This window comes from Pongo pygmaeus, chromosome X, assembly GCF_028885625.2.
Source record: "Pongo pygmaeus isolate AG05252 chromosome X, NHGRI_mPonPyg2-v2.0_pri, whole genome shotgun sequence".
Classification (NCBI taxonomy): domain Eukaryota; kingdom Metazoa; phylum Chordata; class Mammalia; order Primates; family Hominidae; genus Pongo; species Pongo pygmaeus.
The window spans coordinates 14,962,269-15,250,626 of NC_072396.2; the positions used below are offsets into that span (position 1 = coordinate 14,962,269).

The 288,358-nt window shown below is 38.3% G+C and overlaps 1 protein-coding gene across 2 annotated transcripts; it reads left to right on the plus strand.

Annotated features, from left to right (window-relative positions):
• The first annotated feature begins 10,337 nt into the window (after window positions 1-10,337).
• On the plus strand, window positions 10,338-223,548 carry GLRA2 (glycine receptor alpha 2). Of its 2 annotated transcripts, none has more exons than XM_054471731.1 (9): window positions 10,338-10,746; window positions 12,839-12,972; window positions 54,036-54,103; window positions 60,927-61,150; window positions 84,045-84,127; window positions 86,862-86,999; window positions 88,723-88,937; window positions 177,615-177,764; window positions 223,202-223,548. In XM_054471731.1, the coding sequence occupies exons 1-9, from the start codon at window positions 10,679-10,681 to the stop codon at window positions 223,478-223,480; spliced, it is 1,359 nt and encodes a 452-aa protein (XP_054327706.1). In that variant the 5' UTR covers window positions 10,338-10,678; the 3' UTR covers window positions 223,481-223,548. The 2 variants fall into 2 exon arrangements, with proteins under 2 accessions (XP_054327706.1, XP_054327707.1); XM_054471732.1 differs by lacking the exon at window positions 54,036-54,103 and adding an exon at window positions 54,195-54,262.
• The last annotated feature ends 64,810 nt before the right edge of the window (window positions 223,549-288,358 follow it).

A 288,358-nucleotide genomic window follows, 5' to 3' on the forward strand; every position in this document is an offset into this window, starting at 1 on the left:
ACATTTCAACTATAGTCAGATCCCATTATTCTAATGTCATGTTTATCATGAAACCTTCCAAGGCAGCATTCACTTAGGAAGCTTACACACTGCCCAGGCCTATGGGTTACTTGGCAGCCCAGTGGCTATATTTTCATTCTGGTTTATATGTCAGGTTATTAGGTATTATAGAGTTAGTATGTCACATTCCTGATTAATAACATATTTGAGGCTCTAACAAGATTAATTTTATAAACCTGCAAGGCTAAGAACCAGGATTTAGACTGTGAAGAATACATGGATGAATGCCACATTTTGAAACGTCTTGGGTATCAGTGAGCTGATCTCCCTAGATACTGTAACCTAGAGCCCCACTTTCATAATATTTATTTTCCTTATTTTCACATATAGATAGGTCATAAGTCCCTACAAAGAAGAAATGTTTCATATTACTTTGCCTTATCTTCAAAGAAATAACAGTATTTTGCATATACTAAATGCCTGACTAATATTCGTTGACTGGTTGATTGGTATAGGACTGTTGGGTACACATGCACTAATTAGTTAGCATCTACATTATGCTTCAAAATAATAAAGTCATCATTGTCTATAATGAATGTAATTCCACATCAGCTACAAAATGCTAACTTACTTGCAAATATAAAAATATTGCTATTGTTCAAGTTCAAATAATTCACTCTTTCCAAATTCAGTTTCTTTTCAGCATTCTCTGAATCCAAGGCAATCCAGCAGAGGCATTTTATGGGATGGGGGGTAGATACTCATGAAGTCAATAACAAAAGTTTCAAATGTGAGAACTCCCCAAAATACATTTTCAGTGAGGGTATCATGATAATGAAGATGATGTCAAGGGATTTTTCACATCAGTGGCAGAACCAAACCTAGGAGATTCTAAGACAAGTGCTACTGCAACAATCAATCTCATTGTTATTCATTATTATCATCTTTAGAATTGTAGCAAAGGAGAAATCTTTCTAATGCATCCAAGTGGAATTACATTTTATTTATTCTCCAAATTATTGTTTGTCCTGTTAATGTTTATGAAAAGAAATGCTGCATTTCTCACATTAGCCAACAGGGAAGCAATCACTTGCCATGAATCATCACTGGAAATATAAATTGTTTTAAGCATTTGACACATTTATGGCCTATGAACATTGAACACTAATAAGCAGAACTCCAGTCCTAAAATAATTTTTCTGAGTTCCAAACAAATTAATCCAGAAATGTTCTGGACAGACATCCAATTGCCTGCATGGAGCCTGGAAGAGCAGTGATTTCCCATTTAGGCTTCGTGTCCTTGAAGCTTGCCTCTCTGCATGATGGGCATCTTTATGCCTTCTGCAAAATAAAAAGGAGAGAAGCAAGCTGGACTTTTGAAAATTAGAGAGAGTAAATGCAGAGTGACATCAGCTCTAAGTGTTCTTGCTCTGTGGACATTGCCGGCCATTGAAAACAGCTTTAAATTCATCAGTACCAGTGCTTGTAGCAGCCTGCACAAATCAACATACAGAAACTATGCTTTGTTTTCATAATTTTTTATTACTATTCTTCTAACAACTTATCTAATCCAACAGAGTGGGCTCTTTAATATGCCTTTGATTTCCAATATAACCATTGCAAGAAAATAAAGGACATATGGGCCAATCACTGGCCATGAAAGTCAAGAGCCATTGTGGACTCTGCAGTGGTAGCTCAGAGGTCTCACTTTGAGAGATAGACTCTCTACCTGATCCCTGAGATATTTGTGATGCTTAATTTAAGGTGTCACCTTGACTGAATTAAGAAATACCTAGAGAATTGGTAAAGCATTATTTGTGGATGTGTCTGTGAGGGAGGGTGTTTCCAGAGGAGACTGGCATGTGAGTCAGTGGAGTGAGTGGGAAAAATCCATCCTCAATGTGGTGGGCACCATTCCATAGGCTGGGGTCCTGGATAGGACAAAAAGGCAGAGGAAAGGCAAATTCATTTCTCTCTCTCTCTCCTGAAGATAGGACACACTTCTGTCATTGAACATCAGGGTTCCAGGCTCTCCATCCTTCAGACTCCAAGACTTGCATCAGTGCCCTCTCCCAGGTTCTCAGGCCTTTAATTTCAGATTGAGAATTACACCATTTGCTTCCTTGGTTCTGAGGTTTTTGGACATGGACTGAACCATCCACCAGCATCAGGGTGTCCAGCTTGCAGATGGCCTGTCATAGGACTTCTCAGCCTCCATAAGTGCATGAGCCATTACCCAATAAATCTCTGTCATATATCTATACAGGCATACCTCAGAGAGATTGTAGATTTGGTTCCAGACCATTGCAATAAAGTGAATATCATAATAAAGTGAGTCATACAAATTTTTTGGTTCCCCAGTGCATATAAATGTTATGTTTAGTGTATTAAGGTGTGCAATATTATGTCTAAAAATAATGCACATACCTTAATTTAAAAAAGACATTATTGCTAAAAAATGCTAACTATCATCTGAGCCTTCAGTGAGTTGTAATCTTTTTGCTGGTAAAGAGTCTTGCCTCTATGTTGATGGCTGCTGACTAAACAGAGTGGTGGTTGCTGAAGGTTGGGTTGGCTGTGACAATTTCTTAAAATAAGACAATATTGAAGTTTGCCACATGGATCGACTCCTCTTTTCATGAAATATTTCTCTATAGGGTGCAATGATGTTTGATAACATTTTGCCCCCAGTAGAACTTCTTCCAAAATTGAAGTAAATCCTCTCAAACCCTGCTGCTGCTTTATCAACTAAGTTTATGGAATATCCTCAATCCTTTGTTGTCATTTCAACAGTGTTCACAGCATCTTCACCAGGAGTTGATTCTAACTCAAGAAACCACTTGCTTTGCTTATCCATAAGTAACAACTCCTCATATGTTTAAGTTTTATCATGGGTTTGCAGCAATTCAGTGACATCTTCAGGATCCACTTCTAATTCTAGTTCTCTTTCTATTTTCACCACATCTGCAGATACTTCCTCCATTGAAGCCTGGAACCCCTCTCAAAGTCATCCATGATGGTTGGCATCAACTTCTTCCAAACTCTTCTTGATATTTTGACATCCTCTCATGAATCACAAATGTTCTTAATAGTATCTAGAATGGTGAATCCTTTCCAGAAGGTTTTCGATTTACTTTGCCCAGCTCCATTAGAGGAATCACTGTCTATCACAGCTGTAGATTTACGAAATGTATTTCTTAAATAATAAGACTTGAAAGTCAAAATTATTCCTTGATCTGTGGACTGCAGAATGGATGTTGTGTTAGCAGGCATGAAAAAAACATTAATCTCCTTGTACATCTCCATCAGAGCTCTTGGGTGACCAGAACCCTTGGGTGCATTGTCAATGAGCAGTAATATTTTGAAAGGAATATTTTTTCAGAGCAGTAGGTCTCAAGAGTGGACCTAAATGTTCAGATTAGCTGTCATCCAGGCTTTGTCGTTCCATTTATAAAGCAGATGCACAGTAGAGTTTGCATACTTTTTAAGGACCCTAGGATTTTAAGAATGGTAAATGGGCATTGTCTTCAACTGAAAGTCACCAGCTACATTACCTCCTAACGAAAGAGTCAACCTGTCCTTTGAAGCATTGAAGCCAGGAATTGACTTCTCTCTAGCTGTGAAAGTCCTAGATGGCATCTACTTCCAATAGAAGGCTGTTTCATCTACATTGAAAATCTGTTGTTTACGCTAACCCTCTTCATCAATGATCTTAGTCAGATCTTCTAAATAACTCGTTGTAGCTTCTACATCAGGACTTACTCGAGCACGTTGCATTTTTATGTTATGGAGGTGGCTTCTTTACTGAAAACTCATGAACCAACCTCTGTCAGCTTCAAACTTTTCTTCTGCAGCTTTCTCACCTCTTTCAGCCTTGTAGAATTGAAAAGAGTTGTTGAGGGCCTTGCTCTGGATTGGACTTTGGCTTAAGGGAATGTTGTGACTGCTTTGATCTCCAATCCAGGCCACTTGAGCTTTCTCCATATCAGCGATAAGGCAGTTTCACTTTCTTAACATTTACGTGTTCCCAGAAGTAGCACTTTTATTTTTCTTCACGAACTTTTCCTTTGCATTCATGACTTGGCTGTCTGTGCAAGAGGCCTAACTTTTGGTCTGTCTCAGCTTTCCATATGCTTTCCTCATTATGCCTAATCATTTCTAGCTTGATTTCAAGTGAGAGACCTATGACTCTTCCTTTCACTTGAATACTTAAAGGCCATTGTAGGGTTATTAATTGTCCTAATTTCAATATTGTTGTGTCTCAGGGAATAGGGAGGCCCCAAAAGAGGGAGAGAAATGAGAATGGCCAGTCAGTAGAGTAGTCAGAACACATACAACATTGATCGATTAAGTTTGCCATCCTATACGGGTGTGGTTCATGGTGCCCCAAAACAATTACAGTAATAACATCAAGGATCACCATTCACAGGTCACCATAACAGATATAATAATGAAAAAGTTTGAAAGATTGTGAGGATGTTGTCATTTCAACAATGTTCATAACATCCTTAGCAGCTGTAGATTCCATATCAAGAAACCACTTTCTTTGCTTGTCCATAAGAAGCAACTCGTCATCCATTCAAGTTTTACCATGAGATTGCAGCAATTCAGTCACATAATGTGACACAAAGACACAAAGTGAGCACATGCTGTTGGAAAAATGGTGCCAACAGACTTGCTCAATGCAGGATTACCATAAATCTTCAGTTTGTAAAAAACGCAATATCTGTGAAGCACAATAAAGCAAAGTGCAATAAAACAAGGTATGCCTATATATACATATCCTATTGGTTCTGTCTCTCTGGAGAACTCTAATACAATATTATAGGTAGTTAAGAAATGGCAATCATTAATATTGATATCACAAGCCATATGGCTTAGTAAATATCATAATGGCCTAGTAAATATCACAATGGCCACGCATCCTCATGCCAGAGGTCTTCTCATCTAGAAATCTATTTTAATCTATGGCCCTATAGTGAGAAGAGAGTCTGTTTGAGACAAATAAATCTCTCCTAAAATTCAGGAGGTGCATTTTATCAAGGTGAAATTGTCTTTATTGTTCTCTGAGAAAGCATCTCTAACAATGAAAGATTTGGTAAAAACAACTTCTTGCCTTCCCTAATTTGCCTCAAACCTCTACTTGGTGGGTGTCTATTGTAAGTTAATAGTCTTTTCTTCTACTTCATATTTTCAAGTGGAGGAAAGAATGTCTGTACTTGAGGAAGACATTTTTTTCTGTAGGAAACCTGTTCAGTAAAAGTCCTGACACAGGATATTGATATATTGGATATCTTTTGACTCTTTCTTTGAGGAAATTGACTCTGAGACTCTTAATATGGGCATTCCATTCAACATATTTGTATGTGTGTGTGTATCTTAATATAATAGTAACCAAAGTTTAATGGAATGGAATCACAAAAACATAATTATTAAAAGTAGTTGTGGGCATGTAGTAGGCTTTCAGTGACTTAAAAAATAACAGCAATCACACGTAATGAGAAATAATTTTGTTGATGGGTAGTAAATATAAAAAGTATGATTGTCACTTAATCATATAGACTTGAGAAAATTGATCACCTTACACAAACTATAGATTCCTCATTAAAATATATAGATATCAATTATTTTTCTGCCATATAATGTGGGTATTTTGAAAACTATAAAGCATTATGTATATGTTAGAGTTCTTAAGGTTTATCAGTATCAGTAAATGGTACTGATGTTAAGAAAAGTGTTTTTATTTTTTATATCTATTTTTTAAAGTTTAATATGTAGCATGATATAGATCAAATATTGTTTGTTGGTCCTTATGACATCATAGGATGGGTCACAATCTTTTCATTTCTCTTGTAAAAGGAGTACAGAATAAGGTTTCCATATACCTCAACCAGTTATAATTTGGTAAGTTAGAGGCATAGGAGAAGTAGACTTCAGTTTCCATTGCATTGCAAATAAAACCTTTTCAAAGCTCCTAAGTATTACTGTCCTTGAAAGTGGAATTGTCCAGTGAACAAAGTTAAAACATGAATTTTAACAGTAAGTAGATGAGATTAAATAAATTAAGTAAATGAGATTAAGATTCTAAAAACACATCCTCAGGTCTGATTTCACGTGATTTTCAAGAGTATTCTACATGGAAATATTTTATGTAACATATGTGTTTATGTAATTATGTAACACTTTATGTTATATAAATTTTATATATTATGAGAATGACACTGAGAGGGATTAAATGACTTGTCCAGTCACATAACCAATGAGTATTAGAGGTAGAACTCAAATCAAGGATATTGAATTAATAATCTCTTACTTTGAATTTAATTTTATGCTTTAGACTGCTGAGCCACTGAACTTGGTTTCCTTTCAAATAATCATAGATCTTAACTTGGTAATTCCCTAACAAGTAGTTTTTTGAAAGAACTATTTGTGAACTATACATATGTACTTATATTATTTTGTTTAAGCCACAAATTTCTGGTATATATTTAAAATTATATACTAGTTATCATCAATACCATTATGATGATTGTCATTATCATTGTATGTATGGGGATATAATGGTGGACCAAAACATGTACTGTCTCTGTCCATTGCAAAGCTTGCTACATAAGCAAACAGTCATACACATGTATACATACAATGATGATGAGCTCATTGAGTCAGAGTTGGAGAGCACTATGAAGGCCTGTAATAGAGTTGTTAGAGTAATGCAGGTCAGGAAAGGCCTTCCAGAGATATGAAAAATAGGCTGGTGTTAACCAGACAAAGATGGGGGGGACATGAGTACTTCATGAACAGTACAGTAAGCATTAGGGACTAAGAAAAAAGACCAATACGGCTAGAGGGGAAGAAATGAGATGATTAGTGGATGAGATGAGGAACAATGTAGGCATGGGCCAGACCATGTGGAACCTTTAGGTCATTAAGTAGTTTCCTTGTTCTACACAAATATCAATGGAGAGCCATAGTATTAACCAGGGGCTGTGACATAATCAGATTCTGATTCCGAACAAATCACTCTGGTTTCAGCATACAGGATGAGGTAGTAGAAGACCAGCTGTTGGTTCAGGTAGATTAGTAAGAGGATGGCTGCAGCAGTACAGGCAAGAGATAAAGATATCTCAACTGGGGTCATGGAGGTTAAGATGGAGGGAAGTGAGAAGATTTAGGAGAAAAAAAATCAATAGGGCTTGGTGAAGAACTAGATATAGTGGATGATGGAGATGATGCCTTGGCCTTTGGTTGGTAACAATGAAACAGACACAGTAGAATAGGAGTAGGAGTTGGAGGAATTATCAGAAGTTCGGTTTTGACACGAGTTTCAGGAGCTTTTGAGACATACATTAGGAGTTGTTTAGAAAGCAGTTGGATGTATAGGTCTGGGTAGAAATATACATTTCTGTGTCATGTGCATAAAATGATAATGGAAATTATATTACCATAATATTTTCTAAGTGAGTGTACTGCAAAAAGAGGAGATAGCCTAGAATATAGCCTTTAGGAAATCCAACTTTTATAGGCCAGGTAGAGGAGGATATGCCTGCCAAGAAGACAGAATAGGAGGTAATCCAGGAGTGCACTGTGTCACAGGGTCAATACAGGGAAGTGTTTCAAGGAGGAAGAAAAGGCCAATGACATTAGGTACCATGGACATGTCAAGTAAGATGAGAACAGAAAAATGTCTTTTGGACTTAGTTACAAGAAATTCACTGGCAGACTTAGTGAGAGCTGTTTCTGTGGATTGATAGGGCTGGAATCCAAATTTAGGAGAGCTGAGAAATAAAATGAGGAGGCTAAACTAGATCCTCTCTAATGTCCCTTACAACTCTACAATAATATAATGCTGTGATTTCATGCTGCTGGCCTGAGTCTCCTTTGTCACAGATTTCCTTACTCATCCTATTCCTGGTTAATAACACAACTCTTGTTAAAAGAAATGATTTGGCTGGGCGCGGTGGCTCACGCCTGTAATCCCAGCACTATGGGAGGCTGAGGTGGGCGAATCACAAGGTCAAGAGATCAAGACCATTCTGGCCAACATGGTGAAACCCTGTCTCTATTAAAAATACAAAAATTAGCTGGGCATGGTGGCGTGTGATTGTAGTCCCAGCTACTCAGGAGGCTGAGACAGGAGAATTGCTTGAACCCGGGAGGTGGAGGTTGCAGTGAGCCGAGATCACGCCACTGCACTCCAGCCTGGTGACAGAGTGAGACTCCGTCTCGGGGGAAAAAAAAAAAAAAAAAAAGAAATGATTTACAAAGACTATATTATTTTAAGCATCGTTACAACCTTAAATTTGAGAGAAATCATTTTCTTCTATCTTTATACCTATATTTTCTTTTGGAAAGAATCTTGAACACAAAAAAATCTTGTGCTGTTTTTCTATGTAGAACCAATTGAAGAAATATTTCCAGGAATTGATTTTATATATTTTTTTGGGTCAGGACAGCAGGGATAAAATCAGGTCTAGAGTTTCCATGTGGATGAATTTGGAAGTGAACAGATTTGAAGCTGCAGTCCAGGGATGTCTCACACTACACCATACTGTTTTTCTTTCAAATTGAATCATTTTCTCTAGGCTTTGAAAGTTAAGAAAACATATTTGAAGAATTGATTTTGTATGTAAATAGAATGCTTGGGCACTACTGCATTTCATCTAAAAAGAGATTCCTATATTTTCACTGTCTTACTGGGATAGAAATCTTATGAAAGGGCATATAGACTCTTGCTACTCAAAGTGTGATCTGTGGACAAGCAGCATCGACTTCAGCTAGGAACTTCTTAGAAATGCAGAATCTCAGGCCCCACCCCAGACCTACTGGATCATAATCTGCATTTCAATAAGATCCTCTGGTGATGTATATTAACATTAAAAGGTAAAAAGAACTTGCCATCTTTTGTCTCCGAATCTACTTCTTAAAAACATAGAATTCATTGTTACTCTACTATGATATTTAAACTGATCCAAAGTTAGTCATTTATGGAATAAAAATTAATCATATTATTTTGTTTTAAAATTAAGACCTCCAGTAAAGCGCATAGGTGACTAACAAGGAATATTCCACAAAAAGTAGGTTACTCTCCTAGCTTATGGTAGGACATGCATTTTTCATTCCCCCTTCCCAGAAGCTGCTAATTATCCACATTGGACTATCTACCCTTCCTCTTTTTTATTAATAATAATATTTGTAATTTTAATTTGAAATAGCAGGGTTACCTGTCATACTTTTGTTCAGATTTATGAACTTCCACTATTTTCAGTCCCTTTAGTCAATTTAGGAGAATAGCATGTGCACTTTATTACATGACTGCTCCTAGTGATTAACATCTGGAATGGGCAGATGAACCAAACTCCCAGTTGCACTTTTCCTTGCTCCATTTCTAACATGGAGCCCTGCTCTAACCTTTAACCATGGCAAGAAAAGATTGCTACTGCCCCCTGCCGGCCCATTGTCTCATTTCCTTTTCTACAAATCTGTGACTTGCGGATGCCCAAGGATTTTGAGCCACTGAAGAAAGCTCAGTTGGAAGGGGCTTTCCCTAGTACAGAGGTAGAGCGATCCTTTGGGAATAGGCGACTAAAATCAGATGAAAACATTAAAAAGGCGAGGAAGGCATAACGGACTTCTAAATTAAATTATCGATCTTCATGAACCTTCTTCTGCACACGGGCTTCTCTGTGCCAAGGAAATGTTCCCTTCTCTTCGGCACAGGACTCCTCTTTGCCTCCAGCTTGCACTGACAAAGAGTGAACTGTCCACACCCTTATTATAATTTCAGTACTCTGAATCCTGTTCTCTGTTTCCCTCAATTTCGTTTTCCCACCATGAAACCTTATTCCCTTCCCTTTTCTGCTTCAAACTCCCGTCCCGCCCACCCACCGACAGGCTAGCATTTCCAGGAGCTCAGACCCCACTTCCCTCACCCTCTCCGTCTCCCGACCTCTGTTCTCCTCTTGCTGTCATCGTACCCCCTTCAGTACCGCCTCGCTGAACGGCCAGTCACTCTTTGCCTTCGAACAGCAGGCACGTCCCCTCTTGAATGCTTTTCCCCGACCCCCGCCCCAAGCAACTGAAAAAGGAAACATGCGCACTTCAGAGCTTGGAGCTGTCCGAGTGCTGAAATTTATAGGCTGGGTAAGATCACGTCTCCGTCTCATTCTATAGCCCTCATTCCAGCACAGGATCTCAGCAATTTTTCCCTCTTCCCCCCACCCACTCCAGCGCGCAGAGTCCTTTCTTCTCTCTCATTTACAACTTCTTTTTAAAAGAAAACATTTTCTAGAAAAAGGGCTTTGCTAAACAGAAAAGATATAAAACAAAAGCCAAAGCTATCTAGCATGGCATTGTCACCAACTCCCTTTGCATGGTGATGCGATTAAGGTAGCAGCATTTTTATTATTCCGGAAAAGCAGCTGGGGGATTCATCAGTTCTGAGGCTTTGTCTTTCTGGGTTAACTGATGGTCCCAAGCCTCGGTTTGACCTGACCATGATGCCCAGGACTGGCACTTTTTCTTTTTTCTCAGCAAACTGTACAAAACCAAATCTCTTTTTGATTTTCAAGGAAACTAGGTTCCTGCCAAATTTTGAATCTGGACAATAAATAGACACTTTGTCCTAGCATCTTTCTGGAATCATTTCGGGATATTTTCCACAAGCAACACAGAAACAGGAATGAACCGGCAGCTAGTGAACATTTTGACAGCCTTGTTTGCATTTTTCTTAGAGACAAACCACTTCAGGTAGGTGAAACGACTTTGCATGTTGATATTTAAATTGTTTAAAAGAGAATGTGTCATGTAACTGTTGTGTATTTATCTGTGCCCTGGACTGTATTATTTTAATTTTATAGAGGAAAGTTAGATATCTTTTGTTCATTTAAAAAGCCTAATAATAGTGGGAGGGTGGTAAATTTTCACAAAAGCAAGTTTTATGATGCAAAGCCGCACTCTATGCAATTCAACACACATTTTCACAGCCAATGTGATATTAAGGTAGTCTGATGAGTTGCATGCTCTTTACATTTCTATATAAGGGTGATTATTTTTCTGAAAGTAATTTAAAGGGATTATTGGGTGCAGTGTTTTTCATATAAGATGATTGTATTAATTTGGCAGGAGCATGCTCATTTTAGATAAAATATAAAAGATCCCTAATTCTCAGCCAACTTGGGACTTCTGTTATATTTCAGAAACTAGAAGCATACTGTGAGGACTACAATTTAGGAATTTTCTTGAAATATCAAAAATTTCTTTTTACTACTATATTCTACTATTCAATCTGTTTGGAAATTGATTGCCTACCAAAATTTAGTTGATATGACATAATTGTATTTATGTACAAATGAGAAGTGGAGCATGCATAATTTAAAAAAGTGGGAAATTACTATTTTCATGCTTGCATTTTCTACGTAGTTTATGAATAGTTGTCAAATCAATTGATACCTCAAAATATCAAATCATTACCAGTAAGTGAAATAGTCATCTAATAACAGAGAGTGGAAGACTCAGCAGAGACAGGAGATGCTCTTACAACAAAGTATAGGACTCTAAATTTAATTTTCATTACATTTTATGGCATTTTTTCACAGAACCAAGATAAATGGAACACATAGTAATAATGCTATGAATACTGGGAAAACCCACTATGTTCCTTTCAGGTTTACACCTCCTACTATGATTAAGAAAAAATATAGGCTGGTTTTTATTAGAGTCATCATCATCATCATCATCATCCTCACCACCACCACCATCATAATCAAATAATACTTGATTAATCAGATGAATCTGCATATGAGAATGTGAGTATTTATGCATGATCGTATCAATTTTTAACTCCTACAAAATATTTATATCATCTTTGCACTTATTTTGAATACCCCTTCTTTGAAAAGCTGGCAAGAATGTGGTATTTTCTTAGTGATAGAATTCATAAGACACTATTTGTTAAACTATTGAAAACAAAGCTTATAAAATATATACTTTAGGGAAGAAATTTCAGTTAACAGTGGTATTGTGAAATAATTAATTTTGCTACAAACCAAATATGCTATGTTTAATAAGCTCTTTATTACTTTTAACAGGAAAATGAAAATCTGAGAAATTTTTCACCAACTTTCAGTGTTTTGGTGATAAAAAGTCAAAATGATTTAGAAGTGTGTTTTCATTAATATTTTTTAGAGAGTTAACAATTTAAATGCTTATATATAAATAACTGATAAAATAAGTCATATACATGCTCATTGTTGACCTATTTTAAAATGAAATGAAATGTCCAAATGAAGGTTCTCTTTTAGATATCACATTGACAAATATTAATAGTTGATAGTTGGATTAGAACTAGCAGATGGGAAAAATAAGCAATGAAATAATAAGTTTGTTCTGCCCATCTTATTATATATTTCTTATAAAAGGTAGATGACTTATATTTAGGGCTGAAATGCTGAAACAATTTTTTAAAGTCAGATAGAAATGATTTTAAGACAATCACATGAATTTAAAAATTATCACTCATTTCTCTGAATAAATAGTTTTAACTATATATACATAAAATCTACAACCTAAAACTAAATACATTGTCTGTTCTCAAACATCTTATGGTTAAAGTTTGGAAACCTGGGTGACGTGACTCAGGATTTATAGTTCTCATCATTTAAAGTTAACTTTAGAACATGTACAAGTTCAGAAGTTGGCCAAAGAGTTTGGATTTTTCTAGTTTTCTTCATACTAACATATCAAATATCTTTACCAAAATGTAATGTTAAAAATGCAGTGAGCATTAGCTCTCAAGGGATGCAAATGAAATTGTTGCTAAAAGAGTTAATGATGTGTTTAGGACGGCTTTCTGCAAAGACCATGACTCCAGGTCTGGAAAACAACCTTCACAGACCCTATCTCCTTCAGATTTCTTGGACAAGTTAATGGGAAGGACATCAGGATATGATGCAAGAATCAGGCCAAATTTTAAAGGTAGGTTCCACTTAAACTTACGTTAAGCCTTTGAGAAATCTTCTAGATGTTTGAATAGTTAACTGAAAAACATTTTCAGGGCTTTTAATTATAAAATGAAAATGACAAGTGTAGTGTTCATTTTATTTTGGTATTCTTTTGCATTAGTTACTGATATTTTCCTTTTATCTGTCACTTCCCACATTTGAAAACTTTCCTTGTTTGTGTTCTATTTCACGAATAAAACTAGTGTCATAAATTATGGCCATAGTCCCTATTTTTTCTTAAGTGGGAGCGTGGCTGAAAGTGAATACAAGAGCAAGTGATAGACTTGACTTGCTTGAATATCTACCAGGATGCATGCAAGATTCAGTGGTTACACCAGAATATTTGGTTTTGATTTTAAATACCTACATCAAAGTAGAGTTTAAATCTCTATAAAATATGCCATTTTATGTACTTTCAGGCCTGTTTAATTTTTAGACTTTGTAAGAAGAGGTTCTAATTTTTTGTTCCCTTTTGTTTAAGCATTCTCATTGTTTATTTGAAATTGTTTATTTGAAATCAACAAAGATCACAGAATTTTAAAGTGCACATGTCAAAGATGGTGGATACTTTCTTTGTTCAATTAGAAGCAAACCAATATTTTTTGTTTTTATTTGTTGAACATTACAAAAATATAGTTAATAGTCTGCAGAAATGTTTTTAAATATATTTAGTTTATTTTTATTCTGAATCAGAAAAAAATGAATAAGAATCAATTACTAGTAACTGAATCATGTTGATGCTTTAATTTTTAAATACATAGTTTAAGTGATGTTGTCTTTTTCTTGTAATGAAATTTAACGTAATGCATTGTGAAGTGTTTATAACATTTTGTAAAAGGAGAAACCTATAATGTTCTGGATATTATGTAGCAATTCATGCATTGCTTACTTTTGTTTAGTAGCAATTTAATGGCACACTTTCCTTCAGTGTTGATTAATTTTTATTATTGGCAAATATAAGCATGAAAACTAAATTTTAAATTCATTTCTTCTTTAAATGTTACACCTCTGAATATACCCAGGTATGGGCATATTTTATAAAGAAATTATGTCAGAATTTTGGCGAAATAGTATTTTTTAAGTATCTCCAAGAGAGATAACTGAACTACATTCAGAGATAAATTTTTCTGAAAAAAAAAAAAAAAAAAAAAAAGATCTTCATGTTCATCCCATTTCTTAATTTTGTGGTCATTGCTTTGGAAGTCAATATTTGAAATAAAATCTTGTGAGTAACAAACTGAGAACCAGCTTTCAATGGGATTGCTCATTCATATATTTATCCACTAAGCCATTCAACAACTTTTGAGTCTGGACTATCTGCAAAATACTAACAACTGTCGGGTGCTTTGTAAAACTGGGAGATGAAACAGTTTAGGTGCTTCTGTCAAAAATTTCAGTGGAGGGAGGAGATGTTACATGAATACTTTTACTATTAGATAGAAATAGGAAAGCACCATTAGGAAATATAGGTAAATTGCTACAGGATTCCAAGAAATGGAAAGATAATTTCCTATTAAGATATTAATGGAAAGCTTTATAGAGAAGGTCCAGAGATGGAAAATTGTTTCAAGTTTACAAGCATCTTGTTTCATAGCAGTTATTCATTTCTTTCTAGAAATACTTTTTCAAAAGGGCAGGAAAGTACAAAGAGTAATAAAACACACCCATGTTCACATTGCTACTTTAAGTGACCACACAAGAATGAGCCATCATTTCCACATCCAATTTTTTCCTGGTTCTTCTGGGGATATCACCTTTGGGAAATGATATTTATCATGGTTCCAAAGGATAAATAAATGAGGAGAATGTCAGGTTCAGCAAAGTGTGGCCATGTTTTTTTCGATCTATCTACTACTTAAAAGTCTAAGTACAGGATATTTTAATGACTTATAAAAAAGAAATGGGGTGGATATCACAGAAGGCTCTAACGTTAGTGGGATTCACTGAGTTTTATCTCCCTCTCCCTTTAACTCTCCACTTCAATGAACACTGCTACCTCTTCATAAAATTTATTTACATAGACCATTTATATCAGATCAATTATCTGACATCTCCCAAAGTTCTCTTCATTTGGGGGAGCTTGATTATTCCTGGATTTAAAACACTCCCCATTATTTTAGACTGTAATAATTTTTTCTTGATGTTCCCATGGAATTTTATATGTCTAATATGATCCTTCTACATATGTATATTTTATTGATCCACTCTCACACCACATCTGAGAGGGCAGGGAAGTACCTTATTTTATATATACACACATACATAAAATATTGGTAGTGTAGGGAAAATAAGTGATCCTTTTCTCCAGGATAAGGAAATTAGAACCAAGACAGAGAAGAAAAGGTAGATCAATTAATGAAGATTAGTGCTTCCAACTAGTTGTTGTAGTAGAATGTGAGGGTGGTAACTTTTGAGAGACCAGCCAGTAGTCATAGTGGCAAGCAAAGATGATCTTAGCTGAGGTGAAGAGAAGGAAAGAAAAGACAGAGAAAATAGGGAACTTGTAACAAGGAGGAGGCTTAGATAAACACTATAATACTTACCATAGTTGATTGATTAGCAGTGTATCAATGAGGAATTTAATATAGTCGGTAGAAATGAAGGGAGATTAGGAAATGTGAATGCATATAGAATAGTGACGGTCTCCCTGTAAATGTGAAAAAGCAATTTTCTGTGATAACTATAAATACGATAGTGATGATGATGTTGACAATTAAAATAACGGTGACTGATAAGAAGATAGAAGGGCAAAATTTGACCACCAGAATAAAATCAAGAGCCAAATATGGGCCACTGAGGTAAACAGAATGGTTATTCTAGAATTCTTATTAAATATTAGCATATTTCTCTGTTTTCCTTGCTGCCCTGCATTGGCAAGGGAAAAGGAAATGCATAAGTATGATTTTTCTTATTGGAAAGAATTTTTCCTGTATACTTTCAAGTCAGTAAAATATTGCATGTCTATTCCATATCCCTGGTGGGCTTTGAAAGATGTCATAATGGGCATATACATAATAAGGAAAAATGGATGTAAGCTAGAAAAGATAACCACCAGAAATGATTCAGACTTAGACTCTGTAATTGAGAGACATTCTTAGAAACTATAGGGAAAAAATAGCTTTTCTGATGTGTTGAAGCACAAGTGTATAAACAAAGTCATGAGTCAGAGTTGTCAATTGAATTTTATCTATAAGATCCATAGAGACCTGTTTCAGATCTTGTCAAAACATACATTTAATGAAAATCCTCAATTCAGATAAAAACACAAGCTATATCCATTCACAATTACCTGCTTCTGAAACCATGGTAAATGTTGATTCTATACCAAGAGATGAGCCTCTTTCCCCACTTAGGTGATTTGTCTCATTTTCAGTTGATTTATCATGGTGTTATTCCATCATCCTATCAGACAGTCTTCTGTCAGTATTATTGTATCTTGAAAATGCACTTTAAACATTAGGCTTTTAATGCAATGTTCAAATCTGGGCAAAATGCATTAGTTCTGTTTCTTTCTTTTTGAAACAAAGCCTTTATCTATTTTAATGAAATTTTCTTTGAAAATAAAATTAACTTAGTGTTACATCCTAGTTTTCATCCCGATGTGAATAAATACATTTCACTAAAACAAACATTCTTTTTGGGATAGAATCTAGAGTAGATAATGCCAGGAGATAATTATTCATTCCACTTCTTTGTGCCTGCCATGCACACTATTTTTTCCCACATCTCGAGACCTAAGTTGGAAAGTGTAATGTGTGACATTAAAACCTACATTTGCCTGAAATATGTTTTTCTGCAATTTCCAAAGAGCTAGCAGCTCAAGAGGTGTTTCAAGTATCATAGATCCACTTCCATGAAACCAGAGGTCTTCAGATTTTGCCCCTGGAAAATGATCATGTCTGTAGCCAAGTGGAGCTAAAGAAGTTCAAATGTTGTGAATACCAACCCCTGTAGGAGGTGCTTGAGCACAAGCGTCCAGCAGGGACACTTGGAAAGGGTGCTTCTTTCAGTTAGTGACAATGCAACCCCAGCATCGCCATTTGTTTGATCAGCCTGGTAGGCATCAGACATTACTATGGAACCTGAGAAAGAAAGAAGACCAAAATGCTTGCAAGTAACAGAAGCATTGTGCCTGAGTGCAGAAAGTAGCAGAAGCCTCCGGGCACCTGAAAAAGTAACTTCATGGCCATGCTGACACTGTGGTTTTATTAGGAAATACAGGCAGTAATTGGTTCAATTATAAATCACCTTGGAAGTGATTATGGAATTATCTGGATGATCTGCTTGACAGTTACCTTCCTCACAGAAGAATTCATATTCTCCCTTAATTCTAGGTCTCCCTTAATTAATGAAGAGGCCTGAGGTAAATCACTCTTTAATGGCTGAGATGAAAAAAAGCCCTAATGGCACTAAGCCCACATTGAAAAATATGAGAGTCATTGTTAAAAAGTATACAGAAAAAAAGAGTTTTCAGGTGTCTACGAATGTCAAGTATGAGTCAAAGTTGTCAATTATAAAACTTTTAAAATGATAAGAATACAGCATATGATTTTTTGAGACATTATCTTTTAATTATGAAAGCAGTCATTTTAAAATGGCCTAGAACTAAGCCCAGTTCTGAGACAGTTGACACTCCCATTAGGGCAATTACTCTTGGCTAAATACATAGGCTATAGGTATCAGTGGGAACCATTCATTGAAGAAATTAAAGGACAACTAAGGGAGAATAGAAAGAAGGAAAGGAAGAATGGATTTATTTTAGGACAAATTATTATAAAATTACCTTGCAAAGTACATATAGCATGGGGGACTATGTATATATTAGTATGTCTATATATATGCACAAATGCTGTGTTTGTATATGCAATAGAATGTCCCTAAAAGATACACAAGAGAGTGGAAATATCAGGTGCTTCTGAGAAAGGTGACTGGATGCCAGGGAGACAGGGGTAGGAAGAAGTTACTTTTCTCTGCATGCTTCTTGAATGCTCGTCATTACATGTATTTCCAATTCAAAAGGGTAATTAATTGTTAAGCACTTCCAGAGAGGTAAAGCTCAAGGGAGCGCCTCTCTTGGGTAGTATGGTCCATGGTGGCAGATTAGAGTCAGTGTCACTCTTACTTTAAGTGCGGTAACATGCATGTGGCCTGATTTCAATAGTACCCAAGCCCTTGAAAGAAATCCCTTGTCCAATAACTATTCTAACCTAGCTTGCTATTATAATGGCTAAAATTACAGCACTGTTGCTTCTGTTCTTGGATTAAAGATTTTATTTCATATTAAAACCACCTGATAGAAATGACAGTAAGCCCAATTAGTCTTTTACTCCATAATTCGAACGAGAGTATTTGGTTGTAGTCTGGCACTGGGGAAGAATATTGATGGTGCAAGGCATTATAAAACAAGACAATAGAGGAAAAAGGTTATTGAAAGGCTGGGAGTAACAAAGGGAAACATATATGATAGTTTCGTTCAGAGACAATATTGATGAAGATTTTTGAACATCAAAAATCACTGGCTGTGTCACAATTTATTATACAAATGTGTTGTTTGGTGTTCATACAGCTTTTGTATGCTGTATGAACATGAACCAACACATTTGTATATACTAGGCTCCTACTATGGACCCACAAGGTTTTTCAGGGATTTGAAGTGGCATCAAGAGGGCATCTACAGCATTCTAATGCACCCTGGTAAAGCATATTGCAATAAGTTTGTCAGCATGTCTTTCATTCCATAGTGACAGGGTAGTATAGTGGAAAGAGCCCTGAACTTGGATCCAGAGGACCTGGGTTCAAGTTCTGGTTCAGCCATTTTTGAGAAAAGATGTCTTCACCTATCTGTGCCTCAGGTTTTCTTCCGCCTTTACCTGCCTCACTTGGGTTGTACTGAGGATCAAATGATATCATGAGCATGAATTATTTGTTTTCAACTGTTACTATTATACAGATAATTTGAGTTATTATTGCAATTCCACCATTTTTCTTTCATAGCCAACACTTACTGTGTATTGTGAAAACAGCTGCTTGATTTTCTAAATGGAAAGAAACAAGTTAGAGAAATTCGGGCATCTTAGATTCCTACCAGAGTAACCATAATGTAGATGTCATATGCCTCAGTTGGTTTTCCTTTTATTAGTTCAGTGGGGAAATTTCCAACCTGAAACAGCTATTTCATATTCCTAAATATAAAACAAAGAGGGAGCCATTTGTGGGAAGGAATTATCTTTACCCATTCAAATCCCATCTCTGATTATTTTCTTGGACTCATTAAAAAAAATAATCCAAGTAAGAGAAATAGAACAAATTTAACTTAGTCCTATAAAGGAGGACCTTAAATTTAACTGAAGATAATATGACTGCCATTTCTGATGTATTTTCTTGTCCAGTTACTATAGTTGCAAGGTTCACTGCACAATAGCACTGAGATGATTTCCTATTTTAGAACAAATATTTAAAAGAGAGCATTTGGTCTCACAACATGGCAGGTTAAGCGTACCAGAAATGGAAGCCCATCATTTAGTCTTCGAGAAAGTACTGCATTGCTCCTTGGTTGATTCTGGGTGACCCCATATCCTTAATTTTCATTATTGAATGAACTTAAATATTTTTATCCTTAGTTTATAGAGCTTGCTGGTCCTCCATGTCCTGAAGGATAATTCAGTCAATTTTGCTGATAATCTGAGCCTTAAATGGCATCAATATTCAGGTCTCTTGGTGCTTAATGAATGGACAGTATAATGTGTTCAGTTGGGACAGTTAGGTTTAGAGTGAGAAAAAAATAGTAATTGGTTTGTTCTTGATGGTGTTGGACATTTTTCTTGGTGTGTTGCTCAGACACTGTGGAACAGGGTCTTAAAAATGGAACTATGTTTGACGAAGCCTCAATAACAAGGTCTTTGGAAGCATTCTGGGCTCCCTTTGGAGCAAATATCCAGGATATTTGCAGGAAAGAGACCACACATTTCAATGGTGTGAGAGAAAAAAACAACTCTTAAAGGGAGAGTGTAGTATTCTGGGACTATCAACAGAACTGAAGAAGCAAGGGAGGGAGTGATTACCAGAACCTGGTGAAGGCAGCTATACAGAAGGGTCACCTAATGAAACCTGTGGAGGAGTGTAGTCAATTTGTGCTATCCTAGCAGGAAGTAAGCCTGGGAATAAATATCCAGACCTTGCCCTCCTCCTGTTTTCCATTCTCCTGTGGGAGCCTTTCATTAGCCAGATTCAACTAACAGTCAGACAGCAAGGGAGCCCATTGATACAAACCCTGAAGGACAGCTTCCTAGGGTACAGAGAATAGAAGAGAAGAGAGTGGTTGGGGTGGGGAAATGGAAGACAACCAGCACAAATGTCAACTTAAGAGCAAACTCACCCCTCACCATTCAGGTGGTTGAGCAGACATCTTCAACGCTGATGACAAATTTAGTAAGCCTTCTTTGATCGGTCTGGAGACCATTTGGATATATTATCCCAATAGATAAGTGCTATCCCCAAAAGCAGAGAAGAGAGAGAAATATAGTGTAATGTGATTGTTCTGTCTCCTAAATAGAAAACAGGAAGAGGTGCAATAAATGGATTGGTGTATATGTGTGTGCGAGAGAAAGAGAAAGAAGGACGGAACTGGGGAGGGTGCAAGGTGGGGAGGAAAGGGAGGGGGCACTAGAAATAAAGGGAGAGAGACAGGAAGAGACAGAGGGGAGAGAAAGGAGAAAGAGAGCGAGGGATAGAGAGAGACGCGGAGGGAGAAAAAAAAGAGAGATCTTCCTGTGGAGCATATGAAAATAATTAATACAGTTTCCTTCTGTCTGATTTAATATATTTGCTAATATTAATGTGCTTGTCCCTACAGTAATTCCCTCCAGGCTCCCCATGCTGGGATGTGTTGTGGGTTTGGATTTGAGCAGACGATTTAATGCCAAGTCTCTCTGGAGAAGCATTTTTGAGATAAATTCTTTCCCTTCATGCTCTTCTGCTCTGCATAGACCTTGTGAAAGGGTGTTAGAAGAAAAGATTGGGTAAGGGGTTAAAAAGGCATGAAGACCAGGGGCAGAGTAGTGTGCATTTCCAGGAAATGGAGAGTTCTGGGAACAGTTGCTCATTTCCCGCTCTTTGGCTGGTTTGATTATCACACTTGAAATACAGCTACTTATCTTGGCAATTCTCCTACGTTAGGAAAAGCCCAGGACTACTGTACCACACAATTTTTACTTCATTTTTAAACCAAACATACATAGAAGGTGATATAATATACCTTCTTCTAATTTATTTGCATTTAAATACTTCAAGATGTTGATTTCTAATAACCACTTCGTGACCAACAAGACAGTCAAGATTTCTTTCATCAGGCTTTCTATTAGAAAAAGCATTTTGCCCATTTCCCACCACCCAAATAAATGTATTCAGAAAACAAGGGATCTCTTTATTTATATTTGAACCTCAGAGTCTCTGAAAAGTGAATGAGGCACACATTTGGCAAACCAAACTTAAGTTAGATGATGTGATTCAGGAAAATTTATAAATATAATGTACGGTGCTCACAATGGATTTCTCATATTCTACTTTTTCCTTTGAATTAACTCTGGTTTATTACATACGTTTGTATGTAGTATGCCAAATCAAAGGATTTAGGATTTAATACTAAAACAAATTAGCAACCAACCAGATGTGTTTCTCAAGCCACATTTTTCAGAAGACCTGCTTCAAAGTCACCTGAGAGTCTGGTTAAAAACGCAAATCCTGAGCCCCACACCTCTCCATCTACAGAATATATGGATGATGGGATCTTGGAGTATTCATTTTGTCAACTTAACTTAAATCTATAAATTTGGAAAAGGAAAGGAGAGACTTTATTTCTTGTAAAGGGTTATAGTCTGCAAGGTGACCATCCTGCAGCCTGGGAAGCATGTCTTTGGACAAGACCAGAGACAGGCACTTCAAAGGAGGAACGGTTGGGATAGGAGCTTTATGTTGAACTGGTTGGCTAAACATACATATTCAACAGGTTACAGAAGGCTACGAATATTCACAAAGGTGGTTCTGATGCATGTGTATAAAGCAAACATGCATGTAACATACAACCCATGTTCACTTTGAGGTGGAGACTTAACATTTAAATGTCTTACAGTTAGGGCCTGTATGTCAAAAGGCCTTTTTAGGACACAGAGGCATGCAAGAGCGATCTCTTTAAACCAGCCAGAATCATCAGTCCATGGTTGGTGGTCTTCTTATTAGGAGAAAGTTACTGACATCAGTCGCTTGTCCGGTGAAAGCTGCAGTTATGGTTGATGGAACAGGGGATCAGTTAGCATCTGTGAACTGGATGAGTTGTAATTGTTTTAATATTGCTTATCTTGAGACCAGTCCTTATTTAACTGCTAGTGAAGAAAAAAAAAAGACAACCTTGTGGCAGTTAGAACATAGTTTATTCTTTAAGTGTAGGGTGCATGACTTACCCCTTGCCTAGCATGGTTTTAGGTCCTGTATATAATTTCGTATCTCATTGCCACAAAGAGTTTGTTCTGTCAGTCTTATGATCTCTACTTTAACATTAGTGCTGGTCAGTCGTTGTGTCTAAACCCCAAAAGAGAGGAGGTATAATGAGTTGTGTCTAACCTCCTGTCCCATTGTGGCTGGGAACTCACTCAATTTTAAGATTTTTCTGGAGTCCCCTTGGCTACAAGAGGGTCCATTCAGTCAGTAGGGGCTTAGGATTTTATTTTAAGTTTACAACTTTAACAAAGTCATTACTCCCTACAGGTTAAGACCTACAGGACTAGAATAAGACATTTTTGCCCTTATATCAGAAGGATGATACCTTCTTTATAGTATTTTTCCCAAGATCCTATGTGCCTATATTGTTTTACGAAATGAAGGGGGAAAATCCTCTAAGAGAAAAAAATATCTAAATTGAGACTCATGAGGCCTGATTTTAACTCCAGTTTTGACAATTATGACCTGGAGCATGCCACTTAACCTCTTTGGGAGTCACTCTTGTCATCTGCAAAAAAAAAAAAAAAAGGACTTAGAACAAGATGTCTCTCTACTTCATTTCTAACTTTGATGGTCCCTGGTTCTAATAGTCTAAATTAATATCTTTGGGTATATCCTTTTGTAAATTGTTGACTCACCCAGAGAACTTGGATGCACCCAATCTTCCTAGATAATGTTTCCTTTCTTGGAAATTATTAATTCTGTCCAGCATTTTTAACAGTTGTCTCTACCTTATTTCAACTCCCAATATTTCATTCAGAATTGTTATTGCAGGGAAGACCCTGGAAACTTATGAAGAGATTACTGAAGAAATAAGCTATTACAATTTTTCCCTTGCTCTTGGTTTGGAGGTAGCAAATTCATGTACAAAGGCTGCTTCTGGGAAATGTAGCTACCAAGTTTCTTTAATTCAGCATCTGGCCAAAGATGTTTCCCAAAACTCTAGTCCATGAAATGCTCTCTAAGTTTTTAAATGTAAAATAAGTACAGGAAATTCTGCAAAACATCCTCTGAGAGAGACTTAATATCCATTAGCATATTAAAAAGTTGTGAGAAAATATGTAGTAAAAATAAATACACAAATAAATATTTTAAAAACTTTTTTTACACAGGGGTTTTCCTGATGTTCACTTGATCACAGATTCCTTATCATGAGTAACATCCTGGAGAACCAGTGTTTTATGGAACATTTTGGAAAATGTAGTTTTGGTAAAATCCAGAAATCTAAACAAATTTTGCCATGAAAATAGATGATGATGATGATGGGGAACTTAAATATACATAAAATATAATAATTTCCCAGAAAGAGAATATTCATAAGAGTGAGAAGGGCCCGGCATTCAGTAAATGAGGCTTTCATTTTGATTCATGGTCAACATTGGCATTATGATGCCACAAGAGAATTACTCTACAAGTTAGAATATTATTGTAGTCTATTTTTCTCCTGCTTCATCTACATGAATAAATAAACAAACAGTGGCATTTTGAAAAGCATAGAGAAAATAAATTAGTCAATACATCAAAATACTTGGATCTAATAATCACCTACTGTTTTAGTCTTTGTGATTTACAAAAGCTGACAAATATATACATTTAAACAAGTGACCTTTAACCCTGAATTAGAGACATTTCTTCAGCAGTATATGACAAAGTTTCATACCTGTATGAAGAATTTTCTTTTGGATTGCTATCTTCTTTTTCAGGCAGCTTTCAAAAATGGGTAAATCTTGTAGTTGTGCAATTTCCACTCATTTGCTGAGAATATTTTTTCCATCACTTCCTTGCAATGAAATTTTAAAAATTTAAATCTATACCAAAAATCTAATTTAAAATTGAAATTATGCAATATTTATCTTAAATAACTTGTGCAGATTTAAGATTAACTTCCTATTTATTAATATTAAATCATTCTAAGTTTCTCTGCTTAAAAATGATAATGTTTCATATACTTCAATATATAAATTCCAAGGAAAAACTATTGAAAATTGTTTGCAATGAAGATGGACGGAGAAAACGAAATGTCTTTGAAATATCACTAAATGTCTTGGGGAAAGGATGATTATATATAGATATTCTTAAATATAATATATACTTTTAAATTACTAGTTCCTCCTCCATGCTTTCTCTGAGAGTGTTTGTCAAGCAAGCAAGCATGATTTTTTTTTCTCCCTTCTTCTCAATCCAGGCTCTTAGGAATAACAGAGTAGGGGTAGGAAAATAGTGATGCCACGTCAGGCTTAATCAATGGCTCCTGATTCATGTCATTTATTTTACACACTAGGTGAAAACACATTGGTGATGGAGCCCCTCCACATTCTATATCAAACTAATCCTTTATTTGAGACAAAGTATCCACAGTGATGACATTAGCATTGCTAGTATTCCACTGTACAGCCCACAGATAATGGGATACCAATTGTCTTAGTGCATTTTGTGTTGCTATGACAGAATACCACAGACTGGGTAATTTTGAAGAATCGAGATTTATTTCTTACAGTTCTGGAGGCTCGGGAGTCCAAGGCTGAGGAGTCTGCATCTGGCGAGGGTCTTCTTGCTGCATCATCCCATGGTAGAAAGCAGAAGGGCAAGAGGGCATAAGGAAGAAGGGGAAGGGGACTGAATTCATCCTTTTATCAGGAAGCCATTCCAGTGAGAACTAACCCACTCCTATGACAATGACATTAATCCATTCATGAGGGCACAGCCCTCATGACCTAATCATCTCTTAGAGGCATCACCTCTCAACATTACTGAATTGGGGATTAAATTTTCAACACATGAACTTTGGGGGACACATTAAAACCACAGCACTGATTAAGTTTGTCTTTTGATTGAGGTTGGCAGTCTTAGATACACTGCATCTTGAAGAAGAACTGAATAAAGGTTAACTATAAAGAAGTTATTTGGGCATGCACACATTTGCTTACTTTGACTTCAAATTTTGTTTTATATCATCTGAGTGCCTGACTTAGATCCTTTGCTATCATTTGCTTCCAGGGTCACAGCTTCTCCATTTCCAAGGGACAGATGGTGTCATTAGATATTGGGGTATGAGAAGGTGGCTTTGCTGAATTATTAGTTATAGATGTCAAGGAATATGAACAAGAGGATAAGATTTTCTTTGGAACCCTGAGATTTGCTTTCCAAAGGAAGTATATACAGTGTCTTCCCAAAATATAAAAATTTAAGACATCATCCCTGTTTGAAAGGAAATGTTACATATGCCCAGGGTCATGCCTTGTGAATAGGAAGCCCTGGCACTGAAAATTTCACTTTTTTCAGAGGCCCTTTTAAATAGATGAATGCCAGGCTACCTGTTCTCTCCAAAATTTAAGGTCACAGTTTGTTAATAAGGTTGCCATACTTTTCAGTATTTATTTTATCTGAAATATTACCATTTCATTTCCTAGAATCCGTGCCCACTCTGTAACCAGTGGCATGCTTAACCTGATCTTTATCAAACTAATCCTATATTATCAGACATATTTCTCTAGCTCTCCCAACATAAAAGGAATTATCCACAGTCTGGAATATGTGTTCCTTTTATTTCCCCCAAGTTTCTGACTCACGTTTGTTTATCATGCACATATGCCTCATTTAAGTGCATCCTTTAATCAAATATTCTGAGCAAATATTCCCACTTAAAACCCAGCAGGCGGCTTCCTGTTCCATAGCTCTCCTGAATGCCAACAAAGTTTATAACAGGCAGGGCTTTCCGCAGAGTGTATGGATTTGTGACTTGGGGCAAATATCCTAAACCCCATTAAAAAAAGGATTTCCTTGGCAAAAGAATACACTTATCTCAAGGAGAAAACTCCACGATTCTACTTGTCAACCAGCTCTGCAGATAGGATAATTACACACGTGGGATTTTTTTTTTCTGCCTACAGTTGAAACTGGGTTTGCAAATGGCTCCTGGGTAAAAAGTCTTCTATAGCACCTCCATCCCCCAGAATGAGTTCATTTAAGAGGTGCCAATGTATAGTTAACAGCACTGTAGTTTGGCTGAAGGAATCTTTGTGAAGCTCAGTAAGAGTGGATTGACATGTGAAGCTTTCATGATTGAGTTATTCCTTCATCATGGGGCCTCTGTCATTCCCCCACAGATTGAAAAGATTAATTATTAATTATTACATACAAATTTGGAGCCATGTGCTAACAATATGTGCCATAATAAACCATGCATACATAAAGTCTCAAATAAGCAGGTACCCTCTCAGTGTCTGACTTTTCATATAAATGCCAGAATAAATTATCTGCTTCAGTGATAGAGCAAAGCACTTGAGGGTATTAACAAAAAGTGTCCATCAGTGACATCATGTAATATGCTATATACATCACAGAATGACACCTTTAAAAAATATTATTGACTTTAGATGGGTGATGTGGCAGGTGCAAAGAAGGCAAAGAAATAAAGATGGCATAATAAATAGATCCTAAAGGAAAGCTAAGATCAAAAATAAACTCCTGTACTTTTTTTAGAAAATCCATAGTGCAGCTGCTCTGGGGTGCCTGATTGGCTATATCTTTATCTGAATGCACAGAAAAAGGAAGCTGAGCTGTCACCCAAGGGAGTGCAGAGCTCAAAATACTAGTATCCTTGATATTCTAGGTCTCTCATGACCCTTGAAACTCTCCTAGGCCTTCGCATCATTTTTGGATAAAGTGCATGCACTTGTACATGCCTCACAAAGGTCTCTATGTTTAGGTTCTTTACTACATCTGTCTGAGGTTGAGTTTCCAAGAAGCAGACCCTGTGCAAAAGAGATTTATTAAGAATAAGCAATCAGGGGAGACAGATAAGAGAGTGAGGAAATGAGACAAGGAAGTGGGAAAGCCAAGCATCTATATTGTCAGTTTCAACATCTTCATTCCACATCTCAAGCCACACCTTCCCACTCTATGTTCCAGCCTCGATGCCCCATTTGCCATTCCTCAAACCTTTTATTTCTGGTGCTTGGCACTTGCATTTCTCTCTACCATCCCTGCCTTTCCAACAGCTTACTCTCTACTCAGACTTCAGGTTAATGTCATTTCCTCTAGAAAGCCTCTCTTAAACTACAAATCCCAACCTTTCCTACGTGCTCAGTCTAGAGTCTATCATGTCATTTCCTCTAGAAAGCCTCTCTTAAACTACAAATCCCAACCTTTCCTACGTGCTCAGTCTAGAGTCTATCTTGTGATTAGTTGCTTCTCTATTTCTTTCCATCCTAGACTAGTTCAAGAAGATTAGGATTGAGCTTATCTCATTCTACATTGTATCTCCAACATGTGACAGTAGGTAGGTTGTCAATAGACATTTATCAAGTAAATTTAAAAATGGATAATACTAATCCTTAATCTCAGAATCTGTACCAATGCAAACTTGAATATTAAAAACTGAACTGTTATTAAATTATTATCTGCTAATAATTGTGATTCACTTAAAATTCATGAAGTCCTTTCATATGTATCATCTCATTTGACTCCTCACTGCATTTTCTTGAATAGAAAACAGCCAGAATTTTATCATTCTTGTTATTTAACGGAAGAAAACGTTATCCTGCTGCCAAATAGGACTTGGACAAACACTACCTTTCCTTATATATAACCTAGGATGGAGGGGAGTATAAGTCATTAGAAAATGACAACAGGGACACTCATTCCCCATCTGCAATACTTTATTGAATATATTTGTAACATAGCTGCTGCCCTTTCTATTACAGGTTGAAGTGAATTTATCTTTGAAGCCCCAGGTTTTTGTGCACTTTCTGTTTATCTAGGAGCTTAATAGATATTTAATGTTGAGTAAGTGGATTTATTTACATGTAGACATGTATCACGCATTTATTATGCATAGGACACTGCGCTAAGTACAAAGTAGAGGGTGATTCAAAGGAGAATTGTTAACTTATCAGCATTCTAACCTGCAACTTTACTATCCCACCTTCTTCTACTTTACCACTATTTCAGTACCAATATCCCATTTATAAAAAGTTTTCTTTTCCATGCCTAATACTGAGCATGGATGGATAGTGACATCTAACTTATCCAAATAGAATCCCTGGCCTAAGGCACTCTCCTACTCATTGTCTGCAGTGTTCAGTAAATAAAACCAAAGGCGCATAAATCACACATGTTGATAATATTGGATATACCTGAATTGCCAGGGAGTTCTGACTGCTAAAGTAATATCAGGTTCACTTCATGGTTATGGCCCATACTTCCTTCCAACCAGTGAGTCTGTGGTTGGCATCTTCTGAAATTCTCCTCTTGAGCTTCATCTTCCAGCTTTACAAAAAAATTGAAGAGTAGTTCTCAAGTACAGGATTCTCCCAGATTATGAGGCAGTGAACCAAAAATCTTTACAAAAGACTAGGGGGGCTAACTAAGGTATCCACTAATAGTGATGACCTTTGTTTTTCTCTAGAGGGCCCTTGATACAGGAGAACTCAGTTCACTGAGGAGGAAAAAGAAGTAGCTCTAGGCTTTATAAAAGAGGAGGTACTTGAATTTGGTATTGAGAGACAAATAGGTGTTCAATGAATGAAAAGGGGAATTTCAGATAGAGAACTGTCCATGTCTGGAAAGAACATTGCTAGTTTGGGGGATAATAAAAGATGAGTATATCTGGAGGAAGTAAAAGGGATAAATCATAGAAGATAAAGCCTACAGAATAAAGTTAGTTAAGGCCAGAATGTAAAGAAGATTATTGAAGCATAGATTTAACCACAGGTAACAGGAAGGCAATCAAGGTTTTTAAGCAGAAAAGGAGCATAATTACATATGATTTCTAAGAAGATAACTCAAGATACCTTTCAAAGGATATACGAAAAAGGTAAGGGACCAGGGTTCCAGGACAATCATCCATAAAAGAGAGATGATGAAGATTTGGCCTTAGGGAGTGGCAATGGGTTAGAAAACAGGGGCAAGATTCACAAGATAAACTTAAGGTAAAATTGCATCAGACAAGATGTAGCGGGTACAATAGAAAGAGTAATGTTTGACTCAAGGTTCCATTTTGAGCAACTGAGCAGACAGTGATTTTGTTTATTCATGTAAGGGACATACGAGGATATCTAATCTACAGTTGAAAATGTTAATCTGGAGCCAAGAACAGATACCAGAGCTATAAATGTAGGAATAGTAGGCATCATATAATGACAGTATTGCTAAGATCACCCAGTGAGAATGTGTAGAATAAACATAGAAGATGAATAAGAATAGGATTTCCATGAACATGAACATTGAAAGAATAAGAGGAAGAGAAGGACTCAACAAGGGATACAGAGAAAGAGTGGTTAGAAAATCTGGAGGAGAACCAGAAAGAGATGCAGTCATTGATATTAAGGGAAGAGGGAGTTTTGCAGATGAGGAAAGCAACCACGACAAGTGCAGCAGGAATGTTGAGTAGAAAGAACAAGAGAAAGAGATCATTGGATTTGACCATTGGGACATTTTTGACCTTAGCAAGGCCCATTTCCCTAGAGTGGTGATACAAAAGCCCATAGTGAGTTGGTAGAGTAAATGAGATTTGAGAAAGTGGGGAAAAGTAAGTCTGTAGATTTATCATTTAAAAGATTGGTGCCAAAGAGAAAGAGAGGGATTGAATACTAGATTACAGAATTTGAGGGAAAGGAGGTTTTTTTTTGTTTGTTTTTTGTTTTTAAATTAAGATGAGAAGGGTACATTTGTAGAATAAAGGAAAGGGAGATTGAAAGTACGAGTGAAATAGAGGATAATTGATGGAGGAGAGTTCTAGAAGGAGCAGGAAGAATCAATCTCATAAGGTAGATGAAGAGATTACCTTTGCACTGAAGGAGGAATACCATTTCCTTACTCTGATAATAAGTTTTACAGGTGGAGGGGAAGGTAGTCAAATAAGTTCACATCCAATGATCTGTATTTTCTTGGTGAAGTAGTGTTCTGTCATCTGCCATAGAGGGGCTGCTGCCACAAGCATGGGCTGGTCCTGGGCACAGTCACCATGAAGCTAAAAAAGAGCATTAGGCCCTTGATGCTTTGATACCTGCCATCTTTGCCACCAGGACAGACCACAAAGATTCAAAAAGCATTTAAAAATTTTAAACACATCATGAAAACAGACTTTTCTAAAAAAAAATTTATACTTCTCAGTTGGCTTATTGAGTAGGAAGATATTTTATGTATTTCAAACATATGTCCCAGAAGATCAAGCCAGAAGGTATTATGCACAATTCTCAGACAAAAGATGAACAGAAGTAAAGGGACTCAGTGTCCAAGTTATCCATCAGCTCACTTCTTAGCCAGTGCTTTATTCCTCACTGCACCCATGCATATATTTCACACCGTTTTCATTGTAGGAACTCAGAAATTGTTAATAATAACATTGTTGGTTTATATTAATGAATCCTTACTATGTGTCAAGCATTTAAGCACTTTGCATATTAACTCATTTAATCCTTCCAATAACCTTACAGAGAAGGTTATTATCATCCCTATTTTACAGATAAGAAAATAGAACAGAAATTGTTTTTGGTTGCTTATGGTCATACAGCTAGTAAGAGTGCAGAAATGGCTTTTGATTCCAGGCAGTCTAGCATGAGTCTGCCCTCAGTACTATTAGTGGGATAGTAAAAACCTTAAAGATTTGTACTGTTATACACCAAGCCTATAATCATTTCTTAATTACAGCCATGCTGGGGGCTTGTGAATCTGGAGGCGTGCCTAAGGATGTGTTTATTATTTAACTTTACATCCTCAGATTTGAGCACATTAATAATCCTCCATAAATATTTGATGAATAATCAAACGAATGAGCAAAAATGATTTCTCTCCAATCACCCAACAGCTTTCTGCTTGGGATGTATTGGAACTAGGTTGTAGATCGTGGGGTGGAGGTGTGGTAGAGAACAGTTGGTGGCTAAGGAAAACAGAAGAGACACAGGGACTACTGCCTCCATGGGCTACACATTACATGATTTTGTCTCTGACTAACGGCATTTTGTAAACATTTTTTTACATCTTTGAGTGCAAATTTGTGATGTACTTACACATATTTCAAGAAAATGCTATGATATACCAAAAACATGCCCTTTCATATGAGATTTTATCTAGTCCTATAGTCTGCTTCCAAATAGAGTTTTTCTCCGGACCCTAGGAATGTTTTCATTTAACAATCTCAAATCATTTGGGCATAGTGAGAGAAAACTGTAAGTCTGAGACATGAAGTCTATAACTTATTCTCTTTATTATTACTTTCCAACACACATGAAGAGCCCAAGCTTGCTCAGGGAATAGGAAAGGGAAACATTTGGGGGCTGCTTGCTGGGATGATGTTCCTTCAGAACAAAGGAGACTGCTCTCTGAAATAATTTACTTGTTCTTATCTTAAGCAGAGGAAGTACTTGCTGCTTATGTACAAATTCAAGTTAATTTTGTAGTAAGGTACAAATTAATTACAAAGTATTTATGAGGGACATTTATGATGTGTCTAATGTATAGCAACTTTGAGAACTTATAGAAGCAGTGACAGGCAACTTTTGTCCTTTAGCAATGCATCATCTTCCTCAGCAAATGAAATAACAGACATAAAACAAGTCTGAGCAACAGAAGCCAACTCCTCTCTATGTAATTGTACAGCTATATATGGAATTATGTTATGGAGATTAGAAGTTCTGAATAAGGGGAATTGATAATGGCCGAAGTGTAAGGAAGAGGTGGAAAATGAGGTGAAGACTTGGAGTGTGGGTGGGGTATACAAAGGCAATGTGTTCCTCATGATGTGCCCGACAACATGTTAAGTGTGTCATATGCATGCTCTCATTTGTTCTCTACAAAATTGATAAGTACTACTGTTACCGATTTCCTTTTTCCAGATCCAGAAGCTAATGTTCAGAATCCTTAGAGCTGGCAAGCTGTGAGAGACAGAGAAGCTGGTCAAATCCAGGCAGTCTAGTGCTGAGGCCCACATACTCAGCAACTGTACTACACCTTATGGTGGCCTAGGCAGGCTAATAGTGTCTGCGTTTGCAAATATACAGATCATATGACTGGAGATGAATGTTTTGAGAGGTATGCATCAACCCAAGCCAATACCCCAAAAGACTCTCAATAGGATTCTTCCCTTTTGACCTGGCAGACCTTCTACCTCCATTGCCTGAGGGTAGGAGAATGAGGCCATTTCTCATCAGAGGACTTGCTTGTCTACAGTACTGCTCTATTGTGTCTGGTACAACACACAAAATTAGAGACTCTTTAAAGCCTCAACAAACCTTGTCTCTAGCATGAAAAGATCATGGGTAAAAACCCTATTCTGTTTCATTAGCAACTCTCTTGTCCTCAAATTATAACCCTCTCAAGGTCCCAAGGTGATGTCACTGTCTATTATCATGAGCACACAGGCAATGATGCTGTCTAGTGGGAGAATGACCTCCTCAATTTCAAGTGTGAACTCAACTATGATGAATGAGAGGCGGCCACGTGGCTTCTTCAGTCTTGGAGGGACAACTGAATTTGGCTCATTATCAGAGATTGTCTCACATTGAGATGGACGTAGAAATATGTAATATCAAAATCCAGACATAGAACAGTTTCTCCATCACCTTAAAACTAACAATACAAAATGTGGTGGCCTTCAAATCAGAGAAAGGATATGCAATAAAGAGCAATTATGCAGATTCAGCCTTCAATTGCTGATTATACTTTGGCTAGTGATATATACTCACTATAAAATAGAGCCATATCTTCCCCCTCCTCTGCACATGAAGAGATACATCAATCCCTTGCAAAGAACCTCTGCTCTCCTTTCCCTTTCTCTTTTTCTCATGCACAATTTGTTGCCTCCTCTGCTATGTTCCCTTAAACACTATTGTTCTTATCACATGACATTGTAATTAGTCTAATCCATGTCTTTCTGCCTTGATAGATTATGGCTTTTTTAATGCAAAGATTCAGTACATTTTGGTATTCCCAGGACCTTACAAGGCATCAGTGTCTGTGTCTTTCCCGTATCCCCGGTCCCTTACCACATCAACCTGACTTCTACGTGGTAGCAGCTGCATTTCTTTGTTGAGGGCATTCTCTGATCCAAGCCATTTTGCCCACCCTTGTGGCAGACCAGAACTAAAGGTGAATTAGTGTCTCCTGAGAGTACTCTCATCCAATGACTGATGGAAATCAATTTAACATACACCAGCTCGTTCTCCCCTTGGGCAGAATAGCTCTGAGGAGTCCTTCTATACTGGCTTCCAGAGTTGCTCATGGGACAAGGCTTCATTTGCCATCAGAAAATAATGGACTTATTAACACACCTTTTCTTGTTTGCCTAACCTGTCTTACTTCCCCACATCTCATCTCATCCAGCATATTACTTACATCCCTAACAAATGACTTTCACCTAAATCCTTGACTCAAGGAGAACACAAACTACGTAAGCACCCAATATACAGAAGGACTTCAATAAATGTCCTTTTAATAAAATTGAATTACAAAGATGCATAGTGTAGCATGAGACAAAACATGGAAGTGCTATGCTACGTAAGTGCTGGGAGCCTATCAGTCAAATTTGAGCACTTGTAAACACAACAAGCACCATGATTTCAGGATTTCCCTTTGCAGTAGGAAGGCGGCTGTCCTAGTTGTTAGTAGAGAAGAGTACATTATCGGAAGCTCTGGCTTCTATTTTTAGACCTCTTGCTGACATAGAAAACCTGTTTCCTAACAGTACTGTAGTGACCTTCCCACCCTCAGAGAAATGGTGCAGAATGCCTGAGGAAGAAACAAGTCCCCATTTGTGGAAGCCACAGAAGAACAGAGGAGGGAAATGAGAGCTTAGGTACTATTCGTTGGCAGACATGGTGCTTTAAGATCTCTTTTGACAGCTAAATAGAAAGTGCTGGGTTGCCTGGCAGTGCAGTGGCCTTGAACAGGATTTAGGTCTCCAAGCTGCTAAAGCTTGGCTCTGAGCCCAAGATGTCCAAAGAGCAATAATCTCTTTCTTTTTTTAAAACCTCACGTGAAAAAATAATTTTCCAAAATAAGGTAAAATCATGACTCTTATACAGTTATATAATTAATACATGTTAAAGATTTTATTTAACTCATTAGTCAATGAGGGAACCAGGCAGATGGTATAATCAGTTCAAAAAAAAACCTCAAAGAACTGACACATCTACAGATAAAAATATTGAAATAAATGTGCAAATGGAGGCAAACTTAGCCTCTTCCACAGTGGGGGAAGGAAGTCACTTGAACCTCTACAGGACAGAACTTCCATACCTATAAGCAAGGGATATTTTGCATTACTATTAGTTATATAATTTACAGAGTTATAAAATAGCTCCCATAGAATCAGAGTCTGATAACACTGAAAGGTATGCTGTATAGACAATGCATAGTTTTTTACTGAAGCATAATTTTTCCCTACACTCACGATTGTTAGATTTAATAATGCAATATTTCCCCAATAAGGGGGAATTAGACTTTTTCCCAGAGCTTACTTATACTTTTAAAATCCAGGTCATTTTCTTAACACTGTGTATAGGGATGAGAGTAATCAAATGCAGGGCAGAGATACCATGCTTGAGAAAAGTACATCTGATTGTTAAGAAAAAGATCTCAAGGTTTAGGAGGAAGATCCTTCCTTGATAGGGGAAGGAGGGAGATGGTAACAGAAAAGAAGTAGCTGATATTTCACATTTACATTATCTCATTCAGTTCTCCCAATGAACCTGAGAGTTAGGTGAAGATATTTCTCCTTTTATAAGATGAGGAAATGGGAGCCCAGAGTAATTAAGTAGCCTACATAGGGTCATACAAATAGTATATAGTAGAGCCAGGATTTAAACCCAGTCCTTTTGGCCCTGAAGTTTATGATTTTTTCCATTATGCCACACTGTACTGGTAAAGGATGATGTTAGGAGGGAGGGCAACGGTTAAGAATTTCCTGATCCCCACGTCAAACAGGGCAGTTCAGCAATGGTATCAAAGAAGCATGTAGCGATGTTTCTCATTGGTGATTGTCATATTTTTGTCAAAATTTTCTCATTCTGTTGAGTGCTCTGGAGAGATAAACAGAATTGGCTTCTGATCTCATAGGCTTAGCTTAAACATTTGATTTAAATGAATTACTTTTTGAATGAATTACTTTTTGAAGTTGAAGAAATGAAGGCCGATTAACTGGGTTAAAATGCCTTAAAAGTTGTTCTGAATCAGATTTCCTGGGATGCCACTAAAAGTTCCTTACATAAAAATGGCTTCTATTCTTATCAATAGCATTCATTGAACATTTACTGAATGCCTACTATGTGCTCAGTACTATATTAAGTGCCAAGGGAACACTACAGTGAATCAGATAAAAGCCATGCCCAGTCCAGAGCAAACTAGAAAAGATTAGACACATATAAAAATCGACCATAATACAATAAGATAAGGGTTATAGGGTTATAGGAATGCAAGGAAAGATGATATTCATATAGGGAGAATCACGAAGAATTTCATCAATTAGGTATCATTTGGCTTTGGAGAATACGATTTTTAACTTGGAAACAGTTGTGTATATGTGTGTGTATCCTATCAGCCAATTCCATTATCATAACTCCAAACATAGTATAGTTTCTTCTTAAAAATTATTAATGCAAAAAATTCTATTTCCAATTTGTCAGGGCCTAACAAGTTGGTGAACTTGTTATTCATTTCACAAAGTAGTAGAGGATTCAATTAACATGAGAGAAAGTCATCTTTAATTCTATTTTTGTTACTTCCTAAAAGGAAAGGATATGTCATTTAGGTTCATGAAAAATTCTCAGGTCTTTATATTTCAAAACTAATTCCAAATGGCATTCAAAATCATTTTCTTCTAAGGCTAAATGGCTCTTTATTTATTATTCACCCCAATCCCAAATAGCAAGAATCTCATGTTTTCTAGCAATCCTTTGATGACATTTTATTATAGCATAAATAGAAATATATGTAAATTATTCTTACAAATTGTTCTCAACCTGAAGGTTCCATTTAGTCTCTGAGATCTTTAAAATAGGAAATGAAGCTTGTTACCACAAGCAAAGTGTTCTGAATCTCCCAAAACATAAACTGTTCACTTTAAGGTCACTATGATCCTGCAATGAACAAAAAAGCAGCAGTTCAATTGTATTAGAAAAGGCTTAGTAAAAATGCCCTCTCTGTGATGCTTGGTTGGGCATACACGTTTTGTTTCATCTGACATTTCTTGCAGAGTGACTCAAGAGCTTTTCAGCAAATTGTTTCTGACTTGTCCTTAATGCCTGATTTTCTTTTATTTAGCACCACAATATACCATCTACTTGTAGGTCATAATTAGTAGAAGACCAAGTATATACTAGACACATAATGGGTACTCAATAAATATTTGTTGATTTAATAAGCAACTGAGGATTTGTAACATGCAAAAATACACAGAATTCAGCAAATGTCTGCAAATTCAATTTTCTGATTAACAAACTCAACAAACGAGTATAAGTTCTATTATACTGCCATGTCTTCACCTAAAGTATTTCTTTCTTTTTTTTTTTTTTTTGAGACAAAGTCTTGCTCTGTCGCCCAGGCTGGAGTGCAGTGGCGCAATCTCCGCTCACTGCAAGCTCCGCCTGCCGGGTTCACGCCATTCTCCTGCCTCAGCCTCCCGAGTAGCTGGGACTACAGGTGCCCACCACCACGCCCGGCTAATTTTTTGTATTTTTAGTAGAGATGGGGTTTCACTGTGTTAGCCAGGATGGTCTCGATCTCCTGACCTCGTGATCCGCCCGCCTCGGCCTCCCAAAGTGCTGGGATTACAGGCATAAGCCACCGCGCCCGGCCCACCTAAAGTATTTCTAAATATTTTTTAAAATCCACACTCTTTGCTGAAACATGTGAGGCTTTCTCATAAGGAAGTCATATGACCAATAAACATTTTAATATGATACTAGCATTTGTTTGGTGAAGCAGAAGAGTAAACTGAAGCTCATTTCATTATTACATAAAATGTGATCTTTGTTAAATAAACTTTCTACTCATCCTGCAATTTTACCTTCTTTCTATAATTTAGTGGTTATAAACTGGGGAGATTTTGTCTCACAGAGGACATTTGGCAATGTTTAGACACATTTCTGATTGTCACAACGGGGGTGTGGGGGATGTGGTGCTACTGGCATCTAGTGGGTAGAGGAGGGGGATGCTGCTACACACCCTGCAATGCACAGAACAACTCCTAACAAAAAAGAATGATTTAGTCCAAAATGCCAATAGTCCCAAGGTAGAGAAAGCCTATTTTAAATAAAGAAGCTGGCTGCAATAATCTCAAATTCATGATAGCTACATGGGTTTTCCAGACATGAAGAATGTTTATGCATAATTCCCAGAAACAAGAAAGGTGTAAAAGGTGGTTGGGTCCTTCCAAGAAGTCCTGTAAAGCTAAGAAGAAAAAACAAAACAAAACAAAGTTTACAGAGAAAAGAGAATGGAAATAGGATAAGATGGGCATTATTTCAGTAAAGATTAGCATAGAGGATATTGGAAGATCTAAGTTGTAGTCTCCAAGATTTCAGTTTATATTAAAATGGGTTTGACAATGTATTTCCTACACAGGCATATTTTTACAATCCAATGAATGCACAATAATGACAGTAATACTACTACCATTACTATAAATAACAGTAACTATGCTCTATTAAGGAATCATTATATGCCTTCCGTACATTATTACTAATTATCACAATTACCATCAAAGTAAGCATCATTATTTCTATTCTGCAGAATTAACGGGCTCAGAGAATTTTTGGCAGCTGTTTAAAGTTGACAGGTGGTAATAATCAGAGCTAGTGTTAAAGATAAAACAGACTAGTAGCGACCATACTTCAAATATATCTTTAAGTAGTATGACCCAAAGTCCAGGTTTTCTCAGGACTGTCCTGGTTTCTGCCTGATTTTCCTGTATAATTATTAATAGCACTCACTTTCTCTTAAAAGTGATCACTGTTTATGAGATGATGGATTCTCTCTTTTCTCTTTAAACTGTGGAGAAATCCACATCAGGCAAACTGTGGAGAAATCCACATCAGGCAAATATAGAAACTTGCTGGCATTCTCAAAGCCTTTTGACATGTATCTGAGCCATGTGTTTATTTGTCCATTTACTTATCCTTGTGTGGGAGCAGTTGACAACTGGTGGCCATTTGTGGGAAGGACTCACAGAAGATGCTATTTGGTTCTTGATATTTAAGCTACCTTAGGTGTTAATTAATTGCTTTGTCTAGATTTTTTTTTTTTTTTTTTTTTTTTCTGAGACGGAGTCTCACTCTGTTGTCCAGGCTGGAGTGCAGTGGCATGATCTCAGCTCACCGCAAACTCCACCTCCCAAGCCCAAGTGATTCTCCTGCCTCAGCTTCCCGAGTAGCTGGGATTACAGGTGCCCGCCACCATGACGGGCTAATTTTTGTATTTTTAGTAGAGACGGGGTTTCGCCATGTTGGCCAGGCTGGTCTCGAACTCCTGACTTCAGATGATCTGCCCACCTCTGCCTCTCAAAGTGCTGGGATTACAGGCGTGAGCCACTACAACCCATCTGTATGGCAATTTTCTAATTTCTATCAACATGGCTTGTCCAAAGCAAATGGTTTCGCTAGCTGTCTCATCAGGCTGTGGGAATCAGTAAACATCCAGCATGTTTACTTCTCTGAATGTTTTACCCTTTGCACAAACCTGGAATGTCAGCAAACAAGCTGAATGCAGTAAGACTGGTAAAACCATTTGAGTATGAGTTGAGCAGAAGAATCGATACATAATTTACGGTGAATTTTCAAGGAGATTAAAACAGCACAGTGGGTTAGATTGTGGGGCCATTTCCTGTTTTTTATTTATTTTTATTTTTTTTATTTTGAGACGGAGTCTTGCTCTGTCACCAGGCTGGAGTGCAGTGGCTGCAACCTCCACCGCACTGGGTTCAAGCGATTCTCCTGCCTCACCCTCCCGGGTAGCTGGTACTACAGGCGCCTGTCACCACGCCTGGCTAATGTTTGTATTTTTTTAGTAGAGACGGAGTTTTGCCATGTTGACCAGGCTGGTCTCAAACTCCTCACCTCAGGTGATCCACCCACCTTGGCCTCCCAAAGTGCTGGGATTATAGACATGAGCCACTGCACCTAGCTTTTTTTGTTTGTTTGTTTTTGTTTTTGTTTGAGACGGAGTTTCACTCTTGTTGCCCAGGCTGGATTGCAATGGCACGATCTCGACTCACAGCAACCTCCGCTTTGATTGTGGGGCCATTTCTAATTACAATCATGACATTTAAAAAATTTCTCTATTCTTTCAGATTAAATGCCTTAAATTCTCCCTCATAAAGGGAGTGCCATGAAGAAAAGTCATTACCTCTCCCTTGTGATCCTCCTATCCTCCAAGGCTCTCTCTTTCATGGGCATCAAAGCACCATGCAACGCAGGAAGCCATAATAAGAAACAGTGCTTACTCATGTTCAGATGTCAAGGCTCTGACCCTTAACTCTACATCTTCCTACTTCTTCTGTGTGCTTTATTTTCCCCCTTTGTCTATTGAGCTAATGGCAAGAATCTTTATGCTAGACAAAATCTTTTTATTCTAAAGGAAATTTAATTTCTGTATATATCAAGAACATATATTTAATATTCCATTCCCATCCAAGGGCCACACATTAAAACAATTGTGGCGCTTGAAGACACATTAAATTATTTATGCGAAATTGCAAAGTGAAAATGCCACTTTTTTCTATTTGTGACAAGAGAGAAAAATAATATCATTTCCATCTTGGAACTCAAAGATTTCCCTCTGTTTTCAAGTAGGCTTTTGCCTTAAGAGGACACTGGGAAATAACTAAGGATAACTAACAAATAGTGACTAATTGTCTTGGTGTTACACAGGATACCCTATTATTTCCCAATGTTTATTTTTAAATAGAATCCATCATAATGCTTTTCAAAAAATAATATTTGGCCAGGTGTGGTGGTTCATGCCTATAATCCCAGCACTTTAGGAGGCTGAGGTGGGAGGACTGCTTGAGCCCAGGAGTTCAAGACCAGCCTGGGCAACATGGTGAGACCCCCGTCTCTACAAACAATACAAATTTAAAAATTAACTGGTCGTGGTGGTGCATACCTGTGGTCCTAGCTACTTGGGAGCCTGAGGCAAAAGAGCAAGGCTGCAGTGAGCTGTGATAGTGCCACTGCACTCTAGCCTGGGGGACAGAGAGAGACCCTGTCTCAAAAAAAAAAAAAAAAAAAGAATTAATAAAAGTAACATTTATTGTTAACTTAGAAAGCTGTGGTAAATACAAATATATATATATATATATATATATATACACACACACACACATAACATTAACAAGTGTTTTAAAATATAGTCATTATGAATAATAGAAAACATTTTTGTTATCTAGGTTTTGAATATGCAAAATACAGAAGTCTCATGTATGTTTATGAGCAATGTAAGTCATTATAATAACTGAGTCGTATATATTAAGTATTTGTTGTCCATATTATCTGGCTTAGCCCTGTTTCACTTCCATATTACCTCCTAACGCTTGTGATAAATAGTCTTCTGATTCAGGCTTGTTGGTTTTTCACCTGAGCCCACTCCAGTGCATCTGGCTCCGAGGCCATCATTTCCCATCCAATCTTTCTGCTATGACTTTGTTCATGCTACAGAGCACAATATCAAACTCATTGTAGATAGTCCTACAGGCAGTCCCTATGCTCTTCCATGTCCATGGTCAGTCCTCACTTTCATCTATGGAAAGACCATGGAATTTATAATAATTCCTGTTGTTCTCTAGCCTCCTAGTCTGATCAGGAGCAGGGCCAGGCAAAGTTGGCTTACAGACCAAATCTGGCTTATCACCTGTTTTGTAAATAAAGTTTTACTGGAACACAGCCACACTCATTTATTTACATATTGTCTACAGCGATTTTCACTACAAAAGCAGAATTGAGTAGTTATGACAGAGGCCTTGTGGCCCACAAAGGCTAAACTATTTAATATCTGGCCCCTTAAAAAAACGATGTTGACTAGGGCACTGAGTTTTTAAGACAGCTCAGCCAGGAATTAATAAGTTTGTCAAATCCAGTTACAAATAGAGCTTTTCACTCACATCCATAAGTTATATCTGCAGACCAGAGAATCATAAATTTAGCTGGGAAAAGTTAAGCTGACTTTACTGATTTTCCTCTTCTATTGCCTCTCTATCCTAGGTACCTACTCTGCAGCCCAAATAGAACATTTCTTCCTTGGCAGGAGCACAGAGTTTTATAACAGCCCTTTGATTGCCTTTAGTCCTTTTAATAGTTCTATTGTTATCATCTAACATATATATTGTTCAATAAGAATGTTTTAATTGAATTAATAAATGAAAAAATGTGGATCAGCATTTTCAAAGCTTGCTATCTTTGAAATGTGTTCCACGAAAAGGACGGTCTATCTGAAAAACAAAAAAATCTATGGTCAAATAAGTTTGGGAAATAATGACACACTATTTTTTTTTCAGGAACACCATAGTTTACATAGGTGTATTAAAGTTTTGGAGAAAGGGAGGGTGACATCAACAAAACGGCACAGTAGGCAGCTCAAGCTCTCAAAAAAGAGTAGAAACTGTTAGAACCAATTTTGTCAGAACTCTGTAAAACAGTCAAAAGTTTACAGCAACCAAATGTCCACAAAATCAAGAAAAAGGTAACTTCGAAATGGTTGGAAAGTTTTGTGGTATTTCCACTTGCCCTTGTCCCATTCCCTCCCTGGTATGGCAGTAGTTTTGGTTTAAAATTGTAGTAGCCTACACTCCTAGTATGGGGCCCTGGTCCCTTGATCTGGAAGGAGTAGACCAAATCTTATTCACAAATTATTTTGTGTGTCTGTTCTAACCTTTCTATAGGCTACCGGAAGGACAAATGCAAGGAGTTTATATTTGTTTTCTAGGGCTACCATAACAAAATACCACAGACCGAGTGGTTTAAACAACAGAAATGTACTTTCTCACAGTTCTAAAGGCCAGAAGTCCAAAATCCAGATGTTGACAGGTTTGCTTTCTTTTGAGACTTCTCTCCCTGGCTTGTATAGATATCTGCCTTCTCACATGGTCTTTCCTCTGTGTAAACACATCCCTGGTGTCTATTTTCTCCTCTTCTCATAAGGACACCAGTCATATCAGATTAGAGCCAACCCTCACTTAAACTTAACTAACCCTTTTTAGACCTTATCTCCAAATATGGTTACATTTTGAGGTACTGAGGGTTAAAGGAATATGAATGTTGGGGGGACACAATTCAGCCCATGACAATGCTCATCTCTGTTTTTACCTAACTCAGGATGGAAAGGCAGTGAGTATTAATTAAAAAAATACTGTAAGTCAAACTAAAAATCTTAAAGGGCAAAATATTACAATTGAAATATACAATAGACCATCTAAAAGCTTGGAAGTAAAACCTAGAGAGAGTTTCTTAGGGAAATTAGGACATTCAAAATCGACCATGCATATGGCAAATTTAGAAAGCCACTGCATTTTCAGGGAAATATGTGTGCTCAGAAAAGACCCGAGCAAACCCTTAGCTTTCACCTTGGGCTGATCCCTAGATTCAGTTCAAGCCCAGCTAATTGTTGAAGGGCTCTGGCATAGAGCCAATCTGCAAAGACTGGGAGAGTTATGTTTTGTTTGCTTGGTTGGTTGGTTGGTTGATTGGTTGCTTTGTATTTTGGCTCCAGATATTCAAGAAAATCTCTCATAAAATTCTAGCTGAACACAGGCTGAGAAACAAAGACTATAGTGACCACACATGAGAAGGAATATTACAGTCTTTGCAGAAATAGTTTTGGAAAGTCACTAAGCAAATGGCCTACTATACCCTTCAACAATCAAAACATTCAGCAAACTCTAGAGAAGGTAGATAATTTTCAGTTACCACATTATGATAAATATACAGTTTTCAACAAAAATCACAATGCATAAAAAGTAACAAGAAAGTATTGGCCAATTCAAAGGAACAAAATAAATTGATAGAAATTATCCCTGAGGAAGTTCAGACACTGGGCTTACTAAACAGGGACTTTAAAACAACTGTCTTAAATATGCTCAAAGATCTAAAGGAAAACAAAGACAAAGAATGAAAGGAAATCAGGAATATTATGTAGGAATAAAATGAGAATATCAATAAAGAAATACAAATTATAAAAAAATTCTGTATCTGAAAGGTAAAACAGAAATTGAAAATTCACTAGGGTAGTTTAACAGTAGGTTTGAGCAGGCAGAAGAAAGAATCAGTTAATGAAGATAGGAAAACTGAAATTGTCAATTCTGAGGAGCAGAAAGAAAAAAGAATAAATGAAAGTAAACAGCCTAAGATACCAATGGGAACCCATCAAATAGACCAATATACACATTCTGGAAGTTCCAGAAGAATAAAGAGTGGAAAGAATATATGAATAAAAAAATTTTGAGAAATAATGGTTCCCACATTTTATGAAATATATAAATCTACAAATCCAAGAAGCACAATAAGTTCCAAGTATGGTAAACCCAAAGAGATCCACACTGAGACATATTATAATCAAACTGTTGAAAGCCAAAAACAATGAGGACACTGTAATAACAGCAAGAGAAAAACAACTCATTACATACATGGGATCCCTAGTAAGACTATCAACTGGTTTCTCAGTGGAAACCTTAAGGGCCAGAAGACAATGGGATGATATATTTAAAGTGCTGAAAGAAAAAAAAACTGTAACTGAAAGTTTATATCCAGCAAAACTGTCCTTAACAAATGAGGGAGAAATTAAGACATTACTAGACCAGCAAAAGCTGAGGGAGTTCATTACCACTTGGCCTACGAGAAATGATAAAGGGAGTCCTTCAAGTTGAAATAAAAGGATGCTAAACAGTAAGTAGAAGTCTTATGAATAAATAAAGATCTCCAGTAAAGGTAAATGTATGGGCAAATGTAAAAACACTATTATTGTATTTGGAGTTTATAACTGCACTTTTATCTCCTACAGGACTTAGAAAGACAAATGCATAAAAAATTATTAGTTGATTTTATTGTGCGTGCAATAAAAAGATATAATCTGCAACAACAAAAACATAAAGGAGAGAGAATGGTGTTGTATAAGAATGGAGCTATTGTATGTTATTGAAGTTAAGTTGGTATCATTTCTGACTAGGTTGTTATAAATCTAGGTTGTTAAATGTAATTCCCATGGTAATCACAAAGAAAATACGTGAAAAGTTAACAAAAAAGGAAATGAAAAGAAAATCCAATGGTTCACTATTAAAAAAATCAACTAAACATAAAAGAGGTCATAATAGAGGAAATGTAGGACATAAAAAGCTATCAGATATTCAAAAAACAAAATGATAGAAGTAAATCCTTGCTTATCAGTAATTACTTTAAATGTAAATGGATTAAACACCCTAATCAAGAGACATATATTGGCAGAATGGATAAAACAAACCATGATTCAACTATATGCTATCCACAAGAGACTCACTTTAGTTTCAAAGTCACAAGTAGGCTAACAGCAGAAGAATTGAAAAAGATATTCCATGAAATAGTAACCAAAAGAAAGCTGAGGTGGTATAAGTCAAAAATTGTTAAAAGAGACAAAGAATGACATTACATATGGATAGAGATCTCTAAAGATGTTCCATTTATTATTAAAAATGGTGTGTTGAAGTCTCCAACTATTACTGTAGAAATGTTTATTTCTCTCATCATTTTTGTCAATATCTGCTTTATATATTTTGGAGCTCTGTTTGGTGCATATGTGTTTAGAATTATTATATCTTAATGAGTTGACCATTTTATCAATATATAATATAATTGTTTTCAGGCCACTAAACAAGCCTCAGTAAGTTTTAAAGTATTAAAATAATAAAATGTATCTTTTCCCACTATAGTGGAATGAAGCTAAAATCAATAACAGAAGAAAAACTGGAAAATTCAGAAATATTTGGAAATAATACCATCTTAATAAATCAAAGAAGAAATCACAAGGGACATAAGAGATGAATGAAAACAAAAACACAACATACCAAAACTTATGGGATACAGTGAAGGCAGTGCTTAGAGGAAAATTTATAATATAAATGCCTACACTTAAAAAGAAGAACAATCTCAAATCAACATAAACTTACTCCTTGAAGAACTAGAATAAGAAGAGCAAACTAAACCCAAAGTTATCAGAGAAAGTAAATAATAAAGATTAGAGGGGAGGAAGACAGAATAGAAAAAGAGTTGCAGAATAAACAAAACCAAAAGTTTGTTTTTTCAAATATCAGCCAAACTGATAAACATTTACCTAGACTGACAAAGAAAAAAAGAGGACTTAACCAAAATCAGAAATGAAAATGGAGTCATTACTATTGACCTTACAGAAATAAAAAGAACTTTAAGAGAAGATTATTAATAATTTAGATAACCTAGATGAAATGAACAAATAAGTAGAAACACACAATTTACCTACACTGATTGAAGATGAAATTAAAAATCTCAACAAACATATAACAAGTAAAGAGATTGAATCAGCAATCAGAAACTTCACAACAAAGAAAAGTTCAAGACCAGATGGCTTCACTGGTGAATTCTAGCACACATTTTAAAGAAAAATTAACATGAATCTTCAAACTCTTCCAAGAAGTAGGCAAGGAGGCAACACTTGTTAACTCATTTTATGAGTCCAGCATTACTCTAATTCCAAAGTCAGATAAAATCACCACAAGAAAAGAAAATCACAGACCAGTATCCCTTTGTAGTGAGTGCTTGTAATTGTATGTTGTCTTGGCATCCATTTTATATGTAAGTTTAACTCTCTCATGCCAGAAACAGGGCTCAGTCACCCTTGACATATTCTCATATTCTTCTTCCCACCTGAATGGTAGCCACAGGTAAAACTTAGAGGCATCTCTCCTGCCTAGCAGGGAGAACTCCCTGCTTTCCTGCTACGTCCTTTAAAGAGACCATTCAGACATTTGCCTGCGAACTTAAAGTGATCACCTCTCAGTTACAAAATGACCACTTGAAACTATTACCTGCTCACTTTAAAACCACCAATTAAAGCCCCCCAGTGGGAAGCCTGTTTAGATAACACCCTAGACTGAATAAAAGCATTGGCCCATGGGTCCCTTCTCTCTCTCTGCCTGTGCACCCTGACCTCTACATGTGTGCAGTCTCTGGGCATGCTGTGTACCCTCCAGGGTACATAAGTAGTAAAAACTCTTAAACTTTCACGTTGTGGCTGTGTCATTAAAGCTGTTCTGACAATCTGACCCCTGACAGTGGGGCAGCCCCAAAGCGTACAGATGTGGATTGCCTCTGCTGGTGCTCTTTTGTCCAAGTCTCTTAGCTGCTAGGAGACAGTAGTTAACAGCTAGATTGATAGAGTTTCATTCAAAACACCCTTATGAAGATGTATTTAAAAATCCTTGACAAAATATTAGCAAACCGTATCCAACAGCACAGTAAAAGGATTACACACCATGACCAATTGAGATTTATTCCAGAAATGCAAAGATGGTTCAATGTAAGAAAACAAATTAAAGTAATATACCACATTAATAGAATGAAGGAGAAAAACACATGATCACCTCAACTGATGCAGAAAAGGCATTTGACAAAATTCCAACATCCTTTAATGATTTTTAAAAACACTCAGAAAACTAGAAATAGAAGAAAACTTCTTCAACATGATAAAGGGAATTTATTAAAACTCACAATTAACAACATGATCCAACTATAGGCCATCTACAAGAGGCATACTTAAGGGTGAAAAATTGAAAGCTTTTCCTTCTAAGAAGATCAGAAATAAGACAATACCTGCCTTCACCACGGCTATTTGGCATTGTATTGGAAGCTTTATCCAGAGCAATTAGACAAGAAAAATAAATGAAAGGCATCCAAACTTGAAAGGAGGAAGTATATCTTTATTCACAAATGACACAGTCCTATGTATAGAAAACCCCAAAGAATCCAAAAGAAAATTACTAGAGCTAATAAATTCAGCGAAGTTGTAGCATACAAAATGAACACACAAAAATCAGTTGTTTCTATACACCTGCAATAAACAATTTGACAAGAAATTCAGAAAAAAAGCACCTCCATTTATAATAGTATGTAAAAGAATAAAATACCTAAAAATAAGTTAACCAAACATGTGAAAGTTTTGTACACTGTACACTGAAAACTACAAAACATTGCTGCAAAAATCAAAGAAGACCTAAATAAATGGAAAGACATCCCTTATTAAGTCATGAGTAGGAAAACAATATTTTTAAGGTGTCAGTACTACCCAAAGTTATCTACCGATTCAATGCAATCCCTATCAAAATTCCAACAGCCTTTTTTGGCAGAAGTGGAAAACTCAATCCTCAACTTCATATTAAATCGCAAGGGGCCCGGAATAGGCAAAATAACCTTGAAAATGAACAAAGCAGAAGGACTCACAATTCCTAACTTCAAAACTTAATACAAAACCACATTATCAAAACAGTGTCATACTGGCATAAGGATAAATGTGTTGACCAATAGAATAAAATTGATAGTTCAGAAATAAACCCACACACCTATGGCCAATTGATTTTGACATGGTTGGCAAGTCCATTTAATGAGGAAAAACCAGTCTCCTCAAGAAATAGTGCTGGGACTCAGCCGGGCACAGTGGCTCACTCCTGTAATCCCAGCACTTTGGGAGGCTGAGTCGGGCAGATTACCTGAAGTCAGGAGTTAGAGACCAACCTGGCCGACATGGTGAAACCCCATCTCTACTAAAAATACAAAAATTAGCCGGGCGTGGTGGCACACGCCTGTAATCCCAGCTACTTGGGGGGCTGAGGGAAGAGAATTGCTTGAGCATGGGAGGCGGAGGTTGCAGTGAGCCGAGATTGTGCCACTGCACTCCAGCCTGGCCAACAGAGCAAGACTCTGTCTCAAAAAAAAAAAAAAAAAAAGGAAAAGAAAAAAGAGAAATAGTGCTGGGACAACTGAATTTCCACATGCAAAACAATGAAGTTGGACCTCTCTCATACCATATACAAAAATTATCTCAAAATGAATCAATTACCTAAATGTAAGCATTAAAACCAAAAAGCTATTTTTTAAAATATAGAGGTAAATCTTCATTACCTTGGATTTGGCAATTGATCCTTGGATATGAAACCAAAGCATAAGAAACAAAAGAAAAAATAGGTAAATTAAACTTTATCAAAACTAAAGGCCAAGTGTGGTGGCTCATGCCTGTAATCCCAGCACTTTGGGAGGCCAAGGTAGCCAGATCCCTTGAGGTCAGGAGTTTGAGACCAGCCTGGCTAACATGGTAAAACCCCATCCCTACTAAAAATACAAAAATTAGCCAGGCGTGGTGGTGGGTGCCTGTAATCCCAGCTACTCAGGAGGCTGAGGCAGGAGAATCACTTGAACCTGGGAGGCAGAGGTTACAGTGAGCCGAGACTGTGCCACTGCACTCTAGCCTGGGTGAAAGAGTAAGACTCCATCTCAAAAAAGAAAAAACAAACAAACAAACAAAAAAACCCTAAAAACTTTTATGCATCAAAGGACATTATGAAGAAAGTGAAAAAACAATAAAGAAAATATTTGTAAATCATGTCTGAGGAAGGTTTAATATCCAGAATATGTAAAGAACTACAATTCAATAAAATGACAAAATATCCAATTGAAAAATGGGTAAAGGGCTTGCATAGATATTTATCCAAAGAAAATATACAAATAGCCAGTAAGTACATGAAAAGATGCTCAATGTCATTACTCATTAGGGGAATGCAAATCAAAACCACAATGATATACCATTTCACACCTCCTAAGATGGCAATAATTTTAAAAATGGAAAATAAGTGTCGACACAGATGTGGAGAAATTGGAACTCTCATACATTGCTTGTGACAAAATGGTGCAGATGCTGTGGTAAACAGTTTGGCAGTTCTTCAAAATGCTAAACGTGAAATTATCTTATGACCCAGCAATTCCACTTCTTAGTATATATCCAAAAGAATTAAAAGCAGGGACTCAAACCTACTTGTATGTAAATATTCACTGCAGCATTATTCATAATAGTAAAAAAGATGAGAACAATGTGAAGTGTTCATTAACAGACGAATAATGTTTTATATATACATACAATGGAATATTTTTCCACCATGAAAAGGAATGAAATTCTGATACATGCTACAACATGGATGAACCTTGAAAATGTTATGCTATAAAAGAAATCAGTCACAAAGGACAAATATTATACGGTTCCACTTCCATTAAATATCCTAAATAGAGAAATTCATAGGGACATAAAGTACATTAGACGTTACCAGAAGTGGCAGGGAGGGGAAAGGAAAAGTTATTTCTTAATGGTTACAGAGTTGTTATTTGGTGTGATTGAGAAGTTTTGGAAACAGACTGGTAATGGTTGCACAATATTGTGAATGCAATTAATGCCACTGAATATAGTTTAAATATATATTTATATAAAACAAATAACATGTGTTATATAATACACACACATATCTATATAAAACACCACGATTTAAAAACAATAAAATGCTTTGGGAAAATCTACATTAAAGAAACTACATAACTATTCAACAGTGCTTTCCAAACTTGTTTGACCTTAGAAGTTTTACAAATGGACTACAGTTAACATTTCAAAGGACATTTATGAAAGATAGAAACAAAGTACAAGTGATCATAATTTTGAAAGGGAGAAAGATGGTCTGCAGTAACAAGTCCCCCTTGTTAAAGTGCAGACTGCTTCAGCAGGGCTCAGATGGGGCCTGAGATTTGGCATTTCCAACAAACTCCTAGGTAATGCTGATGCTGCTGGTCCTCAGCCCACAGTGTGAGTAGCAGGGGATATAATAGTACTATATATGAAGAATAGCACTATTCTTCATGATCCTGTTCCCTACCATAGCCAATTTGATCAACTGATCTGAAAGCAAAGATGTTAATGGATAATAATCAATAATTTATTATGCCTCCAATGTAGCATAGTTATAATTTTACATGGGTTTCTAAGACAAATACCTTATTCCAAAGAAGATCCTCTGAGAAAGTGATACATAGCAACAAAGAAGATCAATATGGGATGGGGATTGTCATACTTTATGCTGGGGGCAGATGAGGTGGAATTATTTTTTCAAATACATATAAAGTATGCCAGATCTATGTCTTACTTCCATTTATATTTGGATTGCATACTTGAATTATGGCAGATCACTCTTTCTCATAAGAATAAGAGAAAAAGGAAAAATGAGAGCAAGAGAGAAAGGGAAGGGGGGAGCAGGAAGAAGAGGGAAGAAGGGAGATAGGAGACAAGGAAGGAACGAAGGATAGGAATGATAGTGCCATGAAAAACTAGATGTTTACATAATTCTTTTCAACAGTCAGATTCTCATTCAACTCATTTTTGAATATCATCACTTTGCTGATAAATCAATTAGATGGGGTTAACTAGTGTAAAATGTTTCCTTCTATAGTTTACAGAGCACATTCATTCACTGGTGATCGCATCTAAGAACATGTCCCTGTCAATCAGAACACCTGAGCAGACTATTGTGCTAAATGCAGATGAAAGGTTGTGCTGACACATGCTAGGATAACTCCTAAAAGTGGGGGAAAAAAAAAAACAGTTATATACAATTCAACCCAAAGAACTTACAGGTCAACTTCCATATTTAAGTAGCTTATATCACTAGGATAATTGTATTGGCCTCAGGCATTTTACCCCTGCAGTTAAGAAAAATGTCCTTAAAGTTAGGCAATTTCTGCCTCTTATAAACTCTGCAACCTTGAGAAAATTAATGATCTTTATGCCTCAATTTTTTTCATCTGAGAAATGGAGGTAATGATAATTATTGAAGAATGAAATAATACATTCACTGGCACACAGCAAGGTTCAAATATATGTCAGTTCTTAGCATATGCGTGTGCTAATCCCTCATCAAAAAACTTTTTTTCTTTCTAAGGTTTTATATAGAAATGCAAATGAACCTTGAAGCAAAATGCCCAAAATTGAAAAAGTCAGATGTAAAGGATTAAGAAAGGTACAAACCCACGGAAAACACCATGGTTAGCAGGCCAGGAGGGCAACAGGATATTATGAAATGAGGGAAGTGCAACAAAATGGTTGAAAGTTTAGGTTTTTGGAATCAGAATGATGAGACACTGAGTCTCAGCTTTTCTAATTACTGTGATGTGACTTCAAGCAATTTAACCTCTCTAACACCATGTTTCCTCATCTGTAAACATTTACTAGAGCAATAAGCAGATTCTTCTTTTGTGAGGATTACACTAGATAATTTTTTAAACGCACTTAGCACAGTGCAGCAATATATGGTAACTTAAAAATTATTTTGACTTCCAGCAACATACTCATAATGCCACTTATCAGGAAAGATAAAAACGAATATATAATGGTATGACCCAGCTTTCTAAACGCTTCCAAGCCAGTTGGGTAGGCTAGACAAGCAGAAAATGTACAAGACAACCAATGTTCAAATTTTCAAATTTCTGCTTTTAAATGACATTTCTCTTTTTCCTGTTTATTTTTCCCATCATTTTTTTTTAATCTATCTTGCATATAAGAATTCAGGAAACTTTTCCACCTTGAACTGGATGATCTCAAAGGAAATATTTCATTGTGGAGAGAAAGGGAAAAAGCAAACATATATAATTTCTTGTGACTTGCCTCTGCCTTGTCTAATTTATTTCTCATTAGCAGAAAAATGTTTGTTACAAAATAGAATTTTATAGCCAAGAAAGAGAAAGTATCTATTTTGCTTTGTTTTGAGTAATCAAAAAAGAAAAACAAAATCAAGCAGAGTAGAAAGTGACCATGGAGAAGAATTCATCATGGCAGATGCTGACGTAAGAGGGGCCAGGACAAATTAAAAATACTTGGAGCATTTCAAAGATGTCTACTGAAAATTGTTTTGGTAATATCGTGGTGCCTGTTATTCTGTGCCTGCAAATATATTTTTTAAAATCACAATTACGTTTCAAAAGGTAGACTTAAGGAGGGCTACAAGGGGTCCTCTCAAATGAATGAGTTAAAGAGGTGAAAGAAGAGAAAAACACATTGATAGTCCTGGTTTGCATCTATCAAAATTCATTAGTAATAAGTATCCAAACTATTTTAAGTATAAATCCTGTTATACAAAAGTATGCATAAGAACACACTTGTACTTTCATTAGGAAAAGAGAGTTCTGAGGGTTATAAGGTGTTTTTCAAGGGTCACAGAACTCAGTACCTTTCTTTTCATATCCCCACTGCAGAAGATTACACAGACATGAGCAAACACATTAAAAATAATCACAATTACTGTTTCAATAAAAATAGAAAAATTAGTTATGTTTCAAAGAATAACAACACATCTCTTTTACCACAACTCCTTGCTCCTTCTTTTACCAAAAGATTTTGCCTGGGGAGTTGAATTAGCCATTGTACCCCAAATTTCCTCATTTCTAGAACCCAACATGGACTTCTGAAGAGGTTTAAAAATGCAGTGTTTAAGTGCTGCCATAACTTGTGTTTTCACTGCCTTTGAGGGAGGCCTCAAGCCAAATTCCTCTTCTTTCAGATCCTACAGATTTGTTGGGTACTGAGCCAACTAGGGTGTTTCTTGCACTGGGCTGCTGATCCTTTGTTGCATGAAGACATACACATTTCTACAGGAGAAGGCAGCAAGTAAATAGATAGTTCATGGAAATATTAGCTCAGAAAGCATTAGGAGAAAATTCCACAAAGGCAATAAATATCTTCTCCAGCAAAATGTTAAGCAGGGAATCATCAGACAGTGATTTACCTACTGACAAAAGGTAAGAGAAAAAGAGAACTGCAGTCAGGCTAGTCACTGGATCTCTGGAGATAAAAATGGACTCTTATTTTGTTCAAAGCACATCTAGGATGCAATAATCCTTGCTTTACACCATATTTACTAAGGTAACAATATGGACATAAATTGACATTACTGTTTTGTGTTTATGTCTTCAGTTAATTTTCTTTGTTATATTTCTGTACATCATTTTTCATTGGTGGTCAGAGGATATAAAGAAGGAGTGGGGTAAATTCAGAGGTGTCAAGAAAATGAGAGTAATCTGCTGATTTAAAGAATGTCATACAAAAGGAGGTGGATGTTTCTGACTCATCCATAACTCAAAATGCAGCTCCATTTTGACCTCATGACCAGGCTATTTCATCACTACGAGGCAACCGCTGTTGATGTCTACAATGTTGATGATCCTAAGGTCAAAAATAAAAAAGCCACCACCTAAAAGCCTATTTTAATAGAAACTTATGACAATGAATTCAGTTCAATAGTTTTCAGCTTATATTTTCCAAATCCAAAACTCTTCAGGGTAAGTTGCCATTGCTTAACAGCCATTATCCAAAATACAAGTGGGAATGTTATCATTATGCACCTCTGGGTAAAACTTTTTTTTTTGCAATCTCACCATCATTTTAATTTTATTCAAATCTCTAGCCAATTGCACAGATGTTAATGGAGCTGTATTTTTGCTTCAATGTCTATTGCAATATTCTCATTGCATTCTGCAGGTCCTCCAGTAAACGTTACTTGCAATATTTTTATCAACAGTTTTGGATCAGTCACAGAAACGACCATGGTAAGTGCTGCAATGCCACTGGCAAGAGAAAGACATGACTCAATTATGCTGTGAACACAAACTGTCAAATTTTCTATTGTTCAACTTGCAGGGCCTCCTGTAAATGTTACCTGCAACATATTTATCAACAGCTTTGGGTCAATAGCAGAAACTACAATGGTGAGTGGGACTGAGCATTGAAGCCATCGTGTGAAGGAATGGGATGTGGGATTGAAGTGCACTGTGGCATATTTGTGAGACATTTACTGAGTGCCAATTTCCAACTTTGCTCACCTCTGAAAAGCAATAATTTATACTACTTTATTTTGTAAAGTCATTTGTCAAGTGTTCATTACTCAATATTCAGTAATCTTATATCCATCATGCCAGAGAAATTTTTAAAACATTTGATGTTTTAATGGTTTTCTGTAGAATTATCCACAATAAACATGATGCATGGTTATGGATATTTAAATAGGTGCATCTCCAATGCTTCAGAAGTATAAATTTCAAAGTTTGAGAGATGTAATAGTATAGCCAGTTTTTTACAGTTAATGGAATTTTTAAGATAGTTGAGCCTCCCTTCGATGCCACATTCAAGATATATGCCAGAGGGCTGAACTTAGAAAAATACACACACACACACAATTTTGTTGGCAAGAGAAAGTAGTCCCAAGTCCATAACAATTATACCATATGCATGCCTTTTCCAAAAAAAAAAAAAACAAAAACAAAAACCCGTAAACTTAAAGCTAATTAGAAGCTCATTATACAGTATGAGTAAACATGTTTCATATATGTGAAAAAGATTTCAGATGCTACAAAATCTACCAGTGCATTTTTTTTTTTTTTTTTTTTTGAGACGGAGTCTCTCTCTGTCACCCGGGCTGGAGTGCAGTGGCACGATCTCGGCTTACTGCAACCTCTGGCTCCCAGGTTCAAGTGATTCTTCCACCTCAGCCTTCTGAGTAGCTGTGATTACAGGTGCACACCACCATGCCCAGCTAACTTTTGTATTTTTGTAGAGATAGGGTTACACTATCTTGGCCAGGCTGGTCTTGAACTCTTGACCTCAGGTGATCCGCCTGCCTCGGCCTGCCAAAGTGCTGGGATTACAGGCGTGAGCCACCACAGGATCTCACTCTTCTGCCCAGGTTGGAGTGCAGATCATGGCACACTGAAACTTCAAACTCCTGGGCCCAAACGATACTCCTGCCTCAGCCTCCCAAGTAGCTAGGACTACAGGTGCACACCACCACATCTGGTTAATTAAAAAAAAATTGTGGAGACAGGATCTCACTATATTGCCCAGGCTGGTCGCAAATTCCTGGCCTCGAGCAATCCTCCTGCCTCAGCCTCCCAAAGCACCAGCATTAAAGGCATTAACTACTACACCCGGGCTTCTACCAACACTCTTCATAAATGTCATGGTCATGTTACCTGTGACATAGCCTATTGGATCATTAGTCTTACCCCACAGAGTTCTCGGCTACAGCATGGAGGTTGCATTTTGGGTGAGATATTTTCTTGGTCCCCATGTTATTTACTTTAAGTCCTAAATCAATTGGCTGGGTCTAATTTGCATTGCTATGTAAAGTTTACAACCATTCATTTGATAAAACCAAAATCAAGTGTAATTGAGTTTGACTAAGTATTATGGTGCCTGATGTCCTAAAAATAATAAGCGTAATGCCATTGAGAAGTAAAAAAAAAAAAAAAAAAAAAAAAAAAGGTTTCCTTGTTTACATGAATTTTCTCTTTTTGGCAACTAACATCATGTTTAATAAATTACTGTACTTTGTGGTGTCCTTCATGTTAGGAAGAATTAATTTACCTTTACCACTTTTTTCCCACTGGCAAAATTAGACATAATTCAACTCCATTACCCATTTTGATATTATTCTGAAACATTATTACCCAGAAATGAGACTTGTGAGGCTTTGACAGGATGTAGTGCATTTAAAAATTTACCTAAATAGGATAGTTTTGATAGGGCTATTAAATGACTCATAATAAAAGCTAAACATAGAAAGAGTATATCAACTCCCGGGTTGACATTCAGTTTCTGTCTCTCCCCTCTTGGCTTTATCATAATAAGAGAGGGGGCAAAGCTTCCAGTAGCCCAAATCACTGTCACCAGCTTTACACGATGGCATTCAATGACAATATTTGCACGACCTAATGCTGATTGCATTAATTAGACTCCCATGTTGCTTTGATTAAATCTCCTCATTGCATCGTATTCTCAATCAAAAATGTAAATATGCACCTTTTCGATGTTCATTAATGCAAAAAAAGCTAAACATTTAAAGAGATTAAAATGGAAGCTATGGATATCCTTGTTTTCTGCTATCTTTAACAGCTACTGAAAGTTTAATAAATGGGCTGCTCAGGTATTTCCTGGCCACTTATTTAGTGACCTTTGTCATGCTTCCTATCAGAAAATTTGGAAACTGTTGCTCAAGGGTAACATACACAGCCTGTCTATTCTGCTGTATAAACAGATTGAATTGCATGGTTAGAAGACTGATGTATATTGTGCTTCTTTTGTTTTACTTCTTAGCTTTGATATAATGACAAACTTCATTTGCTTTAAAAATATATTTTGTTTTATTCAATTTTGGCTTTGGTGCAAAACTACAGAAAATATCTTTTGGAACTCTATCATGCTTGTCAAAGAAGAAATCCTCAGGCCACCTAGGGTAGGGATTGGCAAACTTTTTCTGTAAAAGGCCAGACAGTATACTTAAGACTTTGAGAGCCAGAGAGTCTCTGTCACAACTATGTGATTCTGCCCTTTTGGCATGAAAGCAGCCATAAACAATAGTAAGCAAATAATTGTGGTGGTACACCAATAAAGCTTTACTTACAAAAACAGGCCAAGGCCCAAGTTAGCAAACAGGTGTGGTTGTGTACCAATAAAGCTTTATTTACAAAAACAGGCTGAGGCCAAATTTGGGCCACAGGCCATAGGTTGCCAGCCCCAGATTTAGGGCATCAATATTTAAGTGGATGCATAAGAAGAATATGAGAATTGCTCCAACAAGAAAGGGCCTCATCTTCCAAGATAATTGAAGCCCTGCCTGGGACTCCACCTGGTATACCAGTCTTAATTAGCTCAGGATGTGATAACAAAGTATTGATTGGTTGGCTTATAAACAACAGAAATTTATTTCTAACAGTTCTGGAGGCTGGAAGTGTGAGATCAGGGTACCAGCAAGGTCAGGTTCTGATGAGAACTCTATTTGGATTACAGACTGCTGACATCCTCTGGTATTCTTGCATGGCAGAAAGAAAATTATCTGGGGCAGTAATCCCCTTCATGAGTGCTCTACCCTTACGACCTCATCACCACCCAAAGGCCCCGCTTCTACCCTCCAATACTATCACATTGGAGGTTAGAATTTCAACATATGAATTTTGAGAGGACACAAACATTCAGTCCATTGCACACCCAAAGTGTCATCACAGCCCAAGCTTTCTTTACCATACCTCTAAGATTTTACCATCCATGAATTTACTGATAGTTTCACAAAATTTGACTCAGAAAAAATTGGTCAAAAAAATTAAACAGAAACAGATTCTTCCCTGAACTGTCTTTAGTTGTAGTCAGAATCCTTAGCTTTATGCACAGTGATGAAGTCATTGAGGACATTGATTGGTGCTATTTTCTAGGGTAATAGTTTTGATTTCTCTATATTTTCTGGAACAAATTATGTCCAAGAATGCCTCAGAATTTTGAGTTTCTAAACCTGTTGACTTTCCTCTCTTCCCTTACACTTCACTCTCACCCCATTATCCAAATAGCTTTATTAAAAGTTTTAGTTTGAGGTATTTGTTCCCAAATAAAAGGCAATGATTATATATTTCAAGAAGTCAACATGGCTTTCTTTGTTGCTATCCAGTCTGCCTTTCCTATGGTTAATGAAGTCCCACTAATTTATTGTAGGTATTGCCTGCCCACAAAGTATAGGTCTGCTTACAGACCCAATACCAGTTCTCACTCTGATATGTTAGTGTCAGGGATGTATACTCACAGGAAAACACATTTGTGTTACTCTAAGGAATATTTTTATGTATCATTATTTTTATGGATATATTATTCAAAAATGCATTTTTGTTCATTAAGACACACAGAAATCTGTTAGTGGTCATTGCTAGTTGCCCGAGCATTAAGAGTATTCAGTGGAACAAATTTTGTGTGGTCCCAAAGACTTAGATGACTAATAAGGAGAAAATGATAAGATAGGTTATATTCTGTTTTTGAAATGTGAGTTTACCATTTTCTTTTATTTTTCTCTTTTCTTTAGTTTCTGATGGCAAGTGAATTTACAGGATGGGGAGTATATTTGCAACCCCTATTTCCTGATATAAAGGCATAGTTTGAGAATTTTAGTAATGTCAGTAAGGGTCAAGGGTGCTTTCCTACCATCTGTATATAGCTTTCCCACAAGTTTGGGCCATCAGAAAATAGAGAAAAGATGCTCTCTTCCCAGCTTCCAAATGACTGCCTGGAAGGATGTAGGTAGATGGTGTGTGATTTGGACATATGGATGCTGGAACACTATCCATGCCACAGCAGTGGATCCTAGTCTGCTCCTTATTTAACAGATAGGAGGGTGAACTCAAAGTGTACCAAATGTGTCTGCTCAGAGAACATCTCCAGAATATAATTCTAGCTCCCTCAAATCCTTCCCCACAACAGACATTTCACATGCTTTGCTGGTTACTTCTGCAGAATGAAGAGTTGTTTTATCTCCAATCTGAAATCACATTCCTGAAGAACTCAGATTAAGAAGATAGACAGCCCCCTATTAGAATGCATATTGTGCTATAACTGCTGAAATGAGACTATGGGTCCCCTTTCATTCTATAGCTGCATAAACAAGTTATAAGAAGATACTAACTTATCAGGGATAGCAGGTAGCTACATTTCTTATTTCTGACTTCTTAAGGAAGAATCAAGAATCTATTATAAGCCTGACTTTTTTTTTTTTTTAAATGGAGTCTCCCTCTGTTGCCCAGGCTGGAGTGCAGTGGTGCAATCTCCGCTCACCGCAACCTGCGCCTCCTGGGTTCAAGCAATTCTCTCACTTCAGCCTCCTGAGTAGCTGGATCTACAGGCATGCACCATCACACCTGGCTAATTTTTGTATTTTTAGTAGAGACGGTGTTTCACCATGTTGGCCAGGCTGGTCTCGAACACCTGACCTCAGGTGATGCACCCACGTCAGCCTCCCAAAATGCTGGGATTACAGGCATGAGCCACAGCACCTGGGCCAAGTCTGACATTTTTTAAACAAATATATAAGGTGACCTTGGTCTCTAAATTAGCAGTGCAATGGCAAAGCCTCAATTTACCATAAAGTAACTGCCCCCTATAACTTCAAACTCAAGGTTAGCTTTCCCATATTAAAGCTCGCACAGACTTGAGATTAGGCCTACTTTGGGCCCTCTTCCCAAGAGCTACTGCCTCCAAAATGCTCTATGAACTTGATCATCAGGATGAATGTATTTGAAAATAAGTCATGAGAATTTGTATAGTTTAGTAAATAGGTAAAAAAGAAAAACAAAAACAAAAACTGTATTGAAGCTTTTTTCCATACAGCCTGATCTTTACAACTTAATTATTTTTTTCCCTTTTGATCCTGGGGGAATTCGCCCAAACTTGCCACCCTGAAATGGTCTCCAGAGTAGAGTGACTCCCAGTAGAGTGACCAACTATCCCAATTTGCCTAAACTGAGGAAGTTCCCTGGATGTGAGAGGTTTGGGGCCAAAATTGGGAAGTTCTCAGGCAAACCAGGACAAGTTAGTCACCATTAGAGTAACATAAACAATGACCAAAAATCCAGTTGCCAAATATGTGGAGATGGAGCAAGTAAGGGTAAAAAATATAAAGGAAAGAGAGTAATAATGAATTAGTATACATCACACTTGTGGTCACAAGTAGCAATAGTGGATAACTACTAGCTCTGAAACCACAGACTGGCTTGGTTAGGGAATACTGTTGAAGCCTCAATCGGAGTCCAGATTATCAAGTGAAGTAGTACTTTCAATGAACCTAAGGTCTTTGAGTAGAAGTCCCCAGGAGAGCAGTCACTGCCCCCAAGCTATTCATTAGCACAGAAGAAAATTCCCAGACCAAATGGGAATGCCAGGGGTGTACCTAAGGCTCCCACGGTGTTCCGATTGAGAACGTGAAACATCTCTGTTTGGATGAAGCATCAAGTTGGCTAGTGTAGATACAACACATTCAGAGAAAATGATAAAATAAGAATTTCAAAAGTAAGTAGCTGCAAGGAAAATATTTTGTCAACATGAAAGATCTTAATGTTTACGTTGATAAATTTTAAAATATTGCTCCATCATGTCATAGTTTTATAAGATTTTCACTACTCAAATTACGCAGTGGGTTTCCTTCTGCCCAGGGCATCTGAGTAGAAAGGGATCAGAGATCATGTCATTTCTGATTTGGAAAATAAATCAGTTTTATTTGACAATCTGCCATCACAGACTGATTTCTGTGTTCATTGTTTACCTTTTTCTGTAGCAAAATCAGCTTTAGTATTATTTCATCCCAAAATGAATAATTCAAACAGTAAAAAATTCAGCCAAGTCAACCTGTTTTATTGGTGTTCTGGTTTGGTTGAATCTTCCTTTTTCTTTCTCCCTTCTGTCCCCTCTCCTAATAGAACGAAATGGTTTATTTTGAACAAGGTATACACAGTTTGGTTTACTCGGACACCAAAGCTGTATCAAATCAGGGAGAAGAGTGAGAGAGAAATGCAAATAGAACTCCTGTGCCAGGGTAATCAGTAACACTTGTCCACGGCATTTCTGTAGGACTACCGAGTGAATATTTTTCTGAGACAACAGTGGAATGATTCACGGCTGGCGTACAGTGAGTACCCAGATGACTCCCTGGACTTGGACCCATCTATGCTAGACTCCATTTGGAAACCAGATTTGTTCTTTGCCAATGAGAAGGGTGCCAACTTCCACGATGTCACCACTGACAACAAATTGCTACGGATTTCGAAAAATGGCAAAGTGCTCTACAGTATCAGGTAAGCCTCCATTGGCTGCACATGTTCGCATCTCCATTTCTCCGCTAATGTAGAGCTGCCTGATTCTGCAGGGTAGGATGTATATGAATATTTGACTTTTGTGGTTTCCTGTTTATCATTTGAATCTTAAAGTTGGTGGAGAGTGTCAGAAGTCCCTTTGGTCTCATAAATGTGATTCTCCATAACAAAAATATATTTGGTAGGATGGTACATGGTTAATGGTATTGTGTAATCACCTGCACAAATGTGTTCCTGATTGCTTCAGTAAAGGAAGTACAGGCTATTCAGTTCAATTGCCATTAAGCATAATATACAAAATCTCATTTCAATAATTCTGCCATTCTGTAACATTCAAGCACGCACGCACACACACACACACACACACTCACAAATTCAATAGCTCAGCATAGTCATTAACAACATACTTTTAGCTGGATACGTGGAAACCTGGTTCCAATGTCAGCTTTGCTTCTAAGTAAACACGTGACCTTGATCTCTTAACTTTTCTTGGACTTCGGCCTGGGACAGACAATTCCTGAGATCCATTTTTGCTTTTATATTCAAATATGATCTTCTCCAGAAGTGTTATCACTCTAGGCTCAACATAATCTCCCCCTTTTCTGAACTCTAATAGCAGTTTCTCTGTGACTCTGTAAGGCTCTTATTTTTTCCTGCCTTATTATTTTGGTTACTGCTGTTCATGAGTATAGCATAAAAACATGGATTTCTGGAATTAGACAAATCTAGAATCAAACCCAAGCTTTGCCACTTACTAAGTTATGTAACCTATAACCCTCAGTTACCTTAATTTTAAAACGGGAAACTCCATGTTTATCTCTGTATATTCTTGTGTGAATGAGTAATGTAGTGGTCAGCAAATATTTTCTGTAAAGGGCCAGATATTATCTTAAATGTTGCAGACCAGATTGCCTCTGTTGCAACTACTCAACTCTATCATTATAGCTCAAAAGCAGCCATAGGTAATATACAAACAATGGGATATTGCTGTGTCTCAATAAAATTTTATTTACAAAAATAGGTGGTGGACTGGATTTGGCCCTTTGACTGTAGTTTGCCAACCATCGATATAAGATACATTAAAAATACTTGCCGCAGTGCCTGACACAGAGTAAATGTTTGATAAATAAAATAATGGCTATCTGTATTTTAAAATCAGTTCTTTTTTTAATGCTCAACATCTCTAATCATTAGAGAAATGCAAATAAAAACCACAATGAGACACCATCTCACACCAGTCAGAATGGCTACTATTAAAAAGTCAAAAAATAAGAGATGCCAGTGAGGTCACAGAGAAAAGGGAACTTTTATACACTGCTGGTGGGAATGTAAATTAGTTCAGCCATTGTGGAAAGCAGTTTGGCAATTTCTCAAACAACTCAAAGCAGAATTACCATTCGAACAGGCAATCCCATGATTGAATATATACCCAAAGGAATATAAATCATTCTACCATAAAGACACATGCACGTGTACATATGCTCATTGCAGCACTATTCACAATAGCAAAGACATAGAATCAACCTAAATGTCCATCAGTGGTAGACTAGATAAAGAGAATGTGGCGGCTGGGCGCCGTGGGTCACGCCTGTAATCCCAGCACTTTGGGAGGCCGAAATGGGTGGATCACGAGGTCAGGAGTTCAAGACCAGCCTGGCCAATATGGTGAAACCCCGTCTCTACTAAAAAATATAAAAAATTAGCCGAGCATGGTGGTACGTGCCTGTAGTCCCAACTACTCAGGAGGCTAAGGCAGGAGAATCGCTTGAACCTGGGAGGCGGAGGTTGCAGTGAGCCGAGATAGTGCCACTGCACTCCAGCCTGGGTGACAGAGTGAGAGACTGTCTCAACAAACAAAAACAAAAAACAAAACAAAACAAAAACGGGCACTATACACCATGGAATACTACACAGACATAAAAAAGAATGAGATCATATCCTTTGCAGCAATATGGTTGGAACTGGAGGGCATTATCCTAAGTGAACTAACACAGGAACAGAAGAATACTGTTCAGTGAATAGTACAGAATAGTACAGTACTGTTCAATTGAACATGCAGTACAAACGCTGCATGTTCTTAATTTATAAGTGGGAGCTAAGCATTGAAAATATATGGACACAAATAAGGGAACAACAGACACTGGGGCCTACTTGAGGGTAGAGGGAAAGAGGAGCACGAGAATCAAAAAACTGCCTTATAGGGTACTATGCTTATTGCCTGGATGGTGAAATAATCTGTACACCAAACCTCGATGACATGCAATTTATCTATACGAGAAACCTGCACAAGTATCCCTGAACCTAAAATCAGCGTTTAGAAAAATTAATGTTCCTTTTCAGCAGTAAGCTCTTAGCTCTTTCAATTCAACATATTTGGTTTTTGTCTTTTTTGTAACATCTACCAAAGGTCTAGGACAATGTACTGTATATGAGAGATAGTACATTGAATAAACTATTGGCATTTAAAGGTCCTTAACAGAATGCCCCGTTTCTCTATATAAATTTATTACCAAAAAAGTGGACAGCTAGTCTCCTTGCAAATAATTTTTCCAAGTTTGCTCACCATCATCACAACCTCATTTGACAACTCTATATATGATTTGGTTTTGTATTGTAAATTTCATTCTTATACCTAGTAACTTCACAGCCTGCTGATGGCTGACAGCCCCAATGTCTTGTGGAATAAAAGAAGCTGCTCATTTGTAAAAAGTGGCAAAGTCACTGCTTGCACAGAAAACCAGGAAACTTCCCCCAATGACCATTTCATTTTTAAGGAAACACAAAACATTCTCCATGGTGATGTGTTTGGCTGGTGTAAAATGCAGTACTGAGCACAACATAAGTTGATCAGACCTGATAAAATGGGACATATGTAGAGTGTGGTGCTAGCAAGGAGAGTTATAAAAAGCAGCACAGAGCATCAGCTGCCCCAGCTAATCCTCCAGGCCTTGGGTGGCATTTGCTCTAATGAATACCAGGCATCACACACTGCTGAAATAAAATCAGGTTGTTGTTGCTGTTGTTGCTTTCTTGCTGTTTTATGAAGGTCTCTACATTCTAGAATCATGAAGAATATGATGCTCCCAAGCCTAGACCCAGAGGCAATTCTTGTATCTCTGGTTTCCAAGCATAGCACATTACAGGCCCTGAAATGCCCTAACAACTGTTTTGGATTAGGTGGGGATTGTCCTGTGGCAGGCTGTTTTATACTTTTCTTTCATTGTGAGTATTTTCTGAAATCAAAATAAAAAACCTTGGTAAAGGAGAATTGGGGATATCATTTTAAGAAAATACAAGCTGTTGGGAGATTTGAACTGCAAGAATCTAATTATTTGCCTAGAAGGGCTTTTGATGAACCAGATACTGTACTGGGTCTAGAGATCCAGAACTAAGTAAGATGTGGTCCTTCCCCTGGAATGACTTCAGTCTAACAAGGCAGGTGGACGCATGATAAATTAAGTAATAGGAATAAATAGAAAACAAGGAAAACAAAAGTGGCTCTAATTTTGCAAATGAATTATGAGATCAAAATATTGTCAGAATTTGGGAGTTGGCATCCACAGTCCTGTTTGTCAGTGGGCTCAATTTAACTAGAGGTCAAGGAGTCACTAATGCTAATATATGCCCAGCTGCAGGTTTGACTCAAGTTTAAGGCCAAGGGGGGTACAGTTGTGTCCATGTCTTAAAGGTGCTGAAAAGTTCCTGCTGAAGTTCCATTAGAAAGTAATTTCCCTGCATACTCAGGTTTACAACACGAATACTCCCAGGAGAGGAAATCCACTGGCTTAAATCCATACTAAACTCTAAAGAGCTGATATAAAATTTATTTCTGAGGATGAACATACTGGATTCCTAAGAGGAGAAATGGGATAGAATGAAGAAAGGTTGGGAAAGATACAAGGAAGGGGCTAGAAGTACCAAATAAAAACCCTAAAACTGTCTCCACATACACAGTAAATACTTAAGCAATTATTTAATTATGTAAGCATGTGGTCCACATTTTAAAAAGTAATGTTCTGTCTTGATACTCTGTATTTGCATTTTCCTGAAACCTAAAGCAAATACCAATTGCATTTAATCTGGGAAAAATTCCATGCTTTTCTTTTTTTTTTTTTTTTTTTCTTTTATTATTATTATTATTATTATTATACTTTAGGTTTTATGGTACATGTGCGCAATGTGCAGGTAAGTTACATATGTATACATGTGCCATGCTGGTGCGCTGCACCCACCAACTCGTCATCTAGCATTAGGCATATCTCCCAATGCTATCCCTCCCCCCTCCCCCCACCCCACAACAGTCCCCAGAGTGTGATGTTCCCCTTCCTGTGTCCATGTGTTCTCATTGTTCAATTCCCACCTATGAGTGAGAATATGCGGTGTTTGGTTTTTTGTTCTTGCGATAGTTTACTGAGAATGATGATTTCCAATTTCATCCATGTCCCTACAAAGGACGTGAACTCATCATTTTTTATGGCTGCATAGTATTCCATGGTGTATATGTGCCACATTTTCTTAATCCAGTCTATCATTGTTGGACATTTGGGTGGAATTCCATGCTTTTCTTAGCTTTGTAGGTGTAGGAGTAGAATTAACTCTCTATGGACACCAAAGCCCAAGGTTTTGATGGTCAAACAAAACATATAGAAATATACAGTCCACTGATTTCATAACAAGCAAGATCACATTTCCTAATACTTCATATATCTGTGTTCCAAAAGGTAGGGGTCTAAAAAAAAAGAGAAGGCAGTAGACCAGAACTCCATAAGTGTCATCCTTATGAACACTTGGGGTACTTGACTAAAATTCAAACAAATCTTTTCAATAGGAAGGAAAGGCCTTATCTCAGTGTTAATAAACCTTTTATCCAGTGATGTAGGACACAATCTTTGTTGATGAAAAAGTACCAAATCCATTTCTGTCCATTTTTCTTTAATATTCACTCTCTAATGTTTTATCTTACTCTCTTTTTTTTCTAAGTTTTTTGTTGACCTGCCCCATTAATTATTGATCGTCTCTGACAAAAGTATACATTTTGATTTGTAAACCTTCTTCAGAGAAAGTCAATAATCCAGAGAATAAAGATCAAGTACTGAGTAAGATGTGGTCCTTCATCTGGGATGGGGAAAGAGTCAAATTCTAAATTCAGAGAGAGTCAAATTCTAAATTCACATTACTTACAATGAATCCATACTTGAATCCATACTGAAATAGTGAGGTGAGTCTCGAAGGTTGTACATATTATTGTTTAAACAATATTTGTTGAATTTAATATAATGAGTTGGAATAAAGGTCAGGACATCATGGGATATGGTAGACAACATGAAAGAAAAAAGGAGAAGGTGAGCATTTTTGAAGAACAGCTTGCCTCACATGCCCACAGTATCTTTGCTGATATTGTCTTCTTTTTAAAAATCCCATTGCTTCTGAGAATTTAGTCAGAAATATTACTTTTATAGAAGGAATTTTTTTAAAATTTGAAGTTACCTTGTAAAATATCTAATCCAACACCCTTGTTTTGTTGATAAGGACGTCACAATGGAGCTAGTAAGTAGGAAAGCTAGGACAAGAATCAGGGCTCTTAACTTCTGTTTCAGTGCTGTCATTTCCTACCCCCACATTAATTCCTCATTTACTTCAACCCAAGTCCAAAGACACAAACACACACAATTCATGTTGCAGCAAAGGGGATCATTTCATGCTTTTTCATGGCTGTGTAGTATTCTATGGTATATATGTACCACATTTTCTTTAATCTACCATTGATGGGCAGCTAGGCTGGTTCCATGTCTGCTATTGTGGATAGTGCTGTGATGAACATACAATTTCATGTGTCTTTTTGTAGAACAATTTATTTTCCTTGGGGTACACACCCAGGAATGGGATTGCTGGGTCGAATAGTATCTCTGTTTTAAGTTATTTGAGAAGTCTCCAAACTAGTTTACACAGTGCCTGAACTAATTTACATTCCCACCAACAGTGTGTGTTTGCTTTTCTCTGCAGCCTTGCAGCATCTGTTGCTTTTTGACTTTTTGATAATAGCCATTCTGACTGGTGTGAGATGGTATCTCATTGTGGTTTTCATTTGCATTTTTCTAATGACCAGTGATAATGAACATTTTCTCCTATGTTTGTTGACCACGTGTATGTCTTCTTTTGAGAAGTGTCTGTTCATGTCCTTTGCCCATTTTTAATGGGGCTATTTGTTTTTTGCTTATTGATTGGCTTAAGTTCCCTATAGATTCTGGATATTAGGCTTTTATCAGATGCATAGTTTGTGAACATTTTCTTCTATTCTGTAACTTGTCTGTTTACTCTATTGATAATTTCTTTTGCTGTGAAGAAGCTCTTTGGTTTAATTAAGTCCCATTTGGCAATTTTTGTTTTTGTTACAATTGCTTTTGGGGACTTGTCTAAAAATTATTTTCCAAGGCCAGTGTCAAGAATGGTGTTTCCTAGCTTCTGTCTAGGATTTTTTTTTTTCTTTTGAGACAACGTCTCACTCTGTCACCCAGGCTGGAGTGCAGTGGTGTGATCTTGGCTCACTGACAACTCCGCTCCTGGGTTCAATTGATTTTCCTGCCTCAGCCTGCCAAGTAGCTTGGATTATATGTGCATGCCACCATGCCCAACTAATTTTTGTAGTTTTAGTAGAGACGGGGTTTCTCCATGTTGGCCAGACTGGTCTCGAACTCCCGACCTCAAGTGATCTGCCCGCCTCAGCCTCCCAGTGTTGAGATTACAGGCATGAGCCACCGTGCTCAGCCCTGTCTAGGATTTTTATAGTTTGAGGCCATACACTTAAATCTTTAATCCATCTAGATTTAATTTTTGTATATAGTAAAAGGTGGTAGTCCAGTTTCATTCTTCTGCATATGGCTAGCTAGTCATTCCAGCATCATTTTTTGGGAAAAGGAGTCCTTTCCCCAGCTTGTTTTGTCAAAGATCAGCTGGTTGTGTGTGGCTTTATTTCCGGGTTCTCTATTCTGTTCCATTGGTCTATGTGTCTGTTTTTGTACCAGTACCATGTTGTTATTACTGTAGCCTTATAGTACAGTTTGAACTTGGGTGTGTGATGCCTCCAGCTTTGTTCTTTTTGCTTAGGATTGCTTTGGTTATCTGGGCTCTTTTTTGGTTCTGTATGAATTTTAGAATAGTTTTTTTTTCTAATTGTGTGAAAAACGACATTGTTAGTTCGATAGGAATAGCATTGAATCTGTAAATTGCTTTGGGCAGTATGACTATTTTAATGATATTGATTCTTCAAATTTATGAGCATGGGTTGTTTTTCCATTTAGTTGTGTCATCTCTGATTTCCTTCAGCAGTGTTTTGTAGTTCTTCTTGTAGAGATCTTTCTCCTCTTTGGTTAGCTGTATTCCTAAGTATTTCATTTTTTTTATAGTTATTGCAAATGGTATTGTGTTCTTAATTTTACTCTCAGCTTGAATGTTATTGGTGTATAGAAATGCTACTGATTTCTGTACATTGATTTTGTGTCCTAAAATTGTACTAAAGTCATTTATCAATTTAGGAGCCTTTTGGCTGAGTCTTTAGGGTTTTCTAGGTATAGAATCATATCATTAGCTAAGAGAAATAGTTTCAGTTCTTCTCTTCCTATTTAGATGCCTTTTATTTCTTTCTCTTGCCTGATTGCTCTGGCTAGGAATTTCATTATTATGTTTAATAGGAGTGGTGACAGAGGACATCCTTGTCTTGTTCCAGTTCTCAAGGGGAATGCTTCCAGCTTTTGCCATCCAGTATAATGTTACCTGTGGGTTTGTCATAGATTGCTCTTATTATTTTGACAATGTTCCTTTGATTCCTAGTCTGTTGATGGTTGTTATCATGAAAGGATTTTGAATTTTATCAAAAGATTTTTCTGTGTCTATTGGGATGATCATATGGTTTTGCTTGAACCTTCCTCAAAATATATGCATATTTTGGCAGGGTGCAGTGGCTCACGCCTGTAATCCCAGCACTTTGGGAGGCTGAAATGGGTGGATCACGAGGTCAGGAGATCGAGACCAGCCTGGCCAACATGGTGAAACCCTACCTCTACTAAAAAAAAAAAAAAAAAAAAAAAAAAAGTACAAAAATTAGCCGGGCATGGTGGCGGGCGACTGTAGTCCCAGCTACTCAGGAGGCTGAGACAGGAGAGTCACTGGAACCCAGGAGGCGGAGGCTGCAGTGAGCAGAGATTGTGCCACTGCACTCCAGCCTAGGCAACAGAGCGAGACTCTATCTCAAAAAAAAAATATATATATATATATATATACATACACGTGTATATATATATATATTATATACGTGTATATATACATATATATGTGTATATATACGTGTATATATATGTGTATATAATATATATGCATATTTTGTGCATTAGGTTATTTAAGCTATTTTTTGTTTGTTTGTTTAGAGGAAGAGGTCCTTATCTTTATTAAAGAAGCTATGACCCTCCAACTGTTAAGAGCTTTGTTTCCAGATTTACTGCATGCCTCCAGAATGGGTATGCCTAAAGGTGAAGTTATTAAGGAAATATTGTTTGCTTTCAGTGTGTTATTAAACTGACCAGTTATCTGGGGGCCTCATACTACCATCTAATAAACCATAAATAATTATAAAATTGCCCCTCAACAATAGCACCCCATATCACCGAAGCATCTGTTTACCTCATCATCAACCTTTATCTGACCTAAAACTTATTGGCACCTAAAACTTTATGGCATTGGAGGTGTTTTGCTTGTTAATCCCTTTTGATTCTATTTGCAATTCTGGGTGTTGATAATTCAGTATTCTGCCTTCCCTGTCGTACTTGAGTTGTAATAGAGAGCTCTTGGGGATTGACATGCTTTTCTCTCTGATGATAGATTACAGGCACCACTGAGAGTAGGTATAGTGCAGATTTCTAGACAGACATCCAACGGTGTTCCTCCAAACAATCTTGTCTAATGACCAACTCTACCCACATACATAAAAGGCTAGCTTTTCTCACATGGCCTCCCATCCTTGACTCATCCTATAGTTTGATGCAAGAACTTCAAAAGATTCTAACTTTAGTTATATATTTTTTTATGGCATAGGGAATAAGGACATTCTCTATTTAGATGTCAGAGCCAAAAATAAAATGCACAATGAACTGAGACCTGCCTTAAATGTTGCCAGTGGTGTTGCTTTGATTACCTTACTCTCAATTTTGATGAGACACATAAGCCCGTATTTTCTATTAGAAGGCAGCTATGAAAAACTATGATTTCTTCTCGCTGTGCATATTTGGACCATTATTTATCTTTATGTTCTATAATCTAGGCAAAATTACATTCTCATTTTCTAACTCTGTGTCCAAATCCTCATTAGTATTGTGACTTAATGGAGTAATTAATGTCTGTAACATAAGCATCCACATCAGAATTAAGCAGTCTTCAGAGAAGTCCTGGGAAATGCCATGGAAACCACAATGATTCCATTCTTCCTAGAGGCGAGCAAGGTTGGGAGGGTGGGAAGCGCTGGCATGCACATATGCTAGTGGATTCAGCAGGAGCTGTGGTGCAGAGGGGCTATTTTTGGAGAGGGGCCCTTTAAAAAGGTATAGCTGAGGGTGGAAGTATGAAGGTCCAGAAAGTGTGTTGTATATATGACAGACTCTCATAAAGTATGGAAAGCTTTGTTGAGCTCCTGCTCAGGTTAGAAATACACAAACACTATGGGACCTAATATTGGTTCAGACACAACAGAGTAAGGATCTTGTATTAGTCAGGGTTCCCTAGAGGGACAGAACTACAAGTTACATGTATTTATGAAAGGGAGTTTATTAAGGAGAACTGACTGACTCACACCATCACAAGGTAAAGTCCCATGATAGGCTGTCTGCAAGTTGAGGAACAAGGAAGCCAGTGGTGGATCAGTCTGAGTCCCAAAACCTCAAAAGTAGGGAAGCCAACAGTGCAGCCTTTAGCCTGTGGCCAAAGGCCCAAGAGCCCCTGGCAAACCACTGGTGTGAGCCCAAGAGTCCAAAAGCTGAAGACTTGGAGTCTGATGTTCGAAGGCAGGAAACATCTAGCACAGGAGAAAGATGAAGACCGGAAGACTCAGCAAGTCGGCTCTTCCATCTTCTCCTGCCTGCTTTATTCTAGCCGTGCTGGCAGCTGATTAGATGATGCCTAGCCAGATTGAGGGTGGGTCTGCCTCTCCCAGTCTGCTGACTCAAATGTTAATCTCTTTTGGCAACACCCTCGTAGACATACCCAGGAATGATACTTTGCATCCTTCAATCAAGTTGACACTCAATATTAACCATTACAGATCTTATGCTTGTTTGGAGGAAAAGAGAGACTTGATCAATGAAATACATGGCAGCTAGCATGACCACTTGTCCTTAACTGTTTACATGACTGGACTAGCAATAGCAACCAGTAGGCTTTCTTCCATTTAGAGGTAACTTTACATTTCATTAACATTCATCAGAGTTTGCTCTTCAGGCAATGGTACAAAGAACAGAATACTGAGAAGATGGCTCAGGGCATTGTGATCTGCACACTTCCTTTCATCATTTACTATATCTCCCAGGATCATAGAACAGCCTTTCCAGCTCCATAAGTTTATCATTCTGGGTCTCAGTTTCCTCTATAAAATGAGACTGAACCAGACACTTAGACCAAGTATGAGGCTCTTTCTAGCACTATTATAAGTCTATAACTCAAAATAACCTCCCTCTCCTTCCCAAACCCCAAAACACTTTCCTGATGAGTAAATAAGAGTGCACTCTTCATGTCCGTTAGGGCTTGAGTCAGCAGAGGAGATTCAGCATTTCAAGGTGCCTGTCTTAAACTACTTGGATCTTTGAACCCCTTTCTCCCCAATTAAATATACAACTCCTGAGAAGAGGAACCCGATTTTGGAGTAGGTTAGGGAGGATTGGACTACCTGTAATTTAAGAGGCAGCATTAAAACATTCAACATGGCCGGGCACAGTGGCTCACACCTGCAATCTTAGCACTTGGGAGGCTGAGGAGGGTGTATCACTTTAGCTCAGGAGTTCAAGTCAAGCCTGAGCAACACGGCAAAACCCCATTCCTACAAAAAATACAAAAAAACTAGCTGGGCTTGGTGGCGTATGTCCATAGTCCCAGGTACTTAGGGGTCTGAGGCAGGAGGATCGCTTGAGCCCAGGAAGTCGAGGCTGTAGTGAGCCAAGATCACGCCACTGCACTCCAGCCTTGGTGACAAAGTGAGACTCTGTCTCAAAAAAAGAAAAATTCAACATATAGTTTACACAATGACAAATACTCAGTACCAAGTGCCCTGAGAAACTTCCCAGTTGTAAACTAGATCATTTGTACCCTCTGATTCAATCACCAGGAATATCTGTGAACTATTATTTTAGAATATGTTCATGAATCATAGGTTTATATACTTTTAGACAATTACACAAAGACGGTTGGCTGGGAAAATAATTGACTGAATATGCAGACTAAAGGAGTCATGTGGTAGATTTGAGCCAGCAGAGTTGAAGAGATAGTCTGCTGTTATTACTCATCACCTGAACTTTCTCATGGCAGAAAGCCAAAGGAAAACCAGAGGTCCTGGTGAGGCTGCTCAACTTACATTAATGTGGGCTTCTACCTGGTCCACACTGCTGCTTTTGAAAGGCTCCCTGGATGGCATTAATACCAAAATAAACATGCATAATATCACCATGGCTCTTATGAAACATATGAATTACTTTAGTGCATTCTCATAGCACATAATCCAAAGGAAAAGGTACTTTATTTTAAAATGGAAAAAAAAAATGTGTCCATCTGCGTATCTCAGCAGTCTCTCCAACAAGTTTCTTCTCGCTTGTGGCATTTAAAATTACAAACCAACATCTGTATCAAAGAGGATACGACATTTATCATTGGACAGTCATTAAAAGATTATTAAGTACGTATATTAATACAATTATGTGAAGTTCCACATGAGACATACTCTCAGAGCAAAGCCATCTCATTTCTGATTGATTGGTTATTTCAAATGACAATAAAACAAAGGTTTTATTTGATGTTTCATTTTAGTATGGATATTTTGCTAAACTTGAGCAGTCAGATGAAGGATAGAAAGAAAAAAGTACGCTAGGGGATTAAAGACAGAATTCTATTGGGGTGGGGCAAATGTCAGTTCTAAGGGTCAGGAATACTTGGATTCAAATTCAATTTTACTAAATGACCATAAAAAGTCATTTAACCTTTCTTTGACCTGCAGTTTTTCTCAGTTCCAGATTCATAATAAATGTTCAATGAATGTCTTAATTATCCCTGAGTTGGCTGTAGGATAAAAGGGAGGGAGTAGGGGCGACAGTGCCCCTTACCTTCCTTAACACATACATATGGACATACTTGTACCATTCAGGCTCCACTCACTTTCCGCACTTAGTCCAAAGCAGATGGATACTCTCCTTGCCTTGAGTTTCCTCTTTTTGGGAGACATGTAGCTCATAACAGAGGTGACAGTTGCATCTACTTTCAGATAATAGTTTAGCTGATGCTGTTCCTCCCCTTTAGCTGCTTGTTAAAAGTAAACTGAGGAATTATGCTTGGTTTCAAAGTGTTATCCAGTCAAGGATGGACCATCCTATCATCTGACCAGAACTCCATTCTCTCTCCAACCTTTGCCACCAGAAACAGTGGTCAGTAAGTCTCCACCAGTTACCACAATGGAAGTCTTTTTAATGCAGCAAAATACCAGCCAGATAACACAATTTTGCTCTCAGTTGTCAACAGGTACAAGGTTACTTTGGTTTTCTCAAAACGGTATCTGCAGTTCATAAGCATGCTTACACGTGTTGTCTTCCCCCTTTTTTTTAAAGTAAAATAAACTCAAAACATTTTAAAAATTGCTACACTGTACAGTAACTTTCTCTTTTTCTTCACCTCAATGCCACTATTAAATAGCTGTAATACTAGACACATAGTAACAATGAAAAAGGCAGTTCTCATTATTTCAATGTGCAGGCTACATTTTACCTTCACCAATGTTTGGATATATAAATAAATACTAGATGTGAAATGACTTTGAAATGTAAAATGTAACTAAGATGTGGGGGAGTATTGATTATTTAAATCTTTGGTAATTTGAGCTCCTTCCTCTGATGGTGTTCAATTTATCCCTCTTCTATTCAACACCTTCAAAACATTTTCATCCAGGAAATATCAAAGCATTTGGGAAAATTTTAGCTGCAGATTTATCAGTTGCTCTCCAAGTTGAATCCAATCCACATTTGGACTTAATTAACATGGGCCAACCATATGTGTGCACACTTTCTGAAAGGACCACACACAGATGGGAACAGATATTGTATTTTTGTCCTTCCCAGCTACTATTGCTCATTGCATATGGGTATTTTTTATGATGCCTTTATAATATTTAGTAAACATGGACCTTCCTACTCAGCCACTGGGATTTTAGTCAGGGGAGAGGAGAACAGCTAACGAGCCAAGCAGTGTTGCCATTTATCTCCTCTACATCCCAAGGTCAACAGGAAAAAAAAAAAAAAGAAAAAACAGCAAAAGTGCTTATTTGGAATTAATAGAGAGGAGAGTCTAACCATACAGCTTAGAAACAACCTGGGGTTTAGGTCCAGCCTTAGACAATATTGAAAAAATGATGTGTCTCGGGTGCCCAGCCACACTGTTCTGAGCCTTGTTTTTCATCTAGTTTCATCTTTCCCTTTGATTTTCTTAGTATGACAGTCTGCCCTTGGAGATATCAACAGGGAATCTGGGAATCTATCAATTCATTTACACAAAGAAGGAAATGAGTAACAGTACTTGAAACACATTTCTCTTCCTAGCTTTGCATCTTAATAGTCAAAGAAGCCTTTAGCTAAATGTGTATTTATTTATTATATATAGCAGCTAAGAGTTGGAAGGTGTTTGAGCAAGGATGTATTGGGACCTTTGTGGAACTCCCAATTTATACACCATTAATTTTTCAAACTTTGATTAGGTGGAAAGTCTTCCCAGGTACCAAGCTCAGGGCTGGAGTAGGCAGGACTCTCTCTATGCGTTACATGATGTAAGTTCAAAGTAGCCATTTCATCACAGAGCTTTCAGAAATGGTAAGTTAAAAAATTTCATTCCTTGCCTGCCTAACCAGACTTGGACCAATTCCTTTTGTTTTCTGTGAATAAAGATCCTCATGTGGGTACCTCAGGTTCAATTCAGGAGCATCAAGGCATGCTTCTCTGATAGACCGAAAGGGCCCTCTAAGGATCCAGGTATGTAAGAATAGATAACCTGCTCTACCCGATCACTGTGAGTGCTTATCTAGGCCCCAAGGGAGTAATTAAAGGGCCTTTACTTGATACTGTTCACATGTGTCTGATTTACATCATCAAAAGGATTGTTTAAGTGGGAGAGTTGGAAACAACTTCGAAAAGTTCAATAATAAATTGAAACTATTAGGATGTATATCTGCAATTCTGATATTAAGTTGTGATCTTCAAGAGACACACTGTCTTATTTTAAGTGTCTGGTGCCTGGTGCCCAATAAATATTTGCCAAAATACTGCCGAATGGATGTATAATACTAAGTTACAGCCCAGATGGAGTCCTGCTTAACACCAATCCCTCCACAATAAGACCTAGAGCTAGTCTTCCCATGTACTCTGTTCTTTATGACCAGTACCATGAGATTTACTAAAATTTTTGTTGTGGTTCATTCAATGCATGTTGCAGCCACCTCCCTAACTTCTTTTGAAATTTCTTGGTGGCCTATTTTCCAGACATCAGAGACAGTAATCTGATATGCTGCCATCGCCCTGAGTAGAGTTCACTGCCTACTTTTGGCCTTTGCACACCAGCATGTGTTAAAAGGCATGACGGTCTTGGCTTCTTCTCTGTCTCACCTAGAAACTGTCCTCCTACCCCTCTTGGCAGCTCTCCCAGTCTCCTAGCCACATCTACCATATTCTTGGTTGCCAGTGGACTGATTTTGGCTTCACTGCCCTGACTTAACCAGTATACCTCTCCAATGTGACTGAAGCCCATGATTAACACCCCCAACTTGTATCATTACCCCTAGTCCAATCACTTAGCAGCCTACTTGAGGCTAACTGTCCTACCCTAATATTGAGAGGCTTAGGGAGGAGAATCGCTTGAACCTGGGAGGTAGAGGTTACAGTGAGCTGAGATCATGCCACTGCACTCCAGCCTTGGTGACAGAGCGAGACTCTGTCTCAAAAAGAAAATAATAATAATATTTCCCAAAGGAGTGCTACTGTTACTGAAAAATTATAGATCCCTTTCTTAAAACTGTCTCCTTTTTGTCTATCACATTGACAGAAATCAAAGTCATCCCTTGGGATATGCTGAAGTAGTACTCCTTAAAGTGTGCTCCAGGACACCAGCATTGGTGTAACCTGGGCTGCTTATCGAGGGCCTGACAATCTGCATTCTGACCAAGCCCATAAGACAATGTTTATGCCCACCAGAGACTGAAACCCACTATACTAAAAGATGTTTGATCAGACAACCAGCCTAGCGGTGTTTTTTATCCCAGTGATTTCCTAATCTTCCCTCCCTCTCTCCATGTGTGGGCTGTATTAATGATGCACTTTTAACTTGACTTCTAACTTGCCCCCAGGCTAATTTCACTTAAGGTCTAGGTGGGTTAAGGTGACACTCTTGTTTGATACTTGATGCATCCTGTCAAATCTCCCTGACACTAGAATGTCACATGGTTCAGAAATTTCAAGGTACAACTGGGAGGAAAGATTCAACGGATCAACATGGTACAGGAAGGCCTTCCTTATGTTCTCAGTGAAAGAGTGAATAGTGTTCTAGGATGTTGGATGACAAAGCCCTATGGAAGCAATAAATGTCTCACCTATCTGCCCAGATTGCCAAGAAGTTCCTATTTTAAGAAGTGTTACTTGCACTTAAAGTGTTCATCATATTCAAGAGGGTAAATTTACCTATAAGAGGAAATCCTTCAAGCTGGTTGCATTCACTTATAGTTTATAATCACAGAGATGTTGAGCAGGATGGGGATGTTTGCTGGGGGAGGCCCAGAGATTTAGTCAAGATCAAATATCTCTTTATGGGTAAGCCAGATCTATCACCCAGGTTTCTGGGTTGCCGGGAGAGGCTGGAGGAGTTTTTAAAACAACAAGCCATGAGAATTCTGGGTGTTTGAGGAAAAATGAAAGGGGTATCCCTGAGCAGGTACAAGGCAACTAAGGTGTCTATGACCAACTCTGCTGGCTTCATAGACAAAAGAGGATAATAAATTGGTAACAGATTATTTTCCTAAGGAGGAAATGTGAAATGTGATAGAGTGGGAAATAATAAAGGGAATTTGATATCAGTTAAAGCTGTATTCAGATCTAACTTTGGTCGCTTACTGGTTTTATGACTTTGGGAACAAAGCTTAAACTCCGTGAGCTTCAATTTGCTTATCTCAAAAATGGAGGTAACACTGTCTGCCTTGTGTGATAATACTCAGTGATTATAAAATAATAAGAATGCTTGACCCACAGCAGGTGTTGTTAGAATTATGATTATTAATACTATTATCACCATCACTTTTTTAGTTTGCCTAAGTATTTTCATCCTAAAGGAGCACCATAGGTTCCAGCCCCCAGATGTGTCCATGTGCCACTGAAAGTTTGTGGTGTGCTGCATAAAGAGAGCTAAATGTGGTCCCCAACAGAGGAACAGCAATACCCCCAAGACTCTTGTTCGTCCTGAAAGACACAGAAACATCCTCTTGTCCTTCCTCTCTGAACAAGAGAAACTACTGTAACCATTAGATTTGACTCTCCAAAAATAGCATGTTGTCAATCCTTGCTTTAGGGAAGCAGATCACTCATTAAAATTTGTATTTGTACCTGAAAATTCATCTTCTCTTCAAATGGTATTTTTCCCTCAAGAGTTTCACTGGGAATGAACTCCGAGTTCTAATTCTGAGTTCCTTATGAACCAGTAGTTGCTTTATGAGTCAAGCAGCCTTCTGTCTGCCATAACATTGCAATGTTAAATGATTAATTTACATTCTTCTAGCAATGAGAAAATAGCCCCAGCCATGGCCCTAACTACTTGACCAAGGTTCCAGGACAAGTCAACCAGGCTTCCTGGCATTCCTTTAACTTGATTTGTTTTATTTCTAGTGAGAATCTGCCAGCAACTTAGTGGAGGCACCAGGCAAGCTTTGACAGTCCTGTAATTTAGCAACATCCTGTGGACTCTGATGACTGGCCTCGTCCCTTCTAAATCCTTTAACCTTTCCCATTTCCACAGAATAAAATCCTGAAATTCTCGCACAAATTTTAGGATACTGATTCATTAATTTGTTCAACAAATATTTCTTGGATACCTACTCTAGTCTAAGCAGAGAGAGGGGTTCAGCCTTCATAAATCTTGCATTGTAGTAGGGAAGAAAAATAAATAAAAAATATAAAAATTACAATATTTGATTTAACAACTGTAAAGGTAACTGAAATAGTTTACAGTGTCTGCATCTATCAGTCATTTAAATTTTAAGTGAGGTATAAACCCAAGAGATGGTTTTATCAGCAAGGTGAACTCAACAGGAAAGTAGTAAGAAAGGGAAAGGGCAGGAAAGGTGAGATTTTGGGAGACGGACTTCCTTTGCTTTGTTCTATTCTTTGCCTTTAAAATAGGAATGCTTGCTCAGCCTTCTTACTTTCAGTAAAGAAGCAGGGCCTCTGTGAAGGAACTTTACTTCTTCCCTTGTGCAAACAGGAGCAGGGGTGCCCTGAATGCACAGTGGAGGAACGGACGATAATGCTTCAGGAAATGAGTTATTTAACAAAAATCAAAAGGAAGAGGGGCAGCCTCAGCTCAATGCCTTCATGTGCAATGGCCTTAATATTTCAGATTATCGGGGAAGAGGACAAATCTGACATGCCGGTCAATGTCTGCCAGTGAGAAGTCTGAGTGTCCAGGCAAGTTTGGAAGACTACTGGCTTCCCGACTAAAATAGTTAATTCTGTGAGACCCACCCAAAGTGGGTGAAAAGCCAGAGCAAAGGAGATAAAAATTGTTCACATTTTAGTATATTGGTGTATAGACATATCAGCCTTATTTGGTGCAATTTCTGCATGTCTGTGCAAAATAATATCAAGTTCTTTTTTTTCCCCCAAACTCATATTTTAAAAATCATAAAATAGCCTTTTTAAGTAACAAATAGGGTGGCACTTTTGTAGATTCTTGTCTGGGAGCATAATGAAATATTCTAGGGTGATGGGAATGCTCTAAATCTGGATCTGAAAGCTTGTTAAATAGGTGGATACAGATGTAAAAAGTAATTGCACTGTATCTTAAGATTTGTGTATTTTTACTCTATTTAATGTATACTTCAGTAGAAAAAATGAAAAAGGAAAAAATAAGTAGAGGGAAAAACCTAGATCTTAGCCCTTTAGATGCATGGTAAACTGGATGTCATAAATGATAAGCTCTGAGGCTCAGGCAGGGACTTATTAGATCTTTACAATATCTTTCTATTTGCTCATGATTTAACAAACTGCGGAGCTGTTAACTCTCCTCCTTATTATTGGCACCCATTGGGTTCCAATACAAAACCTATCTAGAAAGGAAATTAGAAAAACAAAGAAGAAAAAAAAAACCCACTGAGTTATCAGCTGAGAAAAGATTCAGGGATAGGGTCACGCTTGTTAGGTATTTCTCTCAGTGGGGTCTCCCATGCTGTTAACAGTTTTGACTCCCAAAATGCTGAGCCCCTCTAGGATAGTTAGATCTGCCACAAAGGCAGCAATAATTGTGTGAGACCTCTGCTTCCTGAAGACATGTGAAAAGATCATTTTGCAAAACAGTCAAATTCAGCAAGCCTATGATTAGGAATATTAAAGTTGGGTTGTTTCCAATAACAAACCAATATATAGTTGAATTCTGTGACGTTCTTAAAAGAACATGTTCTTTTAAGCTGTGTTCATCTTCATTATTATTATTTTTAATTTCTTTAAACTTTTCAAAACTATAATGAAATTTCCAGATTTTTTGGTTTTGATTCACTGAAACCAATTATCCATATGCCATCTAATTATTTTCACATAATAAACATTTTTTTAATTTAAATTTTAATTTTTTGAATTGTAAATTGACAAATTATAGTTGTATATGTTTATGGCGTACAAAGTGATGTTATGATTTAAGAATAGAATGTGGAGTTATTAAATCAAGCAAATTAGCATATCCATTCCCTCAAATACTTATTATTTTTTATGGTGAGAACACTTGAAATTTACTCTCTTAGCAATTCTGAAATATACAGTGCATTATTATTTACTATTTTCACTATGCTATGCAATATATCTTCAAGAAAGAAAAATTTATTCCTTCTGTCTAATTGAGGCTTTGTTTCCTTTTGCAGCACTATTCATAATAGCCAAGTTATGAATGAACATATTTTTGTATGATGAAAATATTTCTTTCTTCTTTGAAAAATGGAAAAAAATAGATTCTCATTATGGTAATAATAATTTTAAGCTCATGGATCCTTTTGAATTTTTTTCACCCTTAATAAGGTGTCAGCTTTGTTGTTGTTGTTGTTGTTGTTGTTTTGTTTTGTTTTGTTTTACTTTTTTTTGGTTCTTATATTCTGTCCTTATTTCAAAGAGTTCATGGCATTAATCTACACAAAATTGTGTTTTCAAAAAAATAAAGTCTTTATGCTGGGAAACAAAAACTAAATATCTGTATATCTATAGATGAACTCCATAATTGACAACAATTTTTCCTGCCTAAAATGTTATTTTTAAGTCAGTTGTTTAGAACTATAAGCCACATTTTTTCCTTTAGAGACATCTTTGGGTTCTCAGAATAGCCCACGGAAGGTAGCTAATTTACTTAGCAAAGAATGTGAAATGCTGTAGGTTTGCGGCAAATTTTTATTAATCATGATATGATTGTAATAGCAAAAAATTACTGAACAAAATGGAATTTTATAATTTTACCTTTCAGTTATTGTTTGAAGAAAGGCACAGCTAATTACACAAAGATGGGAAAGCTGTTATGAATAGTTATTATGGACATTTTCAAATAATTTATACTGCTCAATTCAGATAATGCAAGATAAAGAATAAAAACAAAATATGAATCATCCCACTAACCAAAAATATCTAATCTTAATATAATGGTGTGTTTATTTCCAAGATTTAAAACATGTTTTTACATTGCACTGTTTTATATCTTTCTTTTTCCAATCATTATATTTTAATAATTTTGATGATTGTCAGCGTAGATTCTTTTGTCTAATCTGACTTCAAATCGCAACCCTTTCCTTTCTTTAAAATACATGTGCTAAATTTTGTTTTGTTTGCTTTTACTTGAATAGATTGTAAAAATGAAGCAGAGAAAGGAAAGATAAAGAAACCACGAAGGCAGAGCAAGAATGAGCATGACAGCAAAGGAGAGTTTAGGCAACAGTGTGAGAATTCGAGGGGTCTTTGGAGATAAAAGATGTTTGAGATACGATGAACAGAATTTGAAGCAGTCAACTTTAGAAAAATAGGGATTGTAGTATTAGGATCAAATGAGAATAAGCATCATCTTACCTACCTCATCATTTGGTTGATGACAAAACAAATGTTTAGCAAGTTTAAGGTCTTGTTTGGGGGAAGAGATAGTTTGAGGCAGTACTAGGAAGGGAACCAAGATTTACTAATTCTCAATCCTAATTTCCTTCCTTGAATCTTGGAGATACAGAAAAATGGGAGAGCAAGAGGTGTGCATCATTCCCTTAAGGATTAAAAAGGGAAATGGTGGAAATGAGATGGTGGCTCAACGAATATCCTGATATAAGGATCAGCCAGCGCTGACTGGAGTTCAAAAAAGTTAAGGGAAGAGGAAAGTGGAGCAGAGTAACCCTTACTGGGCGCAGAGAGCTGAAGACTATGTACAAACCATTGTTTGTTTGTTTGTTTGTTTTGTAAGATAATGAGTAGTTTGTTTTTCCTTTTTTTTTTCTTTTTAATTTTTTTATTTCCATAGGTTTTTGGGAAAAAGGTGGCATTTGGTTACATGACTTAAGTTCTTTAGTGGTGATTTGTGAGATTTTGGTGCACCCAGCACCCAAGCAGTATACACTGAACCCAATTTGTAATCCTTTATCCCTCACCTCCTTCCCACCCTTTCCCCTTGAGTCCCCAAAGTCCATTGTGTCATTCTTATGCCTTTGCATCCTCATAGCTTAGCTCCCACTTATGAGTGAGAACATATGATATTTGGTTTTCCATTCCTGAGTTACCTCACTTAGAATAATGGTCTCCAATCCCATCCAGGTTGCTGTGAATGCCATTAATTCATTCCTTTTTATGGCTGAGTAGTATTCTATCACATATATGTACCACAGTTTCTTTATCCACTTGTTGATTAATGGGCATTTGGGTTGGTTCCACATTTTTGCAACTGCGAATTGTACTGCTATAAACATGTGTGTGCAAGTATCTTTTTCATATAATAACTTCTTTTTCTCTGGGTGGATACCCAGTAGTGGGATCTATGGAACAAATAATAGTTCTACTTTTCTTTCTTTAAGGGATCTCCACATTGTTTTCCATAGTGGTTGTACTAGTTTACATTCCCTGTAGAAAGGTTCCCTTTTCACCACATCCATGCCAACATCTACTTTTTTTTGACTTTTTTGATTATGGTCATTATTGCAGGAGTAAGGTGGTATTGCATTGTGGTTTTGATTTGCATTATCCTGATCATTGGTGATGTTGAGCATTTTTTCATATCTTTTTTGGCCATTTGTGTATCTTCTTTTGAGAATTGTCTATTCATGTCCATGGCCCACTTTTTGATGGGATTGTTTGGTTTTTTCTTGCTAATTTGTTTGAGTTTATTGTAGATTCTGGATATTAGCCCTTTGTCAGATGTATAGATTGTGAAGATTTTCTCCCACTCTGTGGGTTGTCTGTTTACTCTGCTGACTGTTCCTTTTGCCATGCAAAATAAACAAAAACATAAAGTAAGGGAAGGACACCCTATTCAACAAATGGTGCTGGGATAATTGGCAAGCCACATGTAGGAGAATGAAACTGGATCCTCATCTCTCACCTTATACAAAAATCGATTCAAGATGGATCAAGGACTTAAATCTAAGACCTAAAACTATAAAAATTCTAGAAGATAACATTGGAAAAACCCTTCTAGACATTGGCTTAGGCAAGGATTTCATGACTAAGAACCCAAAAACAAATGCAATAAAAACAAAGATAAATATGTGGGACTTAATGAAATAAACCATGACCTTTAAATGGGTTTTTCTAGCTCAAGAACTACTTGCTCCAGAATTATCAAAATTCTAGAATAAATGCTACAATATATTGTTAACCCATCCATGTAGTAAATGAGAAGACTGTGGAGTTAAGCATTTGCCCATTTGATGTAAGAAGAACTAGCACTTACCATGATCAGTTATACTTATTACATCATTTCTGTCCTTGAAGCAAAGTCCAAGGTATAATTCTAAAATAGTATAAACTTTATATCTTTTGGACATTGGTGTGGGTAAGAGCCTATTGTTCTTGTTATGTTATATCTCAGTGGTCTTGTTTATTCTAGTACAAAGCTGAGAACAGCACCTCCTTCCTTGGGGAAGGAGGGAGAATCAGAGGCTGGAAGATGAAAAATAGAGAGTAAGAGGTTATGGTGAAATACTACAATATTTAAAAAATTTATCAATGACTGTTCTTCATTTTAAAAACAAAAAGCACTGCCCTGAGTTGGAGCTTAGATTTCATTATTTGAATCAATGTCACTTTGCTTAATGCCAAGTGTATTTTGTTTGTTTCTCAACCACTGGACTTCATAGATTTAAAAATGGTTTTTAATTTTTTTTTTGTTTGCTAAGACTCACCTTGACCTTATCCTGTCCCATGGACTTGAAGAACTTTCCGATGGATGTCCAGACCTGTACAATGCAGCTGGAGAGTTGTAAGTGACCACTGTTGAAATGACTCCCTGCTTGTTTTAACCAATGACCTGGTTCTTTTAGTATGTCATTAAAGAGAAAGGACCCTTACAACTCATTCCCTATATACTGACCAACCCCCAACATCCTAATGGAAAGACAAACCAAAGTGTGTGTGTGTGTGTGTGTGTGTGTGTGTGTGTGCGCGTGCATGTGCATGTCCGTCATACAAAATCTCATTATCAATACAGCATAGACAACCTTTCAAAGTAAAATGCCAAATAACTTGTCTTTCTCCCCCTGCCCAAAAAATAGCCTGATTTAGTAAGCTTTTCATTGAAATGAAAATGTCTCCTGAGAAAATTAAAATTATTAGTCATTAAATCTTTATAGTGAATCACTCTTTAATCAGAAAATTGAATTTCTTTCCATCTTATGCCCATATAGACCATCACCCCAAAAGGAATTCTGGCAGGAAGGGATAATTGCTTTGAGAACAAGACATAAGGACCTTGGCCAGAGGAGGATGTAAGAATGAGGGGCATGAGATGAGATGGAATAAGATAGAATAAGAGGCATTTCTCTTAGATAAGCAGTGGATACCCAAAAGCATGGTGAAGCAAGTAGAAAAAGGCCATCTACTTTGTCCCCTTTATGACCTAACCCTGATGCCACTAAAATCTTTGACACGTGTCACCATAAGTTGCTGATGCCTCCAAGGTAACAGGATTTTCAGTTAAGAGACATGAATTTCTTTCTGGCTTGGTCTATCAGTTTCTCTGTCTGTAAAATGCAGAGAATAATAAGTGCCACTGACCTACATGGACGTTAAGAGATTTAATGAGGCATGGGCAAGGAAATACTTTTAACTTCTTGGTTTAGAAAAATAATATGTGTAAAAAGACTTATCTATTATTTAAAAAGAGGTAGTGACAGGGTTGGTTTCATTCTGATCATCTAAAATCACTATGGATTTCCCTTGAAACATCCCAGAGAAATAAACAAAATGATGAAACCTCTTTATTTTAAGAAGTTGTCATAGATAGAATGAAAATTTCTGATTTAAAATAGGCCTTATGTATTCATTTTTTTCCTTATCGCTCCTTCTCTTGAGAAAAAAGCTGAGAAAAACATTTTCTTACACGATTCCTTCTTTCTGTTTTCTCTACTGCTCCAAAATCTCCCCTGACTCAACCCAACACTTTTATTTTTTCTGTAAAACAGTAGCCATAGCTGTCAACTGATGCTCATCCAAGGCTTAGAAAATTTGAATTAGTAAATAAGCTCAGTCCTGGCATGAATAATGAAATCAAAGAAACATCATGTTTGTCACTAACTTTGGATGTGAAGGGTGGGAATTATTATTTTTTTCCTTTTCTATCCCAATATTACTTTCTTCATCCCCACCTCTTTACCTCTGCTGTCTTCCCCATGCTGGGGCTTCAGGGTGACTGACAAGAACTTTTATTGTGGTGGCCAACGAGAAGCTCACCAGACAAGAACGTGGGGAATTTTGTGAGCTTAGAGCAGTATTTGCTGGAGGTTTCCAAGGTGTACTCATACAGATAGGGTTTGCCATTCTCTTTGTGGACCACCAATGCTTGTATAGGGCCTCTTTGTATCTCCTTGCTTTCCATGTTCTTCTTCTTATTATTTTTTTGGCTTTATGTTGAAAAGGTAGTCCAAAGAAACAGGAAAGTAGATTACAATTAAACTTGCCATTGATTTCTGGGTAGCTTTGGTGAGTCACTATCTTGCAGTAAATAAGAATAAGAATCCATAAACTTAAAAAAAAAAAAAAAAAACATGCTGAGGATTTTGGCCAGCCAAGACCTCACATAATATCCTCTGACTTCATCACTCTTATTTGAAAAGTTCAAATATTACAAACAAAGGGAAAAGGTAGAGAAATGGTGCATGAAAGAAGAGTAGGCTTCATTTTTAGGGTAGAGAAAGATCCAGAAAAAATTGACAGATGATGACCTAGCTTGGAGACTAAGAGCTAACTTTGGATTACCAAACTGATAACAATTTTACTTTGGATGGTTCAAGTTATATAAAAATATGATCTTTCATAATAGGTAATCTGTTTTACTTCATATTAATTGTGATGAGTGGGCCCATTTAGCAAGACACTAGCACAAATGAATATTCTTAATTTGCATATTCCACAATTTCCTCTTAGATTACCTGCCAATAGTCTTCCCCATTTGCTAAAGTAGAAGGACTTTAACATAAGCTTTCTGAATGCAAAGCTAATAGACCCTAGGAGGAGGGCCAAGTCTGTAATGGGAATGTTTTAGGCAGGCCCGTGATTAATTCATTCTCATTTAAAAAAAGAATGGTTTTCATTTAAAGTACTAAGACTGGCACTGTGGATTGGATTGTCTTATTGGATTGCCAAAGCCTCAGCTCTTGCAAGTAAAGACAATCTTCAAAGGATTTTTATGTTTGTTTACTTGTTTGTTCTTCAGAAAGAGTTAGTGAATAAAAAGGCAGAAATCAATAGACTTTTTAGATTCCATTCTTTCATTACACAGAAAAAAAATCCATCCATAAGTAGCTTTCTGTCTTAAATTTCTTTGGCTCCAATGACACAGAGTTGTAGTGATGATTACAGCTCTTTTATTAAGAATGCTCTTGAATTGACTGAGCATATGCCTGCTTTAGACGGTTTCTTTGTTTCTTTACATGGGTAGACTTTCAAGCTTTCTTGGAAAGCCATATTCAATTTTCACTATGATTTCTTTACCTCAGTTGGGTACACGATGAATGACCTGATATTTGAGTGGTTAAGTGATGGTCCAGTGCAAGTTGCTGAAGGATTGACCCTGCCCCAGTTTATTTTGAAAGAAGAGAAGGAACTTGGCTACTGTACAAAGCACTACAACACTGGTAAGTTTCTTCTTTTTTTTTTTTTTTCCAGCTGTTAAACACAAGTGAGCTCCATTTGCAGTTTGGTATATATCTCATTACTTTAATTGCTGCATATTTACCAGGCAAATAGACCTATGTGGCACAGACCTGATTTGGCTCAAAACTCCCTCAACAGATAAGATTCCTATACTCTCTGGAATAGGTCAGCAAACACAAGAGGTAATTTCTCCAGAACACAGAGAGAAGGAGAGAGGATTTAGGATCTTTTGCTGTTCCCTAGCTGACCATCTGTTGTCGAATGAGTCTGAGGAAAGGTGTAGAAAACCTCATTAGTGGTGCAGAAAACATAAATTCTGGCTCCTTTCTGGCATCCGCTCTTGCCATTGGATGCTTAGGTCAATTTGCACCCACTGTCTTACTGCCTTAGTGCCTTAGTGGAAAAGAGGAACAATAACACATGTCTTTGTAAACCCAGAAATAGAGCTGTTGTGTTCTTCAGTCTTGGACAGCAATAGAAGTTTGGATGAAAGTCAGCTGGCAGGAATTCTGCTGGCTCTAAAGTCATGTGTTACCAGTAGTGCTGACAGACACATGGGGTTGGGGGGCAGGTGGTGGAGGAAGAACTTGAGGTAGATGGTAGCAACAAATAGGCATCCGTTGTTTTCTGGAAGATTTTACCTGTCCAGAAAAGTTGACGGTTTTTCTTAAGAAAAACCATGGTGTTCAATACCATGCAAGCTGATCATGGAGAGACAATCAAGACATGATGGTTTGTCCAGTAACTGGTCTAGGTCCCTTGCTGAGGAAAACAGTTTATGCACACTTGTTCCAGCAGCTAACAGTGATACTTATGAAGTAACCAAAACCTGATTCCAAGGATGTTTTTTTTCTGACTAAGAAGAATTCAACCCTATATCTTGTAATCTGTATGGACTAAGCAAAATTACCTTCTGGAGTTCTAACTCCAAATCAATTAAGGAGAAAAAAATTGGGAAGGGGTAGGAATATCTATCTTTTAAATGTTAAACGTTTTAATACCTTTATATGAACTCCTTTTTACAGGTAAAGAAACACTGTACATAGTTCCTAAGCATATGCTAAATGTCCTGAAGCAATCACCCGGAAGGTTAGGAAATTTTTACAATGACTAGATTATACACTGGCTTATACAAATGTACATTTTTCTCTTGCCATTAATAACACAATGATAAATACACAGTTCTTTAAATACTTTGTAGTTTTATGTAAACTGTACTACTTTGGAGGAAATGGCTTCAACTATTACACAGTGTATGTCATGTGTTACATATTATATGCTATATAGTATATGCTATTAATATATAATATACTATATATTACATATAACCCCACAAAATTTGAATATTTTATTTCCACTGGTCATTTTCTGTCAGTCTTGTAAATTCTGAAGCTCTGTCTAAAACAATCAAGCTGCAGCAAGCACAGATTTTAAAAATTTAATATGCTTTATGGTTTTGGTCCAGTGACTCTTTAGATCACACATTCTCACACTATTATTATCACTATTATTCCACAGTAATTATTTCTATTACTGGTTCAGTTGGAGAAGAGTTGAATTGGTTACGTAGGGTGAACATTTTGTGCAATCTTCCAAATCCATCTGCAGTAGTCTTTTTTTTTTTTTTTTTTTAAGCAACGTGGGATAATGGAATTGGAAATATAAATTCAGACTGGACTTTAAATGATCATTTCCTCCTTCTAGGAAAGTTTACCTGCATTGAGGTCAAGTTTCATCTGGAACGCCAAATGGGATATTATTTGATCCAGATGTACATCCCAAGCCTGCTTATAGTAATTTTGTCCTGGGTTTCCTTTTGGATAAACATGGATGCAGCCCCTGCCAGGGTCGCACTGGGCATCACCACAGTCTTAACGATGACCACCCAGAGTTCAGGCTCCAGGGCATCTCTGCCAAAGGTAAGAAATCTTGCTTGATAACAGATGGCATGAAAGGTTCCCAAAGGTCTTGTGGGCTGGAGAGTTCTGTGAGGACAGAAATGTTGGCCACCCTACGACACTGTCATAGATATGAATGCACTAAGAGGACAAAAAGCTGAGTTTGAGAGAATCAAGGATCTGGGAACACGGGGAACCCTCAAAATCATATCATTTAGAGGAAAGGGAAATTAGTATTGAGAGGGAAGAGAAATGAGTAGAGGCAGAAACATGGCTTAGAGACTCTAGGAAGCCCTTGAGTGCTTTTGATCTCGGTTGTTTATGAGCCATGAAGCTTGCAAGAATTGAAGTAAGACTGATGCAATTTATGCGTGAAACTATTGCAATTCATATGTTCAGTGAAGTCATTTATAGTCATAAAAATTTGAATTAGGCTCCTGGAAATCACAGAAGAGCCATATCAATGAATATATGTAAGAAATTAATGTACAATATTAGGGTACAGCAATCTGATATATGAAACATTGCTATGCCTTAATTTCCTTTAATGGCTGATATGCTACTATTTTTGAGGGACACAGTTACCCAGAGAAGGAACAGTAGAGTCATCCAAAACGGTGCAAATTCCTAGAACTGTGGCATGGTGACAGAGGAGTGTGGGATCGATATCAGGGACATATAGACACTTTATAGCACCTCAAATAATAATCCACAAGTGGCTGTGTAATCTATTTTTATAAAAAGCAGGCCATCTGCATTTGTAAATATTGCTTAAGCAAGTAATGATGAATGTCCCACTTTTGAAATGCTCTAGCACCTCAGAAGTGTGCCTTTGTGTGTGCTTCCCCATTTCACTGAGTATACTGAGCCATTGGCTTCAATTTTCCAGAATATCAGTTCAATTTAGGATTCAGTGTACATTGTCTCATACTGGTTGAGCAGTCTCTCCAAAATGCATTTCCAGAAAATAATGAAGATGTAATTCCATATTTTTGCTGGCTTGAGTTTATGTTTGGTTGTGCTGAATTTGACATAATGAGAAATGTTAGATCATGTTCCACATTATCTCCCATGTCCAGAAGATAAGATGACATATGGAGGAGGTCTGTGGTTATAATAGAGGTGGGCTGAATACTGGAGAAATATTTACACAACTTATTAAGTCCCATGCCTCCAAAGATAAACATTAGGTTTTATATGGTCATAGAGAAAGGAATAGAGGTATCTCTAATACCTTTTTATCTTCTAGAATAACAAATAGTATAATGTACCTGTATTATTTTTCTATTGGAATACAGATGTCAGAAATACTAACAGCTTTTTTAACCTGTATAATCAAAAATCAATTTTACCTAATAGCACTTTTAATCCACTCTGTGCCCCTCCCAAACAGGTTCATTTGCTTATTTCTTATTAGTTATTAGCTATTGCCGTCACTGCATGCCATGGCATTAAACCTCAGGATGTACAAACATATATTTTACAATTTAATAGACAGCTAAAGTACTGGTGACAAATTGTAAGCATATAATGTCAAAATATAAGACATTTAGCCTCCAACTGCTCATTGCTATGAAAAGAGTAGTCATTTATCTTCAAAATGGGAGTTTGAGTTTTTATAAATTTGTTATTCATTTTATAAAGCTGTTATGATTCTGCATCAGTGGTCAAAACTATTGCTAAATAAATGTTCACTGATCAGGGATCTTTGTATGTAGAGGCAATCAGGAACTCAGATAAACCAAAAGAGAGTATAATCAAAAATCATTTTACACTTGGCTCTGAACTCATGGCGGTTATCCTTTTGCCACCATTAGGTTTATCTTCCTCCGTGTACTTTTCTTATGCTGTTATTAAACATGGTTGGCTTTCAACTGACCATGAGGAAATGTAACTTATGTGGATGATGGTGTGAAACACATGGGATAAAAAGTGAGTCATGGAAAATGAAGAATTGGTCATACAGTTACTTATACATGTACATGCATGTAAATACTCATTTTAATTTATAAACACTGCAATCCCTGACCAGATGCTCCACTGTGGTGATTGTACATTTACTTCAGGGCCTCTTTCAATGCCCCGTACAGAGTACACATGCACATTACAATTTAAAATAAGATGTTTTTTATAGAAAATACAGAAAACATGATTAATGTGAACCAACCATTAAATAACTGTTGTTAAGACTTTGGTGTATTTTCTTTCAGTCTTTTTTCCATGTGCATTTATGGGCAAGCCCACTCACATGCACACACAGAAAATTGAGATCAAACTTTTACACCATATTAGATATTTAGAGTTTTCTTTTTTGCTTTTGTAAGTATGATAATTATAAATACATTTGCATAAGAGTGTAGCCCACTGTGTTCTAGATAACATATATATAGTTTTTAATTTTTAAAAACTTTCAATGGGAAAAAAGAAGGTACTGAGCATGTTTAGAGTGAATGAGGGAAGATCTATGAGAAGATATTTGATGGGATATATGTTCTATGCAGGCAAGAACTTTGTCTTGTTCATTCTGTTAACTTCAACACCTAGAACAGTATGTGGCTTAGACTAGATGACCAATAAATTCTCATTGAATGGATAAATTAATGATCAGTCATGTTCTCCCATGTGAGGCCATGTTGAAGATATTAGGTTGGTGCAAAAGTAATTGTGGCTTTTGTCATTAACAGTAATGGCAAATATCGCAATTACTTTTGTACCAACCTAGTAAATCAGAGTTGAAGCAGAATCCATGGGTGAAAGTTACACAGAAAAGTATTTGAGTTTTAATGCACAGAAGAATCTCATAATAATATTACATGTACTATAAAGGACTGGAATTTCTCTAGAGTACGTCTCCCTTTCCAAAAATTCTCAAGCAGACTTTGCGAAGTTAAGAATATATGAACAAATTTACAAGAAAAAAAACAAACAACCCCATCAAAAAATGGGCAAAGGACAGAACAGACACTTCTCAAAAGAAGAGATTTATGCAACCAACAGACATATGAAAAAATGCTCATCATCACTGGTCATTAGAGAAATGCAAATCAAAACCACAATGAGATACCATCTCATGCCAGTTAGAATGGCGATCATTAAAAAGTCAGGAAACAACAGATGCTAGAGAGGTTGTGGAAAAATAGGAATGCTTTTACACTGTTGGTGGGAGAGTAAATTAGTTCAACCATTGTGGAAGACAGTGTGACAATTCCTCAAGGATCTAGAACTGGAAATACCATTTGACCCAGCGAACCCATTACTGGGCATATAACCAAAGGATTATAAATCATTCTACGATAAAGACACATGCACAGGTATGTTTATTGCGACACTATTCACAATAGCAAAGACTTAGAACCAACCCAAATGTCCATCAATGATAGACTGGATTAAGAAAATGTGGCACATATACACCATGGAATACTATGCAGCCATGAAAAAGGATGAGTTCATATCCTTTGCAGGGACATGGATGAAGCTGGAAACCATCATTCTCAGCAAACTAATACAAGAACAAAAAACCAAACACTGCATGTTCTCACTCACAAGCGGGGGTTGAACAATGAGAATGCATGGACACGGGGAGGGGAACATCACACACTGGGGCCTGTCGGGGGGTGGGGGGGCTAGGCGAGGGATAGCATTAGGAGAAATACCTAGTGTAGATGATGGGTGGATGGGTGCAGCAAACCACCATGGCACGTGTATATCTGTGTAACACAACTGCACATTCTGCACAGGTAACCCAGAACTTAAAGTATAATAATAAAAAAAAAATGAACAAAGACATATTTTGAAACATAGGCCTTGATCTAAATCTTAGAGCCTTTACTTCACTCAACCTCTCTAAGTTTGTTTCATGATTTCTAAAATGAGAACATTGTTATCTACCCCTTAAAAAAATTAAATGAGGATGAGATGAAGCAGTACTTATATAAATTGTTTAGCCCAGTTTTTCTACATCATCGGTATTCATCTCATTCTGGTTATTTTTATTCTTACTGTTCCCTGTCCATGGAGTAGTAGAAAAGACTGCTCCATGGCATGAGAGGTTATATTAGAAAATGCATAAAGGGCCTTATGAATAGAAGATGTCCTGTTCTTTGGATGGCTCACTATTCACTTATAGTTGTACTGTCAATGAGATTAACCAAAGTTTGTCATATGTATGTGTGTACATGATACAATTAGTCCTCCATATCTGCAGGTTCTGCATCTGCAGATTCAATAAACCATGGATTAAAAATATTTTTAAAAAACAAAAAAAGCAAAACAACAATAAAAATAATACAACTAAAATAACCAATACAGCATAACAACTATACAATATTTGCATTGTATTGGGTATTATAAGTAATCTAGAGATGATTTAAAGTATATGGGAGGATGTGCATAGGTTATATGCAAATATTACTCCATTTTATATAAGGGACTTGAGCATCCACAGATTTTCATATTTGCAAAGGTCCTGGAACCAATCCCCTGTGGATACCAAGGGGGCAACTGTGTATGTATGCACAAATACACACGTGTGTGTTTTTTACAGATAGTTGATTAAATGGGTTAAGTTCCAGAGGGTCTGAATAAGATATGAGTCAATTTTTCCCCCACTCACTGCCATTAAATACCCTCACTTGGCTATGTCTTCTCTGCCCCTGGAGGATTCTATAGATTCTCAGTACTATATGCTATGCTATTAGAGTGTACAAATGTGTATTTTTCAATTTAATAGACAGCTAAAGTATCAGTGACAAACAGATACTTTAGGATAGTCTATTATCAGACTTTTAAAAAATTATCTAGTCTGAAACAAAACTTCAGTCTCATGTACAATTCAATGCTCTTTTCTTCCCTTGCCGCATGCTCAGGCCTGACTTGTGCTTTGAAAATGTACAGCGATGTGGAGCACATTGTCTGTTCCTTCACAGTTCCTCCCCTGTATTTCCAACTTTTTTCCTCACTCATGTTGCTGACTTCACCATTGTTGAGGGCTGAGAGTAATGGGAAAGATGGAGGAAAGTCACATGTGACTGACGCTGTGGTATACTATTAGTGCCTTCTCTAATGGCAAGCCCCCAAATGCTGGATTTCTTGTGAGGTGAACTTGAGTTCTTTGGAGTTCCCAGGGCATCCCACATACTACACCGTTTCCAGATGAATAATGTACTCTCTGGGTGATGTCTTAACATCTCCCCTTAGCTATCACCTCCTAGCAGCATATCCCATACAACTTCTTACTCCTCAGGTCCCCTTCCTCAATAAGATAGCCCTCCTGGTTGATGTGTTTTCCAGATGACTCACATTTGGCTAACTTCCACACCATTTATTAGGCTCACTAAGAACTTGTGCATTATTGCCTTGCTAAATGACAGAAATGCAACTTAACCAACTGCTAATCTTTCTGCTTTCACCCTGCTATCATGGGTATTCCACCTAACCTACTGCCTTCAAAATTCATTCAGGTAAGAAAGATATTGGTGTTCACTTTTTCACATAAAACCCAAATACTAAAGACAAATGAGAGATTCTCTTAAGAACTCTGATCCAGGGGCATCTTGCTGGAATTTCAGCAGCTTACCAAATGTATGGCATATGGAAGAGATACCAGTCTCTTCTCTTACAGGGGTGGGTATAAACCACCTTCTGTCCATCTTTAGGAGAACAGGGAGAATGCCACAGCACTGTCAACATCCACAAATTCCATTACTTCAATTAATGTTTTCAAATGTCTGGTTCTCTGTAATAATACAGGGTGTTGGGTATGAGAGTCTCTAGACAGCATTTTCTGTCTTCTAGAAAGTACTGTATCCGGCATGTATATGTGCAGCGTCTCCCTTTAGTGTAAGGCTTTAGTAAAAATGCTGAGGCAATAAGAATATCCTGTTCCCATACTGTTACACATATAAATATACACTCTTAATTTTAGACTTTTATCCCTATGAGGGCAAGGACTTCATTGCTCTTGGAAATGTTCGTGTACCCACCCCTCAGCATAACACCTGGTTCACAGTAGGTGCTCAGTAAAGAGTAAATCAGTGAATAAATGAACAGTGTTGAAAATACTTGTAATCAAGGGTATTCCCAGTATAATTCAATTGATGATTCATCCATCCATTTATTTACTCAGCTAACACTTATCGAATGTTTTATCTGTGCCATGCATTCTTCTAGGGGTCAAAGATAAAACACAGCCCCTACCCTCAGGGGCTTGTAATCTGCTAGGCCAGAGATAGGCATTTGGAATGGTGATTATTTAACAACGGAGGATAGAAAGATATATGAAGTAGGATGCCTAAACCTATTAAGTGGAGGAGGGAGGAATGGGTGGGTGAAGAAGGGAGAGAAGAGGGGGGGAAGGAGCAAAGGAAGTAGAGAGAGCAGGAGCAGACCTAGGAAAATGTCCTGAAGGAGGAAGCCTGAGCTGAATCTACGAGGCATATTAAGTAGGTGAAGTAGGAGGAGGTAAAGGGCATTCCAGGCAATGAGGACCTTCTACTCATAATATTTGGGCTACACTTTTAAAATAAGGCTTTCTAGAAAAAAATCTGGGCACATTTCAAACATGCTTCACACATTTTAAACACGTTTCAAGTAAGAAACTTGTGTTTATTGATTCCAAGTTAATTTCCTATCTTCCTGCCAACCAATACTTTTTGTGTTTTTGTTCTTGATTTTTTGTTTTTCAGAAGTTCAATCCCTTCTCTAAATACAGGAAAATCAAATACCAGCATGATATGTGTTTCATCGGTATCTTTCCCTTTGAAGCTATAAAATTGGTTTTTAAACATACATCTCTGCCAACCCCCAAGAAGCTATTGTGCTGGCAATACTTCTTTTAACCGTTTAGAGCATAAAGCCTCTAGTGGCAGACTAAAGGCTGCATGTTGTCTTTCCCATCCTCAGAAAAGTATGAGGATGAATTGAATGGAAGATGGAAGACTGAGACATCAGGCGGGCTTTGCACATGGCAAAATAAGATTAAACGATTATTTTCCTTTACTCCATGTTTGTTATCATAGCTAGATGATTTACAGCCACTCCTAAGTGTGTCTTGAGTCCTCATTTGTGGCTGAAGCCCAGAGACTATAGAAGTGAAAGCAAACACTGGGATAGCTAGAATGACCTAGGTGTGCAGATGAGTCTGACAGGTCCAGAACTGTCTCTTTGAAGCAAGGATCCAGAGGCATTGTCTTTCGCCATTATTAACTGGGATGGCCTATTTCCTATATAAGGAAATTTCTCCTTACTTTTCAGCCATCTGGTCAACTAAGACCAGCTGGACCATTTCAAGCAGCTGACAAACCCAGGACATGCTTGGAATTTAAAACGAAAGAGGCCATACATAGTTTTGCCACATTTGGTCTTGCTTTAGTCCCCCTACCAGAATGCTTCTAACTAGAGACTGCAGTAAGAGAACTACGAAAACAGTAAGACTGATACCTGTAGGAGTTTTTAAAGATTTGTTTGGATATCTGTTTTAGCTCTAAAAAATAAAGATGATTGCTCCTTGAATCAGGTATATCCCCAGCTAATTTAAATGACTTTCCCAGTATTTCTGAAAGAAGTTGGAAACAATTATCTTTTGTACATAATCAGGATCTTATGAAGTTCTTTGATAAAGATTAAAAAGTAAGAAAGCCAAGCAAATTGATCTGCAGGCCTGCTTGCTTTAAAGCCAGATGTCTGCATATGTAGGAGACTTCATAAACTTTCCCTCCTGACATTTCCCAAGCCACAGCAAATTGAAGAGTCGTTGATGTAGTGAGTGTGTGAAAAAAATATGCAAAGAGATGACATGTGAGAATTCTCTGGGGAGAGAGCTGAAGCACCATTGGTACTTTAGTTTAAGAATGTTGTTGGCAGCCTTTGCAGGGAAGCTGACAGTGAGAGAAGCTATCCCAGGTAGGCTTTTGCTCAAGTCCTGGTGAGGCTCGTAAGCCTTTGGGGATGGCATATGGAAATTCAGGATTATTTTGAACTCTTTCTCTTTCCATTTCACTAAAATGGGTAACTATGGGTCCAAATGGCTTGGGTTCTTATAAACACCACACAGTGAGGAAAAAAATGAACTACTGTGGAGCATGCAACACAGTGTCAGGCACTATGTTATAATACATGATCACATCACAGACAAGAAGAAACAGAACTTCTGTCCTTAAGAAGACATAAACATAAAATAGAAGATTATAATTCAGTGCAGTAAAGGCAGATTTTTTTACAAAATGGCTATAATAATTTCCCTCCCTGTGTCTACACCCTTGGGTAATAGCTTCCTCTTACATTGACTGTAAACTTGACCATGTGACTTGTCCTGGTCAATGGGACAATGGCAAATGTAGCAAAACTAGAGGCTTAAAAAATGCTTGCATATTGAAGCTAGCGCTCTCCTGCTACTCTTGGGATGCTGTGACCACTACTATGTGACTAAGACCAGGCTAACCTGTTTTTTTTTTTTCTTTTTTCCTTTTTTTATTATTATTATTATTTTATTATTATTATTATACTTTAAGTTTTAGGGTACATGTGCACAATGTGCAGGTTAGTTACATATGTATACATGTGCCACGCTGGTGTGCTGCACCCATTAACTCGTCATTTAGCATTAGGTATATCTCCTAATGCTATCCCTCCCCCCTCCCCCCACCCCACAACAGTCCCCAGAGTGTGATGTTCCCCTTCCTGTAGTGGAACAGGCTAACCTGTTGAGTGATAAGAGACACGTGGCCCAGTTATTTCAACCACCAGGTGAGGCCATGCAAACACATGAGGGTGTCCAGCCACTGCCATGTGGAACAGAGATGATCCATCCCAGATGAGCCCAGCCCAAATAGGTGAACCATAGAATGGTGAACAAATAAATAGCTGTCATTTTAAGCTACTACATCTTGGGGTAGTTTGTTACACAGCAAAAGTTATGGCTGCTAAGAAGGATCCTTGATCTAGTCTGGAACTTCCTGGAAGAAGGGACATGAGGAAGCAGAACCTGAACTAAATTTTTTTGAAAATAGATGAAGTTTTTATTTGGACACAAATTCTTACCACCACCATGTTTTAAATAAAATGACTGATATTAACTTTAGTGTCCTTGGAACAAGTCTATAATAAGAATATAGGATAAGAATATAAGAATATCGCCATTTAGTCTGGTGATGTTCTTTCTAATTTTGAAACCACTCTTAAAATTTACTATTTCTTCCAGGAAGCTTTCTCAAATTCTTTGGGAAAGTTTCCTCATAGCTTTCCATAAGAAGAAGCCCCAATTAGGCAATTGTTGTGTGCCTACCTCTCTTTATAAAATATCTCTCATGGCCCAGGAAGGAGCAGGATGCTGATGATAAACACACCAATTTGAGCACTCACTAACAATTGGGCAAGCTTTCCATTTTTGTACATATCCTTATACTAAATATGCTTATTTCATGAGACGGAATTATGTTTTGTATACATGCATGATAATGTAGTCATTTATGTAAAGGGTATTATGTTTATGAATTAAACATAGATATAGTATGGTAATGTTGTTTATGTAAAGGGCATTATGCTTATGAATTAAAATAAACATAGATATAGCATAATAAGGAATATTAGAAAGCTTTCAGCTGATGCATTAATTTTCTGTTGCTGTATAACAAACTTTGCTACTTAAAATACCCATTTATTAGCTTGTAATTCTGTAAGTCAAAAGTCTGGCTTAGCATGACTGGGTTCTCTGCCCAGGGTCTTATAAGGCTGAAATCAAAGTGTCAGCTGGGATGAGGTTTTCTTTGGAGGTTCTGAAGCAAAATATGTTTCCAAGATCATTTTTGTTGCTGGCCGAATTCAGCTCCTTGCAGCAGTAGAGATGAGGCCCCTGTTCCTTGCTGCTGGCTGTTAGCCAGGGGCTGCTCTTAGTTTCTAGAGGTTATACACATTTCTTTACACGACTGTACACATTTCATTACACGTGGTGCCTTCCATTTTCAAGTCAGCAACAGCACATTAATTCCTTCGTATATTTCAAATCTTTGACTTCCTCTATACCCAGATTTAAAGGGCTTGTTAATTAGATCAGACACACCTAATAATCTCTGTATTTTAAGGTCAACTAATTTGGGATCTTAATTATATCTGTAAAACCCCTCCATAACAGTCTCTAGATCAGTGTTTGATGGAATAACTAGCAGGATTATGCACAGCCAGGACTGGAAATCTTGGGGGCTTGGGATTTAGAATTCTCCCTACCACACCTTTGTACTGGAATATTCTTTGGATAGTATCCCTGATTCCATTTTGCCTTCTATACTGTATTTTCAACACAACAGCCAGAAAAGTCCTATTTAGCACCTCCCTGTTGAACATCTTCCCGTAGCTCCCTGTTGAACATCTTCCCATAGCTCCCCATCCCACTCAGAGCAAAAGCCAGTGTCCTCACTATGGTGAACAATGTCATTCATAATCTATCCCCTATTTCCTCTTTATCTCATATCCCACTAACCTACCCCCTAGCTCACTGCTTCAGGCACACTGACCTTCTTGCTGTTTCCCAAATATAGAGGGCATGTGCTCTGGGCCACTGCAATGATTGTTTTCTGTGACTGGAATGTTCTGCCCTCAGATAGCCACTTGACTACCTTCTCTACCTTCTCCAAATCTTTATTCAAATCTTATCTTCTCAGCAAAGCCTGGTCATTACCACTCTGACCTAGGCTGTCATCAATACCCTGACCTGATTCAACTTTCTAAAAGTACTGTGTTTCCCCACAGTACTTTATTACCTTACGGCAACACTATCATTTATATCGAACTCTATTATGGATTATGTTTATTGTATATTATCTGTTTCCCTTAGCTTGATTATAAGCTCCATGAAGGCAAGGTTCTTTATCTGGCTGGCTCCCTTCAATAGCATCTAGCTCACAGTATATGCTCAATAAATATTTGTTGATTGAATAATGAATGAGCATCTACATCTCTAGAGTTGGGTCATTAAGAACTATCCAACTAACCTTTATCTAAGGTATGAAAAGAATAAAAGGGAACCTACCTAGCCAGGGTCCCCCCCCTTTTTTTTTTACTGGTTATTCTTTACCACAGAGAATCCTGCTACATATAGTATGTTATTCTAATATAATAACATTTTATAAGTTTCACTTCTCTGATAGTATCAAGTAGTGTTATATATTTCTTTTTCTTTGATATATATTTCTTACAGAGTAATCTAATCAAAGATATAATAATAAAATAAAATAGTGGTTTAGATAAGAGGGCATTAAGACAGACTATTTTTACCTCAGCTTTGCTCCCTCAGCACTGTCACAACTAATTTGGGGGTTTCTCGGGGTGCTGACGCAAGCCTCCATTGTCCCTTCTCGCTTCTCCAGTTTTTTAGGATGCAGGCTTATTCTCTGAATTCTGATAAAGGTGTCTAAAGATATTCTCATCTGGGCTTTATACAGCAGCTCTGGACCAAAGGTACAGCCCCACACTCTTCCGCAGGAGCCCAAATGCCAGAAAATTAGCACCTTTTTCTTTATCTAGCAAGAACTGAGTAAGGTTTTATTTTCCTTAATCTTAAGGTGTCATTAAAGACTATCTGTGCATTTGAATCTAAGGATTGCTTTGGACTTCATCTAGGACTTAAGAGGCCATGAACTCCAATCTGAAACAAACTACAAACTAAAGCAAACCATTTTCCATACTTCATCACAAAATGGGGACTGGGACTCCAGTTTGCTTTCCAAAAATGACTATACCTTAAAGAAACTGGAATATCAAATATATTCCAAATTACACATGGATTGGTCTCATAAAATCTTAGACTTCTGCGTTAGTAGAGCATGGGGCCTCAGCAATCTTGTTAGAGATGAGAAAACTGATGTTGATGAAGATTAATCCACTTTGCAAGAGCCACTTGAAGTAGATGTCACTTCTTACATGAACCCCTTATGGTTTGCCATTAAGTGTAAATGGCCTCTCTTCCTTACTTCCAGGACACTTTCTTGCTTCCATGCCACTTTCAATCATTGCATTCTGACATGGTGCTTAGTGATCAGGGCCCATGTGTACTTGCTCTAACAAACTGTACTATAAATTCCTTTTGGAGAAGGCCATATGTAGTTCAACTTTGCATGACCCATATGACTTAAACAGAAGAGCCCGTTAGTAGTTATTATGGAAGTATTGTAAAGAGACATTGTTCAGTGGCTCCTGATTCTCTGTGATCAAGGTAAGAATTAGTGTTGGAGTTTGTCTTAATAAGGAAGGGTCTCTAAAGCAGGGACCTCAAACTTTGCTACACATTAGAATCAGTTGAGGAGATTTCACAGGTTTCCCAGACCCTACCACAAATTAAACCAAACTATCTGGGCATAGGGTCCAGACATCAGCATTTTTTTTAAACTAAAAGTTTGTTCTGATTACTTGTTCTTTTTTTTTTTTTTTAACACTTTAAGTTCTACAGTACATGTGCACAATGTGCAGGTTTGTTACATATTTATACATGTGCCATGTTGGTGTGCTGCACCCATTAACTCGTCATTTACATTAGGTATTTCCCCGAATGCTATCCCTCCACCTGCCCCCCAGCCCCCGACAGGCCCCGGTGTGTGATGTTCTCCATCCTGTGTCCAGGTGTTCTCATTGTTCAATTCCCACCTATGAGTGAGAACATGTGGTGTTTGGTTTTCTTTCCTTATGATACTTTGCTCAGAATGATGGTTTCCAGCTTCATCCATGTCCCCACAAAGGAAATGAACTCATTCCTTTTTTATGGCTGCATAGTATTCCATGGTGTATATGTGCCACATTTTCTTAATCCAATCTATCATTAGTGGACATTTGGGTTGGTTGCAAGTCTTTGCTATTGTGAATAATGCTGCAATAAACATACGTGTGCATGTGTCTTTATAGCAGCATGATTTATAATCCTTTGGGTATATACCCAGTAATGGGATGGCTGGGTCAAATGGTATTTCTAGTTCTAGATCCTTGAGGAATCGCCACATTGTCTTCCACAATAGCTGTACTAGTTTACGCTCCCACCAACAGTGTAAAAGTGTTCCTGTTTCTCCACATCCTCTCCAGCGCCTGTTTTTTCCTGACTTTTTAATGATCGCCATTCTAACTGGTGTGAGATGGTATCTCATTGTGGTTTTGATTTGCATTTCTCTGATGGCCAGTGATGATGAGCATTTTTTCATGTGTCTTTTGGCTGCATAAATGTCTTCTTTTGAGAAGTGTCTGTTCATATCCTTCGCCCACTTGTTGATGGGGTTGTTTGATTTTTTTCTTGTAAATTTGCTTAAGTTTTTTGTAGATTCTGGATATTAGAACTTTGTCAGATGGGTACATTGCAAAAATTTTCTCCCATTCTGTAGGTTTCCTGTTCACTCTGATAGTAGTTTCTTTTGCTGTGCAGAAGCTCTTTAGTTTAATTAGATCCCATTTGTCAATTTTGGCTTTTGTTGCCATTGCTTTTGGTGTTTTAGGCATGAAGTCCTTGCCCATGCCTATGTCCTGAATGGTAATGCCTAGGTCTTCTTCTAGGGTTTTCATGGTTTTAGGTCTAACGTTTAAGTCTTTAATCCATCTTGAATTAATTTTTGTATAAGGTGTAAGGAAGGGATCCAGTTTCAGCTTTCTACATATGGCTAGCCAGTTTTCTCAGCACCATTTATTAAATAAGGAATCCTTTCCCCATTTCTTGTTCTCGTTAGATTTGTCAAAGATCAGCTGGTTATAGATGTGTGGTATTATTTCTGAGGGCTCTGTTCTGTTCCATTGGTCTATATATCTGTTTTAGTACCAGTACCATGCTGTTTTGGTTACTGTAGCCTTGTAGTATAGGTTGAAGTCAGGTAGTGTGATGCCTCCAGCTTTATTCTTTTTGCTTAGGACTGTCTTGGCAATGTGGGCTCTTTTTTGGTTCCATATGAACTTTAGTTGTTTCCAATTCTGTGAAGAAAGTCATTGGTAGCTTGATGGGGGTGGCATTGAATCTATAAATTACCTTGGGCAGTATGGCCATTTTCATGCTATTGATTCTTCCTATCCATGAGCATGGAATGTTCTTCTATTTGTTTGTGTCCTCTTTTATTTCCTTGAGCAGTGGTTTGTAGTTCTCCTTGAAGAGGTCCTTCACATCCCTTGTAAATTGGATTCCTAGGCATTTTATTCTCTTTGAAGCAATTGTGAATGGGAGTTCACTCATGATCTGACTCTCTCTTTGTCTCTTATTGGAATGCTTGTGATTTTTGCATGGTGATTTTGTATCCTGAGACTTTGCTGAAGTTGCTTATCAGCTTAAGGAGATTTTGGGCTGAGACGATGGGGTTTTCTTAATATACAATCATGTCATCTGCAAACAGGGACAATTTGATTTCCTCTTTTCCTAATTGAATACCTTTTATTTCTTTCTCCTGCCTGATTGCCCTGGCCAGAACTTCCAACACTATGTTGAATAGGAGTGGTGAGAGAGGGCATCCCTGTCTTGTGCCAGTTTTCAAAGGAAATGCTTCCAGTTTTTGCCCATTCAGTATGATATTGGCTGTGGGTTTGTCATAGATAGCTCTTATTTTGAGATACGTCCCATCAATACCTAATTTATTGAGACTTTTTAGCACGAAGCGCTGTTGAATTTTGTCAAAGGCCTTTTCTGCATCTATTGAGATAATCATGTGGTTTTTGTCTTTGGTTCTGTTTATATGCTGGATTACGTTGATTGATTTGTGTATGTTGAACCAGCCTTGCATCCCAGGGATGAAGCCCACTTGATCATGGTGGATAAGCTTTTTGATGTGCTGCTGGATTCTGTTTGCCAGTATTTTATTGAGGATTTTTGCATTGATGTTCATCAGGGATATTGGTCTAAAATTCTCTTTTTTTGTTGTGTCTCTGCCAGGCTTTGGTATCAGGATGATGCTGGCCTCATAAAATGACTTAGGGAGGATTCCCTCTTTTTCTATTGACTGGAATAATTTCAGAAGGAATAGTACCTGCTCCTTTTTGTACCTCTGGTAGAATTCGGCTGTGAATCCGTCTGCTCCTGGACTTTTTTTGGTTGGTAGGCTATCATTGACTCGATTTCAGAGCCTGTTATTGGTCTATTCAGGGATTCAACTTCTTCCTGATTTAGTCTTGGGAGGGTGTATGTGTCGAGGAATTTATCCATTTCTTCTAGATTTTCTAGTTTATTTGTGTAGAGGTGTTTATAGTATTCTCTGATGGCAGTTTGTATTTCTGTGGGATCAGTGGTGATATCCCCTTTATCATTTTTTATTGCATCTATTTGATTCTTCTTTCTTTTCTTCTTCATTATTCTTTCTAGCGGGCTATCTATTTTTTTGATCTTTTCAAAAAACCAGCTCCTGGATTCATTGGTTTTTTGAAGGGGTATTTTGTGTGTCTATCTCCTTCAGTTCTGCTCTGATCTTAGTTATTTCTTGCCTTCTGCTAGCTTTTGAATGTGTTTGCTCTTGCTTCTCTAGTTCTTTTAATTGTGATGTTAGGTTGTCAATTTTAGATCTTTCCTGCTTTCTCTTGTGGGCATTTAGTGCTATAAATTTCCCTCTACACACTGCTTTAAATGTGTCCCAGAGATTCTGGTACGTTGTGTCTTTGTTCTCATTGGTTTCAAAGGACATCTTTATTTCTGCCTTCATTTCATTATTTACCCAGTAGTCATTCAGGAGCAGGTTGTTCAGTTTCCATGTAGTTGTGCGGTTCTGAGTAAGTTTCTTTATCCTGAGTTCTAATTTGATTGCACTGTGGTCTGAGAGATAGTTTGTAATGATTTCTGTTCTTTTACATTTGCTGAGGAGTGCTTACTTCCAACTATATGGTGAATTTTGGAATAAGTGTGATGTGGTGCTGAGAAGAATGTATATTCTGCTGATTTGGGGTGGAGAGTTCTGTAGATGTCTATTAGGTCTGCTTGGTGCAGAGCTGAGTTCAATTCCTGGATATCCTTGTTAACTTTCTTTCTTGTCGATGTGTCTAATGTTGACAGTGGGGTGTTAAAGTCTCCCATTATTATTGTGTGGGAGTCTAAGTCTCTTTGTAGGTCTCTAAAGACTTGCTTTATGAATCTGGGTGCTCCTGTATTGGGTGCATATATCTTTAGGACAGTTAGCTCTTGTTGAATTGATCCCTTTACCATTATGTAATGGCCTTCTTTGTCTCTTTTGATCTTTGTTGGTTTAAAGTCTATTTTATCAGAGAGTAGGATTGCAACTCCTGCTTTTTTTTGTTTTCCATTTGCTTGGTAGATCTTCCTCCATCCCTTTATTTTGAGCCTATGTGTGTCTCTGCATGTGAGATGGGTCTCCTGAATACAGCACACTGATGGGTCTTGACTCTATCCAATTTGCCAGTCTGTGTCTTTTAATTGGGGCATTTACCCATTTACATTTGAGGTTAATATTGTTATGTGTGAATTTGATCCTGTCATTATGATGCTAGCTGGTTATTTTTCTCATTAATTGATGCAGTTTCTTCCTAGCATCAATGGTCTTTATAATTTGGCATGTTTTTGCAGTGGCTGGTACCAGTTGTTCCTTTCCATGTTTAGTGCTTCCTTCAGGAGCTCTTATAAGGCAGACCTGGTGGTGACAAAATCTCTCAGCATTTGCTTGTTTGTAAAGTAGATTTTATTTCTCCTTCACTTATGAAGCTTAGTTTGGCTGGATATGAAATTCTGGGTTGAAAATTCTTTTCTTTAAGAATGTTGAATATTGTCCCCCACTCTCTTCTGGCTTGTAGAGTTTCTGCTGAGAGAACCGCCAGACATCAGCATTTTTTAAAGATGCTCAAGTGATTCCAATGTGTAGCCAGGGCTGAGAACTGTAACTCTAAATTTTACTGTTATGTGGGGAAGTGTTTTCACTATGTTTACTATGTGTCATTTAAAGTTCACATCAACCCAACGAAGTAGGTACTATTATTATCCCTACTTTATAGATGAGGATATTAAGGCACAGAAGGTTTAAATACCTTGCTCAAGGTCATACAGAGCTAGACCTTAAACTAGAGCTAGATCTTGAACCCAGGCAGTCTGGCTCCAAGTTGGTGGGTTTAATCATTATGCCATACCACTTTTCATAGTGAACAATTATTGAGATCCTTTTAGACGCCTTTCATTGTGCTAAACCCTTTACATAGATTATCTCATGACATCCATATGAGGTAAGTAGTATTTTGCATCACCAATTTATATGTAGGGAAACTAAAACATAAATAGCTTAAGCAATTTGTGGACAGCTACATTTGTAGCAAGTGAAGAACCCAGATTTAAATCAATAGTCAATTAAAATCCTCTAAAAGGAAGAACTAACAATTTTAAGTCCCATCACATTGTCCATACTATGCTAATTACAGGCGGTAGCCCTTATTTGTGAAATAAGTTATTTTCTAGACTGTGAAATCCCTGTCTTTTGGCTATGCATACTGAATTCACTGTATATTACATGCAGTTCACATATTGTTTATCATTTTATTGAAGAGGCAATGCTTGCCTGATTGCCCTTTCTCTTTCATATTAGGAATACTTTATAATGGTTCCTGAGGCTTTCAGTATGCACCCCGGATTTGTTGACAAGCACATTCCTCCTCAGCACACTTTCTCAGTTTAACTCAGTTGCTGTTTATTGCCTCTATCAGCTGTAGCCATTTTAACCATCATTTTCATCAATTCACAACATGTGAGATTATGTTAAGAGCCCAACCAAGTGTAAGACATTAACTGTCATTCAGTGGCAACGAAAAGGTCGAAGGAAAGCAGATTGGATGATCATCGACAATAAAATGGTTAAAAAGATTGTAGCCTATTCATTCAATGAAATACTAGATGTAAATAAAAATGAAGGAACTGCAGTCACACATAACAAGAGATGAATCTCTCAAATCTAATGTTGAGGAAAAGTTACCAAGAACAAAAGAATATTCACTGCATAATTTTATGCTTATTCAGTTGAAAAAGAGCAGGGAAAGTTAATCTATGGTACTCAAACCAGAATTATGATTGGATTTGGAAATTAGGGAAAGTAGCGATTGAGAGGGACCATGAAGAGCTAGGTTTTCAGGAGCAAGTAATGTTCTATCTCTTGACCTGAGTAGTGGTTACATGGTTATGTTCATTTTGTGGTGATTCATTAAACTATACAGTTGTGATCCGGGTACTTCTCAAGATTTAAAAAAATAAGTTAAAAACGGATTGCAACAATAATGAATACAAATAGAGAACACTCACATAATTTAGGAAGTTTCCTCTTTTTCCTTTTCCAGAATAAAAATAATGCAAGCTGATATTTATTGACTCTATGTGTCAGACCTGCTTCTAAGTACTTTTTATTCATATATTATTTAATCTTCTCAACCCTGTAAGATAGATATTATTGGTCTTAGATAAGTAAATTGAGTCTAAACTTTACAAATAATAAGTGTCAAAGCCAGAATCCAAACTTCACTGGACCCTAAACCCTATTCCTTTTTCACTATGCTGCTCTCCTCATTTTATAGTGACTAATATCCCTTCAACCTTTAAAATGTATGTCCTCCATGCCAGTTACAGCTTGTATGCTTAAGGGTTGATTGATGGGACTGGAGGGTTTTGGCAGCCTAGAGATTCTTTCCATATTCTTAAGTTATCGTTCACAATTTTGAGTAATCACAGTAAATCCTCCACCTAGTTCTGAATTCTCACTGGAACAGTCCCACCTTTTATCTTTAGCTTCCCATTGCTGTTTCCTACTCACTTCCTGAACAACTCTTTCGTATGGAAAGGGTTATTAAGAGCTTTCTGTCATTGGAGAGAATCTGAAGGTAGGTACAAGATATTAAACAGAAATTGGCACCTAATAATGTTTCTTGCCCTATGTAAACCTAAGTAAAAGAGTTCTTAAAAAATGAATTAATATTTTGTAATTGGCTCATATGGAAGACCATTTCGTTTTACAATGAACTTTGTTAGTTCCAAACCATATGCGTAGATTTCTCTTTTTGTGGGACTCTGTAGAAAGTATGCTGGAGAAATACAGAAATAGCATTGATTATAGGATTAGTCTGATATAATTTCAACAGGCAAGGTAATGGTCATAGGTAATGGTCATAGACACAGCAGTCCAGACTTTCAAGTATAGCGAGGGTATCGTGGTTTGACAGCACCAAGACGTAAGTTCATTTTGGGATATACTGATGTCCAGTCATATTGGGGATTGCTTGTTGGGCCAGGCATAATGGGGATTACATGAGGACAAAGATGATTCTTTTACTCATTTATTTAGTTTTTAAAATATTTACAATATATTCTGAATTCTAAGACATACTTTTTCACATTTTCACATTTCTGAGTTTGGGTTGCATCTTAAAATTGAAGGCAAAATAGAATTTAATTAGAGATGTTTGCCTTAGTGGTATATAAAATAATGGTGGATCTTATGACTGCTGGCATCTTAGATTTAATGAACTACTATCCTAAACTTCTAGAGCCAGCCACAGTGCTTGGCACTGGGCATAAAGAAGTGAGTAAAACAGACATATTCTCAGCCCTCAGACAGCTCACATCCTACTGTAGAGACAAATATTAAGCACAAATTAATAGATAATGCTTATTAAGAAGTAACTCTGGGTGTCATAAGAACGTGTAAGGAGGAACTGGTGCTTTTCCAGTTTTCCCAAGGAAGTGAAGGCTAAGTGGGATTTTAAGGCTTGATAATAGGTACCTATGTAAAGGTGGCAGAGGATGACCCCAGAAAGGGAAGCTGGTCTGTAGGATTTGAAGTTGGAATGAACCAGTAAACTTCAGAGAATTAGAAAGAAAGACTGTGTGGCTGGAATGTAGAGGACAAAAGGGGAAATGGCAAACACGGAGGCACATAGGTCACACAGGACCTCATGGGCCCCAGTAGGAAGTTTGAGTTTCCTCATTATGGGGATGTAACATAATCCAATTAATTTGTTTAAAAGGGCCGCACTGATTACTGTGTAGAGTAAGATTTGAGAGGGGATAGGGTGGATGTAGGGAAACTAGTTGGGGAACTACAGCTATAACAAGGGAGAGGTAGCTTAGGCGAGATATTGGCTGTTGGAATGAAGATGAATGGATTCAAGATAAATATTGAAGGTAGAATTAATGGGACATAGCAATTGATTATATATAAGGAATTGGTGGAGACAGAAATGGGGCCAAAGCCAACTACTGACAACACATCATAAGAGATGAAAAAATGAAGACCCATAGGCTTGACCCAAGGACAACACATCAGGGTTGGAAGGAATTGGGGCTTTGAGTACAACCTGGTGTCTTGTAACTCAGTTATGAATAATAGAGAAGGAAGGCTGTGAGGAACAATAAAAGCCTTCCCCATAAAGCACTGGGAGCACAAGAAGCACTGATTTGTAGCTTACATACCAAAGAGTAGTGTCATTAGGTACCGAAGCATACTTCTCCATTTAGGGCTATTGTTGGAGCACAGTGTGATTCAGTAGTGCCCATCTGAACCAGAAAAGTAGTGGGAGAGTTCATTGCCTGTGGTTTTCATCAACAGGAAACAGTAACTGCAGCCCTACCTTTGTGACACCACCAAACTGTAGGTTCATGACCATCAGCCTTTGGCAGAAAACACCACTCAGGGTTTTTTAAATTGAGATGTTTAGACCATTTAGATTTCCTATGACTATTGATATGTTTAGGTTTAAACCTACCATTTTGCTATTTGTCTTTCATTTGTCCCATTTGTTCTTTGTAACCTTTTCCTACCTTCTTTTGGATATCGTATTTTTTATTGCATGTAGCCTTTGTTAGCCTATTGTCCATAACTCTTTTTGTGTTTTTTAAATGCTTTAGGGTTTATAGTACATATCTTTTACTTATCACAGTCTACCTTCAACTAATATTATATCCCTTCTCATATAGTATAAGAGCCCTAGAAAGCAAACCTCTATTTCTTCTCCTCCAGCTTTTGTAAAGTTGTTGTCATATATTTTATTTCTTTATATATCATAAACCCCACAGTTCATTTTTATTATTTTTGTCTAAACAGTCAATTATCTTTTAAATTATTCCAATAATTTGAAAAAAATCTTCGGTATTCACCTTGGTAGTTACCATTTCCAATGTACTTCACTTCTTGGGTAGATACATAATTCCATCTGGTATCATTTTTCTTTTACCCATGGGAATTATTTTAACATTTTTTATAGTACAAGTTTGCTGGCTGTAAATTATTTCAGCTTTTATATGTCTGAAAAGTCTTTTATTTCATGTTTGTTTTAAAAAGATATTTTTATTGGTTATAAAATACTAGATGGACCTTTTTTCCCCCTAATAAGTAGCTTAAAGATGTTTCTCTAATTGTCTTCACACTTGCACTGTTTCCAATTTAAAAATCTGCTGTCATCTTATATTTCTTCCTGTGTACATAATTTGTCTTTTTCCCTCTGGTAATTTTAACTATTTTCATTTTTATCTGGTTTTGAGCAATTTAATTATGATGTGGCTCAGTGTAATTTTCTTAATGTTTCTTGTGCATGGAGTTCATCAAGCTTCTTAGATTTGCAGATTTATAGTTTTCATCAAATTTGGAAAAAATGTATCCATTAGTTTCTCAAATAATTTTTCTGTACCCTCTTCTCTATCCTCTCCTTCAAAGACTTAAATTACATGTACATCAGGCTACTTGACATTGTTATACAGCTTACTAAGCATCTGTTGTCTTCTTGGTCCTTTATTTTTCCTCTTAGTCCATTTGTGCTGCTATAACAAAATACCACAGACTGGGTAATTTACACAGAACAGAAATGTATTTCTCACAGTTATGAAGGCTGCAAAGTTCAAGATCATGGCATTGGCAGGTTTGTTGTCTGGTGAAGGTTTGGTCTCTGCTTTTTTTTTTTTTTTTTTTAATACTTTAAGTTCTAGGGTACATGTGCACAACGTGTGGGCAGTCTCTGCTTTTAAGATAGTGCTTTGCACACTGTGTCCTCTGGAAGGGAGGAACACTGTGCCCTCACATGGCAGAATGCAGAATGGCAAAAGAGGATGAACTCCTTCCGTTAAGCCCCTTTATAAGGGCACCTAATTCCATTCATGAGGGTGGGGTCCTCATTACTCAATCACTTCCCAATACTGTTGCACTGGGAATTAAGTTTCAACATAAATTTTGGAGAGGACAAAACATTCAAATCATAGCACTCTGTGTGTTTCATTTTAGTTTTTACTGTCTTATTTTCAAATTCATTAACCTTTTCTTTTGCAATGTCTAATTTGCTATTAATCTCAATTCAGTATATTTTCCATCTCAGTACTCATCTCTAGAAATTTGATTTGGGTCTTTTTTATGTCTCCCATGTCTCTTGTTAACCTAGTCATTCTTTTATCTAGCTTTTTGAACATATAGAATGTAGTTATAGTAGGTTTTGATGTCCTTGTCTGCTAATTCTAATATCTGTGTCAATTCTGGGTTGGCTGCAATTGGTTTCTTTTTCTCTTAATCATGTGTGTTAATTTCTTGCTTCTTTGTATGCCTGCTAACTTTTTATTAGATTCCAGACATTGTGGTTTTTATCTTGTTGGGTGGCAGATATACATATAATTGAAACTTTCTGGGACAGTTACTTGGAACAATTTGATTTTTTTTTGTCTTGCTCTTAAGATGTTTTCGATAGGCAAGACCCTTTTGAGCACCCTATTTAATGCCTTATGAATGATCAACTTTTCCAATCTGGCTTATGGAAACAAGTACTGAGAATTGCAAGTTCTGTTTTCTCTAATTCTTTTGAAGATTCTTCCCCTAGCCTCAGTTACTCTTCTCACATGCATGCACTTATCAGTAATTTGCTGAGTGCTCCAGAGGAATCCTCTGCAGACCTCTGGAGTTCACACATACATATACACTCTATAGACAGAGAGGGAGAGAGTATATGTGTGTGTATATATTGTCTTGTGTGTGTAGATATATATACACGTATACATATGTATACGTGTATATATATAGACATACATATGTATATGTATATATAGACATACATATGTATGTATAGACATATATGTATATGTATATATAGACATATACGTATGTATAGACATATATGTATAGACATATACGTATGTATATATAGACATATATGTATAGACATATACGTATGTATATATAGACATATATGTATAGACATATACGTATGTATATATAGACATATATGTATATATGTATAGACATATATGTATACGTGTATATATAGACATATATATGTATATGTGTATATATAGACATGTATATGTGTATATATAGACATGTATATGTGTATATATAGACATGTATATGTGTATATATAGACATGTATATGTGTATATATAGACATGTATATGTGTATATATAGACATGTATATGTGTATAGACATGTATATGTGTATAGACATGTATATGTGTATGTGTATAGACATGTATATGTGTATATGTGTATAGACATGTATATGTGTATAGACATGTATATGTGTATGTGTATAGACATGTATATGTGTATAGACATGTATATGTGTATATGTGTATAGACATGTATATGTGTATATGTGTATAGACATGTATATGTATATGAAGACAATATATACAACTGTCTTCATTCTGGTACTCTTCTCTGTGAACTTCAGCTTCTGTGGACTCAACAGACCCTCAGATCCATCTTTTCAATTCTGGGAATTGGTTGGGCTCTGCTTAGATTCCTCCTCCTTGCATCATGACCTAGAAACTTTCTCTAGACAGTAAGCTGGAACAATAGTAGGTCTAACCTCATTTGTTTCCTACCTTTCAGGGATCATTGTCCTTTTTTATTTGGTGTCTTCTGCCTTAAAAACCATTTTCCAAATATATTTTAACCAAATTTTTTAGTCGATTCAGGATGAAGGGTAAATGTGATCCCTGTTACTCCATCTTGATGTTAAGTGGAAATCACTGCCATGGTTTTGAATCCTTGATTTCTTTTTAAAATTTGACATGGAATGTGAATAAATTGAATGTGACACTGTAGATAATTGAAATAATTATCACAACTAGCATTAGCTTGTAAATGCTTAGTTCAGTTGTTCTAATCAATGAAGACTGTATTTATTAAATATATCATCCATGAACTCTAACACTGTGAACAAATTTTTATAAAGGAATTAATAATTGGTATGTACAGTAATAAATATTAATATTCTAATAGAAATCAGTTTTGTTCTACAAAATGTTTCATCAAAAGGTTTGTTTCAAGGTAATATCATTCAACATATTTAGGCTTATAATTGCTGATTCTTAACTCTTTTTAAATAATACACTGTAGACTGCTTTGGGTGGTAGGGGACCTTATCTCCCATCCAGCAACCTCTCTCTACATGTCAACGAACCATTTTTCTTAATGGTTCATACTTAACCCCATGGATGCTGCCACTGAATCACATATTTGCTTTAATTTGGTTTAAATCAATTTAATAAATATTCAAGGTACACATACTGTATTAGGTATTAAATAGGTCAAAAAGATAATAAGATAGTTTCTTCCCCATGAGGAATTTATGATCTAGTACAAGAGTCAGCAAACAGCATCTGCAAAGGACCAGATAGTAAATATTTTAGGCTTGCAAGCCATAAGGTCTCTGTCACAATTATTCAACTCTGCAGTTGTTACACAAAGACAGCCATAGACAACATGAAAACAAATGAGCATGGCTATGTTCCAATAAAACCCTTGATCTAATGGAAAAAAGCAGAGAAACACAACATAGAACAATAGATATATCACAAAGATGACCAGAAACAAGTGTCGTGGGATGTCAAAGAAGGGAGATTCATATCTTAATACTTGATTTGTAAATACAATGAATTGGCTAGGTGCGGCACCTCACGCCTATAATCCCAGCACTTTGGGAGGCTGAGTTGGGAGGATTGCTTGAGGCCAAGAGTTTGAGACCAGCCTGAGCAACATGATGAGACCCTGACTCCACAAAAAATAAAAAATTAACTGGGTGTGGTGGTGAACACCTGTAGTCTCACCTACTTGAAAGGCTGAGGCAGGAGGATAGCTTGAGCCTAGTTGTTCAAGGTTATAGTAAGCTATGCTTGCACCACTGCACTGCAGCCTGAGTGACAGAGTGAGACTGTGTCTCTAAAACAACAACAACAACACAACAACAACAAATGAATGATTTAAGAGAGGCAGCAATATCTAAGCTGATGTATTTAGACAGAATTACAAAAAGCAGGAATGACAGGGTGTATTAGTCCATTTTCACACTGCTGTAATAAAATACCCGAGACGGGGTAATTTATAAAGCAAAGAGTTTAATTGACTCATAGTTCTGCGTGGCTGGGCAGGCCTCAGGAGACTTACAATCATTATGGAAGGGGAAGCAAACACATCCTTCTTCACAAGGCAGCAGGAGAGAGAAGTACAGAGCAAAAGGGGAACAACCCCTTATAAAACCATCATAGTGCATGAAAACTCACTTACTATCATGAGAACAGCACGGAGGAACTGCCCCCATGATCTAATTACCTTCCACAAGGTCCATCACCCAACACATGGGGATTACAATTCAGATTACAATTCAAGATGAGATTTTATTTTTATTTATTTAATTTTTTGAGATGGAGTCTCACTCTGTCACCCAGGCTTGAGTGCAATAGTACGATCTCGGCTCACTGCAACCTCCGCCTCACTGGTTCAAGCAATTCTCATGCCTCAGCCTCCCAAGTAGCTGGGATTACAGGCACCCGCCACCATGCCCGACTAATTTTTGTATTTTTAGTAGAGACAGGGTTTCACCATGTTGGCCAGGCTGGTCTCAAACACCTGACCTCAAGTGATCCACCTGCCTCGGCCTCCCAAATTGCTGGGATTACAGGCGTGAGCCACCACGCCTGGCCTCAAGATGAGATTTGAGTGAGGATATAGAGCCAGATCATATCACAGGAGAAAACCTGAAATAACTAACAGTGATGAGTAAGCACTGAAGATTTTGGGAAGAAGTACATAGTTCTGTTTGGCTGGCATGTTGATTGATTATACTAAGGAGTGTAATAGAAAAATAAGGAAAATGTAAGGTCTTTGGATCAACCAAGGCAGAAATAATGTCTTCCTCTTGTAGACCTGCTAAGCTCCTGTCTTTGGTCTTTTATTTTATTCTGCCTTATATTATGGTTATTTTTGCACTTCTGTTTGTTCCTCTACTAGACAATCTTCACATTTAGGGCAGTGATTATATCCCATTCAACTTTGAATTCCCATTGTTTCTAGCACAGAGATAGAACCCAGCAGCAGAGCAAAAATATTGCATGGTTAGTAATGAAAACACCCACTTCAAGCCCAAACCATTTGGACTTATCAAATAGACATTGAGGTCCTACAGAAATGGTTTAAAGACCAGCCTACTGACAAGGAATGAAAATGTTCATTCCTTACATTAGCACCTTTATTTTTCAACAAGGGCTTTGGTTAGATATCTTTCAACTTTATGTGGGTTAATTCCCTCATAATGTAGATTTGACCATAATTAGCAGCCACTTGAAATACAACTTCTAAGTTGCAATTCTCCACAGTCTGTTTCGAGGAGAGAATCCATATGGATAAGTACTGGGGTTTTAGTTTTTAATCAAAAGGTTAATTAAGTGAATTAATCTTTATGTTTGAATACATTTTGTATGGAATTTGGAATAAATAATTTAAATGGGTTAAAATCCAATCAGTATAATATTAAAATGAATACTAAAGCTTAGGAAATGAGTTAAAAGCTTATGCGTTCTATTAATTATGTAGCAGCAGACAAAATTGTCTATGTCAAGTTTAACCTGAGAAGTGAGGAAAGCTGCTAATAAAGTATTCTCAAATCCTCCTGGAATCACTAGTATCGTCATAGAAATCATTTTGTAAAATGTATAATGTTTCACAAAGACATAGTTTCCAAGCAATTCTTTAAAGAAAAACACCAAGCAGTTAGCATTTAAATCTTTTGAATTGCAATGAGAGTAAATAACTGCAGAATTATAAATGAGCTGTCATGTCCACTGAGAAAATGAAGACAGCAAAAATGGAATCTGACCACACACATGTGGCTGAGGGAAGAAGAGGCCCAGAATAATTTAATGAAGATTTTCTAGAAGCAAATAGTGCCACCATCCGTCATGAGGATCTGTTTCTGTAACACTTGTGTGTCTTTGAGACTACGTAGGTGGTAGCTTATGGGTAGTAATGTTCTTTTGTTAGTAAATGCCACCAAATAAGCAAATAAGTTAAGAGAAATATGAAGGCCAAAAACTGTGTTACTATTCAGGAGAAAATGGACGGTTTAGCAACAATACAATGTAGACTTCAAAATAATGAAAAATCAAGGAAATTTCTGTCATTGTCTTTAAGGGCCTCCAGAGAAGTATTAATTTGTTCTTTATGTGAATTTAATGAGGTCATGTGAAATGTATGTCTCATGTTATGTCTATTGAAAACAATTCCTAGGGAGAAATTTTGAGTACTGTATATTTCCTATCCCCAAATCATGGGGATCAAACATTGCAGTTTGAATTGAGAGCAAAGAGATGCTTCCCCTTGTGCCCTAATAGAATCACTGCTCTTGGTATTTCCTGGACCAACTGAGATTGGGTCAAATGAATATGATAGGGTATGTCCAAGAAACACAGGAGCCAACTGAATAAGTTCACAGTGACCAAAGCTGGAACTATTTAAGCAACAAAATAAGTAAAGTAGTATTGAATTATTACCCACATTGTAAAACAAATATCCACAAGGTCATACTGATATAAATGATTGCATAAAAATAATTGAGGTAGAATAAACAAATCTCCCATGCAGAATTCCAAATAACTCATATAGATATATTCTGCCCTCAAGGAGGTACAGCATAACTCCCTATTACTTAAATGTGGGCTGCCCATAATGACTTCCTCCCATAGAGTACAGTATGGAAAGTAGAAAAAAGAGTAACTTTACAGTAGAGAAACCTGACAAATACGACCTTAGTCAGGTGATCAAGGTCAGTATCAACAATAAGTCATATTGATTGTATATAACCTCAGCATGATGTGATGAGAAGGTCACTTTATCTCTGTGGTCTTCCTTCCAAAAACATATAATCCCAGTCTAATCATGAGGAACACATCAGACAGTTCCCAATGGAGGGACATTTTACAAAATAACTGAGCGGTATTCAGCACTGTTACGTTCATCAAAATTAAAGAAAGTCTGATAAAGTGTCACAGCTAAAGGGATCCTGAGGAGAGAATGATGACTAAATGTAACATGGTATCCTGGATGGAATCCTTGAACAACAGTAAGAAAAAAAGTTAGATAAAAACTAAGATATCAGTATTGATCTATTAGGTGTGATAAATGTACCACGCCATAGTAAGATGTTAGCACTAGGGGAAACTAGGTGTGCAGTTTATGAAAACTGTATTATCTTTACAACTTTCTATAAATCTAAAACTATTCTAAAGTTTTTAAAGTTTATTTTAAAAAGTGATAAATATTTGAAAGCAACTGAAGTGTCTCAGAATCTAAGAATGGATGTGTGCTTAGGCATTCAAAATGGACTGGAGGGCTGGAAAAATCTGGAGGAATCCTCTTTCTCTGTCTCTGAATAAGAGACCTAATTTGTTCTATTCTCTCTCTCATTCTTCCTTGTCCCTTATCCACAAAAGGTAGAAAGCTTTCATGTTAAAAAAAATACTAGACACCTGGAGAGGAACTGCTCTTTCTTTTGACCCAATTCCGAATTCTCAGAGGAAAGGATCATTCACTTTGAGGCAGGTGTTCCCTTCTGATTCCTATCATCTGTGATGGGGGTAGGGTCAGGGAAGGGACTCTGATGAGCCTAGCTTAGGTCCCCTGATCACCCTGGACAAATGAATTGCCATCAAGGGAGTAGAGTTACATGTATGTACCTGACTTCCCAGTGTATCACCCCTGTGGATGGTGGGGAACTATGGGGGAGGTGGAATGAGAAAGAAAAGGCGCTTCTCCCAGGATGAAAAGTGGTGGAGAGGACAGAACAGGTTCCACCCAATAAAGCTAAAGGAATAAAAATAAAGTATCTAAGTGAGGGAGGGAGTAGACTTAATATGAAACATAAATATTTAGCACTTCTGAAAATATGCAGGTCTAAAATCTTCTATCCACACTTATGAAATCTCCTAAGCTCTGAAAACCAAAAGGTTTCCCACAGCTCATTTGGCAGCAAAACCTGTTCTGAACTGATGGGAGGCTAATTATAGGCTTTGCATATCCCATTTAGTGTGAATATTCATACTGTTTTCCAAAGAAATATTAATGTGTTTGATTACAGGGTCTTCCCTAAGCTCCACTGGGAGTAAGGGGCATGTAATACATTGTATATGTCACAGTATTACCTTAATAAAATCTGAATAACTCTGAATTACAGTGCATAATTGCTCCCACAGGTTTCATATAAGGGATATATTTATAATACTACACATAATCACATAAATAAATGTCCATTTTTATGTAGCTCTGAAAACAAGAACCACAAAAATAAAAACCATACAAGAAAACAAGAACCACAAAAATAAAAACCATACAAGAAAACAAACATGCTCTTTTTTTAAACCATCTGAACAAGTCCTGGATATAAGCAAGGCTAATACTAGTATTACATTTTAGAAATAAAAGAGGGGTACTTAGACAAGATTGTACTAGAGACAGGGTAGGGTCTGAGTACCAGGTCTCCTAACCAGTAATCCAATGTCTTTGAACTGCCACCCCGCATTTCAGATGAAAAAGGGTTATTGAATTGGCATTGTTAGCATGTAGGTGAAAGGGTAACAAAACAACTTAATAGGTGGCTTCTTTGATATTTGGAGAAGTATGAAAAGGAAGGTTTGCCAAGGATTTTTGGGGAGGGTGGTGGTGGGAGGATGGAGTAGAGTCGACTATATAGGAATCTGCACAATGTACTTTCAAAACCTGTAATTATAACTTTTGCCATATCTTCAAAGAAACCTATTTTCATGGTATTTTTCCTAGCTTTTGCAACTAACAGCTTTCATGGTCTTCCTTTATTATTTATATGAAGGCCAAGTTTCAAATAAACATGTGGCCATTTACTGAGGAATTTTATTTTGTTATTTTTACATTAATGGTAATAATGAAATATTATTTTTAGCCTTCCATAAACCAATGATTTCCATTACTTTTGGGTTTGAGGACCTTCCTTTTAATATCAAAACATGCCATGTCTCCTAGATGAAAGTAATTTTATGTTTGGTATCAACTTCCTGAAAATATAATTGCAAACACAAAAAGCTACTATGAATTCAGGTACATTCACACCAGCACCTATATGCATTTGATAATTAGGAGCATATAAATAGAAAGTACAATATCTATTCTACTCACAGTGTTTTGTGGAAATATGAATTCCTAGAAATGTCTAAATCTCCTTGTATTATAGTCCATTCCTGTTTTGACTAATTTAATAAAATTTACTAATATTAAAAGCCAAACAGTAAATGGAATTTAAAATATATATTTGATATATAATTCAAATACCATAATGTGCTTAGAATAATGCCTCTCACAAAGTAGGCACTCAATAAACACTCGTTGAGTGAATACCTAAATACTCAAATTCTTGGTGAGGCAGTCTTCTACAGTAGATAAAACATCCAGGGTTCATACTTCCTTGAATCTGAATCCTTTGTTGCTGGTAAATACCCTTGATCAAGCCAATTATTACACTTGCTACCTCTTAAGGCTGCCGTAAGGTCTTACATGATATATTCCATAAGTAAAGTCTAATGTGGAATATTCAATAAAAGGTAATTATCTTTCTCTCTCTTCCTTCAAATTCCTGCTAATCTTCCTCAAGGAGTCACCCAAACTTCCTTCCCGGGAGACTCAATGGGAACCACTTCCCAGTGCTGAGAAATATGATACTGTAGACCTTATCCCTCATGAGGGCAGAGACCCATTGTGTACCCAGCACAGCAGACATCTTGGTATGAAGCAGGTGTTCAATATGTATTTGTTGAATGAATAACTAGAGGAAAATTAAGAATTTCCCAATGGAGGAAATCCTGTATCAGACAAGGAAATCCTTAATATTTAAATAGTTAAATTAGGCAACTTAACAGTCTTAGAGGAAAATTCCCTCCTGCACTGCAATTGCTTATGTTTTTCTCTATTCAGTGACAATGCCTCCCTATTTTAGTGCCAGTGTGGGAACCCCAGGGACAACTGTCAAAACCAGCTCTTCAGTTCTGTGCCCTGTGCTTTCTACCCCTCAAACACTGCACATCATTAGCAATGCTGAGACTTGTGTTGCCTTTGTAAAATTTCTAAATTCTAACAAATGCCTGGAGACCCTACCAAAATAACTGAAATTGGCGTAAACTTGAGGAAAGTTTAATCTCATTTAAATAAATCCCTGTTTGTTCACTTGCTTTATTTGTTCTTTTTATCTTTACTGTGAATGTTTTCATATAGATATTTAAAAACTTTATTACTTGGCAGAATATTTGTAATGATACAAAGAACTGCTATACAGATGTTAAAAATATTCATAGTAAAAAGTTTTTAAATGATATACAGAACAAGTATATTTCATATGTGAATTTCACATATTTGGTGATCCAATTAGTATTCCCAATTGGAAGAATACCTTGCAACTCTGTTCCTATGCCATTGCATGGTTTCTCTTTCTTTGCATTGTCACAGTATAGTAATGCCCAACCCAAACCATGGCATGTGGATACACATTTTGAATTGATATAATTTTTAATGTTTGCTTTCCTTAAGGATTTGTGTTTATGTTTTTTTTTTTTTTTAAAGCAAGTCTTAAACTTCCCACTACTTTGCCAAGAGATAGGCAATATATAATAGGCACTTTTAAGAAAGGAAACATGCAATGCCTCACCATGTTTGCTTGGAAGATGCCTAACATTACGTGGTAAACTCATCACAAAAAACGTAATCACTCACCAAATATATTGCTTGTACCATGCGCAAAGGAATATCATGCAAATGAAAAGAAAATAAAAAAGAGCTAAAATGTCCTGTTCTATCGCATGTAAAACATTTCTTAGACACAAAGTCTTCTTTTCCTTTTTCTCAGAGTAAAACATGTACATTAAAATGCATAAAATGCCCATGTACATTAAAATGCCATAAGATGTTAAGGGTACAAGTCATAAATTTTTATATATGTATACATTTCAGATCAAGATATGGAATATTTCTAGTGTCCCAGAGGTAACTACTGTTCTGACTTGTTTAACTATTGTTACTTTTGCCTCTTACTGAACTTCATATAAATGGAATTTTGCAGTATGTATTCTTTCATAACTGGCTTCTTTCACAAAACTCAATCCCTGTGGGATGTATCTATGTCGTTTGTATAACTGTAATTTGTTCCCTTTTGTTGTCCGTTCTCCTGTTGGTGGGCATCACTTCCAGGTTTTAGACTATTATGTATCAAATCTGCTATGAACATTTGGTACATACTTTTGATGGACATATGCACACGTTTATCTTGACAATATATATATAGGAGTAGAGTTGCTGGGCTATAAGGTATTGACATGCTTGACTCCAGTGTGTATTGACAGTTTTCCCAAGTGGTTGACACAATTTACAGTCCCCTAGCAAAATATGAGAGTTCCAGTTGCTCCACATCCATGTCAACACTCATTATTGTCAGGTTGCTACTTTTTTCATTGTAGCCATTCAGATGACGTTTAGTGGTAGCTCATTGTGGTTTTAACTGGCATGTTCCTGATTACTAATGATACCGAGAAAACACCTTATGACATGCTCAGTAGCCATTTAGTTGTCTTCTTTTGTGAAGTGCTTGATCCAACTTTTTGCTCATTATTTTCTTACCCAAGCACAAGTCTGGATTTGAACTCTTTATCCAAGTACTCTATGTTGAGTTCTACATGATTTTAATAAGCCAGTCTAAGTTTATCATAGGTAATAATTTTTGCCTTTTTTTGAAATTCTCTGTGATGTTTTCAAAAGCAGTGGTTTTAAAAGGACCATTTTTTCAAAAGCAGCATTCTATATGGTAGGAATTCTGTCTTGCATATATTATCAGAAGTAAGATAAAATCCCACAGTTTAGTGGTTCAGATGAGATATTTGGGTTCAAGCCATATGAAGTTAGTTTTATTTACATACCTCTGACACCTCATCTATAAAATGAGGATCATAATAGGACCTGCCTCATAGTGTTGAGGAGATCATCGGAATAGACCTACATGAAGCTCTGTGGGTGATGCCTAGTACATTGAAAGCCCTCATTAAGTTTGGCTATTGGTAACATTCTTGGGGTGTCATATTAGGCCCTCATTGTGTCCGTTAAGGTTAGAACATTATCCAACACACTGGGGAAACATTCACATGTTGATCTGGACCACTCAGACATAAACTGGATGGATTGGGTCTGAATCTCCAGGTCTAGCTGTGTGAAATGACCACTGAAATGATTACTGAAGCCTGTTGTAAATGTACTTTCTGGTCCATCTGGCTTTTCAGACCCACCATATGCTTAATGGCTCTGTTGGTATAGAGTTAGGAGGGCCCAGGCCAAATTATACATATTCGTGACTGGTAAATTGTTCAGTCTGGCTCTGGGTAGAAACTAAAAGATTTAGGAGGAAAAGAAAGAGCACCTCCCTTTACAGACAGCCCAAGACACAGGAGCACTTTAATAAAATGGAAACTTAGGTTCCACAAGAATCATCTTATAAAATCTGCAGTACACTCCTATAAAGGTTATATATTCAAGGGCATCCAAGTGGCCAGAGAAAGCAAGTCAAATGTGACAGGAGAGGAAATTGCCTAAATAAGAGAACCTCCTCTCTGCCAGTAACTTACAGGGGGCCATGGGGTTTTTCTCTCATTAAGTCCATCTGCCTGGGCTGGGTGCCTGGCAGTTCTTCTGCTAATGAGAATCTGCTCTTCCTAATACTGGAAGAAATAAGTCTTCATCTCTACCTCTTTGCATGTGCCAGTGGCATGTCAGAAACAATTTTTCTGTGCATTTCAAGGCACAGCTAAGTATGATTATTCAGTCACCCAGCTCCTTGGCCATTGGATGCAGAGGACAGAGAACAATGCTGAGTGCCTGTCCTTCTGCTGAGTCATTGGATTTCAGAAGGGAATCACATCCTTTATCAATCTATGCCATCAAGATATTAGCTTCCCATAAATGCTTATGTGAAAATGTGCAATGATTTGCATCTGGTCATGATTTTTTTTTTTACAATACATCATGTTGTAGCTATATTAATTTCTTGCTATTATATATCCACATAGCATGTAATTGTTTTTATTTTGCTTAGTTTTTTTCAACTTTCTACTTCCTGAATTTTAAGAAATTGACACAAGAATTATTTGGCTCAAAGGAAAGATAGACTTTGAGTCCTTTTGCATATTCTTATTGATCTGGTATGGTAGGCAGATTTATAAAAATCCCTTTTCCCATCAAGATTACACTCCCTTTTCCCCTAGAACCAGTGAGCTGATAAGATATCATTTCCATGATTGCATCATGGTATATGGTACAGTTGACCCTAAAATAGGAAGATTATCTAGGTGGGCCAGATCTAATCAGACTATCCCCTAAAAACAGAGATATTTCTGGCAGAAGAGAAAGTCAGAGAGATTTGAAGCATAAGAGAGATTCAGCTGTGGCTTGAAAATAGAGGTGACCACAGGAGAAGGAACGTTGGCAGCCTTAAGGGATTGAAAGAAGCCCCTGGATGACAGTGATCAGGGAAACAGGTATGTTAGTTGTGTAACTGCAAAGAACTAAATTCTGCCAATAATAGGAATAATAACCTTGGAAGAGGACTCCAAGCTCCAGGTGAAAACACAGCTGGTTGATGCATTGAATTCAGCATTGTGAGACACAAAACACTCAGCCATGATGTGTCAGACTTCCAACCTACAGAAGTGAGCTGATACATGAGTGTTGCTTTACACCACTAAATTTGTGGTGATATGTTAGGCAGCAATAGAAAAGGAACATACCTGGTTTCTTCTCATTGCATTCTTTTAAATGGCTGACCAGTAGATGATAATTGGGTAGAAAAAATTAAATGGCCTGGGAAATACCCAGGGGTTAGCTTGGGTTATTTGAAATCATGGGGTTATTTCACTAGAAAGCGACTCCAAATGACACCATCATGCTGGTAATTACTGCAATATAATTGGGACAAGGAAGAAAGAACATCAAGTCTGCCAGTGCTATCATAAGAGTTCACCAGGTGCTGAGTTTGGCAACCATTTTTCCTTCAAATTTGAATTATACCAGGAATGTTATTTGCTTTTTGAGCTCTCCTTTTATATTTAGTGCATAGAGTGCTTCCCCGTTCCTGTAACAACATCGGCAAGGTTCAGTAGTGCCATGACAGCTCCATCAATGCGATGGGAACATGTTGACATTACATGTCTTTGTCACAAAATCCATTATTAAAACATATATAGCCTAGGTGTCACAAGGTGCTAGAAAAGTGGAAGGTAGGAAGTGGTGATTAAAAATACTAAATGATTTCCAGAATTACATTACAGGAAACTATAATATATGGATCCAGAAATCCTGGAAGAGAAACAGGATGAAAGGATGGGTCCTGGGTGTGCCTAACACAGAGCTAAAATAAGAAACTGTTGAGAGAGAAGAATACACTTCTCTGTCCCAGCAGCTCCTGGGAAGAGATGTGTAGGCCTTCTACTCTGGTGTGGTCCACTCACCTTGGGCTCTGCTTCCCATGATGTGCCACCAATCTTGCTGGATTTTCTCTACACTCCTGACCTCCTTTGCCCTTCTTCTGTGGCCAGGAACAGAGCCCTTTCAGTTCTCAATATAAGATTTTTTCAGAAAGATTTCCCCATAATAGTGCCCAAATAGTGCTGTTTTCCAAAGCACTCTCCTCAAGACAGGTCACATCTCTTGCTTTGTTGGATGAGTTTAGATAGACTAGTGGGATAGTCGAATGAAGAAATACAGTGGTTTTTTTAGGAAGAGGGAAATTGAGGGTCATGGATTTTCATAAACGAAGGGGGCAATCTAGATATTTAGAAAATCCCTCTTTCAAAGACTATGCTAAGCTTTCTAAATATTATAATAGATATATTCTTTACAGAAAAAAGTGTGGTTTTCATGACCTGCTACTTCAAATGAGATAAGAACTATGGTATTCTCTACAGCCAAAATCTCAAAATAAAAAGCCCAGGGTGTCAAATCAGGGTGATTTATTTTATTATCCTTACAGTGTTTCTTTTGCCTACATAAGATTTTAGAGAATGGATTTTATTGCTTTTTTTTCAAATTAACATGCTTTTAAAAAAAACCAGAAGGCTTGTTCTACCAAGCAATAGTTTTATTCCCTACCTAAACGAGTGGTTCTAAATTATCTAAAGTATTACTCTGTCCTTAAGCATTCTTGCTAGTCAAATGCTGATTTGAGGGAAAGACAAACAGAAGAAAATAATTCAGTTCAGTATCGGCTTTTCAGTTTGCTAAAAGCAATTTCTTTCCTACTTGCTTATCTTCTACCTTTCTAGTGCTGAACTCTAGTACTAATCACAGCACTTTAATGGGTGTTGTAAATGCTGTTCACGGTTGGATCTCTGAAAACATAATACTTAAGCCTTCATCTTTATGTGAAGAAGAATTTGGATGGTAGCACGAATAAAGTTGTGGCCTGCACAACTTTACTATATGGCCATTAATGAGAAATGTTGGTTTTAAAGAACTGATGTGACTTCCATGATCCATATTAATAGCATAGGTAGGTAAAGATGAACAGAAACTCCATGTTTGCTCTGTGCATGATTTGACTAATTGACTTGGGTAGACAAATGATGATTGTAGGGTGGAGGGTATATATTTCCTTGATTTGAGCCATAAACCCTCTTTACATACAGATCAAAGTGTCTAATACATAGTCTTCCTTTCCTTATACTAGTAAAGGTGAGAATTTAGTTGATGCTTTCATTTTTCTCTTCTCCATTCCTTATGGCTGCACATGGTTCATATTTTTATTGGGTTCTACTTCCCAGTATCTTCCTCTGGGATGGATTATCTATTTATCAATAGAAAACTGAGAAAATTATGGAGAAATGACAGTAAACTCTATGTTCCCTCCTTTCGTCTGAGCTCATAATTAGACACCGTGCCCAAATATACGTGCAAATGGCAGAGCCATTTTTCAAAGCAAAATACTTTGAACATAGATCCAAACAAAACACAACTCTAAATTCATTATCTCACCTCTTTGCAATTAACCTAAAGGAAAAACCAGAGCAAGAACACACCATAGCTTTTGGAAGAGTTCACCTGGGGCTTGCTGGACTTGGTGCATCATTAGATAACTTGTTTTCCCACAGAGTGAGATAGACGTGCCTTGAACAATAATTACAGGGCTTTCATCTGTTGGGTTAATTAAAACTGCCCATTTGTTTGGCTATTCCCATGCTTTGCTGTCTTTCTTGTACAATACCTCCATTGATCCTCTGTGAGCTGAGAAGTATCACAGATTTAGTCTACAAAAAAAAAATAGCTCTTCTGCCTTCCAACCTGACTGCACGAATACACCATTAAAGCCCTTCCTCTGAAAAAAGTGGAGACAGTTGGACAATGCTCCAGAAGACCATGATTAAGTAGTTAGGGAGGGGAATTACATTATACTAAGAAATAAAAATAGCCAATTTAATTGCATGCCAATTATGTACCAAGCCCTGTTCTAAAAATGATTTCTACATATTATGTTATTTAATGCTTAACACAACCCCATATGGTGAAGACACTGCTATTATACATGAAGAAATTAAAGCCTACAGAGATTAATTATCTAGACTTAGATTGCATAACCAGTAAGTGGCAGGGACAAGATGAGAACCTAGAGATTTATAATTCTGAAGCCATGTGCATTATGGCTCCATTCTACGTTCCTTTAATTGGCACAAAATACTGTACTTGTATTGACTGCTTACTTGGTACTGGGCATTGTTTTAAATTCTTTACCTGCTTAATATTTTAATTAACTAATTTAATCAAACAACAAATGAGGCAGGGACTGTTACTAGCCCATTTTATAGTTTCATAAACTGAGGTAAGAGAATCTCAGTAACTTGCTATCTTCAGAAAAGACATATGGCAGAACTAGAATTTGAATTCAGAAAATCTTGCTCCAAAGACTGCACTTTTAACTGCTACCTCTCCCTGTATCACTAAATAACTAATTCGAACCTTTCTTGTGATAGGAAGTCAGCAAAGTAAACTTAATTTGAGGAGCCAGTCTCAGTCTCATACCAGCCCAGTGGACTTGAAAGAGGATAACTGGGATGTGCAGGTAGACATACGATAGAGAAGACTTAAAGTGATATAGTCCAGAGGTGGGAGTTTAACAAAGGTAGAGAGAATCAATTAGTGGAGAAGGGTACGCATCCCAGTGGCAATAATCTCACAGCTTTACCTAGGGAGGCATGATCCTTTAATTGTGTTAAAAATAAGAAGTGACTGTTTACTCTGGGCTTCCACTTTCCCTTCTTGCCATATGTGTCCCAGGACCTTGTAAAAGACAGTGACAACCACCTTGGGGCAGGGCTTTACAACTGCAAAACCTGATTAAATCAGGCAAAATAGGTCAACATTCTGCCTTCACATTAGCTGTACAGAGCCTGACACGGGGAAGCATGAACAGATGTTGGGCAGTGCACAGAGGGATCCAAAAGCATCTAATTAAACACAGAGAAAAGTGCAGAAGGAACCAGGAGAGTTACAAGCTCAGGGCTCACCTTGGTACAGGGAGATTCAGGAGCCAAGTGCCATTGGAAGTAACACCAATGTGGGTGCCCCAGAACACATTTGTCCCAAACATTGGTCTTCAGCTGTGAGGCTGAGAGATGCATGAATTTAAGCTAAAGGCTGATTTCAATCATGATTATAATAGTTTGTATAACATGGTAAATTTACAAATGACTTTCCCATCCATTGTATTATTAATTTCCAGAGCAGCCTTCAAAGACAGGCAGGAGTAAATCTCCTTTACAAAGGAGGCAATTAAGGGTCCAAGCCCTACTACCAGTGCTTGGCAGTATCAGAGTCGGAATCCATTTCTTATAACTCCTAGTCTGTGTATACATAAGGCTGAACAGGGCAATTTGGAGAAAGGGAAAACAGGAGACCAATGGGACCCTGCTAATAGAGGAAAACATGCTACAAGTCAGGAGAATGGGTATTAAGAGAAAAATGGTCAGAAGCTAAGGAAAAACACCATTTATTTTATTTAAGGTAAAGATGGATGGATATTTCTGGTTATGTAGATGAAGAAGCATTCATATTTATGTGGTCATTTATCTAGTCAGATCATGGGAAGGTACATAAAAGTGGTGGCTTTTGAGATGGCTATGATATTCTTAGGGAGAAATGAAGTGGAGAGAATTCCAAGGTGAAAGAGCTTGAATGAATGTAAAAAAGTAGAAATTAAGGGCATAGATGAAGAAAAATGAATTGTCCACTTTAAGTGTTGCAATGGATATGTAAAAGGAAATAGTGAAAAACAAAGCTGGAAAGGTTGGAGGATAATATCATAGAATCCTTTAAATGCCAGGCTAAATAGTCTGATCTTAATTCATTACGCTTTGAAAAGCCAACATTAGTTTACAACATGGAAGTAACACAATGTCTGCCTCATGAAATTCTTGTTAGATTTTAATGAAAAGTTGATACAAAAGAGCTTTGTAGAAATATTTAATAAATTAATATAATTGTATTCATTCGTTTATTTAACAAGTACTTATTGAGAGTCTATTATTTATTAGACATGGTCTAGGCATTTTACATAAACAAATAAGACTTATCACTATGCATTGAAGCTTACAGTCTAGTGGGGAAAATGAACATTTAAATAAATAATCACATACTCTAAGGTAAGTGTACATATGATATTATGAAAATACAGAGGGTTTGATGAACTCTTCCTGGAAGAATCACACGGGAAATGATATTTGAAATAAATCTTGAATAAACATAGATCTAAATAAAGTAGCTAAAATTATTAACTTCTAGAAGAAAACAGCAGGGAAAATCTTTGAGACATTGGGTTAGAGAAAGTCTTCTCAGATCACAAAAGCACAAACCATTAAAAAATGATAAAATAGACTTTATTAAAATTAAACTAACATTTAAGAAAATGCAAAAGCAAGCCATACACTTGGAGAAGATATTTGTAAGACACGTAACTGAACAGAACGCTTATATTCGAAACACAAAAAAGAGCTCTTAAAAACAATGGGCCAAAAAATTTCAACAGACCCTGCCAAAGAAGGTATACAAATGGCCAATTTAGCCTAATTTAACTGAAATTTAACAATTTAATGCTCAACATCATTAGTACTAGGTTAATGCAAAATAAAATCATGAGATATCATTGTACACCTACTAGAATGGTTAAAGTTTAAAAGAATGATTAAATCTAATGTTGGTGAGAATGTGGAGCAACTGAAATCCTCATGCACTTCTGGTGGAAATGCAAAATGTTTAAAAATAATGTGGTAGCGAATTATAAAATTAAAAAATATGGCTGGGCGCAGTGGCTCATGCCTGTAATCCCAGCACTTTGCGAGGCCGAGGCGGGCGAATCACAAGGTCAAGAGATCGAGACAATCCTGGCCAACACGGTGAAACCCCGTCTCTACTAAAAATACAAAAATTAGCTGGGCGTGGTGGCACTTGCCTGTAGTCCCAACTACTCGGGAGGCTGAGGCAGGAGAATCGCTTGAACCCAGGAGGCGGAGGTTGCAGTGAGCCGAGATTGTGCCACTGCACTCCAGCCTGATGACACAGTGAGACTCCGTTTTTAAAAAAAAAAAAAAAAAAAAATTAAAATATACTTACCATGTAATACAATGATCCTATTCCTAGGTATTTACCCAAGTGATATTAAAATATACATCTACACAGAGATTTGTATATGAATGTTCAGAGTAGTAATTTTTACAATATTCCCAAATACACAACCCAAATTCCATCAGTAGTAGAATGAGTATGAATACTGTAGTGTATCTATACTATGAACTTTAAGAGTATAAGGACTGGTGGTGATCATTAAATATATATGTGTACCTATAGAACTAAAACTAAATTATGGCTATAAAGAAGAAAACATAGTAGATAATGGCTTTATGTTCTGACAATGCAGATACAGTACATCTAGCAAGAATTAGAGAAGGAGAAGAATAAACTCATGGCCTTGCAATTTAAAAAAGTTAGGCCACTTTAAATTAATTGTATTTTTAATGTTGAGAGATTAAAATAACTTTTAAAGTAAATAAAGTCCAAGACGCAATACATGATATTTCTTCCTAATATTTAAGTTTTCTCTGACCTGCCTAATCTGACTCCAAATATTCCTAAGTCTTCTTCCCTACCTCTCATCAGGATACATGGATTTTTACTGCTTACTCTAAAAAACATGGAGTTTAAAAATGTTAAGTAGATGTAAAATGATTTTCTAAAAGTTGATTATTAAAACACTTCGTTGTTCTGAATTAGTTGACAACTATGAAATGATTGTTCAATGCAAAAATTCTAGGTAAGCCGAAAAACTACCAAGTTACAGATTCATATGACAAATAATGTTCCAGCCCAGGTAGTATTGTGTTGCATACATTAAAGCTTAATAGGAATATTTTAGTTTCTGATTATCACAGGACTACTGAACTAATCATCTTCAATAATTAATAAAACATTGGTGCGAGGAAAACAAAATCTAAACACACCATAATTACTATAGGGAAATCTTTGATGAAATATTATAATATATAATAAATAACAATTTTGAAAGCTTTTTAAAACTGTGTTTTAATCATGTTTGCCTCCATTAAGCTGCTAAGTTAATTAAATAGGCAAACCAACTTGAGACAAGGAAATTGATTTTCTACATAGGACACTCTCAACAGAGCAGCAGACATAAGAAAACGATCAATTTTTCTTCATGGTGTGCAAATTAAGTTCTGTTCAGAAAAAAAAACAAAATCCCTATTTCCTTGTTCTCTTCTGCTCTTTTGTTCTTTAGTGACATGTTAATCAAATAAATATGGCAGGAAGGGAAAATACATCTGAATATTCCCTGTACCTTTCACTTTCGGGAAGTCTCTTGTCTCAGAGAGAGCTTCCAACCACTCCTTCCAGCCTCCTCTCTAACAAAGCCTGGGCACCCAGGCTTTCTACCCATTGAGAAATTCTAGCAGCAATCTATTTACCATGGACCAAAAAAAATGCAACTTGTGCATTGCAATTTTTAATTATAATAGACAGTCTATTCCTTTGTCTTCCCTTTCATCACAATTTCCCCCATCTCCACACCTTTCCCAGGTGCACAAGGGTCTTTCTTTCATTTGCATCCCAAAAGAGAAATCAGGAGGATCCACATTTGCCTGTATTTATAAGGCTAGAGAAAGCTTAACTGTGGCATCCCAAGCTTGAACTCTCTGACATGGGATTTTATTGTTTTAAGGACTTCATCAATGTCCACTTATAATCTGGAATCAGTGAATGGAGGGATCTTTGCTTTGATGCATAAAAATCAAAAGAATATCCCTTTGTGAATTTTGATGCTGAAAATCTGTTCTTGTTTGGAGGGTAGAAAAGGGGAATTCTCCTATGTCCTTTGCTTATTATGACATTAGTAAAGATCTCTATAGTCCAGAACATATATGTCAACAGTCCAACTATCATAGTGTAGCATTCGCTGTAGAGTGTGCCATCTCTGAGATAATTTTGTACAAACATGAATATATTTTTTACTCTTTTGTTGAATGTGAACAACACCAAGACATTTATCACTTGTGAAAGAACTTGTAGGGCTTCATGAGGGAAGAATTTTTGAGTACATAAAATTCAAGCAGGAGCTTTAAATAATTCCAGAAAACTGTTTTCCCATACTTTGTAATTCCAGAGCTGGGGATAGGAAGCAGTGTAGTTTTTTTAGATGTAAATATCTGAGTTGTGAGAAATTTCAAAGTAAAATTGATATTACATTATTATATAATTATTATAATATACAGTCACGTACCACACAATGAGGTTTCTGGTCAACGATGAACCACATATACAATGGCGGTCCCATAAAAGCATAGTACTGTATTTTTACCATGTGTTTTCTATGTTTAGGTATGTTTAGATATACAAATAGTTACCATTTTGTTACAGTTGCCTACAGCATTCAGTAAAGTAACATGCTGTACAAGTTTGTAGCCTAAGAACTATAAGATATGCCATGTAGCCTAGAGGTGTAGTAGGCTATACAGTCTAGGTCTCTGTAAGTACAATCTATAATGTTTGCACTTCAAAATTGCCTAACAACACATTTTGCAGAATGTATCCCCATTGTTAAGTGACATATGATTGTATATAGCCTAATGCCATGTTATTATATCCAGATATCCCCCAGCAAAATCACATCTATTATGAAATAAATGTTTGTGTCTCACCAAAATTTCTTGTTGAAATCCTAACCTCCAACGTGATGGTATTTGAAGATGGGGCCCTTTGGGAGGTAATTAGGTTGAGATGAGGTCATGAGAGCAGGGCTCTCATGATGGAATTAGTGCCTTTGTAAGAAAAGACACCAGAAAGCTTGCTTGCTCTCTTTCTCTCCCTCCCCTATATGAGCACATAATGAGAAAGCAGCCATTCACAAGCCAGGAAGAGGACCCTCACCAGAACCTGACCGTGCTGGGACCTTGATCCCAGACTTTCAGCTTCCCGAACTGTAAAAGAATAATTTTCTGTTGTTTAACACACAACCTATGGTGTTTAATTATGGCAGTCAGAGCTGACAAAGGCACTAACTTAGAACATATTCAACTAACTTTGCTTAGTGTGCTTTACCTAGACTGTCATCTAGCCACTGCTTTGCTTGTCTGAGCAGAAAGTGAGTCAGGGGATTACTGGACATAAGTAAGGGCAGAAAATCATCCTGGTGTCCTTGACACAGCGGAATAACACTGTTTTTGTTGTCCCTCAGCATTTCTCTCCACATATATAGGCATATCTCATTTTACTGAACTTTGTTGCATTTCACAGCTATTGCATTTTCTACAAATTGAAGATTTGTCGCAACCCTGCACCAAGCAAGTCTATAACTTTTTCCCACAGCATGTGCTCACTTTTTCTCTGTGTCATATTTTAGTAATTCTCACAATATTTCAAACTTGTTCATTATTGTTATATCTGTTATGGTGATTTGTGATCAGTGATCTTTGATTTTACTATTATAATTTTTGGGGGGTAGCAGGAACCATGCCCATATAAGATGGTAACTTAATTGATCAATGTTGTGTGTGTTCTCACTTCTCTATGAACCAGCTGTCCCCCAGTCTCTCTCCCTCTCCTCAAGCTTCCCTATACCCTGTGACACAGCAATATTGAAATTAGGCCAATTAATAACCCTACAATGGTCTACATGTTTAAGTGAAAGGAAGAGTTGCACATCTCTCACTTTAAATCAAAAGCTAGAAATGATTAAACTTAGTAAGGAACGTAAGTCAAAATTCAGAATAGGTTGAAAGCTAGGCCTCTTGTGCCAAACAGTTAGTCAAGATGTGAATACAAAGAAAAAGTTATTGAAACAAATTAAAAGTGCTACTCCAGGGAACACCTAAATGAATATTTAGGTTCACTGTTGAGATCCACTGTTCAGAAAAAAAAGATTCTTTTCAAAATATTACTGGTCATTGACAATGTACCTGGTCACCAAAGAGCTCTTATGGAGAGGTACAAGTAGATTAACATTTTTTTTAATGCCTGCTAATACAACATCCATTCTGCAGCCAATGGATCAAAGAGTATTTTTGACTTTCAATTCTTACTATTTAAAAAAAATGAATTTCATAAGGCTATAGCTACCATAGACAGTGATTCTTCCAATGTATCTGGGCAAAGTAAATTGAAAACCTTCTGGAAAGGATTTACCATTCTAGATGCCATTAAGAACATCTGTGATTCATGGAAGGAGGTCAAAATATCCACATTATCAGGAGTTTGGAAAAAGCTGATTCTAACCCTCATGGATGACTTTGAGGGGCTTGAGACTTCAGTGGAGGAAGTCACTGCAGGTGTGGTGGAAATAGCAAGAAAACTAGAATTAGATGTGGAGCCTAAAGGTGTGACTGAATTGCTGCAATCTCATAGTAAAGTCTGAATAGATGAGGAGTTGATGAAGAAAGGAAGTGGTTTCTTAAAGTGGAGTCTACATCCTGGTGAAGATACTGTGAACATTGTTGCAACAGCAAAGGATTTAGAATATTCCATAAACTTAGTTGATAAAGCAGTGGCAGGAGTTGAGAGGATTGAATCCAATTTTGAAAGAAGTTCCACTGTGGGTAAAATGCTATCAAACAGCATCACATGATACAGAGAAATCTTTCGTGAAAGGAAGAGTGAATCAACACAGCAAACTACATGGTTGTCCTATTTAAAGAAATTGCCAGCTGGGCACAGTGGCTCATGCCCGTAATCCCAGCGAATTGGGAGGCTAAGTAGGGAGGATCACTTGAGGCCAGAAGTTTGAGACAAGCCTGGGCAACACAGCAAGACTGTGTCTTTACAAAAAGTTTGAAAATAAGCCAGGCATGGTGGTGTGCCCCTATATTCCTAGCTACTGGAAAGACTGAGGCAGAAGGATTGCTTGAGCCCAGGAAGTCAAGGCTGCAGTGAACTATGATCGTACCACTGCACTCCACCCTGAGTGACAGAATGAGACCTTGTCTCTTAAAGAAACAAAACAAAACAAAAAACACTGAAATTACCACTGTCACCCAACCTTCAGCAACCACCACCCTAAGCAGTCAGCAGCCATCAATGTCAAGACAAGACCACACCACACCCTCTACCAGCAAAAAGATTACAACTCACTGAAGGCTCAGATGATTGTTAGCATTTTTTAGCCATAAAGTATTTTTAAATTAAGGTATGTACATTGTTTTTTAGACATAATGTTATTACATTGTGCTATGTTTTAGACATAATGCTATGTCTAAAATTTTAGACATTTTTAGACATAATGCTATCGCATATTGCTATTGCACACTTATTAGACTATAACTTTTATATGCACCAAGGTACCAAAAAGTTTGACTCACTTTTTTGCAATATTAACTTTATTGCAGTGGTCTGAACCAAACCCACAATATTTCTGAGGTATGCCTGTAGTTAGCATGTGGGCATGTTTTCTATCACTAATGCATTTTAATTCTCTGAAATCAGTATCCACCTCTAGTGAACTTACATTTAAACTCAGTGCCCTAAGCATGATGGATACTGAAATATTTTTGGTTGAAGGACATGGTAGCCTGGATTTTCAGAGTAGTTGTATTAATCCATTTTCACACTGCTGATAAAGACATACCCGAGACTGGGTAATTTATAAAGAAAAAGAGGTTTAATGGACTCATAGTTCCACGTGGCTGGGGAGGCCTCACAATCATGGTAGTAGGTGAAAGGCACATCTTACATGGCAGCGGACAAGAGAAAGAATGAGAACCAAGAGAAAGGGGTTTCCCCTTATAAAACTATCAGATCTTGTGAGACTTATTCACTACCACGAGAACAGTATGGGGGAAACTGCCCCCATGATTCAATTATCTCCCACTGGGTCCCTCCCATAACATGAGGGAATTATGGGAGCTACAATTCAAGATGAGATTTGAGTGGGGACACAGCCAAACCATATCAACAGTATTCCAAAATGGAGGAGAGGGAGAGCTGTTTGGATTAGAAAATAATAATAATAAGCCAGGTGTAATATAGACACTGAGCAGAGACTGCTTGCACATGGGGACTTCTCTAAAGATGGAAGTAAGTGATTACTTGGGTAAATCCCAGAATCCTGAAATTTCATTCTGTAAATATGGAGAAGTTAGGTAAAAAACTAGGTGAGATGGAGGCAAGCTAGGCTGTGTGGAGCATCTGTGGAGCACAGAGCTGGGTGTCTGCCAAGGTTCTCTATTATCTTTGCAGTGGCGGGTTCCTGTTCTCCCCACTGTACTCTGGAAAAGGTCACCTGAAACAGGCTTAACTTCATTTTTGTTCAGCCACTCCTGAATTACTTCCTTCTGTAGACTTGGAAAGGTTATGGCCAGATTATGTTCTCCATGTTAAATCTCTGTTATTCTTGATAAAAATAATCCAAACTGAGGGTTCCTGCACAAACTCCCCATCTGACTCTTTGATGTCCACTGTTCCCTAGAGAAATGTGAAGTTGGCTCCTGCAGCTGCACTTTTGGATTTGTTCCATTCTCAGAATAGGCCCAGAAGGATGTTTCTACAGCTTGGTACTTATTCTCAGCTCTTAGAATATTTTCTTAATTGCTTCCCTCCACATCCTCTCAGCACTTGTGAGCTATGCTTCCACTGGGCTTCGTTGCCTGCATTTGTACATTGTTGGTTTCCCATTTTTCCCCCAAATATGATGTAACCTCCCTATTAAGTATGGGGTCTTTGCCATGAGTCCATCTGTGTTGTAATGTGGCTCTCTGTACTTATTTCATAACTATGCAAATACTTTTTTTTCTAACCCAGGTCACTTACACTCTAGAACCTCCCCATTCAAAGTGTGATCCACAAACCAGCATAGGCATAACCTGGGAACTTATTGGAAATGGAGGATCTCAGTCCCTGTCCCAGACCTACTGCATCACAATCTGAAATTTAACAAGATTCTCACGTGATTCAGTGTATTACAATTTGAAATACACTGGGCTACAGTGGTGGTTTTTGAAGCTGGTTGTACAGTAGTGACATGGAGAACTTCTAAAAAATATCAAAGTTGGGTCCCACTCCTAGGGATTCTAATTTAATTGATTTGAGGCAGGGCCCTAATATGGATATTATTTTCAAGTTTTATGTTTGTTTCATATTTATTTCATTTCACAGCTGAAACACACTTCCCTAGAATAAGCAATATTAGGTGGAATTTGTGCCCTTTTAGCTGTACATGTTGTATATTCTATGTTAGACTAGAAGATCCTTGAAGGCCACTTCCACATTTTCTATGTTTTGTGAATCCTCCAAATCATCCTTGGTATGGTGTTAAGCGTATAATCGTTGTTCAATGACATGTTCATGGTTGATGGGGTACTAAAGCAGGAGGGAGATGACTAGCATTTATGTCCCGGCCCTGTAAGCCATGACCTCTTTGACCCTGAGCAGATCACTTAAACCTCTCAGAAGTCAATGTTTTTGTTCAGTCAAATGTGAATGACTTCTAACTCTAGTAGTTATTCAGTCATTCATTCACATAATAAATGTGTACGAACATCTGTTCTTTTCCAGCTACTGTTTTAGGCACTGAGGAGATAGTGGTCAACAGCCAAGACAGAAGAAGCCTTTGTCCTCATAGAACTTATAATGGGAGATATAAATAACAAGCAAATAAATAAAAATATGAAGCAGGATAGAGGCATAGGTAGTAATAAGTGCTAAGAACAAAAATAGAGCACAGTTAAGTGTTGGAGCATGGTAAATTGTTAGGTGACAGTGGGGAGAGTTTATTTAACTGGGTTATCAGAGAAGACCTTTCTGAAGAGGGGACATTTGAGCAGAGACTTGAATGGTGTAACAGGAAAGCTAGGCAAAGATCTGGGGGCAGGAAAGATCTTTCTAAGCAGACAGCCTCCAAGAATAAAAGACCTGGGTCAGAAACAAGCTAATGATGGTCAAGCGCTAGACAAAGAGCAAGGGTGGTTGTAGTACCATTCTTTGTGGATGTCTCTAGTCTATGACTTAAAGGATCCGTATTTAAGTCTTAAAAGTATCAAAGCTTTAGAGCACTTATGGGAAACATAAATCACCTGCAGGCATAAATGCCCAATATTGGGGCAGCACAAAAGTAACAGAAACCAAGAGTGTCATCATCATTGGCTCAACTTCTCTACTTTCCAATATAGTAATATTTTTCTTTAGGATCAGCAGGATCGCGAGACCGAACACATACAGAGATAATATTTACTTCTCTAGGCAGTGCCTTGAGTTCAGCAAATTTATTCCTGCTCTCTTGTGTGATGTAAAGGTCCATTTAGGCACTCTCCTGCTTCTGTCTCTTCCCCTTTGAGTGAACTGCTCAGAAAACAAGGATCAGCACAAAGAGCCAGCCCTCTGGGAATGGTGTCCGGGTGTTGGGGCATGGCTCTGATTCCAAACCGTTTGAGTCTCTGGTTCCAGCCAAGGGGCTGAGTGGCATTAATTTTGTTGCTCTCTTGCTTCTTGAACCATTTTGTTTCAGATATCATGTTTTTATTTCTATAGTTCAGCTGCCAAAGTCCATCTAGGGTCCATAGATTTGTGTCCCAATTATAGAAACCTTAATTGCAAAATCTTGAAGTTAAAATATCAGCCCTCAAAGGAACAATGCTTGATGATGATGACGATGATGATGATTATGAGTAATGTAACCATAATGGGTCTCCTCTTTTTCACATGTCATTTGACTCTGGCAATGCACATTAAATATTTATAATATAACAACATTGACTTACACAGAATAACTTTAATTCCATTTCATCTCTCTTCTAATTACCTTATATGTGTTATCAAATTTGATCCCCCTTCTGTATTAGGCACTGTCTTCATTACCAGGAAACTGAGTCACATACACATTAGACAACTTGTCCAAAGTTATACACTTAACCAGGCCTCAAACCCCAGCATTTCTGATTCCAAAGCTTGAGTTCATAGTCATATTGCATACCTTCCTGAGAAATACCCACTTATTTTACAAAATTCGGCTCAAGAATCTACTCTCAATGAAACTTTCTCTTATCTGCCCCTCATCAGGTATACACACTATGACAAAGACTATATTATTATCATTTTCAGTTCTTATTCTGTGTCAAGCTCTGTGCTTGGTGTTGTGCTTGTGTAACCCTTATAAAGTTAGGCTGCCTCCTGGCCATGCAATAAAATGGTTTTATTCAAAGTCCTATACTGTAAAATTAAATTGTTTTAGTCTTTATTGCATTATCTTTAAAAAGTCCAGAAAGATAACAGTATTCATAACACAGAACAACACTTCTGATAATCTTTCTCTCCCTCTGTCCTCATCCTCCCTCATCATAAGCAACGCATGAGAGCTGTATCCAATCCCACTTCTTCCAAACTCTAAAAATCTTCCCTCAAAACTCATTCCAGGTTTGATTTTCTCCTCTGTCTCTTCCTCATTTCCTTCTTTCCTCCTTTTTCTTTCCAAATCTAGTTTATTTTTTCTCTCTACAGTAGCTTTGTATCCTTTCCAGTGTAAATAAATCTACTGTGTCTTAAGCTTCTTCACATTGGCAGTTCTACACACCCAATGAGATGAAAGCTGAATCAACCAACCTCATCAAAGAGGCAGCCCTAGCAACAAAGGAACCTTAGAAGAAAAAAGAAAAGGCAATGGCCATTCATATGTTTATATTTTCCCCTTTTCATATACATATTCTTATCTATCATCACCACTCTTAAATGGCTTTAAATTTTTGCCATCTTAAGATGAAAAATTGAGGATCAGAGATGGTTATCTCTTATCCAAAGTGATAGGGTAAATGAATACAAATCCAGAATATGAACCTAGTCTGAGTAAATAAAAGCCCCTGAGTTTAGCCGGACTAGTTATTGGATGTGTTGCCTAATCTCTTCACTCTGCCTTAAAGGCTCCAGTGTCCTCTATAGCAGGGGTCAGTGAGCTATGGCCCATGAGCCAAATCCAGCCCACTACCTGTTTTTGCAAATAAAGTTTTATTGGAACATAGTCACACTCATTCATTTACATACATCTATGGCTGCTTTTGCACTACAAAGGCAGAGTTGAGTAGTTCTGACAAAGGCTGTATTGCTCTCTTAACTTAAAATGCTTACTGTATGGCTTTTTACAGAAAGTTTGCTGACTCCAGCTCTAGAAGACCCTCATAGCACCTCTTACAGTTAACCAGAAACAGGCCAATTCACCAAAAATCTATTTGTAGATTATTTATGACATTTACCATACTATATTTACCAATCTAACAAAAATATATTTATTTGAACTACTTATAGGATTTAAAGTCATTCGTGTTGGGTGAAATTGTTTTAACAGCTTTTGAATCATTCTGCAAAGGTTTCTTTGCTTGGTTTTTATGTTGTTTTCTTAATTAATATGTCAGTGATGCTCAGTTTCTCATTGCCCTTGCATCCTGCTGAGTTAGCTGGAGGGTTTGGGGTAGAGAAAGGCGACCCTGAGTCTGGGGGAAGGCAGAGAGAAGAGCCATTTTAGCGCACATCCTGGGCTGCCATCAAGAGGAGTGAACCTGGGAGAAAGAAGGAGAAAGGCCAAGCACAGGAAGATAGGAGACCCTGCAGCAGGGGGAGAGTATGACAGCCCAGAACTCTGGATTCTAGCTACTCACAACATTAATGAGTGAGTCCTACTATCCCATCCAATACTAATTTCTGTCAACCTACAAATAGTTTTAAAATAATTTGGTAATTTGATAAATTTGTTCAATATGACACGTAGATCATTCAGTGGATTTATCTGTTGCAAATTGGGTTCTGGCAAATCATTTTAGTTAACAAGTTCATCAAGAAATGTTTATGGGGCATCTACTATGTGCCAAGTACCCTTAGGATTTACCAGTGAAAATTTAAAGACCCCCATAATCTTCTTATAGGTTATATTCCATCAGGGGGAGACAGATAATAAGTAATATATACAACAAATAAGCAAATTATATGGCACTTTAGAAAGAGTTAAGTGCTGTTGGGGGGCAGGAAAGAATCAACAGTGTAATGAAGACTGAGACTACAAATGGAGGAATACAATTTTAAATAGTATGGTCAGGGTAGGCCTGATTGAGAAGATAATATTTGAGCAAAGACTTGATGGAGTGAGGAGAAAGGCGCATAGACATCTGGGAAAGAACATTCCAGGCAGAGGAAACAGTCAGTGCAGAAACTCTACGGTGAAAGCAACAAAGAAGACAGTGTGTCTGGAGTAGAAAGTGAAGGGAGAATTAGAAAATGAGGTCAAAGTAATTATGGTGGATGGACCATGTAGGTCCTTGTTGACCACTGAAAGGATTCCAGCTTACATACTAGGTAAAATGTGGGCCATGGAGGTTTTTGGACAAAGAAGCTACATGGTATGACTTAGGTTTTAAAAAGGATACTGCAGCTGCTTTGTTGATTATAGACTATGGGTGAACAAGGGAGGGAGCAAGGATGCCAGTTAGGAGATTATTGAAGTTATCAAAGCGAGAGATGGAGACTGGGACCAGTGGCTAGCAGTGGAGAGATGAGAAAGGGTCAGATTTTGCTGCATGTACATTGAAGTAGAGCCAACAGAACTTCCTGATGGATTGGATATGGGATTTAAATGAAATAAAGTACTTAAATGTTTTGCGTAGTAACTGGAATGATGGAGTTAGCAGCCTACTTGACCATGAGAAAGACTGCAATTAGAACAGGTTAATGTAGACAGCTATGAGACATCAAAGTAGAGTCAGTGAATAGGTATTTGATATAGGAGTGTGGAGTTAATAGAAGGTTTTGGCTAAAGATACAAATTTCAGTGATTGAAATACAGCTCCTGGCATTTCTTTGTTTCGTTTACTAGACTGTAAATTATTTGATGGCAGGACCCTGTCTCATTCATTTATCTCCAGCCCTTAACATGGTGCCAGAAACATAATGAATAACACTGTGTTTTGCTGATGTTCAAAGATGCTACATGAATGAATGAATGAATGAATGAATGAATGAACAGACACATACTTTTATGAAGCTAACTTATGCACTTTGAGACAAGAACATTTTCCTCTCGTGGAAGGAAAAAGACTTCAAGTTGTTTCATTTACCTCTAATGGTATTTAGAAAGCTTGCATGTTCAAGCAGGTATCATAGTAAAGCATCAAATATGGACTTTGAACTTGGCAGTGTGCTATCTTTTCCATCATTTAAGTTGTAGGAAGAGATAATACATATATTGACAGTCCAAGTTGTTATTCTTGCTTTAAGAGGATGACTCATATTGATCAAAGAAGAGTTGTCAATTTCTAGACAAGCTGGATGATCACAGTAACTAAAGTCTAAAGTAAAAGGTCAGGAATATTCATCCATCTGAGAAAAAAAAATGTATAGCTGACAGACTAAGACAAGAGAAAAATAATAACTTCTAGGAAGTAGATAACTTTATTATAGCTTAATTTAAAAGTAGAAAATGGCTGGGTGTGGTGGCTCAGGCCTGTAATCCCAGCGCTTTGGGAGGCCAAGGCAGGTGGATTGCCTGAGCTCAGGAGTTCGAAACCAGCCTGGGCAACACGGCAAAACCCTGTCTCTACTAAAAATACGAAAAATTAGCTGGGTGTGGTGGTAGGCACCTGTAATCCTAGCTACTCGGGGGGCTGAGGCAGGAGAATCGCTTGAACCTGGGAGGTGGAGGTTTCAGTGAGCCAAGATTGTGTCACTATACTCCAGCCTGGGTGACAGAGTGAGACTCTGTCTCAAAAAAAAAAAAAAAAAAAGGTAGAAAACATTTGCCAATATCATCCACAGTCTAAGAATTAAGTATATTTTTGCAGATTACTAATAAATTTTTGAGGTTCATAATATCTCAAGCCTATGATGTATTCAAAGTAGCAACTCTGTCCAAATAAATATACTAATGTAAATATTTTTATCAACTTTAATTTCCAGCTCCTATTTAAGAAAGGGAATGGAATAGTTAGGTAGATAGAACTGATGTATCAGGACACCGAGATTAATTATTTTCCTGAATATTACCAAGTTTGTTACTATAATTCCTTCTGTTGAGTTGTGACGAATGAGAATAAATTATACATTTTCAGATCTCTGTTCCTTTCCAATTCATAAAGCAGAATAAAACACACACACACACACATTCTCTTACATATACACAGATACCTATTAATAAAAATTCATGATCAACAAGGCAGTTTTATTTAAAGGAGCAGATATAACTTGATTTCAGAGTTGCAGAAAGCTTGGCTGACATTTTTTACATTAATTTCAGTATATATTACTGCACAGAAAGATGAGCAACACTATTTTCTTAAACTAACTCATTTTTAAAACTGTAATTTCAGATGTGAATGATGATAGAAAGCAGAGAAATTATCCTGATAAGCATTCCAGGCTCCAAACAAAATATATATTGAATGTTCAGGCTTTAAAGGTTTAGGCACACATGAGTTATAAAAATATTTATTTAATTTTCTGAACAAGAATAGATTTACATGAATGCTATATAAGATTTGTTTTAAAGTCTTCCCTGACCACATATACTATGGGCACAGTACCTAAGTTTGCATCTCTGTCAACAGGCAATTTATATATTTATTAGCAACACATTACAGTTACAAAGTTAACTTATAAAAGGATTAAAACATAGGATACTGAACTTTTCTATGACAGAGCACGGAATATCTTTTCATTTGTTCAAATCAACTTTTGTGTTCTTGCACATTTCCTGTTAAGTTTATTCATAAATGTTTTATTATTTTTCTGTTGCTATTGTTATTTTTCGTTATATTTTGTATAAGTTATTAATTTCCATATATTAATTTTGTATTTTACTACTTTACTGAACTCTCTAAATATTTATGCTAGTAGTAGATTTTTCAGTTGGTTCTCTTGAGTTTTCCAGATAGACTGTCATATCATTCACAAGTAGCTACCATGTTACCATCTCCTTTCTAATTTGTATACCTTTAGTTATTTTTCCTAAGTGCCTTAATGTCTACCTTGAGTACAATGTTGCATAATAATGGTAATGTAGGTATCCCTGTCTTGTTTCTGATACTAGTCATAATTATATATTTCCCCATTAAACATAGTTTTGGCTTTTGTATATATATTTTCCCTGAATTAGTATTATTAAAGATTTTTGTGAAGAATTTAGGTTGAATTTTGCAAAATCTGTTTAGCCTATCAGTAGCTGATCATATAATTTTTGCATTAGATTCCAGGCGCAGATGGATTCATAGAAGACTTCTAGTATACCTTGAAAAAGTAGACGATGCTAATTTGTTTTGTCAATTCCAGAACCTAATGTATGAAAGAAAAACTTCTAAATCATAAAGCAAGCATAACAATGATACCAAAATTACTAGAAAAGATTACACACACACACACACACACACACACACACACACACACACAAAATAAATGAAGACAAGTCTCACTTAGGAAAATGGATGTAAAAATGCTAAGTAGCAAACAATTCATCTAGAAATTTAAAAATAATAAGTTATGACCGAGTATGATTTATTTAATAATGCAATGATAATTATAAGAAAATCTATTACTAAAATATTTCATGTTAATTTATCTAAGGAGAAAAATCATATGGCTAAATGCTGAAAACTGTAGCCCTTGAAAAAATTTTTCTAGGGAAATGGGCTACTTAGGTTTTTAAAAAATATCTCCTCCGTTTCAGTAAAGTATATTTTTCTACAAAACTGTCCATTTCATCCTGATTTTCCAATGTATATGTGTAAGTTAAACAAAGTAGTCTCTTATGAGTCTTTTAATTTTCTGTGTTCTTTCCCATTATTGTTTCTTATTTTATATAGCTATATTTTCTCTTTCTTGATTAGTCTAGCAGTTTAGTTTATTTAAAAAGCTAGTTCTTTACTGAGAATGATGATTTCCAATTTCATCCATGTCCCTACAAAGGACATGAACTCATCATTTTTTATGGCTGCATAGTATTCCATGGTGTATATGTGCCACATTTTCTTAATCCAGTCTATCGCAAGAACAAAAAACCAAACACCGCATATTCTCACTCATAGGTGGGAATTGAACAATGAGAACACATGGACACAGGAAGGGGAACATCACACTTCGGGGACTGTTGTGGGGTGGGGGGAGGGGGGAGGGATAGCATTGGGAGATATACCTAATGCTAGATGACGAGTTGGTAGGTGCAGCGCACCAGCATGGCACATGTATACATATGTAACTTACCTGCACATTGCGCACATGTACCATAAAACCTAAAGTATAATAATAATAATAATAATAGTAATAAAATAAAAAATAATAAAAATAAAATAAAAATAAAAATAAAAAATAAAAAGCTAGTTCTTCATTGTATTTATTATTCAGCTGATATTCTTTAACTCATTAACTCCTGCTTTTATCTTTACTAATTCCTTTATTCTATTTTTCCCTAATCCATTTTGTTGTTTACTGATAAAAATATTAAATATAAATCTCATTCTGAGTATGTCTCTAGATGGGTCATATAAATTGTGGTACAAATTGTTTTATTACTATTTTTTAGACACTGTGCAATTTCAGCTTGTATTTCTTCTTTGGTTCAAGGACTAAGAAATTCATGCTTTCCCCAGAAAGCAAAATCTTTTTATTTCCTACATTTTGTTGTTTTATTTTTAGTTTTATCACATTATGAGAAAATGTTTGCTATATTGTTTTTAATTTTTGAAATTTATTGAGATTGTCTTTGCAGTCTAGTACACGGTTGATTTTTATGAATATTCTATGGGTACTTGCAAAGAAGGCATATTCTTTATTTACAGAATTCAGAAAATACCAGTTAGATTTTCCTTGTTGCTTATGTTACTTAGATCTTCCATTTGATCTCCCTTCAACTGTCAGCTTACTAGACATTTCCATAGATATTTTCTCAAACTTGCACAACCTGAGGCCAGATGATCTCCTTTTCTCTGCTTTTCTAGCACCTGCTGCTACTTTAATAATTCTTGCACTGCATTGTAATTTACTTGTACATACATTCAAGGTCCTTGAAAACAGGACCTGACAGCTGTTAGCACATGGAATGACCTCAAAATCATTTGTTGAATGAATGGATGAGTATTTTATAACTTTCTCCCATTTAGAATTTCTCTTTAAAAAGAAGGCTGGAGGGGAGGGGTCAGGGAAGGAGACACTGGGAAGAAAATATTATAGATACATTGGAGGTGTCTGGCAAGTGGAAAATCTTCCAAACAAGTTCTATAATTCTCAGTCAGACACTGGCAGCCTAACACGTTGGTACTCAGATATGGATCAGTAGCACGCCATCAGCCCAACCGCAACCGGAAAAATGGCAAATGGGCCAGTGTTCATCACCAGCATTACCTATTTCCCTAATTTTGTACCCTGCCTCTGAAGACACCACTAATCTCATATTATTATTCTGGTTTCAATGTTTAGAAACTTCCTCAGTCCTTTTCTCCCTTTTGCAATGAAAATTCCAATTAGGCCAGTCTCAGTTGAGTATTGATTTTATTAAAGTAACTTGCAAGGAGTTGTGACTGACTCTATCGACTTAATTTTTCAGGGCGTATTTTCATTGCCAAATGGGAGCCTGCTAATCTAAATACATCTTCTGAATAGCTCTTCCACTTTCATGCCTAATCATACTTTGTGAATGCATGGAATCAGCATAGTTTATTGGAGGCAGCCATATACAATCTTGCCCTTTCCCTTTCGTTTCCTCATCTGAAAAATTATAAATTCCATTAGTTGATTTAGAAAGTTGTCTCAGCTCCGAAGTTCTGTCATTTAGCCTTTGTAAATTATTTTAAATAAGCCCAATCACCATTGGAGAATTGCTGAGGGTAAGCAAGGCAAATATTGAACTCATAATAAATCCTCAAACGGCAGATGGCATGGTGGAGGGGATGTATAGTCAGTCTCTGACCATCCAAAGCACTGAGGTATGGCACAAATCATCTTAACAGTGGATAATACAGAAATAGGTTATCAACGATCAAAGACAAAGAATGGAGAAAGGCCTAAGAGATCATCTGGTCCATGTTCTTTCCATAGACATAAATCCCCTGGGAAAAGGTAGTGTAGGTTAATCAAATATTCTTATTAATTGTTAGGTACAAGATATGAGGAAAACTAATGCTGAAAGAATTAGAGTAAAAGAAAAGATATTCCAAGTGGTAAAACTAGAATGAGTATGTGATGTCACAGTGGAAATAAAGCTGGACCAAGAATCTAGCTCCAGGCTTGGTTTTTCTCTTAACTAGTTCTTTGAGATTGGGAAAATCTCTCAAGCTCTCTGACCTCAGTATTTGCACAAGTATTGTATGTAGAGATAGAATGAGTTATATATTAACTTTTTCAAAAATTAATGTATCCTACACAAAATACATAATAATAATAATTGTTCACAGTGACAATGTGCTTCATGTGAGAGAAAATCAGGCAAAATGATACAAACTTGGTATTTTCATAATGTTACTCATTAATGAAAAGCCTTCATTATCACCACCATGAGTCATAACATTGGATAAAGCTCAACAAATGTTTATGGTAAAGATCAAATTCAATTACGCATTATAAAAGCATAAATGGATCTCTAGCATTTGAGAGACTATACAGTTGATATAGAGTTTATCCAACATTCCATGGAAATAATTTTGCCTGGCTTTCTGAAAATTAATAATTAATAGTTTTAGAGGTAAAGGTAAAACTGAGCTGTTTCAAACCAAACAGTAATTTTAAAGCAAGAATTGTAGCAGGAAAGTTAGCCCCTCTCTGATAGCATTGATGTCAAGATACAGCAGTTTTCCCAAATCTCTTAAGTGCTACTCTCCAGGAAGAAGTCACACAGGAATGACTCCCACGTTTAACTTTAATGAAGATCCTAAATTGGATGAAACTATTAATTAATCTAACTAATTTGCAGCACTCGAGGCATTGATTCTAATGGCCAGATAGAAGTATAAAAGGTAATTCCACCATGATGATGAGAGTTAACATGTTTGAGCATTTACAAGGTACCAGGCCCAGTTCTAAAGCATTACCTACTTGTTATTTCACAGATATCTCAATACTTACAGCAAACCTATTAGGTGGGCTCCATTATTATCCCCATTTTTCAGCTGAGAAAACTGAAGCACATAGTCATTAAGTATTGTGTCCAAACTGTACAGCTAGGAAGAGGCAAGACAGGATTTAGACTCTCAAAGTCCAATACTAGTGCTTACAGGGTTTATCAACACTCTAACTCAGCACTGACGGAGTGCAAGTCAATCATCTATTCTCTTATATTTATTTACCTCTGTAAAACAGATTACACAAGGGCAGGAACCAAATGTTAATTATCTTTGTATACTTCTCAGCATCTCACACACAAGGAACAGTCTACAGTGACTTGTTGACTTACTGCTGAAAATATGCAATTCATGTTGGGTCCTCATATCTGTGTATACAATGACAAGTGGAAATTGAGATGAGAATTTATTTAAGTGATTCCATAATAAACCCTTACAATGAAATGTTTTAAGATATGAATTATCGGGGAGGAGCCAAGATGGCCGAATAGGAACAGCTTCGGTCTACAGCTCCCAGCATGAGTGACGCAGAAGACGGGTGATTTCTGCATTTCCATCTGAGGTACCAGGTTCATCTCACTAGGGAGTGCCAGACAGCGGGCGCAGGTCAGTGGGTGCGCACACTGTGCGCGAGCCGAAGAAGGGCGAGGCATTGCCTCACTCAGGAAGCACAAGGGGTCAGGGAGTTCCCTTTCCTGGTCAAAGAAAGGGGTGACAGACGGCACCTGGAAAATCGGGTCACTCCCACCCGAATACTGCGCTTTTCTGACAGCCTTAAAAAACGGCGCACCAGGAGATTATATCCCGCACCTGGCTCAGAGGGTCCTATGCCCACGGAGTCTCGCTGATTGCTAGCACAGCAGTCTGAGATCAAACTGCAAGGCGGCAGTGAGGCTCGGGGAGGGGCGCCCGCCATTGCCCAGGCTTGCTTAGGTAAACAAAGCAGCCCGGAAGCTCGAACTGGATGGAGCCCACCACAGCTCAAGGAGGCCTGCCTGCCTCTGTAGGCTCACCTCTGGGGGCAGGGCACAGACAAACAAAAAGACAGCAGAAACCTCGGCAGACTTAAATGTCCCTGTCTGACAGCTTTGAAGAGAGCAGTGGTTTTCCCAGCACGCAGCTGGAGATCTGAGAATGGGCAGACTGCCTCCTCAAGTGGGTCCCTGAACCCTGACCCCCGAGCAGCCTAACTGGGAGGCAGCCCCCAGCAGGGGCAGACTGACACCTCACACGGCCTGGCCTGGTACTCCAACAGACCTGCAGCTGAGGGTCCTGTCTGTTAGAAGGAAAACTAACAAACAGAAAGGACATCCACACCAAAAACCCATCTGTACATCACCATCATCAAAGACCAAAAGTAGATAAAACCACAAAGATGGGGAAAAAATAGAGCAGAAAAACTGGAAACTCTAAAAAGCAGAGCACCTCTCCTCCTCCAAAGGAACGCAGTTCCTCACCAGGAACGGAACAAAGCTGGACAGAGAATGACTTTGACGAGCTGAGAGAAGAAGGCTTCAGACGATCAAATTACTCCGAGCTACGGGAGGATATTCAAACCAAAGGCAAAGAAGTTGAAAACTTTGAAAAAAATTTAGAAGAATGTATAACTAGAATAACCAATACAGAGAAGTGCTTAAAGGAGCTGATGGAGCTGAAAACCAAGGCTCGAGAACTACGTGAAGAATGCAGAAGCCTCAGAAGCCGATGCGATCAAATGGAAGAAAGGGTATCAGCCCTGGAAGATGAAATGAATGAAATGAAGCGAGAAGGGAAGTTTAGAGAAAAAAGAATAAAAAGAAATGAGCAAAGCCTCCAAGAAATATGGGACTATGTGAAAAGACCAAATCTACGTCTGATTGGTGTACCTGAAAGTGACGGGGAGAATGGAACCAGGTTGGAAAACACTCTGCAGGATATTATCCAGGAGAACTTCCCCAGTCTAGCAAGGCAGGCCAACATTCAGATTCAGGAAATACAGAGAACGCCACAAAGATACTCCTCGAGAAGAGCAACTCCAAGACACATCATTGTCAGATTCACCAAAGTTGAAATGAAGGAAAAAATGTTAAGGGCAGCCAGAGAGAAAGGTCGGGTTACCCACAAAGGGAAGCCCATCAGACTAACAGCGGATCTCTCGGCAGAAACTCTACAAGCCAGAAGAGAGTGGGGGCCAATATTCAACATTCTTAAAGAAAAGAATTTTCAACCCAGAATTTCATATCCAGCCAAACTAAGCTTCATAAGTGAAGGAGAAATAAAATACTTTACAGACAAGCAAATGCTGAGAGATTTTGTCACCACCAGGCCTGCCCTAAAAGAGCTCCTGAAGGAAGCACTAAACATGGAAAGGCACAACTGGTACCAGCCGCTGCAAAATCATGCCAAAATGTAAAGACCATCAAGACTAGGAAGAGACTGCATCAACTAATGAGCAAAATAACCAGCTAACATCATAATGACAGGATCAAATTCACACATAACAATATTAACTTTAAATGTAAATGGACTAAATGCTCCAATTAAAAGACACAGACTGGCAAATTGGATAAAGACTCAAGACCCATCAGTGTGCTGTATTCAGGAGACCCATCTCACGTGCAGAGACACACATAGGCTCAAAAAAAAAGGATGGAGGAAGATCTACCAAGCAAATGGAAAGCAAAAAAAGGCAGGGGTTGCAATCCTAGTCTCTGATAAAACAGACTTTAAACCAACAAAGATCAAAAGAGACAAAGAAGGCCATTACATAATGGTAAAGGGATCAATTCAACAAGAAGAGCTAACTATCCTAAATATATATGCACCCAATACAGGAGCACCCAGATTCATAAAGCAAGTCCTGAGTGACCTACACAGAGACTTAGACTCCCACACATTAATAATGAGAGACTTTAACAACCCACTGTCAACATTAGACAGATCAACGAGACAGAAAGTCAACAAGGATACCCAGGAATTGAACTCAGCTCTGCACCAAGCCGACCTAATAGACATCTACAGAACTCTCCACCCCAAATCAACAGAATATACATTTTTTTCAGCACCACACCACACCTATTCCAAAATTGACCACATACTTGGAAGTAAAGCTCTCCTCAGCAAATGTAAAAGAACAGAAATTATAACAAACTATCTCTCAGATCACAGTGCAATCAAGCTAGAACTCAGGATTAAGAATCTCACTCAAAACCGCTCAACTACATGGAAACTGAACAACCTGCTCCTGAATGACTACTGGGTACATAACGAAATGAAGGCAGAAATAAAGATGTTCTTTGAAACCAACGAGAACCAAGACACAACATACCAGAATCTCTGGGATGCATTCAAAGCAGTGTGTAGAGGGAAATTTATAGCACTAAATGCCCATAAAAGAAAGCAGGAAAGATCCAGAATTGACACCCTAACATCACAATTAAAAGAACTAGAAAAGCAAGAGCAAACACATTCAAAAGCTAGCAGAAGGCAAGAAATAACTAAAATCAGAGCAGAACTGAAGGAAATGGAGACACAAAAAAACACATCAAAAAATTAATGAATCCAGGACCTGGTTTTTTGAAAGGATCAACAAAACTGATAGACCGCTAGCAAGACTAATAAAGAAAAAAAGAGAGAAGAATCAAATAGATGCAATAAAAAATGATAAAGGGGATATCACCCCCACTGATCCCACAGAAATACAAACTACCATCAGAGAATATTACAAACACCTCTATGCAAATAAACTAGAAAATCTAGAAGAAATGGATAAATTCCTCGACACATACACCCCTCCCAAGACTAAACCAGGAAGAAGTTGAATCTCTGAATAAACCAATAACAGGAGCTGAAATTGTGGCAATAATCAATAGCTTACCAACCAAAAAGAGTCCAGGACCAGATGGATTCACAGCCGAATTCTACCAGAGGTACAAGGAGGAACTGGTACCATTCCTACTGAAACTATTCCAATCAACAGAAAAAGAGGGAATCCTCCCTAACTCATTTTATGAGGCCAGCATCATCCTGATACCAAAGCCTGGCAGAGACACAACAAAAAAAGAGAATTTTAGACCAATATCCTTGATGAACATTGATGCAAAAATCCTCAATAAAATACTGGCAAACCGAATCCAGCAGCACATCAAAAAGCTTATCCACCATGATCAAGTGGGCTTCATCCCTGGGATGCAAGGCTTGTTCAATATACGCAAATCAATAAATGTAATCCAACATATAAACAGAACCAAAGACAAAAACCACATGATTATCTAAATAGATGCAGAAAAGGCCTTTGACAAAATTCAACAACCCTTCATGCTAAAAACTCTCAATAAATTAGGTATTCATGGGACATATCTCAAAATAATAAGAGCTATCTATGACAAACCCACAGCCAATATCATACTGAATGGGCAAAAACTGGAGGCATTCCCTTTGAAAACTGGCACAAGACAGGGATGCCCTCTCTCACCACTTCTATTCAACATAGTGTTGGAAGTTCTGGCCAGGGCAATTAGGCAGTAGAAGGAAATCAAGGGTATTCAATTAGGAAAAGAGGAAGTCAAATTGTCCCTGTTTGCAGATGACATGATTGTATATCTAGAAAACCCCATTGTCTCAGCCCAAAATCTCCTTAAGCTGATAAGCAACTTCAGCAAAGTCTCAGGATACAAAATCAATGTACAAAAATCACAAGCATTCTTATACATCAATAACAGACAAACAGAGAGCCAAATCATGAGTGAACTCCCATTCACAATTGCTTCAAAGAGAATAAAATACCTAGGAATCCAACTTACAAGGGATGTGAAGGACCTCTTCAAGGAGAACTACAAACCACTGCTCAATGAAATAAAAGAGGATACAAACAAATGGAAGAACATTCCATGCTCATGGGTAGGAAGAATCAATATCGTGAAAATGGCCATCCTTCCCAAGGTAATTTACAGATTCAATGCCATCCCCATCAAGCTACCAATGACTTTCTTCACAGAATTGGAAAAAACTACTTTAAAGTTCCTATGGAACCAAAAAAGAGCCCGCATCACCAAGTCAATCCTAAGCCAAAAGAACAAAGCTGGAGGCATCACACTACCTGACTTCAAACTATACTAGAAGGCTACAGTAACCAAAACAGCATGGTACTGGTACCAAAACAGAGATATAGATCAATGGAACAGAACAGAGCCCTCAGAAATAATGCCACATATCTACAACTATCTGATCTTTGACAAACCTGACAAAAACAAGAAATGGGGAAAGGATTCCCTATTTAATAAATGGTGCTGGGAAAACTGGCTAGCCATATGCAGAAAGCTGAAACTGGATCCCTTCCTTACACCTTATACAAAAATCAATTCAAGATGGATTAAAGACTTAAACGTTAGACCTAAAACCATAAAAACCCTAGAAGAAAACCTAGGCATTACCATTCAGGACATAGGCATGGGCAAGGACTTCATGTCTAAAACACCAAAAGCAATGGCAACAAAAGCCAAAATTGACAAATGGGATCTAATTAAACTAAAGAGCTTCTGCACAGCAAAAGAAACTACCATCAGAGTGAACAGGCAACCTACAGAATGGGAGAAAATTTTCGCAACCTACTCATCTGACAAAGGGCTAATATCCAGAATCCACAATGAACTCCAACAAATTTACAAGAAAAAAACAAACAACCCCATCAAAAAGTGGGCGAAGGACATGAACAGACACTTCTCAAAAGAAGACATTTATGCAGCCAAAAAACACATGAAAAAATGCTCACCATCACTGGCCATCAGAGAAATGCAAATCAAAAGCACAATGAGATACCATCTCACACCAGTTAGAATGGCAATCATTAAAAAGTCAGGAAACAACAGGTGCTGGAGAGGATGTGGAGAAATAGGAACACTTTTACACTGTTGGTGGGACTGTAAACTAGTTCAACCATTGTGGAAGTCAGTGTGGCGATTCCTCAGGGATCTAGAACTAGAAATACCATTTGACCCAGCCATCCCATTACTGGGTATATATCCAAAGGACTGTAAATCATGCTGCTATAAAGACACATGCACACGTATGTTTATTGCGGCATTATTCACAATAGCAAAGACTTGGAACCAACCCAAATGTCCAACAATGATAGACTGGATTAAGAAAATGTGGCACATATACACCATGGAATACTACGCAGCCATAAAAAATGATGAGTTCATGTCCTTTGTAGGGACATGGATGAAATTGGAAATCATCATTCTCAGTAAACTATCGCAAGAACAAAAAACCAAACACCGCATATTCTCACTCATAGGTGGGAATTGAACAATGAGAACACATGGACACAGGAAGGGGAACATCACACTCTGGGGACTGTTGTGGGGTGGGGGGAGGGGGGAGGGATAGCATTGGGAGATATACCTAAAGTATAATAATAATAAATAAATAAATAAAAATCTTGAAAGTCAAAAAAAAAAAGATATGAATTATCCAGTTTTACTTTTTATGATCACTAAAATTAGAGAAAATTTGTTGATTCAGACTATATTAGGTAATGATTAGCTTGAATTAAAATATAGGATTAAAGCAGGAATTCATAATACTTTTTTCTATAAAGAGATAAATAGATAACATTTTAGCCTTTCTGGGCTTTAAGTTCTCTGTTGTAGCTACTCAACTCTACCATTGTAAGTGGACACTAGAGAGCCATAGGGAATATGTAAATGAATGGGTATGGCTTTGTTCTAATTAAACTGTATTTGCAAAAGCAGGTAGCAGAACAGATTTAACTGATGGACAGTAGTTTGATGACTCCTGGACTTGAGCTTAGGTAAACTGATTTTGAATAGCTACTTTTATACATGTTCAAGCATGGAGCCTACTTGAATGAATAGATTAAAAATGAATGTATTATGGTTTTTCTTCTCTTATACTGATTAATTATCCTCCCAGATACCTTGATTATTATTTTTAAACTGAACTTTTCTCTTTAAATAGTAAAGAAAAAAAAATCAAATTTTTCCAAATTCTGGATTCATGAGGCCCAAAATAAGCAACTTATCTCCCTTTTCTCATCCTTTTTATCTATATTTCTTTCTCTCTCCTCCACAACAAAGATAACATATATTAACTGTCAATTGCTGCATAACAAATTTCCGCCAGATTTTAGTGGCTTAAACAATATTTTAATCTTACAGTTTTTATGAGCATTTTTATCTTGTAGTTTCTATGGGTTAGGAATCCAGGCACAACTCAGCTGGAACCTCTCTTTCAGAGTCTCCCACAAGGCTGAAATCTCACATGATTTCATAGCTGAGGCTGTAGTCTCACATGAAGGCTCAACTAGAGAAGGATCTACTTCCAAAGCTCACTCATATAGTTGTTGGCAAGATTCAGTTCCTCCTGTGCTGTCAGACTGAGGCCTCAGCTCTTCACTGGCTATTGGCTGAATGCTACCCTCAGTTCCTTGCTAGGTAGCCCTCTCCACAAAGGCAACATGAGAAGAGCCAGCAAGAGAGTGCCAGCATGAAAGAAAGTGCACGCAAGATGGAAGGCAGTCTTTTATAACCTAATTGTGGAAGTAACATCCCATCAGTTTTGACACATTGTATTTGTTAGAAACAAGTCAGCAGGTCAGCCCATAGTCAAGGGGAGCAGATTATCCAAGGACATGAATACCAAGACACAGGAATCATTGGGGCCCATTTTAGAAGGCTGCCTACCACACACTATTGTAATAAAACTAACTAACTCTGCATTGGTCTTTTAGTGTAATGCTGTTTGTATTAGTCCATTTTCACACTGCTGATAAAGACATACTGAAGACTGGGCAATTTACAAAAGAAAGAGGTTTAATCGACTTACAGTTCCATGTGGCAGGGGAGGCTTCACAGCCATGGCAGAAGATGAAAGGCATGTCTCACATGGCAGCAGACAAGAGAAGAGAGCTTGTGCAGGGAGACTCCCATTTTTAAAATCATCAGATGTTGTGAGACTTATTTACTATCATGAGAATAGCATGGGAAAGACCTGCCCCCATGATTCAGTTACCTCCCACTGGGTCCCTCCCACAACACGTGGAAATTCAAGATGAAATTTGGGTGGGGAGACAGCCAAACCATATCATTCTGCCCCTAGCCCCTCTAAATCTCATGTCCTCACATTTCAAAACCAATCATGCCTTCCCAACAGTCCCCCAAAGTCTTAACTCATTTCACCATTAACTCAAAAGTCCACAGTCCAAAGTCTCATCTGAGACAAGGCAAGTTCCTTCCACCTATGAGCCTGTAAAATCAAAAACAAGTTAGTTACTTCCTAGATACAATGGGGATACAGGCATTGGGCAAATACAGCCATTCCAAATGGGAAAAATTGGTCAAAACAAAGGGGCTACAGGCCCCATGCAAGTCCAAAATTCAGCAGGGCAGTCAAATCTTAAAGCTCCAAAATGATCTCCTTTGACTCCATGTCTCACATCCAGGTGACTCTGATGCAAGAGATGGGTTCCCGTGGTCTCAGGCAGCTCTGCCCCTGTGGATTTGCAAGGTACAGCCTCCCTCCTGGTTGTTTTCACAGGCTGGCGTTGAATGTCTGCAGTTTTTCCAGGTGTACAGCACAAGCTGTCAGTGGAGCTATCATTCTGGGGTCAGAAGGACGGTGGCCCTCTTCTCACAGGTGCACTAGGTGGTGTCTCAGTAGGGACTCTGTGTGGGGGCTCCCAACCCACATTTCCCTTCTTCACTGCCCTAGCAGAGGTTCTCCATGAGAACATCAACCCTACAGCAAACTTCTGCTTGGGCATCCAGGTGTTTCTATACCTCTTCTGAAATCTAGGCAGAGGTTCCCAAACCTCAGTTCTTGACTTTTTTGTACTCACAGGTTCAACACCACATGGAAGCTGCCAAGGCGTGAGGCTTGCACCCTCTGAAGCCACAGCCTGAGCTCTATATTGGCCCCTTTCAGCCACGGCTGGAATGGCTGGGATGCAGGTCACCAAGTCCTGAGGCTGCACGCTGCAAACAGCACAGGGACCCCAGGCCCAACCCATGAAACCACATTTTCCTCCTAGGCCTCTGGGCCTGTGATGGGAGGGGCTGCTGCAAAGGTCTCCAACATGCCCTGGAGACATTTTCTTCATTGTCTTGGTGATTCATATTTGGCTCCTCGTTACTTATGCAAATTTCTGCAGACAGCTTGAATTTCTCCTCAGAAAATGGGATTTACTTTTCTATTGCATTGTCAGGCTGCAAATTTTCCAAACTTTTATGCTCTGTTTCCCTTTTGAAACTGAATGCCTTTAACAACACCCAAGTCACCTCTTGAATGCTTTGCTGCTTAGAAATTTCTTTTACAAGATACCCTAAATCATCTCTCTCAAGTTCAAAGTTCCACAAATCTCTAGGCCAGGGGCAAAATGCTGCCAGTCTCTTTGCTAAAACATAATAAGAGTCACCTTTGCTCTGGTTCCCAACAAGTTTCTTATCTCCACCTGAGACCACCTCAGCCTGGACCTTATTGCTCATATCACTATCGGCATTTTTGTCAAAGCCATTCAACAAGTCTCTAGGAAGTTCCAAACTTTCCTATATTTTCCTGTCTTCTGAGCCCTCCAAACTGTTCCAACCTCTGCCTGTTACCAGTTCCAAAGTCACTTCCATATTTTTGGCTATCTTTTCAGCAATGCCCCACTCTGTTGTACCAATTTACTGTATTAGTTTGTTTTCACACTGCTGATAAAGACATATCTAAGACTGGGCAATTTAGAAAAGAAAGAGGTTTAATGGACTTACAGTCCCACGTGGCTGGGGAGGCCTCACAATCATGGTGGAAGGCAAGGAGAAGCAAGTCACATCTTATGTGGATGGCAGCAGGCAAAAGAGAGCTTGTGCAGAGAAACTCCCATTTTTAAAACCATCAGATCTCGCAAGACTTATTCACTATCATGACAACAGCATGGGAAAGACCTGCCCCCATGATTCAATTACCTCCCACCAGGTCCCTCCCATAACACATGGAAATTTAAGATAAGATTTGGGTGGGGACACAGCCAAACCATATCACTGTTAAAATCTTTAATTGATGTCCTGTCAAGAGAAGTAATTTGTACTTTCATAATATCCACATCCTTATAGGCTCAAAATGTAACTGTGACTCTGTCCTCCTAAGGAGCTCAGGGTGGGACAGATTATTTATATAACATTTCTGCAAATAAGGTGCTCTCATTATCTGACCCCAGGAGAGTTGGCATATGCTCAATGATTCTCGCATAGTATTAGACAGGAAATACTAGTTTCTGTTTCAGCTCCATTATTCTAATTTTATAAATTTAAAACTAGCTGTGCAGAGCAAAAAGGGAAGTGATGGGTGTTAAATCATATGGGCAATATAGGTCCTAAATTGATTTGGTACTTACTGCTTGAAGACTGTTTTTTGATTCATGTCAATACTCCATTCTTACTGGTGATGGGCAAGCCAGCCAGGCATAGGATATTTGCTAGTAAGAAAAAAATTTTCAGGATGTGTAGTTTCTTTGCTATCCTGGTTCTAAATGGCAATGATGTGGCAGGCATCATTTTTGTGATAGGCTCTCCTGATCTAATTTGGGGGTTGAGTCATGTGTTTCAGTAAACTGCAGACCCTGTGACAAGCATTTGGATGCAGTTTATTTGAAAGATGGTCACAAGAAACACAAGAGAGAACGTGGAATGTAAATAGTGAAAAGAGAAAAGGCAAACAAGTGTATTATTGAGTTGGTTACCATGAGGGACAACTAGTGTTCAATTATGCTAGGGATCCTCTAAAAACTGTAGAATTCTCTTCAGACTTGCCCCAACAAGTACCGGGAAATCCAGGGTCTTTATCCACCAACCCCCATCCTTCCATGGTTGAGGACTGCCCCTGGTAGTGTTCTAGGCTTCCTTGCATGCATGTCAAGAAAGCTTCTAAGGTACCACAGAAATCTCTTAGGCAGAAAAGCAGAGCTTGGGGTGAGTTGCTGAGGGTTTATGTGAGAATTGTCCATTGAATCTGCAAGTAAACTCAGTGTATCTGCTATGCACATGGTATTGCACATGCAATTGTTTTTCCTGAATTAGTACTATTTGCTTCTAAGCAAGGAATTCACTATTTTAGGCAAGTCTTGCCTGGCACATAGAGGCATTCAATGAATAGACATTATCAGATGATACTGAAAGTGCTAAGAATGCAGAGTAGAGGGCCTGAAGGCTGTTACTGGGACTCACAGCTCTGATCACCTTGAAATTGGGAACCCATACTGCTATTGACGTGGTTTCCTCTCTCATCACTTTTTATTTCCCGTGAGTCACAGAATCTTAGAATAGCAGAACCCTTAGAAATTATCAGCCCAATCCTTTTATATCCCAAGTGGGAGTGTGAGACCCCAAATCATGAGATAATGTGCCCAAATTTCCAATGTGAGCCAGTGGCAAAGCTGAGGTCCACATTTTTGGCATCTTCTCATGGCTCTCTCCAACACAGCCTTGCTGCTTTCTCTTACTTTAGATAATCATACTGGATTGATTTCCGCCGAAGGGCTGAGACTGATCTAAACTTTCTGAAGCAGATGTATGCAACTGATATGTTAGAAACTGAGGCACTCAATGAGCCCAACCAAAATATTTTTACACTTACACTTTATCTCTTAAGCATTCTGTACACTTCCATATTGAAAAATAATAATGCTGTCTGATGGCATGGCTTTTTATTTCTTCAAAGAGCTTACACATCTACTTATGTCATTTTACTCAAGAGGCAGTAGCATTTCTTTTTAATCATTACAGACTCCTGTAGGCTAGTATCTATTGCAAATAGGTATTTAACTATTAGTGGGTGATTTGTGCTTCTGGGTTTTTTGGTAAGGAGAAAGGAATGGAGCTGACTTGTATCAAAATGCTGCTCAACTATAGGAAGTGGATACAGTAGGGACATAATCTTTGGTAACTTATAACTAACAAAAAGTGAGATCAACAGCCCAGCCAGAAGCTTTTGAACCACATTAATTACAAACCTTTGACTGACCTGTAGCTCCTTTTCTTGTTTTCTCCTCCCCACATGGAACCTGGAGCGTGGTGGATGCCTGGAATTTTTCCATTTCAGTTTTACTTTGAATAGTATGAAACAGTAGGTAGCTGATTAACTTCAAGAGCTTTAGGTTAGAACACACTAGGCTTGAGTGCCCAGAGTCCCATGCCAAGAAGGGAAGGTTTCTGGCAAGTTGGCTCCTATCGAGACATCCTTGAAGATCTGCGGCCTCCACTGTGAGCTCACATTAAAGTACAGAGCTGACACTAAACCAGTCCACAAGCCAGAGTCTGGGTGGGAAAGCTTCTCGGCTACCACTGACTCTACCATTCAATTGAAATTCATATTTCACACTATACTCTCATATGTTAAATACTCTATGGCCCTCCACTAAAGAAATCTCTGTTCTCATCCCCAGGATCTAGCATCACAGTGCTCAGACGGTTCAGGTGCATTGGTGGAGAAGTTCAGCACCAGGAGGGGCCTCTTTGTACCCTGGAGTTATCACAAGATTCTAGGTATTTTGGGGAAATGATTTCTCCATCACTGCAAGTTGAACTGGGCTTCTAAGACTGCCTCTATTTTGTACTCCATAATCACCCATTCCCTACATATCTTACCCACTGTTCATCTCAGGAGTACATCATCCATGATTGTTATGAGACGATGACGCATCTGCACATAGTCACTCAACACAGGTACACCCACTCACTCTGGTAAGGTTATGAGTTTGAGAAATGGTCAGGGGTGAAAGGTTTGGCCACTTCTTCCTTCCTGATTTGGCTCCTCATCCCACTATAGGAGGCATAGGCAACTTGGAAATCATAAACCAACAAGCTCAGTCCAGGGAGTGGAGACCTGTCAGCTCTTCCATATTCCTCTACCCATCACTATAAACCTTACCCACCATTCCAAGGCCTTTCCAAATAACAGTTATTAAACTTTCCTCTTTTATTTCCTTGCTTGTAAGTATGAATTTTGAACCTGGGTTAGGGTAGGGAGTAAATGCACAAATAGTACACAAGTAGTCGAGGCACTAATTTCTGACTGAGAAAACAAATGAAGATTGTGGTTATCTGCCATCTATGAACACTTATCTTCACAGTATGTCCATGGCTGCAGGTGTGACAGTGCTACTGCTGTTTCTTGCTTGCCAGTCCCACTGCATGTACCTTCTCACCTCTTTTCCACATCAGATGTTGTCATCTGGTGTAAGCACAGTCTGTGAGTAATTCTTCTGACGCATCGCCAGAGAGGGAGGTTCCCACAGGGGTCAGTGAGGCAGAAAAGCACAGAATTTGGAGTCAAGCCAGATTTAATGCAAATCTCAGCTCAACCATTCTTTTGCTGTGTGATCTTGGTATAGTTAATGAGTGAACTCAGTTTCCTTATCCTTATAATGGAGATAACTCATAGAATGGTGCTGGTGTAAGCTTTTTGTTGATGATAGTGGTGGTGGTGACTTTGTTCTGTTTTCTTTTTGTAACAGCATATATCAGTCCCCATGATATACAGGAGTGCTCACTGCAATGAAGTTCCATTTATGTGAACTTAGATTATGTGAATTTAAAGCACAGCAATATAAAAATACTAACAAAGTCTTAGTCCATGCACAAAACATGAAATACAAGATATTTTACTTTACATTATTCCTGTGGGGACAACTGCCTTTAATTATGCAAGTTTTGAATTATGCAATGTCTTCAGGGGCTCATCCTTTACAAGCCAATGTGTCTGAGAATCTATAATCTGCCAAATGAGTGTTAAGTTTTATATAAAGTATCTTATTCAATCCTTCAATGACCCCATGAAACTGGAATGTGTGGGTCCCTACTTTGATATGAAGAAATCAAGATTCAAAAAGGTTAAGTAATTTTTCCAAATTCACTGGGCATTCACCTAGGATTCAAATCCAAGTTGGTCTAGCTTCAAAAATATTCATTATTTTTCCTTTTTTTTCTCTCTTCCATATCTTCATAGTCTCCCAGTTTTTCTCTTCTCTTTCTCTCTTTCTCCTTTTCTCTCTCTCTCATGCACACACACACACACACACACCCTCTCTCTCTCTCTCTGACTACACAAACATTTATTAAGTGAAGCATCATCTCATCATCTCCCCAAAGCCCATTGTTGTCTTTCCAATACTGAGATCACCCAATTGGCTCTTTTCTTCATTGAGATTGTTTTTCCACCAGTGGGCAATTTGTTCTGAATCCCCACTTCCCCCTTATTCCTGCCCTTGTTAGATAATAAACATACATCACTTGTTTTGTCACTGAAGGTGCAGGCACAGGAAGTAGACTACGGCAGGAATCAGTGTGCTTGTCTATCAGCCAAAAATGAAGTGACGTGGCAGACATAAGCACAGGGAAGAAGATGCTGCATTGCCCTACTTCCTCCAGACGCTAACCCCTCCTTCACCTTGACTCTCTCAGATGCCTACATTTGCAGGAGGCTGAGACTTAGAGGTGCCTTTCTGCAGAGTGTCCCTATGGTGCCTCTAACAATGGATATCACCTGGTGTTGCTTGTGTATTCTAGGGCTGGCAGTTTTACTCTTCTTGTACCTCTCCACTCATGAAACTCACATGGATAGTAAGTTTTGGCAAGCTACTTTAAACAATTTTCTGACCACCATAATGGAGATAAATGTATTCATCTTTAGAAAGAATATCAACTCACTAGGCCTGTGTACCATCCAATGCCCAACAAACTAATTGGTCCCCAAAGGTCCATTTATAATTGGTTGGTTCCTGCAGATACCAGACTTGGAGGCATTGCCACTCAGTGTCTATTTCTGCAAACAGCACTTTCATAAGTAACTCTTTACTCAACTACTCAGTTTAGAACTCAACAGTATTAGATATGGAGAGAAAATGGGGTGAGGGTGGTGACACTGGGATGGGCCAGGTAGTCAGTGCTGTCATCATCCATCTCCGCCAAGGAAATCTGATTTCCCCAGCATTAAATGGCAGGTGTGAGCTCCTTGATTAGGCAGTAAAAATGGCAACTTGGCAGTGAAACTATAAACATGAAATTGTACAGCACCATGAATCTTTGGCACGAGGATTAACTTGACTATATTTTTTTCTCATGATACAGTTACTGAATATAGGTAAGAGATGAAACAGAAAAAGCAAAGCCAGAATTCTCATTCCCACCTCTGTTAATTACTAGCTATATAAAGTTTAGATATGCATTTAACAAACTAATTTCCCCCCAAAATGGGAATGGAAAGCGTGATGGTATACTTTATAGCACTCAATAAAAGATAAGTTGATTGGAGCTACCAAAGCCTTCTATTTTATGTAATAGAAACACATCTCAGGCTACTGTGGCCAACAGGTATCTCTCATTTCAACAGCTGCATTAATCAAGGTTAATTAAATATTTTCCACATATAAATTAGATAAAATGAAATTGTACTGTACAGAAGAAAAAACTTCTATTCTGCTTTACCAATAGTTTTCAGGCATAGTTTGAGAATAATTAAACATTTTTTATTTGTATAAATGTAAGTGGCACAAGTGCAATTTTGTTACATGGATATATTGTGGAGAATAATTAAACATTGACTCAAGCAGGTGAATATGAGGAATCATTCCACTGAAAGAAGGAATATCTGAATATTTTGAGATTGCCCTATGAATTCCATTTTGTTTCTTTTCTATTACAAAACAACACTTGATCATAGTCATTTGTGATTTTTCCACTGTAGTGAACTGCTCTCTGTACATATTCATTCTGTACATATTCCACTGTAGTGAACTGCTCTCTGTACATATTCATTAGCAATCCTCCTTGATTAGCTGCTGGAGGAATGTCGCAGTTCTCTGGGGTCAGCCTAGGGGCTGGGAATGTGGATATACTTTAGTTGGCACATTATCACATGGAAGTGCCTTGCCCATGAGGAAGGGAGAAGGTATCCAAGCTGTAAGGACATTCAAGTAATCTTTGTACAATGGTGACTCATTCTTCTGTCCTGGGGACAAACATCATGTAGAAAATGTCCCAACCAATAACATCAACTGGCTTCATGGCACAGGAAACAGTATAGTGTCTGAACACAGACAAAACAAATTGTGGGGCTAAAGTAAATAAATTCATGACTTGATTTTCTACTTTGAAACTGAACTAATGATGTAATTCATGAAAAAAATGGACTCAATAAAACTTGCCAAAGTTTTCAAAAATGCCAAGACAGTATTAAAAAGAATATTAATGGGAAACACCTCTAAGAAATGTCTATATAATGCGAAACAACTGAGCAACTAACCAAATTCCACCATCTCACTTATCTGTTCAAACAACAGATAAATGCTTATCTAGCACCATGAAACCCTAAACCACTTGACTGGGTCTACTTTCCTGCCAGATATATTTGCAAACTACATAAGTTATAAAGTCATATAAATAATAAGTATTCTCCTTTCCCTTAATGAAAATAAATCCAGAGTAATTTGGATATCAACAACTATCATCTCTAGAAGACCAAAACTACATTTTTCTTCTTTTTAGCTGTCTTTTTTTTTTTTTGTAGCTTACCCTTCATATAAAGCAATAATTGTGAAAGGAATTTGAATTTATATAGCACTTGGAAAATTTGACAGTCAACAAAAACTTACAGGGACACTTACTATATGCACAAAAACTTGTCCTTGGTGACATGGATACAGAAGACATTACTGGATCTATATTCCCCCAAGTATCCTATACCTTAGTTGGGTGGATAAAACACATATTCATGAAACGAAGACTAAACTGCATGATTCTATCTTTAAGTGCGTTACAAATTCTAAAGATGGGCAAGACCACCGTGGGCTACAATAGGCAAAGAAATTATCACCTTGGGGATGGAATTTGGTCTACTCCTTGAAGAATTATCTGGAAATAAACAGATATAAAATGTGGGAAATGTTTCTATGCTGGGAGAAGAGTGTAGACCAGGGTTTTTCCACTTTATAACACTATTAACGTTTGGGACTGGGTAATTATTTGTCATAAAGAGCTGTCCTTTGCATTGTTGGGTATTTAACAGCATCCCTGGCCTCAACCCACTAGAAACCAGAGCAACTCTTTACTTCCCAGATGGAACAACCAAAAACATCTTCTGAATGTTCTTCAGAGCAACATCACTTCTGGTTGAGAACCACTGGACTGGATATAGTTACCTGGGTTTTTTGTTTGTTTGTTTTTGTTTTTGCTTTCTCTCTCTCAGGGTTTTCCAACCTCAGAATTATTAGCGTTTTGACTGGATAAGTCTTTGTTTTGGATGCTGTCCTGTGCATAATAGGATGTTTACAAGCATCCGTGACCTCAACTACTAGATGCCAATACCGCTCCCTGGTTGTGACAATCAAAAATATCTCCAGACCTTGCCAAATGTCCACTGGAGTGAAAAGTCAACCTCATTTAGGAACTACTGGTGTAGACAAAGTCATCAGTGGGAATGGATTTGGCTTACTCAGGGCTAAGCAAAATTGTTTAAACAAAACACCAAGCTTGTGTTATGAAAGAGTGCAATAAGATTGATTAACTAGGGTAGACAAATGTTGTGCGAGGCCTTGAATACCAGAGACTGCAATAGGCAGCCACAGTAATTCCTAAGCAGATGTGTTTCAAAATGAAATTGGTGTTTTAAATTTAATTTCACAGAAGCAAAAGACTAGGTGCCATGGGGAAGAACTGAATGCAGGGGGACTCGTTAGGAAGTTGTTATAATAACCAGGCATTAGGTGTTGATGGATAGGATTAAAGTGACATCTTTGGAATGGAGACAGTAAAGAGTAAACCCAGGATTGCTTTACAGAGTAGAGAAATGTTGAGTCTGTGCAATAGATTATTAGAGATGAAGACAATGGAGGGGGAAACAGTGGTAAAACCAGGTTGCTAGTGAGAAGAAAGATTTAAATGAGATGAATAAGAAGGAGGTCGCATTTAATATGTTTAATTTTGCAAATACTAACTGTAGCTATTTTAGAATTATCACAGAATGCTGCTGTAAGGTCAGGGCTGAGGGAATAATTTGAGAGCTTTGGAAACACAAAACCTTCATATCCTCAATGAATTTATCCACTCATAGCTTTCTTCTTATTCCTGTAGCTTGACAAAATAAAAATTTCCTTCTCACTCACATTATACTCTACTGTGGGGTTGGTGGCCCTAGGTCTTTTGGGGACCCAGGCTTCTTCGATCTTATGGCACTGCCATCTTAAACAGGTGACATCTAAGATGGCTGCAGAAGGTATAGTCTTAAGGGCCTCATGGAAGATTTTAGAGGTCCTAACATGTATAACTTCTGCCCACATTCCTTTGAGGATCCAAGAGAAGTGGAAAATCCAGCTTACTGGTAGAGGAAATGAAATTTAGAAGAATATAGCCAGTCTCTGTTATAGCGCTCAACATACACACCACCACCACCACCACCACCACCACCACCACCACCCACCACCACCACCACCCACCACCCACCACCCACCACCCACCACCCTCACCACCACCACCACCACCACCACCACCCTGACACACAGAAAGAAGAAAGCTATAGGAGTGGATGAATTCATTGAGGATAAGAAGATAGAGTGAAAACTGAGGAGGAGAGTTCAAGAAATGGAAATACCAAATGGAATAAGATGTTCCAAAGAGAGTAAGGAAGATCAGATGATTCAGAGATGTTGGAGAGCCTAGAAGAGAACCAACCTATATAGAGGTGAAAGTGCCAAGAAGACGGAAGATAAATTTCCATAAGGAGGATAATGTCTACTTTGCTAAGACTCTTGCTTTCATCAGAGGCAAAGAGCATCATGATAATTGTTAAAAAAAAAAAAAAGAAAGAAAGAAAGAAAGACACCTTATACATCTATACTCCACCTCAAAACCATCATTAGCTTATCTTTACAAATTTTTGAAACCCCAAACCTATCAGCTTGGCTTTCAATGCCTTCTTTTGCCAGCCCGGCCTACCTGTCCACCCCTCACCGTTACCTCCCAAGTGCCCAGCATATCCCGGTCACTGGGTTGCTCATTATTCGCAAGACCACCATACTCTCTCCCATCTTTATGGCTTTGATTTTACAGCTTCTTCTACCCACCAAAGACCTGGCTCTCCTCAAGCCCTAAAACAAATGCTACACCACCTAGGAATAAAGCCTTTACTGATTTTTCCATCGACATTAACCTCCCCGTATTCCACCAGACTTTTTGTCCTTCCTTTACTTTGTTATGTGCAACCATCTACTTTATATCACTTATATGTTCATGTGACTGCTTCCCTCAGTAGACCATGGGATTCTTAAGTGGTGAAGCAGGGCCACTAAGATGTACAACCCCAAGAAAAACAAGATAACACTAAAGTCTAGGTCAGAGGCTGGAAAATGTTTTCTGTAAAGAGCCATATGGTATTTTAGGCTTTGTGGCCATTTGGTTTCTGTCACAACTACTCAACTGTGCCATTTTAGTTCAAAAGTATCCACAGACAATATGTAAATGAATGAATACGGCTGTCTTCAAATAAAACTTTATTTATAAAACAGGCAGTGGACTGAATTTGATCCATGAACTATAATATGCTGCTCCATGATCTATGTGAATGATACTTTCTGGAGCACAGCATGAGTGGGGTCCCCTGAAATATAATCTGCGAAGTCCTGGGGAGAATTAATATACTTCTTAATCATCTTTGTATCTTTTACCCCATTTCCCACCAGCACCTAGTACAGCCTTCCACGTAGTACGCTCTCAATGTTTGTTTTTGTTTTTCTGAATTAAATATGCCTGAAAAGATACCAACTTAGTTAATCATAACAGCATTTTGAGAACTTCATTACCTTTTAAAACTATCTTGCATGTTTGTAGTAAAGTAGTTCAAGAAGGAATCTTGTAAGCCCAAGAATCATAAAAAGAATGTAACAGGGGAAGATGCGAGCTCAAAACATCTAAGGATTAGCAGCTGAAAGAAGAGAATCTGATATCAGAGCTGGGTAAAAGCAACAAAAAGGCATTTCAGTTCTGAGAAACCAGCACCAAGGAACATCACATCATATGTGATAGATGTCTCACAACACCCTCTAAATCCATGTGAATAATGCATTTAATGCCAGCACTTCAATGCTGGAAAGACGTTCATGATTTGGAGGAAACTCAGAGACCAACCAAAATGATTAAGAGACTGAAAGGACTCATTTATGAGCAGCTATAAAAGAAGCCAAATATGAGCTTGGTCTGCTGATTGCTAGAAGATGGGGAAAAGGTGTACAAATTACTGAATGCTGTAAACACCAGGAAGAGGAGGAATGATGGTCAGCTCTACTGGACTTAGCTCTTGGTAGGCACATATCTTGGGCATTCACACATTCCTCTCATTACTGGGTCTGAAAACATTTATGGGCCATCTGAATAATATATAACTGGAAATGCTGTGATTGGTAATGTTCTATTATTACAGGAAAATAGTATAACTTAATTATACTTTAAGTTCTAGGGTAAAGGGGCACAATGTGCGGGTTTGTTACATATGTATACATGTGCCATTTTGGTGTTCCAGAAGAGCAAATACAAGACAAACTATTGTTTATTAAGGAAGCAAATGTTCCAGGAATGTTACGCAAGCTGAGAGAATAAAAACTCACTAATAGTACACTCTTAGAAGTATCAAATATATACAATTGTGGGTAACAGTATATCATTCATAACTGTTTAAAGCACAAAGATGCAAAAATAGCTAGATATTTCCTTCCTTTCCTTCCTTCCTTTCTTCCTTCCTCCCTTCTTTCATTCATTCATTCATTCAACCATCAGTCCCTCCATCATCGATCCATCCACCATGTATTTATCCACCAATCCATCAATCCATCCCACATAACTACGGCCTATGCACTATTTGCTAGGTCCTGTGCTGGTGATACGAAGTAATACTTGCACAGGGCCTAAACTAAAAACAAAAACAAAAAAATAAACCTACAGTCTAAGAGTAGGGTCAGGGAATACTTTAAAATATAACTGGCTGGGCACAGTGGCTCACACCTGTAATTCCAGCACATTAGGAGGCTGAGATGGGCAAATCATTTGAGGTCAGCAGTTTGAGACCAGCCTGGGCAACATGGTGAAACTCTGTCTTTACTAAAAAATACAAAAGTTAGCCAGGTGTGGTGGCACGTGCCTGTAATCCCAGTTACTCGGGAGGCTGAGGCAGGAGAATCATTTGATCCTGGGAGGCAGAGGTTGCAGTGAGCCGAGATCGCACCACTGCACTCCAGCCTGGGCAACAGTGCAAGACACCATCTCAAAAAAAAAAATAATAATATATATGTATATATATGTGTGTGTGTGTATATATGTATATTTATGTGTGTATATATGTATTTATATATGTATGTATGTGTGTGTGTATATATATATATATAAATATATATAAAATTGTAAGTTGAGTGAGATGAGGGACATCTTCCATGTAAAAAGTGGGCTAAGAAGGAACAGATAAGTTCAATAGAGAGTGATAAGGGAACAAAGAAACGTGGCCCCTAACTCAGATGAGAGAAAGGGGAAAGGTCGGGATATTCACAGGGGAATTGATATCTTGGCTGAGTCCTAAAGAATTCTGAGGCATCTATTAATCAGAAGGAGTGGGAATAACCATCCCAGGTAGGAAGAATAATACGTTTAAAAGACTGGAGATAACAAAGTGCTAGATCATTTCATCACAACACATGTGGAACTGACACAAGTACTTCAGATTATTTTAGACAAATAGTGTAAGGCATGTGGTGATCTTAAAAATAATAATTAGAATATATTATGATTCTGGGTGAGTTTCATGTTCCTTATCAATTTTTGTCTCTTCCAAAATTTATCCATTAACAGAATCACACCCTTCTATGGCCAAATAATTGCAAACATTTATAAGGACTTATTCTGTGTTTGAAACTATTTTAAAATCTTTTTTTTTTTAATTATACTTTAAGTTCTAGGGTAAAGGTGCACAACGTGCGGGTTTGTTACATATGTATACATGTGCCATGTTGGTGTGCTGCACCCGATAACTCATCATTTACATTACGTATATCTCCTAATGCTTTCCTTCCCACCTCCCCCCACCCCACGACAGGCCCCGGTGTGTGATATTCCCCTTCCTGTCTCCAATCGTTCTCATTTTTCAATTCCCTCCTATGAGTGAGAACAGGCGGTGTTTGGTTTTTTGTCCTTGCAATAGTTTGCTGAGAATGATGGTTTCCAGCTTCATCCATGTCCCTACAAAGGACATGAACTCATCATTTTTACAGCAGCATAGTATTCCATGGTGTATATGTGCCACATTTTCTTAATCCAGACTATCATTGATGGATATTTGGATTGGTTGCAAGTCTTTGCTGTTGTGAATAGTGCTACATAAACATACGTGTGCATGTGTCTTTATAGCAGCATGATTTATAATCCTTTGGGTATATAACCAGTAATAGGATGGCTGGGTCAAATGGTATTTCTGGTTCTAGATCCTTGAGGAATTGCCACACTGTCTTCCACAATGGTTGAACTAGTTTACAGTCCCACCAACAGTGTAAAAGTGTTCCTATTTCTCCACATCCTCTCCAGCACCTGTTGTTTCCTGACTTTTTAATGATCACCATTCTAACTGGTGTGAGATGGTATCTCATTGTGGTTCTGATTTGCATTTCTCTGATGGCCAGTGATGGTGAGCATTTTTTCATGTGTCTGTTGGCTGCATAAATGTCTTCTTTTGAGAAGTGTCTGTTCATGTCCTTTGCCCACTTTTTGATGGGGTTGTTTGTTTTTTTCTTGTAAATTTGTTGGAGTTCATTGTAGATTCTGGATATTAGCCCTTTGTCAGACGAGTAGATTGCAAAAATTTTCTCCCATTCTGTAGGTTGCCTGTTCACTCTGATGGTAATTTCTTTCGCTGTGCAGAAGCTCTTGAGTTTAATGAGATCCCATTTGTCAATTTTGGCTTTTGTTGCCATTGCTTTTGGTGTTTTAGACATGAAGTCCTTGCCCATGCCTATGTCCTAATGGTATTGCCTAGGTTTCCTTCTAGGGTCTTTATGGTTTTAGGTCTAACATTTAAGTCTTTAATCCATCTTGAATTAATTTTTGTATAAGGTGTAAGGAAGGGATCCAGTTTCAGCTTTCTACATATGGCTAGCCAATTTTCCTAGCACCATTTATTAAATGGGGAATCCTTTCCCCATTTCTTGTATTTGTCAGGTTTGTCAAAGATCAGATGGTTGTAGATGTGTGGTATTATTTCTGAGGGCTCTGTTCTGTTCCATTGGTCTATAGCTCCGTTTTGGTACCAGTACCATGCTGTTTTGGTTACTGTAGCCCTGTAGTATAGTTCGAAGTCAGGTAGCGTGATGCCTCCAGCTTTCTTCTTTTGGCTTAGGATTGTCTTGGCAATGCGGGCTCTTTTTTGGTTCCATATGAACTTTAAAGTAGTTTTTTCCAATTCTGTGAAGAAAGGCATTGGTAGCTTGATGGGGATGGCATTGAATCTATAAATGACCTTGGGCAGTATGGCCATTTTCACGATATTGATTCTTCCTATTCATGAGCATGGAATGTTCTTCCATTTTTTTGTGTGTCCTCTTTTATTTCGTTGAGCAGTGGTTTGTAGTTCTCCTTGAAGAGGTCCTACATCTCTCTTGTCAGTTGGATTCCTAGGTATTTTATTCCCTTTGAAGCAATTGTGAATGGGAGTTCACTCATGATTTGGCTCTCTGTTTGTCTGTTACTGGTGTATAAGAATGCTTGTGATTTTTGCACATTGATTTTGTATCCTGAGACTTTGCTGAAGTTGCTTATCAGCTTAAGGAGATTTTGGGCTGAGACAATGGGGTTTTCTAAAGATACAATCATGTCATCTACAAACAGGGACAATTTGACTTCCTCTTTTCCTAATTGAATACCCTTTATTTCCTTCTCCTGCCTAATTGCCCTGGCCAGAACTTCCAACACTATGTTGAATAGGAGTGGTGAGAGAGGGCATCCCTGTCTTGTGCCAGTTTTCAAAGGGAATGCTTCCAGTTTTTGCCCATTCAGTATGATATTGGCTGTGGGTTTGTCATAGATAGCTCTTATTATTTTGAGATATGTCCCATCAATACCTAATTTATTGAGAGTTTTTAGCATGAAGAGTTGTTGAATTTTGTCAAAGGCCTTTTCTGCATCTATTGAGATAATCATGTGGTTTTTGTCTTTGGTTCTGTTCATATGCTGGATTACGTTTACTGATTTGCGTATGTTGAACCAGCCTTGCATCCCAGGGATGAATCGAACTTGATCTTGGTGGATAAGCTTTTTGATGTGCTGCTGGATTTGGTTGCCAGTATTTTATTGAGGATTTTTGCATCGATGTTCATCAGGGATATTGGTCTAAAATTCTCTTTTTTTTGTTGTGTCTCTGCCAGGCTTTGGTATCAGGATGATGCTGGCCTCATAAAATGAGTTAGGGAGGATTCCCTCTTTTTCTGTTGATTGGAATAGTTTCAGAAGGAATGGTACCATCTCCTCTTTGTACCTCTGGTAGAATTCGGCTGTGAATCCATCTGGTCCTGGACTTTTTTTGGTTGGTAGGCTATTAATTATTGCCTCAATTTCAGAGCCTGTTATTGGTCTATTCGGGGATTCAACTTCTTCCTGGTTTTGTCTTGGGAGGGTGTATGTGCCCAGGAATTGAACCATTTCTTCTAGATTTTCTAGTTTATTTGTGTAGAGGTGTTTATAGTATTCTCTGATGGTAGTTTGTATTTCTGTGGGATCAGTGGTGATATCCCCTTTATCATTTTTTATTGCATCTATTTGATTCTTCTCTCTTTTCTTCTTAGTCTTGCTAGTGGTCTATCAGTTTTGTTGATCATTTCAAAAAACCAGCTCCTGGATTCATTGATTTTTTGAAGGGTTTTTTGTGTCTCTATCTCCTTCCGTTCTGCTCTGATCTCAGTTATTTCTTGCCTTCTGCTAGCTTCCGAATGTGTTTGCTCTTCCTTCTCTAGTTCTTTTAATTGTTATGTTAGGTTGTCAATTTTAGATCTTTCCTGCTTTCTCTTGTGGGCATTTAGTGCTATAAATTTCCCTCTACACACTGCTTTAAATGTGTCCCAGAGATTCTGGTATGTTGTGTCTATGTTCTCATTGGTTTCAAGAACATCTTTATTTCTGCCTTCACTATGTTATGTACCCAGTAGTCATTCAGGAACAGGTTGTTCAGTTTCCATGTAGCTGTGTAGTTTTGAGTGAGTTTCTTAATCCTGAGTTCTAGTTTGATTGCACTGTTGTCTGAGAGACAGTTTGTTATGATTTCTGTTCTTTTACATTTGCTGAGGAGTGCTTTGCTTCCAACTATGTGGTGAATTTTGGAATAAGTGTGATGTGGTGCTACGAAGAATGTATATTCTTTTGATTTGGGGTGGAGAGTTCTGTAGATGTCTATTAGTTCTGCTTCGTGCAGAGCTGCGTTCAATTCCTGGATATCCTTGTTAACTTTCTGTCTCATTGACCTGTCTAATGTTGACAGTGGGGTGTTAAAGTCTCCCATTATTATTGTGTGGGAGTCTAAGTCTCTTTGTAGATCTCTAAGGACTTCCTTTATGAATCTGGGTGCTCCTGTGTTGGGTGCATATATCTTTAGGACAGTTAGCTCTTCTTGTTGAATTGATCCCTTTACCATTATGTAATGGTCTTTTTCTCTTTTGATTTTTGTTGGTTTAACGTCTGTTTTATCAGAGACTGGGATTGCAACCCCTGCCTTTTTTTGTTTTCCATTTGCTTGGTAGATCTTCCTCCATCCCTTTATTTTGAGCCTGTGTGTGTCTCTGCACGTGAGATGGGTCTCCTGAATACAGCACACTGATGGGTCTTGACTCTTAATCCAATTTGCCAGTCTGTGTCTTTTAATTGGAGCATTTAGTCCATTTACATTTAAGGTTAATATTGTTATGTGTGAATTTGATCCTGTCATTATGATGTTAGCTGGTTATTTCGCTCGTTAGTTGATGCAGTCTCTTCCTAGTCTCGATGGTCTTTACATTTTGGCATGATTTTGCAGTGGCTGGTACCGGTTGTGCCTTTCCATGTTTAGTGCTTCCTTCAGGAGCTCTTTTAGGGCAGGCCTGGTGGTGACAAAATCTCTCAGCATTTGCTTGTCTGTAAAGTATTTTATTTCTCCTTCACTTATGAAGCTTAGTTTGGCTGGATATGAAATTCTGGGTTGAAAATTCTTTTCTTTAAGAATGTTGAATATTGTTCCCCACTCTCTTCTGGCTTGTAGAGTTTCTGCCAAGAGATCAGCTGTTAGTCTGATGGGCTTCCCTTTGTGGGTAACCCGATCTTTCTCTTTGGTTGCCCTTGACATTTTTTCCTTCATTTCAGCTTTGGTGAATCTGACAATGATGTGTCTTGGAGTTGCTCTTCTCGAGGAGTATCTCTGTGGCATTCTCTGTATTTCCTGAATTTGAATGTTGGCCTGCCTTGCTAGGTTGGGGAAGTTTTCCTGGATAATATCCTGAAGAGTGTTTTCCAACTTGGTTCCATTATCCTCGTCACTTTCAGGTACACCAATCAGATATAGATTTGGTCTTTTCACATAGTCCCATATTTCTTGGAGGCTTTGTTCATTTCTTTTTACTCTTTTTTCTCTAAGCTTCTCTTCTCGCTTCATTTCATTTATTTGATCTTGAATCACTGATACCCTTTCTTCCAGTTGATCGAATCGGCTACTGAAGCTTGTTCATTCATCACATAGTTCTGTTCTTGTGCCATGGTTTTCAGCTCCATCAGGTCATTTAAGGACTTCTCTACACTGTTTATTCTAGTTAGCCATTCATTTAATCTTTTTTGAAGGTTTTTAGCTTCTTTGTGATGGGTTTGAACTTCCTCCTTTAACTTGGAGAAGTTTGATCATCTGAAGCCTTCTTCTCTCAACTCGTCAAAGTCATTCTCCGTCCAGCTTTTTTCCATTGCTGGCAAGGAGCTGCGTTCATTTGGAGGGGGAGAGGTGCTCTGATTTTTAGAATTTTCAGCTTTTCTGCTCTGTTTTTTCACCATCTTTGTGGTTTTATCTACCTTTGGTCTTTGATGATGGTGACGTATAGATGGGGTTTTGGTGTGGATGTCCTTTCTGTTTGTTAGTTTTCCTTCTAACAGTGAGGACCCTCAGCTGCAGGTCTGCTGGAGTTTGCTCGAGGTCCACTCCAGACCCTGTTTGCCTGGGTATCACCAGTGGAGGCTGCAGAACAGCGAATACTGCTGAGCAGCCAATGTTGCTGCCTGATCTTTCCTCTGGAAGCTTCATCTCAGAGGGGTGCCTGGCTGTGTGAGGTGTCAATCTGCCCCTACTCGGGGATGCCTCCCAGTTAGGCTACTCAGGGGTCAGGGACCCACTTGAGGAGGCAGTCTGTCTGTTCTCAGATCTCAAACTCTGTTCTGGGAGAACCACTACTCTCTTCAAAGCTGTCAGACAGGGACATTTAAGTCTGCAGAGGTTTCTGCTGCCTTTTGTTTGGCTATGCCCTGCCCCCAGAGGTAGAGTCTACAGAAGCAGGCAGGCCTCCTTGAACTGCTGTGGGCTCCACCCAGTTTGAGCTTCCAGGCCGCTTGCTTTGTTTACCTACTCAAGCCTCAGCAATGACAGGCGCCCCTCCCCCAGCCTCGCTGCTGCCTTGCAGTTCGATCTCAGACTGCTATGCTGCTAGCAATGAGTGAGGCTCCGTGGGTGTGGGACCCTCCGAGCCAGGCGCGGGATATAATCTCCTGATGTGCCGCTTGCTAAGACCATTGCAAAAGTGCAGTATTAGGGTGGGAGTGACCCAATTTTCCAGGTGCCATCTGTCACTCCTTCCCTTGGCTAGGAAAGGGAATTCCCTGACCCCTTGCGCTTCCTGGGTGAGGCAATGCCTCGCCCTGCTTCGGCTCACGCTCGGTGGGCTGCACCCACTGTCCTGCCCCCACTGTCTGATAAGCCCCAGTGAGATGAACCCGGTACCTCAGTTGGAAATGCAGAAATCACCCGTCTTCTGCGTCACTCATGCTGGGAGCTGTAGACTGGAGGTGTTCCTATTCGGCCATCTTGGAACTACTTTCTGAAACTATTCTAAAATCTTTATGTATATTAAATGATTTTATCCACTTAACAGCTCTATGAGGTAGGTACTATTATTGCTCCCATTTTAGAGATGAGGAATAGAGGCAGAGAGAGGTTAAATAACATAACTGAATTATACAGATAGTAGCAGAGCAGCATTTCTTAATTGGGGCATCTTACTCCAGAATCTCTGCTTTTATGTCCACTGTGCTCCTGCAAACCTTCTAATTCAAGAGCCTATTTTCATATCTTTACTTCTGTAACTCACCTAAAAGTTGATCCAACAAATAATCAGGGACACAGTCAAATATTTTGGGAGAAGAATGTTTATAGCAGCAAAACTTATAAAATATAAGATAGAAAATAACCTATAAACCTATATGTCCTACAATGTGGAATGTTTAATCATGGTATAGACCATTAGGCAAGCATTAGAAGTTATGATCTAGAAGAAAAATAAATAAAATGGGAAATGCTCAGTATAAAGGTCAAAGGGAAATGCAAAGATACAAACTGTGATCCTAGCAATGTGTTTGTGTGTGTTCACAAAGGAAATCCATTAGTCAGACTGAGTTCCAATTCCAATCTTGACTCTGTCATTTATTACTTTTGTGACCTTGGATAATAATTTCATCCCTCTTTACCCCAGTTTTCTCATCAGAAAATTGGGATGAGTTGTTGTAAGGGTTAAAAAATTCACACATGTAAAATGCTTAAAATACTGGCTGGCAAGCACTTGACAGCTATCAAAATATAGGAAACTCTATTTAAAAATTAGAACTGAATAGTACACATTTAGATGGTAGTTTACTAAGTATTCTTTGTAGTCTAGGATCCAATATTTTATAGCTTCCTCCAATTATTTTTCCCTTTTACATTTGAAAAAAATAATTGTAAGTCGAGTGAGATGAGGGGCATTTTCCATTGCAAGCAAAAAGTATTTGTTTTCAGAATCTACTTTGTCAAATTATAAGACTTACTAAACACTTAAGCAAACACTGAAGGGTTATCAAAGTTTTCTTTTTAACCAGATACCTTCTCAAGGCTATATTCCTGATATTTTACTTTGGTTGAATACTCTTTAATTGTGAGGATTTAAAACTATTTAGAACGGTGTTTTCATGTCAGTTAGGATCAGTAAATTGAAGAAAATTACAAATTGGCTTTTGAAGAGCCTAAGGCCATATATAGTTTATTTCTCATCCATGTTTTGAAATTATCTTAATTATATTGATTTTTAAATGTCAATTTAAAAAATAGAAGTGAGCAGTTTTAATAATAGCACCCATCTATTTTGCCTCAAAGTTTTGTTTTTCTTTTTTTAATTAAGAGAATAATTATTTTTAATTGATAAGTAAAAATTGTATATATTTATGGTGTATAACATGTTTCAATATATGTACACATCATGGAATGTCTAAATTAAGCTACTTAACATATACATTATTTCACATATTTATTTGTAGTGAGAACACTTAAAATCTGTCATTAAGGAAATTCTTGAAGTCATTGGAGCTGGTCTCAGGAATAAAGCTACTGGTTCAGGGGTATGTGATTTTCAGTGCTCTGCCCAGAATCTTCAAAGTAGAATCAATGGCTTAAGCACTTTCTTAAGAAAACGCTGGAAAATCATTGACCAGGGAAATTAGGTTATTTTGCTGCTTACACCATTAAGAATCTGGTTCCCTGGCAAGCTTTCATAGTCTGTCTTTCTCTCTCTCTCTCTGTGTGTGTGTGTGTGTGTGTGTGTGCGTGTGTGTCTCTCTCTCTCTCTCAGGTGTCCTATGTAAAAGCGATTGACATCTGGATGGCGGTGTGCCTTCTGTTTGTGTTTGCTGCCTTACTGGAATACGCAGCGGTGAACTTTGTCTCCAGGCAACACAAGGAGTTCCTGCGCCTCCGAAGAAGACAGAAGAGGCAGAATAAGGTATGATTGCCTCTCAGTTCAGACAGTGTAGAGCTTGAGATGGTTAGCTAGGCAATGTAACTCAGAAAACAGAAGAGCACACAATAAGCAAGAAGCCAAGGTTAATTTTTGTTCTGATTTGTCCTACTACAGTGACTTAGTGCTCAGCTTAGGCCTTTAAAATTAGGGAGGATTGTCAGATTCCGCAAATAAAAATACATATCATGGAGTTAAACTGGAATTTCAGATAACAAGAAACAATTTTGAGTATAAGCACATACCAAATATTGCATGGGACATACTTATACTAAAAATTGTTTATCTGAAATTCGGAAGTAACTGGGCTCCCTGTATTTATCTGGCAACTCTAATTGGGGATATATACTCGATTTGACAAAGTTACTTTAAAATCCTGGTTCTTCTAAATATTGACAGTGTGTGTGTGCGCGTGTACATCTGATTGACTTTTTTTCATCAATTGCTCTGGCTTTATGTAAATTATGCCGTACCCATGTAGATTGCAACATGATAAATCCAGTGAGACTGGTCTCATTATCTCAACTTAAACTTTAGTGCAGAATTCTAAGCTTTACACTGTCCAGAGACTTCAGGTTTGAAATGTATAGCTCAAGATCTCCAGTCCTGTGGTTCCCAAACTTGCCTGCACATTGGAATCGCCTGGGGATATTTTAAAAATCCCAAGCCTTAGACACACCTTACACCAATGAAACCTCAACGTTAGGAGGGGCACCAGCCTCCATATTTCTGCAGCTCCCCAGGCAATTCTAGTGTGCAGACATGCTTGGAAAGCACCGTTCTGGTTTATAACCCAATCTCATAGAGGCTATCGAAAGGCTTGCACCTGTTTTCCACTTCAAACTCTGGGAAAGAAACATACCCTTTGATATGGAGAATGTTACCTCCTGTAACAATATTGCTTGAGAACTAAAGTTAACATTTTATGTACAGTAGAGAGAGAGAGAGATTTTTCAAAATCTGGTCCAGAAAATATTTGATAAATTAATCCTGCTGGTGAAGTAATAGTTATATGCTACTCTGTTGGAATGAAAACAAAAATATTTCACAGTCCCTATTAATGCTGCAAATACCTAGATGTAAAGCTGAATATTTGTTGTGAGACATTGCTTATATTGAGGAGTTTATGTGGGTATGAGCTCACTGAGTTGTGACTGCATCCACTAAAAGGTTTCCTGCACATACTCTGGGCTGGAAGAGATAAATCTATCCTGTTAGCTGCCCTGTCTCACTCTTTGCTACCTCTCAGGAACATTTTGTCCTGCCATAGATAAGGAAAACAAGTAAGCAAGCACAAATATCCTCTTGGCTGTACATTACCTTTTAATGTTGTGCCTTTCTCAATTTTCTCCTCACTGCCTCCCTGTTGGTGCTAACGTTTCTTTAATCACATTCACAGAAGTCCAGCACACAGCAGCAAAAGTTCAGGATCACTTGTGCCACCCAGAAAATATGCTTACATTATGATGGTATTTCAACACAAAACAGTACAGAGTTAAAAGAACTCATGCTGCAACTGTCTATTAGTCAGTGGATGGTTTAAGTCCTTCAGCAACTTCTTTTACATATGGTAATACTGCTCAGGTTTCCCAAACTTACCTTATCATAATGAGACTCACCTAGGACCCTTGTGAAACATACTAATTCTCAGCAAAATTCCTTTCAGATGTTGATTTATAAAGTTGGGTGGAATACAAGAATCTGTACCCTTAATAAGCACTCTAGGTGATTCTTATGATGAGATAAATTTAAGAAACACTATCCTGGCTTACTGACTGCATACTCTCCTAGACCAAAGATGGAAAATGGGTTTCATTTTGCTTCCCAATTCTAAATAATTGTTAGGGAATTTTTGAAATGCTGTGTGAAGGATTCTTAGACTGTACCTGGGCTCTGTGGGAATGAGATCTGTCATCAATTAGCAATGTCTGGCATTACATAATAACAGATATTAAAGACTAATTTTTTAAAAAGTATAACTAGCAAACAAGGGGGGGTGGATATGGAATAATAAAAAGACAAAATCAATCTAAAAGAAAGAGGGAATGCCGAACAAGACAGACAAAGAGAAAGCAAATACAGAAGTGGTAGATTAAACCCAAATATATTATAAATACAAGTAAAGGAAAATAGAATAAATACCTCTATTAAAAGACAAACATTTTCAGATGAAATTTAAAAATAAAACTCAACTTTAGTCAGCCTCCAATAGGCACACCTATAATATAAAGATACAGAAAGCTTCAAAGTAACTGTGGATAAAGATATCTCATGCAAACACTAACCAAATAAAGCCAGTTTAGCTCCATTAATATTAGATAAAGTAGACTTTAAGACCAAAATTATTACTAGAAATAGAGATATTTCATAATTAAAATGATCACTTCAATAGGGGGATGTGATTACTATAGATATGTATACAATGAATAACATGGCCTCAGAATACACCAAGTTTAAATTGACAAATATAAAGAAGAAATAGACAAACTCACACTCATAGTGAGGAATTTTAATATACCTCTCAGCAACTGCTAGAAAAAAAGCAGACAAAAAGATCAGTAAGGATATAAAACATTTAACAACATAATTAACAAACTACACCCTCAAATGCAGTAAACATATACTTTTCAAGTCAGAAGAAACATTTTGGTACATTTATCATGAGTTGGACCGTAACACACCTCATAACAAATATCAAAACACTGAAATAATATTATCTGATTAAACAGAATTAGGCTAAAAATCAATGGTACAAAGATAACTAGAACATCTCTATAAATTGGGAAATAACCAAATACTTCTGAAATAATTCAGGAATCAAAAAGAATTCACACTGGAAGTTAGAAAATATTTTGAATTGAAAGATAAATTGTACATATCAAAATATATGAACTGAGCTAAAGCCATGCTTAGTGAAAAATGTATACTTCAAATGCATATTTTATAAAGATGGAAAGCTGAAAACTGATTATCTAAGAATCTATTTCATGGAGACAGAATGAAGAATAAGAAATTAAATCCAAAGACTGTAGAAGGAGTGAAAAACTATGAAAAAAAACACAAAGAGCAAAAATTAATAAAATAAAAGAATGGTCCATTGAGTTTACTGATTATCTTGTCATGAATATTTTCAGATCAGCATTTGGGAAGAACCAGATTGCAGTAGTTTAAGGTAGGTGAGGATATGGAAAAAGCAAGTATAGATTACTTGAAAATTTAGCTCTCAAAGGGAGAGAGGATAAAACAAATTTCTGCACAATCTCACTCCCTGTCATCATTAGACTACTCACAGGTTAAATATATATATATTTATTCATTCAACAGATGTTTATTGAGCAGCTACTATGCTTAAACATGGAAAGCTGTGAATATAGTAGAGAATGAGAGGGACAAAGAAGTAGAAAATTAGGTTGAAAAATAGGTAATTTCAAGATTTATTTGCAGGCCAGTATAAAGGATTTTATTTTTATTCTAAGTGATTGGAATCCACTAGTTAGTTTCAATATAGCAAATAGGCTATTGAGTGGATAGTTGTGGTGTCAAGAGTAGCAGCATATAAGTTAGGAGGCTATTGTAGAACTATAGGTGGAGATGTTGATGGCTTAGATTATGGTATTGGTCATGAGAATGAAGGAAAGTGGTTAGGTTCAGGATTCTTTCATTTGTTCCACAAAAATTTATTTACTTCTTACTATGTGCCAGGCACTGTGTAAATCCTTAGAATACATTGCTTCACAGGACAGAAAAGAATGCAACCTTTTGATGAAACTTACATTCTAGTGGTTATGCTTTGGAGGTAAAACCAATAGGTCATGCTGATGCATTTTATGTGAAGAGATGAGAAGATGAATTGAATATGACTCACAGATTTTTGGCCTAAGCAACTGGATAAGTAGTGTTACCATTTATTAAGATGGGAACTATTGTGACAAGCGCAGATTTGGAGTGGAACTCGAGTCATATTTTTATGCTCTTAAGTTCAGATGCCCATGAGACATCTCAATAGAGTTGGCAAGTAATTCGATAGAAATATATGCTCAAGAAAGGGATAAAATCTGGAAATGTATATTTGGCAGTGACCAGCAAACAGATACTGTTTTAAATCCACAAAACTAAGTGAGATTACACATTGAGATAACAGAAACAAACAAAAAAAAAGCTCTGAGAATGGAGCATTCCATCATTTAGAAAGCCTATCTAGAGTGGATTGGGCAGAAAAAGGAACAAAGGAAATGGTGGCAAACCTTAGATATCACTTGCCGTTGCCTTTACTGTGCAGGGGAACATAGAAGGTGGTATGGAATAAAATGTGTGCTCATGGGGATATATTTTTTCCAAAATGGAAGATAAAAGAATGCATTTGGCAAAGGAAAAGGGAGGTATTCACACTGCAGTGAAAGGAGGGCATAATTTCAAGAACAAATGTCTTAAGAAGGTGAGAAAAAATAAAATTCAAAGCAAAGGGTCAGGGTTGGCATTACATGGAGACAACTATCTCATCCATTGTAATAATGACTTAAATTATTGCCAGTTCATAGATGAAGATACTAAAGCACAAAGAGGTTAAATAGCTTGCTCATTCTCATGAGCCAAGAAGTGGCGTAGTGGGTCTGAAGTGAGATACTGTGTTCCCAGAGTCTGTGTGCTTCACCATTGTGCAAACAAAATGGGAGAATGACTATGGTTGCTAGTCAATTGGTATGTCCAATTATGATAGGATGTAGGAGCTCCTAACTAATAGCTCCTATCATGTCCATGAATTCTGAGGCTATCAGTTAAGAGTATGGTGGAAAAAAGAAATATAGGTTTGAGGAAGAAGGATCAAGTATTAAATAGTAGTTTGGGAGGGTAAAAAAGCCATTGCTCCAAGAAGAGTAATGGGACAGAATGCTGAGGCAGAGGCAGTGGGAGTGCCCATATGAGAACTGTGGTTATGACTTTAAAGTGTGAACAATCAGGAGGTATGTGTTTCCCCCCAGCAAGCTTCCAGGATCAGATTCAGGTACTGAGATAACAGGTACTTGGGTTTAACTACAATTGAAGTTTTGCCAAATGAGCAGGAAAGTGAGTGGAAGACAAAGAGAAGATGATAGAGGAGTTGAAAGAAGAGAATGTAGAAGGGAAGGAAGGAAGGAAGAAAGAAACCAAGAAAGGAGAAGAAGGAAGGGAGGGAGAGTGGGAGGGAGGGAAAATGGGATGGAGGGAGAGTGGGAGGGAGGGAGGGAGGGACGCAAGTGAAGTTAAGGGAGGTTGTATGGCAGTAGTTGCAGTGATGAACCAGAAATTCTAAGGTGGATAGAGAGGGGAAAACATGGAAGAGACACTGTATTCAAGAGAGAGAAAGAGAGAGACTCAAAATTAAGATTTCACAGGAAGTAAAGACAAAGATAAGGTTATGATCATAAATAAGCATGTGTGACTAAGGTTGGGTTGAGAAAAAATTATTGACAGCAAGGCAGTCCAGGAATTGGAAGGCCAAGGATGGGGTCTATTATCCATATGAATATTGAAGATCCCCCAGAAAAGATGACATTAGTATGAGTGTTGGGTTGACAGGGAAATGGATGCTAAAGTCATCAACTAATAAAGGAGTACAACTAATAAAGGGTAACAGCACAGATAGGTAACAGCAGTGATAAGGAAAATCAGTAGTGAAGTCTAATGACCTGAACTTCAGAGACGCCAAAGGATCTGGGTTTGAGGAAGGAGGAAAAAGATATGGTTTGGGCATTGCAGTGGGGAGCAAAAAGGATACTTTAGATTAAAAGATGTCTTAGAGATGCCAGTTGGCAGTTACAATCCCTGCTATGTTTATTGAGAAATGCAAGTTTGCATGTTTGACATGGAGATGTTCTTAAGTTTGTGTATGGCTATTCAGAACACAATGTTTTATTACCAAAGTTAAGTCTTGGGGGGAGTTGAAGAGCATATCAAATCATGCTTAAGCTTTGCGGTCAAGTTTCCTCATTATCACCGATGACTGAATTTTGAAAAAATAGGCAAGAAATATTTCCAATTATTTGTCCCTTAGGAAAGGCAGCATTTTTCAGTTTTTTAAAAAAATCTGAACCATGGTTAGAAAAAAAATGATAACAAGAGCTAACATTTATTGAGGGCTTACTATGTGCCAGGTACTCTTCTAGATACTTTACATATAGTAATTAATTTAATCACCACTACAACTGTGTGGGTAATGCAATCATACAGCCCAGTTTACCTGGGAAAGTCTTGATTTAGGCCTATTTTTCCAATACCTTGTGTGATTTAGAATTTGTCCTGGATTACTCATTTTAAACAAAATGTTTTTTATTAATAGTTGCATTAAAATAAATGGAAATGGGTTGGGTTGACCTCCACTTTATAGACCTGGATTCTGTCATAGTGTGATCCTCCAGTATAGGGGTATGCATGTGCAGTGAACGAGTTCTCACCTTAACACATGGTGAAATCTAAAAAATAATAATAATCACTACTATCCAGGCATCTTTTCTTGATATGTTCCAGATGCAGCGTCATAACTAACACTCCCTTTCCAGGATAGCTTGCGGGAGGGGAGCTTGCTTATAAAATGAAGTGCAATTGGACACCAGAGGCTGGGGACAGATGTTGGTCTCTATCAGTGATGGGTCACTGCTGCCCCTACTGGTCACTTGGGATACCAGCCTTGTTCTATGGCACGGCATGGCATGCAAAATCCACGAAGCCACCGGGCTATCACTTCGTAGGGTCAGTGGGAAACATGGAAAATCACAGGTTCTGTAAACATAAAACAAAAAGGAAAGAAAAACTGAGCAGTCTTGCTGTTGAGCATCTGAATGCTCATAATTGAGTGATTTTTTTCATTTTTGTATGATATAAATCCGTTTTAACTACATTTTATTGTTTGATAAAAGTTTTTTTTACTTTGCAATAGTCAACATTATAGAGTTGTAATGTCTGTCAGTGCCACTTGCCACTATCAAAATTGTCCATGTTTGGATTAAATTAAGTGAGTAAATTACCTAATAACAATGAAGATACTGTTCTTATCTCAATTTACAGATGAAGAAACTAATGCAAAAAGAAAATAGGGTGAGGCAAGGTGAAGCAAATAGGGTGAGGCAAGTGAGTCACGCAAGTACAGGGTCAGATCCTGTTTTATTTTTTATTTAATGTTTTGTTCACCATGGATTTTTTGTATTAATAATGATATTTTAAAACATTGCATTAAATATCATTTGAGTACTGGAGTTTTGGGTACCCCCTCAGATTTTGCCCCTGAGGCCTCACTTGTTTTCCCCTAGTTTGGGGCCCACCTAGTCATGAACTACTAAATTAATTTTCACAGAAATGCGTTGTGGCCTGAGTTAATTTTTTTTTTAATCATTTAAAAATGTTCAATATTTTGGCCGGGAGCAGTGGCTCACACTTGTAATCCAGCACTTTGGGAGGCCGAGGTGGGTGGATCACCTGAGGGCAAGAGTTTGAGACCAGCCTGGCCAACATGTAAACCCTGTCTCTACTAAAAATACAAAAAATCAGCCAGGCATGGTGGCATGCACCTGTGGTCCCAGGAACTCCTGAGGCTGAGGCAGGAGAATCGCTTGAACCCAGGAGGTGGAGATTGCAGTGAGCTAAGATCACGCCACTGTACTCCAGCCTGGGCAACAGAGCGAGACTCTATCTTAAAAAAAAAAAAAAAAAGTATTCCCAAGGCAATATGTCATCTCTTTAATTTCCTACTGAGAAACTGACCTCTGAAATAACATACAGGTTGATATTTTAGAAGGTATAACAAAAAACAAGAGCAGATCATCTCCCAAAAAGACAATGGCATTAAGCTTTATACAAGGAAGGTATTTATTGAGAGAACACCTGAGATTACATTTACATGCATGGGGGGAGTGTCTGGTATTTACTGAGCAATCAAGTTATTAAATGGGGTCACTTTCAAGGAGTGGCCAGGCAATGTGCAACTAGGTGTATTTGCTTTGATTATCTTTTCTAGGTTTTGCAAAGCAGCCACTGTCAATCACGCCCAGATCTTCCCTGACAGAACTGGCCAACCCCAGTCTATTAGAAGCTGATGCCCCAGGTCTATGCAATAAAACTCTATTTTAATGTTATCTCCTCCGCTCCAATAAGAAATATGTGCACCATGTGAAGTTATAACAACTTCTCTACAATGCAGCCTCACCTGCATTTATCTTCCACTTTCATTTTATATCTGGCTGCACCATACCTTACTTCTGGCATTGTGCCTAATTTCAGATGTTTCCAGTTACCCAGATAGCCCTGACTTCTTTTTGTTCAGCTACTAAATACAAATTGTGGCTGCTTGAGAACATGGTTACGGCATGTGGGCCACCTAATGACAAGTTGCCTTTTACTTATTTTTCTTCTATTTTGTTTTTAATTGACACATAATAGTTGTATATATTTATGGGGTACAATGTGAGGTTCTGAGGTTTTATACATTGTATTATGATCAAATCAGGATAATTACTGGATCAATCATATGAAACACTTATTTCTTCACCAAATCATCTCTTCTAGATATTTTGAAATATACAATACATTATCATTAACCATTTTCACCCAACTGTGCAATAGAAGACCAGAACTTATTCCTCCTATCTAACTGTAACATAGTACCCATTGACTAACTTCTCCTCATCTCTCCCTCCCCCTCATTTTCTCTAGGCACTGATAACCACTATTATACTCTCTACCCCCATGAGATCAAATTTTTTAGATTCCACATATGAGTAAGATCATGTCCTTTGCAGGGACATGGATGGAGCTGCAGGGCATTATCCTCAGCAAACTAATGTAAGAACAGAAAAGCAAACACCACTTGTTCTCACTTCTAAGTGGGAGCTAATGATGAGAACGCAGGGACACATAGAGGGGAACAATACACACTGGGGTCTTTTGGAGGGTGGAGGGTGGAAGGACAGAGAGGATCAGGTAAAACTAATGGGTACTAGGCTTAAGACCTGGGGTGATGAAATAATCTGTACAACAGACCCCCATGACACAAGTCTACCTGTGTAACAAACCTGCACTTTTACCCCTGAACTTAAGGTAAAAGTTAAAAAAATGAGTAAAATAAAATAAAAGGCTGCTTGTTTTGAACAATTATGTGCCAACAAATTAGAAAACTCTGAAGAAATGGATAAATTCCTGGACACATACAGCCTATCAAAAGTGAATCACAAAGAAACAGAAAACAAAAACAGACCAATAATCCAGATTTTAGCCTCGAACCCCAACGCAATGGCCCAGGCAGGAGAACAACTTAGAAGTCCTTATTCCTCTGCTTGGTAGGCCCATAAGCCCCATACTGTCTATTTCCTCTGCAGTGTTCTAAGGGTTTTAGATCTTCTCATTCCAGTGGTACAGCAAGCCCAACTGGTGAAGGCTAGAAGACAAGGACCCAGTGTAAATGGTCACCTGGGAGTGGATCATTTAAATCCATTGGGCTCCACCTCCAGAAAGTACAATTCAATCCATGTTTAGAATCTCCCCAGTTAGACCAGCACTTCTATTCTTTGGGAGTAAAATCTCTGTCCTCTCTTACTGGAGACATCCCTTCAAATACTTAAGGATGGAAAGCTGGTGGGTCTCCTTGAATCTCTGCTAAATAGATCTAACCCTTTTTATGATATGGCTAACAGCCCCTCACCATGCTGGTTACCCTATCTGCAGTTTGCTAATAGGCATCTTGAAGTATAAGTCACAGAATCTGAAAGGTAGTCTAGGCATGATCAATATATAACATGAAACAGCAGTAGTATCCCCTATCTTTATCTGGACTTTTGAATACTTTTAATAGAGCACTAAATTACAGTATTGTTTATAAGGAGTCATATTCCATGATTGGCTCATTTTGACCTTGCTAATTCTTATTAAACTCCCAGGTTTTTCTTCTATTATTAACATGAATAGCTATCAGGTTATCCCCTCTTGATTATGTTCTTGATTTTTTTCTAACCTAAATAAAGGACTTTATATTTATTCCTGTAAATTTTCATTTTGTTGGATTTGGCCATTGTTCTAGATTATATTAATCTTTGTGATATTGATTCAGTCATTTGGAAAATTAGGTATCACTCTTAGATTTGTACCATAGGCAAATAAGTGTCAATGCCCTTTAGCCAAAGACCACCAGGAACAAACTTGTAGTTAAACAAGGTGGGTTTACTACTCTTTGCAGTGAGGGAGAACACATAGAGTGGGGGGTGCTGATCTCCACCTACAAATTGGTTGATTTGAAGGGGAAAAGTCTAAGGAAACAGGAGTTTACTCCAGATCAGATACTGTCAGAAAGTGGGGGAAATTCAATGATCTCAATAAATCTTATCTATAGAAAGGCCGACTAGAATGAGAATAAAACTGTAATTGGTTAAAAAAAAAAGTAGCAGTAATTGTAACCAAGAGAGAAGAATGTTTAGTATTTTGTAAGTAGCATAGTGACCTTGTTTTGTCTGTGCTTAGACAAAATCATGAAGTGGCCTTGTTTTGTCTCACTTTACCAGGGTCTTAGACTAAATTTGTCTAAGGCAACTTGGGTTGTGGTTTTCTCCTCCTAAAATGAAGGGGCTAAATTGCCAACATTCAAACAGAGGCTTTATAATGTAGCAGTTCTGTGACTTTGGTAGGCAGTTTAATTAAAAACAAAACCTCTCTGTACCTCAGTTTCAGAGGTACAGAAATGAATAATAATACTTACCTTATAGAATTGTGGTAAAAATGAGCTTCCCTGGATAAAGCTCATAAAACAGGCCCTGGCACATAGTAAGTTCTATGTTTAGTGATTGCTCATTTTGTGTCCACTGTCTCTACCACATAGGTATGTAGCAAACTCTGGGTCATAAAGGTTTTTGTGTTCAATGTGTTGGGGAACATGCCATACAAATCAAAATCAAATATCTTAGAATAGCTACAATAGCTCTTCCACTTCTACTCCTCTTGTCTTTCTTCCACAAAGGGAAATTAGATTGCATGGCAAAATATGGCCTATATACAACTTTTTAAATAATTTTATTCATAGGAATAAAATGATGAGTTTGTGTTTTCACTCTGCAGTGTCTAAACAAGAGAGAAGTGGACTAAACTAGGTCTTAAATGCATGGAAACCTTCCCCTAATGTAGAGAACCCATTAAGATCCTTCAAACCCAATTAGAATGTAAACGGACTTTGAAAGAAGGCTGTTGGAATGCAGATGTCACTACCACTAAGTCTAATCAACAAACAAATCTAAGCAAATCAAGAACTCAAGAATTATAATTAGAGTAGGGTCAACTTTGAGAATCCTGCTTAAGGCTTCTTACCTTTTTCTCTTCCTCTCCAAAAGCTTAGAGCAGTAGTTCTCAACCTAGGGCAATTTTGCCCCCAGGGGACATTTGACAATGTCTGGAGACCTGTTTGGCTGTTAAACCTGGGAAGGGGAGCTACTAGCATCTAGTAGGTAGAGACCAGGGATGTGGCTAAACCTCCTGGGATATAGAAGACAGCCACCCACACAAAGAATTGCTTAGGTGTAATGCTGATAGCGCTGCAGTGGAGAAACCCTGGTTTAGCACATTGTCAGGCTATACTTCTTGATATGCAACAGTCTCAATTGTTTTCTCTTTCTTATAAGCAAATCATGTCTCACCTGCAAACATTATCTGCACATCATCAGGAGAGCTCTTTCAGTTTGGCTAACCTCAGTCAAAGTGAACTCTTCCTGCAAGATTTGTACATAGGTGGAGCCCATTGGGTGATGGCTTGTTGTCTTTCCCTTATAAAGGGCAAATTCTACCCGGCAGCCTGTCTTTGAAATTTGGTTTCTTTATCCAAATGTATGTTCAATAAGTATGAAGGAAAGCTCCATCTGACTGGCTTCATTTATTAAGACACAAATCATGTGGATCCACGCACCACATGTCCTAAAAAAACAGATCTATGACACTACGCTTCATGCATGAAGTTAAGGCAGGGTCCACATCTGGAAAATATTAGGTTCAGACTCTGAATTAACATCCAGATTCTGTGAGATGGAGAGGCTTCTATGTGGGTAGGAAAAAATGTTATTTATTACACCTATTTAGGAAATGCTGAGTAGTGTGGAAAGTCATAATGAAAGCTTATTTTTAGGATTAATACCTGGATGTATGTGAGTCAACAGGTACACACAATTGATGTTTAGTGTAAAAAGAAAAAGAAGACAGTGGGACAGCGTTAAATAGAAGAACAGTGGTTTCAACCATTCTAGAAGGAATCCAGTAGAAACATTTTTATTTGGTTTGTTACTAAAACTGGGAGAAGGCATATAAGAAGCTTCACTATTTAGAACAGCAATAAGCACAGGAATTGAGAATAACCCATAATAAGCACACTTGTCTAGTCGCAGAACACAATTAACAGTTCACAGACTTGCGCTGGTACAGACCACGCCTTGAGCATCCTGCTCTAGACCAATGCTTCTCAAACTTTGGTGCAAATGAGAACCACTTGGAGGCTTAGAGAGATTTCTGATTCAGTAGGCCATAACAGACCCAATATTTTATTTTTCTAACAAATGTCAGGTGACAAGTGATGTTCCAGAAAACCCCTAAAATACCTTTTAGTAATAGTAATGCTATAATCATACTCCATACCTTTGCTACTAATATGTCCATAGTCATATCCAAGACATTAACCCCAGTGATCAATTCCATTTTGGGAAATTGGCCACTGAAAGATTAACAAACAGAGAATAAGGTGTTTTGTAAAAGATGTTTAGACTCAAAATCCCTATAGGTCTCCTTTTTCCTTGTCCTTGGAAAGGAAACTCCATAATCATAACTCTTATTTTTTTCCTTTCAAGAAGAATATAGTGAAATGGTGTGTGTTCTCTTTTATTAACTTTTTTTCCATATTCTGCCACCTGTTTGCACAAGGTGTTTACATAAGATTTCACAGATCATTAATTAAGGCAACTACTGCCTCCTTAGCAAGCATGATGTTGAAAAGGTTGTAACTGCTTCCCCAGGGAAGCCAAAGGTGTGTTTGCTTTTTATCTTAAAGATCGAGGAGTTTAGATGAGGCTTTAACAGACTTGCATGGATAAGGATTTGGACTTTATTGTGAAAGTCATTATGAATAAATAAATGTCATGGTACTTTGTAATTGCCTATACCACTAGGATATAGAGCTGGTGCTTGTCAGGGACATAAAGACCTGAAGTATTTTTTTTTTTTTTTTTTTTTTGAGACAGAGTCTCGCTCTGTCACCCAGGCTGGAGTGCAGTGGCATGATCTTGGCTCACTGCAAGCTCCACCTCCCGGGTTCACAGCATTCTCCTGCCTCAGCCTCCCGAGTAGCTGGGACTATAGGCGCCCGCCACCGCGCCCGGCTAATTTTTTGTATTTTTAGTAGAGGCGGGGTTTCACCGTGGTCTCGATCTCCTGACCTTGTGATCCGCCCGCCTTGGCCTCCGAAAGTGCTGGGATTACAGGCATGAGCTACCGCGCCCGGTCAAGACCTCAAATATTTTTAAGGTGTTTTCTTCTAAGCATGTTCCATTTTTCTAGGTATTATGACAGACTGTTATTTTAAGGCTTGCAATATGGAATTCTCTTTTGCAACAATACGAAGCAACTTGTAGAAGTAGTCTTGCAAATGAAAACCCTGTCATTTTAGTGTCTCCCTCCAACTGTTACTTTATCTCAGACCATTTCCCATTTTCTCAATTTCCTTTCCTACCTTCCTTCCTACTGAATCACATTTTCCTACTTCTAATTTTCTTCTTCCAAAATTGGAAATAGAAAATTAAGAGAAGAAAATTAGAGGTAGGAAATTGGAAATCATCATTCTCAGTAAACTATCGCAAGGACAAAAAACCAAACACCGCATGTTCTCACTCATAGGTGGGAATTGAACAATGAGAACACATGGACACAGGAAGGGGAACATCACACTCTGGGGACTGTTGTGGGGTGGGGGGAGGGGGGAGGGATAGCATTGGGAGATATACCTAATGCTAGATGACGAGTTAGTGGGTGCAGCACACCAACATGGCACATGTATACATATGTAACTAATCTGCACATTGTGCACATGTACCCTAAAACTTAAAGTATAATAAAAAAAAATTTCTATTTCCCTTACCCTCAGTCTCATCTCTTCAGATTATCTCATTTTGTTCATTCATTCATATACTCAGTGTAAATGTCTTGCACACTTACTACGAGCCATCCACAAAGTCCAGTAGGCTCTGCCCTTGGGAAATTCATAGTCCAGGGAAAAACAGGAAATGTATCTGCCTATTAGTCTACATACATATGATACGTATCATGATACGGGCCATAGAAGTGCTATGGAAAAACACGGAGGGGGCCTGTGGTAGATATTATCAATATCCCATCCATATTTCCATGGCACTCATTGTTTCTATATACTCTGATGGGCTTCCTACTGCAAGCTTCACTCTGCCTTGATGTGGGGAGACAGAGGGTGACTTACTCCAGGAACAGCCCTCCACCAATCATAGTTGGGGCCTGGGAATAAATATCTTAGTTTCCTCGTCCCTCTGAGGTTATGTTTTATATTGGCTCCCAGTGGGATTGAGCCCCAGTTGCCCACAGTGAAACTGACTTACTAATGCACCCTGAATTGATGCCTTTCCTTGCTTTGCCTCACTTCCCCATGCCTCTACTGGTGCTTCCTGAGATCATGTCCCAAATAAAGTAATTGAACTCACATTTCTGCCTCAGAGTCTTCTAGAAAAAGCCAACTAAGACACGCACCAAGCCAATACCTGGGCTCCCTTAAATATGAGTACCAAAACAGAAGGCTGGGGAACTAAGCAGGTTCTGGGCAAGGAAAGACTGCACCATGCTAAGAAGGTTGAAATTCCTCCTGAAGGTGATGAGGAGACATTAAGGGTATTTACAGGGAAATGGCATGGTCAGATTTGCATTATGGAAAGAGCAATCTAGCACTCTGGAGAAGCATTCTGGAGCATGTCTTGAACAGTGCAGGACTAAGGAAAACAATAGAAGGTTCTTGTTGTAATCAAAACCAGGGGTGATAAGGGCCCGAAAAGTATTAAGAAATTAAATGGCCTTTTAAAAAATAAGAAAGCAAAATCAACAGAACATGTACTAATTAAATATATGAAACGCAAAGAGGAAGAAGTCTAAGATGACTTCCGGGAGTATGGCTTTATCAAGAGGGGGACTGTAGTCTTACAAGATTGGATTGGTGACGGGGAGGGCAAAGATTAAGTTCAGTGTGGGATAGGTGAAATGTGAGAGATGGAGGTAGCGATGTCCATGAGGCAGTCCAGCACTCAAGAGAGAGGACTGGGTTGGACAGACATGCTGAGAAGTCATTAGGATATAGGTGGAGGTTAAAGGTATGGAAGTGGATGAGATTACCCAGCAGGAGTGTACAGAGTGAGAAGAGAAGTGGAGGAGAAAGGTTGAGAAAGAGCAGGAAGGGGCAGGGAAGGAGCAGGAAGGAGCAGGAAGGGGAAATGGAAGGGGAAGGCAGTGTAAGGGAAGGCAGTGGGCTGAGGGCAAAGCCCTGTGAGCACCAGCATATCAGAGATAGGCAGAGGGAAAGGAGCCTATGAGAGAGACAGAGAAGGTCAGAGGGCTATGTAATCACTCAGAGGCTAGAAAAAGAAACATATCCAGGAAGAAAATTCATAGTATCTAAAGATGTGGAGTTCACATAAAATAAAAGCTAAGAAGCAGCCATGTTTTTCAGGAAGTCAGAGGACATTGGTAACCTCAACAACAGCAGGCTCAATGGAGAGACAGAGGCAGACACAAGATTTTAGGAAGTATAGTCGTGAAGTGGACAGTGAGGAAGTGAGGACATTGAATGCAGCCATTTTATCCAAGAAAAAGAGACAGAAGTGGCTGAGGAGGCATATAGGCCATGGATTTTTTTTGTTGGTTGGTTGGTTGGTTGGTTCTTTTGCTTTTTATTTAGTGTTTTTTAAATGAGCAACTTGAGTACATTTAAATGCTGATGAGAGAGTTGTTTATAGAGAGAATAATATTACTTACAAGAGTTTTGAGGAAAGGTGGGAGAGCATGCTTAGGTGAAGCCACTAGCCATACCCAGTAGAAGGTATTCCTTCTGATAACTGGGAGACGAAAGGAGGAATAAGAATAAGGACATGGCAGGTTTGTGGGTGGGTGGGTAGGCAGACAGGATTTTGAAGGAATCCCCACATGATGGCATCTGATTGTTTTCTGTGACACAGGAAACACATTCATTTTCAGAGAATAAAGAGGGAGGTGACAGAGTAGGAGGTGTGAGAACAGTGGAAAAACTTTGAAATGTTTGTGAATTGCGAAATACATCACCGGGAACCCACAGAAGTTTTCTCAAGCAGCCTTAGGGTCCACCGGACGTAGGGGAAATTGGATATGTAGGGGCATCAATGTGCTGGATTCGGTGAGGTTCTCCAGAGGAGCTCAGCAGCCTAGAATAACAAGATGGTGGGTTCCACAACTGATCCAGGCAGGACTGACTGAAATAAAAATGGGCAACCCCTGGTTCAAAAACGATTAAGAATTTCAAGATGGCAACAGCAGAGCATTAAACTAAGCCTAGCACCCCTCTGTGTATGGACCCTGTGTGTCTGCACAGGTTGCATGCCCGTGAAGCCAATCTTGGATCCAAGCTGAGGGTTTTGCCAGACAGGATGGATGAATGGATAAAAGTATGAATCACGTGATGGTCCAAGCAGGGTAGAGAAATGGGGATATTGTAAAGAAGAGATGAGAATGAAACGAGAATATTTTACACATAAGTGAAATAAATGTAAGCAATAAAATGTGGCAGTTAGCCCACTTATTTACTTCTTTATTTGCGATAAAACAGTTAACTCTAGCTTTTAATTTCAAAGATTCTTTATATTTCTATAGCTATCAAATTTAGTTGAAGTTCTAGTTTGCACAGATCTTCTTAAGGGAGTTTTGCTTTACAGATTTTTTGAAGGGAGTTCAATGTTTAAATGAGAAAGAAAACTTGTATCAACTAGTGTCCTTTTTGTGTTGTTTTGTTTACTGGGGTAGACAGGCTCAGACAAATATTTCAATGCAGAATGTTGTGTGCTATGGGAAAGCTTTAAGTGCATGATTTAAAGTGGTGACCGAGGACAAAGCATCTTCTGCGCTTGGTAGTGCCAGGGAGTTGAGCCTTTGTCTGGGTCTTGACACAGGAGTACAAATTTGCCAGGTCAAAAGAAAATTAAGAGGATATCCAGGCTGAGGAAACAGTTATGCAGAGGTTCAGATGTTAGAAACGACATTGTGCTTTCACTACATCATAAAGAGTTGAGTCTGGAAAATGCTAAAGCATGGGGCCTAAAAGGAAGGAAGACTTCAGTTGCTCTTGAACTTGGAGCCACCAAAAGGCTTTATAAATGATAGAATGCTACAATCAGATTGGAACTGTGGAAATATCACTCTGTATAGAAAGGATCAGATTGGAATAAGGCACAAGATCAGGAAAATGCTGCTTCAGCATTTCAACTTAAAAACACCCTTAATTGTATAATTAGTCTACACTTCCCTGAAGCCCCTCCCTAGAGGCATAGATCATTATTACTATTTTAGTTTGCCTTTTTGTAATTTTGCTAGAACTAGCTTTCCAAATCTGGGATGTATATTATAAACTTAGCAAAGCTTGTCTTAAGTGTGAATATAAAAGTGGCTTTCTGGTTTGAATTCTTTGCAGTAACAAAGGTGTCTTATCATTGCTGTAACAAATCACTACAAACTTAATGGCTTAAAACAGGAAAAACTTATTATCTACAGTTCTATAGGTCAGAAATCCAAAATGGGCCTCACTAGGTTAAAATCAAGGTATTGGCAGGACTGCATTGCTTCTGGAGGGTTGTCACGGGGGTTCAAGGGATTGGGGGCCATATCAAAGAAAAAGATATGACCACGCAGGCAGTAATACACAACAAAGTTTATTGGGTGGCACTTGGACAGGGTTGCGTGAAAAGGTGGCTCCTCACAGCATGAAATGATCCAGAGGCTTGGAGAGAGGGGCCACCATACAGAGAGGAGAGGACAAGGGGACTCCCAGTGGGGAGGTGAATTAGAGGGGGCTCACCTGTCTAGGTGATGTTGCTCAGTTGCACAGTGGGGGAGCCTCTGGGTCAGAGAGCTTCAAAGAGCAGCAGTGCCATGGGGCCTTATAAGTGCAAGGCTCTATCTTATCAATGGCCAGCAGATGCTAGGCATGGTTTCATGGGCTATGCAAAGCAGTCAGGCTCTAGATGGCTAAAAATCTGCTCGTTTAGGCTATTTTTAAAATAATGGAATGTGTAAAATTTGAGTTTGGTGCCAGCAAGCTTTTGAGATAACAGGTCTCAAACTGTAGTGGGGAAATAAACAACCAAGGGGACAACACTCAGAGGCCATCTTTGGCTCATTTATATAACAGTGTTGTAGGGGAGAATCTGATTTCTTGACTTTTCCAACTTCTAGAGGCTACTTACATTCCTTGGCTCATAGTCCCCTTTCTCCAAAGGGGAAAGTTGTTCAAAGCCATAACATTGCATTTCTCTGACCCTTCTTCCATTGCCATGTCTACCTCTGACCACAGTTGAGAAAGGTTCTCCATTTGTAAGAGTTATGTGATTAAATTGTGGCCACCTAGATCATCTAGGGCCCTCTTCCCATCCTTAGTTTCTTAATCACATCCGCAAAGCCCCTCTGCTTTGTAGGATAACATATTCACAGGTTCCAAGGATTAGGACACAGACATCTTTGGTAGGCATTATCCTGCCTGCCACAAAGAGCAATGGTTTCCACTGCAACTCTGAGAGCATCCGTTGGGCACTGTAGCATGCTCCATGCACACTCAGGGCAGTCCAGAAGTGCCAGGAGGTGAATGCTAAAGGAGTGGCCCTCAACCAATAAGAACTGGGAGTTGGTGGCCAAATACCAAGCTTCCTCAACCCTTGGTAAGTCAAGTCTCAGTCTCTCAGAGGTTTGAGCCCCATTTGGCAACCATGGTCACCTGCTGATTATTCACACATCCTTTACTGACTTTTCTCCTTTCCTTGTCCTACTTCCCCACTCCCTCACCACACTTCTGTTGTTGCCTCCCAAGTAAACCTCTTGCATGCAATCCCTCATCTCACGGTTGCTTTGGAGAGAACAAAAACAAACTAAGGTGCAATGCCTCCTAGGCCAAGGACCTCATGAGAATCACAACCCACTGAACCCCATCCTCGGCCTCCCCACTAAACACCAAACAGATTCTAGAGGACTTTCTGTGCCTACAGTGTGGAAACAGAGGGAATCTAGGAGCAGCAAGTGGCAAACAATGGGAGTCAAACAATGGTTTATTCAAATGACAGATAAACAACTACATTATCTTTATTGTACCTTACAGTTGGCATTGCTAAAATATTTCTGTGCTGCTGAGCTTCTAAAACAGGTTTCATAACACAATTCTATTGCTTTATGTCCCTGAAATCAAGCCTGTGCCTTCAGCTCTGCTAGTGTTTCATAAAGGCTATGATGGTAGATACCTTGAACCTTCTTTCACTATCTAGCTCTTAATTGGTGTAAGATTCTTTTTTTCCACTTTAAAATCCAGATCCCGCACAATGGTATAAGATTCTTGGTGGCAACTTGAGCTGTAGTTATTTCAGCATAACTGGACTTTCATAAAAAGATCGAGCTAAATGACAGAAAAGTCTGGTGCTTCCTTGGCATTACATCAGAGATATGTGGGTTTGCCTAATCATAGTAGTAATTTGTCTCTATCACTGTTATTAACAAGCTGATTTGGGGACAATATGTTTAAATGGAGTTATTTCCCACCTGATTGATGAGGCAGCATCAGACGCAAGTATAACCGTTTATAAAATAAATGACCTTGGCTCTGTGCAGGAGTGGGTAAAAGGAAACGACCCCTGCCTTCTTAGTTTTCATTCTAAGCTGCTCTTAGTTTTCATTCTAAGCTGCTAGACAGTCCTAGATTTCATTTCTTCAACAAATATTTTTTGAATGCTTGCCTTGTACAGTGTTTTGTTTTAGATAAGGGGCAGATAAAAAACAAAAACTGCTTGAAACCTGTTTTCACAAAATTTTAGAGGTCAATATCAGAAAAAAAGTACAAAAATGTTCTAATATGAGGTAGAGAATTTTAAGAACCATAAAAGAGTTACAGTTGGAGCTGTGGCAATTCCCAGGAAGGGAGAGTATAGTGTACTTCCAGCTCTTAAGGAGGGGGGAGATTCTCAAGAAAGAAGCAGCATTTGTAAAGTTCATTTTATCTTAGAATGTTAACTGTAAGTTATTCTAAACTCATCTTGTTATTGTCAGTAAATGAAACAGAGATTAAATAATTAAATAGGTAATGAAAACTACACTCTTTAAGGTGGCATTTAATGCTCATTAGAAAGTAGCCTTATCCTGCCTTGCTGATACACATTTACGTCAGATGAACCTGGAGAGCTTCCCATTCCAAGACCTTCAAGGGGAAAGTGAGAGTCAGTCACACGGAAGCTTTGTTTGATCTAAGGCAGTGGTTCTCAACCAGGAGCTATTTTTCCCTACCCCAGGGGACATTTGGCAATGTATGGAGGCGTTTTTAGTTTTCACAACTTGGGGTTGGGGACTGTGTGTGTTGCTGAACTCTAATGAGTGAGACCAGGGATGCTGCTAAACATCCTACAGTGCACAGGATGGTGCCCACAGCAAAGAATCATCTGACCCGAATATGGATAGTGTCAAGTTTGAAAAACCCTAATCTAAGGGACAGAAGCATGCTGTGCACACAGAGGACTGAGGTTTAGCTTCATGAGTGCAATCTGCTTATGAATAAAGATGTCACTCTTGTCAGGAGTAATTAATTAGAGCTAGTATAACCCAGTTGACAAAACAGTCAGAAAAACCTTTCATTAAGAATTTCCTCTTTTGTAAGTGAACTCTTTTACTCTACATAAAGTTCTTTTTATTTACATCATATAGCAAATCAGGGATCCAAAATATGGTTCTTTGTACTGGTAATGAACAGGGGCATGAATTTTGTTGGGTGTATGATTTAATTGCTTTTCAAAATGTTGACATGTTGACATGGGTGTAAAAACATCAGGAGGTTAAGTTATTAAATGCCTCCACTTCATTCCACTCTATCTGCTGCTGCTAGGATTTGTTCAAGAGCAACAGAAGTCATACCAGAAATGAGCTCTGGTATTTTCTAGAAACAAGGTAACCCATTACAGCACGGTTCTCAATCCTGGTTACACACTAGAGACACCTGGGAGCTTTTTAAAATCTAAATGCCCAGACCCCACCTCAGACCATTAAATCAGAATATTTAGGTGTAGAGCCCAGACATCTTGGTTTTATAAGGCTTCCCAGGTGGTTGCAATGTGAAGCCAAGTTTGAGAACCTTGCTTCTTTAAATGTCATCTGTTGACCAGCAGCATCAGCATCACCTACAGCTTGCTAGAAATGCAGCCTCTCAGGCCCTACCCCACACCTGTGGAATCAAAACATGCTTTATAACAGGATTCTCAGGAGATTCACTAGCACATTAAAGCTTGAGAAGTGCTGCTCTAGAATATATTGCAGAGAGTCCACTTTTAAACTGTATGCATGTTGCAATATGCAGTCTAAAACAAGGCATACTATTAAGACATGGTAAAAAGCTCCAAAGCTTTAAATAGAATTATTTTCACTTGGTAAGAAATGTTAAGTTTATTACTATGGCTGCTTGTGTTTTGCACTAAATTTTATTTATTTTTAATTGTGAAAGATTTCAATCATATAGAGTAATTTAACCCTATGTTGCCTGTTGTTTTGTTTCTCTCAAGAAGAGTAATCACTAAGTAGCCTAGGATTGTCTTTCTGGTATCACGAGCCAAATGGGAACCCCATGAAAGACCTTTTCCTATAACTGAGAAGGTTCCTTCTCAGCTCTGTGTTCACATACACAAGGAGGAAATGATCTGAAATGGCATGCAACAGGATCCATGATAGAGTGAGGAGCTTCACCTTTGTTAACAAGATTGAACTGTGCACACATGCATTGTAGTAAAACAATAATTCTAAATAGTCATACAACTTCATTCTGGAAAGCACAAAATGCTTCAAATTATGGTAGTTTGGCAGTGATATCTCCACAGGGAGTTTATAAGGTTTGCTGAATGTCGTACAGCCAATTCCTGACTGCCAGACCTGAGATGCCTTAATTCAACACAGAATCATTGAATGTTCTTTCACACTTCCTGTCTTTTAGGACAGATTGATGAAAATAAAACTTACAAAAATACCTGTCTTAAAGTCAGCCTTCTTCATCCCAGCCAAGTACCCTATCCTGTCAATATGTTTCATTACAGCACCATTTCCTGGAATTACTGCCATTGAATTCCTGTCCTCTTAATAATATATACTTTTTCTCTCCAAAACATGCAAAAAAGAATATGAGAGAGAAGCATGACATAGTGACATAAGCTTAGGGCCAGGAGTCCAGCTGGCTGAATCTAAATCCTGGCTGGTGCTTTATTTGCTGGGTGATTAGAATCATGGCCTAACCACTCTGGGTCTTAGTTTCTTCATCTGTAGAAAGAGTCTAATAAAGTCCTTTCTCATGGGCTGCTGTTAGGAGCAAGCAAGATTATGCACGTGAAGAACAGTGCCTTGCATACAGCCAATACTTATGAAGTATTTCCTTTCTCTTCCTTTCGCTTGCTTTTTGACATGAGAATATTGCATGATACTGAGTTTGGAGTATGAATGCCTTCACCCTGGTAGTGAGCTTAGAACCTGATAGGTAGTTTTTTAACCCACACCCCGCCCTCCACCCTCCACCCTCTAAAAAAACCAAAAAACAACAACAACAACAAAGAAAATGTCATGGTATATCCTGCTTTGTAAAAGTAAATACTACTTTATGAAACTTTTGTTGCCATTAGATATATTAATGTGTGTGGAAGTGTGTGTATGTGTGTCCGGGTTAGTAATGGAAAATATGTTTTCCTACTTTGAGTGACAGCAAAAAAGGTGTGTGTGTGTGTGTGAGTGTGCACGCGTGCGTGTTGCATGCACTGTTAGATGACAGTCTTTCTTTTTTTTCTAGCTTTTTTTAAGGTATAATTGACAATTAGAAATCATATATATTTAAGGTATACGACGATGATTTGATATATGTATACACTGTGAAATAATCACCATGATTAAACTAATTAACATGTCCATCATCTCACATAGTTACCAGTTTCTTTTTTTTTCCTTCCTTTCTACCTTCTTTCCTTCCCCCCCTCCCTTTCTTTCTTTCTTTCATGAGAACACTAAAGATCTACCCCCTTAGCAAATTTCAAGTATACAATACAGTATTGTTAACTATAGTCACATTGTTGTACATTAGATCTCCAGAGCTTATTCATCTGGCAGAACTGAAACTTTGTATCTCTTGACCAACATCTTCCCGTTTCCCCTCACTCTATCCCTTGGCAACCACCATTCTACTCTCTGCTTCTGTGAGTTTGATTATTTTGGATTCCACATATAAGTGAGAACCTGCAGTATTTCACAGCAAAAAGTTTTGAAAGCCAGTGCTCTCAGGGTGGATCAGGCCAGGTAAACAAATTCACCTGACCATGTCAGGCTTAAACCTTCTCACATACCCTCAAGAGGCAGTCACAGACACAGAAGGAGGGGTCATTTGGTTGCCATGATGACACGGACGGGAGGTATATGTTGCACTAACTATATTGCACCTCACTGACACTTGCTAAGCCCTTGCTTCTGTTTGGCCAGCCCACACTCACACGCCACCTGAGTATTATGATGCCCATGACCCAGTGGGCTCATCACTCCGTGACCTGCCTTCGGAGTTCAAGCTGTGTCATCCTCAGCTGGACACAACATCTGCCCAATTATACAGCACACAGCTGGGGGAAAAGAGAAACCTCAGGCCAGGCACAGTGGCTCACGCCTGTAATCCCAGCACTTTGGGAGGCCGAGGTGGGCAGATGGCCTGAGGTCAGGAGTTTGAGACCAGCCTGACCAACATGGAGAAACCCCGTCTCTACTAAAAATACAAAATTAGCCGGGCACGGTGGTTCACGCCTGTAATCCCAGCTACTCGGGAGGCTGAGGCAGGAGAATCACTTGAACTTGGGAGGTGGAGGTTGCGGTGAGCCGAGATCGCACCATTGCACTCTAGCCTGGGCAACAAGAGAGAAACTCCGTCTCCACACAAAAAGAAAAAAAAAAGAGAGAGAGAGAGAGACAGCAACTCAGGAGTTAAGTCCATTTTCTATGAAAATATATCCTCTTAGAACCATATCAGGTTTTCCTTTTTGCCTCTGATTATAACTATTGTATTGACATCTTTGAAAAGGAAAGGGAGAGCTGGGCCCAGTGGTGCATGCCTGTAATCCCAGCTACTTGAGTGGCTGAGATGGGAGGATCACGTAGGCCAGCAGTTCAGGGCTGCAGTGAGCTATGATCGCAGCACTGCACTGCAGCCCGGACAACAGAGCAAGACCCTGTCTCTTAAAAAAGGAGCGGCGAAGGGCTACAAACTCCCCATCATGTGCCAAATACTGTGTTACATACCTTCATGCACACTTTCTTAACTAGAAACTCAGTTGGTCAACAATTAGATCAACAGATACTGGCATTATTTTCCCATAGTGACCAATCTGTCTTCTGTGTTTACTTCAATCAATCTTCCCTCTGGGCCTATAGACAAGTTTTCTCTCTGAAATATTAAATCTGGTAACCGTAATAATGAAGCAGAGAAAAGGGGAACTCTTGGAAATGCACTACAGATACTCCACCAAACAAACTCTCATTTTATCCATAATTTTCCATTTTCTTTTTCCATGTTTTTCCGGCAAGAGTTGCGTATAAGCTATAAGCGACAGTGAACAAACAAATGGTTGCAGGGAAAGCATAAGGGAGCTAGGACAGAGATGATCTGCAAAGCTAAATCATAAGCCAGAATAATGGAGCATAGACTGTGTTTCTGGTTCACTCTGCTGCTTTGATCTGCAGTCCAATGCTCTACCTCTGAGCTGTACCCCCTCCTTACTCTGCTGCTTTGAATGTCCTTGAGAGAAGCAATAGGAAAGTGCCTCCTGATGGTTTACAGTGTTCACCTACTTCAGTAACTGCTAATTTTAAAATAGAACCTACAGTCCATATTCATTAAAGAAGAGCTAGCTTACCAACATCATTCAAATTCAGGAGATAAGATTGGCCAGAGAAAGCAGGTTTATAGTTTTTCACCTGGAGAAACACATTTGTTCTGCAGCTGTGGAAAGCAATGATGTGATGGCCCACAGATGTCTCTCTCCTCAGGACATGCCTCACTGCCCCTCTGCTAGAAACCTCCTAACACTTCTCCAAGTCACACCTGGGCGATTTCATCATAAGCCTAACCTGTCTCTTCTAAGTTGGTGGGAAGACATCGAGGGCCAGACCAAATATAGATCTGATCCTAGTGATTGCGTTCTCAGTTCTTGAGTTTACTGAGCCCCCTGCAGAAACAAACAACTCACCAAACTTCCACTGCAAACAGCATTGACTTTCATCCTTCTGAGCTACTTCCAGCAGAAATTGAGCAGTAACAGGGAAGAGAGGAAAGAAAGCAGTGGCTATCTGGAAGGTTGATATCATTGCTTGAAGCCTCTAGGCTATCAAAACAATATAATAAAGACAGGCCTCTGTGAACACCACGTGTCAGCCTCTAAAAGGACATAAATTCATTATTTACATAATGTGAGGTTACATGTTACTATATTAGGAGTTTTCTTATTCTATATTCTATATTTTATATATTCTATATTAGAGTCATCTTCAAAATTATAACAGCAGCAAAGGGACTTGTTGCCTAATTAAAACCCTTAAAAATGATGAAATAAAATATTATGTAAGTCAAAGATGACTGAAAGAGGAAAATATGCCTGAACTGAACTGCTGTTACGGTTGATTATATTAGAACAGGGTTTCTCAAAACTGGACTAGAAACTTCTGAGAGATTATGGATGGCCATAGCAGGACACAGCTTATCAAATACATCTTTCCTGAACTTGGGTCGGCACCTTCAATGTGGTTTATCCTCTTAGACTTCTTAACTTAGCAGTTTTTATACACAGAGACTCCGTAAATAGAAAAGATATAAATTTTCACCTAGTCCCCTAACCCATTCAACATTTCCAACAAATGGCTGAATACTTGACTATTTCTAGCAATGGTGAGTTCATTACCTTCCAAGGTGGTATGTTCCATGTTCAGTCACAGAGTTGTTAAAAGTTCATCCTCATACAGAGTTGAATTCTGTCTCCCTATAATATCAACCAATAGTCTCTGATTAGTTTCCTTGGAGCCATTAATACAAATATGAGTGAACTCAAAAGAGCCCTTCATTCTTTTGAAAATACTTGTCATATCAGCCAGGCTTATCTCTTCTCAAGGCCAGCCTTTGTTGTTCCTTCTATTCTTGTTCCTTCTATGCTTCCTCATGTGTTGTCACTTTCAGGAACATTCACCACCCTGGGAGGGTTCCCTTGCCCCCAAACTTATTCTCAATCTGTCCTGTTTGTATCTCATAATCCTACTCCTTTTTCTATCCAGTGACCCAGGGACAACTGTTTATAAATTGGAATATCAATGAGATTCTCTCTTTCAAGAATTCAAACACAGGTTCTGATACTCTAATTAGATGATAGTGAGGACTTGAGTTGAACAGTTTCACATAGAGTTGAGGCTGGTGTGGCCTGACTGGAACATGCATGATTATGGGAACCTGGTAAGAGAAGAGCAGAAATTGGAGAGAGTATGAGCCCTGAGAAATTGAGAACAATCTCACTTCCTGACTTGGTCATTGGAGCTCCTGGGCTAGATAGCCCTGTGTATACCATCATGCTAACATTTATTGAGCATACACTATATACCAGGCATGTAAGCTTTTAATGTACATTTCTCTGAATCCTCTCAAAAAATCCTCTAAGGAAGGAGATATCATCCCTATTTTACTACAAGAGACTGAGGCATGTAGTAAGTGAGTTACCCTGTTCCCACAATGGTTAGTGGCAGAGCCAAGATTTGAAACCAGAATTTTGGCTCCAGAGCCCAGGCTTCTCATCTTTACAGGGCATTGCTTCCCTATCTTTGGAAACTTATGAGATTATCTTGCAATAATTTTCTTATAGTAATTCCTTAAAGACAGTCCCATTTATTTAAGCTACCATGAGTGAGTTTCTGTCCTTTGTAACAAATCTTCCGCGATTAAGATGCCAGATGGTTCAAAGATACCAACTAATGGCCAAATGGCACAGGCAGTGCATTTTGTCATGTTACTATAGAAAAAAAAATGCCATCTAGCTTTCCTTCAATTGCCTTGGCATAACATTACCTTTTCCATAGTATCTGGTGGTCTGTTCCTTTGCCAGAGCAGATATCACATTATATTATAGTCATTTGTCTATATCAGGGTTTCCCAACCTTAGCACTGTTGAGATTTGATGCTAGATAATTCAGGCTTTGTGGTGGGGGCTGTCTTGTGCATTGCAGGATGTTCAGCAGTATCCTGGCCTCTATCCACTAGATGCCAGTAAAACACCTTCTCCCAGTTGTGACAACCAAAATGTCTCCAGACATTGCCAAACATCCCCCAGGGGGCAAAATTGATCCTAGTTGAGAATCACTCGTCTACATGTTCTAGATCCCCTCCACTAATCACACACTGACTTCAAGTGCAGGATTTTGTCTTTATCCTTGTTTCTGTCCAACGCTTGGTACATTAAGATAATCACTCTTAATTGAAAAAAGAAAACTATAGTTACTTGCATTAAAATGGTGTTTTGTAGTAAAAAGTCTGGAGTAACTGTATACCTGTGTCCATCTGGGTATAGTCATGAAGACAAAGACATTAAGAGTAGTACCAAAATCAAGGGTTTAATATAGAAATTAGGCTTTATATGAATGTGGGGGAGTAACTGGGGAGATTAAGGTCTAAAAGGCAATAGTCAAAGGATGGGACTTAACATGAAGTTCTGAGTAGAAAACCAAGTGTTCACAGAAAAATCTGAGAAGTCACCAGGTCTAGGCACCAAAGTAAGATCATAAAGTGGGCGTCCACAGAAAGGTCTAGCCACTGTGTTTAACAAAGCAGCCTCTTCTGACCCCAGTGATTCCCAAAAGTAACAGCCTCTGCTTCCTTTCTACTTTCCAGATCTTCCAAGTTTCTCTTACTGAAAAATCCTAACCTGCAACCAATCCAGAAGAGAATTCTGGTAAATGTAGTTCTTCCCAGCCTTAGGCAGATGCCTAAGGAGTGGTGGTGCCAGATAAACAACAGATAATCCCATACAATAACCACTTTGGCACCAAGTGTGTGAATATATATAGAGAGAGAAGTTGAAGCACGATAAAGATCTAGAGAATTTGGCAGTCAGGATCATCCAAGTTAGTAAACAAGTAAATGCTTGATGTGATTTGTCACTGATGCTATTATTATTGTTTTGAGTTTAGTAGTGGGTTCATCCCCTAGTCAGCTGACCCCTCCAGTCTCAACATTCACCTTGCACCCTGAACAGATGGCAAATGATATTAATAATCAAACAGCTCATACTCCAGATGGAAGATGTTCACCTTCATGCTGCTTAGAATTTTGTGTCTTTTGAGCACTCTAGCTAGAGCAGAATTGACAGAAAGTGCTGTGAAAGAATTTCCATATGCAAGGCATTGCTTCTCTTATGAGGAATTGAAATATCACAGCCATATTATCAATTTCTAAACTACTCTCTAAGGCTACAGATGACATTAAATGAAAACATTTCTGCTTGATAGATTTTGAACAGAAAGCCAAACAATTATTTTTAAACAATTACTTCTAGTCCATTTAAAATGTGGTGCTGTAGGTGAGGTATGATCCAAAGAAGAGTGAAATATATATTTCACTATAGAAAATTCTATTAAAAATATACATTGAAAAGACAAAGACTTCAGAGTTTGCAAGGCCCACAAAGCCTAAAAGGTTTACTATCTAGCCCTTTACAGAAAACGTTTGCTGACTCCTGGGCTAGAGAGAGAACAGCAGGAGTTAAGGTCTGAGAGGTAAAGGGGATGTTACAAGGACTTATGAGGAGAACCACTGGAGAGTTTTGAGCTGAAGATGACCTGATTTGACTGGAAATTTAACAGAATCCCTTTATTTGCTATGTTGAGAATAGACATTATTGTTGGGAGGACAGGTCTAGAAGCCAGCAGACCATGTAGATGACTACTGCAATAATTCTGGTAGGAATTATCCTGATGAGCCACCAAGGGGTGGCTCAGACCAGCATGTAGTGTTGGAGATGGCAAGAAGTTATTAGGTTCTGGTTTGAAGCTTGAACTGATTCTATTTCCTGATACTAGATATATTGCATAGCCCCACATAGGTGTAGGGGAGGCTAGAATATTCAGACTTTCCACGTACACATTTATGACCAGCCAAAACAGGGGTTCTCAAGCAGGGTTGATTTACTCATCCAGGAGACACTTGGCAATGTCTTGAGACATTTTTGGTGTCACAGTTCAGGGGCGGGGTGCTACTGGCATCTAGTGGGTAAAGGCCATGTATGCTGCTAAACATCCTGAAATGCAAAGCTCAGTTCCCAAGAACAAATAATTATCTAGCCCCAAGTGTCAATATTCCTGCAGGTAAGCAACCTTGAACTAAATAAAGATCCACCATTATGAGAAGAAATAAAGAATGGGTTTTGGTGGTAACTAGGAGTTGTATAGCCCAACTCAACTCCCTATGCCGCCACCCCAGCCATTTACAGGCTGTGGCAACATCAGTTGCAAGATTTCTGCTCATACCACAGCTGAGTTCTGTTTGTTCTCCCCTGCCCGTACGTTTTCCCCATTACTGGGGGTGAAGTCTGTCATGAATAAGAGGCCCTACTGGCATTTGTAAATGCAGAGGCTTGTAAAAATAACATGTGTGATCAAGGCAATGAAGGTGATGTTGTATAATGATAGCTAAATGGTACACAGCACCACAGTGCAGGTATTAATTTGTTTTAAGAGATTTATGAAGAGAATATTCCATTAATTAGAATTTTAAGACTTAAAAACGGATGTTTGGTAATTACTATAGATTTACAGGGATTTTGCTTTCCTTGCTAAACCCAAATGAATAGAGTATTAGTTCAAATACCCTAATGTTATACAAATACTCCTTAGTCTTTTGCTATGGGTGTTAACTGATAAGATCGAAATTTATTTGGTAAAATATTTGAATATATCTAATACGTATTGACTTTTCATTTAACTAGCTTTATTATTTTGAATTGTAAACAGATACATAAATGAAAAAAGTCTTTATATTCTAAAATTTTTGTCTATTCCATTTGTTTTCCTTGCAAAGAAGTATGCACTTTCTTATAAGATTCTTAATAGGGTGAATCTAATTTTCACACTATGTGGCTGCTCACGAGCTTAATACTTGGCCAAAAAAATGGACAGTGTTTCAAAAATAGAATACCTCAGTTATTGAGTGACATTGTTAAGCTTAGGTTTGCCCTAATTTTATATAAATCCAATATGCAAAAATAAGCCATATGGTAAATAAGCAAGGAAATGACTTTTCAAGTTACAAAATACTTTTTTCATATTACCATTCACTTAAGCCTTTACTTTATACATATAAACATTCAATGTAGGAAGATTCAGCCAAGTATTATTCTAGGTACTGCGGATATCAAAATACGTCAGAATGGGCCCCTGCACTTGAAAGTTACATGAAAGAGGCAGACATGTAAATAGCTGAATTTAATATGATGCAGTAGATTCCATTATGGAGACATGTACTACAGGAGGTAAGGAGGAACCCATGGCTCAGGCTCAGGGGTCAAGAAAAGGCATCCTGAATGGAATAATGGCAGAGTAGAATCTTAAAAGACTTGAAGGAGTTTACCAGGTAAAAAGAGGTGAGGATTATTCTATATAAAGGGAAGCAGTTTATAATCAAAGGTCATGTAATCCTATGAGAGAAGTAGGTGTGAGGCAGGACATGGTGGTCCTTGAATGTCACACTAAAGGAGCTTGGGAGTGGGTCATTAAGGAGATGAGAAACTGTTGAAAAGTATTCAGTCTTGAAATGGAAGCAATGGCCCAATGGCATCTATTCCACTAAAGTAGAAGGCAGGGATAGCTCCATAATCTGCGTAGTACAGTGCAAAATTAAAATGTAGGTCCCTTGTTGAAAAATTATTATGAATGTCAACATGGCTATAGCAGAGCATTAAGCCAAACACAGGACCCTTCTAAGCACTGGGCACTGTGTGACTGTATAGTATGCACACTCACGAAGCTGGCCCTGTCAGAAGGTCTCAGGGCAGGGGTAGAAAGAAGACAATAAAACCCTCATTTGCATGTGTCTACTCCCTGGTTGGGAAGAAAAATCTTAAATATATCAACCAGCTAGAGATTAGTCTCAAGGCAACATACTAGCCAGCATTATAGTCCTATACCCACAAATTCAGAAAATGGCCAAATGTCCTATCTCTTCATTTTAAAGATGAGGAAATTGAAGAGCAAAAAAAAAAAAATTGAGGGACTGTCCCAAACTCACACTTCTAGGTTATAGTAAAGATGTGAATTCAACCAAAGCCTTTCAGATTCTAGCCCAGTGATTTCCTCTGTTCCTCTGCAATATCCAGTCTATTTAAAGTGAGTAGAACAGGATGGAAGTTCTTTGAGGGAAAAGATTGATCCAGAGGCTGCAGAAAGGACTACAATTGGTAAAGAGAGAGTTATCTGCCAGGAGACAACTGCTGTCCTCTCCCTTCCCCCAGGGAGCACGACTTTTCTGTGTCCTTACTTAGAATTAAGAGGATCACTACAAACACAATTATTGAGTAATGATTAGGAACCAGGCAATGTACTCTAGAGAATAGGGCTACAGAGTTAATTTTGACATGCTCCCAGGAGCTCACCCCTCTGGTGAGCAAAGGTAATAGTGGAAATCAGCTATCAAAACCCAGAGTCCTTGGGCATCTATACTTTAATATGAATGGGAAGCAATATTAAAGAAAATAATAAAAAGAAAAATGGAAATTAATACCTAAAACCAATAGGTAACTAGAAAGTCTTTTTCAGAATAGGAGAATCATGGATGATTTGTACATCGCCTTGTATGTCTCAGCAGTGTTACCATCAATACCTTCACCAACTCTGGAGACTTCAGGCTAAACTGAACCCCAATAAACCTTTGTACATATCTAAAAAATATGCCTCCTATTATACTCCATTTCATTATTTATGCCCCCTTCAAAAAAAGCAACAACAAATCTGAGGTGTCCAAAGTTTAGAAGTAGATCTTAATTATGTGCTTCCAGAGCCAAGTCCAGTGCCTGCCCTCTAATAGGAGCTTCTTTATTCAACATTACTGCCGATGGTCAATAAATTGAATGGATTGACAGATGAGATCAGTGTAACTGTGGGCACCCTCCAAGTGGAGGGCCTGGGTACAGAGAGAAGCTTTCAGTGCATCAAGGTGAGAGAAGCAGGGTCAGCCACATCCAAGAGATACTTCTGCCATTTCACTCTTCTTTTATTCTTCTGCCAATTTCTTCACTTAAGAAAGTAAAAAAAAAAAAAAAAAAAAAAAAAAAAAAAAAGTAGATATCAAGTCCTTTACCTGGGCTTAATTCTTATATATACTCCTACACACAGTTTTACCTCTCATTGATCATTTTAAATTGAAATAATTAAACTACCTTATAGGATACGGGCTCACTTTTCTAACCAGGTCAGGTTTTGATTGCATTCATTCACAATCTTTACCTATGCATAAGCCTGCTCTAATATTTATTTGTAGAGATCATCTTTCTTTTTTAAGTTTATTTTGTCATAGAGTTGTATATAGTTACGAGAACATTCAACTCTGTGGAATGCAGATATTATAGAAAAGGTTAAGTATAAATCACTTTATATGGAGTACATCAAGAATTAGGTGAGCTTGGATTTACTAGCAACTGGAAGATCCTTCTGTAAAGTAAAAAAAAAAATCCATCAGTCAATAAACAAGGATTTATCAAGAATTTTTTGAGCACGCATTAGATTACTCAGTTATGAATCCAATTTCAAAGAAATCATCCACTGATTTATTGCTTTTATATGGTTCAGATACTTATTTTGAAAGGAAGCACACTTGTGTTTGGTTTTATAACAGAGGAGAGATAGGCTGATGAGTAAATGTGATTCTCTGAAATGGTACCCCTGAGAATGTCATCGGGTATGACATTGGTTTCCTGCTAATGTATCATTACTGAGATGAAGTCAAGATGTTTATTTTTCAAGCAGAAGTTACATTCTCTATCAATATGACATTACATTATAGTGCTGCTAGTTCTTCAGGGATATGATTCCTACAGTAGGGTGGATATTGGAGCCTTAGGCAGTGATGCTGTATCTCAAGTGACTAAGATAAGATACAGGCAGCTAACTGCACAGAGAGCCACTAGCCAGTTTACCTAGCATGACTTGCAGAGCAGTTTTCACCAACACTGTACTTAGATTGGCATTTTTAGTCCTACTTTTAAATTTGAAAAGCCAACCAGTGGTCAATCAGGAACACATTCAATCCCATATATTTGTAATATTTATCTTACTTTACGCCAGGAATTCTAGGTTTAGATAACTAGCTGTTGAAAGTGTAATATTTGGCACAATGATGACTCAAATAGCCTGTTCCAGTTACTGTGCTGAATAAACCACTTCAAACTTATTGGCACAAAACAACCATCTTACTATGCTCAGGAATTTGTAAAAGGCAGAGTAGGAATGACTTGTCTCTACTACGTGATATCTGACATATTAGCTCGGACGATTCAAAGACACATGGTTATTTGACAGCTAGGAGTTAGTCATCTGTAGACTTGTTTGTTCACATGTCTGATGCCTAGGCTAGGAAAACTCTAAGACTAAGACTGCTCATCAGAGTGCCTACACATAGTCTTTCCATATGGCTTGACTTCCTCACAGCATGGCAGCCTCAGGGTAGTTGGATTTTTTATATGGTGTCCCAAGACTCCAGGCCCAAGTGCACCAGTGAACATGGCAGGGCTGCACTGCCTTTTATGAACTAACATTGGAAGTCATACCGTGTCATCTTCACTGCATTCTATTACTTACAAGCAAACATAAGCCCGCCCAGATTCAAAGGGAGGGGACATAGACCCCTAACTCTCAGTAGGAAGAGCTTCAAAGTCACAGTGAAGAAATCATGTGAACGGGACATATTGTTGTGGCCATCTTTGACAAATACATTTTGTCAAAGTCCACCCTCTTCCCACAACAATTCACATCCCTCCCACGTGCAAAATATGCTCACTCCCTTTTCCAAGACCACCAATATTAAATGCACACCTACGGGAATAGTAAAATAGAAAGCTGTTTTTTGTTATTGGTGTTTTATTTTATTTTCTGGGTAAGGGGAAATAATTAATGACCTATAAAAGACTTCAATGGGTGAAACATTGATTACAGGTATTGAACTAAAATGTAGCTCAACCTGAAGAACAGGAGAAGATACTTTCAAACTCTTCATCCAATAAGGGATCAATATCAAAAATATACAAGGAGCTCAAACAACTCAACAGCAAAAAATCCAAATAATCCAATTTAAAAATGGAAAAAGTATCTGAATAGACATTTCTCAAAAGAAGACATACAAATGACCAACAGGTGTATGAAAGAATGCTGAACATCACGGTCATCAGAAAAAAGCAAATCAAAATCACAATGAGATATCGTCTCACCCCAGTTAGAATAGCTATTATCAAAAAGACAAAAAATAACAAATGCTAGCAAAAATACAGAAGAAAGGGAACTCTTATATACTGTTGGTGGGAATGTACGTTAATACAGCCATTATGGAAAACAGTATAGCTCAAAAAGCTAAAAATAGAACTACCATATAATCCAGCAATCCCAATACTGGCTCTATATCCAAAGGAAAGGAAAACAGTATGTTAAAGAGATATCCGCACTCCCATATTTACTGCAGCACTACTTACAAAAGACAAGACATAAAATCAACATACATATCCATCAACAGATAAATGGATAAAGAAAATGTAGTGTTCATACATAATGGAGTACTATTCAGTCTTAAAAAATCAAATCCTGTCATTCATAGTAACATGGATGAGTCTGGAGGACATTATGTTAAGGGAAATAAGTCAGGCAGAAAAAGAGAAATACTACAATTTCTCATTTTTGGGAGCTGAAAAAGTAGATCTCATAGAGGTAGACGGTAGAATGGTGGTTACCAGAGGAAGAGAAGGGTAGAAAGGAGTGAGGAATAGGGACAGTTTGATTAACAGATACAAAAGTACAGCTACATAAGAAGAACAAGTTTCAGTATTCTATAGCACTACAGTAAACAATAATTTATTGTATTTTTTTCAAAGAGCTAGAAGAGAGGATTTTGAATGTTATCAACACAACAAAGTGATTAAATTTTGAGGTGATTTATATACTAATTAACTTGATTTGATCATTACACATTGTATACGTGTATTGAAATACCATACTTACCTCATAAACATGTACAATTATGTGTCCATTAAAATATATTTAAAAATTTAAATGTAGCTCAAAACTCAGGATCTCATCATGTAAGTCAAATGAAGCATCTCAGGTTAAGCATTCTGGATACAGTTAAATATGAAAACCTGGGAACTAAAGAGACAAGGTATCTGCTCCACTTACTCAACAGACAATATGGAGATATACAGAGGATAACTGTTATAGACTCTTCCATTCAAAAATAGGGGGAACAAGAGGCACACAGCAGTCACTGGTTAACAGGAATTCTGAGACCTAGAAAGGTCCATGTTGGAAGATCCTTGTTTGGGGGATATAGTCCTTGGTTGTCCTCTCTAGTTTTCAGGTCTGCTCTCTGGACTCTTATTCTGCTATTTGAAACATCTTTCTTTTTCTATAAGAAGCGGCACTTGTTTGCAACTGAGTAACCTTTTTAGTCTATTTATTGTCTTTAAAAGATTAGGGGTCTAAAGACCTCCTTTCATTTTATACTATCTTTGTTGTTTTCAGTCCAAACATACAATTCCTTAAAAACTGTTGGGGGCAGGGCTGGGCATGGTGGCTCATGCCTGTCATTCCAGCATTTTGGGAGACCAAGATGGGAGGATTGCTTGAGTCCAGGAGTTTGGGACCAGCCTGGACAATATAGTGAGACCCCCACCTCTACAAAAAAGTTAGCCAGACATGGTGGCACATAACCCGTCCACCTTGGGAGGCTAAGGCAGGAGGATCACTTGAGTCTGGGTAGTCGAGGCTGCAGTGAGCTGTGATCATGGCACTGCACTTCCAGCCTTGGTGACAGAGTGTGACCCTGTCTCAAAAAAAAAATACTGTTGGGGCTTATATATAAATTTATAATCCACTTCATTAGACAAAAGCTATACTCACAAATATTTTCAGGATAAACCCTGTTTTAGTTAGACAGGAGGATTACGTTTTAGAGATGTATTGCATAGCATGGTGACTATAGTTAATAATAATGTACATTTCAAAATTGCTAATAGATTTTAAGTGTTCTCACCACAAAAAAATGATTAGTATGTGAAGTAATAGATATGTTAATTACCTTGAGTTAATCATTCCACAACAGAACACTACATTATACTCCATAAATATATACAATTATTATTTGTCAATTATAAGCCCTTGTTATCTTAGGCACCCTGTGAGTATGCTGTGTGGCCCAACCCCCTTAATATTCGTAGAAGCTTATTGTTTAGAGGAGACAATCTGTAAGGCATGTTCTTATGATCCTTATAAGATCTATTGCCTGTCTGAAAGAGCTTATCAGGTACTGCTTTAGATATTTCTCAGGTTTTAACAAAGAATCGTACAGTCCCACCCTGTATATGGTTTTTTCCCCTGAGGCCTGTTCTGATTTGAGGACCCTTCGCAGGCTGAAAAGACTTATTCTGGATCCTTTACATTTCCTCCAACTTCTACTTGGACACTTAATGGCCTGTTCTTCAGTTCTTTGTCCTCTCTCAGTTTGGTATCAGCAGCTAAAAGCCAAGCAGTATCCTCAGTGCTCTATCTGGAAATCTCCTTAGGTAGATGATGAGGTTTATTAAGTATATTTTCTATTTTCCATGTTACCACAGGAAACAATGTTGGTAAACTTTTCCCCATCCTCCAGCTTTCAACAGCAATTGCCTTTCTTTCCTCCCAGCCTTCCAACAACCTCCTTAAGGGCCTTCCAGCTTCTGCCTGCTGCCTGGTCCCAAAGATAATGCCACAACATTTCAGTTTTTGATACAGCATCAATTATCTGTGTAGCTATCTGTTACTGCATAATAAATCATCCAACATCTTCGTGGCTTAAAACAATAACAAGCAGTTCATTATCTCTCACACTTTCTGTGTGTCAAGAATTTGGGAAGATCTCAGGTAGGCAGTTGTGGTTCGGGGTCTCTCCTCTTGGTGCAGTCAGACAGTAGCTGGGGCTGGAACAGCTGGGAGTTGGCCAGGCATCATTCTCTCTTCATGTACTCACAGGGCTTTTCCATGTGATTTCTCCACATGGGCTACTTTGAGTTCTTCACAGCGTGGTGGTCTCAGGGCAGTCAGACAGCTGACATGGTGGCTCATGGTTCCAAGCACACCAGGATTGGAGCTTCATCACTTTTTATGACCTAGACTTAGAAGTTACTTAGTGTCACTTCCACCAAATTCTGTTGATTAGGAGCAAGTCACAAGCCCACTTAGACTCAAGTGGAGGGGATACAGACCCCATGTCTCAATGGAAAGAGTGTCAATGATAATACTGTTAAGAAAAAAGCATATGGGATGGGAGATATTGTTGTGGCTATCTTTGGCAAACACAATATAATACAGTCTGTGACTTCTATATGACATATGGAAGCATGCAGAGGAGAAAGAAGTGGGAACTGCTTCTCTTCTCTTTGCCTTGCCAACATGCCACTATGCTATCCACAGACCAGTTTGAGAGGGCCCTGCAGGTTGAGTGTAGGGGATCCCACCAGCTGACCTAAACCACGGCTACTCAGTAAAGCTTTCTTTGGAATACTTAGCTGACATGCAGAATGATACTTATAATTTCATTTTGTCCTCAGCATTGGAGCAAAGATTTATTCTGAATCCAAAATTATTTACAAGTATTACCTTATCTGGGTAAAACCTGAGAAGTATTTAAAAGAATAATTTTAACTGTATTGGCTAATCGCTGATTTTAGCATAAGTCACCTTCAGTATTTTTTGTCTTGCAAACCGTTTGCGGTTAAAAAGACTACCAGTCATGCATTAAAATATAACCAAGTGTATGCCTCCAGCTGAGGTCTCTCTGAGTTACAGACTGTCCATTGCAATCAATCACCTACCCCACGTATCTATTCGAATGTCTCAAGTGCACCTCAATCGTATTATTTTCCCCAAACTTAATGTGATCCTCTTTTGGTGTCTTCTTTCTCATTGAATGACATTAATATCTATCTAGTGGTTTAAGCTGGAGGTTAACCTTGACAATTTCCAATCCATCTCTAAGACCTGTTGATTGCCCCTCTATGTCTCCAGTTGGCACATTGCTCTCTACCTACACCACCACCCATTAAATCCAAATCATTATCATCTCTCATCTGGACCATTGCTGTAGCTTTGTAACTTCCTGGATTCACTTTTGCGTTCCTCTAGGCAGTCATCCACATGGCAACCAAAGTGATTTATTTCAATATGCTGATCTGGTTATGTCATGCAATCTCCATTAAAAGCCAGCTATGGCTCCCCTTGGTTCTCAAAATAAAGCTCCATCAGACAATGGTTTACAAGGCCCTATATGATGTAGCCCCTGGTTCATTTCTGAAACACTGTCTCACTCCACACTCCCCCTGTATTCCAGGCCTCAATTGCATCCCTCAATTGCAGCAAACCCTCCTATCTCAGACATTGCCAAACCCTGCCTTCACCTCTTTAATGCCTCTCATTTTTTAAATCTCTAATGAAATATCACCTCCTAGGGGAAAAGCTTCTCTTATCTGTCAGATTAGACCAGGACCCCATTTAGTAAGCTCTCATAGCATCTTATAATTTTCCGTCAGAGCCCTTATCATAGTTAGTAATTATGTATTCATGTGATTACTTTATTGTTTCCCTTCATCTCGAGGTTGCAAACTCCTTGAAGGCAAGAATCAAATCTATTTTGCTCTCCACTGGATCCCCGGCACATAGCACAGTGCCTGGCATCTCTGCAAGCCTTTTCCAACCACTCAATCTAAAACACTCCCTTCTATGCCACTCGCCTAAGTCTCTTACCTTAACTGTTTATTTTTTTCCAAAGCACCCATCATTATCTGTGTGTGTCTTGTGTGTATATGCATTCATGTGTGTATATGTATAAATATGTTTGTGTATGTGTATAATTTGTTTACTTGTTACTGTTTCCCCCTCTAGAATGTAAATTCCAAAAAATCAGAGACTTTTGTATCCTTGTTCATTGCTGTAACTCTACCATATACCTGGCACATAAAAGGTACTCAATAAATATTTGTTAAAAATGTGAGAAATAAGCCAGGCATGGTGGCTCATGCCTGTAATCCCAGCACTTTGGGAGGCCGAAGCGGGTGCATCACCGGAAGTCAGGAGTTTGAGACCAGCCTGGCCAAAATGGTAAAACCCCGTCTCTACTAAAAATACAAAAATTAGCTGGACATGGTGGTGGGCACCTGTAATCCCAGCTACTCGGGAGGCTGAAGCAGGAGAATCACTTGAACCCAGGAGGCAGAGGTTGCAGTGAGATGAGATTGCACCACTGCACTCCAACCTGGGTGACAAAAGCAAAACTCTGTCTCAAAAAAAAAAAAAAAAAAACAAGAAGAATGGCAGTTGCTCAGTAAATAAATCCTTGAAGTTTCTTCTTTAAAAATCAATGATAAAAATATGCTGCACTGAAAAAGAGATAATACATTGACATGTTTTTCTTTTGGAAAAATTGCCTTTCATAATCTGCCCAAAATGACACTTTGACAGTTTTAATTCATTTCAGCACATGTCATTAAGCAACAAGGGGCTATATTTGGTTTAGTTTATTTCAACTTTGTTGTTCTGCAAAGCTCAGTCAGATTCTTCATTCATAATCTTGAATGGAAGCCATTTGGGATTTGATAATGGAAGCCATTTGGGATTTGATAGGGGCAAAAACGTACACAAATCAAACACCAGAGACTTTGGAATCAGTTTTAGAATCAGACGGACCTGGATTTGAATCTCAGCTTCAACATTTATTAGCGCTATAACTATAGAAAGCCACATAACTTTTCTTGGCCTCAGTTTCCCCAAGAAATATGTGACTTGAAGGATCAATTCGGTAATAGGACTGACCATGGTTTTAAGTGAATGATACAGACTCTTAATAAATGCTATCCATTTATTATTCATGTCTATTCCCAAAGTAGCCATGATACAAAGGAGGAAATTGAAGCCCTAACAGTTGAAGAAAATTTCCCAAGGCCATTCCTCTTATATCCAGGTCTGTGATTAAGCATCATTCAACCATCATTTGCTTGGGAGATTTTTTCAGTGAAAACCCACTGTATTTGGACACATATTGCTTCCTAAGACAGACTGGAGAGTCCATTACGTCCCTGCATTGAGTGAGACTCACTACAACCTTCAGTTCCAACTGAGAAATTTCCTGTCCCAACAGAAAGGAGGCTCAGTCCAATAAAAAAATCTGGGTGAGAAATGCGATGGAAAGATTTTTAGGAGTCCTTTTACTTCCTCCTTTCTCAAGAATAAAAGAAAAATTACAAATATAGACTCTGCTAAAATATTTTCATCTGTAAGTGCCATGTTCTTTAATTATATTGAAATCATTTGCTTATGACAAACAATTCACTACGATGCAATTCCAGTGAGCTTTAGGTCAATTTCCCATCTAGACAAGAATTATTCTAAACACAGGAATGAGCAAATTTTACAATAAGTAAAACTGATGCATAAAATAAATAAAATTAGATAATAAATTTCAAGCAAATTGCACAGTGCCATGGCAGTGCTTTATACAGCAGACGGGATTAAGGAGATCTTATCAAAGTGTGATATAAAAATTGCATGTATTGAAACCTTGACTGGATGATTCATTTTCTGTGAGAATTTAATTAATCAATGAATAACAAAAGAGGGTCAGCTAGAAGTGCTTATTGCTCAGTTACTAAAGATGGAAGATGATGGATAATTAATTTTCTGGCTAATCAGAAGAAATGGAGAATATATGCCTAAAATTAATTATTTCCTTACTGGGAGGACCTAACTGAGTCTACCTGTAAATATGCTCAACTCAGCTGTGGCTACAGATTGTTCTTTATTTTAGTTTCAGTTTATCCATGACTCAAGCTCATTTCATATAGGAATCTTGTCATATTACCATAACATTTTATTCTGAACCTGCTAGAAAGGCAATTAGTCATTTATTATAACACAAAAAAATTCAAATTGGTTGCAGTTTTGTTTTCAGAATCAAAACCATCTCCTTTGATGTGAATACCATAAAGTTCTATATTTAAAAGGCATTGAATGCATTATAATGGTAAATAAGAAGACCCTTAAACTAGCATTCATACCTCCTGCACATAAAACCTTAAATGGATAATTTTTACTCGCAACAGGTTTATTTTTGTGGCAGAGAATTTTAAAGAATTGATTAAATTAGCTATGACTATGCTCAGAAGCATAATTTGAAATAGTGTTGAATGAATGAGGAAAGTATTTTCAAGCATAGGGAAAACCCTCTTAAAATTCCCTTTTGTTCATTATTCAGCAAACATTTATTAAGCCCCCACAGTTTGCATGACAATGTACAATATAATGAGATTCTAACCTGGCATCCTTCTATTCTAGCTGTGTTAACTGAATGAGTTAATCTGTTTAGCTGTCCATTCACAGTATGTGATGAAAGACTATAGAAATTAAATGAATGAGTCAGTCTGAAAAGACACGTGGACATGTATATTTAAGTTTCCTTTTGTGTGCTAAAAATAGTTTACTACCTACATACCCTTTCTATTTCTTTAGGGGCTTCAGAATTTAAAAGAACATTATCTTACTGAGGCAGTGAACTATATGCTTAATCATGAGTTTCTAAAGGTTTATAGAGGTGAGAACTGTAATTTGCAAGATTCTGCAGATATGCAAAGGAAAAAAACAGCACAGTAAATTTGAGCAGATAAGGAGAAAGGTATTTTGAGGGGTTGTTTCTATTTGAATAGTAACTTCAGACTTAAAAATATAGAATAGGTTGTACATTTTAGAGATGGACATCAGAACTCATCTAGACCAGTGGTTTCCAACATTTTACATGAGAGTCACTGGATCTTTAAAAAAATAGACCCTAAGTTCTCATCCCCAGAGACTGGTCTAGAAAGGGCTGGGAGGGGAGGCAGGCATACATGTATTTGTAGAAGTTCCCCAGCAGCCAGAGCTGAAACCCACAGATCCCAGCTCAGCCTTGACATTATTGGCATGAGGTCCCTGAGGCCTTGAAAGAATAAGTAGCTTGCCTAAGGTCAACACAGCTTATAAGCCTTGGAGCAGGCACAGAACAGAAATATCCAAATTCCCAGAGCGGATCTCTCTTTACTAAAACAACTGGCATCATTTCTACTTCACACTGGTTGAGATCTAATTACCAATTAGTAGCAGTTGGGAAGTCCAAGACTGCCTATAACAAGTCCCCTCCTCCTAATGACCTGTATGTGCTTCCTTTTCTTGCTAAGCACTAAGTAAGTCTTCAGATAGTTATGAGGACACTAATGACACTGTAATAATTAATATATCCGGTTATTCCACATTTTGAAAGGCTTCACTTATTTAAAACTTTTGCATCCATAAAATATTCATATTTTTAAGGCAAAGAAAACAGATTTAATATTTGAATCTGAGTCCCACTTTAAGTCTTCATTATCGAGTTTATTTAGCTGAGCACATGGAAGTATTCCGATGTTAGGCTGGATTTTGTTTGCTGACTTCCTTATATGATAATACCTTTAGTTTGGCCCCTTCCGCCAGATTCTGAAAGTTCCATGCAGATAGAGCCCTTGTCCAACTTCATCAATTGTCTCCCAGCACCTAGTACAATGCTTGTCACAGAGGCAACACTCAACAATTAATGGTTGAATTAAAAATCCTTTATTATATTTTGTTAAGAAATGAGACAGAGTGCCCTTAGCCAACTTGTGTAGGATAATCCCATATAAATAAAAGTATGGAAAGATGGCTTTATAAAGTAGTAGTTTTATAGTTACTTTTTAAAGACCTTTGGTCTGATTTTTGTGATATAATGGTCTGATTAAAGGTTACAACTAGGCTGAGGCAGGAAAATCACGTGAGCCCAGGAGTTCAAGACCAGCCTTAGCAACATAGTGGGACCCCATCTCTACAAAAAGTTAAACAAAAAATTAGCTGGGCATGGTGGCTCATACCTGTAGTCCCAGCTACTCAGGGGTCTGAGGCAGGAGGATCACTTGAGCCCAGGAGGTCGAGACTGCAGTGAGCCGTGATCATACCAGTTCACCCCAGCCTGGGCAACAGAGTGAGACTGTCTCAAAAAATAATAATAATAAAGGTTATAATTATTTTTTTATTGGAAGCACTAGGTGCATTCATTAATAAAACCTACTAATGTATCAAGCAAATGAGTTTTCTGTTTTCCCACTTGATTTTCCTAGAGATCAAATTTACATGGTGAAGGATGACATGGAATATTTGGCAATTATTCACACTTGCTATCTCTCCAGCTCAAATTCCAAGTCATTGCCAGGTTGCAATGGAATGTTCAGCCACGTTTAGGGCTGGCTTCACCAGAGATACTGTATCACAATGGGCAATGTCGATAAATCAAAAGCCTCAAGGACTGTGTTGAACTCTTCTTCATTTTCAGGCTGCACGTATCTCCTACAAAGGGCGGTGGCACCTGGGTACTACACTAATTTAGCTAAATGAGCCACATAGAAGCAAATCTGTTCTGCCTTCCAGGTTCTGCAGCTTCCCCTCTGAGCACATATACTATAATCTAATCTACCTATTCTGAAGTCCTTGCACCACTCTTTAAACCGTTACATGCTCTTTCACTCCACATTTTGCACATGATGAAGTGTAATTAACTGAAACAGCTCTTCTCACCTTCCTTACCTCTCCAGGGATCTGCTGTTGAACTTACAAAACTCATTTAAGTACACAAGGTACAAATTGTCCTTGTTGTACCATTTGAGTTTTACTTGGGCTGTCATTCATATTATAAGTCCTTCATTTAGCATACCTTTTATATGTGGCTGAAGACACTACTGACATTCAGTAAGCATTAATGAAATAAAATTAATACCAAGTTTCCTTGTCTTTTGGGAAACATAACCATTATTATTATCTGGCAAGATAAAGAGTTTAGTGCCTCTGGTGACTCAGAGGAGTTGCATATTATTGTGGAAGGCAGTAATCTAGTTACAGAAGAAGATAATTCAATTGCTGGCTGTTTACAGCTAAGTCATTTCAATCCCAGCTTTTCAACCCCACCGTTTGACCCCCTCCTTTGACCCAAACACACACCCAGATCCCATACATTTTTCTCTAGGGCTATTTGTCCTTTACACCAAGGAATAAATACAATTTTTCAGACTTTTATCTAATTTATGTAGAAATAATCATACAAATATCACTGACATCAGCTAAAATGACACATTTAAATATGGTAGAAATGATTCACCAGCCAAATAATCAATGTTAAAAATCAACACTGGAAAAATTAAATTATTAATGAATATTTAATCTCTGCTATATAAATGAGATGAACTAGAGGGCTGGAGGGGGAACAGGTATATATTTAAGGGGCTCATCTTAGATGTAACATCAACATTAAACCTAATGTTAATGGGGGAATTGCGCTGTGAATGAACCACAATACTATAGGTTCCTTAGGGCCAGGCACACAGCACAGGCTCAGTAAATGTTTTCTGAATGAATGAATGAATGAATGAATGAATGAATGGTCCTCTTCATAGACTTACAGTGTAACACTGGGATTTGGAGAACTGCTTCAAAATCTCTATTCACATCTAGGGATTAATAAACTAGATTTTGGGAAAGTCAGTACTGAATATAACGTAGGTGTTTTTGTTTGTTAATTAATTAAAATGACCACAAAGTCATTATTCTTACCCTTAATTTCTCAGTCTGAAAAGTTAATGAACTGTATCTGTTCCATGAATAATTGAGTTGAACTTGAAAGAGAACTCGCTATTCCAAAAGCCTCCCACACCACCAGTTAACTGTGATTTATCCTTTTACTTCTAAAGAATTTTAAGCATCTTCCATCTAACTTGACTGACAACCAATCTGTGCTTCCTCTGTCTTTATTCTGTCAGGAAGAAGACGTTACTCGTGAAAGTCGTTTTAATTTTAGCGGTTATGGGATGGGTCACTGCCTCCAAGTGAAAGATGGAACAGCTGTCAAGGCCACACCTGCCAACCCACTCCCACAACCGCCAAAAGATGCAGATGCTATCAAGAAGAAGTTTGTGGACCGGGCAAAAAGGATTGACACGATATCTCGAGCTGCCTTCCCATTGGCCTTCCTCATTTTCAACATCTTTTACTGGATCACATACAAGATCATTCGGCATGAAGATGTCCACAAGAAATAGATGTGCCCTACAGACCCTGGGACCTTCTTGCCTCAGTGTTGTGCTTGTAAATACACAGTGAAATTGTCTTTATATCAATCACTTTGACAGAAGAGAAGATTGAGGGAGGGGGGAGGGAGGGTCATGGGGTTGGGTTTCCTGGCACCTACATGAAAAAAAGACAAGTTATATGGGTGATGAAGAAAACTGCACAAAATTAAGGGGTTGCAGAATCACGGGAGCATAATTCCCTTCCATAATCTTTAGCATTGTTCTTTCAGTCAGACATGATATGTGCATCAATCAGACATGATATGCGGGGTCAAGTTCTTAAGGGCTGTTTGCCTTTTGGTCCTTTTGGGTTTGGTTTGGCTTTGACTAATTCTGGTACTGAAAAGTTAGCTATACACACACACACACACACACACACAACTTCAAAAATGCTTAACCATCTGACCATAGTGACTAGCCTATAGTGAGTCGAGGACCAAACTTTTTCAGGAAAATGCTGCCTCGTTTTTAAAACAAGCCTCCTAAGCTATGTTCTTTACAATGTCTGTAATTAGTGTTTCACTTGAGAAATCCTTTTGTGGGTCGCAAATTATTTCTACTTATCCAGTAAATAACAATGACAAAATAAACACCAATGACAGAAAAATTTCTACTTTACTGTCCATATAGGTGTGCATTTTAATATTTTTCTTTCCAAGATAAAATTTTGAAACTTAAATTGTGTATTGTGTAATTAATTTGACAGTGTACCCTCTTAATAAATGCCCACTTTATTTTATATCCAAGTTAGTGCACTATATATATATTTTTGCTTTGGCTATATTTACACGTGACTTTAATCGCCCAACTGTGACTAGCCATTGCAGCTACTCAGCTACAGTATTTATGGAGATGGTGTGTCCTGAACAGTGTAGCTCAGGTCAGCTTGAACTTTCCATTTCTGCTCTCATTGTAGGTGTAACTACTAGTCCTAATGTCAACTGACCCATGATTTCTACTATCAATCAATATAAGTGAACATTGTTTTAAATATCCTTAACTAACTTAAAGAATTTTAAAATTGTACTGTGATTTTCATAACCCGTTGCCTTTTTGGTACCAGAGCTACGTGGTTTGAATTCTGGCTACATGTTTTAAGTAAGAAAAAAAAAAAAAGACGTATTTTTGCTTACTCAGATAAAAGACAACCTGTAAAAATATAAGGAAATAATTAAATTTTACATGTGCTGTACAAGGGGTTATTTTAAAAAGCATTTGTTCAATTTCAATAAAGCTAAGTGTGCCGCAAACTTCTCTAGAGGCTTTCATTTTCATTTTTGAATTAAAATGTAGATATTTACTTTATCTCATTTTTTTATTTGAAAATTTTTATTATTATACTTTAAGTTATGGGATACATTTGCAGAACGTGCAGGTTTGTTACATAGGTATACACGTGCCATGGTGGTTTTCTGCACCCATCAACGCATCATCTACACTAGGCATTTCTCCTAATGCTATCCTTCCCCTAGCCCCCGACCCCTGCCCCCCCGACAGGCCCTGGTGTGTGATATTCCCCTCCCTGACTCCATGTGTTCTCATTGTTCAACTCCCACTTATGAGTGAGAACATGTGGTGTTTGTTTTTCTGTTCCTGTGTTACTTTGCTGAGAATGTGGTTTCCTGCTTCATCCATATCCCTGCAAAGGACATGAACTCATCCTTTTTTATGGCTGCATAGTATTCCATGGTGTATATGTGCCACATTTTCTTTATCCAGTCTATCATTGATGGGCATTTGGGTTAGTTCCAAGTCTTGGTTATTGTAAATAGTGCTGCAATAAATATATGTGTGCATGTATCTTTATAGCAGAATGATTTATAATCCTTTGAGTATATACCAGTAAAGGGATTGCTGGGTCAAATGGTATTTCTGGTTCTAGATCCTTGAGGAATTGCCACACTGACTTCCACAATGGTTGAACTAATTTACACTCCCACCAACAATGTAAAAGCATTCCTATTTCTCCACATCTTCTCTAGCACCTGTTGTTTCCTGACTTTTTAATGATCGCTATTTTAACTGGTGTGAGATGGTATCCCATTGTGATTTTGATCTGCATTTCTCTAATGACCAGTGATGATGAGCTTTTTTTCATGTTTGTTGGCCACATAAATATCTTCTTTTGAGAAGTGTCTGTTCATATCCTTCACCCACTTTTTGATGGGGTTGATTTTTCTTGTAAATTTGTTTAAGTTATTTGTAGATTCTGGATATTAGCCCTTTGTCAGATGGATAGATTGCAAAAATTTTCTCCCATTCTGTAGGTTGCCTGTTCACTCTGATGATAGTTTCTTTTGCTGTGCAGGAGCTCTTTAGTTTAATTAGATCCCATTTGTCAATTTTGGCTTTTGTTGCCATTGCTTTTGGTGTTTTAGTCATGAAGTTTTTGCTCATGCCTATGTCCTGAATGGTATTGCCTAGATTTTCTTCTAGGGCTTTTATGGTTTTAGGTCTTACGTTTAAGTCTTTAATCCATCTTGAGTTAATTTTTTTATAAGGTATAAGGAAGGGGTCCAGTTTCAGTTTTCTGCAAGTGGCTAGCCAGTTTTCCGAACACCAACTATTAAATAGAGAATCCTTTCCCCATTTCTTGTTTTTGGCAGGTTTGTCAAAGATCAGATGGTTGTAGATGTGTGGTATTATTTCTGAGGGCTCTGTTCTGTTCCATTGGTCTAGATCTCTGTTTTGGTACCAGTACCATGGTGTTATGGTTACTGTAGCCTTGTAGTATAGTTTGAAGTCAGGCAGCATGATGCCTCCAGCTTTGTTCTTTTTGCTTAGGATTGTCTTGGCTATATGGGCTCTTTTTTGGTTCCATATGAAATTTAAAGTAGTTTTTTCTAATTCTGTGAAGAAAGTCATTGGTAGCTTGATGGGGATAGTATTGAATCTATGAATTACTTTGGGCAATATGGCCATTTTCATGCTATTGACTCTTTCAATCAATGAGCATGGAATGTTTTTCCATTTGTGTCCTCTCTCATTTCCTTGAGCAGTGGTTTATAGTTCTCCTTGAAGAGGTCCTTCACATCCCTTGTAAGCTGTATTCCTAGGTATCTTATTCTCTTTGTAGCAATTGTCAATGGGAGTTAATTCATGATTTGACTCTCTGTTTATCTATTATTGATGCATAGGAATGCTTGTGATTTTTGCACATTGATTTTGTATCCTGAGATTTTGCTGAAGTTGCTTATCAGCTTAAGGAGATTTTGGGCTGAGACAGTGGGGTTTTCTAAATACACAATCATGTCATCTGCAAACAGAGACAATTTGACTTCCTCTCTTCCTGTTTGAATACCCATTATTTCTTTCTCTTGCCTGATTGCCTTGGCCAGAACTTCCAATACTATGTTGAATAGGACCCATGGTTTTATTTTTTAATTAAACATTTTAACATGTTTATTTTGAGAAATGAGTATAAAGTATTTTAATATTCTTTTATGTATATCTACTGTATTTCAAAAAAATGTTTAAAATAAATACCAGAAGGCAATAATTTGCCTGAAGACCTGTCTCATCAAAAAGAGAAACTGAAATTTTAACCAAACAATTTTACCTTTAGACCATGTGTCCTGTTAAAGTAAATGGAGACCAGGCCTGAAGAATCCTTGGGAAGACAAAGCCAGTTAGTCCTCATAAATGACCTTAACCTTGCTTGATTTGCAAACATAAACAAAAGTTAACTTGGACTATTTCTTATAAATGCTTATATTAGAGAAACAAAATGAAACTTAAGTAACCATTCAGAAGCCATCAATTAACTTATATAACTTTACAATTTGCTATGTTTTTGCAGTGACTGGTACTGGGTTTTTCCTTTCCATATTTAGTGCTTCCTTCAGGAGCTCTTGTAAGGCAGGCCTGGCGGTGACAAAATCTCTCGGCATCTGCTTGTCTGTAAAGGATTTTATTTCTCCTTCACTTATGAAGCATAGTTTGGCTGGATACGAAATTCTGGGTTGAAAATTCTTTTCTTTAAACCTGCTGAATATTGGCCCCCACTCTCTTCTGGTTTGTAGGGTTTCTTTAGAGAGATCTGCTGTTAGTCTGACGGGCTTCCCTTTGTGGGTAACCCAACCTTTCTCTCTGGCTGCCCTTAACATTTTTTCCTTCATTTCAACCTTGGTGAATCTGACAATTACGTGTCTTGGGGTTGCTCTTCTCGAGGAGTATCTTTGTAGTGTTCTCTGTATTTCCTGAATTTGAATGTTGGCCTGTCATGCTAGATTGGGGAAGCTCTCCTGGATGATATCCTGAAGAATGTTTTCCAACTTGGTTCCATTCTCCCCATCGATTTCAGGTACACCAACCAAACATAGATTTGGTGTTTTCACATAGTCCCATATTTCTTGGAGGCTTTGTTCGGCTTTTTTTTTTTTTTTCATTCTTTTTTCTCTAATCTTTTTGACACCCTTTATTTCATTAAGTTGATCTTCAATCTCTGATATCCTTTCTTCTACCTGATCGCTTTGGCTATTGATGCTTGTGTATACTTCACAAAGTTCTCATGCTGTGTTTTTCACCTCCATCAGGTCATTTATGTTCTTCTCTAAACTGGTTATTCTAGTTAGCAATTCCTCTAACCTGTTTTTCAAGGCTCTTAGCTTCCTTGCATTGGGTTAGAACATGCTCCTTTAGCTCAGAGGAGTTTGTTATTACCCGCCTTCTGAAGCCTACTTCTGTCAATTCATCAAACTCATTCTCTGTCCAGTTTTGTTCCCTTGCTGGCAAGGAGTTGTGATCCTTTGGAGGAGAAGAGGCATTCTGTTTTTCGGAATTTTCAGCCTTTTTGCACTGTTTTTTCCTCATTTTCATGGATTTATCTACCTTTGGTCTTTCTTTGATATTGGTGTCCTTTGGATGGGGTTTCTGTGTGGATGTCCTTTTTGTTGATGTTGATGCTATTCCTTTTTGTTTGTTAGTTGTCCTTCTAACAGTCAGGCCCCTCTGCTGCAGGTCTGCTGGAGTTTCCTGGAGGTCCACTCCAGACCCTGTTTGCCTGGATATCACCAGCAGAGGCTGCAGAACAGCAAAGACTGCTGCCCGTTCCATCCTCTGGAAGCTTCGTCCCAGAAGGGCACCTGCCAGATGCCAGCCGGAGCTCTCCTGCATGAGGTGTCTGTCAACCCCTGCTGGGAGGTGTCTCCCAGTCAGGAGGCATGGAGGTCAGGGAACCACTTGAGGAGGCAGTCTGTCCCTTAGCAGAGCTAGAGCGCTGTGCTGGGAGATCTGCTGCTCTCTTCAGAGCTGGCAGGCAGGAACATTTAAGTCTGCTGAAGCTGCACCCACAGCCGCCCCTTCCCCCAGGTGCTGTGTCCCAGGGAGATGGGAGTTTTATCTATAAGCCCCTGACTGGGGCTGCTGCCTTTCTTTCAGAGATCCCCTGCCCAGAGAGGAGGAATCTAGAGAGGCAGTCTGGCTACAGCGGCTTGGCTGAGGTGCGGCGGGCTCCACCCAGTTCAAACTTCCCTGTGGCTTTGTTTACACTGTGAGGGGAAAACCACCTACTCAAGCCTTAGTAATGGCAGACACCCCTCCCCACACCAAGCTTGAGCGTCCCAGGTCAACTTCAGACTGCTGTGCTGGCATTGAGAATTTCCAACCGGTGGATCTTAGCTTGCTGGGCTCCATAGGGGTGGGATCTACTGAGCTAGACCACTTGCCTCCCTGGCTTCAGCCCCCTTTCCAGTGGAGTGAACTATTCTGTCTTGCTGGCATTCCAGGCACCACTGGGGTATGAAAAAAAAAAACTCCTACAGCTAGCTCGGTGTCTGTCCAAATGGCCGCCCAATTTAGTGCTTGAAACCCAGGGCCCTGGTGGTGTAGGCATCCAAGGGAATCTCCTGGTCTGTGGGTTGTGAAGACCATGGGAAAAGCATAGTATCTGGGCTGGAATGCACCATTCCTCATAGCACAGTCCCTCACAGCTTCCGTTGACTAGGGGAGGGAGTTCCCCGACCCCTTGTGCTTCCCAGGTGAGGCAACGCCCCACCCTGCTTTGGCTCACCCTCCGTGGGCTGCACCCACTGTCTAACCAGTCCCAGTGAGATGAGCCAGGTACCTCAGTTGGAAATGTAGAAATCACCCACCTTCTATGTTGGTCTCGCTGGGAGTTGCAGACTGGAGCTGTTCCTATTTGGCCATCTTCCAAAATGTAGATTATTTAAATGACAATGATAACTTGGATTTTTGTATCTGGTTTTCCTTGTAAGCTTGAAGCACTTGTACAGCTATTACATTATTGATGCATTAGTATCTCCATGAAGAAAGAAAAAATAGTTTTTCTCGTTGTAGAAATAGAGAAATGGAAGTATTAGTGGCCATTGTGAGGCCAGGCATGGTGGCTTATGCCTGTAATCCCAGCACTTTGGGAAGCTGAGGCAGGTGGATCACAAGGTCAAGAGATCAAGACCATACCTAATGCTAGAAGCCACCACTTTTAACTTTACGAGAGCTTTTAGCTACCACCTTTAACCACTTTGGAGATAGGGAGACTAGCTCAGCCACTATCAACAGTGTGACCTTGGATAAATTACCTGACTTTTCTGAATTGTTGTTTCATAGAGTTTCAAGAGAACTGACTAGAAATAATGCAGCTAAAGCCATTAGCATGGTGTCTAACACATATTAAATTCTCAATAACTAAAAGATAATGAAATAATTATTGTTATGAATAGCATTGGTTATCCATTGGGCAAGAAGCTTCACAATGTCTAGCCTGGTCAAGTTCAATGACATGCTTTTTGCATGATTTTAAAAATACTGTTTCTGTCTTATTGGTCATTCCTTTCCAAACAAATAAAGTGAAGTGTTTATTCTCAATTCTTTTCCTTTCTCTGCAAAACAGTAAAATTGAGGCTAACATGCCTCCCAAAGATGAGCCTAACCCCTTAAGTATCCCAGGAAGAACCCCAATGCAGCATATGGCAGAGTGGGTAGGCACTTTAGGGAGAAAATCCTAAGACAACTGATTATGTTTAATCAATGTGTGTGCCATATAATTTTGGAGGGAAGTACAGTCCCCCCATTAGAAAACTGAGAAGAGATTCACATCAAAATATATCTGCCAGCCACTAAAGTAGGCAAAGGCGTCTTGGATGGCAAGAGGACTTCTTGACTTTTCTCTGATTCTAGACTACATTCAGTGAAATAAACTCTTAAATGCACCAATGTGGGTTATATAAATAAGATGAAATCTCAGAGAAAATATTTTGAGTACCACATATGCTGGTGAAACAGATTAATTCCCTTATAATGTTACTGGGGATTTTATTTTGGACATTTTTCTTTTGTGATAGTATTTCAGGGAAAACAGTTCAAAAGTAAAATTATGGCTCTGAGGAAGAAACCTTCTTACCTGTTTTCATTAGATTGGAAGCTTTTGGGAGAAAGTGGCTATGTTTCCACTGGTTATCCGCAATGCCTGCCAAAGCTCAAATTCCCAACGGATATTATTACTATCGCTAGAAAAACATTGGTGAAGGAGGATATGCTGTACCTACTGAAAAAGTCACATAAGTTTTCCCCAACCCAGAAATTACAGAAGGTAACTAACTACTGCCATCATTTTTTCAGATAATGGATTACTGGAGGATTTGTCTTTTAAACATTTTTCAATTCCTACCACTTGGTTTTAAAAACACATAGGGATGACTTAAGACTTGAGACTCTTTATGGCATTCTCAAATAACTTGGCCCTAAACCGATGCTACAAACCATATTGGCTATAGATTTTTAAAAATCCTTCCGAGCAGCGCTAGCTTTAAGCTCCTCATCTATGCCACTGAACAGGACTGCCAAATTCTAAAAGCAAAATTTCCAATAAAGATTAAATGAATATCATTTTACATTTCACTTACTCCATTAATATCAAATAAGAAGGTTCTAACCAAAACACAGCACAAAATTCCATATCATATGATTCACAGCTTTGGAAAATAAAAAAATCTATTCAGAATTTTTTTAGGGTTTATGCATTTCCTACTTTAAGCCTAAAGCCAATTTGTGGGATGAATCTAAACCATATGTCTGCCAGAAATTATTTTTTAATCTTTCAACCTCTGCTTTAAACCTTTTCTTCTTTTCACCAATTTGGGGTTTTTTAAGTATAATTTAAATGATTCAAGCAATATATTTTTTCATAGATCACAAAGTAGAAGAATTAAAGATAACACTACAACCTCATATTTACATAGTGTTTTCAAAATATCAACATGTTTAATGCCTATGACAGCATTTGATCCTAACAACAATCCAAGGTGCCCAGATCACAAAGAGTCAATATACACCCTTTGATCAACAGATAAACAGAAGCTCCATGAATTAAACTCCTTGCCCAAGATCACCTATCATATTAGAGTTTGAACATCCAGCACAACTTGTTTCTTAACTCCTCAGACTATATACACTTTCACTATATCCACACTAAGAAAAGAAAAACCTGGAAAGTAAAAGGTCATGGTACCACTGATCCATGCTCATGAATGACAAAATAAATGGCAAAAGAGAGCCCAGAATATTTCTGTTGAAAATGCTTAAGAGAAATAATTTAAAATTGTGCATACAGCATTAATAACATCTTCAGAGTCAAGATCCTGTGTGATTGAATGGCCCAAAAGATACAGGGGTTGAAAAAAAGACCAACAAAATTCCATTTCAAAGGCGTTTATTTTCATTTTTGAAGGAGGGAAAATGACGTTTGCTTTGTTACACATGCTCCCACATGAGAAAAGAGGCACTATTTCTACTCTGGGTGCAAATGCAGTTTAAAAATAACAAGTAATATATAGTTTCCCAAGATGATGGAAGTGTGTATTAGATGTTTTTAGACTATGAGCTAGCATTTAGAAAGGACATTATCACTTTGGCACAAATGATTCATAAGCAGGTAAATGTAGCTTCAAAGAGGAGTGCAAAGCTCTAGGGTGCTCTTTGTGAAGTGTGTACCACACTGGCCCTCTTGCAGTAGGGCCCAGGGCTGCTCATGGAACAGACAATTTGGTCAGTCCTCATACACACTGAAGTCTCATTAGTAGCTCCAGGTCCTCAAAAATGATGAAACCAAGGGCAAGGAGACCCTTCACGTGCAAGGATCAGGACTAACCAAGAGTTCATCAAATTCAATGAATAATCATTTCTTATACTATTTCTGCTTCTTGAGGAGAAATATTTAGGGGCAGGGTGGTAGGGAATGGAGAAGAGATAAAAGGAAGACAATAGCCAGAAAGTTGCTTTTTAGACACAAACCAGATAATGTCACTGTTTTAATCTTCAATGCCTCCCCATATTACTCAGAGAACACGCCAGAGTCCTCACTTTGGCCACATGATCTAACTACATGATCTCCCATCATGCTCTGCCATACCTTCTCCCTCCAAGCATAGTGGCCACCTTACCAGTGCTTAAACATGCCAAGCACAATTCCACCACAGGTCCTTTGCACTAGCCAATTCCTCTACCTGGCACCCTCTTTTCCAATACTAGGAGGCTGGCAAAAGTTTTCTTTAAACAGCCAGGTAGTAAATGATTTAGGCTTCACAAGCCATACAATCTCTGCTACAACTACTCAGCTCTGCTATTGTAGCATGAAAGCAGCCACAGACATTAAATAAACAAGTGGGTGTGGCTGTGCAGCAATAAAACTTTATTTACAAAAACAGGTGGCAGACCAGATTTGGCCTATAGGTAGTACATTGCCAATCCCTGCTCTAGATACATACAGGGCTTATTCACTCATTTAATTCAGGCCTCTGCTCAAATGCCTTCTTATCAGAGAAGCCTTCTCTGACCACCTTGTACAAACAAGCACCTCCCAATAATTTCTCTCTATTTCCCATTTCTACCTTATACTTTTCACAGCATTTGACACTTTCTGACAATTGGTATTTTTATGTGTTTATTCTCTTTCTCTAATACACACACACACGCGCACACACACACACGCGCACACACACACACACGAACACACAAAGGACAGCTCTAAGTGAGAAACTGGAACCTGGTTCATTATTGTATTCTCAGGATCTAGACCTGTGCCTGGTATTTAGCAGATGTTTAATCAATATGGTATTTGTTCAATGAACAACTGAATAGTTAACATTTATTAGGGAGTTAATTGGGTGTATGGAAGGCTTAGAGATAGAACTAAGGAACCTAGTATTACCCAGTTAGATAAAAATCACTGTCAAAACTTAAGTAGGTTTTGAGTCTATAACAATGAAGGAACTGCACTAGATAAACATTTTCTAAAGTGTGTTCTGAAAAACCCTACTATAGATCCTTAAGGGTATGGGACATTAGCAGTCCTATCTGAACTGAGTCACTGTAGTTTCAATGACTTTTATCAGATGGCATGGGTATTCTAAATGTGGGCTCTCTAAGAGGTACCCCAGAGGATCTCCTGCATTCTGAACATATTTCTCCTTACCCTCACTATGTACTAGTAACTCACTTTCCTCTAAATAGTCAGAATCAATCGCCCCAGCTAGTACAGCAACCCCCTTCTTTGCCTACTGACTCTCTGGCACAAGAAGCACCAAGTGCCAGGTAGCAGTATCAGTTCAATGAAATCACTGTTTTGTCATCTGAATGAAGCAGAGGCAGAGATTCCAGGAAAGGTTTTACACTTGAGGTTTTCTATCAAATACTCTTAACTCATAGTATTCAAAAGGATAAAATCATGACTCTTAGGCAAATATAAAATTAGCACAAGTCTGAAATTTAGCTTATTAATTGATGAAAAAACAGTAAAATGTTAAAACCAGACCAAAGAGCATTTAAGAAGCGAGGTATTTACAAGCAATGTTAGGATAAGTTTCCTGGGTTAGATTTTTTTAAAAACGGGCTAATGTCCAATAGAGTTCATAAACAGTAACCTTTATGGTTATCTGTTCTTTGGACAGAAATTATTTGAGTTTCTATTAGATAAAATTCTACCAGTTCATCTCTGCCTCTACTTATGGGTGAAATAGCCTAGAAAATACCATGCCGTGCCCAGCACTACACTAAAAGAACATCTGTAATCTTTTTTGCCTAATTCCAAATTTCTTAAGGACAAGTGCAATTCAAATGTAATGCTTAACTATCATCTGACTATCAATATCATACCTCAACAGGACCAATACCCAGAGAGTTAAAGTGACATGGCCCTTATTACTTAGCATGTTAATGTGCCTTTGAGCTCAAAACCAAAGTCCCCTGAATTCTATCCTGATTCGTTTCGAACCATTCCCATGAGCCTTTTTCCATATATTCCAGGTAGAGAAAGTTTAAAAGGGCAGTTCCTCTCCTGTAAGTTATTCTACTTCCACGTGATTATTTGCCCATTCTTCCGGAAGGTAAGTGTCATAGTTCTAAAGGCAGAGTTTGTGAAGTCACATCTGCATTTAAATTATCCCTCTGTCTTTTGTTTGCTGAGTGTCCTTGAGCAAAGCTTTAATGCCCTGGGACTGAAGATAGTGTAAAATATAATAGTATATACCTTGTACAATTGCAGGTGAGGTTTAAATTGATTAGTACCTGCACTTAGTGGGTACTAAAGAAATATTAGTTCTCATTTCCCTTCCTACCCACCTTTAATTAATAATGTTTTACTTCACTAATGATGCCACTCAGAACCTATCGCCTATAAAGGAAGTCTATTCCTTTGTGGTCTACTATAACTACCGTAATTTTAAATCATTGCCTAAACATCAAAAAGGCTGGTTGGAAGTGAAGAGACCATATCTAGAGACAGTCTGGACAAACTTCTTTAGCAAATGGTGAAAACAAGGTTTTTACTGTTTCATTTCGACCTACTACAGAAAGGTAAACATTTTCCTAATTGAAATGTTAAAAAGGCTTATGTTGGCATAAGCAGGGCTTTTGCTATATATAACTAATATTGATGTAGTGCCAGTACAGTGTATAAATTGCTTTAACATAAATTCTGCCAAATCATCCTGTGAACACAGGGATGGCGGCCTTGGGCCAGTTTCTCTCAAAGCCTCAGTTTATTCTGTAAAATGGAGCAGAATAATGGTTTCCCATCAGAGAGACTAGCACGGAGTAGGCGAGTAGGCCTTCAGTGCATAATAACCATCATCAAAACCATAAGTAGCAATACCACCACCACCATCATCATAACCTTATGGATAAGCAAACTGAAACAGCACAGGTTAAGAAACTAGTCCACTGTCACAGAAGTGGGCCCTGCCATCAGGTATTAGCTGTGTGGCTCTAGGCAATGTTTATAAGATGAGAATGATGAGATTTGCCCCACCTCCCCACATTTCAACCATGAATGTCAAAGGTATCTGAAAACTATTCCATGGATGAGAAAACTGGGGCAAAGGGAGGTCAAGTAACTTGCCTAGGGCACACAGCTCATAAATGTCACAGCCAAGATTCAAACCCAGGCAATCTTTCCACAGAATCCATACTCTTAATCACCACATCATATTGCTTCTTCAATGAAATAAATTATTATGATGGAAAAAATGCTATACTACCCTCCCCTCTTCATCAGTTATACTCCCCTCCAGGGCTTCTATGTAACATTTTGTGTATTTCTTTTTTTCTTTTTTTGTAGCTCTTGTCATATCATTTTCAATTATTCATTTCCTTACCCATTTCCCCTACCAGCCTATGAGCTTTTGAGGTCACTGTATTAGTTTCCTAGGGCTGCAGGAATTTATTCTCTCACAATTCTGAAAGCTAGAAGTATGAAATCAAGGTGTCAGCAGGGCCATGTTCCCTCCAAAGTCTCTGGAAAAGAACTCTTCCTTGCCTTTTCCCAGCTTCTGGTGATGCGGGTAATCCTTTGCATTCCTTGGCTTGCAGTTCCATCACTCCAACTTCTGCCTCTGCCTTTACATGGCCATATTCTCTCTGTATGTCTGTCTCTAAAACTCCCTCTCCTTATAAAAACACCTTAGAGGGCCCATGTTAATCCAGTATGACCTCATTTTAGCTCAACTAATTATATCTGCAAAGATCCTATTTCCAAGTAAGGTCACATTCTGAGGTTCTAGGTGAACATGAATTTTGGGTACACACTATTCAACCAAGTATAGGCACCAACCGTGTCTAATATTTTTATAGATTCCCTGGCCCTAGTGTGAAATACATAGAGATTAAGCCAGAGATAGCTTGGTGACTGAGCATGCAGGTGCTGGAGTAAAATTCCCTGGGAAAAAAACATTCTTTCTGCCTCTACCAACTGTGAGCCTTTAAGCAATGCTTCCAAATGCTCTACGCCTTGGAGTCCTAATGTTTAAAATAGTACCTATTTCACAGGGTTCTAATGAGACTGAACTTAGTTAATTCAGAACAAGTGCTTAGAACAATAACTAGTCCATAAGAAGTATTCAACAAAGATTATTTTTAGACAGCAAACACAATATTTTTAAATGAAATAATGCAAGCAAGGAGTTCCAGAAAGCACTAAAACAGCCTATATTCACTGTTAATATTATAAAATATTCTCACATCAACCCTTTCTCTGTGTGTAGTATTTTTAGAGCATCAATGAACATTCAATTTAAAAGAGAGAATGGCTGTAGGAGGGAAGGAGGTGAAAAGGAAAAAGCTTGCCTTCCCTTCCCCCTCAGGGGAAAAAATTAAAAAGAGCCATGGAGAAGCAGTATAATTTCTAAGAGACCATGCCAGGAAAATGGAATTGCTTTTCTGAAAATAGAAGATTAATACCTGGAGGGTCTAAAATGTAATTATGGTATTGATCTCAGGAAAGCCTTGGATGGATCTTTTTTTTCCTCTTGTGGTCTCAGTTATCATTAAAATGGGCTCACATGTCAGGGTCGGCAGACTACAAAGTACCTGCACAGAACACATCAAGGCAGGCAAAAAGGTCCTGTTAGTGGGTTCTGGGAGGTATCTCAAGGTAACTTTTAATGTATGTCAGCATGGTTCACTCATTAATTTTCTCAATGGCTTTGGTAACTGATTTAATAAGCTGTTAATGAAGTAGCAAGGCAAAACTAAGAGCTACTGCGTCCTAGTTCCATCCATCCTGTGGTGTGGCTGCAGGAACAGAAAGACCCCAAACCTCAGGATTGAAATGAATTAAAGCTGATTGTACATCTTTCCTCTCTAGCTCCATTAAGGAAATGAATTTTTTAAAAATTCCAGATATACTTCCCCCTGTTAAAAGATAAACTTAGGCATATTAAAATTTTAAAGAGTTTATTTGAGCAGACAGTGATTCATGAATCAGGCAGCACCAAACTACAAGTGGTTTGGGCTCCACTGACACAGGGCAAGGAGAAAACTTTTGTAAACAAAAGTTTGGAAGCAAAACAAAGAAAACATTTGATGGGTTAAGGTAGAACAGTAGCCTTAGAGTCCCTAGTTTGAAATTAGTTGGTTGTTTCTTATTATTTAAGCTTAAGTTTCATTTCCTAGGATACAACCATTTGCTCTGAGTTGGGTTTTGGTTTGCTTACGCAGGAATCCAGGGTGCTGGAGCCACCTCAATCTAATGGCCTCTCAATTAATTATTTTAACACTCCTCAGTTCCCTTCCCTTCCAACCAGTTCAGAATCCTGCAACCAACACCTTCCCCCCCTTGGTTGGACAAACACATAACCCAGTGTTTTACTGGGAGGCTCTGGCTACCTCCAAAATGAATAAAAGTCTTGAGACTGATGACTGGAAACTCTGGAATGTTTTTTTTTTTTTTTTTTTTTTTGAGACAGAGTCTCGCTCTGTCACCCAGGCTGGAGTGCAGTGGCATGATCTTGGCTCACTGCAAGCTCCGCCTCCCGGGTTAATGCCACTCTCCTGCCTCAGCCTCCCACGTAGCTGGGACTACAGGCGCCCACCACCACGCCCAGCTAATTTTTTCTATTTTTTAGTAGAGACAAGGTTTCACCGTGTTAGCCAGGATGGTCTCAATCTCCTGACCTCGTGATCTGCCTGCCTTGGCCTCCCAAAGTGCTGGGATCACAGGCATGAGCCACCGCGCCTGGCCGAAACTCTTGGATTTTTAAAGAAACAGCCCTAACAACAACTTGTCATTAATATATTAGGGGCCCTTTGGGGCAGTTAAGGGGAGCAAGATGAAGATGTGTCTGAGAACTTTTGGAGATCTCTGATTTTACGATTATAGTTTCACTAAATCATTCAGTCAAAACTTTTAGCATTCCACATCCTTCTTCAGAGAAACTATGCCAGCTGCAGATAGTTTCAAATGATTGAATCTTGTCATTCTAGAATGAGAATGAGAAATTAGGCTGGAGAGAAAAGCAGGGATGAAAATATGAAGTCACATGCCTGTTTTAGGATCTTGGGATTTATCTTGTAAGCAGTGGGATGCCATTACAAGATTTTAACAGTGATTTTGCATTTCAGCACATAATTCTAACTACAAAATATAGAAGAAATCAGAAGGGGATGAAAGGATAAAAGAAGAATGAAAGGTTAAATGTAATTATGGTATTGATTTCAGGAAAGCCTTGGATGGATCTAAGTGATCTCTAAAGTTTTGAAATTAAATATTCCTGTTGAAACGTGACAAGATCCATCTACTGATGAACATCATTTGAACAAAGGAGAATTTCCAGCCTAGACAAAGACAGAAACAAAGCGGACCCTAGAAACTTGAATAAAAACTTTATCAGTGAAAATTTGTCAAAAATCATGGTGCTACCAGCTGAAAATTCAGCAACATTCCACTTCCAGGTACAATCAGGAGTTAAGCAAAGTATGCAAAATGGTAAGGCTATATCACTTTGTGGTTAAGTACATTTGAGACCTATGTTTGAGTATCAAATGTGCCACTTTCTCTTCCTTTTTGTTCCTGTTCCTTTGATGTGTTGCTTCATCTCTCAAATTCTCCCATCTGTAATGGGAACAGGGATAGCAGCACCAAATTTACAATGGGCCATTGTGAGATCCATGCATGTAAAGAATTGGAACATTACATGGTTTGTGATGAGGGTCATTTCTACCAACTCAGTGGTTTCTTCACATGTGGAGAGAGCTCACTAGGGTATTCTTTCTGGCCTCTGTCAGCCCCTCCACAGAAAGAGTGACTAGATTTGACTAGGGAGTTTGAAGGCGTTTTTCCGCCCCACTCCTCTTTCCTTTTTCTTGGGAGATGCCTACCCTCCAAAATGGTATGTTGTGCTCTGGTCTTGCCTTATGTTTTCAACATAATGGGAATGTTTTCCATGGAGAAAAATGTTTTCAATATTTCCATCTAGGGAAAGTTCACAGTTCTCCAACATGATCTATGACTCAAACAGATAAGTCTAACTAATTCTACAGTACAGAATTTTCAAGCCTGCTTGTCCACAGATATAAATCACATTTTCCAATATAAGCACTATTTGCAACAAAATTGACACAGGTATACCACACAGAATTTGTCCTTGGTTAATGTTTTCTCAGGTGAATGCCTCTTGGTTTTTAAAATCTAAACTTTACCTAAGTACTTCTCAGTGGAATGAGGGTTGCATTAAAAAAAACTACATTTATGCCTTTAAAAACATAACAAGTTTTTTACATTTTTAACAAAAGAATGTATGGAAAACATCCAGAAGTTTCACTCCAAATACAACTGGCATTTAGAATGAATCAAGTTTAGATGAATCAGAAGTACACATAGCTATTTTAAAGTGCTCCAAGTATCAACAGAGGGGATTTGTGGCTAGGATGTTCCTAGCACTAAGAAAAATATCACTGCAGACAAAGCAACTGTTTGTCAACAGCCATATTAATTTTGGTTGGTTTGGTACCAAGGAAACAATGTTTTAAGCATTTATCTCATGATATGACAGTTTCTTCTTCATGCATGGACATTTTAATGTGTTTTAGTTGGTTGGGGGTTTGGGGTTGATTTGTAATGCACAATAATTTTCCCTATTTGAAATAATTGGAAAAGGGCTCCTTTAGTATTTTCATATAGAACAACTGATTTCATTAACACAAAACCAATGTCAAGCTAGAGGTGTCTGCATTTTGGGCCTCTCATCTGCCTTACCTGTTTGTCTTATTTTTCAACTGGTTAACAACCCAATGACAAAAGGAGATGGCTATTTATAGCTGGCCCCAGCTAATAACTAGAATGCAGCAAGTGTGACAGGGTGTCACCTCCAAGATCAGGTTACAAAAGACTTTGACATCTGTCTTGCCCTCTCTGTGGCTTTTATTGCTTGCTTACTCAGAAGAAGCAAGCTACTATGTAGTGAATGGCCCTACAGAGAGGTCTACATAGCAAGGAACTGAGGGAGGCCTCTGGCCAATATCTAGCAAGCAACTGAGGCCTTCAGTCCAGTAACCTGTGAAAAACTGAATCCTGCTAACAGCCATATTCTCCACCAATTGAACCTTGAGGTGACTGCAGTCCTGGACAGCACTTTGATTGTAGCCTTGTGAGAGACTCTGAGACACAGGACCCAGCTAAGCCATGCACAGATTCCTGACCCACAGCAACTGTGCAATAATAAATGTTTGTTGTATTAAAGCCACTAAACTCTAAGGCAATTTGTATGCAGTAATAGCTAACTAATACATTCAGTAAATGTATGCTGATAACAACAACAACAATGCATGATTTAATTATTCCCTGAAGAGTTCACACGATTTGGATACTTAGATACTTCCTTCTTGGAAATAGACCATGACTTTCTGAACATTGTCTGGTATTTGTGGAAAACTAAATAGGGGACTTGCCAAAAACTAGGTTGGATCCCATCACTTTAAATCAAGGCCAAATTTAGAGCATCACTATCTGGAAAGGAACTTTGATGTCACTAGCCAAATCCCCTCATTTTACAGAAATGGAAACTAAGGCTCAGAAGAGCTAAGTGACTTGCCCAGGACCATGGCAGTGTCATTTTAGAACCAAGGGCTCCTGACTCCTACACTAAGGCTCTTCCACAACATCTCTTGATAGTGTATAGAAGACAGGAAGATCAGAAAGGCTGGAGAACCCTGAATGTAGAAAGTATGACTTAAGCAGGGCTTGAAAGAACGGGTAGGGTTAGGGAAGGCATTTCACATAAGGAGTCTATATGACAGAAAGAACAGTGATGGGACTGTGTCTCATGTGAGGGGTACCAAAAATCAAAATCTCCATGATTCAGTCAGTCATCCTGAAGCTCATATGAAAAGCAAGGATGAAGAGGCCTTGGAGCGAAATGGCACCTACAAGGAGCAGGGTAAGGAGGACAAATTTTGGTAGACGAACAAACCAAGGAACATTTGTGTGAGACTTTATGACAGGAAGCAGAATGAACGTGGAAATAAGATAAATGGGTGGGCAGGAAATGTGGCAGGCATCAGAATTTGGGAAACTTTATAGTTTCATAGTCTTGAAGCAGAAGGAAAGAAAGAGGAAAGGCTCACACTTGTAGATGTAGGGCTCAGATGTGTGCTTAGAGTATGCCAAAACCTTTACCTGGATCTTGTGGCAGTATCCTCCCTTATATGACCATATTGGCTGCCAGATATTGTTATGTAGTGTTTAATCTATACAGATGTACACTACAGCCGTGTGGTAGGCTAATAAAACTTTGGAAATTGATACATAAAATTCGTATACAAAAACCCACCTTTAACTGTGCAGAAGCTCTTTAGTTTAATTAGATCCCATTTGTCAATTTTGGCTTTTGTTGCCATTGCTTTTGGTGTTTTAGACATGAAGTCCTTGCCCATGCCTATGTCCTGAATGGTAATGCCTAGGTTTTCTTCTAGGGCTTTTATGGTTTTAGGTCTGACGTTTAAGTCTTTAATCCATCTTGAATTAATTTTTGTATAAGGTGTAAGGAAGGGATCCAGTTTCAGCTTTCTATATATGGCTAGCCAGTTTTCCCAGCACCATTTATTAAATAGGGAATCCTTTCCCCATTGCTTGTTTTTCTCAGGTTTGTCAAAGATCAGATAGTTGTAGATATGCGGCGTTATTTCTGAGGGCTCTGTTCTGTTCCATTGATCTATATCTCTGTTTTGGTACCAGTACCATGCTGTTTTGGTTACTGTAGCCTTGTAGTATAGTTTGAACTCAGGTAGTGTGATGCCTCCAGCTTTGTTCTTTTGGCTTAGGATTGACTTGGCGATGTGGGCTCTTTTTTGGTTCCATATGAACTTTAAAGCAGTTTTTTCCAATTCTGTGAAGAAAGTCATTGGTAGCTTGATGGGGATGGCATTGAATCTATAAATTACCTTGGGCAGTATGGCCATTTTCACGATATTGCTTCTTCCTACCCATGAGCATGGAATGTTCTTCCATTTGTTTCCATTTGTTCTACCATCAGAGTGAACAAACAAATGGAAGAACAATGTTTCCATTTGTTCTTCCATTTGTTCTACCATCAGAGTGAATAGGCAACCTACAAAACGGGAGAAAATTTTTGCAATTTACTCATCTGACGAAGGGCTAATACCCAGAATCTACAATGAACTCAAACAAATTTACAAGAAAAAAACAAACAACCCCATCAAAAAGTGGGCGAAGGACATGAACAGACACTTCTCAAAAGAAGACATTTATGCAGCCAAAAGACACATGAAAAAATGCTCATCATCACTGGCCATCAGAGAAATGCAAATCAAAACCACAATGAGATACCATCTCACACCAGTTACAATGGCGATCATTAAAAATTCAGGAAACAACAGGTGCTGGAGAGGATGTGGAGAAATAGGAACACTTTTACACTGTTGGTGGGACTGTAAACTAGTTCAACCATTGTGGAAGTCAGTGTGGCGATTCCTCAGGGATCTAGAACTAGAAATACCATTTGACCCAGCCATCCCATTACTGGGTATATACCTAAAGGAATATAAATCATGCTGCTATAAAGGCACATACATACGTATGTTTATTGCGGCACTATTCATAATAGCAAAGACTTGGAACCAACCCAAATGTCCAACAATGATAGACTGGATTAAGAAAATGTGGTATATATACACCATGGAATACTATGCAGCCATAAAAAAGGATGAGTTCATGTTCTTTGTAAGGACATGGATGAAATTGGAAATCATCATTCTCAGTAAACTATCGCAAGGACAAAAAACCAAACACCACATGTTCTCACTCATAGGTGGGAATTGAACAATGAGAACACATGGACACAGGAAGGGGAACATCACACTCTGGGGACTGTTGTGGGGTGGGGGGAGGTGGGAGGGATAACATTAGGAGATATACCTAATGCTAAATGATGAGTTAATGGGTGCAGCACACCAGCATGGCACATGTATACATATGTAACTAACCTGCACATTGTGCTCATGTACCCTAAAACTTAAAGTATAATAAAAAAAAAACCCGCCTTTAAACAAATTATTGACAAAGTAATAATTTATTTGAATTACTGATTCCTCATACCCAGGCTGAGGAATCCCAAATGTAACATCTTATCATAATTGGTTTAGCAAATCCAGTGATAATTCTCTGATTCTTGACACAGACACTGGCACGTCAGAGAGGAGCCAAAAGGGCAATGAACTGGAGCCACAAGTCTGGATTCTAGTCTAGTGTGACTTAAACTCTCTGCATTTCATATATTGGTAATTCAACTGCCCAATAAAGATAATAATAGCTGCCTGTCCTATGTCACAAAGCTTCTGTGAAGGTTGAAGTCTGAAAAGTGTTAAAGGGCTGTACAAATGCTTGGCTACACAGAAAAAGAGATTCCACTAAGTTTTCCATTGCAGCCATGAAAAGACCCTTTTTCGTGTGTAATGGCTTCCTTTACAAAGAACAAAGAGTTTCAAAGGATAAAATAACATAAAAATTGCATTACATTGTCACAGAACGTACAATAAATAATGGGGCTGAAGACGATTCACAAAGATAATCAGATTGAGGCTCTGTGAAGCAGAGCATTCAATTCCTATGATTCTCAAATATGTTTTCCAGGTTTCAGCCATGGAAGAAGTTCCAGAATCCAAATGATTTAGGCAGGGGGAAATGGTGGGATAAGTGTGGGGACTTCCCTGGTGTATTAGTTAAGGTAATGCTAGCTGCTTTAATAGATAAGCCCACAAACTCAGAGGCTTAACACAACGGACGTCTGTCATTCACTCAAAGTAATGGATTGGCAGGCAGCTTTTCTCTCTTCTAAGCAGTGATTTGGGATCCAGACTCCCTCAATGGCTGCACCATCACCATGGGCTCAAAGTCTACTGCCGAATCCTCTGTATCTGTTTGGTGTACAGGAAAAGATAAAGAGAAGGAGGAACACCTGTTTTCAGCTACTTATACTTGGAGATGACATACATCACTTCCACTCATATTCCTGTGGTGAGAACTTTTTATACATTCTGCTAGGCACAAGGGTAGTAGAAAATGTTGTTCCTGGTTTGCTAGTAACAACTCAACACTATGAAAGGGGAGCCCAAGTCTCTGGGGGACAGGAAACCACTATGCCTCACTTGGGAACAGAAAGAACACAGATGTCTACTGTTTTGTATCCTTGCCTCTTGCCAGCATTTCTAGGGAATATACACGTCAAAGGTTTTTATAGCTAGAAGTGTTAACAATAAAACAAATAGCTTTGCTCAGAAAGCTGCTGACATTTATCCTTAAATCATATGAAAATAGGCCTTCATAGTTCTAAACCAGAGATCAGAAGCTAATGGGAAGACATTATTTAAAAAAAAAAAAAAGGCACTGAAGTCAAGCCAGGCTAGGTTCTAATCCCTGCTACAGCCCAAGCAATGAGAGACCTTGCATAATTTATTTAACCCTTCCAAACTTCAATGTCTTCAGCAGCATACCCTCAATAAGAAGATCATTGTAATGACATGGCAAGTGCTTGGCTCATAAAAGGCACTTGTAAAATAGCGCCCTCATGGCATCTCCTGAAGTTGAGCACATACATCTCCCATAGCCCAGCAACTCACTCCCAGGTATATAGCCAACAAATACATATATTTGCCAAAAGTTAAGTACCAGAATGTTCAGAGCAGCACTGTTCAAATAGCTAAAAAGCAGAAATATACTCATGCCCACCAAGTGTACAATGGATAAACAGATTGTGGTATATCTTACACACAATGCTACACAGCATGAAAATGAACAAACTGTAGCTACGTGCACCAATATGGATGAATCTCACAAGCACATATTGAGCAGAAGATACAACAGAATACCTACCGTGTGATTCCATTTATATAAAGTTCCAAACAGACAAAATTAATCTGCACCGTTGGAAGAGAGAATGATTGATCGTTACCCTTGGAGGGAGATATTGCAAGGGAATAGACATGAACATGGCTTGTGGGATGCAGGTAATGTTCTCTTTTTGGATGGGGGTGTTAGTTACTGGGTACACTCAGTTTGTAAAAATTCACTAAGTTATATACTTACATCAATAAAAAGTGTTTAAAAATAATGTCTTTCCCCTGAGAGACCCCCAAAGGGCTTAAATATTGCTCACAAGTACCACAGCCTTTGGAAGGGCATAAAAGGGTAAAAGGAGCAAGAAGGGAGAAACGTGAAAATAAGCCATAAAGAGGGAGGAGAGGGTGAGGACACACAATAAGGCTGCAGGGTATCAACAGCCAGAGATATTTACCACTTCTCTAAATCATGCCATTTCTGTTATATCTAAACCCTGACAATTGCAAAAGGGCCCAGGTCACTTTTTTCACAGTACCCTGGCATTCTTATTTGGGCTAAGTTTTAGCACTGCTGAAAATACAAGTCTTCCCTATGGGCAATCCACTATATGTCTTCCAGATTATAATGTGTCTTTCTGTTCCATATGTTACCCTGTCATTTCTGTCATTGTGATTCTTTTTTCCTTTGTCATTTTGGTATGCTGGGGGAGTTAGGTTGTGTCTGTGTATGTTTGTGTTTTGTAGGGGTGGGGAGTCATCCTAACCAATGCCAGTCCTTGCAATTTATATATTACCCTAATCACCAATAAGACTTTTAACATCATAATCATGTAAAAAACATTATCTGCTAATATCACCTCCAGATAGCCTGGTTTCCACAGGGGTGACTACAGGTAATAACTCAAGCTTATGCTCATATGCTTCTACATATTGAACAAGGCACCCATAAATACTTGTCATGTGGAGTTATCCCATAATAACAAAAGGCCACTAAGATTACAACACTAGCAATCATTGATCAACACATTTGGCTTCCTTTTACAAGTGATTGTATAAATGTTAACATCAAAGGGAAGTTTAAGAGGTCACCTTTCCATTTAGTCTAAGACAAAATTAAGGCCAAGAGACTTGAATAACTTGTTTTAAGACATATAGTATGACCAAGAAAAAGAAATCCAGATTTTTCTCTTCCCTATTTAGCATCCTTTCCCTACCCCATACCTTTAAAGGACTTCTGTTTCTCTTCACATGTCGTTGACATGAAATGAATATGATTCCAACATTCTGCATTTCCCATTTCAATCGTAAGTCCCCAGGTCTGATGTCTACATAAATGAGTATCTTGGCTTTTGCCTAAAACAAATGTACTGAGATAATATTGCTGGAAATTTCTAGAGGAAGCTGTATCAATTATGTCTTTATTTCCTCAATTGTCAAGGTTTTTCTTTTTACTTTTTTTGAAACATTTTTTAAAGTTAAAAAATACAAGAATAGTACAAATAACTCCCATAAATCTTTACCCAGACTGCTCAATTTTTACATTTTGCCACAGCTGCTTTATAATTCTCTCCTCCTCCCTCCTTCCTTCTTCTCTGTCTCTGGCTCTCTTTCTCTCTCTCTCTCTGACACACACACACTCACACATTAGTTTTTCTCTATTGAGAGATTACATAAATCATGCCACTTTACCTCATGATACTTTAGTGTACATTTCCTAAGAATATGATATTTTTATATATAACCACAATACAATTATAAAATTTGAGAAAATTAATATTGCCACCATATTTTTATCTTTTCTACAGTTCACATTCCAATTCTGTTAATCGTCCCAACAATGTCCTTTAAAGCATTACCTCCACTCAATCCAAGATCCAATCCAGTATGACATTTTATATTTTCTTTTCAAGCCTCTTTACTCTCCTCCAGTATGGAAAAGTTATTTGGCCTTTCTTTTCTTTAATGATACTGACATTTTGGAAAAATGCAAGCCACTATTTTTACAATAGAATTATTTATCTAGGTTATACCACTTATCTTTTGCTATGTCATAAACCATCCCAAAAGTTTGTGGCTTAAAACAAAAATTTATTAGAACAAATACTTCTCATCTCTCACTATTCCATGGCTCAGCTAGATGCTTCTTCTGGTTGGGCCAGGTTGGCTGAAGCTGGGTGGTCTAGGATGACCTCATTCGCATGTCTGGCAGTTGGCTGAATATCAGCTTGGGTGACAAGGATGACTTAGCCATGTGTCTCTCAGCAGCCTAATTCAGGCTCATTCACATGGTAGTGATTACCGAGTTCCCAAGCTCAGGAAGAGAGTAAGCCCCAATGAACAAAGACCTTCCAAGCCTTCACTTGCATCATGTTTGTTAATGTCCTATTCGCCAAAGGAAATCACAAGGCCAGTCTAGGGTCAGTGTGGCAGAGCACTTCCCTAGATCACAGATAGAAGTAGAATGATCTGTGGCCATTTTTATAATCTACCACAGCAGGCAAAAGCCAGAAATAAAATATTTTTTCAAGAAAGAAAGAATATGCTATTAGAAAGAATATGCACAGGCTCTGAGCACAGTTTGGGGAGCTGGCAGAAGTTTACACAGCTGCATTGCTCCAGAGAAGCCCATGTTTGCCCCCTCCCCCTCCATGACCCAAGCTGCTGCAACATGGTGCCATCTTGTAACCAGACGCATTGTGAGAGTGTGTCCTGCTCCAGGATCCAGTAGCCAATGCATCTCCCCATCCCTGTGGCTTTACAGCCATGACACCATACACACATACAATAGTTCCCCAGCTGAACTGCTGCAGTTAAACTCAGAGAAGTAAAAGGAGACATTACAATTGAAGACATAAAAACATCATAGGGGAGACTATTATGAACTATATGCCAACAAATTGAAAAGTCTAGAAAAAACTGATAAACTGTAAACACACAACCTACCAATATTGAAGCATAAAGAAATAGAAATCCTGGACAGACCAATAACAAGTAACGAGACTGAATGATGGCCACAGTGCTATATTCTACCAAACATATTTTTAAAAGCAATAAATGTTACTTTTAAGATAAAAATCTATTACAAAAACATAATTCTAAGCTGGTTGATTAACAGTAACTCACAAAAATGTATATATGTTACCCTGATATTTGATATTGTAAGGACTCATGCCCTTAATAAAAATATGGAGCTAAATTGCTGTGAATAGGGATGATGGGCAATATCACACACACACAAAATGAGAGGGGCTGACTCAATCTCAGAATAATGGTCGTTGGAGGAGAATCCCTATTCCATTTTTCTGAGATTTTTAGTTTTTTTAATGTTTATTTAAGGTTCAGGGGTACACATGCAGGTTTTTTTTAAAATACAGTCTACCAAACACCTAAAGAAGAAATAATGTCAATTATTTTCAAATGATGCAAAAAAAAAAAAAATTAAGAAGAAGGAATTCTTGCAAACTCATTCTCTGAAACCAGCATTACCCTGTTACGAAAACCAGAAAAGAATACACAACAACAATAAAAACTACAGGCCAATCTCCCTGATGAATATAGATGCAAAAATCCTCAACAAAATACTAGCAAACCAAATTCAATAGCACATTAAAAAGATCATTCATGTGGTTTAACGTATACAAACCAGTAAATGTGACATATCACATTAACAGAATCAAAGACAAAAACCATATAATCATTTCATTAGATAGAGAAAAAAGCATTTGATAAAATTCAATGTCCCTTCATGATACCAAATTAGGTATAAAAGGAATGTACCTCAACATAATAAAGGCCACATGTGACAAACCCACAGCTAGCATCATACCAAATGGGAAATAGTTGAAAGCTTTTTCTCTAAGATCTATAATAAGACAAAAATGTTCATTTTCACCACTTCCAATCAACATAGTACAGGGATCATAGAACAATTATGCAAGAGAAAGAAAATAATACAAATTGTAAAGGAGGCCATCAGCTTGCCTCTGTTTGTACATAACATGATCTTATATATTTTAAAAAAAGCCCTAAAACTCCACACACACAAAAACTGTTAGAACTAATGAAGAAATTCAGTAAAGTTGCAGGATATAAAACCAACATACGAAAGTCAGTAATATTTCTATGTACCAGTACCAAACTTAATGGAAAAGAAACCAAGAAAGCAATCCCACTTACAATAGCTACAATAAAAATAAGATACATGGTAATAAATTTCATTAAAGACATGAAAAACTTTCTACAAGGAAAACTATAAAATATTGATGAAAGAAATTGAAGAGGATACATATAAATAGAAAGCTATGCCTATGTTCATGAATTAGAATAATTAATATCATTAAAGTGACCATACTACCCATAGTGATCTATGGATTCAATGCAATCCCTATCAAAAAACCAACGACATTATTCACAGAAATAGAAAAAAAAAATCCTAAAATTCATATAGAACCACAAAAGACCCTGAATAGCCAAAGCAATTTTGACCAAAAAGAACAAAGCTAAAAGCATCACACTGTGTAATTTCAAAATATATTACAGAGCTATAGCAACCAAAAGAGCATGGTACTGGCATAAAAACAGACATATAGACCAATGGAACAGAAAAGAAAACTCAGAATATAAAAGAGAACAGAATAGAGAAATAAATTTGCATACTTACAGCCAACTGATTTTCAGTAAAAGTGCAAAGAACACATATTGGAGAAAGGACAGTCTCTTCAATAAATGGCACTGGGAAAACTGAATGTCCACATGCAGAAAAATGAAACTAGACCCTTACCTACAGCCACATACAAAAATCAACCCAAAATGGACTAAAGACACAAAAGACCTGAAATAATAACACTAGAAAAGGAAAACTTAGGGGAAATGTATCATGACACTGGTCTGGGCAAAGGTTTTTTTGGATAAGACCTGATAAGCATGGGTAACAAAAGCAAAAATAGACAAACAGGATTACACCAAACTAAAAAGCATCTCCACAGCAAAGATAATGCTCAATAAAATGAAGAGACAACTGATAGGAGAAAGTATTTGCAAACTATGTACCTGACAAGCGGTTAATATTCAGGATATATAAGCAACTCAACTCAATAGAAAAATAACAACAACAAAACAAACCAAATAATTTAGATTTTGAAATGGGCAAAAGACCTGACTATATGTTGGAGGCCGCACAAATGTTTATGATTAGGCACAACTGAAGCCTGTCAGTAACAATATGAACCTGTGATCAATTAAGCAGCTGACTGGTCATTACCTCCTCCTCCTTGCTCTTGTTGCCCAATAAATATGAACAGCTGAGAAGCTCAGGCGGCGGTCTTTGCTCACTAGAAGCAGGGAGCTCTTCTCCTCTCCGTGTTGCCTTTCCTCAAAACAGTTTCTTTTGTTTTATGTTATCATTTCTACGTTTGTCCCTTCATTCAGTCATAATGACGGTCTCAAACAGTAACAGTACTAACTGCTGTAATGACGGTCTCAAGCAGTAACAGTGGTAACTGCTGTAATGACGGTCTCAAGTAGTGACAATAGTAACTGTCATAGTGATGGTCTCAAGTAGTAGCTGTGGCAGTCAGCCACAAATATACATTTCTCCAAAGATAACACAAAAATGGCCAACAGGGATATGAATAAATGCTCAACATCACTAATCTTCATGGAAATGTAAATGAAAACCATACTGAGGTATCTCCTCACTCCAATTAGAATAGCCATTAATAAAAAGACAAAGTAATTAATGCTAGTGTGGATGTAGAGAGGGGAACTCTTTATACACTATCGTGGGAATGTAAATTAGTATAGCCATTATGAAAAACAGTATAAAAGTTGTCTAAAAAATTAAAAATGGAACTACCATATGATCAGCAATCCCACTACTGGATCTACATCCCACGGAATGGAAATCATGTCAAAGTGCTACCTGCATTTCCATGTTTATTCCAGCATGATTTACAATAGGTAAGATATGGGATCAGTCTAAATGCCCATCAACAGTTGAATGGGAGGATTAACTTACAGCTGTCACTCGGATGGACAGAGCAGTGTGTGGAGACTCACATCATGAACCTTTGCTCCAAGAACTACCACAGGAAAGTTATCTGGAAAGCCAAGAGACTCCACAGACCCTTTGAAGGAAGTGGATTGCTGCTACAGGTCCCTGAAGGCAGCCAAAAAACTGTGAGTGCTCTAAGAATGAAAGGGAGATCATCTGCCCCCAAACACAGACCCTCACTGGGGAACCTGGAGGTCCAGATCACGGGAAAAGGATCTTAACTTACCTGGAGCTAAGAAGAATTTAGAGAGCCGAACAAAGCACGGGGTAGAAGAAGCAGCAAAAAGAGCCCTGTGGGCTCTCTCAGTCCCCAGGAAAGCCATTTCTAACTGTCTCACGCGGATCCTTGGGGAGGGATGCCAGAGGAACTGGGAAAAGACCACACGGAGAAGAAAACTTCCAGCTGAACTTTCTAACACTTTTGACTGAATGCAAAGTTTCCTGGACAGAACCTGGGGAAGAGGGCAAATCGGGAGCGCAGACACAGCACAGAAGCCACGGCAGGCGGCAGACGGAGAGGCATGAAACCTGAAAGCCCTACTTGCTTTCTCAGCTGGGAGGCTGGTAGCCTGGGGCAAGTTCTCAGCCCTGCTCATCCGCTGACTGGAAATAAACTAGGTGCTGTTGGGGAGGCACGGTGGAAGTGAGACCAGCCTTTTGGGCTGCTTGGGAGCCAGGTGAGGCCTATAACTGCCAGCTTTCCCCCATTTCCGTGGTACAGCTTTCCCACTGCCTTGCATGAGGCAGCAGAGGCACCCACAGTGCCCCTGGGAACATAACTCCACTGGCCTGAGAACCACACCCCATCCCCCACAGCAGCCACAGCAAGCCCTGCCCAAAGAGACTCTGAGCTCAGACAAGCCTAACCTTTCCCCCTCTTAATGGTCTTTCTCTACCTGTGCTGATAGCAGAAGACAAAGGACATATTCTTTTGGGAGCTCTAGGGCCCCACCCACTGCCTCATCCTCCCTATACTACCACAGCTGATGCTCTCTTGAAAGCAACACCTCCTGGCTGGAGGCCAACCAACACAAAACTTGCTCAATAAACAAAACTACAACCAAGGACCCTCACAGAGTCCACATCACTCCCCTGCCACCTCCACCAGAGCAAGTGCTTGTATCCACGGCTGAGAGACCTAAAGACAGTTCATATCAGAGGACTCAGTGCAGATACTCCCCAGTACCGATGTGGAGCCTGGTAGCTCTGCTGGGTAGCTAGATCCAAAAGAGAAATATCAATTACTGCAGTTCAGCTCTCAGAAAGTCATATTCCTAGGGGAAAGGGGAGAGCACCATATCAAGGGAGCACCCTGTGGGGGACAAAAGAATCTGAACAACAGCCCTTGAGCCCCAGATCTTCCCTCTGACATAGTCTACCCAAATGAGAAGGAAGCAGAGAGACAATTCTGGTAATATGACAAAACAAAGTTCTTTAGCACCCCCAAAAGATCATACTAGCTCACCAGCAATAGATCTAAACCAAGACAAAATCTCTGAATTGCCAGAAAAAGAATTCAGCAGATTGATTATTAAGCTAATCAAGGAGGCACCAGAGAAATGTGAAGTCCATCTTAAAAAAAAAAATACAAGATATGAAGGGAAAAATCTTCAGTAAAATAGCATAAATAAAAAACAATCACAACTTCCGGAAACGAAGAACTCACTTAGAGAAATGCAAAATACACTGAAAAGTCTCAGCAACAGAATCAAATAAGTAGAATAACTTCCCAGCTTGAAGACAAGGCTTTCAAATTAACTCAATCCAACAAAGACAAAGAAAAAAGAATTTTAAAAAATGAACAAAGTCTCCAAGAAGTTTAGGATTATGTTAAATGACCAAACCTAAGAATAATTGGAGTTCCTGAGGGAGAAGAGAAATGTAAAAGTTTGGAAAACATATTTGAGGGAATAATCGAGGAAAACTTCCCTGGTCTTGCTAGAGATCTAGACATTCAAATACAAGAAGCTCAAAGAACACCTGGGAAATGTATCGCAAGAAGATCATCACCTAGGCACATAGTCATTAAGTTATCTAAAGTCAAAATGAAGGAAATAATCTTAACAGCTGTGAGGTAAAAGCATCAGGTAACCTATAAAGGAAAACCTATCAGATTAACAGCATATTTCTCAGCAGAAACCCTACTAACTAGAAGGGATTGGGGTTTGATCTTTAGCATTTTTAAACAAAATAATTATCAGCCAAGAATTTTGTATCCAGTGAAACTAAGTTTCATAAACAAAGGAAAGATACAGTCTTTAATGCTGAAAGAATTCACCACTACCAAGCCAGCACTATAAGAACTGCTAAAAGGAGCTCTAAATCTTGAAAGAAACCCTTGAAATACACCAAAATAGAACCTCCTTAAAGCATAAATCTCACAGGACCTATAAAACAAAAACACAATGAAAAATAAAAAAGGTATTCAGGCAACAAATAGCATGATGAATGGAATAGTACCTCACATCTCAATAGTAACATTGACTATAAATGGCCTCATATCCAGCCAAACTAAGCTTCATAAGCCAAGGATAAATAAAATCCTTTACAGACAAGCAATGGCTGAGAGATTTTGTCACCACCAAGCCTGCCTTACAAGAGCTGAGGAAGGAAGTACTAAACATGGAAAGGAACAAACCGGTACCAGCCACTGTAAAAACATACCAAATTGTAAAGACCATCGAAACTATGAAGAAACTGCATCAACTAACAGACAAAATAACCAGTTAACATCAAAATGACAGGATCAAATTCACACATAACAATATTAACCTTAAATAAATAAAGAAAATGTGGTAAATATACACAATGGAATACTATTCAGCCATAAAAATCAATAAAATCTTGACATTTGCAACAACATGGATAAACCTAGGACATTATGCTAAATGGAATAAACCAGGCACAGAAAGACAAATACCACATGATCTCACTCATATGTGGAATCTAAAAACATTGATCTCATAGAAGTAGAGAGTAGAATAGTGGTTACCAGAGGCTTGGAGGGTAGTGGGGAAAGGATGATTAGGAGAGACAGGTCGACAGGTTCAAAGTTATAGTTAGGAGAAATAAGTTCTGGCATTCTAGTGCGCAGTAGAGTGACTATGATTAACACTATTGTATATTTCAAAATTGCTTAAGAAATGATAAATGTATGAGGTGATGGATATGCTAAACACACTGATTTGATCATTATACAATGTATACACATGTCAAAATATCACACAGTACTCCAGAAATATATACAATATTATTTGTCAATTTAAAACAAATTTTTAAAAAACAAAAAAGCCAGCCAGGTGTTGTGGCTCATGCCTGTAATCCCAGCACTTTGGGAGGCCGAGGTGGGCAGATCACTTGAGGTCAGGAGTTCGAGACCACCCTGGCCAATATGGTGAAACCCCGTCTCTACTAAAAATACAAAAAAATTAGCTGGGCGTGGTGGCATGAGCTTGTAATTCCTGCTACTCAGGAGGCTGAGGCAGGAGAATCGCTTGAACCCGGGAGGCCGAGGTTGCAGTGAGTCGAGATTGCACTGCTGCACTCCAGCCTGGGTGACAGGGTGAGTCTCTGTCTCAAAAACAAAACAAAAAACAACAACAACAACAACAAAAAAAAAACCCACTGAATTATATACTTTAAAATGATAAATCGTGTGTAAATTTTACCTCAACAAAAAAATACAAATTAAAACTATAAATAGAACAAAAACGTAGGTCAGTTCTCTTAAGGAAAGATTGAATTTTATCCCTATAGAGGTAATTTTTAAAGGTTTATTTTATTTTTATTTTTTATTTTGTAGAGATAGGATCTCACCATGTTGCCCAGGCTGATCTCAAATTCCTAGGCTCAAGCAATCCTCCTGCCTTGGCCTCCCAAAGTGCTGGGATTACAGGCATGAGCCACCATGCCCCACCTAAAAGACTTTTAAGATTAACATAAAAGTTTAATATTTGAGAAAGAGTCTGCATATTTTTAAGATAAATTGGACAAGGGGAATACTGGCAGTGAGGTCAGTTGCAAACGATTCCAGAGGTGATGAGTTTTAATTAAGGCAGGGGGGTAGAGAAAAGAGGATGGCATAAGATAGAATCTTCAAACAGAATGTACAGCATTTCATGATTGGGCATAGGACTGAAAGATTACAAAGGACTGGGAACATAGTGCTGGTAGAAGTAGATGGCAGTGTTACCCAAATTGAGTGATGCACCAGGAACAGGTTTGAGGGGAGTCCTAATCCTTGAACACCTGCAGATCAGGGAAGGGTGCAGACAATGGATTAGCAGTATGATTGCGATGTCTGGGCAAAGGCTAAACTTTTAGAACACTAAGAAACAATTGCTTATTTGACCAGCCCCAAGGAAAGTGGGTCCATTCAGCCCACAAGTATCATCACTTTCCAGAAAAGTGATCATAATTTTGATAGAATAGACAACAGTCTCAGAGACTCTAAGGCTCTAAGGGTGATTCCTGAATGTGGTTGTAGGCAAAAGTGGGAAGAAATACTGCCTTCTCAATGTATAAAAATATAGTAGAGTAGGGAGAATGGAAATGGAGGTTAGGTGGAGTCCATCTTAGTCCATTTCTGCTGCTATAATGAAACACCACAGATTGGGTCATTTATTAAGAACAGAAATTTATTTTCTCACAGTTCTAGAGGCTAAGAAGTCCAAGATCAAGGTGCCAGTAGGTTCACTGTCTGCTAAGGGCCTGTTCCCTTCTTCCAAGAGGGCACCTTGTTGCTGCATCCTCACATGGTGGAAGGCAGATGGGCAAAACGGAAGAATGCTATGTCGTCACATGGCAGAAGAGATGGGAGGAAATAAACCCACTCCCTCAAGCCTGTTGGTAAGGGACCTAATCCCATCCATGAGGGTGCTGCCCTTATGACTTAATCATCTCTTAAAGGCCCCAACTCTTTTTATTTGATTTTATTTTTTGTAGAGACAGGGTCTCCCTATGTTTCCCAGGCTGGTCTAAGAATCCTGGGCTCAAGCAATCCTCACACCTCGGCCTCCCACAGTGTTGAGATTACAAGCATAAGCCACTGTACCCGGCCAGGCCCCAACTCCTAATGCTACTACCTTGGCAACTACATTTTAATACATGAATTTTCAGGGACACAGTCAGACCAGTGTGGCCCTCGTGCTTCTCCTGTTTTCTTTACAGTTTTCTTTATGTTTAAAGAAAACAGGCATACAACTACAACAGGTGTGCATGATAGCCAACAAAAGCAAGCCACCGAATCTACCAACCTCCACATTTCTCCCAAGGAAAATGACAACTAAGTCCTCTGGCTGATCCAGGAAAAGACAACAATTAAATGCAAGGTCCTTTACTTCAGAAACCAACATCAACACCAGACTCAATAAACCTTTAGAAGATCAAATCTTTTTGTGGTTCACAACTACTATAATAGCAGCCAACTCTTCTCCCTGTATCAGGCTCGCCTCCTTCCAATTCATTTTCCAAAATGTAACCAGGTAGATATATTTTAAATGAATTTTGATATTTCATTTTACTTACTTTAACCCTTTAATAACTTATCAGGATAAAGTCCAGATTCTAACGTGGCTTGTGGGGCAGTGAGTAATCTAGTACTGACCTACCTTTCCAACCTCTATTTTTAGACTACTGTCTCCTCTGAACATTTGTACTTCAGAGAGTGATCTAAACTGAGCTTGGAAAGGTAGGCTGGTGCTAGATTGCTTAGTTCTCCATTAGCTATTTTAGATTGCCCCCTCTTTGATTACAAAAGTCCAATGCCTTGATCCTATGACCCACTTCCACTCCTAAATATCTACTCAAAATATGCTGTTGTTCACCAAAGTAATGTACAAGGATGTTCACAGCAACACTATACATAATAGTCCCAAACGGGAAACAATCCAGATCACTCACAATAACATAAATAAATGTGGTATCTTCTAAAAAGGGAATACTATACAGCCATGAAATAAAAGTAGCTACGGCCATATGCAACCATATGAATGAATCTCACAAACTTAGCATCGAAGGGGAAAAGCAGGTACAGAGGAGATCATAGTATATTATTCCAAGTACATAAAGTACAAAGATAGTCAAAACTAAACTATGGTGTTGCAAATCAGGGCAGGGTTAACATTGCAGAGAAGGAGGGTGGGTTACAAGGGAGCTTCTAGGAAGCTTATAACTCTGCTTCTTGATCTGTATAGTTATATGGGTGTTTGCTTTGTAAAAATTTGTCAAGCTGCACAGTTAAAATTTATGCAGTATTCTGTTAAGTCATATCACGATAATTTACACTTTAAAAAATTATCTGCCTTCTTACTCAGCATCCACTTTTGCCTAGCTAATGCTTGCTCCTACAACTTTCAGTATCACTTCTTCCAGAAGTTCTTTTCTAAACTCTTAGACTATTTTAGCTCATCATGCTGTGTGTTCAAAGTTCCCTGTTGTTCTCCTATCTTAACAACTCTTCATGTTTAATTACAAATAGTTGTTGAATCAAGTTTTGCAATTGGCTTTATATATCTTTTCAGGCACATTGTGAAAGTGCACAACTTTTAATAGCAGGCATGCGAAGGGAGTAAGATTTACTAATACTCCCCGAGGGTAGACTATCAGCCCTGGTGCAGTGCAAAAGATAGAAGGGTGAACTAGTTATCTATTGCTGTGTAACAAATTACTACCAATTTAGCAGCTTTATACAGCACACATTTATCATCTCATAGTTTCTGTGTTTCATAAATCCAGGCACAGATTAGCTGGGTCCTCTGTTTTGGGGTCTCCCAAGGCTGCAATTAAGGTGTCACTTGGGCTGCATTTCTTTCAGGAGTCTCAGGGTCTTAGGCTCACATGGTTGTGGTTGTTGGTCTATCTTTCCATACTGTTCCTTGTGACTGTATGACTGAGATCCCTGTTTTCGTGCTTGCTGCCAGCTGAGGGCCCTTCCCTGCTCGTAGAGTCTGCTCATATTCCGTCTCACAGGCCCTCTCACGGGCTTCTCAACGTGGTAGCTTCTTCAAGGCCAGCAAGGGAGTGTCTGTTGCTCTAGTCAGCTAAAAGGGACTTATGTAACAGAATTAATTATGAAAATGACATCCTACCATCTCTGCCCTATAAGTTAACCTAATCAAGGGATAAATATCTCATCACCTTTTTCACATTCTATTGGCTAGAATAAGACATGCGAGAAGCAAGAAGCAAATCCAAGGCTCTGCCCACATTCAAAGGGAGGATATTATACAAGGGCATAACTCATTTGTGGTTCTCTTAGAATTCTGCCAACCACAAAAAGAGTAAAAAAATCCCACAACATAGATGTGGGAGCCAACCTCCATGATGGCACCTAATGATCATACCTTTGTATAATCCCCTCTCACACTGTATCATGGTTGGTTTATGCGACTAATAAAGTATGGCAGAAGTAATGGCATGTGACTTCTGAGGTTAGATCATAAAAGACAATGCAATGTTCACCTATTTGTCACTAGCTCTCAGGAAGGCTAGCTACCATGCCATGAGGACTTTTCAACAGCCCTTTGGAGTGCCCCATGTGGCAAGCAACTCAGACCAACTGCCAATGCCAATAAGGTTGCCAGATAAAAAACAGAATGCCAGTTAAATTTGTATTTCAGATAAACAATGAGTAAACATTTAGCATAAGTATGTCTCAAATATTGCATGGGACATACTTATATTACAAAATTTTTCATTGTCTATCTGAAAGTCAAATTTAACTGGGCATCCTGAGTTTTGATTTCGTGTATGTTTCCCATAATTTGGTAACCCTACCTGCCAAGGGCCATGAGAGTGACCCAGCTTCCTCAAGCCCTGCTTCAGTCAAATCATCTGACCTGCAACTGCAGCTGACATTTTAATTGCAACTTTAGGAGAGACCCTAAATCACAGCCTCCTATGGAAGCTGCTCCCAAATTCCTGCCCCATCCAGACAGTGATATAATACATACTTATTATTTAAGGCCACTTGTTTAGGGAGTAATCTGTTACACAGTAAGAGAGGACTAATAAAATATGTAACTGTCTACCCATTATCTTGGCCAGCCAGCTTGTCTTTTTTATGAGATACAATCATCAAGAACAGTTCTACCATTAAAGGAGCAAACTCCATTCTCCAGTTGAAGAGTAAGAAGATAGCGCAGAAATGACAGTTAAGTTGGTCATTTATTAATGAAATGCCTCAGCATCTATTTAATTGAATTAACTCTGTCAAACAGGACTTCTTGTTAGGGAAGTCAGAAGGCATTTTTTGTTGTTCTTACTTACTGAAGTTGGCAACAGCAGCTTCAACATAACAAAGCCTGACAGCTTGATTCAGCCTAAAAATGCTGATGACAGGCAAGTGATGTCTGCTGTAAATAGAAGGTCCCACAGTTCCTCAAGCAAACATGAAAATGGCAAATGCACATTACACAACTGAGAGATCAGGCAGTGTCCACTCTGCCGCCGGAGAAATGAAAAGACGTTTAAAAATGATTTACACATTATTAAACATGTAGCTGGAGAGAAGAAAGGAAAAATGGGTAACCAAAGGATCTCAAGAGTAGTGGTTCTTAAATGGGGGCTATTTATCCCCCCTCTCCCAGGGGACACTTAGCAACTTACAAAAACATTTTTGGTTGTCACCACTAGGAGCAGGTATTATTGGCAGCTATTGAGTTGACACCAAGGATGCTGCTAAACATCCTAGACTGCCCCCACATCAAATAATTATCCAGCCCAAAATGTCATCAGTGCCAAGGTTGAGAAACCCTGCTTAAGAGAGATATAAACACACTATTTGTTATACTGACAAAACAGATTGCTGTAATTCTCTGGTATTCAGGAAATTTCTACTATGAAAATATTTCGTTCATTGATCTAGTCTATGCTCTTTGATTTATTCATTCTACATTCATATATTCATACATTTATTTGTTCATTCAACAAAATTTTATTGAGTGCTTCAGAGTGCCAGGTGTTTTGGGAAAAACTAAGATGTATAAGAAATTCATTCATTCAGCTATTAAATAAGTTAGTAAGCACCCAGAAGTAATGAGGGATGAATCAAATATGTGTTCTTCCTTCAAAAAAATACAAAATTTAGAGTTAATAGTAAAGTGAAGCAAAATCCTACTGACTTAACGAAGCTTTGTATTAATATAATTCTAATAATGGGTAACTTCCTTAAGGCAAACATTTGAAGAGCAGTTGTCACTGTAGGCTAGTTGAAGAATACATCATTAGGCCAATGTATAAAACTACCTGGATATATGTGTTTTCATTAATTCATCTTTATTTTTCATTTTTTTTAAAATTTTCTTCAACTTATAAGTCCAGGGGTACATGTGCAGGATGTGCAGGTTTGTTATATAGGTAAACATGTGCCATGGTGGTTTGCTGCACATATCATCCCATCACCTAGGTATTAAGCCCAGCATTCATTAGCTATTTTTCCTGATGTTCTCCCTCCCCCACTCCCCACCCAATCAGGCCTTAGTGTGTGTTGTTCCCCATCCTCATGTGTCCACGTGTTATTGTCATTCAACTCCCACTCATAAGTGAGAACATGCAGTGTTTGGATTTCTGTTCCTGCATTAGTTTTCTGAGGATAATGGCTTCCAACTCCATCCATGTCCCTGCAAAGGACATGATCTTGTTCCTTTTTATGGCTGCATACCCCATGGTGTGTATAAACCACATTTATCTTTATCCAGTTTCCTTGATGGGCATTTGGGTTGATGCCATGTCTTTGCTGTTGAGAATAGTGCTGCAATGAACATACGTGTGCATGTATCTTTATAATACAGTGATACATATTACTTTGTGTCTATGCCCAGTAATGGGATTGCTGGGTCTAATGGTATTTCTGCCTCTAGGTCTTTGATGAATCACCATACTGTCTTCCATAATGGTTGAACTAATTTACACTCCCACCAACAGTGTAAAAGCATTCCTTTATCTCCACAACCTTGTCAGCATCTGTAGTTTTTTGACTTCTTAATAATAGCCTTTCTGACTGGTGTGAGATAGTATCTCATTGTGGTTTTGATTTTTCATTTCTCTAATGATCAGTGATATTGAGCTTTTATTAATATGTTTGTTGGCCCCATGTACGTCTTCTTTTGAGCAGTATCTATTCATATCCTTTGTCCACTTTTTATTGTTTTTTTTTTCTTGCAAATTTGTTTAAGTTCTTTGTAGACTCTGGATATTAGACCTTTGTCAGATAAAGAGATTGCAAAAATTTTCTCCCACTCTGTAGGTTGTCTGTTTACTCTCTTGATAGTTTCTTTTGCTATGCAGAAGCTCTTTAGTTTAATTAGCTCCCATTTGTCAATTTTTACTTTTGTTGCTATTGCTTTGGGCAATTGCGTCACGAAATCTTTGCTTGTGCCTATGTCCTGAATGGTATTGCCTAGATTTTCTTCCAGGAATTTTATAGTTTTGGATTTTACATTTAAATCTTTAATCCATCTTGAGTTAATTTTTGTATGGTGCAAGGAAGGAGTCGTTTCAGTTTTCTGCATATGGCTAGCCAGCACTCCTAGCACAATTTATTAGAAAGTCCTTTCCCTATTGCTTGTTTCTGTCAGTTTTGTTGAAGATCAGATGGTTGTAGCTGTGCAGTCTTATTTCTGAGTTCTCTATTCTGTTCCATTGGTCTATATGTCTGTTCTTATACCAGTACCATGCTGTTTTGGTTACTGTAGGCTTGTATAGTTTGAAGTTGGGTAGTGTGATGCCTCCAGATTTGTTCTTGGCTATTTGGGCTCTTTTTTGGTTCCATATTAATTTTAAAGTAGTTTTTTCTAATTCTGTGAAGAATGTCAGTGGTAGTTTAAATGGGAATTGCATTGAATCTATAAATTACTTTGGGCAGTATAGCCATTTTCATGATATTGATTTTTCCTATCCATGAGCATGGAATGTTTCTCCATTTGTTTGTGTCCTCTCTGATTTCTTTGAGCAGTGGTTTGTAGTCTTCCTTGAGGAGGTCTTTCACTTTCCTTGTTAGCTGTATTCATAGGTATTTTATTCTTTTTGTAGCAATCGCGAATGGGCGTTCCTTCATGATTTGGCTCTCTGCTTGCCTGTTGTTGGTGTATAAGACTGCTGGCAATTTTTGCACATTGATTTTATATCTTGAGACTTTGCTGAAGTTGCTTAGCAGCTTAAGAAGCTTTGATTTGAGACAGTGGGGTTTTCTAAATATAAAATCATGTCATCTGCAAATAAAGATAATTTGATTTCTTCTCTTCCTACTTTAATATGCTTTATTTCTTTCTCTTGCCTGATTGCCCTGGCCAGAACATCTAATATGATGTTGAATAGGAGTGGTGAGAGAGGGCATACTTGTTTTGTGCCGGTTCTCAAGGTGAATGCTTCCAGATTTTGCCCATTCGGTATGATATTGGCTGTGGGTTTGTCATATATGGCTCTTATTATTTTGAGTTATCTTCCTTCAATACCTAGTTTATTGAGTTTTTAACATGAAGGGATGTTGAATTTTATCAAAGGCCTTTTCTGCATCCATTGAGATAGTCATGTGGTTTTTGGCATGAGTTCTGTTTATGTGATTAATCACATTTATTTATTTGCATATGTTGAATCAACATTGCATCCCAGGGATGAAGCCAACTAGATCATGGTGGATAAACTTTTTGACCTGCTGCTGGACTCAGTTTGCCAGTGTTTTATTGAGGATTTTTGCACTGATGTTCATCAAGGATATTGGCCTGAAGTTTTCTTTTTTTGTTGTTGTAGCTCTTCCAGGATTTGGTATCAGGATGATGCTGGCCTCATAGAGTGAGGTGGGGAGGAGTCCCTCCTTTTCAATCTATTGGAATAGTTTCAATAGAAATGGTACCAGATCTTCTTTGTACTTCTTGTAGAATTCAGCTGTGAATCCGTCTGGTCTTGGGCTTTTTTTGCTTGGTAGGCTATTTATCACCGCCTCAATTTCAGAACTCGTTATTGGTCTATTCAGAGATTCCATTTCTTTCTGGTTCAGTCTTTTTTTTTTTTTTTATTCTAATACTTTAGGTTTTATGGAACATGTGCACAATGTGCAGGTAAGTTACATATGTATACATGTGCCATGCTGGTGCGCTGCACCCAGTAACTCGTCATCTAGCATTAGGTATATCTCCCAATGCTATCCCTCCCCACTCCCCCCACCCCAAAACAGTCCCCGAAGTGTGATGTTCCCCTTCCTGTATCCATGTGTTCTCATTGTTCAATTCCCACCTATGAGTGAGAATATGCGGTGTTTGGTTTCTTGTTCTTGCGATAGTTTACTGAGAATGATGATTTGCAATTTCATCCATGTCCCTACAAAGGACATGAACTCATCATTTTTGATGGCTGCATAGTATTCCATGGTGTATATGTGCCACATTTTCTTAATCCAGTCTATCATTGTTGGACATGTGGGTTGGTTCCAAGTCTTTGCTATTGTGAATAATGCCGCAATAAACATACGTGTGCATGTGTCTTTATAGCAGCATGATTTATAGTCCTTTGGGTATATACCCAGTAATGGCATGGCTGGGTCGAATGGAATTTCTAGTTCTAGATCCCTGAGGAATCGCCACACTGACTTCCACAAGGGTTGAACTAGTTTACAGTCCCACCAACAGTGTAAAAGTGTTCCTATTTCTCCACATCCTCTCCAGCACCTGTTGTTTCCTGACTTTTTAATGATTGCCATTCTAACTGGTGTGAGATGGTATCTCATTGTGCTTTTGATTTGCATTTCTCTGATGGCCAGTGATGGTGAGCATTTTTTCATGTGTTTTTTGGCTGCATAAATGTCTTCTTTTGAGAAGTGTCTGTTCATGTCCTTTGCCCACTTTTTGATGGGGTTGTTTGTTTTTTTCTTGTAAATTTGTTGGAGTTGATTGTAGATTCTGGATATTAGCCCTTTGTCAGATGAGTAGGTTGCGAAAATTTTCTCCCATTTTGTAGGTTGCCTGTTCACTCTGATGGTAGTTTCCTTTGCTGTGCAGAAGCTCTTGAGTATAATTAGATCCCATTTGTCAATTTTGGCTTTTGTTGCCATTGCTTTTGGTGTTTTAGACATGAAGTCCTTGCCCATGCCTATGTCCTGAATGGTAATGCCTAGGTTTTCTTCTAGGGTTTTTATGGTTTTAGGTCTAACGTTTAAGTCTTTAATTCATCTTGAATTGATTTTTGTATAAGGTGTAAGGAAGGGATCCAGTTTCAGCTTTCTACATATGGCTAGCTAGTTTTCCCAGCACCATTTATTAAATAGGGAATCCTTTCCCCATTTCTTGTTTTTCTCAGGTTTGTCAAAGATCAGATAGTTGTAGATATGTGGCATTATTTCTGACGGCTCTGTTCTGTTCCATTGATCTATATCTCTGTTTTGGTACCAGTACCATGCTGTTTTGGTTACTGTAGCCTTGTAGTATAGGTTGAAGTCAGGTACCGTGATGCCTCCAGCTTTTTCTTTTGGCTTAGGATTGACTTGGCAATGCGGGCTCTTTTTTGGTTCCATATGAACTTTAAAGTAGTTTTTTCCAATTCTGTGAAGAAAGTCATTGGTAGCTTGATGGGGATGGCATTGAATCCGTAAGTTACCTTGGGAAGGATGGCCATTTTCACGATATTGATTCTTCCTACCCATGAGCATGGAATGTTCTTCCATTTGTTTGTATCCTCTTTTATTTCCTTGAGCAGTGGTTTGTAGTTCTCCTTGAAGAGGTCCTTCACATCCCTTGTAAGTTGGATTCCTAGGTATTTTATTCTCTTTGAAGCAATTGTGAATTGGAGTTCACTCATGATTTGGCTCTCTGTTTGTCTGTTATTGATGTATAAGAATGCTTGTGATTTTTGTACATTGATTTTGTATCCTGAGACTTTGCTGAAGTTGCTTATCAGCTTAAGGAGATTTTGGGCTGAGACAATGGGGTTTTCTAGATATACAATCATGTCATCTGCAAACAGGGACAATTTGACTTCTTCTTTTCCTAATTGAATACCCTTTATTTCCTTCTCCTGCCTAATTGCCCTGGCCAGAACTTCCAACACTATGTTGAGTAGGAGTGGTGAGAGAGGGCATCCCTGTCTTGTGCCAGTTTTCAAAGGGAATGCTTCCAGTTTTTGCCCATTCAGTATGATATTGACTGTGGGTTTGTCATACATAGCTCTCATTATTTTGAGATACGTCCCATCAATACCTAATTTATTGAGAGTTTTTAGCATGAAGCGTTGTTGCATTTTGTCAAAGGCCTTTTCTGCATCTATTTAGATAATCATGTGGTTTTTGTCTTAGGTTCTGTTTATATGCTGGATTACATTTATTGATTTGCGTATATTGAACCAGCCTTGCATCCCAGGGATGAAGCCCACTTGATCATGGTGGATAAGCTTTTTGATGTGCTGCTGGATTCTGTTTGCCAGTATTTTATTAAGGATTTTTGCATCAATGTTCATCAAGGATATTGGTCTAAAATTCTCTTTTTTTTGTTGTGTCTCTGCCAGGCTTTGGTATCAGGATGATGCTGGCCTCATAAAATGAGTTAGGGAGGATTCCCTCTTTTTCTATTGATTAGAATAGTTTCAGAAGGAATGGTACCAGCTCCTCTTTGTACCTCTGGTAGAATTCGGCTGTGAACCCATCTGGTCCTGGACTTTTTTTGGTTGGTAAGCTATTGATTATTGCCACAATTTCAGCTCCTGTTATTGGTCTATTCAGAGATTCAACTTCTTCCTGGTTTAGTCTTGGGAGGGTGTATGTGTTGAGGAATTTATCCATTTCTTCTAGATTTTCTAGTTTATTTGCATAGAGGTGTTTGTAATATTCTCTGATGGTAGTTTGTATTTCTGTGGGATCGGTGGTGATATCCCCTTTATCATTTTTTATTGCATCTATTTGATTCTTCTCTCTTTTTTTCTTTATTAATCTTGCTGTCTATCAATTTTGTTGATCTTTTCAAAAAACCAGCTCCTGGATTCATTAATTTTTGAATGGTTTTTTGTGTCTCTATTTCCTTCAGTTCTGCTCTGATTTTAGTTATTTCTTGCCTTCTGCTAGCTTTTGAATGTGTTTGCTCTTGCTTTTCTAGTTCTTTTAATTGTGATGTTAGGGTGTCAATTCTGGATCTTTCCTGCTTTGTCTTGTCGGCATTTAGTGCTATAAATTTCCCTCTACACACTGCTTTGAATGCATCCCAGAGATTTTGGTATGTTGTGTCTTGGTTCTCGTTGGTTTCAAAGAACATCTTTATTTCTGCCTTCATTTCGTTATGTACCCAGTAGTCATTCAGGAGCAGGTTGTTCAGTTTCCATGTAGTTGAGCGGTTTTGAGTGAGATTCTTAATCCTGAGTTCTAGCTTGATTGCACTGTGATCTGAGAGATAGTTTGTTATAATTTCTGTTCTTTTACATTTATTGAGGGGAGCTTTACTTCCAAGTATGTGGTCAATTTTGGAATAGGTGTGGTGTGGTGCTGAAAAAAATGTATATTCTGTTGATTTGGGGTGGAGAGTTCTGTAGATGTCTATTAGGTCTGCTTGGTGCAGAGCTGAGTTCAATTCCTGGGTATCCTTGTTAACTTTCTGTCTCGTTGATCTGTCTAATGTTGACAGTGGGGTGTTACAGTCTCCCATTATTAATGTGTGGGAGTCTAAGTCTCTTTGTAGGTCACTGAGGACTTGCTTTATGAATCTGGGTGCTCCTGTATTGGGTGCATATATATTTAGGATAGTTAGCTCTTCTTGTTGAATTAATCGCTTTATCATTATGTAATGGCCTTCTTTGTCTCTTTTAATCTTTGTTGGTTTAAAGTCTGTTTTATCAGAGACTAGGATTGCAACCCCTGCCTTTTTTTGTTTTCCATTTGCTTGGTAGATCTTCCTCCATCCTTTTATTTTGAGCCTATGTGTGTCTCTGCACGTGAGATGGGTCTCCTGAATACAGCATACTGATGGGTCTTGAGTCTTTATCCAATTTGCCAGTCTGTGTCTTTTAATTGGAGCATTTAGTCCATTTACATTTAAAGTTAATATTGTTATGTGTGAATTTGATCCTGTCATTATGATGTTAGCTGGTTATTTTGCTCGTTAGTTGATGCAGTTTCTTCCTAGTCTCGATGGTCTTTACATTTTGGCATGATTTTGCAGCGGCTGGTACCAGTTGTGCCTTTCCATGTTTAGTGCTTCCTTCAGGAGCTCTTTTAGGGCAGGCCTGGTGGTGACAAAATCTCTCAGCATTTGCTTGTCTGTAAAGTATTTTATTTCTCCTTCACTTATGAATCTTAGTTTGGCTGGATATGAAATTCTGGGTTGAAAATTCTTTTCTTTAAGAATGTTGAATATTGGCCCCCACTCTCTTCTGGCTTGTAGGGTTTCTGCCGAGAGATCCGCTGTTAGTCTGATGGGCTTCCCTTTGTGGGTAACCCGACCTTTCTCTCTGGCTGCCCTTAACATTTTTTCCTTCATTTCAACTTTGGTGAATCTGACAATTATGTGTCTTGGAGTTGCTCTTCTCGAGGAGTATCTTTGTGGCGTTCTCTGTATTTCCTGAATCTGAATGTTGGCCTGCCTTGCTACATTGGGGAAGTTCTCCTGGATAATATCCTGCAGAGTGTTTTCCAACTTGTTTCCATTCTCCCCGTCACTTTCAGGTACACCAATCAGACGTAGATTTGGTCTTTTCACATAGTCCCACATTTCTTGGAGGCTTTGCTCGTTTCTTTTTATTCTTTTTTCTCTAAACTTCCCTTCTCGCTTCATTTCATTCATTTCATCTTCCAGGGCTGATACCCTTTCTTCCATTTGATCGCATCGGCTCCTGAGGCTTCTGCATTCTTCACGTAGTTCTTGAGCCTTGGTTTTCAGCTCCATCAGCTCCTTTAAGCACTTCTCTGTATTGGTTATTCTAGTTATACATTCTTCTAAATTTTTTTCAAAGTTTTCAACTTCTTTGCCTTTGGTTTGAATATCCTCCCGTAGCTCGGAGTAATTTGATCGTCTGAAGCCTTCTTCTCTCAGCTCGTCAAAGTCATTCTCCGTCCAGCTTTGTTCCGTTGCTGGTGAGGAACTGCGTTCCTTTGGAGGAGGAGAGGTACTCTGGTTTTTAGAGTTTCCAGTTTTTCTGCTCTGTTTTTTCCCCATCTTTGTGGTTTTATCTACTTTTGGTCTTTGATGATGGTGATGTACAGATGGGTTTTTGGTGTGGATGTCCTTTCTGTTAGTTTTCCTTCTAACAGACAGAACCCTCAGCTGCAGGTCTGTTGGAGTACCTGGCCGGCCGTGTGAGGTGTCAGTCTGCCCCTGCTTGGGGGTGCCTCCCAGTTAGGCTGTTCGGGGGTCAGGGGTCAGGGACCCACTTGAGGAGGCAGTCAGCCCGTTCTCAGATCTCCAGCTGAGTGCTGGGAGAACCACTGCTCTCCTCACAGCTGTCAGACAGGGACATTTAAGTCTGCAGAGGTTACTGCTGTCTTTTTGTTTGTCTGTGCCCTGCCCCCAGAGGTGGAGCCTACAGAGGCAGGCAGGCCTCCTTGAGCTGTGGTGGGCTCCACCCAGTTCAAGCTTCCTGGCTGCTTTGTTTACCTAAGCGAGCCTGGGCAATGGCGGGCGCCCCTCCCCCAGCCTCCCTGCCAACTTGCTGTTTGATCTCAGACTGCTGTGCTACCAATCAGCGAGACTCCGTGGGCGTAGGACCCTCTGAGCCAGGTGCGGGCTATAATTTCCTGGGGCACCGTTTCCTAAGCCCGTCGGAAAAGCACAGTATTCGGGTGGGAGTGGCCCGATTTTCCAGGTGCCGTCTGTCACCCCTGGAAAGGGAACTCCCTGACCCCTTGCGCTTCCCGAGTGAGGCAATGCCTCGCCCCTGCTTCGGTTGGCGCACGGTGCACTCACCCACTGACCTGTACCCACTGTCTGGCACTCCCTAGTGAGATGAACATGGTACCTCAGATGGAAATGCAGAAATCACCGGTCTTCTGCGTCGCTCACGCTGGGAGCTGTAGACTGGAGCTGTTCCTATTCGGCCATCTTGGCTCCTCCTCTGGTTCAGTCTTGGAAGGGTTATGTGTTCAGGAATTTATTTATTCTAGTTTTTCTAGTTTATGTGCACAGAGGTGTTTGTCATGCTCTCTGATTGTCATTTGTATTTCTGTGGGGTCACTGGTGATATCTTCCTTATCATTTCTGATTGTGTTTATTTGGTCTTCTCTCTTTTCTTCCATATTAGTCTAGCTAGTGGTCCATCTGTTTTATTAATTTTTTCAGAAAACCAGCTCCTGGATTCGTTGAGTTTTGAAAGGTTTTAGTGTCTCTATCTCCTTCAGTTCAGCTCTAATCTTGGTTATTCCTTGTCTTCTGCTAGTTTTGGGGTTTGTTTGCTCTTGGTTCTCTAGTTCTTTTAGTTGAGATATTAGGTTAACTTGAGATCTTTCTAGCTTTTTGATGTGAGCATTTAGTGCTATAAATTTTCTTCTTAACACTCCTTTAGCTGCATCCCAGAGATTCTGATATGTTGTCTCTTTGTTCTTATTTGTTTCAAAGAACTTCTTGATTTCTGCATTAATTTCATTGTTTACCCAAGAGTCATTCAGGAGCAGGTTGTTCAATTCCCATGTAGATGTGTCGTTTTGAGTAAAGTTCTTAATCTTGAGTATGTTGTGAACTGAGACTGTGTGTTATGATTTTAGTTCTTTTGCATTTGCTAAGGAGTCTTTTACTTCTGATTATGTGATCAATTTTAGAGTAAGTGCCATGTGGGCAATGAGAAGAATGTATATTCTGTTGAATTTGGGTGGAAAGTTCTGTAGATATCTATCAAGACCACTTGATGCAGACCTGAGCTCAGGTCCTGAATATCTTTGTTAATTTTCTGCCTTGATGATCTGTCTAATATTGTCAGTGGGGTGTTAAAATCTCCCACTATTATTGTGTGGGAGTCTAAGTCTCTTTGTAGGTCTTTAATCACTTGCTTTATGAATCTGGGTGCTCTTATATTGGTGCATATATATTTAGGATAGTTAGCTCTTCTTTTTGAATTGAACCCTTTACCATTATGTAATGCCCTTCTTTGTCTTTTTTGATCTTTGTTGGTTTAAAGTATGTTTTGTCAGAAACTAGGACTGCAACCCCTGCTTTTTTTCTGTTTTTCATTTGCTTGGTAAATTTTCCTCCATCCTTTATTTTGAGCCTATGTGTGTCTTTGCGCAAGATGGGTCTCTTGAAGACAGCACACTTATGGGTCTGGGCTCTTTATCCAGCTTGCCATTCTGTGCCTTTTATTTGGGGCATTTAGCCCTTTTACATTTAAAGTTAGTATTGTTATGTGTGAATTTGATCCTGTCATCGTGATGCTAGCTGGTTATTTTGAAGACTTGTTTATGTGATAGCTTCATAGTGCCACTGGTCTGTGTACTTCAGTGTGTTTTTGTAGTGACTGATAATGGTTTTTCCTTTCCATATTTAGAGCTTCCTTCAGGAGCTCTTCAAGGCAAGCCTGGTGGTGATGAACTCCCTAAACATTTGCTTGTCTGAAAACGATCTTATTTCTCCTTTGCTTATGAAGCTTAGTTTGGCCAGATACGAAATTTTGGGTTGGAAATTCTTTCCTTTAAGAATGTTGAATATTGGCCCCCAATCTCTTCTGGCTTGTAGGGTTTCTGCTGAGAGGTCCGCTGTTAGTCTGATGGGTTTCCCTTTGTAGGTGACCTGGCCTTTCTCTCTGGCTGCCCTTAACATTTTTTCTTTCATTTCGACCATGGAGAATCTGATGATTATGTTTCTTGGGGTTGATATTCTCATGGAGTATCTTAGTGGGGTTCTCTGCATTTCCTGAATTTGACTGTTGCCTATCTTGCTAGGTTAGGGAGGTTCTCCTGCATGATATCCTGAAGTATGTTTTCCAACTTGGTTCCATTATCCCTGTCCCGCTCAGGTACCCCAATCAGTCGTAGGTTCGGTCTCTTTACATAATCCCACATTTCTAGGAGGTTTTGTTCATTCCTTTTTTTTTTTTTATCTCTTTTCTTGTCTGCCTGTCTTATTTCAGACAGAGCATCTTCAAGCTCTGAGATTCTTTTCTCTGCTTGGTCTATTCTGCTATGGATACTTATGATTGCCTTGTAAAGCTCTCTCAACATATTTTTCAGCTCCATCAGGTCAGTTATGTCCCTCTCCAAACTGGCTATTCTGGCTATCAACTCCTGTACTGTTTTATCATGATTCTTAGCTTCTTTACATTGGGTCACAACATGCTCCTTTAGCTTAGTGTAGTTCGTTATTACCCACTTTCTGAAGCCTGCTTCTGTCAAGTCAGCTATTTCAACCTCACCCCAGTTTTGTGCCACTGCTGGAGAGGTGTTGCAGTGATTTGGAATAGAAGAGGCAATCTGGCTTTTTGAGTTTTCAGTGTTTTTATGTTGATTCTTTCTCATCTTTGTGGGGTTATCTACCTTCAATCTTTGAGGTCACTGACCTTTGAATGAGTTTTTTGTGAGGTCTTTTTTGTTGATGTTGTTGTTGTTTTGTTTGTTTGTGTTTAACAGTTATGCCATTCTACTGTAGGGCTGCTGCAGTTTGCTGGGGTCTGCTCTAGACTCCAGTTGCCTCAGTTTCTCCTGTACCTGGAGGTATCACCAGTGAAGGCTGCAAAACAGCAAAGATGGCAGCCAGCTCCTTCCTCTAGAAGCTCCATCCCAGGGGGATACTGACCTGTTGCTGGCCCCCACACACCTGTAGGAGGTGGCTGGAGACCCTCATTGGGAAGTCTCAGTCAGTCAGGAGGAATGGGATCAAGGACGTACCCAAAGAAGCAGTCTGGCTGCAGGTGTGCTCTGTTGGGGGCTGGAGTGGGGGGGCTTCCTTGTCCAGACCACCTGTATTCTCCAAAGCTAACAGACTGAAACAGTTGAGTTGACTGAACTGCAGAGATGGTGGCCACTCTCTCCCTGGGAGCTCCACCCCAGGGAAATATCAAAGCTCTGTCTATAGAACCCTGGCTGGAACGGCTGAAGCCCCCACAGGGAACTCCTGCCCAGTGAGGAGGAATGGATTGGGGTCCTGCTTAAAGAAGCTGTCTGGCTACAATCTGGCAAGGCAGCTATGCTTCATTGTTGGGGACCCTTCCTTATCTGGATTGTCTGTGTTCTCCACAGCCAGCAGGCTGGAGTGGCTGAGTCGACTGAGTTGCATAGGTGGCAGCTGCCCCTCCTCCCAGGAACTCAAACCCATCTCAGGCAGACTCCAACCAGCTGCTGTTGGATGGCTGGGATTCCAAGCCAGTGGGTCTTAACTTATGAGGTTCCATGGAAGTGCGGCATGCAGAATGACACCGCCTGACTCCCTGGATTCAGCCCCCTTCCTAGGGATATGTACAAATGGATTTCCTGCCTTGCAGGGGATCCCAGGGCCAGAGTATATAAAACTCCTGGATCTCGGTGTATGCCTGAGCAGCTGCTCTGCCAAGACTCCACATAGCTCTGTGTATCAGACCCAAGGCCCTGGTGGCCTGGGCTCAGGAGGGGATCTCCTGATTCAAGGGTTGCAAAGAATCATGGGAGAAGCATGGTTTCCCAGGCAGAGTCGCACAATCACTTGCCGCTTCCCTTGGCTAGGGGTGGGAGTTCCTTTGGCTCGTGCTGCTCCCGGGTGGGTCATGGCCACACCCCTTCCCCCACCACCACCCCACTTGCTTTTCTTCGTTTTTCATGGGTTGAGCTGTTTGCCCAGTCAGTCCCAATGCAAGAACCTGGATATCTCAGTTGAAGGTGCTGAATTCACTCGCCCCTTTTCATTCCTCTCCACGAGTGCCACAGACTGCAGATGCTTCTAATCGGCCATCTTGGATCCCAATCCATTTTTCTTTAATTTAGTACCGCATATAGTAATTTATAAGGAGATTTTTAAAAGATGTTTGTGAACAACAGCAATTAAGTGAAAGCCAAAACTTTAGTGATGATTGAAGAGCTGGCTCTAGGATGCATGCATGCCTTGCACAAAAATGCAGCTAAAAAGAAAGCCTAAATAAACATTTCAAGTCAGCAATGGCAGGGGTCTGTGAGAGCTCTGAATGTACCTCTTGTGAATAGTAAGGTGTCATAATATTACTATGGGAATCAGAAAATGGGAGGATCTAGGAGATTTAGAACAGGTTTCAAAGGCAAGCAAGGCAAAGGTATAGTCATAAAGCAGTCTAGCTGACATGCAGGATACTGGAAGAAAAAGGAGAGAGAAATACAGGTACAGAGCCCATGACTGCATTTTAGAGGATGCTCAATGCTCAATGAGATTCTCACATCTAAACAAAGGCATGGAGGAAGGGAGGAAAGGAATACTGAACTTTTATATTGTTCAGTATTCCTTTAATAAAACTATCTTTAGCAGAATGGGATTGCTTGGCTCTTGTAAGCAGCAAGAGTGGGACTCTAGTGAGAGATACCTGAAGCAGGAGATATATATCACCAGGTCACTCTGTATGTGTCCACTTTCTTCTTTCCTGGTACCTTCTCCATGAAGTGAAACCATCTTTGCTCACAACCTCACATCTCTACACCCAATGAAGTTCCCTCTCAAAGAAGTCCCGGGGAAGAGTCTTAATTTGTCTGTCCTGATACACAGATCCATCAGGTGAACCAGATACAATGGTGTGGTGAGGTTCTATATTTCACAGGACCCACCCAAATCACATAATTAGACTGAGAAAGGAGCAACTGCCCCAAAGAAGGAGAGCAAATAAAGATCTGACAAAATAATAAATGCCTACTACTTAAATGTCCAAAAACAGCATAATAAATTTGAGTATGAAAAATATTAAGTAGCTATTAAAAATTTAAATTATTGTTTTATAAATTTAATGAGATCCCAATGAATGCCAATCATTTTTGTCTAGAACCAGTTATTCTAATTGAAAAGTTAAATGACAAAATATACAAGAATAGCTAGGCAAAAGCCTGAAGAATAACAAAAGTAATGAAGAATGACAAGTGCTACTAGATATTAAAACATATTTATAATGTCAAAATTATTTTAAAATATGGAGCTGATACACAACCAGAAATGCCAATGCAACTGAATAGTCCAGAAATATAAAGTAGAAATCCACATGAGGATTTAGCGTATGATAGAAGGGGGCATCTCAAACCTATTTGGTAAAGTTGGGCTTTTTAATCAATGGCATAGGGACAATTGGGTAGCCTTCTGGAAAAAGAAAAGTTGGCTCCATACATCACAGTGTGCACCAACATCAACTCCAAATGGATCAATTTTAAAGGTAAAACTTTGAAATCTTAAAAGTACTAAAGAAAGGAAAATGAACAAATTTCCTAGAAGTAGAAAAAACTTTCCTATGATTTATGTGAAGTATATAACTCAGAGGAAAAGTACAAATGTTTTAATAGTTATTGTCTTCCCTATCTTTTCACAGGTAACAAAGGGTCAGATTCTGGAAGCCCTGGCCATGTCTCTTTATTGTCTGTAAACGATAACATTTCCTTTTGAGGATCCCTTCTATTTCCACTCTGTTATTTTTATTTTATTTTTATTTTTTTGAGATGGAGTCTTGCTCTGTCGCCCAGGCTGGCATGCAGTGGCACTATCTCCACTCACTGCAAGCTCCGCCTCCTGGGTTCCTGCCATTCTCCCACCTCAGCCTCCCGAGTAGCTGGGACTACAGGCACCTGCCACAACGCCCAGCTAATTTTTTGTATTCTTAGTAGAGACGGGGTTTCACTGTGTTAGCCAGGAGGGTCTCGATCTCCTGACCTCATGATCTGCCCGCCTCGGCCTCCCAAAGTGCTGGGATTACAGGCATGAGCCACCGCGCCCGGCCTCCACTCTGTTATTTCTATTTCTCTAATCCTTTTTTTTTTTTTTTTTTTTTTTAACTTTGGTACTGTCATTCTGACTTTCTATTTCTCCTTCATTCTGGGGGATCCTTCCTTTGACCTGCCAGCTCCCATCTTCCCTCTTCTATACTTGAAGACTTCCTTGCTGCTGATCGTGTCCCTGCCTGCCTTCCTCTATCTTTCAATACAATTGATACTTGGCCAGGCATTGTGGGACAAAAGAACTCAGAAGAACTAGCTGAGCCAGGAGAAGGTGTTGCGAAGATAGCCAGAACTCCAGTAGCTGCTGAGAAGCAGTAAGGGAAGGAGGATAGCTATTCAAGACTAGCTTGGCCATCTAGACAAGGGTGCAAGCTGTAGCCAAATCCTAAATGGTGGAAATCACTTTTCATAGCACAGTGGAGTCTCAGCTTGAGCTTATGCCGTGTCACCAAGGAGAACTGAGGCTGTCTGGGCCTCTCTATGGGCTCAGTGACAGAAATCTGTTTTGCTTATTTGTTTGAGCATTTAAGGGTTCTCCTGAGACAGAACAATACAAAACAAAACAAAACAAAATCCTGCACAACAAGCTTGATCCAGATATAGTGATCAGAGGATTGGGGCTATTTTGAGTATGGCATCGAGTCAGTTATTTAGAGTTATCTCCCTACCCAGCATCCACAATTGGACAAGTGTGTCCAATACTTATGGAGGGTCCTTGGTCACATTCATAAGAGCTCTGTAAGGCACTGGAGCATAAGCAGCTGCTATGCAGAGGATGATAGAGAAAAGGGAAATTCTTCACCAACTCCATACCAAGTCCTCAAGAAAGAACAGCAGTGCCCAGTGGACAGGTCATCAATACCTACAAACTCACAGGGACAAGTCAGAGCCTGAGCCCAACAGGCCTGATGGAAAGAAAAATTCGTGATTTGTTTGTGGGCATGTCTGATATGCCCTGATAGCTCTCGAAATATTGGGGTGGGAGTGGGGGTGGGAGAAGGGGAGGAGGAGAGCCCTGCAATGGCAGGAATGGTGGAAATAAAGAAAAAATAGGTTTTCTCTGAGAAGCTATACATCATCAGCTTGGATGTGGTATTTTTTCAGAGTGCTTTTTGTTTCATCAGCAATGATAAAGCAAGTAGTTCAGACTGATTTGGGTCTCTGATCCTAGGGAAAATGCCCACCCGCTTCAGGCTGTCAAAAATGCCTGTTGGACATTTGGCCAGGATGGTTAGGAGGGCTGTTGGGGAAAGAGCAACAGTTCAAATCTTGGCTCTGTCAGAAATGAGCAATGACACTTGGAACTTGTGCCTGAACCTGTCTGGGCCTCCATTTTTTCTTTGTAAAATAAAGAGGTTGTGCTATATCAGCGATTTGTAAATAGTATTGAATACAGCACTCCAGTCTAGGGAGTGCCTGGGCTGAGAAAAGGGGGCTGTGAAGGCTGGCTGAGATGGCCCTAGGCCCCCAGCCCCACCTCTCCAACAGCAACAGCATACATGTCAGTTTCACATATTGCAGCTACTTAGTTGTTTTTATTTGAGGGAAAAACTCGACTGCTAAAATAAACTTGGACAACCACTTAACCAAAATAGTAATTCAAAGGAAACACCACAGTAGAGCTATGAGGACTAATGGGTACTATTAGCAAGAGAGAGGAGTGTTTATCTTGCAGGTGTGCCATTCTGAACTTCCTAAGGATTCTGGGCAAAATGGAACTCACTAATGCAAGAAATGAAGACATGCCATCTGGGCCACGTTGGGTGGGCTTGTAAGGCAGTCAAGGTGTTGAAGCTAGAGAGAAGGGTTGGAAGATAAAGTAGAAAGAGGAATCAAGGAAAGAGGATTACTGGGTACTCATGTGAAATTAGCTCAAAGTAACTGGAGGGTGCCTAGAGGGGAACAGTGGGGCAACACTGGCCTCACCTACTGTTCTCCGCAGGCATTCCTGCTTTATCACATGTAAGAATGCGTTGTTTCTGAAGCCTTGCCAGGCATTGCTGGGTCTAAAAGCAGGTTAACAAAATAAAACCAATCATTACAATACTGAAATACTTAAAGGTTTATAAACTCAACTCCTAAAGATTCAAAAGCCTCTCTTAAATGAAGGTCTGCCAGTAGTGTAAATTAGCTGATTTTTCACAGGGGTCTACCTATCAGGACACCTGCTGAGAGTTATCGCTCAGTTGGCAGTTAGTTATCATCACTTCAGGAGAGATTGAAAGTAGCATATTATTTTTCTAGGATGGGAAAGTAATGTTATTCTATCAGTTCAAATTCCTGAGATTACAATTTGCATTACTCAATATTTTTTTAAATTCTATCTGCTCCAAATAGATAAATATTCAGTGCTGAAAATGGAATTCAGAGGATAATTACTGGATTCATATAAAGCTGCAATTATAGTAATTTGATGATTTCAATTACTCTGGCTTTCTCTTTGACAAGGATGACTGAAACACAGTAAAATTAGAACCAATAGGTCATATAAAGGTAAGATCACTGGACAGCATTTTGTATGGAAATATTCACTCCTAAATATGACTCATTAGCATCACAGTAACAAAATGTTGCAAAGCTTTCCTTCTACAAAGAAGATTGGCATATCCTGTCTTACCCAATAACATTCATTCTACTCCTCCTGTCCCCAACAAAATGTAACAGGAAACAATCAATCACTGATAGCACGATCTTTCAATGACTGCTTCCCAAATGCTGGAGTGAGCAAAGCAGTATGAATTCAAATCATGGCTCCTTTGGAGACTTGTTATAAGATATATGTGAGTTCTCTGGATCTCCAAGACCTACATGTTGCTTGCAGCATGGCCCTCCAAATTCTTATATTTGGAATGTGAGGTTCCTCCCTGCCTTCCTCCTCAATGTCCAAAACAAAACAATAGCCAATAATAAGAAAGAAAATAAAAATGAAAAACCCACCATGTATGAAAAATTCTATTATTTAAAGAGGGAAAGGGAGGACATTTTCTAGCATTTAACAGGTGCTGCTGTTAACCTACTTACATGGTTTCTGAGGTTGAAATAAACTCTGCACAGCTCCTGGAGATTTCTTTAATCCAGTGATTCTCAACAAAGAGTGATTTTGCTTCCTAGGGGACACTTTGTTTCAATGTCTGATGATATTTCTGGCTGTCTTAATTTGAGAAAGTGCTACTAGGATGTAGTGGGTACAGGTCAAGGATGCTGCTAAACATCCTGCAGTGCACAGGACAGCCATTCATGATAAAGGATGATCCAGTCCAAAATGTCACTAATGCTGAGGTTCAGAATTCCCACCTAACCCAACTGAGACATCATGCATCATTTGTCAATGGTGCTTAACTGTACTAAAATAGAGAAGCTCATAAATCATTCCATTGTGTCATATAATAGAGATTAATCCTAGATGATGGCCAGAAGGGCAAGAGGTTGCCAAAGACTGGCAAAGTGAGGCAATTTCAGATTTAACATATGTGGAAAACCTATTGTGTGCCAGCTTCCCAGGTAACCCCTTCAACTCGATGAATAATTCTCTGAAGTAGGCAGAACTATGCTCATTTAAAGAAGCACAATCTAAGACTATGAGTTTAGTCATATGTTCAAGGTCTCTCAGCTAGGTAGTGAGACAGAGTTCAACCCAGACCATTTTCCTTTCAACAGAATTTGGAAATGGAAGGTGGTACATAACACATACCAAGCATATGCTAGAGGAAGTCATGTGATAGAAATTGAGATTTCTTTCACCACTTCTGTATGTCCTTCCCATGGCTTCTGCTTCAAATGGTCTATAACCTGTGGCTTTGTTCAGAAGATACCACTGAAAGCCACTTTGGTCCTATGCACGGGGCAAAGCACATGATGCCTGGGTTTCTACTTGTCCCTGAGCAGTCCTTCACCAATAACTCAGGATTTTGAGAGTATAAAAGTCCAACTCCTGTTCCTCAAGGTAAGACAAAGGCTGAGAAGTAACTTACACTCCAGAGTTCCTCTGCATGATCAGGTTGTAATATCCAGGCAAGACAAAAATCACACTCTTCCCTGTCCTATTTCCCTAACTCCTTCACCATTTTCTCCTGAGAGCACTTCTTTAAGAAATCACTTGCACACAAATTCTTATCTCTGGGCCTGTTTCTGGGGAACCCAATCCAACACAGAGGAAGAGATATCTTGCAGGGCCAGGGAGGTTGGGGTGCTTCTCAGAGTAAGAGGACATTTAACTGGGCTTTGGTGGGTGCTATGGTTTGAATGTACCCCTTCAAAATTCTGGTATTGCCAATGTGACAGTATTAAGAGGTGAGATCTTTAAGAGATGATTAAACCATGAGGGCTCCTCCCTCATGACTGGGATTAAGGTCGTCATAAAAGAGGCTTCAAGCAGTAGTGTTTGTCTCTTGCTCTTCTACCTTCCACCATGCCCACCATTTGAGGACACAGCAAGAAGGCCCTCAGCAGACACCAGATGCCAGTGCCCTAATCTTGGACTTCCCAGCCCCTCCAGAACTGTGAAAAATAAATTTCAGTCTCAGGTATTTTGTTGTAGCAGCACAGAATGGACTAAAACATTGGGATAATAATCAGAAGATAGAGAAGGAAGTGAGGATTAGATGATAGTGGAAGATAAGGTCTGAGAGATGGGCTGTACCCAGAATGAGTCAAACTAATGTATTTGGATATATCCTGTGAGCAATGGAGAACTATTAACAATTTTTCAGTAAGAGAGAACATTCCACATGGAACAGAATTGCTACATTAATAAACCTTAGTTGATACTAAACATAATTTATTGGACATTTTCCAAGTGTGTTACTAAGTAATGGGGAACCTGAAAGTACAGCAAAATGTAATAAAAGAAAATGAAAAATTCTTAGGTGTTGATTACTTTCTCTGTACAAAGGGGCTTTGTGCTCCAGAAATACATGAATAGACCAAATTACTTTGATCTATGATTATAGGCAAACCATAAAAAGGAAACTTGTGTTCCTGAAGCCTGGGACCACTTATTTTACAAAATGCAACACTTACCTCTATAGGAAGCTAATTTTCTAACATGAAACAGGAAAACTACTTGGTATGTCAGAAAAAGTGTGGTCGTTTTTCATTTGTTTATTATTAAATATTCCCTACTATGTGTCAAACACTAAATAGGTTATTTAAGAGTAAATATTAAAGTTGAATATTGAAATCACTTTCTGAGTTTTTAATCTCTCTTTTCTGTACATATAAACAGAAGAGTTACCTACAACATTAAATCTTTGAGGTCTAAAAAGCAAGTTATAAATGACAGTCAAGTAAAAATTCTGTTAAACTTTTTAAATGACTATCTAAAACATTCTGAAAGAAATTATTTTGATGTGAATAACATAGAAGGTTAGAGTTCAGTCTATACTTGATTAACAATGTTACAATTCAATTTTAATTTAACATTTATTGCCTAGATCGGGGTCAGCAGATTTTACCGTAAAGAGCAAGATAGTAATTATTTTAGGCTTTGCGAGCCAGATGGTTTCTGTTGCAATTACTCAACCCTGCATTGCGGTACAAAAGCAGCCATAGATATTACACAAATAATGGGTATGTCTGTGTCCCAATAAAACTTTATGGACACTGAAGTTTGATTTTCATATAATTCTCATGTGTCACAAAATATTCTTCTTTGTTTTTTTTTTTTTCCAACCATTAAAAAAATGTAAAAACCATTCCTAGTTCACAAGCAGGCTGTATAAAAACAGGTAATGGATGAATCTGGCCCAAGAAATTGGTGTCCCAATTTTTTCTCCAAAGCAGGGCTGAGGCAAGGGCTTGGGTACAGACAGTTTATTTGGGAGGCAGCCCCAGGAAGCAAGAGTGAGGTAACATGGAGAGAGAAAAGGAAAGAAAGAGATATCAAGAAAGAGAAAAAAACCAACAAAGTATGTGTTGCTGAGTTGGTTACTGCAGGCAGTTGGGCTCTATCCCACTAGAGACTCTCTGAGAAACTGGTAGAATATGCTGTAGGCTGAGTGTGGTGGCTCATGCCTGTAATCCCAAAACTTTGGGAGGCCCAGGTGGGCGGATCACTTGAGGTCAGGAGTTCGAGACCAGCCTGACCAACATGATGAAACACCATGTCTATTAAAAATACAAAAATTAGCCAAGTGTGGTGGTGGATGCCTGTAATCCCAGCTAGCTACTTGGGAGGCTGAGGAACAAGAATCACTTGAACCCAGGAGGCAGAGGTTGCAGTGAGCCGAGATCACACCACTCTACTCCAGCCTGGATGATGGAATGAGAGTCTGTCTCAAAAAATAAATAAATAATAAAATAAATGTTTCTTTTAAAAAAAAATAAAAGATGAATGTGCTTTAGAAATGCCTCTCTGAAGGATGAGAGGCAGAAGGCTAGAGTCATTATCTACTGAATACAGTCCCTTCACTTCAGGTTCCCCCACCTGTGGGTCATTAAACCTCCCTCCGCTTTGGCAAAAGCCCCCAGGCAAAAAAGTAAAAAGGTGGTTCAAGAACTCAAGATGAGATACTGCTGGCCAGCTTGGGAACTTTCTACCAGAGCAGCATCCACCATCACAAGTGGGCCATGGGGATATGGCACAAGGAACAAAAAGTGTTTGTTACAGAGGGTAATACCATTTATTTCTGTAATATTCTATTTCTCTGGGAGCCTAAAATCACAGATTTGAGGAGATTAATATTCTAAAAGCAAGGTCACTCACAAGCTGTAAAGTTAAAAACTCAGAAGAAAGCCAATATCCTAGGGGCCTTATCCAACTGGCCACACACTCAGAAAGAAATGTTGGTCATGGATTGGAAAGCAAACTCCTGAAATCAAAACTTACAACTGCAGGTCTAAGTGGACCAATTTAGAATGTTTGTGAGCAGTTACTAAGTGTAGGTGAGTCTGTAGCTTTTTAGATAAGGTCACCAGCAGTGAAGAGGGCACTGTTCATGCAACAAAGGATGAGTCCTAACAACTCTTTCTGGAAGAAAGGGCATTAAGATAGACTCTTCGCCTGAGCTCTTAATCCATCACTCAGAAGACAATGAGGAGAAATATCACTGTTTGTAATCAAGTTAGACAGGGGGACATTCAAAGATGGGGCAGAGCCCACCAGGAAAGACAACTCACTCTCAGTGGGAGCTAGCACAAAAACCCAAAGGGAGGCAGAGTGAATATCTGTTGTTTTGTCTGAGGGATTTATTTACCTTTCTGGTAAAAGGAAACTCATCAAGCCCTTAGATACCCACTTAGGACATAATATAAACTAATAGTGGACAATGTTCAGCAGATGTTTCTTACTAGACCTCACCCCTCATTTTAACATGAGACTCTGACCATTGTCAGTGTATCTTACTTTTCTGGCCACAGTGATTGGTTCAGGAATAATTTGTGACCCAGTCAGAACTATTAAGAGGTGATTAGTCTTTTTCTAGGGCTTCTTGGAGACAGGACAGTGTCCTTTTTTCCTAGGCCTAAATCTGAGAGGATATGAGGTATATTAAGGCTAGGGCCAGCACCCGAAGCTCAAATTGAAAGCCACAGGGAAGAAGGCAGAACCAGGAGATGGTAAGAAGCTAGACTCAGAATCCAGCCATATTTATCTGGCCAAGATAGTATGGCACATGCTTCTCAGACATGAATGTGCATACAGACCACCTTGGGCTCTTGATTAGTTGGGGGGCGGGTCTTCTTAAAATGCAGATTCTTATTCTAGCAGGTCTAGAATGGAGCCTGAGATGCTGCATTTCTAACAGTCTCCTAAGGGGATGACCATGCTGCTGGTTTGCAGACCATATTCTGAGTAGCAAGGAAGGAAAATGCACCGAACCTTATGTCCATAATCTGATACAGGAACCCAGCAGTTCAAATTAGGCAGGGCTGAAACAGCTAATTAAGTTGGATGGCTGCTCTTGATTGGCAGTGTGAAACCTAAAGCCTGGAGAACAAAAACCTCATATATCTACATTTTCACCTCAAGGCACAGATTAAAATCAAAAATTTTCTATAACCATGCTTTAAAAAATATTTTATCCCTTATAGCAAAAAGAATGAAATATCCAAAAATCTAACTCAGACTTTGAGTCTGATCGAATCCAAGTTTGCTTGCTGAATCACAGTATCAGCTGAATTCATAGCCATGCTAGGTCTTTGATGTGAGCAAAGGCAGTGACCTGGAAAGAGTATAATCCTAGCAGTTTAAATGGAAATATCTGAAACACTCTGAGGAGTCCCCTAAATCCCCAACCTCCCAATGAAGCACTTCCCACAGCCTTCTGGGCCTGCAGAGCAGTTCTCCCACCCTTGCTTAAAGAAACTGTTACTTCCTGGCCTAATTATGCTGCCTTGCAGAACAAAGTAATTTGTACCCCACCAGTTATTGTCGCTCAGTCAATAACCATAATCAGATTCTAGCATGCCTGGAAAGGGTTTGAGTGTGGAATCAAACTAGGGAAGAGAAGGCTTATACAATGGAGGCTTTAAGATAGAAAATTGGGGATATTTCTGGGAACAGATCTTAAGGATGTTGAACCCAAAAGGTAAGAATATATAAAAAGAATGGAATTCACAATAAAACAACACATATTTCAATATGAAAAGGCTCAAGCCTGACTACAAGAAAAGACAGGAGTGTTTGGATGCTTGCCCCATTACCTTGAATGCAACAGCTATAAATGCCAAGGAATGCAAATGTGCCTTGTTAGCAATACATGTCTGTATTAATTATTCATTTCCCATTGTTGCTGTAACAAATTACTACAAACTCAGTGGCTTTTTAAAACAATGCAAGGCCAGGCGCGGTGGCTCATGCCTGTAATCCCAGCACTTCGGGAGGCCGAGGCAGGCGGATCACCTGAGGTCAGGAGCTCGAGACCAGCCTGGCCAACATGGTGAAAGCCCATCTCTACTAAAAATACAAAAATTAGATGGGCATGGTGGTGGGCACCTGTAGTCTCAGCTACTTGGGAGGCTGAGACAGGAGAATCGCTTGAACCTGGAAGGCAGAGGTTGCAGTGAGCAGAGATCATGCCATTGCCCTCCAGCCTGGGCAACAAGAGTGAAACTCTGTCTCAAAAAAGAAAAAAATATATCAAACGTATTCTCTTACATTTCTGGAGGTCACAAGTCTGACACAGGTATCACTGGGCTACAGTCAAGGTGTTGGCAGAGCAGAGCTGCATTCCCTTCTGGAGGTCCTAGAGGATAATTCATTCCCTTGCCTTTTCCAGCTTCCAGAGGCCACCTGGATTCCTTGGCTCATGACTCCTTCCCTTCTCCCGTCTCCAAAACCAGCAATCATATCACCCCAACCTCTGCTTCTGTCCTCACATCTTCTTCTCTGAATTTCCTGCCTCCTTCTTAGTGAGATCTTTGTGCTGGCAAGGTTGCAGAGAAATAGGAACACTTTTACACTGTTGGTGAGAATGTAAATTAGTTCAACCATTGTGGAAAACGGTGTGGCGATTACTCTAAGACTTAGAACCAGAAATACCATTTGACCCAGAAATCCCATTACTGGGTATGTACCCAAAGGTATATAAATCATTCTACCATAAAGAAACATGCACGCATGTGTTCACTGCAGCACTATTCACAATAGCAAAGACATGGAAGCAACTCAAATGCCATCAATGATAGAATGGATAAAGAAAATGTGGTACATATACACCATGGAATACTATGCAGCCATATAAAGAAACAAGATCATGTCCTTTGCAGGGACATGAATGGAGCTGGAAGTCACTTATCCTCAGGAAATTAACACAGGAACAGAAAACCAAACACCGCATGTTCTCACTTATAAGTGGGAGCTTAACAATGAGAACACATGGACACAGGGAGGGGAACACCACACACTGGGGCCTATTGTGGGGTGGGACAAAGGATAAGGAGAGCATTAGGAAGAATAGCTCATGCATGCTGGGTTTAATACCTAGGTGATGGGTTGTAAGTGCAGCAAACCACCATGGCACACGTTTACCTATGTAACAAACCTGTGCATCCTGCATATGTACTCCAGAACTTAGAATAAGAATAAAAAGAACCTTGTGATAACAATGGGCCCACCTAGATAATCCAGGAAAACCTTTCCATCTCCAGATTGTTAATCACATCTAGAAAGTCCCTTTTGCCGGGTAAGGTAACATATGCACAGGTTCTTGGGACTAGGAATATAATTAACACTGGGTTTTCTAGCCTTACAGTATATCCATGCTAGAGTGCCCATTTCTTTGAGCTTTCTGACCTCTTCTTACACCATCTGCTATGGCAATTCTGCCATTTTTACTTGACTTGGTGCAGGTAACTGCTTTCTCCAAGCTTCCATGAGCCAACCTAATTGTGTATCAGCATACTCTCCTTGCATTCTTACCAAGTGTTAAATCCTGCATCAGAGGAGGATGCACCTAAGTCAATACACTCCCTTTGATCCAACCTTTGCTCTTTCCTTGATCCAGTGTCCTCAAAATCCAGTAGCACAATCCTCCTCTGGTTCCCAACAGCAGCATATGTTGACCAGATCTGGCAGCAACTTTGGGGTATAGTCCCCCTTTCTCTTGGGAGGCCAGCACTTCCCTGGCAGGCTTATATTGTGATGGGACCCTCGTTTATCTGGCTGCAGGAGATGAAAGCTTCCCATCACAGTTCTAACAATCACAGGACTACAGTACGCCAGATGCTGTCTGACCTTTACCTCCCCCCAGTGATGGGGTCCTGATTGCTGGCAAGCTGGTGGGTGATTCCATTTTAGAGCGTGCTTTCTCAGACCACTCCTGGTACCAAACCTCATGGCTACAGGAGTGCTCTTGGGAATGCCTAGAAAAGTCTGAGTAAACAGTTGAGCAGAGAGAGAAGTTAACTGCAGAGAGAAGTTAACTGCAATGTCTTTACAACCATGGCCTCAGCTGAGCCCAGGTGGAGCACTCGAGCTCAGATGGTCCTTTCAGTTGTCCTGCCTTGAAGCAAGGGGGCTGGGCCTTTATACTCCTGCATCAACTAGTCAAAGGCTGTGGCTTTCTCTGGGGAAGTCAGGTGTGATGCACCAGGCAGGTAGCTCTCTTCAGCCAAAGGGAATTCCCAAAGAGGAACTCTGCTGAGAGCTGTCAGCCAGCAGCACCCAGCAGATGGGGGAGGAGGGGAGATAGGCGCTTCAGTCCTAAATGAAAACCTGGATGATTCACAGCATCATCTATTATAAGGGCAATGGTTAAAAGCTGAAAAAAGCCTGTCTCAGCACCTTAAATATGCTGAGAGGACTCTTCCTGACCCCTAGATGAGGACTACGGCATAGTGGACCCATTATCTAAAAGTGGTGGGGGTCTGACACTTCTCTTTATCATTGCTTGCCAAGAATGGAAACTGACATATGAATGAACGCCCCAAAAGGAAATAAAACATTTTTAACCCCTTATTTGTGCTAATGTCTATCCTTTCAGTGTCTCTTTGGCCTGCATGACAAGGGAAGGAAGCTGAGGAAAAGTGCACTTAAAAGAAAATTTTCCATGTCTGCAATAAGAAAGTGAGGAGAAGGAGCCTCATAATTAGTAGGCAAGAAGCAGATTGGGGTAAAATTGTCCAAGAGGTAGCAAAATCATCTCTATCAGGCCTCCATTAATGTTGAGAAGTTCAATACCACCTGAGAACACTACGGTATCAGCCTTTGCTCTGGCCGCCACCTCCCTAGTACCAATGTCTCCAGGTTTATGACATAACACCAGAAGAATCTGTCTATAATCCAATAATAATATATTTCATAGACCATGGATTTAGAGCTCAGTGAGTCAAATGAAGTGAAATGTCAGAATGCAAAAACTTTCCAGTGAAGAAAATGGGTCAAAGGCAAAATGAAGACCATGACTCTGAGAAAAGTTAATTTTTATATGGCCTCAGTCACTACATGGTGAATTTCTTTAGAGAACAAGCCTCACTTAGGGTGGGGGGTTGCTGAGGGGGAGCCAGAGAAATAGACATGAAGAAGTGAGAGGGAGGAAAATTTCCATTTTCCTCATTGATTAAAATCTGTCATCAATGCCCCTTGGGATTCATTCAATTCTTGCCATCCTTATGAAAAGTCATTTAAAACATATATGAAACAAAGAGAACAAAGAAAAAAAAAGCACATATAAGTGAAATAAGCCAGGCACAGAAAGACAACTACCACATGATCTCACTTATATATGGAATCTTAAGTCGAACTCATACAGAGTAGAATGGTAGTTGCCAGGGGATGAGGGTGAGGGTGTGGAAAAAGGGGAAACATGAGGGTGGGGGTGTGGAAAAAGGGTCAAAGGGTTCCAATTTTCAGTTAGAAGGAATACGATTTAGTGATCTATTGCACAATATGATGACTAGAGTTAATGTATTGTATATTTCAAAATTACTAGAAAAGAAGACTTTAAATGTTTTCACCACAAAAAATAAGTAGGTAAAGTGTTGGATATGTTAATTAGCTTGATTTAATCTTTCTATAACATATAAATAGATCAAAACATCACATTGTCCCCCCTAAATATTTACAATTATTATTTGTCAATTTAAATAAATAATTAAAGGCAAACCTACATCTATAAATTAAAAATTAAAAAGTTAATTTGTTAGTTTTTTATGAACCCAGTATAAATAACAGAAAGGAACAATGAAACAGATGTGACTTAAACAAGGGAACTGAGAATAAGGAGAAAACCAGAAGACAAGACAAAAATAGTAATAATAATAAATAACTCTAATTTTTAAAAATAGAATATATATATATATGAATGATTATAAAACTGAGATCCAGTGAGAAAAGTAATAGAAACAGACTTGTTAAGAGAGGTACGACTAAATAAAACTTCAACCTTTTTAGGTAAAAGCTGCAGTTAAAAATTAGCAAAAAGAAAAGGAGAAATCTGGCTAGACTGTGTCAGAGGAAAGTGCTAGGACAAGTCCTGGGGCT

Bases quoted from the DNA above. Each gene is read 5' to 3' on its own strand.
- GLRA2 (XM_054471731.1), top strand. From the start codon at position 10,679: ATGAACCGGCAGCTAGTGAACATTTTGACAGCCTTGTTTGCATTTTTC. The intron at 88,938-177,614 runs GTAAGAAATCTT...TCTCTCTCTCAG, and splicing joins CCAGGGCATCTCTGCCAAAG to GTGTCCTATGTAAAAGCGAT. The intron at 177,765-223,201 runs GTATGATTGCCT...TTATTCTGTCAG, and splicing joins GACAGAAGAGGCAGAATAAG to GAAGAAGACGTTACTCGTGA.